Source organism: Mugil cephalus, chromosome 16 (genome assembly GCF_022458985.1).
Source record: "Mugil cephalus isolate CIBA_MC_2020 chromosome 16, CIBA_Mcephalus_1.1, whole genome shotgun sequence".
Classification (NCBI taxonomy): domain Eukaryota; kingdom Metazoa; phylum Chordata; class Actinopteri; order Mugiliformes; family Mugilidae; genus Mugil; species Mugil cephalus.
In genome coordinates this window covers 16,419,516-16,699,127 of record NC_061785.1, presented here as the reverse complement: position 1 = coordinate 16,699,127, position 279,612 = coordinate 16,419,516, and the positions used below count along the sequence as shown (strand labels likewise).

Below are 279,612 nucleotides of genomic sequence, written 5' to 3'. Positions count from 1 at the left end.
CAGGGAGTCTGTGACACCTAGGGGTCAGTGGAGGTACTGCAGGGTGCCGTGAAATCTTTGGTTGATTAGACATTTTTTAGATTTTTTTTTATTATTATTTCCCCCCCACAATTTTTCCATCACAAATTTAAATTTCTTTAACTACACATTAACGTGAATCCTTTGAAATCACTGCTTTATCAAACATAGGACTTTCATGAATTCACCTGTAACACCTGATCAATCAAAGCCAGCCCACACTGGCTGCGTTCATGCACGTACGGCCGCCTATAAATGTCAGGATGCACGGTCATCTCTCATGCACAGAAGATGAGATGACAGGAACGGCAACCACCTGACACACACACACACTCTCTGGACTGACCTGTACCCTGCAACACAACACAGCACAATACAACAGAGGAACTCTGAGCCTTTGATATGGACACACAGAAGTTACATTGACTGTTACGATGCTGTGACTGCAGCTGAGCGCCACTGGCCTGTTCTGTAGTGTTCACATTTTACATAACTCACTGTATTAACAGCATGTTACAGAAAGAACTAATCGTCGGTGCCAATTCAGCTGGAATCTGTGTCCTACTATTCATTGGCCGTGTTTGTTTTCCAAAACATTGACTTAGATAACATAATATGATCAAATATATTAAATCAATCCAACCCATCAGTGAACTGAAAACAAAGTGCAGCTGAGGTACACTGGGATATTCATAAACAGCACTATTGGACGCTGACGGTCACTGTTGTTACAGCTAGCCTTATCTAGTATTGTCATTCAATAGTTGTTGGGCTATTTTAGTCAGGCCCAAAGTGTTGGAACGACCCACTAAGTGCTGTTGCCATCCCCAGAGCTGTGACACTAGTGAGGCTAAAACTAAATACATTTGGAAGTGACACGGCGCATTCAGACCTTTGCAAATGTAATTCTCAATGGCCTCGCAAAATTTCAGGAGGCTGTTCATAATGAAATTTTCAGCAGAATTCCTCCACGCTGTCTTTCTCAAGCACACTGCGGTAATTTTACTTACAGTGTCCCTGCAGCGTGAGTTCATCTACCGATCGTGATAGTTTAAAGTTCATTCAGCTGTCCTACCTCCTCGCTTTCATTTCCCAAGGTCCCCTGAGCGGAGCAGCATCAAAGCCTGGCCTGGATCAACTCATTAAGGGGCTTTCCTCTGATCACAGCCCCACACGGCTCTTTGGCTTCAACTGGAGTATTCAACCTCTCTCATGCACCCAGCATAAAAACATTTACTTATGCACACATGCACATCTCCATATGAGCAGATATACCATTTTAGCAAAAAAAAGACACGCGACTTCTGCTTCATGTATGCTCAGATCTTGTTTACTGTAAATACTGTAAACGATACCAGATCACACAACAATCCACATTGCCACTTGCCTTAATAAAGTATAGCTAACCAACATTCTGTGAGGAAATACTGCTATTTTAGGTGTTTTAAAGTGTGACAACAGTCAGTCTTATATGGGTCACTTTTACACAGCAGGAATCGTTTACCAAACACTGACTCTCAATGAAGATGGACAAATGATCCATGGTGTCACACATAGAAATATTTGACTGTGGTTCTGAACTCAAAGGTGGGACTGTCTGTCATCATCTTGGCAGGACCTGACTCCACCTCACTCAACGACTCAGTGACTGGTATCTGAATTACCGTAAACTACTGTGAGTTACGGTAATTGAACAACAGGGTTTTACAGGGTTAAAACAAATGTGTTTGATTGACTGACACATCACAAGCAACTTTATCTCGCCCAACGCGTAACGACAAGTGTCAGCTTGTCGCTTCATATCGGCAACTTTAAGCATCGTGTCGACTAGTCACTGATGCCTCCGAGAAGACAAGAGAGGATCCCAGTGGAACTAGCAGCGGTTCATCAAGTGTGTGGAAATACGTCGCTAAAGATGAAGCCCAGACTACGGTGACATGTGAAATATGTAAGTCAGTCCTGAAATACAACAAAAGTACAACTGCAATTCAAACACATGTGAAAAGACATCAGGTAACGGCACTACATGGAGAAGGCTTCAGAGAAACAGATACCTTGTGTCTTTTGATGGTGCTGAGGGGCAGCCTGTTTTTATACAGGCTATACATACAGAGTATACATTGTATACACCTGTCTGTTCTCAGCGACTGCATTCAGGTCATAAAATACAGATTTCATCTTTGTAAAGTATTACTTTCTTCTGTGTCTTTATCAGTGACATCATCCCTAGTCTGTGTCAACTTTAGTTCCATCACAGCCAACTTTAAAAAAATATGAAGTCATGGGAAACCTAGAGGGAACCCACAGAAACATATTTATTTCTGCACAAGTCTAGAGGGATTTACTCACTTTTGGAGCCAGCTTCAAAGAGGCTGGAAGTTGTCACTTGGTACTGATATGTTAACCACATAGACACTGACTATTACCGCTAGGTTTGAAAAAAGGGTTTTCTCTTTGGTGTTAATCATGGGCGGTTGCAGTTACCTTATCATTGACAGGACTATTACATCACCTTATCTTTTAAGCAGTTTACATGAATAATCTTCATCAAGTGAAGGCGACCATGAGATGAGGTTGACAGCTCTTTAAATATAAAGTCACTGAAAATTTAGACTTCAGTTTGTTTCATCCTTCTGTACTTTTTAAGGAACCACTTTCTGTCGGCATGACTTAAAACACTCGCTCTGCTTTCAAAATGAATGAGAAATTTTCACCAGAAATAGACCCCAAAGTACAAAGTGCAGCACAAGTAGCTGGAACACTTGTAAAACATGTTTTAGGATTAACATTTTTTCATGAACACTTATTAGTGCAGGCACACAAAGCCAAGGCATGAATATTCAACAAGGATGCGAAATCACCCAATGAAATATTCAACACATTTGGGATATTCAAAGTGCCGCCTAATGATGGGGGCAACGATGCTCGAGTAAAAGACCTGAAGCCACTTTTGTGAATCTAGTTCAAAATGAACATTAATTCAACAGGATTATTTGGAATTCATGTGGCGATAAGGAAACAGTCCCACTCTCTTTAAACCGTGCCGACGTTCACACACAAACATGCACGAACACACACACACACACACACACACACACACACACACACACACACACACACACACACACACACACAGTGTTTTCCGTTTTCTTTTCCCATTCAGTGCAACACAAAAGCTTGCGGTGCCTTCATTTTTACACACTGACCTCTATTTCCCTAAAGGTGCTGTGTTGGTGAAAATTGGAATTGGAGTCAAGCTGTGTTTTACAGTGAAAATGCCTTTTCTGCATGTAAACAATTAATGTTTCCGTGGAAAGTGTGGAAGTCACTCAGAGAGACAGTGGAGAATAAACCTAAAGCCTTAAGAAAGCATCAATTTTTTTATTTATTTTTTTTGCAACAAACATAAACATAAATGTTTCCATAGCAGGCATCCTAGTTTAGCATATTATTATAATATAATAATTATAACATAATTAGCAATTTCTAGTTAATACCAGACTACACTTGAGACTCATGGGTTAGTTTTCTATGTAGGAAACTACCACCTAGTTATCACGTTCATCCATTCAGGTCAAACTAATCATCATAAGTTAATGACAATGAAAATGACCCTAGTATATTTATCACAAGAATATAAAGTTATGACACTGACTCACCAAGTCTCCCCTGTGCAGGAACAGATGTAGGCGGCGTGAACCTCGGAGAACTATTTCATAACTGTGAGGAAATTACTTAGACTTTATTACTATGTGGAGGATTCCCATCGTTCCTTCTCTATAAACGTCTTTTGCTGTGTTTGATCACAAATCAAAGCACAGGACGGGCTTATATTTTAATCGGATGGACTAACCTATTAAAAAGGACATGTCAGTGTGCAGTACGTGCCAAAAGTCATGAAGACACTTTCAGTATTGTGACTCAAAAACCGCACATGACGGCATCTAGACTGTCTTTGAAAAACAGAAGTGGTGGACAGGTGTTTCCATCGTTTCAGTCATGTCTGTGTCTGTGAAGGTTCTCAGTCGTCCAGGTTATGGTAAATCCATAAAACAAGCTGAAAGAAGACAACTGGATTCTTGGGATTTCTTGAAGACGTTTCTCCACTCATCCAAGGAGCTAATTTATTTGTAAAGGACTGGTGGGGATTTGGGGTTTTAATAGGAACATCTGTAGGTGGTGTCCACCTGAAACTCTGGTCTCAGTTATATCTCAGTCCACCTCCTTTGTTCTAAGAGGGGTTTTTCAATTTGACATAGATCACGTTCTTTGATCCTGATTCAAACCATCTGTCTTCTCTGGCTGGTGGACTCTCATGCATTCGTTCATTAATTTGTCCTGTGGAGGGTCAGGGCAAGGTTGGAGCCTACCCCGACTGTCATTGGGTGAGAAGTGGGATGCGCTCTGGACAGGTTGGGCTAACACAGAGAGACAGACCGCTATCAGCCAGTGGACGTTGTTGTCCTTAAAAGAGCGTCATTTGTCCTTCAGCTCTTGGTGGAAAGCTCAATCCAGAGCTTTCCACCAAGAGCTGACTCTCCCGTTTTAAACCACGCGTTTGTGAAGGGGTTGTGTTGTTCACCAACGTACGGCTCTGCACATACATCACTGCACTGTTCAGTCACCCAGCTTTAACGTCTCTTCGATAGCTTCAACACATACCACTCAAATCACGGATGCTGCGATTAATCCGTCTCACACGTTCTAAACATCCCTTTCAAGGATGGTTGAAATTCATAAAGGACAGAAACAGCTCCTCAGAGCCGCAGTCAGCTGGAAATAGTTTTTCGTTGTGTCTGTTTTTTATTTCGGGCCGTGAAGTCTCCCTCTGATTGTCAGTCAGTTTCAGCACGGTCCAATCCATGTTCACTTGTCAGTCTTACGTAACGCGCATCTGTGCGGTTTATGCCGTATGAATATAACATCGGCGGAAAATGATGAAGACACTGCATCCTGTAAATAAACAGATAAATAAAGTCCCCCGTGTTGCTTGCTTTTCCCTTCATTCATTCTCCCTCCTTCCAGCCCTCTCTCTACCTGTCACCCCTCAGCTCCCTTCATCCTGAGCCTAAAACTCTCACCTCACTCTCTCCTTCCCTCCTAATTCTTACCCTTAACCCATCTCTCTCTCTCTGTTTCTCTCATCGCTGGTCCTCAGCCAGTCTTTTCCCCACCGCTGTTCCACCTCCCCCACTTCCTTTCTTTCTCTCCATCTTTCTTTCTTTCTTTTCTGTCAGCCTCCTCCCCACTGCCCTACATTCACTCTCTTCCTTTCATTCTCTCTGTTGCTCTCTCTCTCTCTGATATCCAACACGCAATACGGTGAAAAAAGCAGGAAAGTGGAGGAAGTGTTGAGTTTGCTGCGCAATGACAAGACATAAAGGAGGGGATTTTAGGGGAGGCGATTAGCGGAAAGCAAAACAAAAAGCCCCTTGTCAATCTGGCTTATAATTCCATTAAAAATCGTACATGTGGTAGTTTACTCTGAGAAAAGCTCTTATAATTGGCCTCAGTGCTGGACTCTAAGTGCGTCTGTGTGAGCGGACACAAAGCAGGTGCTTATCTGCACTTCCATGTTATTTTTGTCTCTGTGTGTGTGTGTGTGTGTGTGTGTTTGGCAAATGCGCGGCAGTCTCAGCTTCTGGTTTTGGCATCTCCCGCACAGGTTGGAATTTAAACAAAAGATTAGGCGAAAGCCGGAGTCGGACCCTGCCGAGTCCTGAATCTCCCTGACACAAACAGATGCTCTCAACTCACAAACGCACACTGCACACTCACTCACACACACACGCACGCACACACGCGTACGCAGTCGGTGCAGAAATCTGCAAACAAGTGTGTTATCTATGCCCGCGGCGTGAGGGGAGGGCGGGGAAGACAGACACTAAGAATTGGGAGAAGGACGGATAGGGAAGTGGATGGTGTGTGTGTGTGTGTGTGCACATGTGTGCGTGTGTGTGTGTGTGTGTGTGTGTGTGTGTGTGTGTGTGTGTGTGTGGCTAGGAGTGTGGGGGACAGGAAAAGCAGGAGACAGACGGCGAATTAGGGGAAACGTCAGTAGATGACGAGCAGGAGTGACCGCGGCAGATGTTGACTGTCCTCCGAGAGCGATAAAAACACATTAAGCATAAAGTCACATATGCCAACACACACAAACACAGACACACACACACAAAAATGTGGAGGGAAACTAAAGAAAAAAAAAGAGAAAAAACATTAATTTTTTTTAATAAAAGTGACAAATCTCTTAGACCACATTTATGCTTTCTCCCGTCTCATTTTATTTCCAATCTCTTTCCTCCCTCCTCTTTCCTTCTAGGCTTTTTTCCTCTGGGGATGATGGGAGATGCAGCCTCCCCCCCCCCACCCACTCACACACACCCCCTCCCCTCCCCTCCTCTCTCTCCCTCCCTGTCTATCTGACACAGAGGAGAAGTAAACAGGGAGGGAGATCTCATTTGGTTCCTGAACTGTTGCAGCGCTCAGTTCAGCCGCCACACACACTCACCTAATTCCTTCCCCCTCTTTCACTCACACACACTCACACACACTCACACACACGGCTCCAATCACACTGGTAGTGGAAGACCCTGGACAACAGCCCTGGACCCGGGACTCCGAGCTGCCGGCTCTGACTGACTGAGAGGCGTTTAAGGAAGGAGAAGAGAAGTAGGGGAGGGAGAAAAAAAAAAAAGGTGATACAAAGGGAAGGAAACGAGAACAGAGAGTGGGGAGGATAAGAGGAGCGCACCGCTTTGCGTTCGGTGAATCCTCCAGATCGAGAACGCAGCTGACGATGGAGAACACATGAGGAGGGAGAAGTGTAAAGGGAAGACTGGGGGGGAAATGCTCCAAAGTAAAGTTTGTGGATATTTTTAGAAGGATTTTTATTTTTAATATTTTTTTCATTTTTTACGCCTGAACTTTGGGAAGGAATTGGAGAAGGTCGACCGTGTGCAGACTGCAAACGGAGAAAAGGTGAGAGAACTTGAGGTGATTTTGAGCATAAATTTTCCAAGAGTTTCTGTTTTATTCTTGTTGTGCTCTTCCAAACTGAAAAGCAACATATGTACAAAACATATACTTGCTTTTTCACACACTACAACTCTCACTAAAAGCTAAATTGGTTTCTCGGTAGCGTGGTACACAGATACATTTAACCTGCTTTAATTAAAAAAAAAAAAAAAATGGTGGTCATGACCCTTTTAAAACAACCTCTGCCCTCTTTTCATCGTTGATCCCTTAAGCATGTTGGATCAATTCGAGCATTGTGTGTGTGTTTACAGGCTCCTGACACACACCTGAGTCAAAAGAGTCACTTCTTATTCCGAAAACTTTACGAAAACTGCGCACAAATGATCGTATGAAAGCCTCTGTCGTTTTCTCCTCAGTGACTTTCATTCGTCGGCCTTTGACGCCCTTCCATCTACCTCCAAACCTTCTGCACAGGTGGGACGTCTCTCTGAGAAGCATGGCGGCCGACAGCGCTTCGTCCTGCCACCTCGTCCTCCTCTTCCTCCTCTCCTCCCTGGCCACCCAGCCCGCCCTCACCCAGGACCCGTCCGTCACCGCAGTGACTGTAACGGAGGGCGACCCGTTCATAGCCCCCACCACGCTAGCCAACCAGACGGGCCCCGGCTATTCGGAGACCACCCAGGACACTCCTCTAGAGACTGGGCTTTCCACTCCCACCAGCGGCGGAGACGCGGACGACGAGGACGTGCCCCCCGTCGGCGGGACGCGCTGCCAGGGTTACTACGACGTCATGGGCCAGTGGGACCCGCCGTTCAACTGCAACGCCGGCGTCTTTCTGTACTGCTGCGGCACCTGCTTCTACCGCTTCTGCTGCCAGTTCCGGCAACAGCGGCTGGACCAGAGAATCTGCTCCAACTACGACACGCCGATCTGGGCCAACACGGGCAAGCCGGTGGCCACCATCACCGAGGGCCAGGAGGACCCGGAGCGGGACCGCACGCACCTCATCGTCTACATCATCTGCGGCGTGGTGGCCATCATGGTGCTGGTGGGCATCTTCACCAAACTGGGCTTGGAAAAGAGCCGCGGAGGGAACAGCGGAGGGACCGGGATGGCTCAGGCGGACCTCAACTCCAGGTGAGGAAGTGTGAGTGTGCACGTGCGTGTTGGGGCGGAGGGGCGGGGTCTGTTTGTTGTCATTTCCCCGCAGAGCGTAGATGTAAGCAAAGAGGTAGAAGTCTGCGTGTGTGTGTTATTGGTCTGTTGGTTGTGTTGACGCATGCACATTCATGTGTACTTGCATGCGTTTTCTGGTGCATCGCAGGGTTGTTGGAAAGTTGGAAATTCTGACTTCGCCCCAGCAGAAAAGTTAATAGTTCAAAGTCCGACATTTCGCGTTTTCCACGATTAACACGTGTTAACGCACGACCTGCCAGCTTGGAATTTACAACTTCCAACTCTGAATGTGTGTCTGAAGGCCTACTAACATCTGTGCATGTGCGTGTGTTTTGCTCCTCTTCTAAAAAACCAATAACCGTCTTTGACCGTCTCGTCCCAACCGCACAAAACTCGTTAAGGGCAGAACCTGATCACTCTGTCGAAAAGGTGTAACTGGAATTACGCCCTTACAAATTTGTAATAAACTAAGGACAAGTTAAGGAGAGGAAGGAGATATTAATAACTGAGAGGCAAAATCATTGTGCAGCATTTTAAGACTTTATGTGATCAGGTGTCTATGCATGTTCCTGCTCATATACTCACTAACACACCTACACCCCCAGATATCAAATATACACATCCTTATTTTTGTTGCTTCTTATCATTTTTAAGTATGTTTCTAATTTGGAATTTTCTTTTCATTTCTTTGTGCGTGTTTCATTGTGTCTCCTTTTCTTTTCTTTTAATATATTTTTGTATTTCACCGCCTCTGTACCATTTGCTTTGCTTGTAAGGATGACCTATATTTGAAATAAACAAAAATAAAACAGAACAAAAAAAAAAAAAAAAACACTAAAGAAAAGTCGACCCAAGCTATGTTTGCTCCAGAAAAGGCACAGAAGGAACGTCTTCTTCCTTAAAGTTTGCTTCTGTTTACTCTGTCAAGGTTTTACAAAGAGCACAGGTGAAGTAACTTTTTGCACTTACAAAGCAGTTATGAAGGTTGGATGGTTAATTACTCTGACGGGTCCAGGAGCTAAGAATCCAATTAGATGAATCTTGAGGGATAGTTTGGTGAGTTTTGAACCTCATTTTCTCAATTATCTGAATGTAAAGAGGCATACATTTTTTCCCTTGGTCCACTCCTTAAAAAATGGACACGGTGAAACAGCATTTTCATTTTTAAACTGTCTGTAACAGGTCTACCTGGAACAGATTCCTTCCTCAGATATAGGCACTTTGGTGGCCTTGAAGCCAGCCTGACTTCTCCCACTAACGACATCTTTGCAGCTGAAAATTGGTCTGGAGTCATCCTGTTGAGGACTAATTATAATCCAGCATAATAGGACTGCAGTGGCTGGTGGTTTAGGACTACCCAGTTGTGATCAGAGCTATTTTCTTTTTTGTATGAGTTGAAACATGACCCAGAGTGAAATATTAATCAAGGGTCTTCAACATTTTTCAGGCCAAGGCCCCCGAACTGATGGAGAGATTAAACAGGGACCCCCTACCTACTACATGTGTTCTATATTAAACTCAGCCTAGTGATATTTATAAATATACGTTATCATTATTATCATTTTGCATTTAATATTAGGCTAATGTGTATTTAAAGAAATTTGTGGGGGAAAATGAAAAAACAATATATATCAAAAACGTCTAATCAACCAAAGATTTTGCGACCCCCCTGCTGTACCTCCGCGGACCTCCTAGGGGTCGCGGACCCCCTGTTGAAGACTCATATTGAGTCTGTCTTTGCTCGCAAGCAGGACGTCTTCTCCTGTTTGACAGGAAGCATTAATCAAAATGATCACTGAAAGCGCAGCAGGAGTGCCATCATCCTTTTGTAGCACAACTAACCATCAACCATCCATGTGTCAGGATTCATGATTCTTTTATCTGTCATTTCTTCATGCATGTGCGAATATTAAAAAAGCAAGATGTCATTTCTCCCTGTGTAAATGATTAACAAATACACATCTATCCATTTGAGAAATAACTAATTGGTTAAAACACTGGGCAGTATTGTACTAAAGTTGTTTTGCAGGTGGACGTATCAGTCAGTTCACTGATATGTCTAACAGCTTGTGGGATAAAGCTGTGGTTTCTCACTTGTTGACTAGTTTCTCTTTCTGTAATCCAACCTCTTCCCCTCCTCTTTCTCAGACAGCACTGTGGCTGTTGTATTCCTGCAATGACTCAAGGCAAACTCAAGATAAAACTCCTTTCCATAATGTTGACACCCACTTATAAAGGAAATCTTAGCCTGTCAGTGGCACAAACAAGCGGTTTCAGAGTACGTAATTTGATGCAAATAGCTAGCTACTGTCCAGCTGTTTCACAGATGCTGCCTTTACCGTTGCATCGACAGTGGGCTGATTTTTATTCCTACGGTTAATTTACGAGATAAGTAAGAAAAGAGGGTTAAAATAGCCTTCTTCTAGCAACGCTCTGCCTCCTGACACTAGCATGCGTTCACACATGTAAACACACACTCATGCTGCAGTTGGGTTAAATACATGGTCCAGGGATCAGCCTGTTCGCCTCAGGAAATCATTACAGCACACAGCGCACAGCAAAGGCCCAGATCTCCCGGCTTACATCCCAAACTACCAAATCCTGCCGCCTCTGCTCATTCTCTTTTCTTTTCAACCCCAAGCTTCTTGATTTTGATCTCATTTTCTTCCTCAAACCTCCATTTTTTCACGTTTTATCGCCTCTCATCCTGTCTTTCTCTGTCACGGATGATGCCGTTGTGGATCCTCAAAGTCCTGTTCCTCATGCAGGTCTCATCTCCTTTTTTTGTTTTTTTGGTTACGTCCACTTTTCCTGTGCCCTTGAACCCGCGACTGTAAAGGTTAAAGAGTTAATTCAGGGGTCCCTAACCCATCTCTTCCCCACCTTCCAAACCTCAGTGACGTGTCTTTTAATCGAGAAAGTGGACATGCAGACAGCCGCGCCCTACCTGCCAAAAACCTCCGCTGACCAGCAGCTCTCTCTTGTGCGCCTCCCATTAACGCAGAACGTATTCGTCGGATAGCACACAGCCAGGATTAATATTTCCTGCAGGGTAGCACCTCACAGAAATAGAAACACTCCGGCTGCATAAACATCCTCCCTCCGTGAGCCCATCTCGACAGATTACCACTCCTCCTTGAGATTAAACAAATTTCACCGAGATTACAGCTTTACCGTTCCTGGACTGCTCTGCCTGCATGCTTGTTTAGTTATTAGCCCGCTGACATAAATCCCTGGTCCTAAAGTGTACGTGCAACTAAGACCCCGTGCGAGTTTCATGAGGGGACGAGCATGAATATCTACGTACACCCACCCACTTAAAAGTGCCACAAACCACAAAAGGGACATTTCTGCACTTTGCTCTGACTACACATCCCAAACTCCACCATGCACCTGCTCTCATTTCCTTCCCACCAGCCTTTTTCTCAACATCCAGCAAGCAGAGGGTGATTAACACTCTGAAATCCCACTAGTTTTCTCAAATAAGCTTTGAAAGTCAAAATCCAGAGCGATCCTCCTCTCAGATCCCACACACACACACACCCACCTTCTAATACGCCCCCCCACCTCCGCTCGTTCCAAGCGCACCGGGTTCAGTGTGTGTGCATGTGTGCGCATGCTGCGCTAATCCTCCGCCAACAATAGGGAACGGAGAGCGCCGCCTTAGGTCATATGTGTCACGTCTAATGAAAGTCCCCAACAGGAGAGGAGCTGGCTTTTACAACGGGAGAGCAAACAAACACCAGTGACCTTCACGAATTTGCGAACACGCACGGCCGCACACACACTCGCTGTGATTTATAGTTCAATTAACAACAAGAATGATAGTGGTGGCATTTAGGTTGCGCGAGCACGGTCCAGATCACAGCAACGGGAGGGTAGGATAGCCAGGAGGCAGGATGCACCGCTGTACAACGTCCACCCGACGCAAGTGTGAGAGGCCCGCGGGATCAACGCGGTGGCAGCGAAGGTCACATGGTTTAAATAGTGTGGTGGCGAGCGTAGTGGAGTGTAGAGTATCTGTGCTGTATGTCTAGACAAAACCTACTATCTGCATAATATAATATGCATCACATTTTCTGTTAATGAGGAAACAGTCATTTACTGTCAATGACTCAAAGGGTTATAATAAAGGAAAAAAATAATTATTAATATATACAAACAATGCTGAACTAAATCCTGCTCAATAACTGTTCAGTTTATGTTGAAATGTCAGACAGGAAGTGATTAACCTCCTGAGACCTGGCGTCCTCATATGGGGACATTACGCTTTAGGTTTGTGGCAGCTTCTTATTCTTCCTATTCTTCATTTAGACCTGTCGTCCTCGTAAAGAGAGTTTCGTCTGCCATGTACTGGTAGCGAAGGGTCAATACACCTGTTTATTCATGCTGATTATTGCTTCTAGTTCAATATGACATGAAAATTTAACAAATTCACAAGTACTCGTTCGAGGACGTCGGGATTCCATTGTTTCCGGTTCTGCTTTTACATAAAAAGACACAAGTGCACGTTGGTGACTCAGATGGTCATATACAGTGAAATAATCCATGTCCACCTATTTTTTTTTTTTCAAAACTTACTTCCAGTTCAAAGATGATCCTTATTTTTTTTATACATCTTAGGTTCTACTAATCCCAAATACTTAAAGATATTAATCTTATCATAAAAAAAAAAAAAATTAAGATGCAAGAAGAGATTCTTGGTTCTCAGGAGGTTAAGTGTCTGATCATTTTAGAGGATATAGTATGTGGTGCTGTTAAACTGAATTGAATTAAAATGTTTCTGTTACGTAGTCTAGCCCACTGAATAAAATAGGGGTTGTCAAAATAATAGAAACACGAGTCTGTACATCACAATACAGTTCAATATTACTACAATCCACAGCCTCTAAAAAGTTAAAGAGTTAAATCTACAGTTTACTTCCAGTTGTTTGAAACAAATGTTGAACACCATAACCCTCATAAAGACAACATTTAGCGCATTAATGACTGTTAAATTACAACGTAATGAACTGGCAGGTGAGGGTATATCCTGTGTGTGAGTGCACTGCTGCAGCCTTTTCACCCCCCGTGTTATGTAATGTAGGACACTGTCACTTGGTTTGACTGCTCTGCCCTGATTGAAATTAGATCAACAATACTCGATACAGCGCGGACATACATATAGACTGTCACCTCACGCAACAAATGGCATCACTTTTCCATTTCACCCCCTCACTCACACGTCATAATGGAGCGGGATATAGTGCCACGGTTAATAAGTCAAGGACACTTGAAGTGATTTTCAAGGAGAGTTCTTCTTTGGACAATTGTAGGGTCCTGTGAAATCACACATTTACACAGTGTCACATAACATAACAGCGACATTCAGAAATACCTACGACTTCTCCAGGCTTCGTATGCATATGTTGGTTCCACCTCTCTAATGCCTCATAAAGCTTTGGAAGCTGTGAATGACTTCCCAAGTAGATATTAATAAATGCTTTTTAAATCCAAAGACAACTACACCATCATTCGGTACGACTGATCTCCTCTGGCAGGTCTTTCGACTACCTGCATTTATTAGACAGTGACAAACTTGTGACCCCTTAAACTGCAGATTTTATGACTTCTTAGAAAGTGATTAAGTTGTTGACCAACTGTAATGAGTTTTAATCACGCTATCAGGCCTGCTCGTGTGAAACCTGGAAAGCCATTAACAGAAGGTGCTTCCGTTCCTACACTCTGCAGGTTTTAACAATTAAAACGATCAAAACATCAATTCACATACAGTCGTCACCTCAAAGTGGCTTCATAATCGAGGTCTGTATTAATACGTTGTGAATAAATTGATTTTGATTAGATGCTCTGCAGCTCTTCAAGCTGTCGAATCACGAGCGGAGCTGTTAAATGAGTTATGGAGAAAGTTATTTGAGGAGATAATGTATTTCTAGGCACATCAAAACCAATAACAGTCAATATTATCCCAGACACACTAGTTAATGTATAGCTTTGTATAAATGATTTCCTTTATAAAACCACAGATTGAGCAGAGCTATCTATGCTAGATGGATTGACCTTGTATAGCAATTTCAAAAATGTTTTTCATTCATCCATTCACAAACACTCACACTAATACTGAGAGCACTGGGTTTGGCTAGATCTGGGGGTTTCAAGCTTTCAAGTTGATTGTTACCAGAGGAAAATAAACACACTTCTACTGAAATGAATACAAGGTGCTGGCCTGCCGTCGAGAGCAACTTGGAGTTCAATGTTCAAGAAGGACAGCTTGGCATGTCTTCCATCTATCTATACATCCTCCTCTTCACATCTGGTTCCACACACACCTAAGGGTGGATTTCAGGTATTATCCTCGTCTGGTGACAAAGAGCAGGGATAGAGTAACATTATAACCAAAGGTTAAAAAATAACAGACGTGCCCCACCAAATATAACAGATACACTCACTTTGGCACAACATTAGCCAAATGAATGCATTTTAATAAAAAAAAATCCTGTAGTGAATCCTCTTTCATGTCTGTCCTGTTTATGTTGAAACAGGCTCAGAAAGGTTATAAATCAACTGTAGTATCATTGTCTGTGGTGCTGTTAAACTAGAATAAATTAAACACAAACATGGTTTTGTTATTTAGCCTATTCATTCCACTAAAACGGGGTTGTCAAAACAACAGAAGCATGAGTCAGTACAACACAATACAATTCAATAGAACTATTTCTCCATTTCGCCTAATGAACTGGCGGGTGAGCGTATACCTGACATTTTCTGCACGAGTCAACAATATATCAAGGCCATCTCAGGGCTCCCGTTTCATTGTTTCTTCCTATAAATCCCAATTTATTTTGAAGAGTTATCACACACATGGATCACCCAGGTTGCCAGGTCAGGTATGAAGCACAATCTAAACACATAATCTACGCAATAAATACAATTTCAGCTACAGCCTAGAAACCCACATCATGAGACAGTTTAAAATAAATCAAAATAAATTATTTCACTAACTTAGTTGTTGTTAAAATGCGAATGAAGGTTGACAGGGCTGTGTCTTAAACACCAACACACTTACAACTGTAAGGAAAGCTTCCGTTTATATTACCAGGACAGTGCTTATTGCTAAATATGTAGTGATTTTAATGTAGGCCAGTGTACAGTGAGTACAGTGAAATATAAAATCCAGAAAAGCGGCAGCATTATGACACAGCCATATATGTTCTACAGCATATGTTGGGCCACACATTATTGAACTATCCTTCTCTGCTGTGCCTCAGGATTCACTGTGACTTTCACTGGTCCCAAGACAAGAAAGGAAGCTAATCACACGGTTAAGAGCCGGAAACACCTGCTCATTGGAGCACAACTTTGGTACAAAAAAAGTGTAAAGAGTCAGAGCTTTCTTCTGATTACCTTCGGGGTTCAGCTGTCACTCCCCGTCACCTCTCACCTGTCGCCAATGTGTGTGTGTGAGCACATCTGCACGCATGCATGCTTCCAAGTAAACGTGTTGCAGTTTACACATGTGCGCGCCTCCGTCACCACTCGTCGCAGTTCCTCCCAAAGTGAAAGGACATAGCCTATAAGCTGACAGATTCCTGGCTGCATCAGAAGTGACAATTTCCCCCCTCCAGCTGCTTTACCTTCCACTCCCCCCCCTCCCCTTTCAGTCCTGCCAGGCTTCACTGGGCCCACACACACTTAAATGTGGGTCAGCGCCCACTGACTTCAGCGTTCGGCTGCTTCTGTGTGTTCGTCTTATTCAAGGTGGAGGGGCTGAAAATAGTTGTAAGAAAGCTCAAAGATTTCTTTTTGACTATCATGTCTTGGAGGCGGCGTTTTAAAATACAACGGCGTTTCGAGTAGTTAAAGATGAAACGTTCTGTCTGTCACAGTCAAACCTGTATCAGTGAAAAGTGTTCATCGTGAAGGCACACAGTGAGAGGGCCCCTGTAGCTCTATCCTTCATCCTTCTCCCAAACTACTAATGGGCCATCTGTCTACGGGCTCAGACGGGCACGGAAACCTGCTCAAAACAACCACGAAAACTATGTAAGCTGCTGGAAAACGGTTTCATTGACCTCAGAACTGCATTTATTCCATTTGAATTTAACTGTATAAGGATAAAAATTTAACAGTTAGCTTATTAAGCAGGCGGAAAAGTTAAAACAAGCTAAAGTAGTTAGCCTGCTAGCACACTGTTCTCTCTGTATTCAAACCATAAATAACTACTGGATATGTTGACTTTAATTTAGACTTGTGAGCGTGTGGTTAGGTTGTGTTTTGGAAATTCTTAATGCTGAAGCAATGAATGAAGTAATATTATCTATCAGCTGTGGGGAGCAGGGGACCGACGGTTCAGAAGCAGCTTTGGCACGATAAGGTCATGGCTTAGGTGCCTCAAGCTAGCACCTAACTCCCAAACCCGGGCGCTGCACATGTAGCAGCATCAACAAATTCCTCAGACATGTAACATTATTATATAAAGTCATGAAAGATCCTCTTCGTATCTTCATAACTTGGCATAGATTTCCAGAGCCTGTTCATATGGATGTTACTAGTCAAGTTGGGATTTGAAAGCTGCCAATGGTCACAAAAATGTAAATATTCACTTGGTTTGTTGTAGAAAGTTAGCATCAAAATAGAACTTTCACCTATAGATTCAAAAGTGGCTGGGCATATTTTTTTATAATATGGCTGCTCAGATGTTGCTATGTGCACTGGATAAGCACTAAAAGACATTGCTACCACGTTATCTTTATTCCTGATTGCCGTGAACATTATATGCACAGCTCTCTTCAGTAGTCAGTCAGACCTCAGTGTTGTGAAAAGGCCTCACGTTTTTAAGTCAACAACAAAATTTAATTTATGTGATGCTCAACTAGAAAAACTTCTCTCAACCTGAACCTGAACTACAATAAAATAAATGCCAGACGCAGACATTCATCATTTTTCTTCATCATGATTATACCTGCAACCAACATTATTTTTGATAAATTAATCTCAGTGATCTTGACTTAGCTGTGGAGATTTTGACTATATCACACGATCCTCATCAACAGATGGGTTTTGCCAAATTGCATGTGAGGCGTTGAAAATGGCTTCCCGTCCACAGTCCTAGTTCTAAAGCCCAAAACACTTAATGAATAAAAAGGTACATTTCATTGAACACGGAGCAAACACGGTGGAGAAATCCGAAATTATCAACGCGCTCCACGGCCAAAAGACACACTATTTTTTGTGTGTGTGGTATGATTTGATGTGTCTGTGTGCATTTAAGACAGACCTTGTCAACATGTCACTCTTTATCAGTGATCGTCAGTGACGGCAAAGCTGGGTTTAACTGTATCTTTGATGAACAGAGGGAGTGTTGAATGATGAGAGATTGTGGCGCTTTTCTGTTTCGGTCTGTTTCTAGTTATCTAGTCTTGTCACATGAAGGATGCTGGAAGGTGAAGGATGGTGGTCAGGAGACACACAGACAGTAGCATGGATGGGAGGAATATTAGCAAAGAGCAAGAGGACACTCAGAGTCAGGGCGACAACATCTGTTGTTGACCCGTTTTTTATGAATGTGTTTGTGAGTGCGACATATGGAGGCTAACCACTGTCCATAAAAAAAGATCAGAGACACACAAAGTCACTGGCAATTTAGTTGCTGTGGAGACTTGTAAATGTTTCTGTGTGTTTATTATTCCCAATGTGAAGAACGGATAAAACTAACCAAATCAGCCGGTATCTTGTCTCAAAAATAAAACCACAAAAAATCTTTACATTTAAATTCAATAAACGGTCAAAGTCAACATGTGTATGCTTTTACATCAATCGTGTGTGCATTAATGGAGTGAGAGAATCTATATGAAACATGCATTGCACTCTACTTCCTGAGTGTACACTTTACATTCGAGCAATCAGTGGAGCCATGCGGCAGAGAGACAGAGAGAGAGGATTCCCCTATACAAAGAGTTATCGCTAATATTGTATCTAATGATTGTGAGCGCTCTAATCGGAGTGAATCTGTGCGGAGTAATTGGTTGTAACAGGACATTAGGAAAAGCCTCATCTCAGCCTGTCTGTAATGTGATGGGAAAGCATGGAGAAAATGATGATCTCCCAGATCTCTGACACAATGCTCTTACATAATGTGCTACAGAGCGATAAAGAGCAGTGGGAAAAGTAAGCTGAAGTTTACTTATGGAATACATAAGTATCAGATTGCAACGGGTTAGATCAGAAACAAAGAGGCTCAGAGTGAGCACTGGCTGAGGAACTGGATTCAGGCTGGATAAAGTTGAGCTGAAGTTAAAGTTTGTCTGCAGAGCTTTGACTTGACCTGCACTCACAGCATGCGTTTGATCACGTTGTCTAGAGAAGTGTGCATGTATGTCTGTGTATGTTTGTGAACTGATTAAAACAAAAACAAGACAAAGACAAACTCAAGTGCAATTGCAAAGCATGGCCATATCAAACTTATGACATTTGCAATTCCTATAGATTCCTATAGATTTAACCAAATAAAACCCTGTAGCTTGGGGGTGCTCTGTAGGTTATTCCAAGCAGATGGAGCAGCAAACATGAAAGCCCGTTTGAACGACACTATGTTGCCCTGCGGGACATTCAATAAAACATTGTCCTGAGCCCTTAGACTATCGACCCCTTCACGTACCTGTGACGTCACACTGTTAACTGGAGGCAAAACAGAGAGAGGCTCGGGGCAAACAGTCACTTTCAACTATGAAACTGTTGGTTTGTAGCTAAAACCGAACAATCAAAAACACTAACTTGAAGTTTTATCACTGCCAGTTATAGACAACCTTGGTTTGGAGATTAAAAAAAAGTACTGGAGTGAGAAAATCAACAATGCGCACATGTCATATCAGGTCAGATTAATATGTAAATCAATCTGGATCAGCTTCAGCCTGGATAACGTTATGAGTTAGACTAAATCGTGACTGAAATCACGTTAAGTAAATCCTTATTGAGAGGATTCTTGTTACACATTGTTTCTAATGCAACGTTAACTCGCAGTTAGTTATGATGCTTAAAAGAAAGTTGGTCTTCAGTTAAAAACAAAAAAAAAAACAAGATATTTGCAGGGAAAACTTTCTCAGGCTCGCACTGTGCCGATGCTCAGGTTTAACTCCGTCCTCCTAGAGTTTAAAACCATAGGAGGACGGAGTCTTTTCAGCATTATAAGTGCAAGCTTAAAAATGTTCACAATGTAAATAGTAAAGTTAGTCATCAAGTAATATTAGTAATAGTAATTTAGTTACTTTCCACCACTGGCAACAAGCTCATACTTGAACACAACATATTGAACTATACAGTGGACGGGAAATCCAAATCGGCTGCGTCACGGCTGCGTCACGGTTTGTGGGTTGTGCAGGACCCAAGTGCCAAACTTCAGGAGCTGAGGCAGGGGCTCCGACAAAAAGTGTTTAATGACAACAAAGCAGTAACATAAGGCACCGCAAAGATGGCAGGAAAATCCAAATATAGAAAAGCCAGGAGGAGACACGGACACAGAGGGATAGCAGAGCAGCAGGACGACAAAACGACGCAACAAAGAATGTTTCACCATCATCCAAGTCGATTCTTTGGTTCAAAGTGACTGTGGGGAGTTTATATTTGTGTTAAGGTGGAGACCATCTGAATGTCACATGACAAACGTCAATGCTCACATGAAATTAGAGGATGTTTTTTTTAGATATTCACAGACAACAGATGAGAGGTGAAGTTCATTTTTAAACTGATGATGGTGTTAGACTCAATATTCACTCTGTAATCATTTTTCAGACTGAGACATGAATAAACACTTTTTTTTTGGATGAGCTGGTACTGACTTGCATTAATCCACTCTTTACTGTCAGTGAATGTAGGAATCCATTGACGAATCTGCTCCTATTTTATTCACGGCCTCGGCCGATTTTGACCTCGTCATGTGAAAAACACCTCGGACCGCCTCTGTCAATCCAGCCCGCCCCGCGAGTATTAACCTTTTAACCAGCCGCATGGCTGCCTTCATTCTTTCAAACGCACCCGCTGAAACTCCCACAAAGCTCTGCCAGCTCTCCGCAAACACCACATAGCCCGGAGACAGGTGCACTTTTTGTCGCAGATTAAAAGTCCAAATCAGCAAATTGTTCGAGCGGCGAGCCTAAAAAGAAGAGCGAGCGGAGGCCCGGGGGCGCTGCGCGGCAATGAGTCATAAAGAGTGAGAGAGACCGGAGGAGAGGAGGAGGACAAAGGGTGTGGCTTAAAGAGGAGGGAGAAGAAAGAGACAGATTTAGGACTGAGCCTAGGTGAGGAGGGGGAGCTCGCGGAGAGAACGAAAGAATTACAAACTGAAGACAGACGCGGAGAGAGCGTGCTTTCGGGAGGCGTTTGTAGAGTGATGCAAATGCTGAGAAAACGGAGAAATTCCTAATCTAATAATACACACGCACGGTGGATATGAAAGGATTCACAATGAGATTAAGATCTGAATTTGAATGAATTAATATTCGAGCAGTTTTTCAAGCAGGCGACCTCATTAATGTGTGATGTTTTCAGGGTTTTATTTTTGTCACAACTGATCCTTATAGCACTGAACTCTGACCTACTTGTTCTTACGTTAGTGATGTGTTTAATGGAGACTCGCATTACGGGTCCAGAATTAAAACAGTCGACACTCCAAAACTCTCGTTTAGGTACAGTTTTAGGTCTTGGGATTTAAACACAAGGTCAAGACTGCACGCCAACGTTTTTCTACACGACACTTGCGGGTGATGACAAATGGGAGCGTATCGGACAGCTTCATGCCAACAACACAGCCCCCGCAGGAGCCGCCGTTTGGCATCTGCGACCCCGTCGTCGCACTTTCTATCTGGCAGGTCGAGCCGCCGCCGCTGTCGGGTCGATCGCACTCTCGCGTGCGCTTTGTGTACCTGTGCGTTTCCATGTGCGCCATCCGGGGGGGTTCACACGTGTGCTTCATTAGCACAAAAAGAGGCACCGGTGTTTGAATTATTGATCAAGGCAGTGAATACCATCAGCGGTGTAAATTCAGCGAACGCACGAAGAAGGGAAAAGCGCTTTAACCAAGACCAAGTGTGCGTTTATGTGTGTGTTCACGGAACGTGTCAACAACAGGAAAGAGGAGGAGAGGTGTGGTAGCATGTTGCTACAGAGGATTAATGAAAGGAGGGAGATGTCACAATATAATGATACATAAATTATGCAAGGTCTGAATGAAGAATGTGCATAAACAGCTTGTTGTATTCGGATGCATTTGTTGCATTCAAGCGCATCGAGAGTCCGAATGTGACATATTGCATGCATCTCATGCAGCAGCTATGCCGCCAGTCAAATAGAGCCGGCTGGAATTTACCCTCGAGGAGAGTAAAACACACGAACACACAACGTGGAGATGAGCCAGTGAGGAAAAGCTGACTGAAGTAATTGGATGCTGGCTATGAATCCAATGGGAAAGTGTAATGAATATAAAATTTTTTGGCTCAATTTAAAGAGTGTAGTGAAATATAAATTGCTTCCTAATTGCTTCTTTTTTTTCCTTTCGGTCGTTCCCTTCAGGAGTCGCCACGTCATCTGCTTCCATCTCGCCCTGTCCTCTGTGTCCTCTTCTCTCACACCGCCTAGCTTCATGTCCTTCTTCAGTACGTCCATAAACCTCCTCTTCGGTCTAACTCCAGACCTCTCGTACGGCGGCTCGACATCCTTTAACAAATACATTCACCATCCCTCCTCTGAACATGTTGATACCATCCCACCCTGGCACTGAAAAACTTCAGCGATTCATGTTAGCATTTTGTTTAATGTAGCATTTACACTAGAAAATTCAGCCAATGTCAGCCGTCTCTGGGGGGGGGCCCCAGGCAATTACCTAGTTTGCCTGTCCCTCTAATATACTTATTCCTGATCCTATCCGTGCTGGTCACGCTCAGAGAAAACCTCAACATCTTCCTCCTGTCTTCTCCTCAAAGCCAAGACGACATTGCTGGTCTCACTGCTGTCCTGTGAACCTCCCTTTCCATTCTTGCTGGTTCTCATTTCTCCACCCATTTCCATCCTGGTAAATGGTAAATGGTCTTGCTCTTGGTATAGCGCTTTTCTACCTACTCAAACTACCTACTTTACAGTCAGAGACACATTCACCCACACAAGCACACACATTCACACAAACTGGGGGTTCAATGTCTTGCTCAAGGACACTTCGGCATATGGGACACTCAGGGGATCGAACCGCTAACCCTTCAGTTCATGGACAACCCACTCTACCTACTGAGCCATAGCCACCTCTTTTCCACACTCGCCGTTGCACAAAGCACTGCAACATCTGTACCTCCACTGAGTGTAACCTCAGCGTAACTTTAAAAAACAAACAGTAGCATTAACCATCTCATTCGCAGAGAACAATATCCCACCGTCCGAAGACATTCTCGTTGATCGATGATTCTAAATTAGCCGCAGGTTAGCCGCTTTAGCCGCTTTGTTCCTGGATAGGCTCCGGCCCCCCTGCGACCCACCAGAGGACGAGTGGTTACAGAAAGCGAATGAATGAATGGACAGTGTAGATTTATCCAATAAATTTGATTTAGAGCCCTCCCAACATCAGCTGATTCATTCATGCTTCACAATCGCTGCCTCACTTACGTCCAGTCACGTCCAGTTATACACACACTAGTGCAAACTGCAACAACAACAACAACCTGACACTTGTCACTATTGCTCTGCGGATCCATTTGTTTTTTCGCAGCTCCCTCCATTAGCCCAAACTTCCTGCGTTAGGTTTTAGGTATCGATGAGTTAATAGTTTGATTTCTTTGGAGTGGGGTTGTGTAAGGTACTTTCCCATGGTCAGTGCATTACCTACAGCGGATGGAAGGCGACACGCAGCCGGTTCAGAGAAGCAGACGGGAGCACAAACATGTAATTAACATACTGTAAGTGTTTATCTCTGCTAGTCGTTGCCCCCCGGCAGATTCTTTGACAGTCGCCTCAAATAAAGCTGTTACCCCAAAACGTTAAAACATTTTGCACACACAGAGTACGCAGCTTCCCCCCGGGGGACGCTCTGTAAACGAACTGCTGTGTTCAAGCAAAGGCTGCAGCTGTTGGAGGAAGCCCTCTCAGGAGGCCAGCGATGCACAACTGTAAGAATAACAGATGGAGTTTGTTGTCTCCTCGCTGACAGATGTGATCTGGAGTCAAGCTGCGCAGCTACCCCGATGTGAACAATAGTCGAGTCACTTTTCATTCGTTTTGAAGTTGAAGGAGCTGCTGAAAGTTTCATGCGGTCCCTGTCTTTTGCGTTCGAGATCAGAGGAACGAATCGGGGCTCCGGTTTCCTGTTGTTGTGTGTTTCCGACATCCGTTCTTGTTCAGCATGGCTTTCACGGAGTAACAGAAATGTCTGTTTAATCATCGTCACGTTGAGTGCTCATTAGAGCCTTTCCCATGATCGCAATGTTTACACCGATCAGGCGTAACATTAAGACCACTGACAGGAGAAGTGAATAACATTGATCCCCTTTGTGACAATTCACTGTTCTACTGGGAAACTTTTGGATCTGATGTTCATGTGGATGTTACTTAGACATGTAGCACCCACCTAGACCAGACCAGGCACCCCCACCCCATACAGCCTGACACACACACACACTCACACACACAAAACAATTTAGGAACAACTCAAAAAACATGAAGAACAGCACAAGGTGTTGACCTGGCCTCCAAGTTCACTAGATTCCAAACTGATCAAGTATCTGTGGGGTGTATCAGGGGCACTGGAGGCCAAATCCACAGATTCCCCTCCCCTCAACCCATAGAAGGCCCCACTGACAAGATTGTGTAACCAGACACTGGTTTTGAGGCACAAGGGAGACCTACACAATATTATGAAGGTGGTCATAATGTGATGCCTGATTGGTGTAAATGGAAAAGAGATAAAATGTTTGTTTTTTTAATCACACTACACTTGAAATTAATTAATGAAAATGATGGAAAGTCTTTTTTTTTTTAATGTAACTTAGTTTGTGTGTCTGTGTTGGTCTCCAGGACGCTGACAGACCTACTGAAGCAGCAGGGAACCGAGGTGAACTCGGTGGAAAATGCCACGGCGAGTCCGCCCAGCGGAGGGCGAGCCAACGGCGTCTCAGCCAGGATACAGCGCAGCAGGAGTGGTGAGCCTTCAGCACGTTTGGAATCTGTTTGTCCGTGTTTCAGAATGAGCATGACTATATGCAGGCTAACACTTGTGATGCATTAACTCCGTGAGACTGTATATCGGCAGCTATGAAGATATTCATAATTATTTCTAGAAAACCCACCCACAACCAGCCATCCTGTTCAACCCTGACCAAAGGTTCAGGACTGTAGCCTTTCCCAACTCACACTATTCTGAGATATATGTCACTAATGTATGACAGGGTTGTCACAAAAATACAGACAGCCGCTGAGAAGCAGAAACTCTGGCATACAGTACATCTCCATCAGATTTTGTGAGTGAACCTCAAGACACAGAGCAAGAGCTTCACAGCAGACGTATTATAACAAGTTAAAATTCTCTCTGTGGGGTGCAATACTGTAACGAGACATAAGTGTCAAAGAAGCAACCACATCAGTTACTCTGGCAACATGGTAACATTTATTAAAAATAGGCAAAAAAGCACTGAGGCAAACAAAATGACATCTTTGTATTACACCACATGGGGCAGCTCTTCCTTTACATTTAAATAAATGGCCAAAGTTCTGTCGTTCTTATTTTCCCCACTGATCTGATTCCCTCTTTACCTCTCACCCACGCACCAAACACTTCACCTCGCAGATGATCTACCGTTCGTCTTCTTCCAGGTCTCACTGTTCACTGGTTTCAGGTCGCCTATGGTTTTGTTCCTCTCGTTTGTTATTTCATCACGGGACTCAAATAGGGGAGCAGTCACAGTATACTGGTGTATGCAAGTCACATCATTTACAGTGTTGCCACTGGTGCCTGCTAGGCTGCTTTAGTGAGATAAGATAAGATAAGATAAGATAAGATAAGATAAGATAAGATAAGATAAGATAAGATAAGATAAGATAAGATAAGGGTGTGTTGGCTGTGATGAGGAGTCAGTGGCTGAACATGCTCCTGAGTTGCCTCAGCCTGGCATGTAGAGGATATCTGTGCAGATAGCTTTCAGTTTCCCTCTCATCCTCCTCCTCCTGTTGTTTAAGTGCACCACTTGAAACTTGATAGTGTCCACTATCTGCACAACAACCTCCCTTGGCAGGTCAACACTGTCTCAACACTGAGATCTGTCGCACCCTCCTATGAAGCCCCCAACTAAGCCCACATATTTCTCCTCCTCGTTATTTGGGCATGTAAACAACGTCTGTTATTTCCAGAGTCGAATCAGAGAGTGAAGAGATGTAGAGGGTGAACGAAATGTCGACAGTACACTTCCCTGGGGTGTGTCAGTACTGATTATTACCTCATCTGACAAGGAGACGTGGAGGTTGATATACAATGGCTTTGTTAGATCTTTAATTCACATCACAAGGTCCTGGTCCACCAGATGTGTGCGAGCTCTGAGCAGTTAGCTAATGCCATCCTCCACAACAAATTCAGCCGGGTAAAAACGTAAACCAGTCACAGGCACTGTGCATATTTTGTCTCTAGACCCTCTAGAACCCAGAGCCTGAACCCAGAACTAAGGCTTAACTCACTTTTAACAGAAAAAAACCTTAAGCAGGACATGCTTCAGGCTGTAGAGACAGAAAGAATGGAGAAGAGAAAGAGAGGAACAGGCAGACATCAGATATCCAAACCTGTCAATGTCTGTATCAGGATTAAGATTTTGCGTTTGTTCCATGAGCAGTTAATAGGCTTGTGTTGCAGTTCAATCCTCCAGTGTTAATGAGGGCCCAGCCGAGCAGTGTGAAAGGGTCGACCCGACATTCGACCCGGGTCAAATGACCTGCCGATTGACCTTACTTAAATGTGTAACGATGAGCGGGAGGTTGAAACCTGGGCATGCTGGCAGTGTGAAAGGCACCAAAGGCGCGTCGACCCGGGTCTGAAAATCCTGCGTCAACGTGGTATTTTCGATGTGAAAGCGGTATTTACGTACCAGAATCCTGCCATTAACACCTGCGGCCACAGCGCCTGTTGTTGCTCACATTGCATCGTGTTGCTTTATATGTCTGCCGTACGTTACTGGCACCGAGCGCTGAGATTTCTGTAGGAAGGAGGGCAGAGTGAGAACAATGGAGCGTCTCCGCCAGAGTAAATAGAACACACGCTTGTGGCACGTGCAGTAAACACACATGCACTGTTTAATTAGTATGTAAATGTAATCAGGACTAACCCCTGCAGGCAGCATGTGACTTTTCCCTACATTTTCTGCCTGCCTCAAACACCAGATACATGCAACTCAGAGTGGAGTATTTTTTCATGCATGGACTTCTTTGGTTTTGCGCATGAAAGCGGCTGACCATGCGTGTGTGTCTGCACGCGTGCAGATTAGCGTTAGAGTTGGTGTGTGCCGGCATGTGAAGCTGAGAGAGGGGAAGGGATGGAGAGTTTCATGTGAGAAGCCCCCCTGTGGTTCCTGTCACATCTTTCTCTGTGTGGAATTTCACACCCCGCTAACGACATGATACGACGTCAAGTACGGGGCGGACCCTTTAATCTAGCGTTACATCAACTACGCACGCCGGAAAACGGCAACGAATGCACAACCTTAAACCAGAAGTACACAAGAGGAACACAGATGTTAGCAGGGGAGAAGTTTTTTTTTGTTTTGTTTTTTATTCTTTTTTAAATTTCGTCGAGCCCGCAGTGCAGTGGGAAAAGAAAAGCACACAAGACATCAATCCAGATGTGATGCGGTGGATGAGAATGTGTTAAAGCAGTTCAGCTGACAGGGCAACATAAGTGGCTCGTCCGCAGCGCACCGCTCCTGCAGAACTTCTTGGCCCTGCAGTTATCAAATCATAAATATTAATGGAGACGTATCAGTTGATCTCAGAATCTAATGTGATCTGTGCTGCATGACTGTGAGAGAGCTGAAAGGAGATGCTTATTATGCTCGCTTAAAAACTAATCTGCAGAATCTTGCGTCACTGCAGCAAAAGTGGGTTTCTGCTGCCACTCTAAAAAATTATACACTTGTTCTGTGGACAGCTATACTATAAACCAAGCATTGTCGCCCAGATTTCACAATTTAGATTTAGATTCAAATGAATTGCAGAATTTATACGTGGGCATTTAACCTATGTAGTACAACAAGTAGTGAGCACAGCAGTTGTGGGGGTAATGTGCCTTGCTCTGGGGCACTTACGCCATATAGAGAGGATTCTAACCAGTGAACCTACAATCCAAAGTCCAGTCGCACTTCAAATATTCCAATATAACCAAGTAGCAGCAGGAAAGTGAAATGGAAACGGATACAGAAACGTGAAGAGTTGACTCAGTGGAAATGATTGAACGTTTAAATCAATTGGTTGATTTGGCTGGATGGTAACGACAACTGCAGTTATATGCTGCCGGTGATAGAAGTCTGAGGGCAGTAAAATCAACTATTTTCCTTTTAATTAAGAGGTAAGGCAATAATTTGCCTCTTTTCTTTTCCAGTCGTTTATTTCAAACTTTATTTCAAGTTGCAGACGTAGGAAATGATCAGTTGTCATTAGCAGCTATCTCTGAAAATCAGCAATAGCTTAACTTTTTTATTTATTTATTTTTTCTGGACACCTAGCCACAGACACCGCCTCGTTATAATGCAAACAACTGAATGATGTGTGCCCTATGCTCAGTCCCCATTGTGTTTAATCAAAGTAATTAAACATAATTTTGTGATCATATCTGAGCAGATCTATAATAAGGACTCTATTATCTAAATCATGCTTAATTTCATATTAGTGAGCTCCATCATTACACTTTAGAGATGATGTGTATTTTACCGCTATGATGTTGTATGTTGTAACCGTTGCCATCTAGCTGATACAGTAGCAGTTCCAATGGTTAGCACTCTGAATCTGAATATGAGGCACAAACTCTCAAAACTCTTCTGCTATTTAAATTTCAAATTGTGTTCATCTGAGCGTCAGATCTTCCCCCGTATGGATGGCTGAGGTGTCTGGAGAAAACTCCTAAGCTCCCAACCGTGCCTGGACTGAGCCCATTAGTCGAAGAGAACTGCTTTATGAACAAATGTATAGGTTAAATGAAGAAAAAAACAAAACACGATTCCTCCACAATGGGAGGAACAAAAAAAAACTGCTGAAGACTGAACTCTAAATGTTTTCTTTCCTCACTTTTTTTCTGAGCTCTCTCATTGACCTTTCCAAACAACAGGAGTAACGGCACGGTTAACAACATGGCCGCTGATCTCGGAAAGGTTTATGTCTCATTCAGTTGTCAACATAGCGGTCTGACAAGGAGTTTTAAATACCCCAATACTGAACACCACCAGCTGCTCTGGGATTGATGTGATAATCCAGCTTCTTCAGATGATCTCAAACCACTGAATATTCTTTAACCACACGAGACAACACTGAGAAATGAATGAGAAATCTATGATTAAGTAAATGTTAGTGTAGGACATCCGCTTCTTAATGTGAAGGGAATTAAAAGCAGGGGATTTTATAGAGAAATCCATTTCTCTGATCATAGGATATGTAATTATACCAACGTCTTTTATATTTATGAGCATTATACTCACTTCTTTCCAGAGGAGGAAAATGTCCACTGGTGCTGATCGATACCGTCTAATTCAAACACACAGGTATAGAAACGAGGACTGTCTTGAAACACCTGAAAGCTGTCTAAAAAAAAAATCTATATATACTGGTCAGAACAGGGTTTTAAACTCGAGGCCTGACATCAGAGGGTGGACACATCAGTGCCTCTCATCATGAATCACACTCCGTCCCAGATCTTCCTCCTCTCTTCTCGACCACGATGTGAGAACACTCTTTAATCTATCATGACTGTGCATTTTAATTGGCACGCTAACTATGTGTATGTAAATGTCATGCAGAATGTCCCCTAATTGAGCCGCGGGACAAAGTGGAGCGCCGCATAGATCGCCCGGGCAGAAATCAGATCAGCGGTATCGGTTTTTCCGTTCCAGACAAGACGGCAGACGGGCTTTTTGGAAAGAGTGGAGCTCATTACGCGCAGAGTAATTGAACACATTTAAACTGATTGAAGGGTTGTTAAAGGGACTGATGCCTTTCTCTCTGGGGATGACGCTCATGAAATGACCGTCACATCTTGCTCTCGCGGATCAGATATTGAATTTGTGCGTAAATCACTGGCTTTATTGGGTATGCTTGGAGGTTTACGTCTACAACTGTACTCAGCATAGAATTTTTGAGTTGAACATAGTTGACATAGTCGCCTAAAATCAACATGGGCGCCTATAACCACTCAGCATATGGCACTTTTACTGAAAGATTCTTCTAAATATTATATATACAACTGAGTAACTTGAAATTTAAGGTTATATATATGTAAAAACACACATACACACACACACACAGATATATATACATTGACATCCACATTTTTTTTCCTCCTGGTTTAACACAGAAGAGGAAGCCGTATGTATGGAAGTCGAGTTTTTCCCCCGTCTTTAAATCCCCCTGGCAACTAATCCCAATTTTACGCAGAACTATGTCACATCACTAAAAGCCGCTCTAACTTAACCGTGACTTTCGAGGTTGGAAACGTCAAAAAGTCACTCACGTTGAGATGCGCGGCGCGCGAGCGACTGATGTGAACGGAGGGCGGGGCGTAAATATTTGGTCCAAAAAGTCTCCAACAAACATGACTCATCGCAGAGACAAAGCTGGAAGCCAAAACCAATGACCTATTTATCGAAGACGACTGTGGAAGTCGTGTGACCCAGTAACAAGTCACACTTTGTGACGCATATTTTCCCTTTACTTCTCTCGTGTCTCTTCTCTTTTTTTTTTATTCTTTCCTCCTTTAACCCAGCTGTCACACGAGTTGTTTTGAGCTCTCGTCTCCGCCAAATTGTTTTCATGTACGCTCAACTCTTCCCCGGAGTCATGAGAGGAAAACCACTTTTTTTTTTTTGTAAATGAATGATCTTGGTAAGAATCTGAGCTCCCCCCTCTCGAGTCATGTTGATTATTCTGACAAAAAGTACGCGAACGACCCACTCAGCAGATCGCACAGAGCCAGGATTATGAGGGATGTGGATATATGAGAGAGGGTTGCGTTCGTTTCCTGCGACTTTGCTGCAGTAAATGATGATGCACAGATTTTCACATCTGTTCACAGACACTCACTTCACATATACACACACGTAGGGATGTTCATACTTAATCATGCAATGCACTCACAACCACCACAAACAGAAATAGTGCTTCATTGTCAAGCAGCAGGCAGATGCTGCACTCTAGGTGTGTGCGTCTGCTCCTAAAAGGTTTCTGACATAACAATGAATCTCAGTCCAAATGATTTTCCTTCTGCTGTTGCTTCAATAGTGCATCTTCTAGTTAACCAGCTGGACAAGCAAGAAACTATGAGCCTGTCGGTGTTAATTTGTTGATAACCTATCGTTTATTGTGATGGGAGTAAAATATATCGTTCTGCTTTTCGTCTTTGAAACCACCTTCCGACCGGAGAACGTCTGGGTGGTTAATAATGAATGTCTTCACACTCAAAGTGAGACCGCTTTTTAAAAGCATTTAAAAACTGTGGCCAATTATCTGCACCAGTTTAATTTGAAACAGCGCAGCGGTTCTTTTCGGTGGATTATAATCCTCTTTTATAAGGAGTTCACTGAAGTCGGACTGAAACTAGAGTGTTTTTCTAGACAAAAATAGGATGCAAATATCCCATTGACAAAAACATCTAAATTGGGGAAGAAATAAAGACATTAAATTTCATTTTTTTGTACTTCGTTTAATTGTTAACCGTTGGAGCTAAGACTAACATTCATTAATACACAGGATAAGATGTTACAATCCCTTGTGCCATGATTCCAGGCAAAACACATTTAGAAGCCCAGTCCGACTGAAAACCGACCAGCAGGCTAGCAGTCAGCTACCAGCTAGCAACCAACCAGAAGACACCAGCTAACTAGCTTAGCCAACAGCAGTAGCCAGTACCTTGCACATCAATGGAGTTTTCAAATGGGCACCTCCCTTCGCTGATATTTCGTGAAGTTAGGCCCACGACACCTCAAGAAGGGTGCGTCCTGGAGTCACCCCCCTCCATGCTGCCACCACACAACCGCGTGACTTTCAACCAAATTAGCTTAGCCCTTTTTACCATAATTCAATAAAATACACAATTCAGGTGTCTGAACTACCTCTTTCCCTGGGAAAGGAAAGGCTGGCATGAGGATACAAAAAGATGAAAAAAAAGCTGGTGGCATCATTTTCCTCTATATATTGACATTTGTGCTGCTTTATAATTTTGGTCATATTTACAGCACCCACAAGAAGAGCCCATGAACTTATGTAACTTACAAGCTGGTATCTAGAACTGTTCCATTTGAAGGCAGCGTTCGTCATTCCCTGATAATTATCAGCCTATCGATGCTCCCGCCACAGTGAAATGCCAAAGTCACGTGACTATTTTGGGGATGTAACCGATCATTACTGCTGTAAAGATGTGCAGGATTAGTACATTATCCAAACAGCTTTTGCTGTTGAATAATAGAATAGAAATTTAGTGTCATTGCCATGCCTCTAAAAAACAAAAATGAAAAAAGCTTTGGGACTCCAGTAATGAAGAAGCAACATCATACACTCATTCATTAATAAAATATCAATAAAAAGAGTTTAAAAGTGCAACTGGTGCAGACATCCGTTTCAGTTGCACTTTATAATTCTGTGCACTCACAATGAAGGCACACACACTGGGGACACGCACGCCACCACTCATGTTACATGTGTGTTACGCCGGTGCTCTCCTCCTTCACACACACTGAAAACAATGCCCGCCAAGCTTTCAGACATGATTCCCAGAATAACGTTTTGCCTTATTGTAACAGAAACTGCAACAGGAGGTAGCTATGCATAAAAAAAACAAACAAAAAAAACAAAAACAAAACACAAACCTTCACCTTATTTTTGTGTGCAGATTGTGTAGAGATAAAACAAAGCCTGCCAGTCAGAGCCAGGACAGATATTGTTTTTACCAAGCCGAGCTAATCACCTCCTGGATCTAGCTCCATGTTTAATACGCAGATATGAAAGCGCTATCAGATTTCTCATCACACTCTTGGCACGTCGTGTTTCAATTGAGGTCAAATGCTACTTTGGGCCTTTTAGTGATTACATTTACAAGCTGAGATTTTTGAGTTTTTGAGACATTACTCCTGCTAAGCTGTTAACATGCATAATGAAAATGAATATTCCCATTTACACATAGCTGTACATGCTCCCATTATGAGGTCAGGGTTTTGATATTGAGCCGAAACTTTTTAGGTTATGTTATATATGCCCCTCTACCTGGAAATGTGGGCTCATCATGTGGCCATGCATCTCTAACCCAGAAAACAGAGCTGACGGTGAACAGACACAAGGCTGTGTGTCACAAAACTGGAAAACCTTTACATAATGCTGCTGCTGTGTCCGTTTAGATGTCGAATGAGGAGCTTCCACCTGGTCAATAGTGCTCCTGATTTGCCAGATTAAAACACATTTTCGCCGTGCACCGAGTCTTTTCCCCTCAGATCCGACTGCTCGGTTCCACTCCGCTGCATCGCTGTCAACAGACTAAACAGGAATCCTCACCGCTGCTCACCTTAAACATTCCCTGCCTGCAGTTCCCCCGGAGAGAAAAGGTATTATGTAGCTCATTAAGCAGCGTCCCTGCCCTCTTCTTCTGCACTTAAGAGATGCCAGCAACTATGCAACCTCAAATCAGAACTTCTCCTAATGCCCTCAGTTAATGCTCTATGCATTATTATACACACTTAAACACTTAGTCCATTATGCAATCACAGGATCCATACAAGATCATGATAAAATTTGTGCACATGGTCGTGATGTACAGTGAGAATAAATGGTTCAACAGTCTTTCTCCAGAGGTCAGTAAGAAGACATGCGATTTTTCTACATTTCACCAACTGCAGAAATCAAAAACAGCGGAAAGGAGGGACACAAGAGTGGTGCAGAGGAATCTTTTGTCCGTCATTAAATGTAAAAAAGGCTTTAGGGAAATCCGAGCCGAGCTTCTCGTGACAGCCAGAACCAGTGGGCTGTGATCGGCCGGTCATTTACTGCTCTGGCTGCTCCGCTGGGGGGAAAAAACGATGAAGACGAAGATAGTGACAAGGATTGTGATGATGAGATCATAGAAGAAATGATCCCTCATAATCCACTAATCTGGCACATGCTGAGAGGTCAGCAGCACTGGATGATTTTCTTGTGTCTGCACCCACACACACACACACACACACACACACACAATACACGTTTCAACATGTGGAACATCTCACTGGTTAATCAGCTTACACTGTGTGTGTGTGTGTGTGTGTGTGTGTGTGTGTGTGTGTGTGTGTGTGTGTGTGTGCAGTGATTAAGGTAGAGGCTCAGAGTCGTAAGTGTAAATGTTGTTACCGTAAAGACTAACTCTTGACATTTCTCCACCCATCTAGCTTCAGCATAATTTTCTAATTTATTCCACCAGAACATCCCGCCATCCTCAATATTCCTCACTCTCCCTCTTTTCTTTCACCAGCTTCCTCTTTCATGCCACTGTGTGTGTGTGTGTGTGTGTGTGTGTGTGTGCGTAATGATTAGCATTCAAAACTTGTGCCACATACACGTCTTTACATATCTCTTAGCCCTGACAGTCACAGATGCGATGAAAGCCTGCGTCTTTGATTCCATGCTTCTCACGTTGTGACACGTGCACGCACGCACACACACACACACACACACACACACACACGGATATGCACGGTCTCCACGTGTGCATGCCAAATCAGATTGGCGAGTGAATCGGCGCGCTTTGCTGTTCCAAGTCCAAGCGAGTCAAAAAATCTGTCAATTACACAAGAGGACAAAAATGCGCGAATAGATGTTGAAACTATCGCGCGTCACACTGTCACACTGTCACCCAGTTGACCTTATTAAGCGCGCTGTGAGTGCGGCGCGTGTGTCCGTCGGGTCCCTGGGGCTCACATCAAGTGCATCAATGGACTTCATTAATTCTAATAGCTGGGGCTTCCCCTCTGTTTCCCTGATTTGTTCCATTGTTAACCTCAATTCATTTAGCATGGAAGTGGATGGTCGGCAGGGATGGGGCTACTCTCTCACCCAAAGTCACCAGGCTCGACGTAAAAGGCTTTTTAAGTGAGGCTAATCTATTTATGTGAGAGTGTATGTTCACTCGTGATGCATTCGCATACTAGCAACCACTTCACAAAAACCTACGCTGGAGTTTTCTTTAAATGTTCTTCAACGTGGTCATTGGAGATGAACACATATACTTGACTGACGCTGGCAGCATCTTTGGGAAAAGGCTCAACCATTTCAGCTCTAATTTGTAGCTTGTCATTTCTGCCGCAAAGCGACACATCACGACCACCATTAAAATTGACTCGTTAGCCACTAATGACAACACAGGTCAGACCTTCAAGCGATCGATGTCTTCCTTCTTGTCTTTTGGACGAATTTGCTCTTATGCTGCAAATGAAGTTACAAAACATTTTTCCTCCAGCGCCCGTTGACACGTCCAGTAGTTAACTGGTGACACAACCAATTTTAAACCAACACAACGTTGATATGCTGCACATTAAACTCGCACGTTGAGACACGTTGAAGGGTGAAGGCCATCAACCTGGATCCATTCGACTCTTCTTTGAAAACGCAGGAATTTATCCGCGCAGACAAACAAATCAGCAAAACGCTTCCCATCATCTCACGCTGCCTCCTTCACAGCAGCTGGTGCTGCGGGGTTTTACTATAGCGCAAAACTTCAGTGAAAGAGAGAAAGGTTGGGGGGTAAAATATGAGGGCACCGCACAAAATGAGAGCAATTACCGACTCCCCAGTACGAAGTGAGAATTACGGACCATGGACTCTTAATCCCAGCCAGCAGCTTTTGACCGCCTGTTGCTTCGTGTCATGTCCCCGTGGCCATGACGTCAACCAGCAAAGGCTTAGGTGGTTTATAAATATTAACCACCCAAGTACGAACTGAGATGGTGGAGGACAAATGCCTTACAGCCTTATTTGAGGCCCTGTATTTATAATACCTCAGTTTGTGTTGCTCACATTTGCTCAAAGTGCTTAATCAGATTACATAGATTTAATAACGTCAGAGTACATACAGTGCTCGGGCGTTGGGCTGTGGGCAAAGAATAATGAAACTGCCAGATATATTCTGCTATGAGTTGTGTACACTAGGGTACTTGAAGGTGACAGGGTGTTTACAGACTAGAAGGTACTGGCCAGTATGGCCTCCAGCATGTGTCCACTTCAAGGTTAATGCAGCTGTGGTCCAAAGGCCTCCTTTTACTATTTTTAGTATGTGCATATAGCACTGGACTAATGTGACGATGCTGTTTGTCGCTTTCCACAGGTGAAGTTTGTTGCTCTTTACTCCTTCTTCCTTTCTGTCTCTCACCAGAACAGTACCACCTGAATAACTCGGCTTACGGACCGCTCGGACGAGGGCTCCCACACCCGCACAGCAACCACAGCGCAGTGGGTCTGAACAAGTACACCTCCCTCAAAGCTGTGGGTGAGTCGGCCACACGCACACACGCTGACGTGACTCTAACTGACACACTGACCTTTGCAGTACAGTGAGGCGGCAGTCAATGAGGGTCTCTGTGCCTTTTGGCGAGCAAGAGAGATGATCTTGAAGAGGACCCCCGCACACACACACACACACACACACACACACACACACACACTGCTCCTCTGGTGTGAATGCTTAGTGTAAATAATAGTCTAAATGTTATGGACTGATTTACTCCACCGTGGTGCCTTCGCTGCAGTCAAGGCATTTCCCATGTTAGAGTTACATTACTGAAAACTTTAGTTGATTTAATTATGAACATGGCTGCAATTTTATTAAAGCTTAAATTTTAGCTTTAATCTAACCAGGCAACACAGGTCAGTGCCAAGGACACGGCTCTATAATACACGTCCTTCAGAGCCTCTGGGACTTCTTTGCCCGGAGGACATGGGGCAAAAAGCTGTGAATTTACTGTCCTCCCTTGTTTCTGAAATGCATAGGCGGCTAATTGTGTGACAGACCAAAGCTGCCACATGATAAATAAATATGCTACTGAATGCGTTAGTGGTAGATACTACTAGAATTTCCTTTTGAGAGATCGATAAAAACAAAAACATGAATGAAAGTTAACATGGGGCAGGCAGCGGAGCAGTGGCTAGAGAAGCAGCTCGGGGACTGTAGTGTCAAAGGTTCACATCCCTCGATGGCCATGGCTGAGACTAATTGAGCAAGTGGTTAACACCCCCCAGCCCAAACTCGTCCCCGGGCGCTGCACATGTGGCAGCACACTGCTCAGAGAGTACACACTGCTGTCTGCACAAATGGATGAGTTAGAGGAAGAAGAGACATACAAAAAATAAAGGAATAATCATTAGAAATGACTGAATGCGCCAACAAATATATTAAAAAATATGTAGACATTAATTCATTCATAAAATTTGACTTTATTTCTTTTATTTGCTTGTAAATTGCCCTTATTTACACTTTTATTTATTAATACATTATTTTTTATTATGTAAGTAATTCTGTCTTTTCATTTTCTCCTTATTCAATTCTACAAACTTAATTATTGTCATGCCCTCTTTGTGCATTTCTGCTTCCGTATTATGATTATGAAGCTGACCCTTACTAAAGTTTTACCTTTAGACGCCATTGTACTTCTTTTCTCTGTCATGCGTGGCTTTGTCAGAGATTTGTGATGTAACTGCACAGCTACTAGAAGAGGCTGTGGGGCTTTTAGCACGACGTGTACAAACTGTGTTGTGCTGGCAAAGGTCACAAACACGCTGTTGTCTCCGATTAGTAGTTTTATCAGTGTACAGAATTATAACCAACCACAAGCATTGGAACAAACCAAGCCCCTAAGAATCAACCAATGAAAAAACTGTCTGCAAAGGCATATTGCATTGTGTTAACCTTTATCATTCGTGGAAGGTTTAAGAATTTCCAGCAGTCACATTTACCACTAAAGCTTCATGGGTGCAGGTTTCTCATATTTAGACATTGATCTTATCAGCTCAAATGACAGGTGGAAGACTTTACCAGCTTGGTCCACGATTTTACATTAGTTTCATGAGTTGGTGATAAATGTGTCGGTGAGTTTAGACCAGGGTCTAAAATTAAGTTTTTTTTTTTACCCTAAAAGAAAGTCTCTGCTCAGCAGATTCATAAGCAGGCGTGTAGATGAAGATGCCTTACTTTAACATACTTAATGTTTCTATAGTACCGATGTCATTTTTGTATGGTTTTCTGCATTAGTGCCACCTACTGGACCAGAATGGAATAGTCTGCTGTAGGAAAATGATATGTAAATAAACAAAAACACATTGCAAAACAGAATAGATGCAACCCACAAAATATAAAATAAGTAAAGATAAGCCTAATATAGAGTCTCATATACAGTAGTGTGCAAAAGATTTAGGCACATGTGGAAAAAATGCTGTAAACCTAGAATGCTTTCAAAAATATAAGTCATAATTGTTCATTTTTATCATCAATTTACAAAATGCAAAGTGAGCGAGCAAAAGTTCTAAGAAAAAAAAGTGCTAAGTCACATCAATATTTGGTTTTACAACACTTTGCCTCGCACAAAGTCAGGGATTGTGTTGGATCGTAGACGCTGTGGTCAGCCAAGGAAACTTCAAGTTCATTTCCCTGCAAAATAGGAAGATGTCCAGCAGCGCCTTCAGCTCAGAACTGGCAGAAACCAGTGGAGAAGTCTGGCCAGAGTGGTCTTCATGGAAGAGCTGCAGCCAAAAATCTCTCCGACATGGAAACAAGGCCAAGAGACTCAACTACGCACGAAAACATAGGAACTGGGAGCAGAAAACAAATGGCAGCAGGAGCTCTGAACTGATGAGTCCAAATTTGAAAAATTTGTCTGTAGCAGAAGGCAGGTTGTTCACTGAAGGGCTGGAGACTGCTACAATAATGAGTGTCCGCAGGCAACAGTGGAGCATGGTGGAGGTGCAAGTTTAGGGCTGCATTTCTGCAAATGGAGTTGGAGATTAGGTCAGAATTAATGGTGTCCTCAATGGTGAGAAACACAGGTAGATACTTATCCATCATGCAATACCATCAGGGAGGATGGTTCGCCCCAAATTTATTCTGCAGAATGACAAAGACCCCAAACATACAGCCAAGGTAATTAAGAAACTTCAGCATAAAGAAGAACAAGAAGTCCTGGAAGTGATGGCACGGCCCCCACAGAGCCCCAAGATGTTTGGAACGACTGATCTGAGCTGATTTCCTTCAAAAACTGTGCAAGTGTACCTAGAAGAGTTGTTGCTGTCTTGAAGGCAAAGGGTGGTCTCACCAGATATTGAATATTTGAATTGATGAAAATATTCTATTATCTATCTATCTATTATATTCTATTATCTATAAACTATTAACACTAGTTAGAGTTATTACTAGTTATAGCATTTTTTCCACACCTGCCTTAAACTGTTGCACAGTACTGCATATGCATATAAATTCATCTCAGTATTTCTTTCTTCATTTTGATATGACATTTGGATGATTGAGTTCTTTATTTGAGATTAAAAAAATAAAGTAGTTTTTGGGGGAAAAAAATGATGATGACTAAAAGCTGTTCTGGATTTTAAGACACAATGAATGGACACACTGCGACAAGGTAGCAGGGAAGCTGGCGGCGATGGCCTCAGTGTTTAGTTTGTTTAAATAATTCCCTGTGACATTCATGCTTGTCCATGACACGCACACGCACACACACTCCAGACTCAGGGCGAGGGTATTTATAAACCCTCATTGTGGTGTTCCCTCATCCTGACACACATACCTTTACCTCCATTATCTCCATTGCACTCCTCAGTTTCTCCGTCTCCCTCGTCGCTCACGCTGCCTTCTGCCCTCCCATGTCTCAGCAAAAGAGGCATACCGCCAGTATTCGTTCGCCTGGAGGGCATACACCAATTGCAAATACTTAAATCACCAGCTTTCCCCTTTGATCTTCTTCAAACGCTTCCTCTCATCTTGACCTACCTTCTTCTGACTCTCTCTCTGTGTTATCTTTCTGCTCATTTAAAGTTGCGCGTTTTTTTGAGAGTCCACATTTTTTTAAATCCAATTTAGGAAAAGAGTATAACTCCATTTTTTAGTGTCTGTTTTTGTTGTCGTGCACTGAACCTTTCACATAGACGCTGCTTGTCTGCTATAATTTTATCCATCAGCTTTTCAAAAGGTTTCTGTCCTATCATGACATGTCTTCCGGTAAATCTTCACCACTCCTTATTCAACCTGCACTCCCTCATTGCTGTCTCTCCAGTTTTCTAACCCCAACTCAAAGCTAGATTTGGTCCGATGACTTTTTTCCTAGCAGGGTTTCTTGCATTCAGGAAGTGTTAGCAATATTTGTTTTTAGCTCAAACTGTCACAAAATTAGATTAAAATAAATATGGCTTGTTTTGACTCATTTTTTTTTTTAGCATTATCAATACAGCATTTCAAAGAAGAGTTTATGAATATTTTTCTTACACCCCTACTATCGATCAAAATATAATTGTGTTGAGATGTCTGCATGCTACAGGACATAATTTTACAGTGTCAGCTTTGCCGCTGCTACATGTTCCGAGCTAACTACCTAGCTTACCTACCTAGCTTCGCTAACTAGCGAATTTACACCTGTATGGTGGCCCAAAAGGATTATTTTTCACTTATGATGTTCAAAATGTGTACATCCAAAAAGCTGACATATTATATTCAAAATTATTACAGTTGAAATAAAATGTTTAGGCCTACCTTGATGGACAGTCCACTGCACTGCTTGTCACAGGAACCACATGCTAGCTCGCTCGTTGGCTAGCTGGCTTGCAATGGTGATGGGGCAGAAGGCGTTTGATAAACTAAGAGTGTATTTTTCTTAATTGAATATGTAGTTAAACTTTTGACATATATTTTTAGGAATCAATTCATTATTTTATTCATTTTAACAAATCAAATTTCTGCTATGGCCACTAAGGGGCGATTTGTTTGAAATATATCCACCAACACATCTACCAAATTTTCTGCTTTCATCACAAAATAAATAACTGTTGTGATATATTGAGCTGAAAATACCACTAAAATAAGAGCAGCCAACATTATTCACCATGAGTCTCTAGTCATATAAAAATGAGCAAAGGTTGATTTTAGATCTAAGGCAGAGCTGAGCTGCACAGACTCCCCCTATAAACACTTCTAAAACACTTGAAAAGGCAAAAGAGACACTGACAGCAGGAGGCTGAAACATAAACGCATCATGGATGAGGCTTGATTCAATCGTCGGTGCACATAAAACAACAGACTGTGCATTTGTTCATTTTAAGCTGCACGTGACTCAGAGCGCCGTCAGACTGTGACAAATTGAAAGATGACTCCAAGGTATAAACAAATTTAAACCAACCAAATGTTTCATTGCTCTACTGGCCTAATTTCTGAGGGAGAAGTCTTATTGTTATAGTTAGCGCCATAATTTCTAATTCTATAGAAACTTTAATAAAAGAAATCGTTGTATAGGAACATTCTTCGGTCAAACAAGGCAAGTGAGGAGCATACAGATCACCACAAGTCTTGTAGTTGGGCAAAAAACAATACATGTTTGTACAGAACTTTGGTTGAATCCACAGTGAAGCTGTCCTGTCAAATTGACTTGTCATACAGTTTGTGATACATTGATTTATAACCTACTGACGAATCCTCTTTCTCATAAACGGTCTCCTCCCTGTTCCCCCCTGCAGCCGACAGCGCATCTCGTAGCTACTACAAGAGCTTCCCCCTCATGGACTTCTCCCAGTACCAGCCTGTCGCTCCGCCCGCCTTCCAGCCCATGCCCGTGCAGCCCAAAGAGAAGTCATACATCCACCAGCCCCTGCCAGCGCACCACGACATTCACGCGCCCCTCTCCATCTCCATCCCCTCCAGCCACCTCGAGCACTCGCGCCTCCCCAAGACGAGCACGCACCCGTTCCTTTCCAGCTCGGCCTTCACGGCCTGGGAGCCAACTGGGCGCCACGTCCACAGGCAGGTCTCGGCCCCGGGGCACACGTCCACCTCCAGGCACAGCTCCACCCGGAGACACGGCTACTCCACCCGGAGGCAGCAGAGCATAGAGAACATGCCCGATATCTTTAGTCAGCCCTATGGAGGGATGTATGGAGGAGGTGTGAGGGAAGCGGGGCAGGGGCAGTATGTCCAGGGGCAGCATTCATCTCAGCCTCCCTATTACCATCACACCAGGCAGAAGAGCTATTCCACACACAGCACGACTGAGGTGACCGTCTGAGCGCCAACGACTCGGAGAGCAGCCCACAACCAGTAGTAAACACAAAAATAAAACGCTTTGTGGTAGCTAAATACCAGAGTTTGGGACAATTAGCCCAACATGTGAGGTATTAAGTGAGGTGAGTCACTCAGACAGACATGATGAAAAAGGGGTGTTTTCATAAGTGGGATTCAGACGCAGAAGCATCGCTCTTAAAGGCAACGGACACAGCAAGTAAAGAGTTTATTCCTGAACTCCGTCACATTTCCTTACATATAGACTGTACCTAAAGGAAATCTAAAACCATTCTCAGGCTCTTATAGGTTGCACAGTCTTCACAGATCCTCAACTACTGCAGTTCTGACAATGTGGTTGTAGGGACACGAATAGGGGAACAGGAAACAATCCTCAAGCGGAGACTTTTATTTCGCATGTGATCATTTTCACATCTTGTTTTTTTAAGCAGGAATAAATCGTTTGTCGGCGTCACGGTCAGGTTGGGTCGTTAAAACATTCCACCATGAAAACTGAAGCCAGCTGGCCACACGTGCTGCTAGCACGCAGCTAGTTTGATTTTAATGTAGTATGTAGCTTTATTTTCAGATCCACACTAAAACTCAGGAATTTGTTTTCGTATTTGTTGCAAACCGTTTCCGTCTATACTTTTGCACCCTCACCCTTAAAAGCATAGATAAACATTTTTTGGAAATATAATCGTTGACTTTGGACTTAGATGAGGAGGTCGATATCACTTTCTTATCTAAATATGAAGCGACCAATGGGCAAGTAGCTCGGCTTGGTAAAAGCGACAGTAGCGCACAGGGGTCTTGTCTTACCGACATGTCATTTTATTTGACACTTTAATTTTTTATGTGGATTCCGCAAGCAAGATAATATGTTGATGATGAGCTTTAAATGTCCCGGTAGAAGGATTTTATTGGTTTTGGACTAAGCAAGGCCAGGCTAACCGTTTCCCCCCTGACCTTTGCGCTAGCTAAATTGTCCAACGCCTGGAGGAAGCTTCATATTTTGCGTACAGACGTGAGAGTGGTATCAATCTTCTCATCTAAGGGTCGTGACACACCAATTTGCTGGTGTCAGGCAATTGGTGAGCATGTGTTTTATTGGTTAGCAAAGGACAGACATCAGTTAGTGGTTCCTTAGGCGATTCAGCGTGTTGTATTGGCCGAATGAACACTTTTGGTTGGTAGTTTAGCTTGGTGAACATGTGCATGAGAAGAGCAAAGTGACTATAGTGAGCAACCAGGCAGTTTGCAAGCTAATAGTAGCTCATCCAGTACCCCCCCTTTTTTAATGACAGATACTAACTTCTGCCACCTGCAGGCATTATACGTGGCAGCTGGCTGAGGGCTTTTAAAGTGTTTAAGTGTAACTATTTGGTCCAGACACAGACAACGTCAAAGTCTGCCTTCGTTCCTGGTAGGTCTTCGATGTCAGTTTGGTGTGTCTGTACCTCCCTGTACTATTATATCACTACCCCGTGTAACAAGGACAGGTGCCTCAGCAAGATGATTAGGGGAGAAATGAAAACTATAAAAAGTGAACATAATATATCCCTGTGCTTAATAAATGAAATCGCTGTAGTTGCATTAGAGGGTTTTGCAGTGGTAGTTGAGAAGTTAAGGAGTGGATGTACCCCAGTGGATGGACTCTTAAGTCTGATTTGGATCAGTAAAAGGCCAAATATATTTTAGAAAACTGATCTGTCTGCTATTTTAAAAATGAACTATATATAAGCGTTTCAGGTGGTAGTTCAGTTGAATCCATGTATAATGATATCTTAATTTGAGCCAATCATGTTTTTTTTGTTGTTTTTTTTATGATACACTGGACGTTTCCATCTGTGGTCTATAAATCCCATATCTTCTAGTTACAGATCGCAAACCATGCACTAATCATGTCGAGGCAACAGTTCAGTTAGTCTCCAGCCTCTTCTTGTAAAAACACCTCCACTATTTTGCATCTCTCAGTCTACCTCCATGCGCGGCCGCTCTCTCCTCGTTCCTTTTCTCTCCCCCCATTCGGCCTCTTATAGCAACTCTCCCACAATGTAGCGCTTTGCATTCTTTACCACAAGGCCAAGCACACGGGCTGCGTCCCCGAGGTCACATTAACTCTGACGGTGAGGACAATGCCACCATCATGTCAGCTCCCATCAGCCTCCATCCCAACCACAGAGAGGAGAAGGAAAGGAGGGAAGAGAGGGACGGCGTAAGAGCCAGAGGCTGGGGCTCTTTAGAAAAAAAAAAAAAGAGAGAGAGAGAGAGAGAAAGGAAGGAGAGAGAAGAAAAAAAAATTGAAAAACAAACATACACTGCTGCGTGGTTCCCTTCCTCGGGCTAAGGAAAGGGAAAGAGTCAGTATGGATCTGGGTCTCTCACTATTGAACTGTCTGGGTCATAACACAGGACGTGTGGTGCCTCTATGTGATTTCTAACCCATAGCCTCCATTCCAGGGGAATTTGCTGAGGCATTTCCGGGCCTGGAGCGTTAACATTTCTAATTTCGTCTCTGGAGCCCGGACAGCACAAGACACTGTGCAGAGTTGTTGTTTTGAACGTGCAATACTTGACGCTTCCACTGGACTTGTTGGTGAAGGTTTAAGGTTGGACCCTCCCCACCCTGCCCCCCCCAGGAACTGCACTATGATGTGAACTGTTAACGGTGGTTGCACATGTGTCCAGAAATGCTTCCATAAGGTTCATTAAGAATATTTGCAGTGGAAAAGCTGAGAGAGAAACGTTTTTTGGTTGTTGTTGTTTTTTTTTTTTTGTATTTTGTTACTTTTTTGTGGCAGTTGAATTGACAGTCAAACAGAAGCTGAATTACACAGATTTTAGGTTTGTTTAGCCAAACGATCAGTGCAGATGAAACTGTGTCAAGAAGACATTTTGATGGGAAAAAACACAGTTGCTACATAAGGACAAATCAAACATCAAATCCATCTCACACACTCATAGAAATTTAAACTTCTAAATCCTCCTCAGAGACATCCCGTTATGCTGGAAGTATTAGGCCTGAGATATAAAACACCATCTCTAATGTCCTGTAAGGCCACAAATTACAACAACGCAAGCTTAATATCTTCCTAAATAATATACACCGATGAGCCACAATATTAAAACCACTGTCAGGAGAAATGAATAATGTTCTTGACCATGTTCTGCTGGGAAACTTTTGGACAATGTCAATATTACTAAGACATGACGACTCACCTAGACCAGACCAGACGCCCCCACCTCATAACAATCACACTCCTTGATGGCAGCGGTCCCCCCTTGATGCAGCCTGACTCAATATGTCATTATTAACACATTTGCTCAAGGGATTTTGAATTAGTTGAATATTAAAAGGGAAATCCCGGAAAATCTGTTTCAAAAGAGACAGAATATGTAATAAAATGTTTTCTCTCCTCTGTCAAAATCTATAACTTTACACTATCTCTGAGCTCAGAGCAAGTCCGTTTAGGTTTGAACCAAACGTAACTAATGCAGCAAAAACAAATTCAGCGTTGGTTTACACTAAGCAGAGGTGAAGGTGAGATCACACCCAAAGATCCACCATCCACTGAGATAAACTCATCACACAGATACTTCACAGTGACATTCGGCCCTCACGGACCACACAGAACCAGCCCTCAGACTAGGACACTAATTCGTGGCATGTGTATTTGTACGTTACAACCAGTCATGGTAGACGGCATAGATTGATAGATGCTGTTTAGGGCACCGTGAGAAGAGAGAGGAACCAAAATTTTCGCTGAGCACATCTCTTCTGCTTTTCGTGTTTTCTCATATTTGACGCCCAACCGCGCCGTGTCTGTCATTGCTGATTCTCGGTTCTGACGCAGCAAAGCATCCTGGGACGGCATCTGTTCCTCCTAATGCGCGATGACGGGATTTAAAAAAACGCTGAGACCTGTCGGTTCAGGAACACATTTTGATTTCATTTACTTTGTGTAAGGAGTAGCCGTTTAGTTGTTTGCGGTGACGTCTTTCTCGGCATGAAATAATTTTTTCTCCCCCTGATCTTTGTAAAACAAACCACTTGTCTCTTCTGTTTCTGATTAACACCTTGTGTACATTATTGTTCAATTTTGTCAAGAGCCTTTTTATGAAGTGTGAACACCGTTTGATAATCATCCCACTTTGTTCATAAATATTGTACAAATATGTTTATTTAATGGTATTCCCTATATATTTTATTTAAATAAGGGCTGTATTAACTAATTCATTTGAATTCTAAGAGTATTTATTATAACTGTCTGAGTCTAACAGAATATATTATGTCATGTCAATGAAGATGGTGCATAGAGAGAATTATATAAGAACTACATTTCCTGATGTGCAATAGTGAAGGCTGAAGTACTGTATGTCTGCCGTGGCAAAACACAGTGACACAAATTAACCGTAGTGTGCGACAAAGAGCTGTGAAGCAGACGTCTTTCCGTCGGGCACCTACACAATAGTGACATTTCTTAAGTGTTAACAGGCGCTGTGCAAAAGTGAGAAAAGTTTAAAGCTGTACAGGAGGTAGAGATATACTCAGTGCAGTGTTAAGATACTGAGCTGTCCTCGTTTACGCAACCTTCACGCAGAAAAACAGGAGTTCAGCCGAGAGAACAGGAAGGTGTTAAATGTATAAATATATAGAATGTGAGCTGAAGCGTGTCAGTGTCCAATGCAGTATGTAGCAAAAACGTGTATATACTGTACGTACCTGTTCTTCTTACTGCAACAGAACGACTCATTTATATCCAAACTGTTCTTTACTGAAGGTGTTTAGTAACTGATGCCACTTTTGAAGGTGCAATATTAAAAAAAAATGGTAAACTAATATAAAACTTTGGTTTGACTTCTTTTCAATATGAAGCAGTTTGTGTTGTCAGTGAGGGGAATGGCTATTTTACTTAACACTTGTACACTCTCGCTCCAACGTCACAGTTATACTAACAAATATCTAACATAACAGTCCTGCACTAAATCTTATTTTAATGAACGTTCCTGTATTCAGCATTTGAAGGGGGATTTAGTGTGCGGCTGTTACATAAGAATCAATGGATTAATTTTCATTAGTGTACCTAATAAAGTGGCTGGTGAGTGTATATGGAGAGGAGTTTCACTGAATACAGATGGTGTTTCTATGTCAGCAACAATACTTAATTAGTTTAATTTTACCTGTTTAGCCCCAAAGAAGTTCCAATTACAAAAAAACAAAAAAAAACAAAAACAAAACAAAACAAAAAAACAGTCCAGTAGCTTTATTTTGTAAACTTGTTTCCAGGCGAAAAATGTCATTGTGTAAAATGTAAATAAAAAGCATTCAGGTTATTTGAAAATGATTTCAACCACATTATTTATCTAAATTAGTGCCCAGACAGCAAATCAACATTTTAAAGTGAGAAATAGTCATTTTTGATTGACATGACTCGAGGTGCCGCTGCAGCGATCCCGTACTGCCTCCTTGTGGCTGTTCGTGACACTACACGACTTAAAGAAAGAGTATTTCCTGTCCTGACGATCTACACACGTTTAAGACAGATTTTTAATTATAAATGTGAGACAGAAACCTTGTCACAGCAAAACTATTTTAATATTTTTTTTAATATTATAACTTCTTTTAGGTTTAAAATATCACACATTATACAGCGCAGCAAGTTCATTTCTATTAATATTTTTTTAAAGATCTAAAGTGAACCTCTCTACATGTCAGGATACAGCTTTTCTTAAATGATTTTCCATATAAAACCTAAAGTAAACCATTTACAGTTTGTCCTGAAATGAGAATAAACTCAGATAAAAGACACTGATGGCATCAACAGTTTGTATTTCATGCAATAATGGAGGTAAGAGGCTGTTGGCGTTACACCTGGAGTAAAAGTCATTTACTGTGTATGGTTTGGTCATATAAACACACTCAAATTGTTCAAGTTTACGTGTTATCAGACATACATTGTGGATTCGTAGCACTTTGTCTAAACTCAAAAACATGACAGGCAATGGAATGAAAAGATGAGTGGTCCTCAATGTTAAAAAACAAAAACAAATCATCTAAATGTACTTTTTAAAACATATAGACAAGCCAGAAGAACAGTTTCCACTTATCTACTTTGCTGGATGAGTCCTGGAAAAAGCAGACCCCATTAACACCCACTTAAAATAAACACCAGGTAAACTGTGAAAGCTTATAATGAACAGCATCCCTGAATATAAAGAGAAACTCATCATTCACAATGATATTAAATAAAAAATAAATAAGTTGGTCGGTATAAGGCGGTCTGTGTTAATCACTAGAAAATGCTGAGATGATGTGGGAAATGTGGGCAGTTGTAGGAGGCATCGCTCTGTCCCGAGGACCTTTCAACAAATGTGAAAGACAAGGCCAATGTCTGGTAAGAGCACAAGGTGAATGAATGATGGGATTAGTCCGGCCCTGCTGGTAAAAATAAGGTATGGGACGATATTTGCCTCTTTATTGGTCTGGAAAATAAAATGACATTGACTAATGTCAGCGATAATCTGTTGTGTTGTGTCACTTTTGCAGAATGTTTTGAAACCTGATTCGTGTTTTTAATTATTCCTATTCATATTTTTTTTTTTCTATTTCATTGTCCTGGTTTTGGATTTTATTATTTTTTTTTAACATTTTCATTTCAGAAAAATAAATAAAAAAGCACATATTAAAGGTTGAGTAATAAATTAATATTAAGCGTGAGCTCTTCCACAGACACTGTGACGAAGCGCTGAAGGAATTTAAAAAGGTTCGCTCGTGAATTAAGATTTCTGTCCCTGGTTAGAAGACGGGATTAAAGAGCAACAAAAACATCAGTGTGAGTGAACCCTAAGGATAAGGAAACGCATTTTGATCATTAGTAAATCAGAATATGTTAACATTTTTGAGCATCTAAAAAGTACTTTTGTCTTCTAAAATTAGATTCTGTGCATTTCATTCCTGGACTGGTCATCTAAAAGTAATACACGTCCTAATAGACTGTTACGATGGAGCACCTTAGGAAGGGATGACAGAGAAAGAGAGAAGAAGAAGTGACATCTTAGCATACATACTTAAACTCAATCTGATTCATCATACAGAGTAGACATTGCTCTTTAGTAACCTTTTAGTTATATTGGCAAAAACACCTTAAAAACCTCAATGCTGTGTGCAGAATATGCAGAAACAGACCCTAAAACTCCTCAAAGGAGAGTGTCCTGGTGATAGCTGGTTAGCTGGTTAGCTGGTAGTAGAGATCAACTTGTCAACTGCTGACACGGATGTTATCAAGTGTTTCTTCCCTAATATGCACGGCTCCGTCTACCTCTGTCCAGTTATGTTGTTGCCTCCCGGGTTTATAATGACAGAATCCAATAAGGGACGGAGAGCCTGGCCAAACGGCCTACAGAGGAAACACAGTGGATAGTAGAGTTAGACTAACGTCAAAATGTTTAGTATGTGTGACCACATCAATATGAGCAGAGACACGGCTCAACTGCAAATACAAAGGAACTCACGTGGACAGCACTTCAGATGGCAGGTCTGTGATGTACGAAGGGATCTTCTTGCCCGTGAGGAATTGAGCCACCTCGTTGCTGAACGAGTTGCAGTTGTGCTCAAACAAGTTGTACTTGTCGCCCCTGTGCACCAAGGCAGCAAAGAAGAGAGGATGAGAGAGAGACAGAGAGAGAGGGAGTGTGAGAGAGGCCAGGAAGGGTGGAGAAGGGTGGGCGAGCAGCAGGAAAAGACGAGATAGAGACATTTTGATGGGAGATAACGGGAGGAACGGAGGACGTGGCGCTTAAGGTGCAGCTCGTTTTCTTTTCTCACTGGCGATTTTTTTTTTTATTCTGAAGATAATGCACCATTGATTCAACACAACAATAAACGTATTAATTAGAATTTAAATGATTATTAGTCACAAGTAAAGAAAGGTAAAAATAAACTGTAGTACTGTACGTTAATTATTTGAAGACTTAAGATGAGTCCTAGTTTCCATAACTTTAAAAAGTTTATAAAATTAACAGTTAATGGTTTTATCACTACCATTATCACACAAATTGTGCATGAAAACCTTACTATATAAAGTTTTGTGTTATGGATTTCAGTTATTACCATCTCCCTTAACAAGTGCATTAAAAAAACAAATTTAAGATACAAGTTGTCTATCACAACTATAGCACAGAAGCAAACACATTTATTTCTTTAGTTGCCATGAAACATTTTACTCACCAAAACCCGCAAGATCGTAGAATTTAAATAAGCACTAAACGTGTGTGATGACATTGAGCTTTTACCTGTACGTGGACGAGGCCAGTGAAGTTAGATACTCCATAAATATCTCTTCAGGCACCTCAGTGGCACCCAAGTCAACTATGGAGCCAGGTTCACCCAAGGGGGTGCCACCCTATGACATAGACACACACACAATACATCACATTTAAAAAGTGTGTGCTGGATGTTTGAGTTACACATTCAGGGTTGACTCTTACAGGTGCGCAGTTGACGATTCCTTCTCCAACGAAGAAGTACTCCTTTCCGTGGACCACAATAGCTGTGTGCCTTTAAGACAACAAACGTAAACGGGAGGCTGTGAAATAGTTGCACTTCACACGATTAGCTTAAGCTCTGTAAGGAAGTTACAACAAATACTCCACTATTTATGGTGACTCACCATATCCCATCGAGTTGTTTCCCTGTAAAGAAAAAATAAAATGATTTAAATTAGAATTAACTCTATACTAACTCTACACTCTACACTACACAGCCTTGGCTATGTAGGAAGTGTTTGATAAAGACAGAAGCAAACAGTCATAGACGTAGCTACTATTCCGGATCTGTTTCTTTCGCCAGCCAGAGTTAAGTCAATGAATCCGAGCACAGGTGGCTACTCACCAAGCATGACAGGGCTCAGCTGGCGGGCCATGCCTCTGGAGAGGTCGTAAACGTACAGTTTCACCGGAAAAGAGCCAGTTTGGTCCATGATGACACGAACGGATTTGTTCAGCCAGTCAAGTATAAAGTTAGACCCCTTTCACCGACAGCTGACCGGCTAGCTGACTTACCGGTAACTTAACTAAAACTTTTGTAACTAAAAAAGTTTTTAGCAAATTGTGCTCAAATTGTTAGATTTAAAAAAAATATATGTATATATATATAACAGAAGCTATTTGTGAGGAAAAATAGAAAATAAAGTCGAAAATACAACTCTACCCAGAAGATGATGCTGTGTCACTGTCTGACTGTAAATAATAACATGACTGTCAAAAAAGTTCATGAGGATCCTTCTTCCGGGCCTCTCGCGGAAAACCCCGCCCACTTCACTGCGATTGGTCCGTATATTCGATTGTCAGAAAAGTGTCCAATAGACGACGAGACGTCCGAGGAGAGTTATCAGCGTGCGCGCTCACGTAAATGAGCGCGCCAGCCATTGAAACAAACTAGCCAGGACTTGTAGAAAAAAAAGTAGCAGAACATAGCATAACACGGTGGGTGAATGCATTCTCCAGTGGCCGCTGTGTGTGTTTTTAGTTTTAGGTCTTGCACATATAGTTAGTGTGCATCACTAGAAAGATAAAGTGTTTTTTTGAAGCGGTCACTAAAATAGCGACGAACCGAATAGTGGCTGATTGCATGCTAAGCTAGCTAACCTCACGTTTCCTCGCTATAGTGGAAACCTCAGTTAATTAAACATAATAACGCATTACTTAACGTTTGGTGCTCTTTTCCAAGTAAGCTATTTGTTATGCAATATTCACCCTTCGATTAAATTATCACCTCAAGTATTTGTGTAAGTACGCTTTTTCTGAAGTTTAGAAGAAGCACAGTAAAGTGGTAAATTTTATATGTACATGAAGATACCTTATGCCAAAATAGTGTTTGAACCCAGTCTGTTAATTGTGGTATTACAGAGTAACTGTACAATCAAGTTGTCCTGTGACCAAAGGCAGCACTGATGGCGGAGTGGAATGCCTACTATCGGAATGAGGAGGGGGAGGAGGAGCAGGAGGAAGGGGAGCAATCTGGAGGTGACATGAAACATCTGCATTATTCTTTGTATCTCAGTGGGCAATAGTCCTACCTCTGTACAAAATGTAAGTCACTGTCTGAACCATCAAAACCAAACCAGGTCCCTGTCTTTGTCAGGAGATTACAGAGTCTCTGGAAGAAACAGTTTGGTGTTCTTGGTAGATGCCTCCAAGGAAATGTTCATCAAAGGGGAAGACGGACAACCCTCTAACTTTGACATGACCATGCAGGTAAGCCTTGTAATATTTGTGTTTTCCTAATTGTTATTTAATTTTGCGTCGTTTTATTAAAGTCTTCTGTCTTATTTAATTAATGGTATGTTTTGTATCATCTCCTTTGTTTTGGAGCAAGAAATGTGTGAAAATCGTAATAGTGATATGCTAGAAAAGACGTCATGTGAGAAAAGTGAAGAATCCCTACTGGGGTTCACTTTTATAGATGGACCTTAGGTTTCCATATGCCCTCCTTCATAACAATAAGTTTGTGTTTCGTTTTTGTAGGTTGTGCGCACTGTGTACACTAGCAAGATCATCAGCAATCACAGGGATCTGTCGGCTCTGGTTTTCTACGGCACGGAGCAGAGCAAAAACCCCAGGAACTCATTTAAACACGTCTACGTGTACCATGACCTCGATGAACCTGGTAAGATGCACTTACTGTTTAGTGTTGTTACACAATTTTTAACAAAAACGTACAATAACTTTGTGCAGTACATATTAGCAAACGTATATTTTATCAGTTTAAAATGCAATCAACCGCAACCCCAAGTATTTTAGCTAAAGAGATACATTTTGTATCTGTGCTTTTTTTCTATTTTGCAATAAAAGGTGCAAAGCGAGTCCAGGACGTTGATGCTCTGCGGGGGGAAAAAGGTGCCCAGCTGGCTGAAAAGACCATGGGCAGTGGGGAGACGTCATTAGGCGACGCCCTGTGGTGCTGCGCCAACCTCTTCAGTGACATAAAGCTTCGCCTTGCACAGAAGCAGCTCATGATTTTCACCTGCAGGGATGATCCACACGGGGGCGACAGTGCAAAGGACCGTCAGGCTCGCACCAAGGCCAGTGATCTCAAGGAGACAGGTGGGCCTGGGGCAAAGGCTGTTCTTCTGTCATGAAAACCTGTGACACTGTTTTGCAGTTGGCATGTCATTTTATTGTGTGGAAAGCTTTCGATTTTATAGAGATAAAATCATGGACAAATTTACACTCAAGACAGTCAGTGTGTTCTAATTCTGACCTCTCTCAAGATCACAGTTTAAATCATAAATAAATCATTGTTTTATTGTTGATTTATTGCAGCCTTATGATTTATTAATTGCACATGGGGACTCTCTTGACTTCTGTCTCTTCTTGTAGGCGTCATTATTGATTTAATGCATCTGATGAAACCAGGAGGCTTTGATGTTTCACTCTACTTTCGTGACATCGTAACTCCACCAGAAGATGACAGTGAGTTGGGGCTACAGATGGATCCTTGTGACAAACTGGATGACCTCCAGAAACGGGTCCGGGCCAAAGAACAGAAGAAGAGAGCCATGGCCAGGTAGAGAGAAGTGATGGTGTTGTTCCTTTGTCTGTTATTTATTCCTCTGTGGTTTGCACTTTGCTGTCTCCTCGGCCTGATCCTCACACCATTCTTCTCTCTCTGCTATGTTAAGGTTAAATCTGTGTCTTGGTGAAGGCTTAAATGTTGCTGTGGGAATTTATGCAACTGCCGTGGCAGCTCGGAAACCAGCTCCAGTCAAACTTTACAGGGAAACAAATGAACAAGTTCACAGCAAAACGCGCACCTTCCACACCCAGACTGGCAGCCTGCTGCTGCCCAGTGAGATAAAGAAAGCCCAGGTAAAAGCAGACGTAATGTAATGCTTTTCCTTTTAATTATTTGTTTTTTGTGTGTTTTAGTTAAATCACTTTGAACTGAAATTGAATAAAAACTTTGCATGTGTTGTAGGTATATGGAAAGAAACAGATCGTGATGGAAAGGGATGAAGTGGACGCCATCAAAAAGTTTGATGACCCTGGACTATTTCTGATTGGTTTCAAACCGATGGAGAAGCTGAAAATCCACCACCACATCCGCCCTGCCGTCTTTCTCTATCCTGAAGAGAATGAGGTGAAAGGTACATCTGGCCATGGATGATTTGCAACCACATCAGTGACAGTGGATTTTTTGAAATTTCTTGTCATGGAAGAAAGAGATAGACAACATTTTTGGATATTATAAAGTCAGTTATCCTTCAGTCATATTGTTAAGACATTGTTCTTATGTGGCTTTACTCAAAAGAGAATTCTGGACCTACCGCTCTAAATCAGATGTATCCTGCTGTGTGTGTTTTTTTTCTCCATAGGTAGTGCATGTCTGTTCTCTGCCTTGCTGAAGAAGTGTAGCGAGAGGAACGTGTTCGCCCTGTGCCGTTGCATCTCCCGACGAAACTACCCCCCTCGTTTTGTTGCCTTGCTTCCTCAAAATGAAGAGCTCAGTGAGGGGAAACTGCAGATCACACCACCAGGTAAAACCGTGCCGGAGTTGAGAAGAATCCCCAATTTTCAGCTTAGCTTTCGGTTTCTGCTTTATCTAAATTTAAATAAATCATGTCGGTTTACATCAATACCCTACTGCCTTGATCAGGTTTCAATGTAATCTACCTTCCGTACGCTGACGACCTGCGGACTCTGGATCCTCCCCGCCACCCGTCTGCTTCACCAACACAGGTTGACAAGATGAAGCAGATCGTTGCAAAGCTCCGCTTCAAATATAGGTCAGTTTAGAGAGAAACTGGTATGTTCCATTTTACAACCCTATGCTACAGACATACTATAAGACACAAAACTTCAAGGCAGAAGAAAGGCCAGCGACGTTCAGTGGCCAGAGCCTCTGTTCTTCTTTGACGTTGTAGTGTTGTTGTCGTTTATTAAAGAAAGCACGGTATTAAAACAAGAGCTGCCACGCTGTATTCTTTTTCTTGATATCGTAGTTAAAAATGGGTACACTTAAATATTTTTTTCTTCCATTTTGCAAACCGAAGTAGAACTGGTGACTGGCTGATTCTTTTCCAAAAGAACCGAAAAGGTGTCCAGCTGAACTCTGATTTGTTGTGTGTCACGCAGAGACATGGGTCACTCATCACTTTGTAGCTACGCATTGCCGGCTACCATTGAGACTGCTTATAGCCTGTTACTGTTACTTACTGGTAGTCTGAACACACCATAAGGGTAAAAAAGAGCAACTATATAACATTTTCAGTTCAGGTACATTTTATTAATGTAATGTCAATAGCAATCCAAATTTTCTCACTGTGTGTTTTGACACTTTGCAGAATCCAGAGCCTTAAACCCTTAAAGCACTATAAAGACGGTGGCAAGGAAAAACTCTCTTTTAACAGAGAGCAGCCTTGAGCAGGATCCAGCTCAGGTAGTGGTACCCATGTTAAAGCCAGACAGATAAATGGACATAAAATGGTTAGGAGAGATACAGTTTATGACATGGCCACACTGTAGCACACAAATGCACAGATAGTGAAAGAGAAATGGGAAATCCCCCGACAGCCTAAACGTAAAGTAGCATTACTAAGGGATGGTTCAAGGTAACCTGTGCCAGCCTGACTCATAAGCATTATCAAAGTTAGGTAAAAGTAGAGTGGGGTTCTACCTCCCAACCCCAAACTAGAAACCTCTTTTACAGGAGAAGGGCCTGGTAGTTGAATCATTTACCTCCCATGCTACAGTCCTGGTCACTTGTTTTATGTGCAAATTAAAGGATGTCAAATATAAACCCTAAGGCTTCTTGCAAGACTTCTGGAGACCAAGGTAATCCCATGTACGGGTCAAATTCAGAGTTCTGCTTTGTTTGGGTTTAGAAGTATCCAAGTCTTTGTCTCCAAGGCATGTTTGGACTTTGACCAAATGATTAGCCAAATATAGTTGGCTGTCACCTGCATAGCAACGGGAATTCATGCAGTGTTTCCTAATAATATTGCATAACAGAAACATGTACAATGTGAAAAGTTCTGGTCCTAGCACAGAACCCTGTGGAACTCCATGACTAACTATTTTAGCATCTTTGAATATGGAAATGGTGGAGACGTCAAAATCTGAACAAGTCTGACCTCTGTCATGTTTTCATTCTTTGTAACGCAACGCAGGAGCGATGCTTTTGAGAACCCAGTCATCCAGCAGCATTACAGGAACCTGGAGGCCTTGGCTTTGGATATGACAGCTCCAGAAGAAATGGAGGACCTTATCCGTAAGACGAAGAAAAAAAAAGATCCTGGTTCCTTTTGTGGCTGCTGTAACCATCGCTTGTGTTTTCACCATTTTCTTTCTTTCCGCCTGATTCAGAGCCAAAGGTTGAACAGATTGATCAACGTCTGGGTCCACTAGTCGACGAGTTTAAAGATCTAGTCTATCCTGCCAACTACAATCCAGAGAGCAAATCAGCTCCCAAACGCAAAACAGGTGAGAACTCCAGTCATCTCTGGAACTTGGCGGAAGATGTTTTTACCTGGTGGTGGTACCTTAAGGTTCGATAGTACTGCCTCGTTAAGTTAAGGGGTTTGATTGCGTTACTGATGTAGTTAAATAACTGTTAGACACAGACATTTTGTGCTAATGTACATTAAAAGTCTGGTTATTATTTTGACTCCATGACTGAACTTGTAGCTGAAAGTGGAGGTGGAGCCGAGAAGAAACCGAAAGTGGAGCTGACGGAAGATGACCTGAAGGCCCACGTGCAGAACGGCACTCTGGGAAAGCTGACCGTGCCCGTGCTGAAGGAAGCTTGTAAGCAGTTTGGAGTTCGGACGACTGGGACCAAGAAGCAGGAGCTGATAGATGCTCTGACAGCCCGACTGGGCCCATGAAGACTCCGTATCAGACTCAACTCTGCTGCCACTTGAAGCAAGTCTTGGTACATTTTATAAGCTGTTAAAAAGCTGCAACAGTCTGTGGCCTTTAATTTTCTGGTGGACCAGACACTGTGGCCAGTGTGCGACAAAAAAGGATTAGTGTTGGGCTTGAGATGTTCACAGAAGGCCAGAGCTAACATCAGACGTCCGTTTGTCAGTCCCCACATTTATATGATGATTTAAATGTAAAAAATCTGTATACTGTAGTTTTCTTGTGAGGAATAACTCTCATGTAGCTGATGGTGGCTTACAGCATTGAACCCAGTCTGAATGTGTAGGAATATACTGTATGTTAAACACTGTTTGTAGAAAAAACTCTTTGACAATGTTGCGTTTGGATGAATAAATCTTTTTATAGTGCTGCACCAAATTCCAGTGTCGTTGCTGCATGAGTTAATACACTGTGCATCTTAGGCAACATTTCCAGTTCTTCCTGCCACAAGTAAAAAGGTGTGTCCTTCCAAAGTAAGACCTCAGCATTATATGCATACTTTGACCTGCCATCAGCATTGTGTTTGCCGTACGGCTCAATAATAGAAGCGGTGTTCTCGTGGAGGGCAGGCCTGTGCAGGCAAATGCTTCTGTACAGCAGCAGGAGGAAGGGATCAGGCGCAACTGGCTACATGTGTGTTGCTTAAGGTTTCAACAGAGTGAAAGTAGATGGCATTCCTGAAGGAGGTTTATTCACGTCAGGTAATGGCTCTTGAGGAACATTTTTCGACGGATAAGGATTAACAAGTTATTGTTACTTTCCCAGTTTTAGTTTGTGTTGTCTTAGTTTGACTGTGTAGTGTGAAGTTACAACTGAATGACTAGATCTTTACTACTTCTGTTTCTCTATTGACATTAACCTAGCAAATATTTATTGAGCAGTGTGTTGCCCTGGATATTTAGCGCTTTTATATTGAAAATCCTGTGCTGCAGTGGTGTGGCCTGGTCTTACTGCCTTGACGTCGGCTGAAGCGCTGCCAGTTGGACAGAAATGGAGTGCCAGTGTGAAAAGGACAGCTCGGAGGATGCTGTTACAGGTGAGACAAAGCTCATCAACTTTACCTTTCAAGGAAGAACAATTGCTTCAGTTGTCATTATACAACAATGCAAGTTTAACAGCGAATTGTTGAGATGTTCATTTCTGACTACTCGGTGCTGTGTTGTTAAGCTCACGCTGTAATGTGCACCGTTGCCACTGCTAAATTTTTAAAGCGCTGAGTGCAGGCTGTGCAGTATGCCATCTGCAACTACCAGCTGATAATTGTTTATACTTTTCAAAGTAAATAAAAGAGATCACCAAGTTTAAAGGGCACCGCATAAACCGAAGCAGGCGCTTTTATTGCAGCCGGCACCCTTTGCCACATGTCAGACCTCCCTCTCACCCCATTGGTTCCTGTCTCCCTCCATTAAGAACCATTGATATAAAGTCATTAAATACTAGTTACTTTTCTACACTATATATATATACACACACAAACATACACATGTATATATCAAATCTGCAACCATGATTAATGCAGTTTGCTTAATTAATAAACTTTCCTCCATCAAACTGTTGTAATTTCATTCTGCACTTCAAATGTGTGTGAAAGGTAAAACCCATGATAAGTTGTGAGCAGTGCTGCAATACTAATGTCATGACCCCCCACTCTCTCTCTCTCTCTCTCTGTGTTTATAGGCTGGTGGATGAACAGCAACAATGTTCAGATGGGAGCTTTTACTGTGGTGGGGTATCTTCTCTACAGATTCTCACAGAGTCAGTCACTCAGCAACACTTCACTCAAAACCACTGGAAAAACAAAAAAACAAACAAAAAAATATTAATCAAATAATACACACTGTTTGATGACGTGTCTTTTTACTGAGCTAGTCCAGAAAGTAGAGGTGTTAAGAATCCTTAGTGACAAACCCTGTCTCAGGGTGCAGGCCTGTGCTCATCATTTACACATCGAAGATGCGCTTATTTTTAAGATGAGGCCGCTGTAATACTAGGCTTTCAACAAACATCAGTTATAGAGGAGAAACCAGTAATGCATTAGGACTTCCAACTAACCAGCTAGACTGTATTTTTATTTAAACGTCACTCAAACAGGAGGAAACCTTGCATTTGTTGGTGTTGTGTGGATGTGAATAGCAGTTTCACTAAGGGTGATCTGCAGGACCGAGGAATCATAAGCAGTGTGAAACGAGGGTGTTATTGTTAACTTAATCTTAAGCGGAAATGAAAACTACGCGTCAAAAACTGAAACAACTTGCAAATATGTTGCATGCGTCCGAAATTTTAAGGTTTGTTTTTTTGTCCAACAAATTGGTCGACACAAACAAACTTAAGGAGGCGAACGACGCAATGCGGTTTGTCTACGTGACGGAGAGTCAACTGCCCTCACACAGTGTTCCGTTTGTATTTTCACACCTACTCAGTGTGTATTAAACTTTTCCTCTGACAAATACCCTCCATATCATAGCGATGAAACTAAATCTGAATATGAAACTTTAACTAAGGTCACTTCAGCTAAACGAGGAACAGAAACAAACACTTAAAAAACAAAACTCCAAAACAAACTCGCTGAGACCAAATTAAAACGAAGCAATTAAACTAATAATAATACATGCAACATTTCGTGTTATTTACACCGATCACCCACAACATTAAAACCACTGACAGGAGACGTAAATAACATTGATCATCTTGTGACAATTCAGTGTTCTGCTTGGAAACTTTTGCACCTGGCATTCATTCATGTTGATGTTACTTAGACGGGTACCACCCACCTAGACCAGACCTGGCAGCCCCACCCCATAGCAATGACACTCCTTGGTGGCAGCAGCCATCCCCAGCAGGATGCAGCCTGAAAGAGACACACACAGAAAAACAGTTTAGGAACAACTAAAAAAAACAAAACAAACAAAAAAAAAAAACATGGAAACTGCACAAGGTGTTGACCTGGCCTCCAAATTCACTAGATCCTAAACTGATCGAGTATCAGTGGGATGATCCACAGAGGACCCTCCCCTCACACTAACAACATCCTGTTGTCAGACACCACAGGACACCCTCAGAAGGCCCACATCCATTCTCTGATGAGTCACAACTGGTTTGGAGGCACAAAGGAAACCTACAGAATCTGCATACAACTTCACACCAAGAACCACAAACATAACCTGTTAGACCTGCAGATTAGTTATTCTGGACGAACAAGTTGGGTAATTAACAGAATATATATATATATATATATATATATATATATATATATATATATATATATATATACCTCAGATGACCCGGTTTATGAACATTAACTCACTTTAATCTCATGGTCCTGTTATTGTGTCAATATATTTATATTAACCATAACCCACCAGAAATCATTATGAACCAAGCTGCTGTGACAGTCTGTGATGTGACCTGATTTCCCTGCAGCTCTCCCAGCTCTGATCAGATGGCCGATTCGTCTCTTCTGCTCTTTAACTGGTGAGTTTATTCATGGCGGTTTGTCAAAGGTCAGTGTACTAAAGCCCGGTGTTATCGGCCAGCATACAGCACTTTTGGCATCAGGAAGTGCAGCAGATTAATTAAGGATAATGACTGTTTTTTGTTTTTTTTTGTGTATAATGCAAATACTAATGTGTACTGTTGCTTCTTATCAGGTCTGTCAGCTCTCTGGAGCTGGGTGAGCCGTCTAGTAGGAACCCTCCGTGGTAGGAAAGGCATCCATCATTTCAAAATGAGCAGCATAAACACCAAACACGATACCTAAAAGACATCTGCTGACTCTTCTACTACTTCTTTCTGCTTGTGTCCCGTGTGTCAGGAATCCAGGCTCTCTTCAAATGGCTGTCTCAGATTTGGCGGTTTATTGTTGGTGAGTGCCGCCTGCAGCTCCGTCCGGGGCGTTGTTTACTCTTCACCGTGTGTTGCAAGTTGAAAATGAACGGGATAAAGTTTACAATCTGAGTGCGTAAGCGTGCGTAGTCAGAGGAAGTGACTCGGTGATTCAAGCAGACATGTGAGAGCTGTTTAAAATCTGAAGGGAGTGGGGCTATTTTAGTGATAGATCGTCATAATAATTACAAGTCTGTGCGCTCCTCCCTCAGGATTCTCCTCCAGGTTCAAGTGGGTGGCTGCTCTCATCAAAGCCATCGCAGGTCAGTTCCCTGCAGTTTTTTTCTGCTAAATCTTCTGCTGCTTCTTGTCCAACTGAAAGTCAAAACTTCCATCGGTTCAGGAGTAACTTCGCTTTTTCTGGGTCTGTTTCTGTTTGCCACTAACTGTTATGTCTCGCCGTGTGTCTTTCTGTTAAACTGAGGACCTATTGCATATTCTGAGAAGTTGTGTGGATATACAGTAAAATAAAAAAAAGTTAAGTCCTGAGAACAATTGTAGATCTTACTTTGCGTAGCCATGTTTTGAACTAAAAGCCATCTTGTATAGTTGTAGATATCAATAACAATGTACATTCACTCTATAGTTAGTCTATAGTTGTATATCTTCTTGCTTAGAAAATCTTTTTGTATTCTGTGTCATAATATTTTGTAGTGGAGTAGATATATTATATCTACATACTATATGCAGACAGTGGACTAGAACAAACAGTATTTCACACCTCTTTATGTGGTTATTAACCCTAACCCCAACCCTAACCCTAGACTTGAATCATAAAGCTTCTTCTAAATGAAGAAGCTTTTTAGTCTTAACCACTCCTCCATTCGCTTGACTTGGTTTGAGTATCTGCTACAAACTTGGTTAATCCCGGCAAAAAAACTTCTTACAGTAGTTTTATTCAAAATTTGAGGGCCACACAGATGTTGCTTTGTGGATACTGAGCTCATGTGCTGGTACTTGTATTTATAAACCAAACTGTGCCACTTTACGGCAACACCTATCACGCTCATGCTCTTAGAATCTGGGGTTACCACACATAACCAATGCTGCACAGATAGTCTAATGGGTTGTTAACGTGGGTCTTTAGACTCCTGCTTGGAAGACATTCAGGTACAGATGTCTCCAGCAAGATGTGTTGGCCTGCTAGTAGTAGCACTGGGAGTATTTAGGACTTCGCTGCAAAAAATTAATTTCAGTTAAGCAAAAACAACTTATATCAATGAAATCCATCTTATATTTTGTTGAAAGACAAGAACTTTGAGCAAAACAAGCTTAACCCATTGGGATTAACCCATTGTTTTCTTGATACGAGATGACTTGACCGAATATAAGAATATTTTGCGTCTTTCTCGTAATGCTGTTTTTGTAGTGTTCTTGGGAACATTTTTACCACGTCAGAGGTAATGCTACAACCCTAGCCCATGATCTGAAAATGAAAATATGGTTAAAACTATAATTTTATAATTTTATTATTAAGTATTCAGTGCTGGGAAGTACCCAAATACTAGTGCTTGTACTTGGACAAAAAGTACTATTGAAGCATCTCTTTAAATAATTATGTTCTTCCACATTCTATAAAAATCTGAGAAATTAATAAAGATGTCTGTTTTTTACTCTGTAGGGTCACAGACAAATCCTACCACTAACAACATACTGAACCTGATCAATGACCTATCGGGCAACAACAGTTTGAAGAAACCAGGCCTGAGGCTGATTCTCCTGGGGCCTCCTGGTGGAGGACGGACCTCCCTAGCAGACGCTCTGCTGGGCCACAGTGACACGAGGGCACCCACGGGTCCCCTAATGGAGAGCACCAAGAGAACGACAGTTGTGGATGGTAGAGACCTCACAGTAATTGACACCCCAGATCTTTTGGGGACATCACTGGGAAACAGCAAGAGAGCCAGGGAGGCTCTGAGGAGCCTTCAACTCGCCAGCCCTGGACCACATGCCTTTCTGGTGGTGATCCGGGCCCCAGGCTCGAGCAAGGGGACCGACCAGGACGCCGCCCAGGCGGTCCAAACCACCCTGGAGCTGTTTGGGAGGGAAGTCAGGGACTACGTCCTCCCAGTGCTCACTCATGCAGACGGCCTGGGTCGACGAAACACCGTGGATCGGCTGCTGGATGCGGACGGGGGGAGTCTGAAAAGGGCCGTGTCTCTGTGCGGTCAGAGGCCTGAGCTGGTGGACAACGGGCCAGACCGCCCCCCGGAGGCACAGAGCGCGATTCGCAGGAATCTAGTGGGGCGTGCGACGGAGATGAAGGAGCACCGGGGGCATTTTGTCCACGAGCTGCAGAGAGAGGAGGAGCGCGTCAGGGAGGAGCTGCTCACCGACATGGCCTCCTCCCTGGCGAGAAAACTGGGACACGTGTAAATAAGAGAAGCTGCGCGTCTTGTGTGGAAGGGTTGCTTCATGTGTTAAACGTGCAATTTTCACTTTAAGTGTAAGGTTGATTCTTTTCCTTGCGGTATTTCTGTCACTCCGCTGGTTTCCCCATTGTCCAGATGATTTGACGGCAGCCGGCTGTCTTCGGGCTTCCAAGATGCCGAAGATGCTTTTGGTTTGATATCACTGTCACACACATGCAGGGCGTAATTATCCCATTTTGATGTATTGTAATTCTTCAAAGTGCTTTTTTTTTTATTTTCATGTGTGAGTCTGTGGCTTATGTTTTCATCTGCTCTGGCGCTTTGCCCTCCCACATCTTACATAATTTATAAGAAAGATAAAAGTTTAAAGATGGTGTGGGAAGATAAACTGAAGTCAGACTGGGAGTTCGGCTCGGCTGGTCAACCAAAAACTGCAAGTGGTTGATGAAGCTTCTCTATTTTTTTTTCTTGTGTGTGACTGTAAATAAAGAACACTTCAATGTAATTCTTATGCAGATAAATCTGAATGATGTTACACTGGTGAAGCAGACTGATCTCAAAGAAAGCATTCTACAACCATCAAAAAATCTCTGTGAGCTGTCCCAGTTGGTGCTCCCTGGTGGAAGATGGGCCCTCCCCAATGTATCCTTTGTTGTGTTTACAAGAACACCAGTGGTAAAGTAAAGGTCAGATGTTCGGAGATTGGCACCCCACATCTTTTGGGGACATCACCTGCGAACAACAAGAGAACTGTGGGAGCTCCGAGGAGCCTCTTCCAGATCCAGCAGAGTGTCGCTAAATGTGGCTTTAATGCTGCAGTCCTGGCTGACACACGTGGCCTCTGGTGGTAATTGCCGTTCTGACATTTTAAGAGTAGCTCCTGATCCGGATGGAAACATAAAGAGATCAAATCTATATCCCCCATACAGCATGGTTAAACAAACAACCAGATGAGATGATTCACTGTGTCGCACGGGTCGTCCAAATGGCATCATTAAGTCGAGCAGCTTTTGTGTCCCACATATAGGACCCACATCACATCCAGCGTGTGACTCCATTGTTTCTAAGGAATCCCTTGTGCACAGTGTCTTATATTCGCTCTGGACATTTCAGCCCTGCACAAGAAATAGACTGAGAGGCTATTACTGAAGAAGTCTTAGTCGTGAATGTTTTCAAACTGAGGCCCGAGGTGATAATAATAATAATGTAATTCCTAAATATTGGTGCATGTTGCCATTCACCTTCTTTGAATATATATTAAAATGTATTTTTGATTAGCGGGGATTGCCCCCACATCTCTCATATTTTATAATGAATAACAAGCTGTGGCAGCGATCAGAGAAGACAAACTGACATCAAATCACATTTTTGTAGAATCCCACTCATGAATATAAGTAAACATCTTAAATAGACTAAAAAGGCTGCAGGTTTTGGGGAACTGCAAAATCGGGTGATAATCATCTGTGGGTTCATCACTACCTCCCTATATACAGTCCATGGTCACTACAACAGCTCTTTAGTTGTGTGATCCACTGCTGACATGATGTATTCATGCTGGTTACTCCTGATATAGAGTCATATAATATATAGAGGTAAGTATATGAGTATACACCAATCAGACATAACATTATGACCATTTTTTTTTATATTGCATAGGTCGCTGTAGTTGTGGTTCATCAGAGAATGGACTTTGGCCTTCTGAGGGTGTCCTGTGGTGTCAGGCAACATAATGTCGTTAGTGGGGGCCTTTGGCCTTAGTGAATTTGGAGGCCATGTTTTTTGAGTTGTTCCTAAACAGTTTTTGTATATCTGCTTGTGTCAGGCAAGAAGTGTCATTACCATGGGGTGGGGGTGTCTGGTCTGGTCTTTGTGGGTGATACATGTCTAAGTGACTTCAACATGAATGGCATTGGACATTGGATTGCCACAAGGTGGCCAATGTTATTCACTTCTCCTGTCGGTGGTTTTAATGTTGTGGCCGATCTGCGCATGTAGCTCAACTGTCTTGACGCATTCAAATCAAGTTTCATTTTATGTGAAAACTGGGAGTGTGCACACTTTGAAATACAGCACACCGCAAACAATCTTGCTATATCCTATTGTTCAGTGAACTCACTATAAAGTCATACTACATTTAAGTCGGTTCATTTTTGTGTTAAAGCGAGTAAACACGTTATAACGTGATGGCAGATTGTCATATATTTAACGTGAAACTGATCCTTTTTTTTGTGGTCGGGCAGGAATGCGCTTCCGTGTAGTGTGCCAGAGTTCAGGTGAGAACAAAGTGGAGGATGCAGCGTTTCAATCCGGGGTCGGGTTAGGGACCGCTCTGCTCTGACGCAGGCGCCGACACCAACATGGAGCCAGCCAGGCCGCTACTGCGCATGTCCGCGTCTGCACAGACGGAGAGGGAGCTACACACACACAGAGAGAGAGAGACACAACAGGAAAAAAGTGGCAGAGACAAAGGAGTAAAACGCTGTAAGAGGAAAGGGGACAGGGCAGACTCAGTTTTTAGACCGGTTTGTGGTGGTCCAGCTGCGACGCCGCCGACGGGCAACGGGAGGGTAAGTGGTCGGTGAGAGAAAATGAAGTTATAAAGGCGTAGAAAGGAGGCGTTGTGGTTGTGTTTGCAGTGGAGACGGGAGTCACGTAGAGCAGCCACAAGACCAGCTATCTGTTACTACCATGGATTAATTACATCTGGATATGTATTATTTCAGACTTGAACGGCGTTTTTTTGCCTTTTTATTTGAGTGTTGGACCTCCAGTGTGTGTCTTTGTGTCTGTTGTCATGTTTAGCTAGCTAACTGAGCAGCTTGCTTCCTCTATCCAGTCTGGAAATGTTTACCTTCTTGTTTTAGGTCCTGCTGACGAGAGGAGAGCAGAGCTTTATATAAACGTGATCCCGGCGACCTAACGTCGCTGTTAGGTCTCGTTTAAAGCAGTTTAGTTTTCAGGTGCTATTAGAGGTTTCTGCCAGGCTCTGATGGAAGTTTGAGTGCATCTTTGCTGTTGCAGATGGTGAAAATAGAGATTTGTTTTCTGTCTTTCAGGCGCTTGCCAGACATCCTTCCTTGACCGAAACACTTGTTACATCTGTTCCCGGTGGAGGGGAAGCTTCACGGTCAGCAGCCTGGTGATGGAAAGAACTGCAAAGCCCTAGGCTTGTGTGGAAAGAAGTGTCAACGCGCGCAAGCACACAGAGGATGGAGGACGTGGAAGCACACGGAGAGTAGCGGTGGCAGCTTGATTGACGACGCCGCCGTGGCATTGTTGGAGGAGCAATCTTTCATTTGTGAGCATCTGGAGTGTTTTTTTTTTTGTTTGCTATTTTTGCATCTCGAGCACTACTTTCCGACCCCCTCCTTCTCGGTGACCTTTCTTCGCATCTATCTTTTATAGAGAGCAGGTGTTGCTGCATTGAACAGCCACAGGTCTCATTTACCTTGCACCCCCCCCCCCCCCCACAACCCCCCACCCCCACCTCATTCTGGGCCGTGCACAGCGACACACGAGCTCCTCTCCTCCAAGAGGCTGAGAGGTTGCCATGGCAATGGTTGTCATGATGTCGATGTAGCGACCTGGAAGTAGTAGTTGTGGAGGCAGAGGTGGAGGTGGAGGAGGTGGCGGCGGCGGTGGAGGTGAACGTTCAGCGATGGGAAGTGCTCCGTATCCAGCCGGGGAGTGGAAGGGGAAGGGGCGAGGCGGCCTGCAGGAGCTGGGCTGCATGCCCTGGAAGGTCAGCAAGCAGAAAGGTGGAGGAGGAGGAGAAGTGGTGACGGTGGGCGCAGAGGAGAGGAGGTGCAGGGATCTCAGGGACACTCAGCAGCAGCAGCAGCAGCAGCAGCAGGATCTCTCGTCCTCCTCTTCCTCCCTCACCGTGCCGGCTCCTCCCCAGCCTGCTCTGACAGCGCCGGTCATTTATCACGAAAAGCAGCGGAGGGAGCTGTGCGCCTTGCATGCACTCAACAACGTCTTCCAGGATGGGACAGCGTTCAGCCGGGACACCCTGCAGGAGATATACCAGAGGTGAGACATCAGAAATATACCTGTGCTATATACAGTCAATCAGCCACAACATTAAAACCACCGACAGGAGAAGTATAATAATACTAATCATCTTGTAAAAGTTCAGTGTTCTGCTGGGAAACTATTGGACCTGGCACTCATGTGGATGTTACTTAGACACCTAGGCCAGACCAGGTCCGATTGCAATGACATTCCTTGATGACAGCAGCCATCCCCAGCAGGGTACACACAAAAAATGGTTTAGGGACAACTCAACAAACATGAAGAAACACCTGGCCTCCAAATTCACTAGACCGCAAACTGATCCAATATCTGTGGGATGATCCATTAAGGCCCCCACTAACAGCATTGTGTTTCCAGACACCACACCCTCAGACACCCTCAGAAGGGCCATGTCCATTCTCTGTTGAGTCACAACTGTTTTGGAGGCACAAAAGAGACCTACACAATATTAGGAAGGTGGTCATAATGTTATGCCTGATCATTGTATATAGCGTCTATACATGAAATATTACAGAGAGCCTGTGGATGATCCCCTTGTCAACTTGTTGCAGGCTTTCTCCCAGTACTATGGTAACACCTCACAAGAAGAGCATGCTGGGAAATGGGAACTACGATGTAAATGTCATTATGGCGGCCCTGCAGACCCGGGGGTTTGAGGCAGTCTGGTGGGATAAAAGAAGGTACGTTTTTTTGTTATTCTTTTTTCAGGCAGTCGTTCATGGATAGAGACTGGAAATAATGGGGCAAGAAAGAGGGTGTGACATGCAGGCACAGGCCGGAATTAAATCTGTACCTTATTTAATTTTATGTTTTTTTTTTTCCCGTACACTGTTGACCTCGTTGTTTCCCAAAATCGTCACTGTGGATGGAGGAAGGGAAGGAAGAGGGAGGAATTTCTCTTTGTCCCACGTCTTTTGTTGTTTTTCTCTCGTTACTATTTTATCTTGCGCAACATCGCACGGGGACGTGTTTTTCGAGCGACTCCGCAGTAAAGGAGTGCCCGGTTAAATTCTGTAACCTACACGTTAGGTAAATGCTGGAAATAGACTCTCCGTGTCTTCTGCTGCACATCCACCACCTAATCAGGAGGGTCTTAAACACTCTCTTTGACTAGTCAGCAGTTCCATCAGCTGACGAGTCTGCGAGACACTTTTATCAGCATTCCTGCTTCCCTTATTATCAGCCAGACTCCACTGTTGACAGCAGTAGCAGCCGCTGACGTGCTTCATCGATAAAACGGATTCCTGTTTTTCGGTTTTGAGCAACAACAGGAACAAAATCGGTTACTTTTAATCTGGACAGCGAAAACAGCAACATAGCTCTGTTGCTGATTAATGCAACACAATGGAGATGACCTAACCTTTTGCATGTAATTAAGAATTACAAAACAAAAATGCTACACTTCAGATTTAATTATTTTTCTTACTAAGAATTTTAAATTAGTTTTGACTTTAGGTTGATTAATAGGTCAGCACAGAAAGCAATGACGTGCAAACTGTTGTAAATATTTCCCATAATAACCACCACCCCTGCAAATTCATGGAAATTTGAATTTACTGCTGCAGCCTCCTAGAAATCAGCAAATTAATTCCATGAAGAAGAAAAGACAAATAAATACTAAGTGCCAACAACATACAGTATAATGATACAGTGACACGGTGTGTTGAATGTTCCTGTGGATTTGTCACATTTTTCAATTCTAGCAGCTAACTGAATGTTACGATACTCTATAATATCTCACTGCCGCCCTTTGTGCGACACTAGTGTGCTAGTGACAACGTTCGACCTTTTTTTGTTTCCTGCAGGGATGTAGGCAGCATCGAGCTGTCCAACGTGGAGGGCTTTATTCTGAACGTGCCGTCCAATCTGCGCTGGGGTCCTCTCCGGCTGCCGCTCAAACGCCAGCACTGGATAGGTGTCAGAGAGGTGGGAGGAGTCTACTACAACTTGGACTCCAAGCTACGTAACCCCCAACCTATCGGCAATCCAGACGAGCTCAGGTGAGAGTGACGGAGTGCGTGTGCTCAACACGACGGCTAACAACTCTGTGGATTTAATAGCTACAGCTGACTCGGTATTTAGTCTGTTGCAAAACCCTCTGACACCCACCACCTGTTAAAACCACACGCTGCTTTCTCATACTAAAAGTGTTGAATTCTTTCCGTAACCTGAAGGCTTTTACTTCGGAGCAGCTGCAGAACAGGTTGAACTCGATTCAGAATCTCCGTAGAAACGGCGGATTGATAAAGCAGCCAGATAATGTTGTAGCTCTGGTCGGCTGATTAAAAGTCAAAACAGGAATACGTAAGACTGTGTTAAGAGTCACATTTTGCATTTCTGTAGTTCGCGGAAATGTATGTGAAGAATGCTCAAGATACATTATCAAGCAACTCAAGAGATAGCGGCTTATATCAGATGTTGCTTTAAAGCTGCACAGCCTAATCATTTTATGTCAACAATCAAATTTGGCTACCTACATAAAGTTGTCATTAGACTCTCTCAACTCTATAGAAACGAGCCATATATTTTAGAGAGTCTGGCAAATTCAGATCATGGGCGCCAGGTTTGATACCTCGGAGGGAAGATTCTACACTGTAACCCTATGGGGCAGATGTGCTATGTTGAAATAAATCGCTTATTTTCGCCATAAATGTTATTGCCAACGTCTGTCAATAGGTAAAAGGCCCTCACTTAAATATCCCAGCGTCTACTTATTTTAAATATCTTTAATGAGCCTGGAAAATGCTTTGTCATCAGTCATGGAGCTGTGTTTACCTTCTCCTCAGTCTCCCGTGTTCATCCATCACCGTTAAAAATATGAAAAATTCTAAATTAGTGAGAACTAAACTAATCTTACTGTTATTTAGTATTATCATTATAACATCAGCACGCTAGCCATAATAACTTAGTAGTAACACATGGCTTTCGCAGTATATATGACAGTAGCTGCTATTTTCTAAGCCGTTAGTCATAACTAGCTAGCATAAGGCTAGCATAAGGCTAGGTTAACTTCAAACTTCATTCATTTGTAAAGCGGTGTTGGGCGTTTTTGAGATCAAGGTTCACATTCACATATCCAATATAAAATCTTAACAAGCGTCAAAGAGAGAAATTGACATTTACCTTACTTAATGGAGAGAAATCAGTTGACATCCAGTTCTTCCTTTTAATCTTCTGCTCCTATCACTGACTCCTTATGGTGATACTGTGCTGGAGCCGTAGGCTAAGCGCTGTGGCATATTTTAACTCTTAATCCAATTTTATCCTCTGTTATTGCCAGACCAGAACGCCCTTAATTATGCAGAATTTTAAACCTTAATAAAAAGTAAACGAATGAGTTTCCATGTTTACATGTTTAATAATGCTGTTAAGTTGGGCTTTTTAACATGGGGGTCTATGGGGATTTTTGCACTTGTGCATGGGCCTTATTGTTCAAACCCGGAGGTTGCCACTTGATAGGAACACAACTCTGCTGCCCCCAAGTGGCCAAAAATCAATCGCACAGCTTTAAACTTGTCAACGCGTTTTAAATCGAGTTGTTTCTCTGTCATTTTTTTTTTTTTTTATTTTGCTTTTTGTTTCATGATCGTAACTGCAACTCTTCTCTCTTCATTAACCCCAAACCCAGGAAGTTCCTCCGCCAACAGCTGCGAGGGAAGAACTGTGAACTCCTATTGGTCGTCTCAGAGGAGGTGGAGGCGCACCACACGTGGCGGTCTGATGGCTGAATGCTTAACCAGCCAATCGAAGCTCCAACTGGGCCAAACTAAGAATGACCTGGAGAGGAAGTAGCATTGTGTACACCCGGTCGCATCGATGCACACACATGCAGATGTATTTTTCCCCCACTTTTTTGGGTTTTGTTTACACTGCCATTGCTGGACACTCATCTGATGAGACACAAAGCAATGAAGGAAACACTTTACAGGGAGAATCAAAGAATCACAGCAGTTTCTCACAACACAGTTAAGACTTCTAAGATGTTACCCTATTTCTGCTATTATTGTGTTTTTATACGTATTGATACATATTTTTCAGTGTCAGATTTTTTTTTTCTCCCCCTTTTTACTTCTCAAGTTTCCCAACATCATGGGAGTTCAGGCTTTATGGAATATGCTGTATTTATCTGCCCGTCTTTTTCAGCGACCCTCCCTGCTTTTCGGTTGTGTTGTTCACCGATGTGTCTTCGTGTTTCCGTCTCTCCCTCCGTGTCGTCGCTTTCTCTCCGTCTGTGTCGTCCGTCCTTCGCTCTCACCAAAGCGTGCCCCCCACCCCCCTCGCTTGCCTCAGCGTGACTCCGTCACACTGTCCCTTTTTATCACATCTCACGTCAAAAAAACGGCGACTTGTCACGCTGCCAACTTTGTATTTCGACAAATCCCTTTCAACACTCGCGGCGCAGACTGAGCCTTTACACTAGAGTCTGTGTGGCGACTCGACACTTTTCTACGGCAACAAAGCAATGCAACACCCAGGCCAAGCACTCCCTCTAGTGGATATTTTCCTTAATTTCTTTCCAAGGAAGAAGTTACAACATTATTCATCCAGTTTTGTTTAATGGTTCATATTGAAATGATTATTATAAAGTTATAACGTCTGCTTGTCAACGAGAAAGTATAGCAATACTGACAATTATTGTCCTTTTAGTAGGATTAGTCTGCGTTAAGATTTAATCAGTCACATCAATTATCAAATCAGAGCGTCTCAACTATTGAGTTTGTTCCTGCTTAACAGTTTATTTTTGGGTCATGGATAAAAGTAGCCAACGTAATGACATAACTTCCTCTTACTCGCTTGTTTTGGAGTTTCTGACTGTAACACTGCCTCCTAACTTAACTCACTATGGTGTTGAAGGACTGAACTGATGTGAAACTCTTAGATGATCATTCGAAATTACATACAATTAATATTTCAGTGTAACTTGTCAAATTTCCAATCAAAAATACATATCTCTCGTTCATATCGATCCAATACCTTTGGATTTCTGACTGCTGGACAAAACCAGCAACTTCAATGTAAATCAGTAATGATATTGTAACTTAGGCAGATTTAATTGGGTGGTCAAAGTGTGTTTTTTCTGATGACCCTGTTCATATCAGTTCATTGTTTGGCTTCAGTCCCTGATCTTCTTATACGTTTATCCTGACTGGGGCTGTCAGTCACCATCTACTGTAGGTAATAAGCCGATTATGGAAAAGTATATCACACAAACCCGCGTCAAATAAATAGAACTCTCCCTTTTAATCTGATGTGATCAGAAACTCCAGAACAACGAAAAAGGTGGATAAAAATCTTCTAAATAATCGTATTTCTCCCACACAAATAGTGTCACGATAATTTCTGACACAGTTGTAAAATGAAACACACGTGAGGTCGTTACCCATCGTTGTTGTAGTTTATGTTCCTTCATCCAGATGCTCACTGACACAGCAGGCCTCTGTAGCACAGGAGCTCAGGCGACGCAGGGCTTCTCCTCATCCTCTTCTAAAAACGTCTTTTGTCAAACTTGCCAAACGCAGCATATCATGTACAGTAAGGTCAGGATCGGTCCCTGTTGTGTGTCACGTTTCAGTAGGAGGGGGATTTTTGTTGGGTCAAGTAAAGTGGTCAGAAGGAGGAGAGATGGAGAGCAGGATCATTCAGTAGCGATAATCAAGAAGAAAGATGACGTTGAGCGGAAGTCGACGGGCTGGTTGTTGTTCAGATGTCCAGTCAGACGTGTGTTGTGGTTAAGTATTTTGAAATGAGCCTTATAAGAGATTTTGCTGTTGTCGCTTTACAGGTTATCAGCTTAACGGTTGAAACTGTTTATCTATACATGTATTGTCCATTTATGACAATATCGGCCTTAACTTGTTTACATATAAAAAAATACGTGTTGTCCTGAACGGTTAAGAGGGGCTGTGCAGTTTGACGCTATTTAAGGACATTCATTCAAATTTCATAATCATAAATTTAAAGGAGAAACAACTGGTGCTCATCCAATATATCATTCATTCTGTTTTAGTGATTTCACTTTTGCTGCCAAGGACATTACAGAAATTTGAGATGTGATTTCTTTTTTTGGGCTTTTTTTTTTTTTTTTTTTTTTAAAGGTCACATTATTTCAGTGGTACATGTCCTATTTCTACCCGAGCCCAGTCTGTGGACTGTCGGTGTCACGTCATAACCGAGTGAACCTGAGACATCAGAGAAGTTGTCAATAATTTGATTTTTGATCCAATCACATCATGACTTGTCTCGCACATTTGCTTTTTGCCATGACAATCCATGCACCCCATCCAACTTAAGGAATTCTGATTGTCATTGTATTTTTTTTTTATTATTATTATTATTATTATTTTTGCATAGAAATAAAAGGCTTATAATGGCACTTTATGTATAAACTAGACTGTGGCTGTAATGCTTATTCTAAGGGTTATTTTTGATCGCCTCTCATCAGCCTCAGTGAGGATGTTTATGTACTCAACTACTTTAAGGTAACTGTCTTGAACATTTTACATTTGCGACCACATTTCAGGGGGAAATATTGTCATTGTTTCTCTATTGATCATCTTTGGCAACTGTATTTCGTAGCTACTTTTCAAAATAAGAGTTTACATGAATCATAAAGAAGCTTATTAAGCATAGTTCAAATTTTAAACTTGTGGTTTCCAACAATTTTGGCCCCATGAATAATACTGACTTTCCCCAAAACTTATTAGGGGTTATTATTTGAACAACTACTCATGGCCTAAAGGTCAAATGACCTAATATTTTACAAAAAAGAAACTGATTACAACACTGAGAATTTATCCAGGCCAAAGTTCGTCCACCCACAAATATTTAGAGGAGGACCTTTGGTCTGGGGTCGCTCCGTTGAAAACTGATCATACCCCGGTGAAGGTCTGCCAATCAAATCAATTTGGAGAGGGCGTTGATGGACAGAAGAACAACACTTAAAAGCACAAACGGTTAACAACCTTTAAGGCATTTGTCAAGAAGCATATTTCACATAATTTATTGCTCCGATTGGTTGTAAGATCATCCAGCTGCACGCAGAGGCATTTTTGTCTCTGTATCATTCGAAATGATGACATATTAGGAATGCATAAAGAATAAAAAGACTTGTTTGAATCCTTTCTTACCCCTTTAATCACACCACACACCCCCATAGACTCATCTCAGGACCCTTTAAACCCCAGTTCAGAAGCCACCGGATGCTAACTACTTGTACGCAAAACAGCTACAACAATCGAGTGCTACTCTTTTCATTTCATTTAATCGCGGTGCTGCTTCTTTAAGTGAAAAGGGGAAGTCAGCGAGTACTATGATAGTTTTTATATCAAGCTGAAGAATGAGGATGATGGGGCAGCGGGTGGCGCGCGCGGGCTCATCGTAAGGGAGCGCGTTCTGGAGGACGGGCGCGCGCCAAGCGGTGTGCAGATGTGTCGCAGATTTTGTAAAGTCACTGGACGCACAGAAAGATCTAGCACAGCGAAGTCGCTCCGGACAAATGGAGCCCTGAAGTGTCGGGGAAACAAGGCGGCGGGAAGAGAAGCGAGTAGGGGAGCAGAGGACCGAGGGTCCGCTGTCACAACCAGTTAAGGCTAGCTTAGTTTAGTGGAGGAGAAGGACGTTACTTTGACAGTTGAACCCCGGCGCAGAGATGGAGCTGTCAGCGATAGGAGAGCAAGTGTTTGCTGTGGAATCGGTCGTCAAGAAAAGAGTTAGAAAGGTAAGGCTTTTAAAAAATGGTTGCCCCAATTTATCAGCCCGTTTCGGCGCGGGACGTTGTAATGCGTTTGGAGGGGGGAAACATTTTTGGGAGGCGAAGATGCTACTTTGGATGCTAATGGGAGATTAAATGAGGAGAACTGCGCTACTAATCTGGTTATCTAATTGCAGTCTCTAGAAAGGGGGCGGGTAGAAATGGGGGATGTCCCTTTAACGTAACGTGGAGACTCTTGACTCTGGACCACAGCTTAACGTGTCAGGTGTTTGGCTTAAATGGAGCTGCGGGAGGACACGACATATCTGGTGAAACACCTTCGTCAGGGGCCTGTTGACTCGCTAATTGGGAACGGGTTTAAATTACCACCTTGTGTTGACATCCTGCAGTGGCGGAGCCAGGAATGAGGGGCCCGTGGAGGCCAGGACGGCCCCCTCTCAAACTACTGCTTTCCACCAATGTTTCTCCTGCTAGTAAAAAGATTTGAAAACAGTTGATAAACACTGAACATTAACTCAGAAACTGTCAAATCTATAATAATATTGGTGTATTGTCATTTAGCACTGTGGACAGGACACTAATACGGGAACTAATCGTGTCTGTAAAAAGCATTGGGCATGAGATGTTACCTCATATAGTACAATGTGCTTATTGTGAAGTTACTTCTTTCGCTAATTAATCTGATGACCCTGTGTTTACCCCCCTTCATTAAACTGTTTGTCTTTTTACAGTGAAATGTTACAGTTTAACAAATGTTTGACCGTTTGTCATCTTGATGTATGATCAGGATTTCAGCAACACAAACATACTCTCTCAGAATAACCGAGGGAGCCGTTGATTCGACTGTGTTGTCGTTTTGGAGGCTGCGGTTTGTAGTACCGCTTAATTGTATTCTACTGACACATGTTTCTTTTACTCCGAAACCCCCGTGTCATTCAGTGGGCTGGGCTAAATAACCGAAACATGTTTGTGTTTAGTTCAATCCAGTTTAGCAGCACCACAAACTACGCCCCTCCCAGTGATGGTCCAGTTCAATGACCACCTTTCTCATGCTGTTTCAACATAAACTAAACATTGCAACAGTGATGAAGAGGAATTTAGTACAAGATTGTTATATTAGAAGGCATTCGTTTTCACTCGTGAACCTAATGTTTTGGCAAGTGAGTGACGCTCTCAAGAAAACAAAGTTCCTTCCCAAGATCTAAGCAACCAGTACCAAAATAAAAATGATCCTAATTTGAACTTCTGTTCACATTTTTACACTCTGTTTAAATGGTTTTGACGTGACACTCACAGAAAGCTGTCGCGCAGTAAGTGGAAGTCGAATATACACACGGGCCAATTTTAGACTTATTTCAAATCCAGTGATAAAACCACACACGGTTCTCGGCAGTGTTTTTTTTTTGCTACCCGTAACTCAATCACATTGACTCATGTGCTACGTAATGCTTGATTAGTGGTTAGCAGTTCACACAGTAGAAGTCTAATAGAACTGCTCTTTACACTGAACTTTTAAAATGCTTTGTTAATATGTAATAACATAAACTACCCTATGAGTTCATGATACCTACTCTGCATGCATCTTTATCAGTAATGTGTTGTTTGTTTATTTATTTATTTATTAATTTATTACTGTGTCTGAGAATATGGGTGAGTAAAATGAAGTTGGGAAAAAGGGTGACATCACCCGTTGGTTCTTTTGGGATCTTGGATGTTATCATCGAATGAGATCATCAAGAATGACTCAATCTGTGTTTCTTGGCCCCTGCTTTACATGGCAAGCATGCGAGTATTTAAATTTATATGTTAATTATAGGCATTGTCTGACGGCATGGCAACATCTTTGTCATTCAGCGGCAAGAATATATTGAGTATAGGAAGTTAGATAGATTGCACTTGCAGACATGAAACCTGTTACACTCAGCGTGATGTTGTGACTGAACGGGGAACAAACAAATGCGTCACCGCCCTCAAGGGACGCGTAAACCCTCGACAGTGGAAATCTTAGATTCTGGGGAGCCCCTGGCAAAGACGTACATGTGTTATCCCGCCAGTCCAAAGTAGCGAAGTCTGTCATCGAGCAGATAGAAGGGGCCCCCTGGAGGAAGCCATCTGGGGGCACCACTTTCTCATTTTTTTTCAGCAAGCACGCCCCGACCCTTACCTCGGCCATCAAAGATTCAGATCCTGCTAACCCTGCAGGGTTCTTTGTTGCAAAGGTTACGGCCTATTGACTGAGATTAGACCTCATCTTTTGTGAGTTAAATTGTTGCAAAGAGGCATTTTCTTTCAAGTCTGATGTAGATGAAGTAGATCCTGATGTGCACGTCAGTGCTTTCCGACCCGACTGACAAGACATCCACCAGGGATCAAGAGATAAACCTTCGAGCTCACAACAGACAAATAAAGACAGATAAAAATAAGAAGTTTTTATCTTCACAAATATTTTTTTTTTTTTGCCCTTATACTCTTTGCTTTTTTCTTGTGAAGGTGAACTAATGCACATTTACATGACTATTAAATTAAAACACGTAAACATCAGGTTCTGTGACATTTATGACATCAGCTTATTTTCTGGGGTTGCTATTGGATATATCCCCTTTATATATATATATATATATATATATATATATATATATATATATATATACATCGATAACATATGAGAAAAGACCAATCCCTAGATTTTGTTTTGTTTTTCCAACAAGCTATTCAAACTTTCAGCCTGTTAGGACAACATAAATTTAGATAAATACTGCCCCCAACTGGCAAACAGGTTTACTGGAAAAAGAGAAAACTGAAGTTAGTGTTAACTTTACACCTAAATATGCATTATCCTTTATAGCAGAAGTCATCAATATTTTTTTATTGTCAGTGTTACCACTTCTGCAAGATAGACAGATTCAAATGTGTGTTGGGCCTTTCTCCTTCCTCAATTTGGCAGCTTTTTCCATGGCACTGGCAAGAAAGCATCGGCATCTTCCAGACATGCTGTGGCAAATAGCGGCTCATTTACATTTAATTAAAGCTACTGATTGTTTGGGACAGAGCTGAAACCATCTAAAGATGTAGCAGAATGATGTGTCTGTCAGGTGTTTTGAGCTGAAACTTGAAAGGATCATGAGACCTTGTACCTTTGTGTGTCCGCAGGGAAATGTGGAGTATCTGTTGAAGTGGAAGGGATGGCCTCCAAAGTGAGTACTGTATGTAGACTTAGTTACGGAATGACGGATGGATAAAGTCACATTTAGAAAGTTTCTACATATTATGTTTAACATTTAATAAAACCAAAAACATGATGGGGTCAGTGTGTGAGGCCTTTTTCAGCCAACATGTCGATGAGACTCGTTAAACCACGTTGTGTCAATCAGTTGTCTGATTATAAAAGCAAATGAAAGATGGAGTTCGTAGAAAGGCAAACTCTTTTATCTACTTCTGTGTAATCTCTTACAGGTACAGCACCTGGGAACCTGAGGAGCACATTCTGGACCGACGCCTGGTACAAGCCTACGAGGAGAAGTAAGACCCCACTCGCCCACACGTGGTGATGAAAAGCCACGACTAAATCCAGGAAAGCCCAGACATAGATAGTGGGGCACGATTATGTAAAGAATGAATATTCATTTTCAAATACGTTTTAATCATATGACGATCATGACTCTGTAGACCGAGACCCAGATCCGAGACCGATCTCCAACTGGAATTCGCTTGTGTCGCTGGGTTGGTTTTTGGATCGCTGCCTTTTCCCCCGTTGACACAGATTCGTAAAGCCCCGTTCACATATGAAGTGTCTCCCATCGCTATATTGCTAACAGTTGGTCGCTAGTGGATATGCCCGGCTTCTATTGCTCAGGTAACCCTCTTGTTTATTTTCCACCCTAAATGTTTCGGAGTGAAACGAGCAGAACAGTAAAAGCACTTGAAGGCTCTTCCAGTCCGTGGCCGTTTCCTATTTGGGAAGAAAATACCGCTGGTGCCGCCGTTCCAGCTGGGTTCACCCAACACTGCAACGCCGCTATCCGCTCTCAGCACGGTGAATTTGATGTCAGGAAGTCTTGGGCGATGTTTCCTTGTTGCTCCAATTGGTCGTTGCCTGAATCATTTAGATTTAGCTCTGAAATGACTCGAACTTGGTACCCACCCACTTAGCGTTTTTGTTCCACCTCTCACCGCTACAACATGGTTTTGTTTCTTGTCGCTACTTTCCCCTTTTATTCCGTTAAATTATAATATTTGATGATTTTTGTTTATTGCCTTTACTCTGCGCTAGCGTTAAACTGCCACCTCACAAAAGACCCACAGATGAACTGATTAAACTTTAGTGGTCAAAGGTCAGGATCGCTGTGACCTCATGAAACATGCCTTAAGGAAATTTCTTCTTACTTCACACATATGTTCACATGGATTCAAGAGTGAATTTATGAGATTATGAAAGGCCGGTGTCTTTATAACCTCACAAAACTATTTACACAGGACAGGCAGAGGATGGAAATAGTGTTTCTCTCAGACCCACGACGAGGACAAGATACATACGAAAACTAAAAAAAACACTGAACAAAATTCCAACAAGTTTTCAGCCTGTGTGAGACATGTGTACAATATAAAGCAGAGGCATGAGAGTTAGAATAAATTTGCATATTAGTGCAAAACAGTTGTGCACAATGGAGCAGCATTTGTAAAGACAACTTGTAACTCAGTACACTTAATTATGACAAATTTATCAGGATTTACAAGTGATTACATTTGCAGGTCGTAGGTCACCTTCCAGTCTGGACAGACATAGATGCAAACTACACCTTGACTAGCTGGCAGAGGCCTACAAGCCACAAGCAATTCTAGTGGGAAGAAGAATCTTATTTGAAACCATCCAACATGCAGTGAATTCTGAATTATGTCCAAACCACAGCTCAGCTAATGAATATTTATAAGACGTTTTGCTGCCAACCTTTTCTAGAGAACAGAGAGACCGGGCCATGGGTCACCGGAGGAAAGGACCTAAAACCAAGAGGCTCGATCTGCAGGTAAAGTCGTAAAAAATTAAATGTAAATTCCTTTTTTCCCTATTGGCCCCTGTTCCGTAATAGCGCTGAGTGTCGCAACCTTTTTCTTCTGTCTGATCTTGGTTCAGAACACTGTCTACACCATGGATCTCCGCAGCGCTCACAAGACCCCGGAGAAGCCTCCGCCTCGCCTGCGACTCTCTCTGACGCGCTCCCTGCTCCCTGACGATGAGGAGCAGATGTACGCAGCCTCCAGGCAGGTCCCTCGACAGCTCGCTCATCGGAAAAGCAGACCGAGCAGGTCGGAGATGGTCAGATGCCTCGACTCGAACCCTCCGAGTCCTACGGAGGAGGACTGGGAAGGGGAGGAAGCAGAAGAGGAGGACGAGGAGGAGGAGGAGGACAATGTGGAAGACGACGAGGGGAGAGACGTGGAGGAGGAGGAGGCTAAGAAGACCAAAGGCATTTTAAATGGTATGTCGACCAGAAACATCACCTCTTCTTAAAGACTCAGCTAGAGTCTCCGTTTGTGCCTGCATGTGGTCTGTTAGCACGTTTAGCATTTAGTACAACTTCAAGTTCATTTCATCTACACAAAGTTTAAGATGCCTCAAACTTCATCAAAATAATAATAATAATAATGAGTCCGGCACGTATCAGAGCAGAGGTCCAGCTCAGTGTTGAGGTTAACTCAATAACAGCGCACAAGTGATAAGAAAGATGCGATTATTTTATTTCCATGTTCACGACTCCCTCAATCAGGACAGGAAGGCGCAGACGTCTGGAGCTCTGCTATCGGGCCGGGCGACGTCGCAGCGGAGGAGAAGCCGGACAGCGTCTGGAGACCCGTCATCTGTCCCGGAGAGGTGACGGTCACGGACGTCACCCTCAACTCCCTCACAGTGACTTTCCGAGAGTCGAGAGTGGCCAAAGGCTTCTTCAGAGACTGGGGTCTGGAGGTCTGAACGCAGCACGCCGGGAGCAGGTTGGAAGTGAAGGCGCTATGAGAGGGAGGTGGAGGCGCTGGTTTAATCATAGTTTCTCAATGGTAGCTGACGGCGGCCGCCAGCCGCTCCCGTCTTGGTGAGTGGTACGTTTACATGCACAGAGTCACCTGAGATGAAGCAGAACTCAACGTAAATTCTTATTTTGGTTGATCTGATCAGTTTTCACACAATGTGACTGGGAATGATGTGGAGTTTCAAGGGCAGCAAGTGCAATAACTGGACTTCTATTGGCACCCAAGAAATGGAAAATAATCGGACAGACTCTTTTTAAAACTAATACCGTTTATCACAACGGCATATATTGGAATTATTTGCTTTTTTGCCTCTAGAAGAAAATGTGCCAGCAAAGTATTGAAGCTGATTGAAGTGACTTTGAGTGAGAATCATCTCCAGTTAACTGAAGGCTAGTGTCAGGCCCTGGATTCTTCCCCTGTCAATCATTTGAAAATATTAGGTTGCAGTGTTTTTGCAAAGGGCATAATTCACGAAGCAAGTTTAAATGTTTGTGTTTCTAAGACTGGTTTAAATCATCTGTGGCCACATTCTTGCTCCGTCTCGCTGGTACCAGTGATTGTTTGTGAAAGGTGAAGAGGCCATGGAGACGGAGGTATTAACTACTAATACTGTGGTGCCTAAGATTGAAAAAAAAAACAATAAAGGTTCTATGAATTCTTGCTGCCTGATGTCCGTGAAAAGACGACATTTGATAGCGAGAGGAAGAATTACAGTTAAAAAAAAAAGAAAGGACAAACACAAAAGACCCTTGTTTTGACTTTTCTTTGTTTTAAAGAAGGAAGAACTGAAGAGACTGAAACTGTAGGCAAACGTTACGCTGCAAACGTTTCCTGGATGTAAAGGTTAGAGCTCTGATTCCCTCCACTCCACAACAAGAACAAAGAGTAGCTGGAGGGGTTGATATGTAGCACAAAAGCGAAAATAAAAAAAATAAAAAAACGCTCCAATTCTTTAGCCTGGACGTTCCTCCAGACTCTGTGGGAGGACTTTGGTCTGGAGTCGCTCTGTGCAGAATAACAGCCTCGTCCTTCCAAATGGCAAGTTACCAGACTCAAATGAGAATGGAGTCTGGAAACACCACACTACAAAATCTTTGCATTTAATCTGAGACGTTAGCGCCGGTTAGAACCACCTGAAGAAGAGGAAGAGTCCTCTGTGCATGTAAACAGAGCCACTTGTTGGTCGTCTCTCTTCCACACCAAACTAACCGTTCACTACTGGACTCGACACATTTTGTACATACTCCAAACTACAGCGAGGTGGGCATAGCTGTCAGTCACATACTAACATGCAGTGCTGTACCTGTATCCTGTAAACACGTAGACTGTTACTACTGTACGACACGTGGCTTAGTCTTGTACCCGTTTCAGTATCCTCCGAGAGACGGTTCGATCCGCAGGCATGCCTCTCTCCTCTAGTACGGTTTGATCACCGCAAAGACAGGCGGTGTGGTTCCCTCCCTCCACCTAAGCCCTTCATCTCAAACAGCCGACCGCACGAGGGTCGAAGGAATCCCGAACCGAGTGTAGATACTGGATGAGACCTGACAACAGAACGTTTTGCACAGCTGCTGATTTGACATCGCAAGAGTTCGTGTTTCCACCAGGAGTTTTAGAGGCAAATGTCAGACTGAAGTTACCAACACCTGATCCATCACACCAATATCCAGCTGTTAAACTGATCAGGCATAACATTATGACCACCTTCCTAATATGTGTGTAGATCTCCCTTGTGCCCCCAGAACAGTGTGAGTCAGCAGAGAATGGACATGGGTCTTCTGAGGGGGTCCTGTGGTGTCTGGTAACACAGTGTTGTTACTGGGGGTCTTTGTGGGTTGGGGGGGAGGGTTCCTCTGTGGTTCATCCCACCGATACTTGATCAGTTTGGGATCTAGTGAATTTAGAGGCCAGGTCAACACCTTGTGCTGTTCTTTATAATTTTTTGAGTTGTTCCAAAAACTGTTTTTGCGTTGGGGATGGCTGCTGCCATCAAGGAGGGTCATTGCTATGGGGTGGGGGTGGTACATGTCCAAGTAACTTCCACATGAATGAATGCCAGGTCCAGAAGTTTCACAGCAGAACGTTGAAGTTACTCACTTCTCCTGGTAGTGGTCATAATGGCTGATCGGTGTACTGCCTGCGTGTTTATGGCTGATTGTGATTCCTTTCAAAGTTGAAAAGCTTCATTCAGTAGAATTTAGTTAAATTAGGTGAAGGATGCTTCCATTGAAAATAAAACCATTTTCTAAGCCTCATCTTTAGGAAGCCGTTGTTTTATATTGAACTGACTGCAGTTTGAAGACTTGTACCTGTGGCTGATGGACACATCATGATGAAGTGTGAAAATTCTGCCATAGAAATAATGAATGATTGAAAGTCCTTTGACATTTTTGTAATGAGTACCTTCATTTATAGACGTGTCCCTGGACGCGTCTGGCCATTTGTGATGGGATCAGATGAGGTTGCCTTCAAATAACCAGGTCTAAACTGGCCTTTAGTTTCTGTCCTGAAGCTTCCACTAACCCTCCACCAAAGGGCCGAGCTGCTCTCACAGAAGCTCAGTCTTGACCATGTAAACAGCACTTAGCTAAAGAATCTCAGTTTTCTAAAAAAACTGCAATCATCTGAAGCACATGTCAGAGGTGACTCACCCACAGTACGACCCTTTAATTTAACAAAAAAATATATATTTTGCCAAAAATACTGACAGATAACTAATAGTGAACCCTTTTAAAGGTGGTCAGGGAGAAACGCTGAGAGAAAAACAAACATCGCCGCCACCAGTTTCAAACTTTAACAACTAAACTCTGTATCTGCCTGGTGAGTCGGTCTAAATGTGCGGGCTTCCTGCCCAGTGGATACAGAAGCCGATGCGATGTGTCACGTCTGTGGAATCTCCCACGGTGGCGCCCTATTGGTCCGCATGTTGTTTATACCACACTGAGGACGGTGGGTCAGCGTCTCGTGATCCCCAAACCGCCTCTGTGTGACAATGAAGCTGCAGGGAATGGAAGTGCCTGATGTTGCATCATTTTTGTAGTTTAGGGCTGATGTCTCTCCCTCCGTCCTTTACAGTGTCCCCGTTTATTTTGTCTGTGTTCGCCTGGATGCTCTGTCCTCTGCTCGTGATAACTTCAAACGCGAGGAGACGTTAAAACGGGAGGAAGACTGAGGGGGAGGAAAAGGGGAAACGTGTTTTTTAGTATTTATTTTTCTACATTGATCTGAATGTATATTTATTCTTTGATGAGACTCGTCACACAGGTGACTGAGCAGGACCGTTTTTATACAGTTTGTGATAACCACTGAGCTGTTGCCATGTATAAATGTACTTGACAAAACGAACACCGTGGATTTGATGCTGCCTGATGTGGTCGTTTGTGCTGCTTCCGTCCATCTCTGAGCAAAGAACCTCGCACTTTATTGTGATGTAACCCTGCACATTAGCTGCTACAGTCTATTAAGTGTCACTGTGTAAACAACATTTCTATGGTTATACTAAAAATAAACGTTGCTCATGTTTAATCGTTTTTAGCGTTCCTTTTTTCCAGATGCAGTTGGCTGTGAGGTACGTCAGAAAGTAAATGTAAAATATTTCTTAGTTCAAGTTTAACCCGTATTTACTCTTTTTTCTATAATAGTTTTTCTCAGTAGACTGTGTATTGAGTCAATCAGCACCAGTCACATCCCTCCATGCAGTTTTTATGGAGTTCCTCAAGTTGCCACTTGAGGCTGCGCGAGTCAATCCCCATAGACCTGTGTTAAAATGTCAAATTTACAGCAGAAATAAGCATGTTTTAGTTTTTACAGGTAACTTTTTTTTTTTTTTACATAACTCACCCATTACATTTAGAGCTGAACATCCACCTACGCATTAAAAAAAAAGCTTGCGGTATTTGAATTACCGTAACATACCGACGAGATTCAGTGTAGCTGAACACTGGGAAGTTGCGCGTTGTGTGAAAAAAAGCTGCCATTACGGTAATTAATTATGTATTAAGTGATACCCTTGAGACGTCACGGAGGTCTTCCACACTTCCCAGCCACACCTTGAATTTTGTCGATAGACCAACCCATTTTGAGTGACGGTAATCCAAATACCGCTTTCTTTAACGTGTCACCAGCGATACGTTCAGGTTTTGACAGGGTTACGTTATGCTTAATTTAGGGCGTGGCCACTTTGACTGACAGGTGAGTTCCCTCAGCCCCATTCATAATCCACCTCTATTTTCAGTTTTAAATTAGATGGCACAAACATGGATTACTGGGGACTATAGCATACACACGTGTCAAGTGTTTTTGTAATTACTCTGTCTGCCAGAGGGGGGCGACCAAATTTACACGTACTCAAGTATGTTATATACATGAAAAGTTGTACAAGCTATGAAGACTGTTTTTCAATAGCCTGAAAACTAGTTAAGTCATCTACAGACTTCAATCCTAAACGTTTCAACTAAAAAAATATCCATTATTGATGTATCTGTATTAAACTACTATTGGCAGCTTCATCAGTCTGATGTGAGTTGTCCATGGGGGTCAAATTCAAAACCAACTCATGAGTTAGAAAATGTGAAATATTTTCTAAACTGCAATTAATTCACATGCAGAAAATATCACAAAGTGTGACAAAGAGAGCCGACACTCCAGTATTTTTCCAATGGTACAAACATACTTTATTGTACAATTAATTTATTGGCAAAAAACAATCAGACCACCAAAATAACTTAAAAAAAAGAAACTAATGAAAATGGAGCAACAGTTATTTTTGCTTTCTCTCAGCAAGCACCGAAATTGTTAACAAGAGGAACGAAAACAAAAAAAAAACAAAAAATAATAAGTGGTCAAAGATTCCATTTGAATACTAAACAAATATTTAAATAGTCTTATCTCCAGTCTCTTTTTAGGAAAAGAAAATGATAAAAACAAAACTATTTGTTCAGTTGCCATCAGTTTGTACAGTGATTCAGTATGTTTACAACTATATTCATGTACAAGAAACATTTCTTCAAAAGGATGGTATATAATATACGCCACGGCCTCCCCAAGGCAAACTGAATGACTGTCTGCAGTGTCTTTTTGCATCACCATAACATCTTTAATACAAAACAAAAACATGTTTTATCTAATAATTCCTGTAGCTTCAAGTTTTATTTCCAAAAAAATAAAATTAAATAATATATCTATATATAAAAGACAGTTTTTCCTTGTTTTTTTTTCTTATAAAATAAGTCTCAAGATATATTGCCACCTGGTTCTGATGCGTTCCCTCCCCATACCCAGCAAGCCCAACCTTTTGAGAAAAATAGTGAGCATGTGAATCTTGTATCTTCAGTCCTCTCCGTAAAAAGCTAAATTACCAAATTTGAACTCTTTCACGCCACAACTCTGATCAATCCCCGCTCCGGGCTCTTCCGCCGCGTGGGTTTAACGTCTACGCTTTGAGATTGTTCAGGTGTGTGTGACTTGTTGCGATGACCCCTGCGTCCCTAAAACCTTGTCAAAAATACACAGAAAAAGGCGCATTGGTGCTTGTGACCGACTACACCCCATACTGTACGTTTTTGAAAAAATCTCAATACTGTACAGTAGCTCGGGAGCACTTCTGTAGTTTAGTTTTAAACACATACAGCAAATATCCAATCAAACAAGGGGGGAAAAGAAGCAGCAGAAAAGAAAGAACTTCTCTGCTCATAAGGTTTTAAAGTATGTACACCTTTTTACAGCTTTCACTTTCATTACAAAAAAACAGTATCTAAGTCCACCATTTCTTAATTTGTACAGTACTAACATTGAATTCAATCTTGTGGCTGAGAGGCATCATGAGGATGAGGAACAAAAGCACTGGAAGGGAAACCGTTAGGGTGAAGGATACAGGCAGGATTTTCTTACACCTCTGCAGCCCTAAAACAATACAACGCTTTCTCCATGTCACAGTTCATAAACACTTTAATATATGTACACGCAAAAACCTTTTTTTTTTTTTTTTTTTTTAAACATCAGCCAACTCAATACGGGTAAAATACGCCAACAGCTCGACGACCAGGCTCTGACAGTTCATCCCTCCATGTTTCGCAGGTGGTGGGGGTGTGTGTGGGGGGGGAGTCAGGGTGAGGAAAGTGCACACATTCACAGGAGAACTCAAGACGGAGGCCGGAGAGGTGGCCCGCGGGTGCAAGGACTTTTATTTTTTTAAAAACTATTCTGCAAATGTGGCCGTTGCTTGCAGGAAAAATGCGACCGGAAGCCACTGTCACCCGAAACCGAAAACACTGTTAAGGTTTAATTCAAACCTGTAAGCCCTGACAAAAAAAAAAAAAAAAAAAAATAAACAAAAACAAGCCTAGGATAGCTGTCAAAGTCAAACTGCATTTAACACACCCCCCCTCCTACATAATCAAACTAAATAAAGTCTATATACGTGAATTGCTGCAGTCACTGTCAAATGTACATTTTACTGTCCAGAAGAAGACTCCTGTAACGGAAGATATGTTGATGCTTGTTTTACGATTCATTTTGGGAACACAACAATATAGAAATAAAATAAACGTACTCTGCAAAATAGATACAATCATGACTGGGTATTCGAGGAGGAAAACAAACAATAAAAAAGGTACATCATGTCAACTGACTTTAATTTTTAGCCACATTTAAAATCTTAAAAATATTCATAAAAAGGCAAAATTCTCAGTCCCCAAAAATATTGTGTCATATACCTAAGGAAGAAATATCTTCAACCTGAAACACTGCCCCTTCCACCTTTTGTACACAATTGGCAAAAATATATAGATATATATTAACAGCAATAACTTACCATTGTTTTAATTTATTCATTTATTGACTTCTAAGATTGATGTTGCATCTCCCATAGGAAGGAAGCTTCAGTTAATATTTATACGTCACAAAAATATTTAAATAAAAAATTAAAACTTTTAAAACCCCAAAGCTGTAGTCCCGTCTCGCTCTCCTGTCATGGCAGTTTGTCGTCCGGGGCATCAGATCAGAGCATCAAGACAGAAAGACAGTATCGAGTCAAGGCTACATAAGGTTGTGGTTAATGTTCGTCCCCAGCTCCTGGTTGTTGGTGCTGTTGCTGTTATTATTCCCACCTAACATGTCCGACTGCCCCCCCTGTCCGCCGTGCATCCCCGTCATCCCGCTCAGTTGAGACATGATAGAGTTCTGGTCTGAGCTGAACTGATTAGGGTCTACGGAACTACCTGTTTGCTGCTGCTGCTGCTGAGACAGAGCTTGCTGTTGGGGCTGGGGAGGTTGAGGTGGCGCCATACCGGGGTGGTGTTGACCGAGGTGGCCCGGGTGGGGTGAGCCGGTCTGGGTCTGTGGGGAGATGCGATGCGGTGAGGGCTGCGGTTGGGAGGAGGGCTGCATGCGTGGGGACGGGCTGGAGTGTGGAGGCTGAGACTGCGGCCTCGGCGAGGGCTGTGGCGATCTGACCTGACTGCTGAGCGACCCCGCAGGTCCGAGTCCTCCTTGTCCTTGATGGGGGTGGTGGGGGTGGGGGGACTGCGCCATCTGCTGTTGGGGACTCATGGGGCTGCTGTGATGTGCTGGAGAACCCCCTCCGAGGTGCTGCTGCTGCAGGAGCCTCTGGTGGAGGTTCTGGTGAAGCATGCTTTGGGACGTCTGCTGCATCTGGGGCCCACCGCCTGCTCCGCCAACCCCACCTTGTGGTTGCTGCCCTGGTCCTGGGCCACCTTGTCCAGGTTGGAGCGAAGGTCCTCCAGCACCTCCACCGGGGCCTACATCCTGTCCTTGAAGACCACCCATCGCATTTTGCTGCTGCTGCTGCTGCTGCAACTGCATTTGATGCTGGAGCCTCTGCTGGAGCGCTGCAGCTACTTGTGACAAAGGGGTAGCGTAGCCTTGCTGCTGGCCCAGCTGTCCTGGCCCACCTTGTGGTCCTCCTTGCTGCTGTTGTTGGGGAACCCCTATGCCTCCACTCCCAGGCTGCGGTTGAGAGGAGGGGGGCATCCCTGGCCCACCCTGACCAGGCTGCATGAAGCCTTGCTGGCCTTGCTGCTGCAGTCCTTGAGGCTGCTGGAACTGCCCGTGATTTCCCATTTGCTGCTGCTGCTGTTGCTGTTGTTGTTGTTGTTGTTGTTGTTGCTGCTGCTGTTGTTGCAACTGTCGTCTCATCAACAGCTCTCTGAACTGTGGAGGCATATTGGCCATGTTGCCTTGCTGCCCTCCTTGCAGTGCTCCCTGTTGTTGTTGCTGCTGCTGCTGCAATACAGCCAATTGCTGTTGCTGTAGATTCCCAGGCAGCATTGGGCGCTGTTGTTGCTGCTGCTGCTGTTGTTGTTGTTGCTGCTGCTGTTGTTGTTGTAACTGTTGAAGCTGGGCCATTGTAGACATATTCCCTCCGCCTGCTACACTCTGAGGTATATTCATACCTGGCTGAGCAGCCTGGTTCACGTTAACCTGCTGTTGTCCATCCATGTTGGCAAGCTGGTTGGCTCCGGGCCCTCCTACACCAGGCAGACCTCCAGCAGCCCCTTGAAACCTCACACCTCCAGGACCACCTTGAGGAGGCCCGACTGGTCCTCCAGGACCACCCTGGCCTCCTTGATACCTGGCTGCTCTCTGTCGAATAAAAGCAGCCATAAGCGTTGGGTTGGAACGAAGGATGTTGAGGACTTGCTGTTGTTGCAAGGGAGAGCTTGGAGAGCGCAGTGTTCGTAGGAGGTCTTGTAGCGCTGCCTGGGGTAGATTACCTGATGCAGCTACACCCGCTATTGAAGCAGCGGCCCCTGCTGCCCCTCCGGCTACTCCCATTACCTGCATCAACCCACGGTTTCCTGGCTGAGGCTGTTGCTGATTCATCCCTTGCTGCTGTTGTTGGCCAACACCTGGCTGCTGTTGTGGTGCCATGTGGCTCATCATGCCCGGCCTTTGTTGTGGGTTCATGGTTGGTCCTGCAGCAGCTCCCCACTGCTGGGTTGTTGGCTGAAGCTGTCCACCACCTCCCTGCTGAACCTGCTGGAGCTGCTGCTGTACTTGGGGTGGCAGCTGAGACTGGGGACCACCTTGCTGCATCCCAGCTAGCATTCCTTGTTGCTGTTGATCTAACATAGTTCTTCCACCAACCTGGGGGGGCATGTTCTGGGCCCCAATGTGGGGCATTGCCATCTGGGACTGGTTGTTCGGGTGGTGAGGGTGTGGGGGAATCATGCCCCCCTGTCCCAACCCGCGGATCTGCGCTTGGGCCTGAACCTGGGCTTGGGCCATCTGTCTCTGGGTCTCTGCTAGTCGCTGAATTTTGAGAGCCGTCTCTACAGCAGCCAGGGGGGGCCCTTGCTGCTGGCCTTGTACAGGCATGGACCCTTGACCCTGGTTGGGTGGTTGCTGCTGCTGCTGGGGTGGGGTCGCTGGACCCAGTCCAGGTTTTCCCAAGGACTGGTTCAAAGGAGAAGGTCCCGGCGGTCGGGGGTTATATGGAGGCAAACCACCAGGATGTTGCTGTTGCTGGAGGTGCTGGACGTTGGGAGGCTGCTGCTGGAGCTGAGGAGAATTCATCATCCCCCCGCTACCCACAGGCTGATAGGGATGCAAATGGTGTTGGGGAGGAATATTACCACCTTGCTGTTGGAGCTGTTGTTGCTGGCCCAGAGTCCCCATTCCACCCATCCCAACTCCTTGCTGCTGAGGAGGTGCCGACATGCCCCCCTGGGTGGGGGTCTGGGGGGTTGGAGGCTGCGTGCCAACAGATGTAGGTGTACCAGGACCAGTTCCTCCATTGTTGGTCCCTGGAGAGGGCAGGCCATTGCCCCCAGGTGCTCCTCCAGGAGCTGGCTGGCCTACTCTCTGCATGCTAGCCATTCTCCTTCTGAGCATTTGAGCTTGTTGCAGCCTATGCTGAAGCTGCTGCTGGCGAAGTTTGTGCTTGATGTTTAGGCAGAACGGGACTGGGCACTTATTTTCCTGACAGTGTTTAGCATGGTAGCAACACAATGCAATAAGCTGTTTGCAGATGGGACAGCCACCATTGGTTTTTCTCTTGCAACCTTTTGTGTGTTGTACAACGCGTTTCATCTTCTGACAGGATGGCAGAGAGCAGTTTGCGTTTCGACACTGGCACGCATGGACGAGGGACTGGATGCAGCGCTGAATGCTGAGACGGCGAGAGTCTCCGGGGCTCTGAGTGGTGGCGGCAGCCTGGTTACTGCTTTCATCATCCAAGCCAAGGCCTAACTTCTCCATCTTGTGCTCATGGTTCTTAGTGTTGTAACACGTGATGCAGAGATCGTAATCCTGTGACGGGCACAAAAATAAAATAAGTTTCAGGTTTTATAAAAATTTAAAACTCAAAAAAAACAAATCAAACCAACCAAAACAAGTTCTCTTTCCCAACTTACCTCACAAACGGTACAGTGAAAGCGAGTCTCCACATGGTGCTTGCACTCATTGCAAGTGTAAACGAACCGGTCCTGGCTTTGGTTATGCAACTCCACCAACATGCACATGGAGCTCCACATGGCCCTCCTCAGTGAGCTGAACTCAAGGTGTTTGTCCCGGGCCAGTGTTAGGAAAGCGTCACGGCCATCCATGAGGTCACATGGCATCAGGGGATCTGGGTCTGAGATTGGAGGCAAGGCATTTGCCATGGGGCCTGCAATCAGCCGGATCACAAAAAACACCTAGGACAGGAAAGGGAGGAGAGAACAGATGGACGTGTGAAATACTTTCATCTTTTAAAATATATTCAACTGTGACCCATGCCTAGTACCTGAAATCAATATAGTAGAATCAAGAAACTGATTCCACACCAAATGTATTTAAGAACAGTTAGATGCAACCATCAACCTTTAGCTAGGATTTGTCTTGTTTAGCCAGAGCCTTGTAGCAGAAGTAAGCACTACTTACAACTGACAACAATTACTCTTGTATTCCAGTTTGTCAAATCAACCTTATTTCACTGTTTACAGATGACCTTCATTTGCTCTGCATTAATAGCCATGTAACACAGTTCCAGTATAGCTATTTTTCCATTGCTCATTCACATTAAATGCATTTCACTGATGAACTCTCGGGTCCGTATAATTATGGAGAAGATTAAAAACAGATCCTGGTACCTCTTTGTGTTTTTCCATAGTAGCATAGAGTTTCTGTGAAAGGTCATTAGAGACGTTGGGCATCCCTGGCTTCTTCTTATTGGCTCGGCTCAGGCTGCTCTTGTTCTTACTCGTCTTTTTGTTGTTCTTCTTCTTTGCATTTTTGCTGTCACCTTTTGTGTCCTGTACATAGAAGCAATGGGTTAAACAATTGTGATTACAGATTCTTTCTCTAATCTGTCACTCAAAATACATGTAGACTTAAGAACTATATTGATAATTTCCTTCTTACATCTATACTCTCATTGGAAGTGCTGTTCTCCTCCCTTTTCCTCTCTTCCTCCTCCTGCTCCAGCTCTTTGATGCTCTCCTCCAGCACGTTCGGCCAGAAGTCACCCTCAAAGTAAGGCAATTCCTTGGCACTGGTCAAACGATCCTCTGTTGCCTGCTTGAAGATATCCTTTTGGGGCAAAAAGACAAAGTTAATGTATTGCACATATGATCCAAATCAAACATTCCCTAGCAATTACAATAATTAGACATTGATGAACAACCTAAACACACACAAGTATGCCTGTGAAAGAAAGGCACAAATCCAAAAATTAGAAAAACTACTTTTCTTCAAGACATAAAAAAGTCTTATACAGCCTCTGTACCTTGTAGTCATGAACTATCCGCTCAGCCACAGCTTTGTCCAACATCTTCTTGTACCACTCCTGAAGGCGCTTGGGCTTTGGTATCTTCTGATCTACAGGGTGACAGTGGAAGATGTAGTCGTCCCCTTCGCTAGGAGGGCAGGCCCAGATGTGGCCAGTGGTGTAGCTGGAGATGAGAGACCATAAACAATGAGCACGGTACATCAACTAGCATAAAAAATAAAACTTTTTTAAAAAAACAAACAAAAAATCATAATACACAACTGTAGCAGCACTCACCCTAACTTCTTGACATACTCCAAGTAGCCAATGAGGATTTCATGGTAAACTGCTGTTCTTAGAGCGCGGGGCCGAAAAAAGTGCACGCTGTCCAAATAAGAGATGTATACTCGCCTGGATGAGTGAAAAGGATATGATTAAGTTACCAAAAAATATCGACATCAGATGAAGAAAAACTCACTGGGTAAGAATAATGTCCCTAATATCTTGATGTTCTTACCTCTGGTTGGGCTGAGGACAATCAGAGCCGTACTCCTGAACATGCATACCAAAGAAGCAAACCTCTGCTCCGTCAATGTCTTCAAACGCAAAGAGGGCCTTCGTCCTGTATGGGAAGGACTCTGACATCTCTCCGCTGTCCACAAATCTGGAGGCACAGACACAAACAAACTCAGGACTGTGACACAAATAACTAAAACTACTGTTTAAACAATATCTGTGTTGACTGGCAGAAACAGGCCAACTGGAAACATTTTATTTGATTCTGGATAGTAACATGTTTTTGTTGTCCATGCAGTTCTTCACAATTCAGTTAGATGGATCGGTGGTGTTAATGTAAGACACTGCGATTCGTTTTTGTACCTGGACTTCATGCCTGGCTTCACCTCCACCACTTTGTCGGAGACGTGGACGACGCGAATGCACACCTCTCCAGACTCTGGGTTGGCTTGGCGCTTCAAGAAGTCATTCACCCTCGTCTCCAGATAATAGCCCAGCTTCGTCTGGGGCAACCCTGTGGACAGTTAATCAACAACTGTAACAGCAACCAGGAGAAATTGACTATAGAATTAAACGGCGACTACACGTAAACATTTATTCCCAATCTGTATGTAGGTGTAACTCTGACATAGTGTGAAAAATCTGCAGCGCAACTTATCAAACTAGCATGTCAGAGTCAAAGTGGTCAAATTGTGAGTTTTAAAAAAACAGAACAATGTGGGATAAAACAAAGCAGCTTAAAAGTGCTGTCTGAGGAACATTGCAACTTACTTTTGGCACAATACTTGTTCTCTTTCCTCGTCTTATTTGCCTTCTTTAAGCAGCCATCACATACAAAACTATGGAACAGCAAAGATAAAAATTTGGTTTAAAGACATTTAGCGTAAGGCAACAAAACTTTGACCATTAAAGTGATTGGATATAAAGAGATACTCACCCTGCTGGCCAGATTGTGTCATTGTGCAAGACACAAATCTGATGCATCCTACGGCCACAGTCCATACATTCAACAAGCCTAAAAACAGGGACAGAGGTCAGGATACAAATACGATCCTTTACACAAATTTCATTTTTGGTTCCCTGAAGCTGGCAAACAATTGACTTACAGCTCAGGGTCCAGTGTGTCATTCTTCTTCTTCTCAAACTGTTCCTTGTTAATTGATCTGAAATTAAAACAACAAGACAATAAGAAAAACAATATGACAAATCCTATCAAGTCATTCCACTTCTCATTATATGTTTGCACTGTAAAAAGATTATATCAACAAATATGATTTGAAGAATAGGTAGAGCAATAAACATTAACAGTGTATATCCAACTACTTTAAGGAATGATTGTTTTAAATTGACTGATCATCTTGACATTTTGAAACTTTTCCTTCTCATAATCAAATACTCACGTCTGTGGCTGGGTGGGGTCGTCACCCAGGGAAACGGTCTCTCCCTGGATCTCGTTGAAACACTTCTCACAGTAGTGGTACCTGTCAGCAATAAGCCCAAATTTTGGTGAACTACACCGTTCCCCACAGCACAGTCAATCACAGACAGCGCACGGGAGGGCAGTCACCAAATGGTACAGGACATGGGCAAGGCAGGGTGCCACAAGCGGAGCAAGCAGGAAGTGCAGGAAGTGCAGGAAGTAGGAGCGCAGGACAGCAGGAAGTCGTCATCGTTACAGCCAGCCATGAATTTGAGGGGTGAGGAAATGGGGGATGGATTTGGAGGTGCATGGTTGGTCAAGGCAAAGCAAGCCAATGTTGATATCACAGCCATTGGAAGGTGAGGACAGACAAGTCACGCGGACCAGGAACACAAGGAAGACAGGACGAACATCCAGGACAACACACAGCAGAGAGCCGAGGCAAAGCACAGATTAGCAATTCAGACATGATAGGATGAGCAACAACAACAACCATCACAGCTAACAGAGCAGGAGCAGAATCGACAGGAGCTTAACGGGAGGACTGGAGCAAGAAGTTGCAGCACAGGACGTAATGCAAACACTGAACAAATATGAACGAGTAAGCACAGACAGCTGCTCGGCTGTTCATTCAAGCAGTTCATTTTAAAGTCGGTCCTTTCACATTCACAGTGAGGTTTTCATGGGCGTATAGACAAAACTGAAGACAGGTAGAATGAAACAAAAAAAGTGGGGGACAAATTTTAAGCATTTAAGCATTTTTCCTAAAGAGAAATGTTTACTGTTCAAAAGCTGATTCGGGGACTTTAACTGTGCTCAGTCCGTTCAGCTTTTTCTGACACAATAACTGTATCAACGATTCTGTGCTCCGCTGCTATTTAAAGCAGAAATAAAGAATTTCAAGAATGTGATAAGAGGACTGACTGTTAAAATGCCAGTACATTAGTCACCACACGGAGGTATAAAAAAATGGGGAACATGAAGTGAAGGGAGGTGTTCAGGAAAATAAAATAAATCAGATCAACATTTCTACCTCGTTATCAACCTCATATTCTCTGAATACAGTTTATTAATCATCTGTTCCTAAGGAATCTCTTCTCTTTTATTGACCTATGCATTAATCTAGTCACCCCTTCACCCTTCTTTAGTTGTGCTTCCCTCCCTTCATACCTGTTCTGGTAGCTGAAGTAAACAGCGTCTCTGGGAATAGTGCATAACTGCTTTCCATAGCAGCACAATGTCTGAGGAGAGAACTCCAGCTGATGGGCAGAAGAAAAGAAACAGGACAAAACAAATGAATATTTTGCTAATCAAGAACAATTATCAAGCGACGCACACAACGTCCTATGGACCTATTTAAGTAAGTTTTTTTAATTAAAAAAAGCTTTACTTTTCTGTGCCTCATTGTCGGCAGTCAACCCTTCAACCAGCCTTTCACAATACGGGCCGATCCATTTTGTTATTTGTCTCCAAAACCAAAAATAGAAGAGTCTAATAAGAGTTGAAATGCGATATGGCAGTGGTACGCCCGAGGCCCAAATTAGCTATGGACCCACTTCACTACTTCCATTTACAGATGTCAGTAAGCACAGTTAATTTCTGCACAAACTTATCATTCAGACATATGCCCAACATATGTGTCATGAACTGTTTTCTAAAAAGGGTCAATTCACCTGTTGAGAAGACAAACTGGACCAAGAAGACATTAGTTTTTGTTCTTATTTGTTGTGAACTTTGTTCTTGTTTGTATCATTACTGATATCATTATTATATCATTGCCTAATTTGATGGAATAAAATTGACAACTAAGCAGCATTTAATGTGCTCAGATCTCGTTATTTAAAAAGATTCCAAGTGACTGTGGCTTCTTAGCAACTGATGTGCAAATATAGATTAACATTTACTCAGTTAAAAGCTGATCCGTGATTCCTGATTTACATGCACTTGCCACCTAGTGCTTCGTGAAAGTTACAGCAGTCAGCATTTGTTTCAAATAACTGTGGCAGCTGTTGATTCGACTGCGTTTTAATTTTGGAGGCTGTAGTTTGTGGTACGACTGAACTGCATTATGTTGTTACAACACAACACTGAAGTTTAATTCAATCCAACAGCACCTCAAACTACATCCCCCACAATGACCATTCAGTTGAATCACCACCTTTCTGACGCTGGTTCGACAAAAAATTTCATAACTTTCATAACGGTCATGAAGGAGGATTTAAAGCAGGACTGTTGTGTGAGTCAATGAATGCTTGTCCTCATCTTGGATCCTAAAGCCAATGTGTTTAGAGCAGTGAGTCATGTGTGCCGTGGTAATGTAGATGCTTTATTGCCTAATGTGGAACCACCTGCACTAAAGTTTACAGCGCTTAAACTTCAGCTGCTAATCTAACTATGTAAAGCACAGTAGTAGCAACAATAAATGATGCTTTGACAGGATTTGACTAGTCATGCCAAGTTTATGACTGGTTTGTCCATAAACTTTGCAACAAAGCAAATGCATGGACTTATAATCCTATAAACTAGCCTCTTCATGCAGCGGTAGCACTGGGGATTTTGTTTAAGCTTTGTTGTTATAACCAACAAAGTATTTTAACCTTAACAGTATAACTACCGTCCAATGACGATTTAATCACACTGCACCAGTGAGTGCATTGCTGTTGGTGTTTGAGACGACGAACAAAAACATTTCAAGCACCAAAGACTCAAATATGATAACACCACCAAATGCTGCTAAGTTTATGAGCACTACTGTTCTGACCAATCACGTACTACAACCGATTTAAGACCAATACTTGATACTCACTCCACCCATTCACACAATTTTGCAGCACATTGTCTCACCTTCCTTCCACAACAGTAGCCCAGACTCTGCATCACAGGGTCAATCTCCTGCTCGAACACCTCGGCCAGCTTGGAGCAGTACTTGTAGACTCGCGATGTTTTGCGATTGTACAGCCAGGCATTGTTGAACATCAGCCAGATGTCATCCACGTACTGCCAGGGATCCTGGTACTGACCTACAACCAAAACACTGTGTGAGGATGTAGTAAAAACACTTTCTAAACTAAAAACTGTTGGTTTATTGGAGAATCTAACATCAAAGTGTATGAAAACAGAACCAGCCTGTAGCCATGTGTACTGATTCCAACCACTTAAAAGGCAAAGAATTCATTAACGTCTTGTTGTGAACCAAGTTCAAACTATGTCCTAGTAAATACTTACCAGTGTCTAGTTTTCGCTTGATAGTGGATAAATCCATAGGGTTCTTCACAATGTCAAAGTAATCCTGAAACAACACAGTGTTTGTGTCAGAGTTGAGTGCAATTTGCATATGACAGAATCAAAGAGCCCTGAGGCTCGTCAGGAATACGTACAGGTATGCAGAGCAGTTGTGGGTCAACAGGCATCCTGAAAGGCAGAGACTCTGGGTCTTGTCTGTAGAGAGATTCAAGCGTGGGCATCAGGGCCTGACGAAGCTCCTCTGGCTTGAAGACTACAAAAAAAATGACAAAGATTAGACAGGATGAGATCAGAGAGTAAAAACTGTTCATCTGAATCAGTAACCGCTTTACTCTCCTTCAACTAACTTTGGATTTCACAACAAAAACAGAAAACTGGATGGAGACCAATGTAGAGTCAAATGTTTTTTTAAAAAACTGAGCTGGTAAAAACTTAAATTCATCTTACTCTTCTTTTTTGATGGGGCCTGTGGTACCGCTGCCTCCGAAGACTCCTCCTCGTCTTTCACCTCCTTCTTCACCTCTGGTTTCCTGTCTTCTGTTTTCACTCCCATTGTCTGCGCTGTCGTCGACGTATCCATGGGAACTCCTTTACCTCCCTCTCCCGAACACTCCTCCTTTTTGAGTTCTGATTTTATTGGCTTTTCCTCCGTTTTGAGGTTGCCGAGCTTGCCACCTTTAGAACAGCTTCCAGCATCACTCTCCTCCTCCTCATCCTGATGCTTGATCTCCATCTTGGGGTCGAGGTTGGTGGCTGAGGTGTCCGACTGTGGCTGCTGGGACGAAGTGTCCAGGCTGCTGACTGAAGCCGGAGTCAAGGCTTGACTGTCTGCTGCAAACGAACCCTTCTGGGACAACTAAAGAGGGACACAAAAACAAATTCAGACGCAGGGAAATATTAAATATGAATATGACTCTGATATATATATCAGAAAATACACAATTAAATGATCAGATGAAAGAAGACGTTACATACTGAGGGGCATCCTGTGCAACGGCTTTCATTAATAACTTTTACGTTTGTCTTATATTTGAAATGGCCTTTTAAAACGAAAATGAAATACCACAGGGCTCCTTGTGCTCTTAATGTACTGCACACCTAAACACAAATGTGCGACTTTAAGTACGACTGTTCACACATGCAATCAAAACGTGCCTCCACATGAACCTCAAGAGACAACTTGTGATTGGATCCTACTTTCACACTCTATGCAAATAAACACATGATTTGGAGAGCAACCATATGCACATCTGCAGCAAACAGTCTGCTGTGAGACTCAAGGGGGAAAATATCTAGTAATGAAGGCAAATGAAACCATGTTAAATAAAGGAAGTGGTCTTAATTAGTTTACCATGACATTTAGCAACACACAGTTGTTTTCAGATGTGTTGCGCAAGCTTTTCTGCAAAGTTTATGGATGGTTTGAGGATGGGTAAACACACTGGTCAGACAAGGAAACCGAGTGCAGCAGGAAGACTTTGTAAACAGACACCATGAGGAAATCGGAAGATATCCAGCAGAGCCATTAGTTCAGAACTGACTGACACACCACCTACAATCCTGGGAGGTCTAATGTTAAGTGAGCAATAAGACTTGCAGGTACAAAGCCATTCCTCTAATGTGTTTCCCAATGAGCCAAGAAGTCCACCAACCGCTGTGTAAAAAAAAAAAAATACAAATGCAACAGTGCTTTGGATCGATGAGTCCAAATTTGACTTCTGACCCCAATAAAAATCAATGTACTCGCTGAAGTACTACAGAGCGGTTCCTCGCAGGTTTGGGGACTCATTTCCACAAATGGAATTGGGGAACTTTCCAGAATGTCGAAAAGTACATGCAGATTCTTATCTAACCCACAGAACCTTAATTTTGTAGAATGACCTCAAAAATAAAGCCAGAGTCGCAAAGAGCTATTTTCATCTATTTTCTGATGATCACGGACTCAGTGTGTGATTACAGGAAGACGGAGAAGTCACTGAAACAGACTGAATCCAAATAATGACTGTGGTAAAGTCTGCAAAATGTTACATAACCTACCTGAAAAGAAAAATTCTGATTTAGATATGGATGCCAATTTTTACACTTCACCTAAAGCCTTTGCACAGTACTGTATAAGCCATAAAGACCCAGAAAGCCAAGATTGTTAAGGGATTAATGCAATTTTCTTATGACACAAAAGGTAAAGTAAAGTCACACTGACCGGAGTGCGTGGCAGCTGACTACTGTGCGGCGTTGTGCTGGAGGCGTGTCCAGGATGAGATGGAGTAGTCGAACCGGCCGGCCCCACGTGTTGCTGCTGCAGAGACTTGTTGGAGCCTGGGCCCTGGCCCAGCTGATTCTGCGGAGGGGCTGGAGGCGCCACCAACTGCGGTGCATTCGGGGTGTGTGGCTGTGGGGTTTGGGACCCAGCTAGTCTGGGCGGCGTCTGATGGGGAGTGGGAGATCGGCTATGGGCAGGGGAGGGCGAGCTGCCTCGCATGGCTCCCAAATGTGAGATGGAGTTGGGTTGCTGGTTTGTATTAGATGGGGTCACAGAGGGAGCGGGGGTTCCGACAGCTGAGTTCGGACCTCCGCCTCCCACACTCTGTGGACCCATTGGCCCGACTGCATTGACTCCACCGGGACCGCTGGCTGAACCTGGCTGCGATAGAGGACTAGCAACAGAAAGAGAGGGAGGGGTTCCCATCTGCGTCTGAGGATACAAGAAGACGATCAGCGTAAAGAAAGGACTAATAACTAATAAAATAATCTGATGCGCTCTGAAATACACACTGACTGAACGTCAGCAGCTGTGACAATAGTCCAACTCCACTTTCAATCGCTTTTGACAGCATCTTAAGAAATAACCTACAGATTGTAACTCTAACTTCTGTCCTTAGACGGGCCTTAAATCAAACATTGCCAATTTAAACATCTCAGACTGACATGAATAAGAACAAAATGAGCATTCTTACCTGTGGCATGCCTCCTTGTGCTCCAGGCTGGGCCATACCAGGCTGAGGTGCTCCAACCCCTGGGCCTGAACCAGGAAACTGTCCCTGGGGCAGATACTGGTTCTGTAGCTGGCTGACATTGGGCTGCCCAACCCTTGGGCCAACCATTCCCATCTAGAGGCATTAAAGAGACATTTGTTAGGGACTTCAAAACAGTTTCTGCTGCACAGTTGAACTGGACACTGAACATTTTAGTAGGATAATTTGTAATCTACTTGTAACCATGGACAAATACTCCTCTCTATGTAAGAAATTTTTCAAACAAATGACTTTCTGGGTGTGTGACAGAAACAAGTGCTCTGTACTGACCTGGTTGCCTGATGTTCCCATGGGGAGAGGAGGCGTGGACCTCATAGACTGCATCGGACTGAACTGATTCATACCTGACAAAAAACACAAAAACACATTTTAAATGGAACCATTAGATCTTTAAATTAGATATACACAAGATGGTTTGTGTTATCAAATGTGCTCTAGTTTTTGATGAAACATCTGGGATGATACAGGAAAAAGTCTGTAAACTTTGATGGTTCATCTGATGATGAATGATGACTGATGAATTAAAATATTGTGTCTTCGTGTCTGACAGTTTATTTATTTATTTATTTTTACCTGGGCCTTGCATCCGGTTGATTTGATTTGGTCCAGTCGGTCGCAACATTGAGGGATCAGGGAGGGGGCCGTCTATAAAAACAGGAGGAAAAAGAAAGAGTTTAATTGTCATCTGTGCATCCGAAACTATGTGGTGGGGTTTAGACTGTTTCATATCTTCTCAGTTGATCAAGAAACATCAGCGTCATTTCCATTCATTTGGCAACAAAAGATACAAGATAATGTACCTATTTTTCAAAAGCCCTATGTCACAGATTATTAGGAACTGAAGAGAACACATTTTGAAAACCTTGTATGGCTTAGATGGAGGAATCTATAATGCAGGAACGAGAATGACTCAAATAATACAAATCTGAATTGAAACACTGGAGGTTGCATTAAATCCACTTGACATGGTAAGAAATATGTAGCGATGCTAACACTTCTGTCTAATTATCACTGACATGCATGCATGCAGCCCAATGCTTCATTAGTTCATCCGAGTCTACATGTGCTACATGTCCACTCACTTGGAGGCAGTCCAGTGGGGGGCTGACCCATGCCAGCAGGCCCAAGGCCCAGACCCTGCTTCTGGAGCCGGGTCCTCCTCTTCTCCTCCAGTTCCTTTTGGATCTTGTAGATCTTCTCTGCCAAGAGGTGATAGTACTCGGCCTGCAAAAAATAGGACAAGGGAATAAGAAAAAAGTACATCTCAATGAAAAAAAATAAGTCTTTGTAGTTCTTTTAGGGACTCAGTCAGAAAACATAGAGAAAGAAAGACTTATCTGTGCAGGGCAGGAAACAGAAAGGAACTTACTCGACTGTTGGCTGATTCATACATGTCTCCCTCAACTTTTCGGGCGTAGGCCACCAGGTTCTCCATTCGACGGTCCTTGAGAGCAGCAGGATCTGGAGTTGGAAAGATGGCCTGGACACTGGTAGGGTGAGCAAACAGAAGAGAAGCAAACGTAAATATAGCCCCTTTTTTACTACTGTGTGTCACTGGATTAGTAAGTGCCGCTACTATCATCTCTCCTATTGTTTGTGTGCGTCTATGAGAAATGTCAGTACGTAATCATATCCTTTCTAGTTATTGTGAATAATGTTACCACTACCATTACCTTACCACAGCAACACAACAAAGGTGAGAACACCTCAGTACACTAGCATTTAAATGTCAAATGACTCAAAATTGTAACATATCCATTATGCATTACTTTCAGATTGAATAGTGTGGTTTTATTCTTAAGTAATGTTAACAATAGAGTTTGCCATAAAAAAAAGATAAAAGAGATTGAAATCTTTTGTCGTCTCAGTACTTTGTGCATTCACCGTTCAATTCTTCAGAAATTTCTTCATCTGCACTTTGCTGGAGGGTGGCTATGTTCTCGCTATCTCTTTCGTTAAAATATGCCAAAGGTCTATTGGAGTAAAGTCAGTCAGAATAACTTTAACCAAGTCATAGCTTTCACTTTTTTCTTCTTTAAAAGCTCCGGTGTGATTCTAGTGGTGCAGTCTGGTGTAAACAGACTCTGTTCTTATCAGAATATGAGTCTGGTAACAGCATTTAGATTTCATTATGTTTATTGTTGCAAAGAGGGAATCAATGTCTCGTTTACATGGATTACAGCAAGAGAAATGTGACTAAAACGTTTTGTCGTGAAGGTGTAGAGGAGGCTCATACATTAGGGTGTATTCAGTCTGGGATTACGTGAAGAGGTGGAAGACGCCGATGGCAAATGCTCCAAAATGCTAAATAAACGACCTCCCCAGACATTTAACAACTGTGTACATGTGCCATTTGAAAATGAAAGGGTGCTTACAACAAATATTAATATTAATTTGGGTTTATGTGTTTAAAACACTTTGGATAAATTACTTTTGAATCAGATTTTTATAGGAACAGTGTCAGTAAAGTTTCTCTCTAACAATACTTACAGCTTGTGTACCAAGTGGTTTCGTAGGTCCTGTGTAATGTCTTCATGCCAGCTTTTCCTCATGCCTGCAGCGGAGGGAGGGGTTGCTGTGGGCATGGATCCCACCCCAGCATCGTTCAACAGACTGCAACAGTGAGCGAGAGCATTATTTCAATGACTTCTTAAAAATAAATGTGTGTTCTGGTCAGTCTGGAGCAGACCAAGATGGTGTAATTCCCGAGGAGCCAGAGGTGCTTCTGATTAAGGATGTTTGTGTTTCTTCTTACCTTTGGCTAGTCACATTGAGGTGCATCATGGTATCCTGCAACAGACTGGCTTGTTGATTCTGGGAGGGAGTACCCACACCTCCATTGACCCCCATAGTATTCACACCTACACATGGAAAAAGGTGGAATGTCTCTATTCATTGTGCATAGATATAGGTTGTATAATGGAAAAAAAAACAGGCCATGAAGCTGTGTGGCATCAGACTGTATTTACAGCACTAACTCATCTTTCAACTGAAAATACTTGGGGAACTCAACTCACCCATTGGATTCAGAGGTCTCATGCCAGCCTGCCCTTGCAGACCTTGGTTGGGCATGCTAGGCTGGGCAGTCGGACCCTGGTTGATCTGGTTGCCCTGGTAGGCGAGGCCTAAAGCAGCATAGGCTCTTTCTATGGAACTAGGGTCGATCTGGCTCGGTGGGTTGAGGTTGGGAGTACTTGGTTGGCTACCAGGGACTGATCCAAGAGAGCTTGCCAGTCCTGGACCTGCACCGCCAAGTAGAGCTGTAACAAAAGAAGAATCATACATCAATCATACATTACGTATGACACAATATAAAAAATCAAATGTTGACAAAAACAATAATAATAATGATAAAATAATTGAATATTTAAGCAAAACTCAATGCAAAATAAGTCAAATTAATAACGCTAGTAGAATAATATAATATTATTAAGACACAGTGTGAATAAAATAGATATGTAGGTATATTGTGGGTGTATTGTAGGTATACTGTTTTTTTGGTTGGATACAGACACTCACACTGCGGGTTCCTCTTGTCCCCAGCGTTCTTCAGGGGCAGACAGACAGGACAGTCATGCCGCGTGCAGTTCTTCCAATGGGAGATGATCTGCCTTGATGATGCACAGTGAGCAACTAGGGATAGAAAAAAAAAAAACAGCCAAACAATCAGGAGTTGGGAAACAGTAAAATTCAAATGAGCCTGATGCAAGAATACAGCGGGAGCATGAAGCGTCCCTTTTTACTCACCCTGACAGGACTTGCCAGCCTGGCAGTGAGTCATGTGGTTCAGGACATTCTTCATAGTGCGGCAGTGGGGCAGGTTGCACTGCCGGACTTCACCGTTGGCCTGTTCCCGTCGCTGGCACTTGTGCGCGTGAAGCAGGAGTACCAGTTGCTGCTGGATCAGCTTGCGCTTCTCAGGGTCAGCTGTGGGTGGTGCTCCGGCTGCAGCAGAAGCTGCGGAAACCTGGGCCCCGGGCACCACCAGACCCGACGGAGTGCTGGGCCCCATCCCTGGGGCTCCTCCAACAGGTCCACCGGAGGGACCGCCTACACCTGCCTGTGACTGCTGGGTGCCCTGGAAGAAAAGTTAGAGGAAATAAGAAAAGTGGCATGTATGAGACAAGAGGAGACAAGAAGGAACTAGAGAGAGAAACGGGAGAAGACAGTTTTTGGCAAAAAAGTATGGCACTGCAGGAATTGAGAATGCCATGGAGATAGAGGGCATAAATGCTGCACCACTAGGCTAAAATTTGTTAAAAATTAACCTGTGCCAATAACAGCTCTTCAAGTTAGCTTTATATTGAATAAAAACACACAGAAATAGACCAACTGGCTTCACCAGGTCTATATGCAACATTGCTTTGTGTGGCAATAAACTAGGTGATATTGCTTTACTAACCACTGGTCAACTCTGTAATCCCTTCACTGGTCCTATTAGTGGTGCAAATACAAACTACCTCAGAACGTGTCTAAGTTTAAGTTGATACTTAAATTTCCCTATTTAGAAAAACAATTGAAATACAACCAGAAGCAAGAAGCATGTTCTTAGTCTGTTCTCACCATGGCACCCATTCCCTGCATGGGCTGGTTCTTCTTGTCCACACTGAACTGAGCCAGGTTGTTGGCCATGGGACCTTTGTTCTGGAGTTGAGGGCCCAGCCCTGCGCCCCCCAGACCTTGGTTCCCCTGACCTCCATATGGACCTCCAAATGGACCCCCTGGGTTTCCCATCATCCCCATCTAACACAAAAAAATGAAAATAAAGAGAGACAGAGAAAACTGCATAAGAACGACGAAGCAATATGAGAAGCAAAATATGATGTAGGATACGAGAAGCAAAGGAAAAAAGAACAGCGTTCTGTCTGCGAACCACGTTTTGTGGTGACAGCACCTGAGCTCTACACACACTTGGGGATTTACAACATAATCTTGCGGTACGTCCAACATCACTAATCTTAGTCATTATATGTAGAGGACTTGTGGAGACAACATTAAATTATGTCTGGGTTTAACTACATATGCTTGATAGAGCTAAGGAATATTTAGGTCTCCTATTACTAAAGAGAGAAAATGTTCTGATTAAATCATAAGGAAATCTTGCAAAACATGGGCAAATATCAACAGGGGTTTACAGTAGCCAACAGCGTGTGTAACAGCAAACTGACATGATTTCTCTCTGCACACTGGGGGCTGTACGCTTAAAATCATTGATGTATTGCTCATCAGTACAGTCTATTCTATCTTCTTCCTATTTCTTTCATTGCTTTCATAAGCTCACCTCCATTTTGCCTTTTCTTTTTTTCCCCCTTACTGATATCTAACCTGGAAAGCCTCTCACTGCTTTTGATCTCTGGCTAAATCAAACATCATTGTCTCCACCACATTCAGTCAGCAGCAGCGGCAGCAGCCCACCACTGCAACCTTTTACTGTCACTCCCGTGGGACCGTCAATCACGCCAACAGAGTCGTTTTCAGCCATTTCAACTACATACAAGCGTGCTTTGCATCGCTCATAGTTGTTAAGAAAAAGAAATACAGTCGTGCAACCAAAGTGATTATTTATGGTTGAGAATCAAACTTGAGGCTGCAATTAAGTCTTGCAAGTTCAAATGAAAAGAATAAGAAACAACTAATTTAAATTTTTGAATCGGGTTACATTTAGCTGACAATCAACCACGTGCAAAAAAACAGCTGTCATCAACTCCGAAATAATTATACTTTTGATAATTGTGTTAAAGCTTACAACGCTCAAAACATTTTTTTATTTTAAAACTTGATTATCGGTGTCGCAGTGAAGCCTAGATAATAACGCATTTACAATGCTCTTCTACATAAATTCAACAAGGATCAAATACTGTAAATGTTACATCATCACCAAGTTCATGAAGTCCTTTACCTTGTTCATTGCTCCAGGTTGTTGGCCTCTCATCCCAGCCTGACCCCCAGCTCCCTGCTGCTGCAGGGTCTCCGCCAATAAGTTGCTGCCGCCGGCCATCCCCTGATTACCGAAGCCCATCCTGGGGGAGCCATTCATCACCTGGTTCCCAATCATGCCTGGCTGCTGCTGTCCATTACTGCCTTTCTGTTGTGCTCCCATCATGGCCCTGTTCATGCTACCCATCATTCCAGCTGCTGCGTTCTGTTGCTGCTGCATCATACTGGCCTGCTGCTGAGGGGAAAGGTGCTGCTGCCCTTGTCCCATCATTTGCTGAGGACCCTGACCAGCTGATGCCTTCATGTTCGCCAAGTGTTGCCCCATGGCAGCAGGCCCTCCAGGGCTTCCCATAGCTGCTTGGTGCCCTTGTTGAGCCGAGGTTGTTCCCCCTGAACGTAAAAGCTCCGACAGCTGTTTGTGCTTGGCCACTGCATCCTGGCCTCCGCCAACACCCCCAGGGCCAAGCCCGAGGCCGATTCCTCCTGCCCCTCCAGGACCCAACCCTGCAGGTCCTCCTCCCAAAGTGGTGTGCAACTGGTTAAGGTCCCCACCGTTGACCAGACCTGGTTCACTGGAGCTGATGAGCTCATCTGGGAGATCGTGTTCCAAGTCAAACAGTGAACCGAAATCTGAAATGGAGAAGAAACGCAAAGTTTAGGAGAGGGGAGACGATCAGCTGGGAGACAGAGCAGGGAGACGGCGAGGAGGACAAAAAGGGCCACAGCCGTGTTAAGCTGGCATAATCCTTAATTTTTCAGCACGATTGAGTGAAAAATGTAATCGCATGCTTGACATTAAAAAGCGATAAAAGCTGTTTAGAGACGTACGACCAGTTTCTCCCACCAGAAATTACTAACAGTTCATCAGCTGCAATACAACCGGGCACAGTGTGATTTTTCAAATTACTTCTATGCGAAACACATGCCATCATGGTCTATTCCTAGAGAGAATCCTAGACCAATAAAGTTGCGAAGACCGAACATGCCATTTCATACAATGCCACAAAATGGAGCCACTTTGGTACAGATGCAAAGTTGCAGTGTCAATTTTCATTTTTTTAGGCAAGTAATATAACAATTACCGAATTTCTTCTTCAAACATTACATTCATCCAAAATTGTCTCATTCAACCGGTCAACATTTAGACATCAATTAATTGTGCTACTTATTTTTCCAAGTTACAGGATACTTTTTGGTGACAGAGAGTGGCGCTCTGCAGTAAATCAGTCAACATAAATTTAAATTTAAATAATTGTTTATGTCATGTTTGAAGAGAACATGCAAAAAATGCTTGTTGAATACTTTCACATGTGTGTGGCTTTTCTTGGTCTTAGTGTAAATTGCCAGTCCCTTGTCAGTTCATACGGGAAACATATGTATTGTAATGTAACGGTCCTGCACTAAATCTTAACTTCATGACTATTATAATGTTCAGTTTATGTTGAAAAAGCATGTTTCCTTTATGTAGCCTAGCCCACCGAATGAAATGATAAAAACATGTGTCGGCACAACACGATACAATTCAACAGTACTACAAACCACAGCCTCCACAATAAAAATGCAGTTGAATAAACAGCGCACCAGTTGTTTAAAACAAGCGCTGAATAAACTTCATCCAGCTAAGATTTAGTGCAGGATCGTTCAATAATGTACTAATGAACTGGCAAGCCAGTGTATATTTTGAGGTTCTGGGCTGTTGATCAGACAAATAACACGTGTTATTCACAATTTCCTGGCGATGTATGTACCAAATGATGTGTGAATGAATGCAATCATGTAGTTGCATCCCTAACCTTTAATGTACTGAAATTTGACAGCAAACTGGAATCGCCCGCATTATTTGAACCCTTATATACAGATGTTTTCCCTGACAGCCCTGCAGTGATCCTGGAAATATATTGAGCAATGCAATGTGTGCAACGTCTGAACGATTTAGCCTGCAAGTCCGTTTCTGCCAACCTAAAGCTGGGTAGACATCCTCAGATGCAGCTGTTCGTGGTTGAAACAATTGAGTAAATGATTAAAGGGGTGAAATGTGGGAGACTATTTCGTGCTACGGCCACTATCTGGTCGCCAACTTGATTCCTGGTTAGTCTCTCAGTGGCTGGGCATGGCGCTGTCCATGCTCCACGGTTTAGCCATCAGGCCACTATTCCAGCTGCTGCCGCACGACATCCACAAAAAAATACACACCGACAATGGCAATTTGTGCTTAACAATCAGTCGGAGCCGTGGGCCTAAATTTAGCTCTCGCATAAGGCTAGCAGAACAACCATCGACAACCACTGCTTTCGCTATCATTATTAACATTAGTTAGTAAACGGTCCGAGTTATGATGGGGCAATGCAAGATTGGGTTAGACATTACAAGCTTTAAAAACTCAAATACAGAACAAGAGTACACGAAGAAGAATGTCATTTTGGCATAACTGAAACATACCAAAAACTTTAACATGTGTTGACTTGGAATTATGTTTATAATGAGCCCGGCAGAAGTGGCCATTAGACACGGGACCGTCATTCAGCCTAGCGTTAGCCTAGCATTAGCCAAGTGGCTAACATGGCTAATGCTAGGCTAAAATGGCTGTTAGCATTACTAGCACGCTAACATTAGCAAGCTACGACAAAAACAGAAGAGTAATCCCGCGTCTGCGTCCGCTTTCAAGTAAACACGAGCCGCCGAAAAACAACAAACTTACCGAATAACACCGTAACAAATGTTATCCTAAAGCAATACTTACCATTTCCATCGCTGGCGGAGGCGGAAAGTGCCGGAGAGGAGAGTTTAGGCCTCTTGGCTGAAGGCGGGCCAGGGTCCAGAACGTTCTCGGCCATATTTTTTCGAAATAAAAATATATAAAGTATCCACACTTGCAGACGTTTTCACGCCCTTAGCAACTCATTCCTTTCCGTGTCCAATATTGCGACTTTTCCCCCTCCTTTTGGGGGACTAAGAGGGGGAAAGTCCCGTGTACAAATTACTCCTCTTTCCCTGGGTTCGCCTCTCGATTTCAGCCTCGGCGTATATCAACCCCCCTCCTCCCCTACCTACCTCCCTCCCTCCCTCGTCGGATTTTTTGTTCTTTATAAATTTCTGCCAGCGGAGGAGGAGGGGGTCGGTGAAAGTAAAGAGGGAGACACACGCATCTGCTTCCCTCTAAACTTAAAGTGCCTCTTCGGATGTCAATAAACTGTCCCCGGGTATGTCTCCCATGGCTGCATCCGTCATTTCAGCCTCCTTTCCAGCGGAGCCTGGATGAAGATAATGTCGGGCAGACAAGGCTCGTTTGCCTGCGAAGTGACGGTGGTGCTGCTGGTGGCAGCGGGTGAGGATGGAACGCAGATTTAAATAATAATAATAATAATAATAATAATAATAATAATAATAGTGCAGCTGCAATGGTATTGCTCCAAAAAGGAAAACGAAAAGTTATTTATGACTAATTTATGCAGCAGCCTGAAACTTGCATCTTCTGCTCGTGAGCTTCAATAACAAAGTATTTTAAATCGTGTTAAATGCATAAATCTATTTTATTATCAGTTTATTATCATTAGTTAGACAGTTCCAGGAACTTCAAGTGCTGCAGAACAATGTGGATTCACAAACACTGAAAACTGTGTGTTAAACTTCTGTGGAAAGGCTCGGTGGAACTCCTCAAACATTTGCAAGATTAAATATCCAATAGTGTCTTCGTGAGAAAAGCTCAGTGCTTACTTCTAGAAACCCTCAACCATGCAGCACAGTTTTCTCAGAATGGTGACTTTTCAAGCTTGCTCCATGGCCAGCGTTGTCTGAGTTTTACTAGACGGAAATACCCGTTTTGAAACATTATTTCTAAACCTGACTCTTGGAATGTCTGGCACCAGATATTTCCTAACAAATACCACAAGTAGATTGAAACTATAGATTTTTTAAATCCACACTTTGTTACAATTACAGTATAATGCGCATGTTCCGCCGGTTCAATTGCCTTAAGCCAATTAAACCTAAAACAGTCATTATTTAATTACATTTACACATTATGTATGTCTTTCCTACAACACAGAAAATTGAAGTAGTGTGAATAGCTGTTTGTCTCTGTATTAGCCTTGTGATGGACACTGGTGACCTGTACAGGAGGTACGCTGCCTTTCACACAATGACAGCTGGGATAGGCTCCAGCTCCCTGCGACCTTAGTGAGGATAAGCAGTAGTAGAAGATGAGATAGTATAGTATAGTGTAGTATAGTATAGTATAGTATAGTATAGTATAGTATATCAAATATTAACATCTTACAAATAAAGCAAAGTTTTACAAAGTGTGTCAATGTCATGTTTCAGTTGTCTTCCAGTTATTAACAGCAGTACCAAATAACGACTGCTCAATGAGAGATCACAGAAATCCAGTCCAGACAGTGAAAACAGAGATGAATTTAGGTGTTTCTTCTGTCCTCTTCCATTTATTGTCCTACCTCCCCTGACATTTGTCTTCTCTCACTACATGTAACACATAGAAGGCATAGAAAGTTCAAACTAGCTCCACCTGCAGCTACACAAAAGTAAATACTACTCTCACACTGAAGCTTTAATAATGTATTCATGTCATATATGATAATATATTAGTCAATAGGATCAAACAAGTGACTTCAATTTAATACTTTAACTACATTTTTACATGCTAATACTCATGTGCATACTTTAACTTAAGTAGTTTTTTTTTTATCATAGGTCTAATATATAGATATATATATATACACCAAGGTTCTTGGTAGTGTTTGTTATAAAACGATTTATCTATACAAAAGATTGTTGTAAATTTGTTGTTATAAAATACGTAGGCCAAAAGGCCCCTGACATCTGAGATCCATAACAATTCAGTCAGAAAAACTTTGGTGGCTAACTGATGACAGGCCAGTCTGTCCACGATGCTCTTAATGAAATCCCATGCAGTTTTGTGCCTTCATTTTATAAAACCTACATTATCTCATATATCATTAGTCGCAGCACCAACACTATGGTTGGTTAACCCAGTAGAGAGCCCCAGGGGAGAGAATCTACTCTGCTTTTGCATTTACTTGTGATCGGCATTATCTATTGCATCAATTTAGAGAATATACACACTAAATACTATATGCCCATCATCCATACTTTAAAAAGAAGAATCATGTATATAAATTGTATTACGTCATATTTATTGACATTATACGAATTCTTTTTCCAGTCAGTGAATGTGTCCAACTTACTTCTTCGGGGCACTTAGAGGTATTATCCTGCCTGTGTTTGCTGTTACGATATTATGGAGCCATAAAAGCATAGAATCCCACAAGTAACTAAAATCTGCTATCTCAGGCTTGTTATCAAAAGGCATGCTCATACCAAGGTTATCTAACAATATGTCTCCCGCACTGTTCATTTTACGCACATGTGGTATTGGTTGTTCAGCACTTAACAGATCCTGTTACAAATCGAAGTAAATCTAATTACATGCATAGTGCGTTACCTGCACATGTAGTGTGTATGTATGTGCTCAGTGTGTTAATGTTTATGTTGACTTTTAGTGGTGTGAACTGTGACTGGCTGTTGTATAGCAGTCCTGTATAGGTGATAATATAAAATACACTCACTCTGATGACATGGGGTGTAACATTCGACTGACAGTATGCAGGCATAATGTGAATAAGTTTTAATTCATTGGAAGATCAAATTAAACTAGAGGTGAATTACTGGAAACGCTTCATGTTTTAGTGGGTTAGATTGTTGAACCAAAGTGACTCTATTAGTAGAAATGGAAAATAGCAAGATCGGAAAGGGAGGGGCATTCAGATGCTGCTACACCTTTAACGGTAGATATCACTGAATTCCTGCACAGTGGTCTTTAAGCTGCCAATCTGTGTCAAGCTTTGCAAGGGGCCTTGCTTTAGGGATAGCAGTGACTTAGTAGTTTGTCAGTCAGTTAGTCGAGGATGGCCCAGACTCCTGTACTCATGTTGTTCTTTATGCCGAACTTTTTTACTTTCATCAGCTAATTGGCATTTATAGTTCACATGACCAGTGACCGGATTCATTTTTGTATCATTGCCAATACCTTAACTTCTACTTGCATCATTTCATCTCAAGTTAGCTAGCTAATATTTTAGTGAATACTTAATTTAATGAATGCTTTATATTGCAATCAGTCTGATGATTTTTACAGTATGTTGTTCCAGAAGCAAAGTTGAGGTTATTAGCCAATAATTCGTGAATAAGGGTCATGCAAAACTTTGTGGTGAAAACTAGGTCCAGAGACATTCACAAGTGGTTAGATAGTGCCCACTGGCCAACTGTTTGCCCTAAGCCCTCGGTGTGTAATAAAATCTGGACATAGAGTTTTGAAAAATCACCTTTAATTAATATTACTCATGTTTAAGCTACACTCACCGGCCACTTTATTGGGTTCACCTTGCTAGTAAAAGGCTGGACCATCCTTTTCCTTTAAAACTGCCTTAATTATTTGTGGCAAACTTTCAACAAGGTGTTGGAAACATTCCCTAGAGATTTTGGTCCATATTGACATGATAGTATCACACAGTTGCTGCAGGTTTGTCGGTTGAACATCTATGATGAGAATCTCCCGTTCCACCACATCCCAAAGGGATGGTCCATTGGATTGAGATCTGGTGACTGTGGAGGCCATTGGAGTGCAGTGAACTCATTGTCACGTTCAAGAAACCAGTTTGAGATGATATGAGCTTTGTGACATGGTGCATTATCCTGCTGGAAGTAGCCGTCAGAAGATGGTACACTGTGGTCATAAAGGGATGGACATGGTCAGCAACAATACTCAGGTAGACTGTGGCATTTAAACCATGCTCAGTTTGTACTAAGGGGTCCAAAGTGTGCCAAGAAAATATCCCCCCACCATCACACCACCACCACCAGTCTGAACTGTTGATACAAGGCAGGATGGATCCAAGCTTACATGTTGTTTACACCAAATTCTGACCCTGCCATCCGAATGCCGCAGCTGAAATCAAGACTCATCAGACCAGGCAACGTTTTTCCAATCTTCCATTGTCCAGTTTTGCTGCGCCTGTGTGAACTGTAGTCTCAGTTTCCTGTTCTTAGCTGACAGGAGTGGTACCCGGTGTGGTCTTCTGCTGCTGTAGCCCATCTTCTTCAAGGTTGGACGTGTTGTGTGTTCAGAGATGTTATTCTTCATTCCTTGGTTGTAACGAGTGGTTATTTGAGTTACTGTTGCCTTTCTATCATCTCCAACCAGTCTGCCCATTCTCCTCTGACCTCTCACATCAACAAGACATTTTCCTCCACACAACTACAGCTCACTGGATTTTTTTTTGGACCGTTCTCTGTAAACCCTAGAGACGGTTGTGCGTGCAAATCCCAGTAGATCAGCAATTTCTGAAATACTCAGACCAGCCCGTCTGGCATCATCAACCATACCACGTTCAGAGTCACTTAAATCCCTTTTCTTCTCCAATCTGATGCTCAGTTTGAACTTCAGCAAGTTGTCTTGATCACCTCTACATGTCTAAATGCACTGAAGTGCAGCCATGTGATTGGCTCATTAGCCACTTATGTTAACAAGTAATTGAACAGATGCATCAAATAAAGTGGCAAATTTAATCTTTCTGTACACTTGTGTTTTAAATTCTGTGGCAACAATGGCAGGCTGGTGTCAAGCAGCAACGAGGGGTTTGCCAGACCCGAGATACAAGAACAACCATGGGGCCCATAGCAGTGGTACAGATATACAACAAGAGTCTGAGGATTGTCTCCGGTGATCTAAATAAAATGTCATCTTTATGTTGAAGGGAAAGATTACAGTTTAAAAATGAAAGCAACCGTTGTTGAGGACAAACTCTGATTATGACTAAGGCACTACATTTCCTAATTGGAGGGGGGCGTTTGTGTAATTTCTCTCCTTGTCAGACATACATTCCACATTGTAGCTTTAACACCTAGTGTAAGAAAACAATATTAGAGTGCTGGTACCTATTGTAAAATTTGTAATTAGATGTTAGAATACTTTGTCTAAATTTTCAAAGTAGAACCAGATTTTTCTTTGCTTTGAAGTTGACACAAAAAACAAGACCCCAACCAGACAATTAAAACCCCCAAAACACACAGTTGTTGTTTCAGTGTTAGTTAAACGCTACAGTATGTAAGAACCGGGCAAAACAAGTCATGACTCTGCTCTTACTTTTAATGACTGTGCTCTTACTTTTTATTCTAGTTATGAGGCCAAAGGTCTGTCCTGGTTATTGCTGGAGGAAAAGGTCATTAAAATCCAAAGCGTTCTTGTTTTGGTGAGTGTGACTATACTTAGTAAAGTCTTAGACAACTGGCCTTTGGCTTTTGAGTTTTCTCATGTACAAGTGGAAATGTTGACATTCTGTTGGAGTCATCTCCTGTGAAAGGCATTTTCAAGTGAAACTGAATCAAGCCAAGGACAATCGTGCAATAGTAAAGCATGAATGCAAACACTTGTTTCAGTCATATGACAAGATTATTCTAAAATAACATGAAGACCATTATACATTAATATTGTCAAGGTTCTATGTCTGTCTTTTATTTTGTGATCATGTTTTGAAGTTTCCTTTTTTATTTTGTCATGTTTCCCTAGTTTCCTGTCCATCGTGTTTCCTTGTGGTTTTGTCATGTCTGTCTGTGTCATGTTGTGTATCCCGTTTTATTAAGTTCTGGATTTCCTGTCTTGTGCCTCTTTGTCTCTTGATTGTTAATTTGTCTCACCTGCGTTGATTGTCCTCATGCGTCTCACCTGTGTCTTGTCAGCCCTGAGCCCTCTTGTGTATACAGTATATAGCCCTGCCTTTGCCTTGGTTCCTTGTCGTGTCATTTAATGTCTCCACGCTGTGTTTCCATGTCTTGTTCCATGTCACCATGCCATGTTTCATGATTTTTTTGATTTTGGATTTTCCTCCCTTGCTTGCAGTGCCTTTTGTTTGTCAATTATTAAATACCCCTTTTCCTTGGAACTCCCTGTCTCATCATTGGTCTTGCATCTGGGTCCTCACCCCAACACCCGATCCTACCTGACAAATATTGACTGTAATATCAATTACATAGAATTTGATTCCGTTCATTTCAATTCAATTCAATTCACTTTTATTTATATAGCATCAAACTGAAACCTGCAGAGCAAGCCTGAAGGTGATGGTGGCGAGGAAAACTCCCTTTTAACAGGAAGAAACCTTGAGCAGAAGCCAGCACATGGAGGGAGAAAGAAATTAACATCACATTACTGTATCCACTGTTGCTCACAAATGGTAGTTAGATTTATATTATTCAAAGCAGCCACTCTGCTTTAATAACAACTTCCCACACTCTTCTCTCTCTCAGTCAGCTTGACTGGGTTTTCACCTTCACCAATGCTTTGAGCACCACTAGGTAGAAAGAAAGGTGCTATATAAAAGCAAGATCATTTACCATAAACACTGAAGAAGTTTCCACATTTGCCATTTGCCTGTTTTCCCTCCTCTTCCGCCCAGCTTGTTACAAACCACCTTGTGTGGGTTTAGGTTTGGTGATTGCGGAGACCAGATAAACTGATGCACCATCCATCAGTCTGCCTCTTGATCAAACAGCAATGCCATGCTATCCTGATGTAAACAAATGTGATCTGATGACTGCTGCGGTAATCGTGCTGGTTAAGTGTTGCCTTGATTTCCGAATAAATCACCAATGGTGTCACTGGTGAAATCCCCCACAGCGTAAGATCTTAGCCTCCATGCTGAAGCCACATGTGTACCATCCCATCGCCTTCTCTGCATCTTACAAAGCCACCTGAACCAAAATTTCAAATGTGGACAAAAAAGTCAAGGTTCCAACAAGTTAAGTGTGCACTTGTTTGGCCCATGCAGTCCTCTTCTTATTTTTGCCTGTACTACTTTGTCTACTCTTAACGGCTGATGTTGACATATTTCTGCTACTTGAACTCTGGGAAGCACTGATGTAGGTTGTAATTTGGGTGGTGTTAGCTTGTGATTCCTGAATATAGCCATTGCCGTGGATGGGAAGTCTTGATCTTTCGTTCCTGGAGCAGTTCTCATGAGCGAGTTTCATCATAGCTCCTGATAGTTTTCCAAATGCATTTGAATTTTTTTTTTCTTGAATGACTAACCTTCATGTATTAAGGTACAATGATGATGGATTACATTGTCTCTTTACTCACTTGAGCTCTTAATACAAGCAGACTGCTGCAGTTGAATAGGGGAGTTATTAGTTACTTTAGCACAACAGATATTACAAAGTGGTGTCTCTACAGAGAGCCCTTCCACATATGAGTGGCTACAGTGTTGTAAGCATTAATAGCAGTGTGACATACAGTAAATACTGAAGAACAATTACTTACTCTGAAATCACTGCAACACACAAAATAGATAAGATAAATAGAAGATGTCTGGAAATGAGGAGAATAGGAGGTAGAAGGTGGTAGAATTTTCTGTGCCTCTCCTACCAGTGAGAGACATGAAATGATTTTTGGTCCAATCACAATTGGAGATGCATCCAATGCAGAAGCATAAATCCAACTTAAGGCATACAATGTAAGTACACATAACTGGTACAATGAAACTGCAAACGGCTCATTCCTGCATTAAAATGAATTAAAACGCATAAAGATACGTGTGTGACCTTATTGCTTTGAGGTCCTTAGTATTGTTACACTATGTAAAACATTGTTTATTATATATTACAGTGGTGTGAAAAGGGTGTTTGCAAGTAAACACAAAATGCAATTTTTAAATGAAGGTTTTTAATATTAAAGGGGGAAATCCAAACCTACATGTGTGAAAATGTGTTGAAGTGTTGAAACATAACTCAACTGTGATTTATTACATCTGGGTTCAATTTTTCTAGCCACACCCAGGCCTGATTACTGCCACGCCTGCTCTCAGTCAAGAAATCACTTCAATAGGACCTGCCTGACAAAGTGAAGTAGACCTAAAGATCCTCTGAAGTTAGACATCATGCCGAGATCCAGAGAAATCCAGGAACAAATGAGAAATAAAATAATTGAGATCTATTGGTCTGGAAAAGACTGTAAAGCCATTTCTGAAGCGTTGGGACTCCAGCAAACCACAGTGAGAGTCATTATCCACAAATGGTGAAAACATGGAACAGTGGTGAACCTTCCCAGGAGTGAACGGCCGACCAAAATTAACCCAAGACGACTCATCCAAGAAGTCAAAAGACCCCACAGCAACATCCAAAGTACTGCCGGCTTCACTTGTCTCAGTTAAGGCCAGTGTGTATGAAAAATGTTCTGCATGATAGAGTGTCAAGACAAAAACCACTGCTGAGCAAAAATAACATAAAGACTCATCTCAGTTTTTGATGATCCCCAAGACTTAAAATAATGGACTGGCGAGACAAAATGTGAACTTTTTGGAAGGTGTGTGTCCCATTCCATCTGACATAAAAGTAACACAGCATTTCACAAAAAGAACATCATACCAGTAGTGACATATGGTAGTGGTTGTGTGATGATCTGGAGCTGTTTTGCTGCTTCAGGACCTGAAAGACTTGCTGTGATAAACGGAACCATGAATTGCTGTCTACCAAAAATTCCTGAAGGAAAATGTCTGGCCATCTGTTTGTGGCCTCAAGCTGAAGAGAACTTGGGTTCTCCAGCAGGACAATGATCCAACACACACCAGCAAGTCCACCTCTGAATGACTGAAGAAAAACAAAAGGAAGACTTTGGAGTGGCCTAATCAAAGTCCTGACCTGAATCCTATTGAGATGCTGTGGCATGACCTTAAACAGGTGATTCATGCTGCAAAACCCTCCAATATGGCTGAATTACAACAATTTCGCAAAGATGAGTGGGCCAAAATTTCTCCACAGCCCTGTAAAAGACACTGCAAATTACTGCATAAACTTGATTCAGTTTGTTGTTGCTAAGGGTGGCCCAACCAGTTATTAGGTTTAGGGGGCAATCACCTTTTTCACACAGGGCCATGTGGGTTTGGATTTTGTTTCACTTAATAATTAAAACCTTCATTCAGTGCATTTTGTTTTTACTTGTGTTATATTTGTCTTGCAAAAAATAAGAAATCAGGAAGGGGGCCAACGCTTTTTTTTTAAATGTTATTTTATTTTATTTTTAAGAATGAATCCTAGCGTTTATTTTTGTGTTAGCTACTACTGATGTTATTATCTACTTTCATTATTAATTTAACCAATCTCTTAATCTGTGAATGACTGGTTACGTCCTGCTAGAACCTCAACTCCCACAATGCATTTTCCACGCTAAGGGAGATGACGTCAAAAGCGGTCGACCGCATGCAGTGCTGCTCATGTAGTTGAAGATGAGATGAGAAGATATAACTGAACAACAACTTATATCCGAATTCTTTTAATACTTCATCAGCTGTCCAGGTACATTTAAAACAATGACGACCCCACCTCCGCTCCACAATGACTCAAACCTGCTATTAGCACTGTGAGCGGTTAGCCTGCATGTACAGTAGCACGTGAGCTAACTTTGTTTTGATGAACCTTATGCACCTGTTTGATAAAGTAGGCTGTAACAGCAAGTCTAACAGTATAATGAAAGCATGTGTTACTTCTTGTGGTAGTCTCGCCACTGACGTTTACCTAGTGTTAACTTTTCTTGCTTTTTTGTTCTATGTAGCACAAGTTTGCCCAAGAAGTCCCCCCAAGGTACGAATACAGGCGAGAAAAGGATACTTTTATTTTTCCATTTAAACGCAGTGTGCAGTTTAACTCTTTCTGGAAATGAATGTATTGTCTCTTGTACATGACGTGTTTGTGAGTTTCTGTTTTATCAATAAGAATGACATGAAATATCAGGCATTTCCACCTTAAATGTACAGTATAAATATTGTCAAATTAAACAGAGCTATCATATTCGTATATATCACGTTTAAGGCTGAGAAACTGTTGGTAACTTATGTTACTGTCAATTTAAAATGTTGTCATCAAGCTCTCCCGCAGCTGTTTTCAAATTTCTAGGAACTGCACATCGGTTTTACAGAAACATAATGTTTGTGGAATGTATCTGTGATTTAATTAGGAAATTGTGTGCTGGTTGTAACATGCTGCCATCTCTTTCCTCATTTCCTCATCATTAGAGACACTCTACTACTCAAAAGAAGAACAGATCCGTCGGAAAAAAAAGGTTATGCGTTAAGCTCCGAGAGACAAGATGCCCTACCACTGTGTGGCATATGGATGCGGCAAAACTGCAGACGATGGTGTGGCCATGTTCAGATTCCCCAAGGACCTTGAGGAGTTTCGCAAATGGGAGAAGCAGGTCCAGCGCACACGTGCCCAGTGGGTCGCCACACCCAACTCTCATCTTTGCAGCGAGCATTTTGGCAGGGAGTACTTTGAGACCAGAACCCCTGCAGGGGTTCTAAAGCTGAGACCGGGAGCAGTTCCTACGGTATTTGTTCGTCCACGCTGTTTCTCCTGCAGCGGAGCCGGTTGTAAAAGCTGCCTGCCTGCTATACAACATCGGGGCGTTCTGTCTGAACCAACAAAGCATAGCGCTAGTGTAAGTAGGCAGACATTTTTAAACGCACTTCTACGTTGTAAGCAGGTGTGACGTAAAATCAGAGTGTCTTACATGCTTTTTGTTTGCTGATCTTATTTCTCTCTTTTCACAGGCAGAGTACAATGAAGTGGAAGCGACTCAGCTTGCCGCTGGCGCTGGAGGAAGTGAAGAACAACCGACAGGAGAAAAGTCGAAGCCACGGAAGAAATGCATTGATGAGCAACCAGGTGAGCCTCGGATTGAGTCGACTTTGTCATGAGCAGAGCTGGCACTATCTAATAATTAAAAATCTATATTCTAAGGGCATTCAAGGACATGTCTTTTATTGCTATAAATGTTTTTTTTTGTTGTTTTTTTTACAGTGGTGTGTGAGAGGTGTGGGAAAATTGGCACTGTTGATACATTTTTCTCAAAGTCGAAACGTTTCTGCAGTACGTCCTGCTCACGCTCATATTCATCAAACTCCAAGAAGTCCTCCATCTTGGCACGTCTACAGGTGAGAAAAAGATTTATTTATTTTTCCCTTGAAACACAGTGTGCCTTTAAACTCTGGATAGCACCAGTGTGGTGGTTGTAATTAAGCTCAGGCTGAAACACAGAACCATCGTACTGTGAGCCAGCCAGGTCTGTCTGGTCCACGGTTGCTCGCAGAATGCTGATCGGAGTTGTTAGCTTGGGCTCATTGCAAAGAAATGTGAGTCACATGCAGGTTGCCGAACGACAGGGGAGTTCTGCAGATCTGCGTTTCCCTCAACCTATAAAGAGGTGTCCTAGAGGTGGAAATGAAGGGACACAGGGTGTTTTATGCTTAGTTTTTGTTTTTCACTATTGTAATCATTTTTTATTTATTTATTTATTTTGTAAAAAAAAAAAAAAGATTACACATTTACAAATCTCTGCGCACATTTACAAGTTTTTGACTGCACGTCAGAGTTTTCGCTGCACGCGGTGGCGGTATCGGTCGCAACGTGTTTACGGGCTGCGGGAAATAAAGGAGTAGAAGAAGAAGGACAGCGCCACGGCGCGGGACTTGAACCAACACTGACATGTGTCTACCCGTAAGCTTGTCTGAATGTGGTCGGCTTCTCATTCAGCTCTGCTAACTTCGCGGAAGTGTAAATAGTTAAAAAAAAAAAAAAAATGGTTCTCAAGTGCTGCGTGGACGCCTGTATGTGCACGAAACGGCCCAGCATAATCTTCCATCGGTTCCCACTGGGTGACCCAGAGAAAGTGAGGCAATGGCTGTTCAGCCTTAACATGAGTGCAAACACTCCGCCGCACATCCTCAGCAGGCTCTACGTGTGCGGGAATCATTTTAAGGCCGGAGACTACCGCGACGCGCTGGAACCGACGAGCCGCCGCGCCCACCTCCTGAAGACCTCCGCCGTCCCCTCACCGTCCACGCACACCTCAGGGACGGAGACAGGTGACCCCAGCGCCAGTAGTCTGGATCAGCTGGTGAGTCCCTTAGTGAGGACAGTGGTTCACCTCCGAGGTTATTCACACAACAAATTAAGATCCCGAATGAAAAAAACTCTTTAAATTTATATTCTCATTTAGAATTGAGAACACTTTATAGTATTACTTCACGGATTCTATTTTATACTTTAAAATTATATTTTTGTTTTTCAAATGAGAAAATAAAAAAATATAACATACTCCTCCAGAAGAAGTAACATAAGTAACATTTTTGCTTTTCAAATAACAAAAACTTGATTTATTGATGAGAATATTTAACATTAGTTTTTGTTCCTTGTATAATAAGGTTTCTGTCGTAATATGCAGTCATTTGTCAGGAGGAAGATACAATCCCAGGCTCAATAAATATATTGTTGCCTCATTTTTTTGTGTTGACAAAGGCTAGAGTCTTGTTTCAAACTATCTGATGTTAATACTTGCTGGTTTTCCCAGTTACAGCTCTCACTGACGGTAAAGTGAATCCACCCGCGTCTACAAATTCAGAAAGGGAAACAACAACTTCCTTTAAAAAGAATCCAATCGTCATGATCTCTTGGGCTCAGTGATGAACTGATCTGATTCCAATTTATTCCTCAAAGTCACGGTGCCAGCAAGTGAACATGCCCATGCAGTGTTGCAGTTAACAAAAACTTTTTGCTACTTATATTTCAGATAGAAACTGTAATATTGGCAGAGTTAGTAATTCTTTCTTTCTGTTTGTTTCTTCAGGGAAAGCCCCCCTCAAAAAATGCCACCGTGCTTCAGAAGGTGAACAAAGCCCATCCAGCCCCGACAGGAGTTGAAGGTAAAGACAATGACAAAACTCACATTTACACAGACAGCATGTATAAACACTGCAAAGTGTATTATTAGCAATACGCAATAAACTGTAAATGAATGATTGTGTTACAAAAGTTAGTGCTTGCACATTACACTTACTGTTTGAACATATCAGAACAGGTTCATAAAGTTTGCAGCCTCTCTGGTGGGGGACAAAAAGTTTACTACACAATACAGATGCTTCACAAACTCCCACATCAGCCGCATGATTCCTTTGTTCTTTTCATCCTGTAGCGTTTGCTGGCTTTGACTGGGGCACCTACTTGGAGAAGGAAACATCTCTGGCCGCGTCCGTCTCCTGCTTCAGACATGTGAGTCCTGTCCCCCATATGTAATTAGAGACGACTTTCTTTACACTCACAGATGAACGTTCACCAATTATACACCCACATGGACTCAGAAACGGCAAACACGCCCAAGTTGAATGTGATTAAATCACAGTGATCAGGTAAAATATACGCTAGTGTTGATCAGAGAAAATATATGGATTTGGAGCACACGCAGGAAATCACATTGATGACCTGTAAGGAAACGCCTCACCTTCCTTTCCACAGGCTCCTCTCTGTGCCCACTGGGACGACGTCAGTGTCGGGATTAAAGTGGAGGTCCTGAACACGAACGCCATCCTTCCCAGTAAAGTCTACTGGATTGCTACTGTCATCCAGATTGCAGGTGTGGTACGATTGTCAGGGTTTGATTACATCCTCAAACATTTAGTTTTGTAACTGTGATTTTTAAGGAAGCTTAGAGTGACAGGTCTGAGCTAGGGTGGTGCTCTGTGTGAAATGCTGCGCTGTTGAAACAGCTCCTGTATCGCTGAATGAGTGGAGCGTTGACTGAAAGATAACATCTTCTGCCTCCATCACATGGATTCATGTTAATGTGTATTTAAAGAAATTCAAAATTGTGGGGACAAATTTAAAAAAAAAATAAAAATGTATAAGAAATGTCTAATCAACCAAAGGTTCGTGGACCCCCCTGTTGAAGACCTATGTCTCAGATGATCATCTTAGTGAAACAAAAGGGACAAAAGTAAACAAAACCTTAAAGTTTAAAGGGTCCACAAAGGACTTTTCTCTCTTTTTTTAAAATCTTCATTTCATCTGAATATTGAAATACTCAAATATCAGCAGCATGATCATCCAGAATCAATAAACTAAGACCACCAGGTCATCATGATTCCGGAAAGGTCAGCTCTGTACCACAGTTTGTAGCCGTCCCAAGCTTTGAATGACAAATGCCGACTGTTGTCTCCAACTTTGAAGAGTTATTTGTTCCAGTTTAGCCACAGAACATATGGACATTAGTCGTTGCATCTGTGTATTCAAGTGCAAATTTTTGAGAATGGAGGAGAAAAAAAAAATCGGAGTCTTAATGTTGCTATAACTGTACAGGACTTTGTACTGGTTATGGTGCTGAACATAAAGTTGAACTTATTCATTAGTTCATTCAAACAGTAGGAACCGTGCTAAAAGACTTATTGCAAAGCAGTCACGTAAACACTGTCACACCTCTTCTTCATCCCATCCCTCTTCTGCAGGATACAAGGCTCTGTTGAGATATGAAGGCTTTGAGCACGACAGCAGCCATGATTTCTGGTGCAGCCTTGTGTCTGGAGAGCTGAACCCAGTTGGGTGGTGCGCCATGACCGGCAAGCTGCTGGTGCCACCACAAGGTGAGGATTTGGATTCAAACTCAGACCATGTTGCCATGTAAACGTACAGCTGCATGTGACAAAGTTTTAAAAAAAAAAGTGTTCAATGGCTTCTATGTGGCATTAGGTTTGGGGAAATGGTTTCTTACTGTTGGTGTTAGTTCAACACCAACCATTTGACAAATTGTGCCTATAGATGTGAAGCAGAACATCTCGGACTGGAAAGAGTATCTCATGAAAAAGCTGGTGGGGGCTCACACTCTACCTGTTGACTTCTACTTGAAGGTAAGTTTCACGTGGCCTTAAGTTTTCACATGTCCCAAAATGTTAATCCATCGTGTCTTGTGCATGTTCCCAGTATATTGGTTTAAATCAACAGTTCAATCTCACAGAATTAAATGAAAACGAAATAATCTCTTTGTCGCCTTCTCTCATTCCTCCCCCTAGCTGGCAGAAAGCAAGAAGACCAATTTCAAAGCGGGGATGCGCGTGGAGGTGGTGGACCCCAAGCACGTGAGCCGGACCCGCATCGCCATCATAGATTCCATCATTGGCGGACGCCTGCGGCTGGTGTACACCGACCAAAGCGACGCCCCTCCCAACGTCACCGCAGATTTCTGGTGCCACATGTGGAGTCCCCTCCTGCACCCGATAGGCTGGTCCAATAAAGTGGGTCATGCCATTAAAGCACCGTGTAAGTTTAAAAACCAGCCTCGGTTGAAGGAAAAGCATGAAAACAAAGACAACAGACAAGGATGCAGAAATCCAGTGAAAGTTTGTGTGGGATATAGGATGAAATCATTCCATCAGGTCACATACATTTATGTCTGGGAGGCAAGACGTCTTCAAGAAATCAGATTACAATTTGCTTTCAAAAGGGGAAGAAAAAATATTTAAATTTAAATACAAAGGGGAACAAGAGTTTTGTAGTGGGATTAACAAGGTAATGGAAAACAATTATCTGAAATGGTGCTCAGTCTGGAATAATTTGAATTATTAGACTTCAGGCATAAAATGGCAACGGGTTTAAATAATGTTGATATAGACGGTTGATATATACGGTTAAACAGTAGCACAATTTGTCACTTTTTTATGTGTTTTTTTTTTTGTTTTTTTACTCATTATTGTAGGTCAACGTCTCTCACAGCTTTGATACTGATTTGGTAAAATTTGCTGCATAAATTTTATTTATTTATTTTTTCTATAGCCAACTCTGTGGAAGCTTCCGTTGGAGGATTGAAGGGTAACTCTGACACTCCATTCACACTCTTTAAAAAGGTAAGGCTTCAATCTTAATAACTCCTACTTGCTTCATTCTAAACCCTCTGTCCATCCGTGGATGGATATGTTTAATCTGATGGGAATACTCTCATAGGAACATCTAGTCCACGTTTTATCAACATTATGAAATTCAGACCATTGTCAAAGAGTTTGGCCAGATTCACGAGTGACAGCGAATGTTAAGCCTCTGTATCGTGTGTTATCTACAGCCGCGGATTGTCTATATGGAGGGAAGTTTCTTTGAAGAGGGAATGAAGCTGGAGGCCATTGACCCTCTCAACCTTGGAAGCATCTGTGTCGCCACTGTACACATGGTGAGGCCACTATTTATGGTTTTGTGCGTTATCTAATCTATTCTCCTCAGTCAAGTGGGTGGTGGCCTGCTGCTTTAGTAGCCCTTTATTACCCTCACTGTTGACTCATTATCCTTGTTGTTTTGATACTTCAGAAATACCTCTGATACAGACTAACATGTGGGAGACCGAGTATAGGCCAGTGTACACAGAGCCAGTACCACATTTTCTAGCCTTCTGAAGATCAAGTCTTTGCTGCTCAAAAACATTAGTATTTAAAGGTGCAAAATGAAAAGGAAGAAGAAAATGGTGAAGCAATTGTTAGAAACTGCTTTCAAATGGCACAAAGAAATCCACGAAGACCGACATATGAGGACAAAGATAGCTGACAAAGATGGCCAATTCAGTTTTCTAGATGATCAACCACTGGAAAACAGATTTATAACGTCCTGTTATGGGACTGGTACCAATACATATAGTTGAGGCGTCAGAATCCGTTCCTCTTCCCAGGTGTTGTTCGAGGGCTACCTGATGGTGGGCATCGACGGCACCATATCAAACAACGGCTCCGACTGGTTTTGTTACCATGCTTCGTCTCATGCCATTTTCCCAGTGGACTTCTGCAAAAAGAACAACATCCCTCTCACTGTACCCCAAGGTGAATATCATCTCCACACAACTCTAGCATCACACTGTTAATAAAAGCACCTACTAATGATATTTATATCTGTTTACCGTCAGGTTATGATTCTCAGACCTTCACCTGGGACAAATACCTGAAGGAAACCAAAGCGAAAGCTGCTCCGGCGAGACTGTTCAATGCTGTAAGATAGGAAGTCCAAACTTAGCACGAAGCACACTGTCATACTGAAGAAAACCAACTGCTAACAACTTTGTTACTTCATTCAGGACTACCCAGGTCACAGCTTCTCCCCCAACATGAAGCTGGAAGCTGTGGACCTTATGGAGCCGCGGCTGGTGTGTGTGGCCACAGTGAAGCGCTGCGTCGGCCGCCTGCTGCTCATCCATTTCGACGGCTGGGAGGACGAGTTTGACCAGTGGGTCGACCACCAGTCCCCAGACATCTACCCCGTTGGCTGGTGTGAGCTCATGGGCTACCAGCTCCAGCCGCCTCCAGGACTCGGTAAACACCCGTATTAGAAGTTCCCTTAGTACTACAACATGGAGAGCAGGTGTCAGTGAAGCAATGTTGGTGATTCTCCTGCGTCTCTTTGAACTTAAATATCTGATTACTGATCTGATAACTCTAGGTAAATATTCTTGTTGGCCATCTAATCAGCTACACCTGTTCAACTGCTTCCTAATACAAATATTTATCAGCCAATCACATGGCAGCTACGTGGTGCATTTAGACATGTTGGCAAATTAAGATGACCTGGTTGAGTTCAAACTGAGCATTGGAAAAGGGAAAGGAATGTGATTTTAAATTACTTTAAACGTGACTTGTTGTTGGTGTCTTGTTGTGGACTGGTCTGAGTATTTTAGAGAGTGTTGATCTGCTGATAGTTTCAGTCACAACCATCTCGGAGAATGGTCTGGAAAGGAAAAAATAACCAGTGAGCAGCAGTTCTCTGGGTAAAAATGCCTTGTTGATCCCAAAGGTCAGAGGACAGACTGATTAATTGAAAGGCGGCAACATTAACATTAACCTTTTACAAGAACATCTCTGAACACACAACACATTAAGCTTTAAAGCAGATGAGCTGCAGCAGCAGCAGCAGACCACACGAGTGCCACTCCTGTCAGCGAAGGAACAGGAAGTGAAGGTTACAGTTTGTCATTTCTGCTGCAACATTCAGATGTCGGGGTCAAACATAAAGGCATAAAAGCACGTTGACCTCCACAGTCACCAGCTCTTAATACAGTAGAGCAGCTTTGGGGTGCGGTGGAACAGGAGATTCGCATCATGGATGTGCAACTGACAAATCTGCATCCACTGTGTGATGTTGTCGTGTTAATATGAACCAAACTCTTTAAGGAATGCGTCTAGCACTTTATTTAATCGATGCCATGAAGAATTAAGACAAAAAGAAACAAAAGGTGTACCCAAAAAGCTCATCAGTGAGTGTATATAAAACAGTTATCACAGATGGTAGCGTGTGCTGGTCAGTGGTGTTGGATGTTTCTGAATCTCACATATCATTCTGTTTCACAGTACCTTTAAATGAAAACCAGGGGCCTCGGAGCAAGAAATGCAAGGTTGTGTACGGGAAAAAGAGTAAGTTTTGATTCAGAAATGTGTTACGTGTTAAGTGTTACGTCACATGTGACGGTTATGGAAAATGACATCCTTGCATTACCTTCTATAGAGAAGAGGTACACAAAGAAGAGGCTGTCTCAGGACCAAGCCAAAGATGATGGTGATGAGCACACCGAGGCCAGTGTCTCTGATGGTGCTCAAAGCCTTCCTCCGGTAGTGCCACTTATCCAGCCCAAGATTGAGGCAGAGGAGCAGGAGAGTAAGTGGAGAGCTCTCAAAAGCTCTTGCCATTTTCTTGTCTTCGTGTCAGAGTTGATAACTCATATGATTGTGTCTCTGTAGTCTTGTCAGTGCAGGTGAAAGTGGAGGAGATGGAGATGGAGACCCCGATCGAGCCTCCAGACAACCCTCAACAAGACTCTCAGAGAATAATCAAGCAGGAGGACGGAGGGCTGCGGACTAAGTCAGCAGAGAAGAGCAGCCTGGAAAATGCAGCACATGAAAAGACGTCGCAAACTAAAACTGCAGAAATCGGAGGAGAAGAGCTCAGATCACTGGAAGAGAGCTCTGCTGGTGATGGCACCATGGAGGTGAGTGAAAATGAAATACCAGACCAAGTGGATGCAAATCAAGAAAATGACACTACCATGGATGAGAGCACAGAGGCCAATATTGAGAAAGACACTACAGGAGAAGCTGGAGGAACTGTGAAATGAGCATGTCGGCTTGAAGATGGAGCAAAGAGACTGAAAGGGCTGCGAGGTTGAAAAAGCCTCCAGGGGTATGTTAGTTGGGAGAACTAGTTTGATTGTTCAAATGCATAATTACTGAGAGTTTGGTCCTTGTTATGTAGGCGAAAACATGTAGCTCCTCATCCACCTAGTATACTTTAAGCTTTTTGTTATGAGGCAGCAGGATGCTGGTTACGTTTCTGAAAGGTTGGTCTGCTGCTAGTCAAACTGACTGACTGTTAATCACATACAACGTAAAATAAAACTAATCTGCTGACAAGAAAAGGACAATCACAAACCTGACACAGACTTCAGAGAGTGGCAAGTGTGAGATAAAACACTAATGTTCATTACTGCATTTCTCTCGTGTGTCGGCATTATGACTCCACAACTAACAAGAGCTATCATTTAAAGATGTAATTACAAAATGTTAATACAGACAAATCGCTGATGGAGGACAGTACAAATATTTTACATTAAAAATAAGATTGCATGTTGTTCATCTGAAGCAGCTTAAACTGTTTGAAAACTACCTCACGTTCTTTATGTTCCACTCTAACGAGGCATTTCTGCAGAAACTTGTTTACTTTTATGAACGCGACACAGTCTGAGATCAAACCTGTAAATATGACTGAAAATCATGATGAGCTGCTATGTTTGACAGTCTTCACCTTTTATTTTCTTTTGTACATATGCATTCAATGATAAAAATAATACCCTTATACATTTACTGTTTTGATGTGGTTTTCTATACAAGTGGGGCTGCAGTGGTTAAGAATATCTAGCCTGAAGCCTAAAATTGTTGCTTGTCAGATAAAATGGCTGCCTTGCTGAATGTGTGAACATAATTTTAGCATTTTGAGATGCTAGAACATCATGTAGAGCTTCTCAGGTGCACACGCTATAACTAGTGACTGTCGTATTGACCTCAAATCAGCATAGTGGAACAACAAGAAATATGGTAGATAACTGGTTGATAAATGGTGTGAATGAAAAGTGATGAGAGGGGGTGCCAGTTTACATTTTATGATCAGAGTTCAATGTCTGTTTTCTGTTTTTTGTTTTGGGAAGCTTTGGTCTCAACCCTTCAGTACAGAAGCCAGGTGCAGCAGATTCAAGCCATGCTGCGTCTCTTTGTGGTTTTCTTTGCTGCTCCCCGTTTTGTGTTTGGACCCTTACGAGGTTTGGCTTTGGGCATTTTGACATGCCGAAAACCGCTGAGGTGCATCGGTTTGGGTTTGGTTGCCTTGGGTGCCTTGGGCGCCTTGGGCGGCGTTGTGGTGACAGTAGGGGCTGCAGGCAGACTCTCTCCCCCAGGGCAGGCCCTGAAGACTTGGACGTCTTTGACCCTTCGACCCCTCAGTTCAGGAGGATTGGCACAGGTGGCTCGTACCTTGAGGTTAACTTTCTCAATCCACCTAGATGTAGAAGAAGAAGGTCTGATTATTTGACCAATACCCAGACAGAAGCAAAAGATTCAAAGTAGTAACTTATATTTACGCTGAGTCAGCCGGTGTTTAGTGTAATATGTTTACATTTGAACTCTTTAGGTCTGACTACACTCATTGGGCTGTGGTTGTCTTACATGCGTAGTGGCAGTAGAGGGCAGTCACACATCAGAGGGTTTTCAGCCAGGTTGATAACCTCCAGAGAGGTAAGTCTCTGGAAGTCAGGGACCTCCTCCAACTGGTTGCCCTCCAGAAACAGACTTCTCAGCCCAGGACCGAGGCCTGCCAGCGACTTCTGCGACATCTGGAGTGTGACACAGAACACAGAAGATGCTAAAAAAAAAGGAAGATTTAGGTCATGGATAAAAGGCTAAAAGTTGACATAGCCTACTTTTTCTAGCCCCATGTTATCCAGGTACAACTCCTTTAGTGACCTGTGCAAGGGCTGAAATGCATTTGGCCCCACCCAGCGAATTGAATTCCCGGACAGCCTCAGGTCTCTGAGGTTGCCTGCCTTGCTCAGTGCCTCAGTGGGCACCTCCGTCAGCTTGTTTCCACCAAGGTGGAGCATATCGAGGTCATTTGCCTGGTCCAGAGCCCTGGGTGACACATTCTCGATGGCGTTCCCAGTGAGGTACAGGGATCTGAGAGCTTCAGCTCCTGTCAGTATCCCAGGCTCCAGCTTGGTGATGCTGTTGTCCTCCAAGTGAAGCGCCAGCAGACTGGGCACAAGGTTGAAAGCTGCTTTGGGAAAGGTGGTGAAGCGGTTCTTCTCCAGGTGGAGGTAGGTCAGCTGAGGCAGACCTGTGGGTTCAGGTAACAGAAACTGAAGATAAGATCTTGTTTAAGCATCTGCCAAAAGTTACTTTTCGACTAATTCTGCTTGTCAGTGACCTTTAAAGGCATCGGGGCTGAGGGAAGTGAGATCATTCTCAGACAGGTACAGGTAGATGAGTCCCTTCATCCCACTGAATGCCCCTCCTTCCACCTCCACGATCTTGCAGCGCTGCAGGTGCAGGGACACGACCTGGGCGACGCCAGGGAAGCTGTTGCTGGGGATGTAGTGGAAGTTGTTGCCACGAAGGTCCAGGAGACGTGTGTCGGGGGAGAAACCTCGAGGCACTTTGGTGTGACCGCGGTTCTCACATGAAGAGTGGTGTTCTACTGCCTGTAGACCAGAAGGAGATGGAAAGACAGTGGACAAAGAAGACCAAGATATACCAAATTAACATTTCCAGCCTATTGTTAATGTAAATGCACACCTACCCACTCACCTCACAGACGCAGTTGGCTGGACATTTGACCTTATTCTCCGGCTCTACAGTAGGTGGTGGCCTGAACCTGTTTGCTTCCTCGAACTCTGCCTTCAGCATGGCCTCCTGGCTCTGGCAGCGCATCTCTGGAGGATGAACCGCCTCCAGGTTTTCCCCTGAGAGATGGGCCGGTCCTCCACACGTCCCCATCAGCTTCACTTTGCCACGGATCGCCCACTCTCTGTAGCATAATAAAAAGAAAAAAATGAAATGGTCTAATTGGGGAAATAACAGTCGTAATTGAGTTCATAATCTGCAGAGGTCTGCTGCACCTTAGAGGACGTAGGTAGCAGTTGCAGTAGATGGGGTTCCCAGCCAGGTTGAGGCGTGCAAGGTTGGGTGTGCCTTCAGAGAACGGCTGGATGACGCGTAGCTGGTTATGACTGATGTCCAGGTGGATGAGGTTGGGGGATTTTGATACAGCTGTGTTGGCCATATCCTGTAGGGACATGTGGTCCAGGAAGAGATGGGTCAGCTTGGCCATGGACACCACCTCCTCTCCCAGGTACGTCATGGGGTTGTAGCTCAGCTCGAGACGAGTCAGCTCTGGCAGTCTGGAATTTCAGAGAGAGTGAATGTTTCAGATGTTCTCTATTTCTATGAGATATTCTTTCTCAGGCTTTTCTATCTTTTGTAGATAACACAGGTTATTTGAAGCTCCATGACAGGGCACAGGTGCCACTGGTCTTACCTAGTCATGGTCTCAGTGGGGAAGAACTGTATCTCGTTGTGGTCCAGACTGAGCCGCGTGAGCGTGAACAGACCAGCAAAGGCCTCCGTGTCCAGGTAGTTTAGGGAGTTGTGACTTAGACGAAGCCACTTGATGTTCTGCAAACCCTGGAAGGAGGACAAGTTGGCTGTAGTTCATGTTCCAGGGGCAGGAGGCTGCCGCGGTGGTGTGTTTGCGTACCTGGAAGGCCATGTTGGGGATGTAGACGAGCTGGTTGTGTGTGATGGAGAGCAAGTTGAGGAAGCCCAGCTGAGAGAAAGCCCCTGGCTGGATCTCTTCTACACGGTTCCGGTCAATCATGAGCTGCTTCAGCGAGGACAGACCATCGAATGATTCCTGGACTCACAAAAAACAAAGGAAGGCCAACAGTTTTAGTCATCCTCACTAACTAAAAGCTATGGGAGATATGTTGAATTGAGTTTGTGATCACCTGGTAGAGGATATCAATGTTGTTGTTAGCCAGGTTGAGGAAGACTAAGCGACCAAGGCCGCGGAAAGCCCCCTCCTTCACCCTACGGATGTTACAGCGCTGCAGAGACAGGTGAGTCAGGTAGGGAGTGTGTTTGAAAGCCCCGGTGGGCAGTTCCTGGATGTCATTACTTCGAAGATCCAATTTCACTGTGATCTATAAGGAAACGAGATTTGACGAACAAAAGAAAGGAAAAGTATTGCAATTGAATAATTCATCTCGGGTATAAAGTCTATACTGTATGTATGTATGTCATGAATGAGAAACCTCATCAACGGTAGCTGGAACTTGGGTCAAGTTCTTGTTGACACAGGCCACAGTGAGCTGGATCTGGTCACAGACGCACTGCTGTGGACATTTTGCCGTGTGCACTGCTGAGATGCAGAGGAGCAGCAGGACCCAGAGGGTGTGAGGAAGACGGTGGGAGGACATCTGAGAGCAAACATGACAGCATTTACACTTCTCCATGAGGGCGTGATTCACTTCTTGGTCGTTGGTGAAGCACCAGCAACTATTCAATATTAGTTTAAGACCTTCTCACTCAAAGCTAGTATTTCCATTTCATTCTACTTCTACTATATTTCAGAGACACCTTTTGTCACATTGTTTGACTCCCGTATTTACTGAACAGATTTTAAATAAAATACAGTTCATAATTAAAGATTGAACCTGTGCTCTTCAGTCTTTTGGATTGTTAACATATAAACTTAGTGTAATGGATTAAGTAGCATAGCTCTTTTTTTAATAGTGGCATTTATAACATAATATTAATGCAAACAAATGTTTGTTAGTGTACAGGAATCCAAATCCTAGCCTGCCTCTTCACTCAGTCATATGGGCATTGTAGCATATTTGTTGTTGAAGTTATTCTGTGAGACGAGGTCTGTCACCTGGGTTTATCTTCCAAAGCGCAATAAAAGCCTCCATGATTCAGTAAATTTGGGGATTAGTTCCATTTGGCCAGATTGGTCTGCCTTAGTCTTCACTGGAATGCCTTAAAACCACATTCCCATGTCGGATCAGTCTTGATCCATAGGAATGGACATGAAAAGCTTCGCGGCTCCACGCTCCCGAGTCTCAACGTTGTGTATGTGCACGGCGTGTGGTGCCATGCCCACGCATTTATCTTGATGCTGCTGCATCGCAATAACTACAGAACACGTGCATTTATCTCATACATTGTGCGCACTTTAATCATAAAGATGTCTGGGAAGAATAGATGTGCAGAAACCCTGGATTAGTTTGGATTAGCTTTGAACGCGCGAGAACTTCTCGAAGTCTGCTATATGAAAAGCATTGATATATTGCAGAATGCCACTGTTTTGTAAAAGGGGCAAGAAACTAGAGACGGAGGAATTTCCTCCGTCCGGACTGTTTGTCCGCGTCCCCGTGGGGATCAGTCCAGACCGCAGAGGAGCAGCCGCGCCGGCCGCGCACAAAGACGCACAGTGTCTTTCTCTGCCGGTGTTGTGCCAAATTGCGTTTCTGGAGAAAAAGGTGTGTGTCTTCTAGCCATCTGAATACATTAGTCAGAAATGACCAGGAAAACTATTTGAAAACTACAGAATTTTATACAGATTAGTGTCAGCTCTGTCTTGGCCTATGAGTAAGCAGATAAGTTGATTTCTCTTTTAGAACAGCAAAACTTAATATGCCATAAAACAGATTGTGTATTTAAAAAAAAAAAAAAAAAAATGCTAAACATGGACACTCATTTTTAATTTAGTCTTTTTCTATGATAAAGTATTCTCCAGTTACCAATTAAGACAGTTAAATCATGGAATGTGAAATCTTGAGTTTTACGCGCAGACTCACCGTGGTTTCGTCGTGGTTCCGTCCAGATGAAGGTCGTTACTGGCCGCTGATTCTCTCACGGTCTCTGCCGCTCTTACCCCCGTTACCCCTCCCGTCCAAAACAAACTCCGTTTATCCCCATGATCCACTACTGCGCTCTCCTGACACACCTCCACCTCCCACCACCCACCTCCCGGGTCCGCACACAGCTCCTCTGAGCCTGTTAAAGGAATAGCTCACCCCGAGCTGAAAACTTATTTACACCTCACTGCTTTGCCGCTGACCTTGGTAACTTTAAGAGAATCGTTTACAGACTCCTCGTATTATTTTAACTGTCAAAAAACAGCGGTAGAAACAATTATTTGTTTCAGATTGTATTACTTTCACCACATCTCCAGTGTTTTAAAAGTTTACGTACAGTCAGTCAGTATTTGGAAGTCATAAATCGGTTAATTTCAAAACTTTGAGCCTTCAACAAGCTTGTTACCAGATGAAGAAATCTGAGCCATTTCCTCCTGATGGGTCAGCCAGGCTTTCACAGGCCTCCTTTCTCAAACTCAGTTTTTCAGTTGTGTGCACAAATCTTCTCTTGGCTTTGTGAAGATCACACCGACACCTCGACTTTGTTGTCCTTAAACTACAATTTCACACATATTTGGAAGTATGCTTGGGCTTGTTATGCATTTGGAGGACTCAAGCTTGGCTTTCATCTTCAGCCGTTACCTCAGCATATCCACATCAACCCCTTTTTATTTGCAGATCCCAGTACTTAGTTTCATTCACGTTTTGGAACAGCAGTAAAAACCCTGAAATCACAAATCATCATCCTTCCTCATGATGCCATCTATTTACTGAAGTGCACCGGTCCCTCCTGCAGCAAAGCATCTTATGCTACGTGATGCTGCCATATCTGACTGTTTTGCCAGCAAATATGTTGTGTATGGCTGGTGATCATTACGACATTGTGTATGTAACATGTGTGTAATCTTCTGACTTCAGATAAACACTTGCAGACAGAGTCAGGGTTGTTAGATTAGTTATATTTAAGACAGAATTCAAAAAGTCATTAAGATCATCTAAATGCCACAGACATAGATGCCATCCTCATCCCGTTTCCCTTAAACGCTCCATCACGTCACTAAGACATAAAGAACTATGAGGTAATACACAATAAATGAATATGTGCAACAAAAGGTCAAACAAGAGCACAAATAAAGAGACATGAGATAAAAGTGATTGTGGTCCCCTGAGTGCTGCAGTGTTCGGCTGTGTTCAGTGCAGGCTGACGCACACGCGGTGTGTATTCAGATTTATGGGCGAGTGTGCGCGGTCACAGATTAATGCACACAGCACTCGGATATGGTTTAAGACTACGAGCAGCGTTGTGAGGATTGTTACTGGTCGGTCAGTTTGTTTCTCCCTTCATCAGCAAAGTTCCCTCTTTGTTTTTCACCAACCTATTTTGATTTATAGATTGTTACAATCTTCGTCAATCTTCTCCTCTCGGCTTTTCATCAAATCATTACAGCAACAAATATCACAATATGTAACACTCGGATCTAAAACTAGGATCAATAAATGCCTGTTAATCCAGATATTTCCACAGATACGTAGGAATCTCGTCTGAAATGGAGAAATTGATTGACAGTGAATTTTAAAACTATACGGAAGTTAATTCACATTTTACAAAAGGTGCCAGATTAACGTTGCCAACAATTAGCTCCACTTCAGGCTACAATCAGTTTCATTGCTTTTACACGTTAAATCCTACACTATGTTAAGTTCGTTTTTTTTTTTTTATTATTATTTATACCTATTTTCTACAAAAATATAAGTCACAAACAGCAGTAGAAAAATAAAAATGAAGACATTCTGCACAATCTTAGTCATGCCTTCATAAAATACACAAATCAAGAGTGGACATCAGTGGTTGTACTCGTCCTTTGTTCAAGTGTAAAGCATCCCTGTTGGTCTCGAGTCCGAAAGAATGAACTGAATATCAGTACAGTGCGTGTGTGTGTGTATGTGTGTGTGTATCCCTGTGTTTGTGCTCTCATTGGCTGAGGGGATGGATCAGTGCTGGTCGTTGCATCTCTTCTCCAGAGCGGAGCTCAGTCTGTCTCTAGCGCTGCTGAGGGACTTCAGAGCTTCACCGTTCCTGGAGATTCACACAGAGATGCGCGTGTGTTAACCCAGTCGTTCATAGCGATCACACGTTCAACACCACAAAATTTAAAAAGTCATCCTTATTGAAGATCACAAATCGGATCGGGGTGCACTGTTTCCATTTTGGTCATTTAAATGAGAAAGCTCTGCGGACAAAGGGTTGTCTTACTTGGACAGGACGATATGAAGCAGTGAGGCGTGGTGCTGGGCGAAGTACTCCTGCTGGACTGCATGTTCCAAACAGAGGAGCTGACCTGGGACCAGCGACACCTTTTTCACTTTTCCCTCTCCCTGAAAACAAACAAAAAATATATATATGTCAAATACTGATAGAAGCAATTAATTAAAATTCAACATATTTTGCCAGGGTCCCTGACACCAGGATATGGGACGTGATACATTTTTTACCGGGCCATTAAGAAATTACATTCTTCAGCCAAAATGTTATTTGCATACTGAACACATAACTATTACTGGATCTTAAGAGATCACTCAAAAAGTGTGAACACATGTAATCAGAGATATCCACTTGTTATCAGATCACAGAGAACGTATGTTAATATCAGCTATGAACAGGGTCTACTACATGTTACTTCAGTTATGCCATGTGCTCATTAGACAGAGTTAAGCCTTTCCAGCAGCTCTGTACCTTAAGGAGTCCCATCATGACCAGCAAAGTGGAGAGGAAGCAGTATGACTGGAGGACAGAACCAGAGACGAGCTTCTTCAACACTAAATCTGTGGGACACAAAGCAATGACATCTATCCATCCAAAAAGACTGAACTCTTTCATCAGCAGCACAGATAATACATGTTTCACTTATGAATGGTCTTTAAAGTGGGGCTTAATTTTATTCACCGATAGTTTCTAGGACGGCTGTCTGGACCTCTTGGTCCTCGCTGTACAGGGAGGAGATTTTTAAAAGGACCTCAGCAGCCTTGTGTGGGTCAGATGCATCGACCTGGACGGAAGAGAGAAGTGTCTCAGTGACAGGTTATAATGATTTTCTGCAAATAATCTACACCCAATAAAAAAAAGAAAAAAAGAGTGGCAAAACATTGTTGCATTGAATTCTTCCATCACAAGTTCTCACATAGTTCTCACCTGTTGCTGCAGGTTTGTCCTCATCTCTCCCAGCTGAAGAAGCTTCTCTACAGAGGGACAGCTGAGGAAAGACGTGACCTCCGCCTGAGGGAGGACACAAACACACGACAAGAACCCGTGAGAAATCTGGTTTTGTGGAAAATAATTAAGTAGGAGGCGAACGAGAAGAAGAACAGCGGTTTGTGTCATCTTACCGGACTCTGAGATTTGTTAGGACTGTCCTCTTTTATTCCGTTTTCCTTCACAGTTTCACAGTACTCTCCGTTCTCGTCATTACAGCCGTCACTGACATCGTCACCGTCATCTTCGTTTTCACTGCCATCGTCGTTGTCCTCGTCATCATCCTCAGGCTCTCCCTCATCGTCACTGTAGTTCAATGAACAACATTTATCTGTGATTCACATTTTCAAGGAGTTAAACACGACGAAAGACTCAATAGATTACTTTGACAAATATATTACCTGAGAGATGCCAGCATGTCTCCTTTGTCCATGCTCTCCATAGCCTCTCTCAAAGCATCACAGCCCTCCTCTCCCAGACAATTACCTATTACAGTCACATAAGAGTAATAACATATTGAGAGTTATGTTATCACACTCTTGAATTAACGTTTGGACTAAATGAAACTGAACTTTCCAACACTGTGTGCAGCATACCGTTCAGGTCAACTTTCTCCATGTGAGGTTTGTCCATGACAGCCTGAGCCACCACCAGCGCTGCAGCCTCGGTGATCTCACCAAACGACAGATTGAGCTCCTGAAGACATAGAAATGAGAGGACACTCAGTGGCTCCCGGTGAGGCAGACACAAAGAGACACAAAGGCCACAAAGGTAAACTGACCTTCAGGACAGGCAGTCCTTCTCTCAGGACAGCGGCCAGAGCGATGGCTCCCTCAGAGCGGACCAGACAGTCGCCGAAGTTGATCGCCCGGACATTCCTGAGATGCCTCAGAGCCTGAACCACCGACAAAAGTGTGGCTTCAAAAACACTGGATACAGAACTTCCCTGCTCACAGGGAAATTCTGAAAATGTTTAGACCTCACCTGTGCCATGGCAAGTGTTCCCCTCTTGGTGAACGTGTTGTCATTGAAGTTGAGGACTTGAAGCTCCGGGTTTTGTCGCATGGCTGAAGCTAACGCCATCACACCGGTGTGGTTTATTCCATTTTGGGGCATGTGAACTTCCTCCAGGCTGCCCATCAGCTGGAAACGCAGAATCACATTTATACATACTGTATACAATGTTTCTCAGCGAATACATACAAACTGAGATTTTGCTGATCAAAGTTCTGACTGAACTTTGCAACAAGCAAAAATGGCAGGTCAATTGAATATCTGAATGCACGGTGAGCCCAGGAAAGACTTTTTCCTACCTGAAAGGCCTTAGCCAGGGCGCTAGCTCCTTCATTTTCCAGGCGGTTCCTCCCGGCGACGAACACTCTGAGTCTGAGCGGTGCTCCAAGAGCTGATGACTGTTTGTGGCACTCGATCAGAGCTTCAGCCAGGATCTACACAAATCAAACAAGCACTGTCACCGTTTGCACTAAAAAGCAAACACCTATCAAAACAGATTTAATTCTGGTTGGGTTTGAAGGAGCGGTCTGTGAGCTCACCTTTCCTCCACCGATGCCCATGCCACAGTTGTTGAGCCTCAGCTCCCTCAAGGTGTGGCAGGAAGGGCTCTTCAGCAGCTGCTCGATTCCCTTGACGCCGTCTGGTCCGAAAGCATTATCGCTCAGGTCCAGCTCGGTCAGCCTGGCACCGGCGCTCATCAACGCACTGCCAAGGCAACGCTGGTGAACGCACACAGGAGAATGTACATAAAAAATATGGTCTTTACAATACAAGGCAATTTAATGAATAGCAAATTTTGTATTGGCACACAATCTCAAAAGACAGTGACTGATATTCTCACCAGGGCAGTTGGGATTTCAGAGCGCAGCCTTCCAGTGAACATGTCGCTCCAATGGCATCTCTAAGGAAATCAGAAAGATTTGTAAACCAAATGAAAACAGACATTTCTATAATGTATTTTGTCAAAGAAAAAGTTTTTTTGAGCATTTTTTTGTTTGTTTTAAGTGATACCTCATATTGATGCATATGAGATGTTAGAAAACATATAGTAAAAGTATTTTATGTCATTTAATGACACCCAAACACAGAGCATCAGTGCAGTCAATGTCTTTCTTGGAATCAGGGCAATTATCAGACTAAAGTTAACATGTGTGGTGTAGCTCACGACTAATGTATGACTGATGTTTCACATATTAAATCATGAAATGAGGAGTACCTGCAGCAGGTCTTTGTTCTCCAGAGCTTTGGCGATAGCTTGGGCTGCCTCCACTCCCACAGTGTTTCCTTCGAGGCGCAGAGCTCTCAGACCCTGGTACTGCTCGATCTCACGGACCAGCCCCTCCACTGGAAGCACAGGCGGCAGGTTATCAGGTGTCACACAGTACACACTAATGTGTGAAGGATGAAATAAAGCTAAATCCCCTCCTACCTGATTCTGCATTGTCCAGCTTCAGTCCCAGTCCCTTGTAACTCAGCTCTCCATCTCCAACATGGGTCTTGGAGAGAGCATCAGCCAGCTGAGCAATGTCATCTGAGGCCATGTTGACTGTGGGGACACATCCAAAAGTCAAATCACAGACAATGAAGATCACATTTTATTAATGAGGTTTGTTTATTTATTTAATTATTTGATATTTAATAATTAAGATGACAAGTGAATGGTATATCCGAAAACGAGAAATTGTGGCGGCTATTCAACAGCTTGTAAACTTTCTAACACCAGAAAAACAACAACTATGACTCTCAGGTTAGCCATTTAGCTTTACAGGTGCTAACTAATAGTAGTGCGCAACATTAAAAGCGCTGACATCACAAGATAAAACTGACAGTTAGTCCGACTTTATGTGTTGACTTTTCGCGTCTCTCCGCTATTGTGTTAGTTAAACGACTCCCGGTGACAGTCAGTCAACTAGTATCATTATTAGGCCTTACCAAAAACAACACTTTTCTTGAGAAATGATGGTGAATATTCGCCGCTTCTTCTTCCTTCCGCGCACCGCGCCGGTTTACACGTTACGTGACGTCATACAGCCGTGGTCTTCTTCGTGGACGTGCGTTACAAAAACAATTTGTGTTCTGGCGCCCTCTGCTGGCACCACCTGAAATCATTTTACCTGGTTGTTTTTTCCCCAGTATAAATATCATACTAATTTAAAAACAATAACTTGTATTAATGTTTAAACATTTAAAGAAACAATGTGCACTAGCGACACCACTTTTTAACTTTAGAATAAGAGAAAAAAAGTTAGTTGAAAAGGAAGTTTAAGCACATGTACTTGTTTCGCTATGCTCCGTATGACTGCTATATTATCTGATATATTAACACATAATTAGATTAAAAATGTATTTGCATACAAGACACTTTAGCAAACCTTAGAGTAATTACTCTATATTTTATCCAAATTGGACAGTGCATTTTTGTAAATGTTACTTTATCTACTTCTTATTCTTATTTTATTTTATTCTCATAACTGTGCCTTGTTCATATTTGTTTTTCTTATCTTGTGACTCCATGGACAAAATAATTTCCTTGCGAAGATCGATAAAGTGATCTTGAATCTTGAAATGTTGAAGCATCAGTGATTCATTTATCCATTTTAATTTTTGGTGAAATTTATTGGCAAAAAAAATGGATAAGCCATTAACAAGAAAATTAAACCGTATAAATGAGATATAATTTAAAAGGACAGTCCACCAATTATTTCTCGGATCTATCTAGCTATCTAAATTTCTGTTGTACAAAGGCATGTGTTGGAACAGGGGAGAATTAGGTTACATATACATTTTCTAAGAGTCTGTTAAATAAAAATCACATTTCATAAATTTGTTTCTAATCCCATCAGATTATAATTACTTGGAGGGATATCTTGAATAATTTCATAATAATCTCAACTTTCAGTCTTGTTTTTCCAAAGTCTGTCAAAGAGACAAGCAATGATGCTGGTTCAGTCAGTGTAGAAAAAGAAAGACTGGATGAAGGCGGTGAATACGGTGCATCATTGATAACAGTGGAAATCAATTTAATGCATTCAGCGTCCAATGAAATGTTTCAGTGATCGTTTTGCTGCCATCCCGTGGCCACACGTGTCCTGTAAACTTGTTGCGATATTGCACTAGCCCAAACAGCTAGCAGGTAGCTAAGTTAGCCAGTCAGTGGTAGTATCCATCAGCAGTCGGAGCTGTAGCAAAGAAACTCGAGCTCCGTCCACTCACAAATGACAGGGACACCAACCCTACAAATATGCGCCAGGATACTGACTGATATTCGGCTCCTTGGTTGTTCCTGTCGTCGTCGCTCCGTGAGGCCACCTCTCATCTAAAAAAGCGCAGTACCTTGAGTCTCGGTGAGTTGCCGTGCTAACTCAGGGTTTGGCTGCTAGCTAGGGTCCCACTGGTAGATGAAGTCAGCTAACTTCTCTGGTAGCTGTTTAAACCTGGTTAGAGTATTAATATATGTCAACCCAACACGGCGGCTGTGCACCAGGGGTGACTTCGAAATATACTAAGCCATTCTCTGAAATCTATAGTTGGGTTTTCTTTCTCCATTTAGTAAAGCAAGTTACGGTTGTTAGCCTTTAGCTGGTGTTAGCGCGTAGCGGTGTGCGGCTAGTATGAACCACTGGTTGGTGAGGTCCTCAGACAGCCTCCCCTCACAAACACCATCAGCTACTGGCACAGTGCAAGTTCTGTGTTTTCTATTCACCTCCGCCCGTATAGTGAGCAACATGAGTTGATAACATGCAGCATCCGGCGCTTTACTAACACAGTCCGCAAAATGTTTGGAGGTTTCGGTTCAAATTTACACGCGACCTCCTTTGCAAACAGTCCCGCTGTTTCTCTCCCCGGGTTGGCTAAACATGTCAACCTGACCAGCATGTTGTGTGTGTGTACCCGGCTGCATCATCACTTGGCCCCGCTACTTGTTCACGGGAGCCCGGTGATTTCTTAGCTTAGCTTGAGCTGCAGGCCCTGGTTTATTTGGGACGTAATAGTCAACAAACGTGTGAATATACAAAGAGCATAACCTTAACCACCTGGATGCTAATGCTAACGGAGGTTATCTGAACTACTCTAACTGCTCGAGTCGATCTTGTTTTCATCCTCAGGATATGGATCCTGAACGACAGAAACGAAGAGAAGAGATTCAGAAAGCAATGAGCTTTATCCAGTAAGTAGGAGAAGCAATATTATTAAAGTTTAAAGCCTTGTTTACAACTACTAAACAAAACCATAACCAAAGTGCACACCCCTTTTTATTGGAGACCTCTTTCTGTCCACAGGTCATCATTGCCTTTCCCAGAGCCAGAGAGTTATGAGGTTTGCATTTATCTTTTTATTTCATTGTTTTTCCAGCTACATTTTATATTAACTAACTACACTATTTGCACACAGAGTTCATAACGCCCATAACTTCTACTGGGCCTAGAAGTAAATATCCCGTTTCCCTCTTTTCACGTGTGTGTGACCACTTCGTGTTGGCCTCAGGCATTTCTGACCCAGCTGGTGTGTAACCTGCTGGACGAGGGAAATTCTTGTTTCCGAGATGGAGATTGGCGGCAGGCAAGCCAGCAGTACGGAGAGGGGATCAGTGTGGCCCGCTACGCCCAGGCCGAAGCCCTCGTCATCCCCCACGAGCTGCTGGAGAGCCTCTACGTCAACAGGGCTGCTGCAAACTACCACATGGTGAGAGGGAAAGAGGCAGAGGATCTGTCTGCGTGCAGATGTTCAGTGCACTAGCGCAGAGGTTTCCAAAAGGTGGAGCTGTCTCTAAGGGCGTGCACGGACAACAAGTATCCTCTTCTGCAGAACTAGCTTGTGGCCTCTGACGTCATTATAACTTTTGCAAATATTCTCAGCTGGGTGAAATCAGGGAAACTGGCAGGTGGGATATTTCAAGCCAGAGCTAGAGATGAAGGAAGGAAAAGTGGAGGCTTGTGTCTGTAACTTTGTTGCATTATACTGAAAATGTCACAGTGTTTCAGTTTAATTCATACGTGGGAGTGCATTGTTGTGATTGTGATTTCGATGGTTGAACCCTTGATGGTGCTAATCTTTCTTTATTCCATGTTAAACAAAGAAAATTCCCTCTTGACATTTCTGTTTGTCTCATGTGTTGTTATGTTTCTATTTTTCAGAGGGAGTATGAGCGCGGCGTCCAGGACTGTGACAGTGCACTGTGTGTGTCAGAGGGCAGTCGCAGGGCGTTGTACCGCAGAGCGCTCTGTCTGAGGGAGATGGGACGATTCAGAGAGGCTTACGAGTGTGGAACCAAATGTCTCCTCACGGCGCCACACGTATGTAATCAGCAATCAATGTGTCTTCAAGATCTAGTATAAAATATGCAGCTATAGGAAGTGTTTGGGTTAATGCTTAAACTGGAATAGCACGGCAAGATGTCAGTGTTTATATTGTGGAATTTAATGGGATTTATTTGACAAATTTTGTGAGCTGCTGTGTGTTTCTCATTATCATTTAAAATAAATCAAACTTCTCCTGAGTGGCTGCTCTTGTTTTTTGTTATTCATCTTCCAGGACAGGCAGGTGAGTGACCTGGCCCAGGATTTAGCCAATAAACTAGGCCTGAAAGGTCGTAAAGCCTACGTCAGCCCGCAGACAGAGTCCACGGCCACAGACGGGGAGAGCCATTCAGAGACTTCCCAACCCACCGGAGAGGTAGGGGCTGCAGTCATGTCCAGGGCTTGTACTTTAATGTGGCTCAACGGCAGGCTAATATCGCTTTTCATTTATTTAGATGTCCTCCAATGGGCTGGAATCTCCAGGTATGTCAAACTAGCAATTATTGAACTTGTCTGCTTTTGCTCAGGCTCCCATTTGTTTCCCCGTTCTTCCAGTTATTTCCTTATCCCTCTTCCTCAGCAGACCTTTCCAGTGCACAGTGCATCCCTGCTCCCCTGGCCACGCCCATCCCGGTCAGCGATGACCCAGCAACCACCGTGGTAACCTCGTGCACGGACCTATCGGAGAGCCCCAGCCAGGCCCTGCCTCCCATGCCGTACTCTGTGCCAGTGTCAGAGCACATGGATGAATGCAGCAGCAATGTCATGAAGGAAGAGCTGGACAGTCTGCTGGAATGCATGCCCAAGAAAGTTAGTGAAGTGCGTGAATGACACAGACATTTTGAGAAAGACGTCGTATCGGCCAAACCACATAGCTAGTGTGCATTCTGTTGCAGTTTGTCTTGGGTCAGCATCTGCAGTCTTTATTCATTTATTGTTTCAACTTGAATAAATTTCTGTTTCCTCCTCCAGAGTCCAGTTCAGGGTGCTATCCCCACCAACCTTCCCAACACGGCCGTCGGCCTCCGGCCTCCTTACTCGCCCAGCCTTCCAGCTCCGTCACCCCAGCTTCCTCCAGCCTTCTTCAGCCCCTCCATGAGTGACATGCCCCCCCTGGAGCCTTACAATCCTCTGCGGGACCAGGGCTCCACCCAGGCGCAGGACGCACTGGGAGGCTTTCCCACAGATGGAGACGGGAATGCGGGAGTCGCCGCTGGCGGGCTCGACTCATTGTCCGAATACACTCTCCCTGGTGAGCACAGCAACACACTTTTCTTTTTTTTTTTTTTTGTGCAGAGCGATTTGGTGCAGAGCGAGATCATGCAAAGTGGTGTTTGTAAATTTCATATAGCATGCTCATGAATACCACAGCTGACCTGTCTGACGTTTTATACCCCAAGAAAGAAATGTCAGTATCCTATAGTAAATTGAATTCCCTTCATTATTGGTGACTGATGAATTTTCAATGAGGTTTAATGACCTTTAATTCTCATTTTCTATGTGCTGAGGTTATTAATTGCATTACATACTTTGAAAGATTGGTACAGGAACTTAATCTTTGATCTGAATCACACATGTAACACAATGATGGGTGCAGTATAGATCCCAGCCATACGAGCTGGAGTAATCAAGACACAGTGAGGCAGCTGATTTTAACCTGAGATGTGCATCAGCGGCAGACGCTATGAGTCAGCACTATTGTAGTAAGATGTCTGACATCAGTGTCCTTGTGATTGTGGTCTTCAGGGGGACGAGTGTGTCACAGTTTCATACCTGGAATGCGTAACCACGGTGCTGCACACGCAGTGAGTAAAACACACAGTATTTTATGTGCTGCTGTCTTTTTCTTTTTTTACTTTTTTATTCTAGTTTAGACTCATTTAGAGTCATTTCTGAGTGTTCACCTAATGAAGAATCTCCTTATTATTTTCTTTTTCAGAATGGTCCAGCAGGAACCAACCTCTCTCTGCTCTCCAGGAATCCTCTGGCAGCCACACATGAGTTTCGGCAAGCCTGTCATGCCTGTTACAGCCGAATAGGTGGGAGAAAGTAGCATCTGAGTCATTCTGTCGTACTATCCTTTGGCAAGCTACCCTCTCTTACCTTCTCTAAATGTTCCCAGTAGGATTATATTAGTACTCATCAGCCCCAACTGCTGACAGATGTAATTTTTCACAAGCAATGAAAGATTTTTATTATCATAATCTATCAGTATCCTAATTACCTCTTTCCTCCTCTTGCTCACAGGTCCACGAGTGATGGACTACAAGTATCAGCCAGAGGCAGCACATCGCTGCAAGAGGGATGTGCTGCTGTGTCGCCTCAAAAACACAGACGACCCCACCTGGAAGAGGATTCGGCCGCGGCCTGCACGGAACAACTTCCTGGGGGCATTTGTTCTCTGTAAAGGTATGTTTTTGATTAAAGCCTTGAATTAAGGTTTTAGGTGGTTGAATTGGAGAATTCCAAACAGATTAAAAATGTGGCATATCGTTGGCTGCAGAGGTGCAGGAACGCCAGGAGTGCCAGTACGGGGAGAACTGTACGTTCGCTTACTGCCAGGAGGAGATCGACGTCTGGACGCAGGAGAGGAAGGGCGCTCTGAGCCGAGAGCTGCTGTTCGATCCGCTGGGCAGCACGGAGCGACGAGCGCTCAGCGTCACCAGACTGCTGCAGCTCCACATGGGCATGTTCATGTTCCTCTGTGAGGTGAGGCCGTCGCACATTCCTCTCATGCTTGTGTTGTATTTAGGACTGGGAATCGGTGGAAAACCTTCACTTATTTGCGTTTTCTTCCCTTTTTCTGAAGGAATGTTTTGACAGTAAGCCACGCATCATTAGCAAACGCAGCAAAGAGAACTTGGCAGTCTGCTCAAACCTCACAGCTCGTCACTCGTTCGACGATAACAAGTGAGCCTTCTGTCTTCGCTTTGCAGAAATGTGAAGTTTATTACGTTTATCAGTAACAAACAAAGTGATATTTGGCTATTGAGGCTATTTACATTTTTGACTATGCAGAACCCAGAAAATTGCCGTATCGCATAACTTAACCCTCACTCTAACCTGCAGGTGCCTGGTGCACGTGGTGAGGTCGGCCAATGTGCGCTACAGTAAAGTGCGTCCCCTGCACCCGCTCTGCCAGTTTGACGTGTGTCGCCACGAGGTCCGCTACGGCTGCCAGCGCGAGGACAGCTGCTCCTTTGCTCACTCTGTCATAGAACTCAAATGCTGGGTTCTACAGCAGGACACTGGTGGGTTAAAACATTGTTACCCGGATTCATTAACACCTTTGCTTTGCGGTGAGGTACACTACCAGTCAAAAGCTCATGGTAGTGTAATTAAGATGAATCAGGAGCTGTTTGCTGAGCTGTGTGTGACTTTTCCTTCAGGCATTACGCATGAAGAGATGGTGCAGGAGTCCAAGAGACACTGGCAGAGGCTGGAGCAGAATGCACAGAAGCAGCAGAAGGTGAGGACACTGGTACGGTTGAATGTCTTTGACCCGGAGTCAGGGAGCTTCTTCTTTAAAGCTTCATACTATTTGCTAAAAGGAAAGAGAATGAAGAGAACAGTATTTTGACCCAAGTGGTTAATGCATCAATCATTTACAGAATTTCTTTGTCTCTCTCTCTCTTCCAGCCTCTCCATATACCCCATCCAAGCAGCAGCGTACCTGCTGGAGGGCTGGGGGGAATCGGGAGTGTGGGCGGAGTAGGAGGCGATGGCTTAGGAGGGGGCGTGAGTCCAGTGGGAGGCTTAGGAGCAGGGGCGTGCAGAGGCCGACCCCTCAACCTGAAAATGAAGTTTGTGTGTGGTCAGTGCTGGAGAGAAGGTCAAGTCAATGAGCCTGACAAGAACCTCAAGTACTGCACTGCCAAGGCGCGACACAGGTGAGGGGCGACGTTTCATCTGACGTGAATTCAAAAATCTATACTTTTCGACTATGTTTTGTTTGAATTCATTATTTGTTCTCCGTCTGTTCAGCTGGACGAAGGAGCGCCGAGTCTTGCTGGTGAAATCATTTGAGAAGAAGAAGTGGGTTGTTGTTCGTCCTCTTCCCTTCTCACGCACCTATCCACAGCAATATGACGTGAGTTCCAGCATTTATTTTTCCTCCGCGACCCACTTTTAGTAGTTTTAGTAGTTGGTACGTGGTTTGGTCTGAGTCTTGGGTATGAGGTTGTTCTTTTCGGGTTTTGGTTCAGTCTGTATGAGCGTCGTGAACCGCAAGAACGTTTGGTAGGTTCATTTTGTTTTTGGGTGTGCAGGTCGTGGTTCAGTCCTGGATGGATGGATGGATAGATAGATGGATAGATAGATGCTTTATTAATCCCAAACTGAGAAATTTCACAGTCGCAGCAGCAATGTACAGGCACGCAACACCATACATACTATATATAGCAGGAAAAACACAACATACTTTATACACGTTCCTTACAGAATTATAAAAAATAAGTGAATTGAAAAAAAGTGAATACAAGAATGAAAGATGTCCAGAGTGTCATCTGTTACGTACAGATGAAGAATTAAACAAACGTAATGGGTTGAGGCAGAAAAGATTTCTTGTAGCGTTCTTTCAGACAAAGGAGTTGTCTGAGTCTCTTGGAGAAGGAGCTCCGTTGTCTGTCTGTCGTCTGGTGGAGAGGGCGGTCAGGGTTATCCATGACTGATAACAGCTTGTTAAGTGTCCTCCTCTCCACCACCACCTCAACTGGTAGAAGATCTCCAGCATCTTACTGCACACGTTGAAGGATCTCAGCTTGCTCAGGAAGTAGAGTCTGCTGCAGGCCTTCTTTTACAGAGCTGTACTGTTGGTCCTCCAGCCCAGTCTGCTGTCGATGGTTACTCAGAGGTATTTGTACGTCTCCACCACCTCCACGTCCCTGTTCCCTCCCTTCCTGTATCCTCAGTCCTCCTCCCCTTCCCAAACTAGCGTCTGTATCCTCCCTTCCAGGGAGAGAGGTAGCTCAGACACCACCTGACCGCTTATTGAATAGCAGTAAAAAGGGCTGAGCTAATTTCTAAATGGTTGAAAGTCATGCAGGTCTGCGGTGGCAGCATGAAGAGGGGGGACTCCAGGACGACCTGAACTCACTTAATCATCGGTGAAGGGATCTGTGCCCATTTGAAAACCCCAGTGATGTGCCGCTTACAGCCATTAGCTAGTTATCTGGTGTCTTCTTGTTGGTTGCTAGCTGTTTTTTCAGTTTGACTGGGCTTCTAAATGTGTTTTGTCTGGGATTTTGGCTCAATTGTAGCATCTTATCCTGTGTAGTAATGAATTGGTCAAACAAAGTTTAAAATCTCCCTGGCAGCTACACTAGTTCACCACACTGTGTTGTCCTGCAGTTATAACCTTTTTTCCTCCATTGTTTCTAAGAAAAGCAGCCTCAGCTCACTCATTAACCAATCAGTTTGGCCATAAAACGCATCAATTGTTCTTTGTACTTGCACAATATGAGATTCATTGATTTGAACCAAATGACATTCTGGCCAAGTCTGGTCCTGTCATTGAATAAAGCGAAATTGAAATTGAGAAATTACCTTACTTATTTCTGATAATGATTCATTTTTCTTACTTCAACAATTTTCAACATGTTATTTAATTCATAAAATAACGATACTATACAGAGGTGAAGGATAAGCCAGCATGAGATTGTAAGCTAGTTGCTAGCTGACCTGACCAAACTGAGAGGTGGCTCACACAGGCTGAGAGGTCACATAAGTGCTAATAGTTTTTAGTGAGAACCAAACAAAATCAGTCAAGTCGCTTGTCTTTCAACTTGAAAAGTGTTAAGTGAAGCTGTGGGAATCACACTGAAATCCTGCCCCCTGTGTCTCACCTAGATGTGTGTGCATGTGATGAAGCAGAAGAAGTGCCACTATATTGGAAACTGCTCCTTCGCCCACAGTCTTGAGGAGAGGGACGTCTGGACATACATGAAGAACAACAGCTGTAAGCTTCTGGCTCCGTGGTTGATTGTTATACAGGAGTTGTATATGATTTTAATTTTATTAAAAAAAAAAAGTGAAGAATTAATCACATCCCATGGATTAGCAACCATTTGTTCCTCTGTATATGAATATCTCTATATCAGCTGGTTTATCGTGTCCTCTGGTCTAATCGCTCCCGTTTCCCGTCACTGCAACAACGAGAGCGATACCCATAATTACATTGATTTTAATGCACTTGCTCTGATTGTTCTACTTTAATCATCTTTGAGGGCGCTGCGGTTGTCTCTGATGTTATCTCTGTGCTCTGCGTCCTTTCTTGCGTCACTGTTCCTTAGTGAGAGACATGCAACAGATGTACGAACTGTGGCTGCAGCTCACCAACCAGAGCAGGCGCACGGACAACTCTGCCGTGACTCCACCCCCAGAGGACAAGCAGGTCACCATAACAGCAGATTACACAGAAGGCATGGTAAGTGGTTCATAACAAACACCACAGGTTCCTTCTGTTGCCTTGTAGCGGTATTTACAGATGAATCTCGAGCTAATTTGAAACGTGTGTGCAGCTTCTATCAGCTAGTGGCTGGTTTATATAAAGAAATGCGCTTCTTTTATGTTTCTTCTATATTTAATCCACTGCAATTCAGTTTGTAGCACTGACTGACGTGTGTCACTTCAGGGAGGCCGGCGGTTGTCAGATGGAGAAGACCTCTGAGTGTCGGTGTGTTGACTAGAGGCAGCTGATCGCTGCTGATCTGCAGACAGTGAGACAGGCCTGCCACACCAGCTACAACTGAGCAGGCTGTCACCTTGACGGTCTGACTCCCTCTAGCATCTGGAGGGAGTGCAGTGAGAAAGCACTGACTGACACAAAAATGGTTGGAACCCCACACTCGCATATAAATATACACACAAACATGAACACACAAATCACTGGCACTAATAAACACCGAGAGAAAGCTTCGTCTGTAACGTACAGGACTTCAGCCGTAGAAACTTGTTTTAGGTCATACTCGCAAAAGACACCTTTAGGTTCCCCTTCGGCAGATTATACCACAAAGATTCCACAGACAACTAGTTTTGCTCTGACTAAAATAATCTACTTGTGTTTTGCCTGAGCCTTTGTGTCCACCAAACCCTTTCTTTTCCCCCTTTCTCGGCCTTGTAGCACTGAAACCGTTGTCGTGTGAGCGCGCTGGCCGCAGCTCTTAATATTTGCTTGGCAATAGCTCAAGTCCCAATTAAAGCTCTGCACTCTTACACTAAAAGTTTCAGTTTTAACTTTGGAGTGCCAATCACGCCAAGCTCTCGGTGCAGTGCTGTTTATGGCAGTCATAAATGATGAAGTGGAGGTATTGGGAAAACGAGGGTCTTGGTGGACACAGCTCGCTACAGACAACCAAATCTTACTCTCCTTCCTTTGTGGGAACATAGTGAGAGGGTCAAAATAACTTTATGGAGATGGATTTTGAGCATGTTTTTTTTTTTTTTTTTTTTCTAAGGGGAGTTTATGCTTCCTTGCTATATTGTCTGCCATATTGGTAGAGCGCTATGAATGTAACGCCTGCACGGGCCTTCAAAACGAGAAAATTAGTCATTTAAAACGTTGCTCTGGTGGAATGTTTGTAAGTATACTTACATGCCCCCAAAAAACCTGTGAAACATTAAAATCCCCCTTTGATAGAAAAACAAAAAGATCACAAACCGCTCCTGTGAGAGATGCGCTTTGGCAACGAGATAAAATATAAAATATACAAGGCCTGGAGCAATTGTTGCCGAAGCACTCGAGGGAGTATTGACCCTAGAATATTTATAATAATATAGCTGACGAAGATGTGAAGTGTAAGGGAGCTAGAAGGAAGTGACTCTGGCACGCAGCTGCTCTCCGCAATGAGTCCGCTCAGACTGCATTGAAAAATAATGACCTCACTTTGACTGAAGCGCGTTAAAAATACTGACTGTGCAGAATACCTGAGTTGCGGTGGGGGGAAAAAATTTAAATAATTTAAAAAGATGTGCAGCTGAACAATCATTTGAACAGAAAAGATGGATATAGATGATTAAGAATATATTTTTGTAGTTAATGAGTGGAGGGTTTAAGGGTTGCTCCATCTTGAAGCGTGGTCATTATTGCAGTAAAAAAAATAACCAGGTCACACTCCCACAGCCTTCAGATGAAATCCTCACCTGGACCCTTATGTCTTGATAGATCACAGTGGCCCCCAAAGATAAACCTTTAGCTTGAGAATGGAGAAACGTTTCGCACCACATACTGTGCCTCTAAAACAACAGCTCAACACACACACACACACACACACACACACACACACACACACACACACACACACACACACACACACACACACACACACACAGGAGACCTGTTGCCATCCTATTCTAGCCTTTAATGTGTGACAGAGACACGATGGAGGTATGTCTATATTCAGATACACACATATTATACATATTTACAAATAATGGTATACTACTAATAATAATTGATAACTTAGCAGTTAAGCTTAATAAATATATAACCTGAAAACCTGTATTGATTACATAGATGAACTTCTTGTTATTGAGGTATTGCTATATGACATGTATCGCTGAACTAGATGACTATAGTGAATTTTTTTTTTATTTTATTTTTTTATTTTGAAGATTCTTTTTATTTTGAAAAGTTTCCTTCTGTGTGGGTCGTTCCAGACGGGGCCATCGGAGGGAATCGCAGCAGAGGCTGATTCATTTGATTCAATTACTGAATGGTTAAATCATGCAAATCACCCAACTTAAGTCCTTCCCCACCCCTTTTTTTTTTCTTTCACAATGTGAAATTTAAGTTTTGAGTAATGGAATAAATAAGAGCATCTTTGGCTCAGTGCTTGAAAATCAAATAATGTTTAATTGAAACAGCGCTGGTGAATAGAAGAGGCATTTTATGTTAAGAAAAGTCTTTTTGCAGTCCCTCCATTTTGGTCTGTGGTCAAACAGAATAAAAGAGAATTGGCTGCGGTGTCTTAAATATGCAGTTCCTGAAAAAAAAAAAGAAAAAGAATCATGAATACCTAAGCAGAATTTAGAAAAGCCCAAGCGTATAATGCTTGGCACTCGACAGCAGTTTGTTCTTCGGCGCCACTACGCCCTTGTCTGGAACAACCCAGGTATTAGCTTCTTTGAGGGATCGTATTACTCCTAGTATTATGATGAATATGATGACTATAATGATTGCTGTCTATTGACTATTTCTATTTCTCTTCTATATGCTATTGATATATGTATGTTAATTGCAATGTATAACTCTCTCTTTATATATGTATCCATGTATGAGTATAATAATTAACCGTAAATATGCGTCTGTGTATGCGACGGTGCACAGCTCTGTCTGGGAGGCAGTGAGCAGAAAAAAAACGTCCGTGTTTACTGTACGTTTCTAAAATCCTACAGGGTCGGTTGATGTTGTCAGTAGTACGAGGCTGCTGTATATTAATGTTGTCTGAGCTCCATTTGTAAAGGGATAAAAAAAACAAAAAAAAACAAAACAAAAAGATGAGTTAATGATTGAAGCATATATGCTGTAAACTGCTTGTTCCTTCACAGTGTCTCGGTTAGATCCCAGCGTCCGAGCTCGCTGCTCACTGCCTGTGCTCTGAGTTTATGTTTGAATCGATTCACCAGGCAAGGACAGATCTGGAAACAAAAGCATACATAGAGGCCTATATACTCACGTATAGCGCCTTATTCTATATACTACACCTATAAGATGATACATACCCCTATTGTATAATCCTGCTTACTATATACAGTATATGATACCTGATACCTATTATAATACTTAGACACCCTTATAAGGTAATTTAGATAAGAGATGGTGGGCTGTCTTTTTTTTTTTTGTTTTGTTTTTTTGTTTGTTTTTTTATGGCTGTGCAAAAGCGTGCTGTGGTCAGAAATGTGTCCCCATCTGGTTTTTTAGGGAGTTAACAGTTGTGAGGAGAAGGATGCCCACTCTAATGCTCATTCGGGTGTTCGGGATATTTACAAAGCAGCTGGAAAATGTACAGCAGCCACCAAGCAAAGGCTGGCACAAAAAAAAAGCTTGTAAACCAATTAAAGGCTGGAATTTAGTTTGAAAGATTAGATTTTTGGCTGGAGGGTGAATTGATGTGAGAACAAAGGCTGTACAGTCAAAAAATTGAAACCACTGCCTTTAAATACCAGTTAACCGTTGAAGCAAAAAGAAGAAAAGAAAATAGAGCATCTGAGGTTGAGGCTCCTCTTCCAGCGTAGGACCAGATTTATTGATGTAACTCGAATCATGACACAAACTTGTCACGGAGGCTTGTTGCTGCTACACTTTCCCCGATCAGCTCTATAAACTCGGATGTGATTACACATTGTGTACTTTTACTTTAAACGGCACCGTTGATGCCATTATGACTGAAGACTTTTGAAGGCAGAGGGCTTTTAACGCGATTATTGATAAATGTCCTCAGATGTGGAAGAGATTTTTTTGCATTTTTTTTGCTCGGCTTAACGGCCTCCACTGCAAGATCAATGCAGTGTAAGACGTAGATATTGATAAGATGGATGTATCTGACTGGATTTAATATCCTTTTCCACATGAATACAATAGTTCTCAATGAAATCACTCCCATATATCGCATCCCTTCACCTGTGACCTTTTAAGTGCTCTGAGTGGGTCAGCGTTGGCACACACACATGCGCCTTTTTTGGTCATCGTCAGAGCGCTATTTTTTCCCTCACAGGCCCTCGCTAATTTCTATAAATACTTTTTTTTTTTTTTTTTTTTTTTTTTTTGGCGACAGACATCAAATATTTGCTCTGGATAAATCAACCACGGCAAAATGTGACAATTTGTGTTAATTTATTCATTAAATTGGTCATTCCTTTAAGATTCTCTGCTTTGGCCTGATTTATATAAACGTCACTTTACTTTGTCTGTTGTGACAAAAGTTCTGTTTTCTCTCAGAGTTTGTGAATCAGTTCTGCTGCAGCTTAATAATGTTGAGTTTCGGCTCGAGAAATATTCATGTGACACCCAGCCCGCCCTGCATTCTCTCACCCCCCCTCCTGCCCCGGTACAGTTTGTGTCATTTGATCCGCAGCACCGACGCACACGCCCACACAGCCTCAAAAGATCTTAATGAATCGGTTTTCAGTAAGTTAGAAAAGGATCGGATATATCAGTTGTTTTCAACACGTTCAATGAAGAAACCAGGGTTGTTGGGAGTGGAAAAAACAAGGCCTCTTTTTGTACTGTATTTTTACATTTGGTTGTTTTACGTTTAGTTTTTTCCTCTCGACTTTGTTTTCTCTTTTCTCCTTCCTGGTTGGAAATTCAAGATCACACGTGGACCAAATCTCTTGAAAGCATTTAATAAACTGTTTTAGAAAAAAAAAAAAAAAAAAAAGAAACCCCTGTGTTTTACATTCATCAAATTGCGCAGTTCACATTGCGATGGTGGGAATGCTAATTACATGACTGAATTGAGGGGACGGGATGTATTAAAAACCTGTCTGACAGTAGCAGTGAGTGGTTAGTGAATTTTTTCACACGTGTCTACATTGATCTTATAAAACAGCCTCGCACGTGTACCCTCGAGAGACGCACAGTCTGCTTCTTAGTCCTTCATAGTTGCACTTTGTAACCTCAGTCAGAGGTGAATCTAGGGAATTTGTTCATTATAGCCTTCTTGCCCGTCACAATTACGTTTTACACATGTAAAAGGAGCAGCTTAAACTTAAAAATCCTTAGTTAAAAATAAAAACTTACATCCCAAAGTTTCAGTGAAGTACTGTCAGATAAAAAGAAGCGTATCTTAGGAATATACAGACTAAAACAGGCTCTCAGTTTATTTTTACACATTATATCATAAGATATACTTCTGAGGCGATAATGTAGGAATGGCATTTAAACAGTGCTCCTCTTGTGCACTGTGTCACGTGGCTCAACCATTCATTACATTTTGTATGTGGCATTTCAGAGTTTTAAGTTCAAAACGGCTGTAAAAAAAAAAAAAAAATGATAATAATGATTTATTAAGTGTTAGCCTCTGAAGTACAGCGAAGTCCACTTAGAAAATGGCTAATAATGGCACTTTAGTGTTTACTTGCCACCTCTGGCCACGAGTGCACGGCTTAATTGGTTTCAGCTGTTCCAAGCCATGTCTGCCTCGGGATATGCACGTGTGTTGTCTACATACACATGTATCATGTAGGCTGTACTTAGTGTAAACATTTGTCACGGGTCATCGGTTGATATTTTAAATAATTATTATGTCCTCCAAGCGGGACTTTAAAAGTAAGCTAGCTTACGTTCAGCATCTCCTAGTATATATATTAAGTTATCTTCACATCTTCATAAAAAAATATTTATATTTCAGTAATTTTACCAGAATTTACCTTTTTTTAAAACGCGCCGTGTCGTCATTCGAGTTCGCTTTGTAAAGGCAGACGCGTTTGCATTGACTGCGTGTGTAATTTACCTCATATTGAGGCTTATTAGCCGTCTCATTACGCAACACGGTTCCGCTGGATGTTTGCACTTTTTTCTTAACTTAGGTAATTCAGCCGCGGCTGGTGATTGGCTGTCGATGCCGTGACGGAGTCGATATTAACCAATCGGCGCTCTCTCCGTTGATTGCCCGTTGAAAGCGCGCCGCTGATTGGCTGAGGGGAGCCGAGAGTGGGCGGGCCAAGTTAAGTAACTTGTTGTGGGGCGTTTAGTCTTTGACCCGTCAAAGTTTTAATATCCCCCTGCGCCCCATGGGAGTTTGGCTCGAGAAAGCATAGCCCGGCCACTAGGTTTCTGCGGTGTCATTTTATTCCTCTTCTTGTCACCACCTCGGAGACATTTGTCGACCTAATTGCGGTTTTAAACAAGAAGAAGAAGGAACATGACTACAGAGATCCCAGAGATTTTCAAGACTCTCCTTGAGCATCCGTTCACCCTCCCGAACTTTGATGACAATGGTAAGCGAGTTTCAAGCTCAGAGTTTCAGTTCAAGTGACATGCAGCACAAGATTATTGAACTGAACTGAAGTAGAAAAAACAGCTTTAAATTAATTCGGAAATGTCTGCGAACAGCTATGTGTTTATTGCACAGTCCCTGTCAACTAAGCTGCGAGGAAACTCGTGCTGGACTTCATGGATCTTGCTTCCTACGGTTAGGGTATAGGTAGAAAAGTTTAACTTATTGATTTGAACTTTGAACCTCCAGATACAAGTGACAGATTCTTTAGGTGCAGAGACTCGAGTTTTTCTCTATTTCAGAATAGGAGTTTCTTGGAAGTGTCCTTCAGCAACTATGTAAGCAAAACACACTTTATATTTTATAGTTAAAGAAATCCTGTGTCTGTGCTGGACCGATCCTCTGATGAAGGTTATCATCGTGGCCCCATTAGTTGATGCTTTAGTCCTCTGTGAATGTGATCTAACCCAGTCTGAGAGGATCTGTGTTTGACATCTGCTTGTTTAGTGGACATGTGTCCATGTGTGTGTGGGGGAGAGTTGGCCTTTGAAGGTTCACGGTTAGATCATTAAATCACGTAGATCTCTCTCTTTTCTTTTTGAGTGAATCTGGACCATGTTTTGATAAATCACATAACGGACGTGTAACGTCATTATGCGTGTGCTGCAGCTGACCCCATTTAACCAGATATCGAGCTAACCTCTCTGTCTGTGTTTTATAATGGGGTCAGTACACACTCACAAGATATCTGTGACATCTTCAAAGTGACACTAATTACTCATCACAATGTCATGTCTGCCATTTTGGTGTAATGCCGTCCATTAATTTGCCCTTTTCACCAAGATAATGAATTAATTATGTTGAGATTCTATTTATTTCAGTTTATTCTAGAAGCAGCGTCATTGCAAACCTGCACTGCATTTTTTTTTTTTTAGTGAACTTCTCCTTTATTATAATTATCTTATTACACAGTTAATTGCCTAATCCCAAGCTTAATTACTAACCATGAACAGGGTCTTTTTTATTTGTGGCACCAGTGACACCCAAACGTGTGACCAGTGACCAGGACGGAGCAGATTTCACATTTATCTCGGTGCGCGAACTGACCCATTAACCTCTATTTGCCAAGAACTTGCTCAGTCGCATTAAATACTGCTTATACTCAACAATGGGTGCTCCTGAGTCAACGGAGTATTGCCTCAGTCATTCACACATCACTGCTGTTATAAATAATCACATGTGAAGGAAAAAGTACCATAAATTGTTTGTTCATTAATAATGTGAGACTTTCAAAATGTTCTGTCCTTGCAGCTGTTAACTTGCTTAAAAAAAACAAATGGATCCAAGCAAGAATTTCTAAATAAAAGTATTTAATATGAGATTACGGTGCGTATGGAAACTTCCAGGTCAAACTAACGTCAGGGTGGAGATCAGTCAATAATCACTTGTAATAATACGTGCCAAAGTCAGCGGTTCTCTGTTCTGGAGCAGCCGTAGAGATCCACTGGAAACAACCCCTGTCAAAATATTCTACTGCGCCCCAGATAATGTCTGGATTGTTTTCATACAGAGCGGGAAACAGAGATCTGTCTCTGGAGATGCATGTCAATGCAAAGTCTGAACACATACACCGAAAGCATTCACTGAGCACGGCCCAGATCAGATTAATATCTTGTGATGTAGGCTTCAACATTAGTCACACAGGAATATGCATGATAAATATAGTTAGTCATATAGCAATAGTTTCCATCTTTGGAAAACTGTTTCACAATCTCTATAAGCTCGTAGTTTATAGGATTAAAGGGAAATGTCAATAAACTGGGGAGAAAAGACGATGTTGAGTGTGAGCCCAGGAAACATCGCCACCGACTTCAGCGGCTGACCTTGAATGCTTTGTCACTCCTCATAATGTTGTGCCAAAAACAGATCATGTGAGGCACTTCAAAGCGACATAGGAAGAAAACACCCCCCTCACACTACCACCATAAAGTCCTACCTTGCATCAGCTGCGTACATGCTGCCTTTTGGGATTCATCACACCAGTGTTGGTGCAAAGGCACACTACGATTATGACTGATCCATGTTTGTGTCAAAATATGCGCACATTGGAGGACAGTTTGAAGACACACATTTTCTCAAAAGATTAGATGGAGAGTATTATCAATTCTGGTGAAGATCTAGGAAGCGTACACTTAATCTCTTTTTTGATTTAAACAGTACATGGTACAGGTTTTCTCATTATTTGGCTCTGATGTCAGTCAACTACCAGGGAAAAAGTTGTTCCCATGAGACGGTCTTGAGTGCTGACTGCTCCTGTTTATGTACAGAAGCAGAAAGTAATACAAAACGAAGAGACAAAAATAAATGTGCCATGGGAAACAAATCGGGGTCAGTTAGAAAATGAAAGTAATACACTAATAAACACATTGACCATAAGAAGATAAATGTTAAATAGAGGCAATTAATAGAGTTGATAATTGGATGGGGAAAGTCGAAGAAATAAGAAAATTAAGACAAAGGTGAATTTGAATTTGAATTGATACAGAACCAAATTAAAACACATATTCGTTTTATAAATAAACAACAACAACAACAAAAAAAAACTCAGTTACATATAATGCTTTTACTTATAGATCCATGTATTTAGTTCAAATTCTGGAATTCATAATAAGAAAGCAAATTGTTGACTGAGGGTGGAGGGAGATCTCAGATGTGTCCGTGGCACCAACATCATCACAAACAAGAAGAGACTGTTGTGTGTGTGTGTGTATATATGTGGCCGCTCTCTGTTCTATTATGGCAGCTCTGCACAGGACAAACAGATCTTTTGCCCTTGGGGTATCTGTTCAGCTGCAGCGACGCTTCTTAAAGCAACTCAAACCTCATGGTGCCAGTTCTATATGGCGCTTCCTGCACCTCCCCGCATGTGTGCAACATAAGGCCAGCGTCACAGATATGTAAGCGCGCTGGCGTCACGTGTATTTACATGTGAGCGGAGCGGTCTGAAGACACAAACACAGCGAGTGCTTCATGTACTTTTCGAGCGGCACTGTTTTCGCTAGGAGTGGAATATTAAATTAAATTGAAGGCGTTGGCGTAGCTCTGTAGAGAGATATAGAAAAAAAAGATGAACTTTTAAAGTCGGTGCATGAGCGCTTGTTGTTGTAACTGGAAGGCTGTTTGAGGTGAACAGACGTGCAAGGACAAACCCGCTGACACTGCAGGAACAATATGTCAGCTCGGGTATCGTACCTATAGGTCTCGTGTCTCGTTACATCTTGTGACTGTATATAACAAGCCCGTGGCACGCTTTTGTTTCAATGTATTTACTGTAAAACCTTTATATATATATATATAACTTCAACGTCAACCAATGAGAGCCCAGCTGTCCGAGACTGGACACGCCTCCTTGATACATCTAATTAATATTCATGTTCCGGGGCTCAGCCCGCCTATCACCGACGGGCAAGGCGGACATATTTCAGTAGGAGGTGCAGTTTGTTCTGAACACTAAAACCCTCCCGACTACCTAATTTACAGAGGAAGTGGGTCAGCGGAGCGATACGCGTTAGGTGCTTTCAGAGTCTTCATCGCGTTTTTCGACGTTTTCCAAAAACAATCCTTGACGGCGGGGAACCCCGCTGCTTGATAGCCGGCGTCGTCGAGCAAACAGGCCACGCGCTCATTTAGCCTTGTTTTTATTTATATTATCCCAGTTCCTTCGCGGAGTTAAAAACACCTAAGGGCTAAAAAAAATATATAATGTCGGGAGAGCAAATTCTCATCACGCTGGAGACAGGCAATGGGACACCGAGTTCGTTTCCAGTGGTCCTGAAGAAAATAATGGAAATGCCTCCGCCGAATATACTGGACGGCGACGACGGTAAGAGCAGCAAACTGATGGAGAGGGAGAGGCGACATGTTGGTAGAAAAAAAAGAAGCAAAACAAACAAAAATAAAGCGAGTCCAGTCGATAAAACGGCGGAAATGCGCGAGCATATAGTCTCTCGTAAACAGCCGAGTGTGGTGTGGAGCGAGCCGACATGTCTGCAAGGAAACCAACTTGTGTGCACGGAGCACACTATGTCGGACATAATGTACTCGAGCCTCTATCCTGCTGTGACCCAGCTCATCATCCAGACTTTTCTAGACACACCCCTGGTTTAAAAAGCTGCTTTCGTTGGTAGAGCGGCACAGTTTTACTTCCTCGCAACTGGGTTATGTTTTGCTTTTTTTAAAAAAATTGGCTGCACACATGCGAAGAAAGGTGCTGAAAATGCATAAAACGTATGATGAAATGTTGCACATGTTAAACTCGGGCGTTAGCTGCGTTGTGGCACTTTGTGTTGTCATCAACTTGTGATTCGTTCTCAGTCGGTAGCGACCATTTAAAGTAGTGTGTGTTGCCGCCATTGTCTGATTAAACTGATAAATCTATCTGTGGCTTTCACATTCCAGACACCGACAAAGAGAAGCTGTGTCTGGGAGATAATGTCGACCTCGGCGTCGGAGGCAGCGACATGGGTCCGTCGGCCGCCCTGACCCCCGCCATCTGGGACAAGACCATCCCCTACGATGGCGAGAACTTTCACCTGGAGTACATGGACCTGGAGGAGTTCCTCATGGAGAACGGCATCCCCACCTCGCTCGACGAGGAATCCCCGAAGGGGAGCCCAGAAGGGGAAGCCGGGGACACGGAGGAAGTGAAGGCGACTCCCAGCGCGAAGACCAAGGTTATCAAGCAAGCAAGCGCTTCTCCGGTGACCCTGCTGCCCATCCAGGATTTGGACAAGTGTGAGGAAGTGGTGATCATCACCAAGAACGACTCCGATGTCACCTGTGACGTCATTGCAGGTGAGTGGAAATGTCGGACGCTAGAAAGTTTCAGCTTTCAGTCAATTCTCCTCTTAATTTATTTTGCAAAGCAGGGAACCAGATGTTCCGGTTTAAGCGTGTCAACATATGTGCGTTATAATTTATTGCCTCATGAAGGCCTACATTTAGAAACATTTGGACCCAGGCCAAAACCGAAATTCCTATCCTTCTCATTGTTACTTGTGTGTCGATTCATCTCGAAGAGGAAATTAAGTCAGAGATACCGATCTGAGCGAAGATGAAAATGTCTGACTGCAGATTCGCCATTAGAAATTCTTTTTTTTGCACTGAATGTTTATTTGGCTCCGTCACAGGCGGCAGACAAGCGTGATATTATGCGACGCTCGTGTGATCCAAAATGTCACACAATCCCGTAACACGCCACGGGTGGTAGTGGTTGGTGGGACAGCAGAAATATAAGCTAGTGCAGCTACATAGTGGTGGAGATGCTGGAGTTTACAGTGGGATTATCACCAGTCTGCACATATGGTCGGTCCTGGAGTTTAAGAAAAGCAATCCTCAAAGAAGCTTTCGTGAACTGGGAAAACAGAATTATGTATTTGCAAAATACACCTATACTAGCACCTAATTTGCATGTTATTTCAACTTTTTGTGTGTTTTGTCCTTCTGTCCAGAGGTGACCACTGAAAAGGACAGAGCGACCCCGGAGCCCATCAGCCCAGACGATATCGAGGTGGATATCGAGTACGAGCCGGATCCTACAGACCTGGTCTTGTCCAGTGTGCCTGGAGGCGAACTGTTTGACCCACGCAAACACAAGTTCACCGAAGACGAGCTGAAGCCGCAGCCTATGATTAAAAAGGCCAAGAAGGTGTTTGTGCCTGATGAACAGAAGGTATGTCGGGGGAGGGACGAGGGAAACCACAAACCCCTGCTTTGAATTCCGCAGTAGGCGTCATGGTGTGTGTGGATTGTGTGTTTTATGGCAGTCCACAAAAAAAAAAAAAGATACCGGGGGTTGTAAAATATTTTGTTGCCAGATACAAACTGAATCATTCAGGATTGAAAAATTTTATTATCCTTTCTTAATGGACAGTTAAATCTGTAACTACAAAGTGAGGAGTGAGTAATAAACCACGAGTGACATCAAAGCTTCTACGTGTCCTAGAAATGAAGTATCACCACAGAAGCATTTTTTTCGTGTTTTGTGATTTCATAAATAAAGCAGCGCTGGAAGGACAGTAAACAGACATTTGAGTGTCTTGACTGGTGTAGAAATAAGATCTTTGGTGAAGAATGAGTTCTGGCAACTCACAGTGACTCAGCAGTACGATCACTTTCAGACGGATGTTTTTTTTCCTTTGCCCCCAACCCGAGTGAAAAGTGGTTTGTTTATTTGCACAAAGGAACTTGACTGTGAGCCATGTTATAAACAGAGCTCGGGTCAGATTTGGGCTATGCTGCACTGAAGAAATACCCTAGAAAGTAAATGTGATCTGTTGTTTCTGGGACTGTGTCCAATCCGTTTGTGTCCTGTGGATCTTTCCAGGATGAGAAATACTGGCAGAGGAGGAAGAAGAACAACGTGGCCGCCAAGCGCTCGCGCGATGCCCGCAGGTTAAAGGAGAACCAGATCACGGTCCGAGCGGCTTTCCTGGAGCGTGAGAACGCGGCGCTGCGGTCGGAGGTGGCCGAGCTGCGGAAGGAGTGCGGCCGCTACAAGAACGTCATGGGTCGCTACGAATCCAAATTTGGACCACTGTAAGGGACCGAACACACGGAGGAGTGAATGGACATCCACACGCAGACAGCCCAGTTTCAGTCATTTGTCTTTACATGTGAGGCACATCTTGAACGACAGCCTTGTTGACAGAATCTACAGCTTACTTGTTGCATGGGGTGAGACAGGAGAGGAGGAGGAAGTAGAGTGAGAGTGTGTGGTTGAGTAGATTTGGGTGACACGCTGACTTTACAGTTGCAACAGGAGTGGCAGTATAATGTGATTTTTTGAACGTACTGCCACACAGCAGTCTCCCTGTCTGCATTTATATGGCTAATATATGTTCATAAGCCATACTAAACCTCCATGTTCAATATTTTGCTTTACAGTAAGAGGTTTTCTAAGTAATCTCACAGAGCTCTAGCCTCCAGAGTTGCTGATTTAACTGTAATCTTGTGAATAATGTTTGAGCCTCTTAATATTGCCCTCACTCCCTCCTTCTCCTCGCTGTCATTCATCCTTTTTCTCTTCTCTTTCAAGTGCGGTGCCAGATGACCAGTAGGCAACAGTTGATTTATTCATTTATTTTTTCCAATGAATAAATAAATCAAAACATTGCGGTTGGTACGTGTGCGTAAAGAAGACGACGACAAAGAGGAGAAGAACGCGTGCGAGGGCATTGGCCGATGTTGCCATGGAGATATAACGGCATGTTAAGATATCAATATCTGGTTTTTATTTTTATTTTTTTATCAACTGTTATTTAGCATCTGCGTGAGTGAGAAGAGTGTGAGAGGATTTTCAAGTGCTTCTTCAGTGCGCCTTGTTTATGAGGCGCACTTTTATCAAGTTTTTACATCTCTGTCCTAAAGATAATGAGATAATAATAATTTGTGATGTTTATTTTGGACTTTTGGATCTCTGGGTTTTAAAGGAGATGGGTGTCATTTAGGTAGCAGATGCAATAGTTTAGTCACATTAGTGTTTGCAGGTTGCTTCCAGCTGTTCTCAGATTTTAAGAAATTCTGACAACCACTTGTCCAATTTAGTTTTCAAGTTTTTATTATGTGGCAGATTGTATGAAGACAAGCAGGGCCTTGTTTTTGCCCTCTCAAATTTTATTGACTGTGACATTTCCATTAATTTAACTACTTCAGGGGATTAAAGTGACATGGCAAAAAAAAAAAGTGTGGCCATGTCAGCAGCGGCGCAGAGCTGTATGTAAACGCTCTGCTTCAGTGTAAGCTTTTCTGTTGCTTGAGTTATTTTTGTCCGAACGTTGGACGCCCTGCTTTGCTCTCTGCAGGTTGTCAGAGTTGACGAGTCCATTAAATGTGTAGAATCTATTGATGCTTGTATTGTAAATAGTTCTAAGCTAAAAAAAAAGTCATCTAAAAATCTACTCAGACTTATAGGACAAACACTCAGATACTGTGATAGTCAGGTATTTGTATAATGTTGATTTACATCAGGAATGAAACAATGAAATTTCCCTTCCTAAAAGCCCAAACTGCACCATTTGCTCAGCACCGTTTGGGAGCAAAGTTAATACACAACCCTAAGTGCGGAATGAGTCACCAACATTTTTAAAATCGTTTTCCAGGACAACTCCAATATACCATTAAGTGCAACAACGTTTTTATCGATGGTGACATGAAGTTTAAAACATATCCTATAAAAACACTTAACGTCAAGTTTGATTTTATGGAGGACCTTTCTTCAGACTTTTTTGTTAGTATCTGCAGTTTGTTTTTAAGAAAGACTGAGATTGGTAGTCTCAGTAATAAGCATGAGGGATCTTTAATACTTCAAAGTGTCTTCTATTTCTAAAGTGGTTTCAATTCAGCAAACATACAGCCTGTGAGTTTACTGGGGACGTTGTGCAACATTACACCTGAAAATAAAGGTTCTTCACTGTCTAGTTCTCTATTGACAATAAGGGAAAGATTTTATATCACTCCTTTTCTGCTGTGCTTCCATCCATCTATATTTTTTACCAAAATAAATCCAATTTTATTATTTGTGAATAAAAACAGGCATGTGCTGTTTTGTGAAAACCAAAATGTTGTTGAAATATTTCAAGCCTTTTTGAAGCTCTACAGAGATTACTTCACTCCAAGCCTCATTCAGTTTATTCTCATATTCCATAATACGGTCTCTTTTTAAAGAGTCATTTTTAGTTAGGATATTTTTTGGAATAATTCTTAGCGATAGTTACCACTCTGTCTCGTTCTCTTTTTTTTTTCTATTCTATTTTAATGGAGGCTTCATCTTCCTCTTCTGGAACAGGTCAATTTGTTATTTTTGAGAGGTTAGTTCAACCTTCCTGGTTAAGATTTTGTATTTCTTTGTTAAAAAAATGTTGGCTTGTTCAGTGTGGCTATGTTTTGTGTCTTGTGTATATATATATATATACACACACACTATATGTATATATACTATGTACAATTAAAGCTTCGTTGACAGAAGTACACGAGTATTGTGTCCTTGTTACATTCGGACTAAAATTTGTCTCGGGTTTAAAATGGAGTCCAGTGCAAATAAACTGGCGAGACTCCTGTGACGTGTGCAGCACCTCTTCTAAACCACATCATATTGTGTTCAGGAAACCAATCAGGCATATCATGTTTCCTTCTACTAGTGTGTAACGCATAATAAGCACAGGATTTTCTTTAAGTTAATTCATATTTCTACTAATCGGAGTCCAACTAAATCAGAATATCAGGAATAGTGGACAATAGTCTATTGTTTCATGTGGTCTGTCAAAATTCAATGCCTCAGTGTCATCTTGACCCAGAACATAATTCCATTTAGTTACCAAGTAGTAACTAATGTACACAAATGACTATGTAGTGTAATTACCATAGTTTCAATTCAGATGCAAGGCCAGTGTGAGTGCAAAATGTCCAACACTGCCAACTGGTGGAGAAAGTTAGAATATAAGCAAACAGCTGAATTTAAACAGTCATGTTGTCCGTGATTCAAAACTGTCACTTAGTCACCAGGACACATTCCTGAGTTGTAACGTTATAGTTTCATGCACATAAGCTTCACCATTGTTCGCATTAGACAGACTTTCCTTTAACAGATGTATTCCACTTGTCCTTAATAAAACTTGGAACATTTTAAATTACATTTCAGTGACAACTGGGCAAACTCAATCACACCACAATCACTCAACACCTCACACTGTTTAAACAATTACTACTCCAGGCGGAAAAAAGTGAAACTGAAAGTGAAACATTCTCAATTTAATGCGGCTGGAAAATACAAATGAATGTTGGCCGGAGGTGACACTTGATTAACCCGTGTCCGTGTCTTCATCCGTCACTATCAATATAAACTGAACATTTTAACACTCGGAGCAGTTACACAGAACAAGAGACAGAAATATAAAAGTGATCTTTATTATCAAGTCAAAAAATGATTTCGTGGAAGTTTTAAAGAAAAGCTGAAAAACTAAAATAGGCAGCGGACCGCAGAGTCTTCACCTCTTCTTGAAGCCGTACTTCTTCCTTTCATAAAACAGATCTGTTTTGGAGCTGCCCAAGTTCACGATCTTCGGACATCCATCTCGCTGCAGAGCGAACAAAGACAGAAAGAGAGTGATGAGCATTTTTCTTTTTTATCTAAAACAAGGTACAGTTACAGTTCATTATGAGACAAAACTCTCACAAATATATATCATCTGCTGAGTTGCTTAAGAGCCCACACAAAAGCTGCGTTTCCACTCATATTTCCTTGAAGTTTTGCACAGCAGATACAAAATGCCTTAAACTTGGAGTAACCAAATTTTATGAGCTATAGAAAATACTTACTGTGAGATAAAATGCTGCAAGTCCTAAGCCAATCAGAAATTAAGCCCCACCCCCAAAGTCCCTGTAGTTTTGAGAACTACTACAAGACAAGTGACTTTTAGAGGATGAAATACATTCCAGAAAATGTAACTAAGTCCATGGTGCATGTAGTGGAAACTCAATGGGTACCTCTAAAGGTTCCCAGCCCCTTGAAAACATTCATGATGTTGGAAACACGGCTACGGGCAAAGGCAAAGATCACACTCACATCTTTCTCCTGGATGGTGCACTCTTTACAGTAGTAGGCATCAGATACACCTGGTCCTCCGCAGATGACGCAACGTCCCTGGTAGGATCCGTAGTTACACTCGTCACAAATACGCACCAGCGTGCATGGCCTCACATAGGAATCACAGATCACACATTTTCCATCGCCTGGGGTGAGGAGAGACAAGATGAGAGGGACTGAGAATAAAAAATGGTTCAGAACACACTATGCAGCATGCGGACTGGATGTTAAAAATTAAAAAAGTGAAATTTTCATATGTGAATGCATTAGTCAGCTTTGAATATTTACTAGTAAATATCCTGCAACATTAATGAAATAGAAGTGCGTATGTGCAAAAACAAACTATTAACAATTTGTGTGCACACTATTTATTTGCAATTTCAAACAAAGGTGGAAACACTTACACTTCTCGCAAAGTCTCCCGATAGCTGTGGGAGGAAAACAAAGCAGAGACAGTCAATGGAAAGCGAAATCACATAACTTAGCTGAAGTAGCGAAGCTATCCGAACTTTTCTCCTGTTTACAACATAATTAAGCTTTGATATGCAATTGTTTCAGAATCAAACAGTGAAATTAGCCTACACTTCCAGGCTAACATCGATGCTAACGTACTTTTCAATGAAGTACCATGCTGTGGCCGTTAGCATAGTAGCTAAAATTATCTCGAGGAAAACAACATCAATGGTCTTCCGGTTTCCGTAAGAATTACAGCGTAGAATAACAAATAGTAAAACGGGTCAACACTTACCGACACCGGCTTGCTTTCGGCAAAAGATCAAATCTGGATGATGTTTAGCCATTGTCGGCTAACGCAATGTATACGCTGCCGCTTTAGTTCAACTTTAACCTTTAACCCGTGAATTCGGTGTGAAGAGCTGCGTTATCGCCACCTAGAGGCTCCAGGGAGAAACGGCACCATACTGTTGGGGTACTCAAAATACTCAAAAATAGTTTTAGAAAAAATGTCATTGCATTATTATTATTATTATTATTATTATTATTATTATTATTATTGTTATTGTTATTGTTATTATTATTATTATTATTATTATTATTATTATTATTATTATTATTATTATTTCAGTGTCTGTCAGTATGTGTGTTCTTTCTCTGTAATTGATTTGATAATTGATAGTTGTTAATTTTCACTTTTGGTTGGAAAAGACAAACAAATTCTATATGGGCTCTGGGTAAAGTAGTAGTATTACTCATGAATTTCTAAATATTCAAAGACAAAGCGACAGAAAGATGATCAGTGGTGTGGCATATCCTTGCTGCACTTCTCGTAAGCTCTTGATATAGACATTTAGGATAAACTAAGGAAAGTTGAGATCCACATTACAAATAGTGGCCTCTGATGAAGCTTTAAGGGGCATTTAAGGGGAATTTGAGATCATGTTTTGATTGGATGATAAACTCTCTAAATAAGAGAAGTATTCAGACAGTTCAGACAGAGTTTGGAGGATGGTTGTTTGCAGATGACATATAAACAGAGGAATGAGTGAATCATTTAAAGAAAATGCATTGTTGTTGTTGCATTGTGCAATGATATAGTCACTAGAATGAAGACCAGAGAGTTTGCCATCATCACAAAAACATTTGTTTATCATGTGTATATGCAACTGCTCATACAACAAGGCACAGAACAGGCTAAGAGTTCACAAACAAACAAATTAAGCTGGTACAAGAACAAGTTAAAGGCTCAAGTTAGATTGACACAACAATAACTAAGATATAGATTTTACTACAGCAAAAAGGAGGGGCCACTGATGAAAACAGTTGCAAATTAAAAAAAAGGTTGATGGCAGCCTGATGGAAGCTCCAGTGGCGCAATCGGTCAGCGCGCGGTACTTATAATACAGTGACCAGCAGAGCAATGCCGAGGTTGTGAGTTCAAGCCTCACCTGGAGCAGGGAAGTTTTAAATATAGCGAATATGAGATTTGTGGCTGTAAGTGCTTGGTACCCATAACAGAAGGGCTATTAAACAAAACCATTACATGATAAATTAGTTGTGAAAAGAAGAATAAACACTCACACTGGGCTCTCAGCTATGCCTTGTTGCCACCGTTCGTACCACAAGCTGAACTTAATGAAATATTCGTAAGTTTTGTGTTGAATTTCATGAGATGCGCTTATTGTAATATGCAGTACCTGTAATAGAATGGGTCTCATAAATCGTATGTATCCTGTACCTCCCTAATATGTTACTGAGGCTAAAACAGAGTTCAAATCTCTATGGAACCTGAGTTTTATACAATTCAATCCTTGTGACACTGAACCCAGAGTTGCTCTCACTGACAGACAAGCACCATGACGGCAGCTTCCACCATTGGCATCTGTTTAAATGGGTGAATGAGCAACACCACAAAGCCCCTTAAGTACTGTTAGCAAGTTTTTTGTGCTGAATTTAGTCCAAACCTTTTTTCTGAGGAGATTTACAGGCTTGTTTTGTCTGACCAACAGTCCAAACACCAGGATTATGATAAGTAAATAACACTGGGTAAAGTATAATTACAATAAACCAGAGTCCATTATGATAATTTTACGTTATGATATAAAACTTAACCTTGTGTTCTGAACATGTCATGATGACATGGATGATAATGATTTTCAAATCATGTCATTCTGTTGATCCTTGGATTGTCACAAGACTAGTGTGTTCTTTTGAGAGAAAAATGGATGCACTCACTAAGAAGGAAAGGAGAGGAAATAGTTCTACGTTTTTATTATTTTTATTGATTCAATTGATGTAGTAGTTATTATTAGTTAGTGCACCTCCTGGGCCTTAGTTATAATTTGATACAAATAAGTTAAATTAGGTTCAATTCATTTCAGTTGAAATAATTTAAATTATGTTAAGATCAGCTAGTTTCTTCTAGCTTACGCCGTTTTAGTTGAGATAAGTTAAATTAAGTTCCATTCAGTTCAGTCTATATTGCCTAAAATGCATCTTAACTGTCTGAAAACACTTTAACTAGCCTGAACCCCCCAGAGCAAGCACTAAGGCGACGGTGGCAAGGAAAAACTCCCTTTAAACAGGAAGAAACCTTGAGCAGAACCCGGCTCATATGGGGGGAGCCATCTGCTTGAGGCCGGCCCTGTAGACAGACAGAAATAAGATGCACCGGGAATAGACAACTGTCCATGTTTCATCCCTATCAATCATTTACACTCAAATACATGGAGGGAAAGGCCCAGGTTTAACAATGGAGACGCTTTTCCTTTGAGTGGAGTGCAGTTAGGGAGGGAGTTTTCCATTGAACCCTGAAGCTGTAGAGGCAGGTGTAGTCTATGTTTCCCCAGTTGTTCTCAGTCTGTAGCTTCACATATCTGAAAACACTGTTGTCTGGATTCTGGGAATAAGAGAAGAAGACTTCAGAGATGTGCTGATAACGTGATGCACCTGGTATCTGCGTGGACCAATAGCAGCTCCACTTCCATGATGCATTTAGTTCAATTAAAGCAGTTTGCAGTCATTCAAATGGCAAAATGAAAACGTATTAACAAAGATGTATCACTGATATCACTGATATCATACGTACAGAAAGACTAAAGGTCTGAAACATAGCTCCGTCCAGATCATAGACCACTGTTCCCAGATAGGTGCCTGTCTCATCTTTGGTCCTCGCTCCCTGAAGGTTAAGAGACAGAGAAGATCAACAGCTCATTGTGTACGGCAGAATCAATAATAGTAAGATATCTTCAGGATAACAACGGACAAGATGTGACTTACATATATAGAAAACTCCCTTGGTGCACTTCTATGTTTCTATCAGGGGACTGGCTTTAGAAGTGGCCCAGGGTCAGTGAGAGACAGAGACCGATGAGACAGGGACAAAAAATGTCCTGTCACTGCATAAGCACCAACATTGACCCGGACGTAAAGCTGAATGTCCTGAGGGAGAGATTACATACTTTAGTCTCCACAGTTTTAAACTACAACTTGGTCCTTTGGTTGTTCCCGTTGACTACAGTCCACTGTAAAGTAATAGGCTGTTTAATCTCTACTGAAAACACTCTCTGGGCTTTAGTGAGCACCACCATTTGAACATCCTATACATACTAGAGTGGCACTTCTCCAGCAATAATGTCTGTGAGGATAATTTGAATCACTCTGGCACCTATCACACAAACAAGAGAGAGTTAGAAATCAACTGTCACCAGCTCTACATTCAAACAGAATGAATCATAAAGGCTCAGGTGAAGACTGTGAGATCACTACCTTGAGATTCTAATGCAAGTTTGGCATGTGTCTGCCAGAGGGACAAATGTCCATCTGCTGTCTGAGGACAGAATCTGGTGGACCTCTCTTAATTATAACGTGAATATAATCCTGAGGAAGAGACACATGAGATTTTACAACAATGAACATGTCAAAGACCTGGACTAATGGAATAATATAAAACATCTGTCCACTTTGACATGCATGCATTAGAGATGATTGTTAGTAGCAGGACGAGTCAAGTCCCCTCACCAAGAACCGTGAAACGTTGAGGACGAAACAGATTCTCTTCTTGAGGTAAAAATGGACATTATGGAACTACAGAGAGACACAAGCAGGATGTTAGAACTGTAGGAAATACAAATACTGTGATACGAGCTTTCTCTTACAAAGATCCTTACTGGTTCTCCTGATCCCCAGTCCTCTGTGTCCCATTTGTTGTTGGGGGATGCTTCTGGTATGAGGACATGTCCTCTACAATGATTGTCCTTTACATGTTTTCATTGTAGGAATATGTGCCTCCTCTCCTGTTAAATACCCTGCAAACACAACAGAGTTTAGAAAGACCAAATGTGTGACACAGCTATGAGCACAAAACCTCATCTTACCTGTTTATTTCTCCTTGAGGAGACGGTTGGAGTTCCGTTTCATGTAATACCCGCTTCCAGGCGGAGACTTCTTTGGTGACTGGACAAATGCTAGAAACAGAGCGGACCCATCATCAGTGACACATGTGGATACGTCGTAGCTTTTACAGACAAATGCCCAGAAATAGAAATGTTGTGCTCGCTTCGCTTGACTGAAATATTACAAATAAACAAAACATAGACAACTAGATATACACAATTGGACAAATACTGACACATGAATTATTGCAGGTGTAAAGTGCTGCATACCCCTCAATTTGATGGTGCACGGGGTGGAATTAGTCCCAAAGAATAAGTGTAAAGCTAAAAAGCAAAGAGGTTAATTACCTGGAAAACCTGAAAAGAAAAGAGGTTTATTAAACCCGGAACACCTAAAACAAAAAGGCGAAATATCCTTGAAAACCTGAAACAGAAGCTAAACTCTGAGGTAGTGTTCGTGGCTGGAATCGAGGTTCTTCTGACACTGAAAGCTGTAAACAAAGTGATGTTACGGCTGTCTGGACTCTCTGGGTAGCTGTGTGTCTGTGCAAGATTTTAATGATGTATAAAGATTCACGAACACTCAACATTCTATATGCAATGAGGAACCAGTGATCTTACCATTGTCATGAACCAGTCTGTTATTCTCATCTAATTATTTATGGGATTATTATAAATTATGCCATAAATATACTATTAATTAGCAATAAATTACTTATAATGAAGTCATGTTAGACATCTTCAATCCTTATTTTGTTTTGGTTCATGCGGGGCAACAGGAGATTATTGGTCATTGTCACTATGCATCCATTTTATTTTTTTAAAGTAAAATAACAAAAGATGTTTATCACAACATATATTCATGGTGTATTTCTTTCACCCAACAGTTAGTTGGATACAAACCTGCTCATATAACAAGATACCGAACTGGCTTACAATTCACGGAACAAGGCAAGCTGTTACAAGAATGAGTTTAAAGGCTCAAGTCAGGCTTATTGACACACAAAATAACAAATAATTGGATTTTACTGCAGCAAAGAGGAGTGACTCTAAAAAAGTTGTGGTGATAAAATAAATACGTTAAAAATACTGAAAGTTTCAAATAATAAAAACAAGAAATAAACTGTAAATAAATATGAAGACTTCTAATCTGCAGAAATTGTTTCAACTGTCTTCATTGTTGCATGAATGTAATGTAAATAATAATGTAATGGAAAATGTCAAATACAGAAACAATATTTGCATGTCAACTTTTACTAAGGTAAATTACTAAATAAAAGGGGGTGTATAAAACGCACTCGTTAATTAGATACATTAGGGAATTATATCAGTTTTCAGTTGTTATAATGTTCAGGATGCTGTGTGTGGGAAACGTGTAACAAATTAAAGGGTTTCGGGTATTTACTCTACACTCACACCAAAAAGATATTATACATAACATTACAATATAAGAACCACTCTCTCGATTTTTTTTTTTCTTTTTTTGAGGGGGGGACTACATGTACCAAATGTTTCGTCCGTGAATTTATCGATTAGGACTCATGTAAACAGTATTATTAAGACAGATGCAGGTGCTGAGTGTGTCCAGCAGATGGCAAAAGCAGGAAGCACATCCGCCTCTCTTTAACAAAAGAAAAAGAGTGAAGAAGAAACGTTTATAATTGCGTGACGTCACCGCCGACCCTCACATCTTTGTCAGTGAACAAAATGGCAACCTACTGTCTCACTGTCGCCCGGCTTCAGGTAAGGAACCAAATGACTCATTTCGTCTTGTTTATTTTTCACCGGAGGCAAGTGTCACTTTGCTCTTCGGGTCACACAAACCTCCCGCATTGCGGCTTTTAGGCCACGAGCGGACTGAGGGCGGCCGCTGGGATAAATAAGCTGCGGACCCGTCACCGGCTAGCTGGCCAGGTCATCGTGTCCCGACGACTCTGTACGCATCCAGCGGGCGACATGTAGCTCGACCCCGTCTTAACAAATCACGGCTAATCCCTCCGACTGCAACACGCTGTTGTCGATCCTCGCGGGCTTTCAGTGAGCCCGGGTGTGTTGGTTATAACGGTGTAGTTTGGTGTGTGTGATAGCAAGGTTAACCACAAGGTTAGAGCTCCCGACGGGCTCACGGGCGACTGGCGCTCAACACAACACACAGAAATGTGTTTTAAATGCGCTAAATGAAGCAGCAAACGCGTTATTTTCTATGTATGTGGGAGAAAAACACGTTTACAGTGGCGTTTTAAAAGAAGCTGCTGTGCGTCGTCACACATTCAGGAGGAGTGTGGAGCCGTCAGTGTTTTTACAATTCCTATAATGATTAACATAATATATTAAGTATATAAAAACCACCAGTATTTTAACTCCAAGTGAACTCTGATTGACTTCTGTTAGGGTCACACTCACTGCAGCCAGCTGTCAGATGACACCATCTTCCAGCTGTAAGATTAGAAAATCACATTATGACCAATTCGTGACCATGGATCAAATGATGGAAAGCATTAAGTACCTGTGAAACACTGTGATTTTAAGTCAGAGTCAAAAAAACAACAACAGAGGGTTGATACTAAATACCAGTAACGGCCAAGTCTCATTATAATCTCCCTACAATTAACCTATAATTACATTTTTTATGGATTAACTTGTGAAATGACTTCTTGACTGATTCACTGCAGGCTCCTTGACAGCAGCTGCTTGTTAAACGCGTCATTAAACACGTTAAGCTACTAGACAGCATGTTTAATATCCGTCTATTCAGAAAGCCTTTCTTCTTGTAACTGGTATAAAATGAAGCGGTTTACTCTCGGCCCTGGTACTTTCTCAGCAACTTCACTCTTCATTGTGAGTTGTTGGGATTAGCGCTGTGTTCAAGGGCGCAGGAGCGCCAGTTTATTCCGGGAAGTTGATCGGTCAAGCTTCTGGACACAAGCGAACGCCTCTTCGGCCTTCTACCCCTTTAAAAAAAAGTCACACAAACAGTTTGACATGGGACCTGTGAAATGTGACTTTAAGAGTGATTAAGAGGGCTTCTTTCCATTGTCTGAGAGTGTATTTGGGGTTGGCCTCATGTTGGTGGTGGTGGTGGTGGAGGAGGAGGGGAGGGGAGAGGGGAGGGAGAGGGCAGTTGCCTCATGTTCACAGGGGAAGCTCTGACATGTGACATTTGAGCTCACTTGAAAACAGCACTGCATTCACAAGCTGACGTCCCATTATTACTCTGGACGTCCAACCTGCGTTGTCAGTTCTGTTCTACAAATACAAACTTGATAAAAAAAAATGAAAAAAAGGCCACAGAAATAGTTTTGTTTGAGGAACGGTGTTTGTTTAAGCTGTCCAAATAAATTCCCTGCTCTGTGATAATGTTCGATATGTTTGATGTTACGGTTTCCAGCTGGCCCTGGGCCATGGTGCTCGCCGCCTGCATGTATCGGCCGCTTACAGAGCCAAGGCCAAAGTGTCCATGAGCCGCTTCGAGCCCGCTTCCTTCGTCAACTATGAGAAGCTCCAGTCCAACGTTGAAATCGTGCGAAAAAGGTCAGTGTGTTGTCCCAATTTGTCCTGTGTTTACTCAGGTTCACATCACGGTTTCCTGCAACACTCCCTTATCTATGTGAGTGTTTGATCCCTGCTGTTTGTTTGCCAGTTTTCTACCTTGTTTTTAAAGTCTCTTATCAGTGAGCCTGACCCACACTTCACATCTTCTCTCCCGTTATGCTGATAGTAGTCTTATCTGTTCTGTCTTCTGAACGCTACCTCACAGCATACAACTGTGTGTAAAGAAACGGTTCAACGTTTTCTCTCCAGACTCAACCGTCCCCTCACCCTGTCAGAGAAGATTGTGTACGGCCACCTCGATGACCCCCACAACCAGGAGATCGACCGCGGTCGCACCTACCTGAGGCTGCATCCCGACCGCGTAGCTATGCAGGATGCCACTGCCCAGATGGCCATGCTGCAGTTCATCAGCAGCGGCCTCCCTAAGGTGGCTGTGCCCTCCACCATCCACTGTGAACACTGTTGAGGCCAGACGAGGGGATGACATCTGGCAAGGGCAAAAGTAAGGATTTGTTCACGGTAAATGTTTCTCAAAATGCCACACGTGCAACGTTAAGCTGAGCTGTAGCCACGGTTCTTTTTATAGGAAGTGAACCAAGAGGTGTACAACTTCCTGGCCAGTGCTGGGGCAAAATATGGAGTCGGCTTCTGGAAACCCGGCTCTGGAATCATCCATCAGGTATTATTGAATGCCAATCTGTAGAGCTGCTGTAGCCATACTGCTATAGTATGTAAAATATCGCATTTTAAATTGAACAGATCAATACCTGGAAACTAGCCTACCCAGGAGTGATTAGCTTATGGAACACCTGATTCCACACGCCAAACGGGTGGACTTGGTGCCTCTGCAAACGGAGTTGGGGAGCTGAAAGCAGCGATGTCATGCAGGAATCCCTGGAGTCAAGTGCCCCAGGTGGCAGATACGGATTTTCACACATCGTCTGCTTCTCGATCCTTGTAGTAGCTGTAATGTATTTATTGTTTGTCTTTGCATCTCTGCTAACGCAATTAATTCCCAAATATCTTTCTCTAAGGTGATTGGAGTGAAGCTGACAGGGACCCTTTCAGGGTGGACGTCTCCTAAGGATGTCATTTTGAAGGTGGCAGGCATCCTGACCGTGAAGGGAGGCACTGGAGCCATTGTCGAGTACCACGGACCAGGAGTGGACTCCATTTCCTGCACTGGTTAGTAATAAAAAGCTTTTTTTTTTAACCTCTTTCAACCTTAGACATGTCTCAGATCTTGGTGTTCTGCTCTTACATGGTAATGTAGTGGGACAAGTTCTGAATCTTTGTACCAAAAGTATTGAAACAACAATATTAATATGTGTATCTGTGTGAACAGGAATGGCCACCATCTGCAACATGGGAGCAGAGATTGGAGCCACAACCTCCGTGTTCCCTTACAACCACCGCATGAAGACCTACCTGGAGAAGACTGGGCGTGGACGTATGTATTATTAATGTGACAACGCACTTTTAGAAAATATTCACACGACCACTGAGTAAAAGATGCACGTCATCCTAGCATGCTAAACTGTTTTCTGGAAGCCAATTATTTGTCTTCTCTGGAAGACGTTAATGTCGTTAATGTAATGTTTTGAGTGTCTAAACACTGCTCCACCTTTCTCCTCAGAGATCGCCAGCCTGGCTGATGAATACTCAGATTTGTTGGTTCCAGATCAAGGATGCCAGTACGACCAGGTCATCGAGCTTAATCTGGATGAGGTATGTCTTTTTTTGTGTGTCTGTGACTTCACTGGGTCGTTTAGGGGTTGGACTGGAAACGACAGGCCCCGACTCGAAATCGAGCATTTCACCTGTGCTCTAGTTGCTCTCAACAATGTCGATAAATTCATTTTGTAAACATGTGTTATAGTACGTTACAGCTGGTAATCTCCTTGGTTGTTACTTTTAAACCTTCATGACTCATCCTGACTCTTTTGTGCCTGCACACACAGTTGCTGAGAAATCAGAGTAGGGTTTGGCCTTCCTAATAATACTGAAAAAGAAACTTTTTAAAGTTAAATTTGGATGTTGTTTTTGGCAAAGTATGATCAGCACTGCTAGACCAGGACAGCGATTAAGTTGCAGCAGCATTAGTTAAGTTGATTTGAGAGTCACGCAGCAAATTGTTATTCAATTCTCATTGCTGAATGAATTAAATTTCAGACTGTAAGACAAATGTCAAATCAGAAACAATCTGGCATGGATCAAACTTGGTAAGTAATTACTAAATTTAAAAGTGGGGTGTATAAAACGCACTCGTTAATTAGATACATTAGGGAATTGATATCAGTTTTCAGTTGTTATAATGTTCAGGACTGGGGTTGGACGTTGTAACAATTACAAGGTTGCGTATTTACTTTACACTCCACCATGAAAGATAGTTAGTACATTAACATTTACAGATGATAGGAACCACTTCTCTGATTTTTTTTCCTTTAGTCTCCTTTGTTGGAGGTGGGCGACAACATTACCGCAATGGACTTGGGTCCGTGCAATTTCGATAGGACTTTAACGTTTATTCATGAGACAGAAGTGCTAGGTGTCTTGGAAAAGCTAGTATGCACATTCGCCTCTGCTTTCAGAGCAAGATGTGAAAAGAGTGAAGAAAGAAACGTTCTTAAAAATTGCGTGACGTCACCGCCACCCACATCTTTGTCAGTACAAGGCAACCTTACCGTCTCACGTCGTCTGGCTTCAGAACACCAATGACTTAACGTTTGCTTTTAATTTTCCCTGTGAGGCAATGTCACTTGCCTCCATCGGGCACGTTAAACTCAACCGATGACGCTTTTAGGCCACGGCGGACTGAGCTGCGCCGCACTGGATAGATGTGCTGACCCGTACGGGACTAGTGCCCAGGCCTGGTCACGTACGACTCTGTCGCTCCAGTGGGCACAGTAGGTGGACACCCGTCTTAGCAACACGGCTAGTCCTCCGACTGGAACGAGACTGGAGGACATGCGGCTTTCAGTCAGCCCGGATTGGGTTTATCTCGCATTGTCACGCTTTGGTGTGCAGGGGAATGAACAAGTTTACCAAAGGTAGAGCACCCGACAATCAGGGCCACCTTGGGCGTTGGGTCAACTTAACAACCCACAGACATGCTGATTTAAAGCGAAATGAGCACACAAGTCGTATTTCTATGACGTGGGAGAAGACCCTGACGTGGCGTTTTAAAGAGACGCAGGAGCGTCAGTTATCACACTTTCAAGAGGATGTCTCAGCGCAGTGTTTTAACACTGATCCCTTACATGATTAACATTTAATTATTTAGTTATGGAGCCACTCAGTTTAAACTCCAAGTGAACTCTATTACTTTCAGCTCAACTGCAGCAACCAGTGTCAGAGACGTGCTTCCAGCTGTGAAGTTAGATCACAATATGACCATTCGTGCCATGGTCAAATGGGAAAGATTAAGGTCCTGTGGGGAAAAACTGGTTAGGTCAGAGTCAAAGAACGCTAACAGGACGGGTGAAAAACCAGTAACGCCAAGTCTCATTAGAATCCCGTACGAATAACACTATGGAAGGAGATTTTTATGATTCACTTGTGGAAAGAATTTAGAACTGGTCACTGCAGGTCCTATACAGCAGCTGCTTGTTTTAAACGCTCTGAATTTAATTGTTAGCTTACTAAACTGCAGTGTTTAATTCCTCTCATGTAGAAAGCCTTTTGTCTTGTAACTGATGAAATGAACGGTTCTTCTGCCCTGACCTTCACAACGTTCAGTCTTCATTGGAGTGATGAAAGATTGCGCTAGGGTTCAAGGGCGCAGGAGCGCGCAGTTATCCGGGGGTGGATGGTAAGTTCTGACACAAGGAAGCCTTCCGCTCTACCCTTTAAACAAAAGTCACAGCAAACAGTTGACAGGGACCTGATGAATGTTACTTAAGATGAAAGAGGCTTGTTCATGCAGAGAAGTAAGGGGAGGAGTTGTCGTGGTGGGGTGTGAGAGGAGGGGAGGGGAGGGGGGGGGAGAGGGCAGTTGCCTCATGTTCACAGGGGAAGCTCTGACATGTGACATTTGAGCTCACTTGAAAACAGCACTGCATTCACAAGCTGACGTTCCGTATTACTCTGAGTCAACCTGCGTTGTCAGCGTCTACAAATACAGACTTGTTAAAAAAAATGAAAACAAGGCCATTAGAAATTAGTTTGTTTGAGAACGTGTGTTTGTTGTAAACTGTCCAATATACAATTCACCTGCTCGTGTAATAATGTTCGTATATGTTTTGATGCTCTACGGTGACTTCCAGCTGCACCTGCCTTCTAGGTGACTCGGGTCCAACCTGCATGGTATGTCCAGTTCAGTCCAGGGTTCCTGAGAGTTTGGCTGCTCATCGCCAACTATGAGAAGCTCATCCACGTAACGGAAAAGGAGGGGTGTCCCAATTCCAGTGTTTATCAGGTTCTCACGGTTTCCTGCAACACTCCTTATCTATTGAGTGTTTGACCTGTTTGTTTGCCAGTTTCTAACTTGTTTTTTAAGTCTTTATATGACCCAATTCACATCTTCTCTCCGATGCTGATAGTACTTTATTTCTGTCTTTACTGAAACGCTACGCTAAAACCTAATCTCTTGGTCGGAAACATAAAGACTTCAACGTTTTCTCTCCAGACTCAACCGTCCCCTCACCCTGTCAGAGAAGATTGTGTACGGCCACCTCGATGACCCCCACAACCAGGAGATCGTCCCTTGCGGGGCTACCACCTGAGCGCATCCCGACCGCGTAAACTAAAGCAGGATGCCACTGCCCAGATGGCCATGCTGCAGTTCATCAGCAGCGGCCTCCCTAAGGTGGCTGTGCCCTCCACCATCCACTGTGATCACCTGATTGAGGCCCAGACCGGAGGGGTGAAGGATCTGGCAAGGGCAAAAGTAAGGATTTGTTCACGGTAAATATTTCTCAAAATGCCACACATGCAACGTTAAGCTGAGCTGTAGCCACGGTTCTTTTTATAGGAAGTGAACCAAGAGGTGTAAACAACTTCCTGGCCAGTGCTGGGGCAAAATATGGAGTCGGCTTCTGGAAACCCGGCTCTGGAATCATCCATCAGGTATTATTGAATGCCAATCTGTAGAGCTGCTGTAGCCATACTGCTATAGTTATGCTAACTATCGCATTTTTAAATCTGAACAGATCATCCTGGAGAACTACGCCTACCCAGGAGTGATGCTTATTGGCACAGATTCCCACACGCCAAACGGTGGTGGACTTGGTGCCATCTGCATCGGAGTTGGTGGAGCTGATGCAGTCGATGTCATGGCAGGAATCCCCTGGGAGCTCAAGTGCCCCAAGGTTGGCAGGATACGGCATTTTTCACACATCGTTCTGCTGTCTTCTATCCTGTAATAGCTCTGCATATTTTAAGTTGTTTAGTTCTATATATATCTCAATTAACAATGAAGTGATCGTATGAAAACTTCCATCTCTGTAAACAAACCGGTATCCTTCTTGTTCATAGAAACTAACCTGAAGAAGCAGGGTCTGCTGCCCCTGACCTTCAGCAACCCGTCAGACTATGATAAGATCCGCCCTGATGACAAGATCTCCATCAAAGGGCTCACAACCTTCGCTCCAGGAAAGGTAAGGGTGCAGATCACCTGGGAGGATGGCTGTGTTACAATTAACTGACAGAGGATAGTGTAATGACCATTTCTTGTCGTCCCTTCCAGCCTCTGTCCGCAGTCGTGAAGCACAGTGACGGCAGCAAGGATACATTGGAACTCAACCACAGCTTCAACGAGACACAGATCGAATGGTTCAAGGCAGGATCAGCCCTCAACAGGATGAAGGAGCTGCAGTGAGCTCAAGGGAGAAGGAAAACGGAGGAGGAGGGTTTTCAGGGGAAGACGAGGTGGTGAGGACTGTGGGGGAGGAGGAGGGAGGATGAAGAATGTTAATGATTGTTTCATCATCTGCATTAGCTCCCAGCTCTGACTGAAGTAATGCATCTGTATACCTCTAAGAGTTAAACGTAGAACAAAGTAGAATTACTCCAGCGTCTGACTAATGCCGATGATGGAACGGACATCAGATATTTGTTAAAAGTTCATTTGTCAGACGGTGCATCGCATTTCTTGAAGATATCGTAAACTGCTGCTGTGTTTCCGTCGAGCAGCGATAACCGGTTAGAGATTCTGTTGTAAAAACAAATGGGAGACACACATGCGTACACTTTGACACACTAAGCTTTGACCCGTGCCGTGACATCATACACCTGGCAGCAGATGTTCTGTTTGTGTTTTTGCTGCTGCTCAAACAGGTCAATATAGTACCACTTCACACTGTACTCCGCTTTAATCAACCACTGTCATTCATCCATAGCCCCTGTATTAGTGAGAGTCCAACCTCAGTGGATGAATATCCCCATTTGTTGCATCTCTGGCTTCATTTAGTGAAGTTTTATTTGGATCCAAAAATAAACAAGCTAAATATTAGCTTGACTGCCCCCTGGTGGTCACAAGAAGAAATTACTGAGTGTTCAAGGAATAGCAATCCCTCTTTTGAGGATATAACGGTGACGTTATGGGTTATTTTTGTATTCATGTCCTTTAATAAAGTATATTTTAGTTCACATGGACACACATGCTTTATCAGCTCACCCTCTTCTTTCCCGCTGCTACCTTCCTTGAACTGTTCACCTGATCAAAGGTCAAAACCATCACTCGGTTTCCCCCTGTTATTTATTTTGTATATTCTTTTTTTCTCTGCACAAAGATCAAGATCCTGCATGTATTTCCATACCAAACTTGGACATGTGTCCTCTTCCATCCTGTATTTTCAGTGCCCTTTTTTGTGGGGTATTGTGCCGCTTTGTCTTCCTTTTACCCCACTGGAAGTTTAAAAGAATGTGGCGGCACCACTTGAATTAAGCAAAGAGGCTCCTCATACGAAACCCCGGGGTACTGTGTCAGCTGGTTGTGGTCAATTAAATTAAATGAAATTGTGGTCACTTCCTGGTTTCATCCAAACAACATGCATCAATCGGATGATGGCCTGTCTTCTAATCTAAACCACTGTATGTGAAGTGTCTGGTCCCATGTGCATTTAAGTGTTGTGTTTCTTTTCTCCCACATTATCTTTTCTGTATTACAGGAATAATAATAATGGGTTGTAAAATAAAAATTCACAGATCTCATACATTTACATTGCCTCCTGTGATGTGACTAAAATGAAGGTTATTTTCTTTAATATTTGGCTGAAATTTACCTTTATTAAAACTGCATGCGTATACATAATATACAAGAATAAACTGAACAAAGTGGAACAGCTAAAATCCAGTTTCAATTATCATTTTAAGCGAGTAAAGTGCAGTTCACACTTGTAAATGTAAATATTGGAACCATCATCCGACAGCTGTGATGTACCTGTGAAATCAAGCTCATTTTAGATATCTGGATAAATACAGTCGGCCTTACCTGTACGGAGGTGGACATTTAATTTAAGAAGATCAGAATATATATGCAAGATATATATGCAAGACGTAAACCACTGGTGGGTGAAGTGAATGACACCTGTCAGTGGGTGGAATATATTAGACGTATTATCCTCAAAACTGATTATTAGAAGCAGGAAAATGGTTCTGATAGAAAGGCGTCAGGACACGGTGCATCACAGTTTGTCTCCTCTTGACTATGTCAGGCAAGAACAGACGAGGTGATGCTGGAAGGACCTGGTTCCCACCATTCATGTGGATGTTACGTTGACATGTACCATTTACCTAATCACCGTTACAGAACATGTCAGATCCATGGACAGGGCTGGTCAGGACTGTTGCGGGGGCAAAAGGAAGAAGTGTAATTTCTGAAACACTGAGGACTGAAACTGTTTACTGTACAGAAAGGAATCTCCGCATGGAGGGAGATGGTTAACAGCAACATGCTGCGTAAGAACAACTGGGAGTATGCCAAGAGGACATACTGTAGCAGACACCAGTCACTGTATTTTCAAGAATCCCCTCTGCAGGACAGAAAATACCACAACGTTTCAGACATGAAATTCCTCAAAGGTTTAATTATGTCATCTGATTTCTTCTTCACTGGATGACTGGAGAAGTCAAGTTGCACACTGGCCCTTGACTGGCTTCTTTTCTACTTGCAATGCCACAAATGGTGCGTTCGGGTAAATATGTGCAGTACACATCTGTGCAAAATGAAACTCAAACATCCCGTCTGGTTTTACCCAGTAGTTTTGAGTTTTGCAGGCTTTCATTTATAACTGTGCGTGATGTCACCAGAGAGGCAGGAAGTGGGCCATTCATGTTTTGTGGGAAATGGCCTCAAAGCCGTGACACACAACAAGGATTTTTTTTTTGATCTGTAGCTTTGGGAAGTACAGTTTATAAAGAACTGATCTGAAGATTTTATACGACCGCGAGGAATTTAAACAACGTAGCGGCCTGCGATGGGAGAGGCAAATAAAAACTATATTCAACATCCATCTTAAGCACCAGACTCTGGTAAAAACACATTAAGAGATGTTTCCGTCCGTGTGGGGAACAAAGCGTTGAGTGTAGTGTGGAGAAGCCTGCTGTTGTGTCGAGCTCACTAACCCCCTGCCCGCCCCCCACCACTCACCCCCCCGCCCCATCCCTCCGTCCTCGAGCTGCCTTCTTTTCATTTGCTGCCTTCCCGTCCCGCCTGTGTGCGCCGCATCCATACCAACATCCACTCACTTATTCGCCACATGCTCCCGCAGTTTTCGCCGGATTTAATTACATAATTGCCCCTGAATCACCTCGGAGCCGTGTCACGTCTGACTGACAGCTGATCGGCGCTTTCCCCGTGAGTAAATCGTCTCGGATCGATCGGGTTTACGGCCGGCTTTACGCATCCGAGCCCTTTATTCTCTGCGCCGGGCTGTCGGCGTCTCTTCTCGATAGCATTGTGTTGAAATCCCTGCGTGTTATTGTAAATCAGAGCTCAGATTTGCCGTGGCAGTCCTTCTATGCCGTGATTTGGTGTCACATTTTTTTTTGTAAGCCCCGGAGTGGAGCATCATCCTCGCCTAGTTGCGTGAAGCTGCCTCAGTGAGTGTGAGAATGTTCTGGAAACAACCCGCCTGCAGCCTCTTTATTTTATAGTGAATAATTTAGGTGCCAGCAGCCTCGCATTCAGCCCGACTACATCACGCTTTTTGTCTCTTTAAAAGGCCGATTTAAAGTTTAAAGACGGGCTCTGCGTGTGTAGAGGAGTTGACGTGTCTCCCATGCTGATGCAGGGGACCACAGACGGCCTCAGTGCCCTGCTTTCACAGGGAGGTGCTTTTGGCCTTTTGTCTGTCTCCTCAAAGCTCCTCCATCTCCTTTCCTTCCTTCCTCCCGAGTCCAGGGCTGACACCCTGCTGATTAAATGTTCCATCTGACACAAGGACTGCAGACTCATTAAAGAAGTCCATTAGCTGGCCTACAGGCAGCTCTAAATATGGGCTAATGAAAGAGGGGCCAAGCAGGATGCTGAATTATTTAGGATCCATGTTTATGCCTTGTCATCCGTCAGTCATGCTATCAGTCCTCAGCTTTGTGCCACTGTGACACAGATGTTCACATCATCAGCACCGTCTGGCACCTAGGGGGATTGAACCCTCACTTGTCAGCCGTATCCAGTATCTTTTCCCTAAATGATCCTAAAACAAATGGACAAATTATCCTTTGAGTGATGCAGAAGACTTTTATAATATGTATATATAAAAGGTAACCTACACATGGTGGAGAAAATATGTTTTCCAACTAATAACTGGATCGATTTCCGTGGGTTTTTATAGAGGACATTGTTTTATCATGAAATATTTTCTATTTTCATTGGTGTGGAATTGTTGCTGGAATTTCTTTATCCTCCTAAGTTGAGACTGAAACATGCCACTAAATATTAGTAATTGTGATGAACTTTTTCATCAGGTTCAAATTTTGGGTTGGTTCAGTCCAGGTAAGACATTCCCAGTTTGGTCTCGGGTTACCAAATGTTAGCATGTTATGCAAAAAGTATCTATCTATCTATCTATCTATCTATCTATCTATCTATCTATCTTGCATCTAGCATGTTAGCTCTGTTATTAACGAAGTTAGCATGTACTTGACATTACTGCTGTACGCGGTGCAGTCTCACAAAGGTTCTAACATGGCGCTACGACTATTAGCATCCCAGACTCTAAAAGAACAAATGTTCACATCGATATTAACGCTCGGCACACACACATTAGCAACACTAGTTATTGTTTAGCTCGTATGTGCTGCTAAAAGGTATAACTCTGCCTTATGAGTGTCGTCGCTATAAAAGCTATTGAAATGTCTGTTAACAAGGGCAATTTCTAAATATTATCAGTTGCTAGGTTTTAGTCTTAACTTTTCAATCCTCAACTTTTTTTCTAGTTCTTGCTTTTTCAGTTATATAGACCTTTTCTTTTACTTTTTTATGTGTTACTTCTGTGGTTATGTGGTAGAGACAGTGGAGAGAGAATGGAAACTTGCAAGTAATAGTCCAGCCAGCTGGAAGTCGGACCAGGGACTCGCTGCTTTAACTGAGTATTACTTTTTTGGCTCACTAAAGTAATTGCTGGTTAATTTGTTATTTGTAGAACCCATAATAACCCCCGTCAAAAGTAATAAAAGACACTAAAACTACTTTTGTTTGGGGCACGCATCATCACACGCAGGCCTCTCAGGGTAAAGTGCAGGCTTCGACCTTACACATGTACAGTAATTCATCTTAGACGTGCACGATCGACAGTGCGCCGTTAGCGCCTGCCTCAGTAATCTTCCAGCCCGGGATCCTGTGGTCCAGTTCAAAGATAGCCTCCATCCCACCACACGCCACTATATTTAGACTGACGGCGAGTGGCAGAGAGTGTTATATTGGATGGAGCCTGTGGGATTCACTCTGACACTCACTCATCTCATCAGTCTTTGTCAAACAGCCTCAAAGCTTTAACGCTGAGATTGTGGAGGTGGCTGCTGATGACCTCAATAGACCGCCCACATCTGTTTTATGTTGTTGTTTTGTTAAAAAAAAATCACAAACCAGCATTTAATTCAGGTGTTTAAACTCTGTAGAACAAGGCCCTGCAGCCCTCAGTGTCTGCGCTGCCACGATGACGAGCTAGCTAATAATACTCACATCACAGCTCCTAGTTACGACATGATAATTGGGTTTGTGTCGAGACGCGGCGAGAGTATGAAATTGTTCGGAGAGCAGATTGTTGTTTGCATACAGAGCAGTGCTGTAATGGATGTCACTCTTGTGGAAGTAATACAATAATGTGTGATGAGCCGAGTCAGGGCCCTCCAGGAGGGACTGGTTATCACGCTGAGATCTTTCCAAAGCCTGTGAGATCATCTCATTTCTGTGTTATTTTCATTTTCCTCTCAGCAGCTCCCAGCTGTTGAACACTTGTCTGGATCTGTCATGTTTTTTTGTTTGTTTGTTTGTTTGTTTCTTACTGGACTAATGTGTGTGGTTTATGATTAATAATCATTACAGAAAGTTACATTGACACTCAGTAAAACGTTCCACATTGACGTAAAAAAGGCACAGCAACCAGTTTCCTAAATCCTTTTAACAGTGGGTTCAGTATTTCAGTGGAGCATGAACAAAGTTTTCAAAGACCATAATGCCAAACAGTCTTGCTAGATTGCGCCAGAGGACACACAATAAGTAGACCATTAAATCAGTACTGGTCAATCATTTCTTATTTACATACCTGGTTTATGAGCTGATATCCCTGGGATCTATTTATAATTGTGAGTGCACATGATGTACCATGTCAGCTTGATAGCAGGAGATTCAGATAATCAAATCAAACAACCCGCTTTCCTCTTCGTTGCAGGTTACTGTAGCTTCACTCTGAGACCCTCCTTGAACACGCCCGTGCCATGCAGGTGTAGCCACCCAAAAGAAAACAAAAGAACACCTGCAACAAGTCGAGATGTCAGACCCGGACCCCTCCTCACCAGCAGACCCTCCGCTGCCTTTGACTTCCCCGCGCACTCCCCTGCAGCTCTCCTTCCCCTTCCTGAGGGAGGGCAGTCGTATCTGGGAGAGGGAGAGGAAACCTCCACAGCCCGGAGAGCTGCCCAGCCCGCTGCCTACCAAACGCACCCGCACATACTCAGCGTGAGTCCAGCCGTACAGACGCTGACAGTTTTCTCAACAGCGCTTCTGTTAAAACAGTTGGAGCCGCAAGTTATAACCCACAGTTCCTGCTCTGCTCTCTCTCTCTGTCTCTCTTTCTCTGCAGGACAGTGCGAGCCAAATCAGGTCCTGTATTTAAAGGGGTGTGCAAAAACTTCTCCAGGTCTCAGGGTCACGGATTCATACGTCCTTCTCATGGAGGAGAGGACATCTTTGTCCACATCTCCGAGTGAGTCACCTCACTGAGTAGCCCTTCAACCAGCCAGTGAACGAATCCTATTTAGTTTGGTTTTATGGAAGCTACTGTGAGAGTATTTCATAGTATGACTTAATAGAACAAGACAGAAAGAATGATACCATGACGTTATGGACACAGTGTCAGGCTTAGTAATAAATCAGATCAGAAGATCAGAACTTCATAGAGGAATTTTAACGTTCAAATGCTCTCTTTACTTTTAAACATAACTTGGTTTATTTACAAGAATCTGTGACATTCACGTAATATTTTAAGAAAATCCCTGGACGTAATTCAGATAAGAAGACAACTTCATTAGGTACAACATAGGTCTGCAACAGGGGGACCCCTAGGGGGTCTGCGGAGGTACTGCAGGGAGGTCGCAAGATATTTGGTTGATTGGACATTTTTTATATATTTTTCCCCACAAATTAAAATTTCTTTAAATTAAAAAAAATCCTAAAGCATGCTGCAGTATTAGCAGAAGAGAAGCTAACAGTTTCACGGCCACCCTACTTTTACTTTTATAATAAGTTTAATATAGAACACATATAATAGGTAGGGGGTCCTTACTTGATCTCTCTATCAGTTTAGGGGTCATTGGCGTGAAAAACGTTGAAGACCCCTGAGATAGAATTAGTCAGAAAATAGGAAGCAGGTTGTCTAGTGAGGAAATGCAAAAGAAATTTAATATCCTGATCTTTATTTCTTATTCTCATGGACTGGTGTGCATTATTATAGCAGCTTCATGGGTGATGTTGGAAGAAATTCACCTTCCTCAAAGCTTATTCAATATAATTTTAATAACCCACAGCTTCAGAGCCATTGAAGACCCGCCAGGAAATTTGAATATGCAATACTTTTTACTGTTTATTTTTTAATATAATTTCTGTTTCCTGGACAGCATTGAGGGCGAGTATGTGCCTATGGAAGGAGACGAGGTCACATACAAAGTGTGCCCTATTCCTCCCAAGAACCAGAAGATCCAGGCTGTCGAGGTGATGATCACCCACCTGAATCCAGGCACCAAGCACGAGACCTGGTCGGGTCAGATCATCAGCTCCTAGAACGGCGCTTCAGACGGCGACGCTGCGAAGGCAAAGTGGGGGTTCTGATTTCATCTTAGGTTTTATGTTTTTTGAGAGTGAGGATCAGGGGCTTGCCGTACAACGACATCAAGCCAGAGGGGGAAGAAACAGTTAAGTATCGAGGCTAGGATTGGAAATCAGTCTTCGAATGTATATGTTTGAATGTTTTCATTTGAAGGTCATGGCTTCATCGTTTTAGTTTGAATGTTTTAGTTGAGGAGTAAAAGTTGGACTTGGGAAAGTTGGGGTGATGTCTTTGAGGCCGAAATGCATTTTGAAGTAAATTTGAAACTACTTAGCCATATTGACGCTCCATTAGTGCACTGCAAGAGAGTTTCAAGGGACCAACTCAGTGGAGATCTTAATGTTTTTCATTGTTCTATCAGCGGATCGCTGCCAAAAGAAAGAATTTCAGAACAATCTGATGAATCTGAAAGCATGCTCTAGCCATATTGTATCTGAGTTTACAATGACAGACGAGACAGAAGATTTTTTAAGGATTTATGATTCTCTTGTTTACAGTAGGGTTTTCAAAGTTGTGTCATTAAACGCTACCAAAGGAGAAAACATAAGGCAGTAAGTAATTTAAATTGCTCTCAGTGCTTTTCGGCCTCAGCAGCTGTGATAAGCTCCACACATTAGGAATTATTTTCCTTCTTAATATTGTAGCACTACAGTATTTTGTCTTCTTGGCAAGTGTAGAAATCCAGTATTATTGTAGCCAGCTCCTATGACGGTCTGTAAGTTTTGGTGGTAGAGAAAGTGGAAGGAAGTTCTGTTGGCCTGCCGCTAAAAAAGGCCAGAGGGTTTGGGGGCTAGAAGAGGAAGGAAGAAGTTCGGGGAGAGGGCAGAGGATGGAGTGAAAATCGATTTATTTACTTGAGTACAGGTGCAGCTAGATATGAAACGCTATAAAGCACGTCAAAGGAGGAAGATCGACATTAAAGCCAGCAGTTCAAAAACTGTGGGTCGACCTAAAAGCGACAGTGTGGGACTGTTACACGTAAATGAAAGTCAAACCCTTCTGAAATAAGTTGCATCGATTATGCTAATCACCACCAGAGAAATGGTCTTTGGTCCATCTTTGGTGGCAGTTTTGTGGTGCGAAAAACTGCAGTTTCTTGATTGACCACTTGAGGCTGGCTCCATAAGTGAGCCCATACAGTGAGCTCCATGTTAAAATCCCAATATTACAGCACAAATAAATATATGTACAAAAAATCAGTCAACATATGGGTGACGTCACACAGGGTTAGTCCACCTTCATATAAAATCAGTGACGTCAACCAGCAGTGATGGTGTGCTAGAGCTAAAGAGGGGAGCTAGCGACAAAGAAAAGATAATGCTGCTGCAGTAAAAGAATAAACAGTGTTCAGACAAAATAAATCTAAACAAGAAAGTATCAGACACTGAGAAGGAAAAATATGTCTCAACACTGGGAGGCTTTCACTGTTCGAGAGCGTGTGGGGAGCGACTGTGGGGATAAGTTTTGATAGTTTGTGTAATTACTCTCCCCACCACAAGGGGGAGATCAAAGTCCTGCACTGCAGCTTTAAAGAGTTCGACTTTTTGGAATCGTTCTTATTTGCGCTATTCGCGTTAGTTAGATGATACAACTGCTGTAACTCTCATATTTGTTTGGTAAATATGAAGCTACGGCCCGCAGCTAGTTAGCTTAGCATAAAAGCTGCAAACACAAGAAAATACTAGTCTGTCATCAAAATAATCTATAGAACAAACAGTTATCTATAGGCTAAGTTAACCAGATGCTAGCTGTAGGTTCATCTTTAGTATGCAGACGTAAGAGTACACTTCATAAAATCAAGAATCTTGTTTCTTCCGCTAATACAGCGTCTGGCATATGTCTGTTTCTTAAAGGAATTGATTAAAATAAATTAAAAGGAAGTGCCAAGCTGAGATGGATGAACTGCTGATGTTTAGGTAGAAGACACTCAGACGGTTTTATAGGTCACGGCAAAAGACTGTGAAGAATTAAAAAAAAAAAAAAAAAAACGCAGTAAAAGCTTCCAGATGTAAGTTTTTGAAAACTATTTATTTATTGACTTATTTATTTTCATTTGTAACTATGAGGACATCAGGTGTTTGGGAATTAAAAGCTGCATTTATAGGTATTTGTGCAAATCTAAGCCTGTCTTAAAAAAAAACAAAAAAACACCTCACTCTAATGATACTACCCTGTTTAAATCCCTTTGCTACTGTCACATCTTCTTCGTCATTATCGACAGGCGAAAATAAAAAAAAAAACTTTTACTAAGTTTCTAATTTATACACACTAATCCTCGATTTCTAATAACAATGTGACGTTCAAAATAACAAGCAGTCTTGTTGTTTTGGAAATCGGCATGTTGTGAACTCTTTGTCGTAATTTTTTTCTGTAGAATGTGATAATTCAGTCTCGTCATGCAGTAACACAGCTGGAGCCTTCAGAGAGGTCGTCGTCGGGTCTCCTATGCATCTTTAGTTTCTCGATAGGAGTGTGACTTAATGCCATCGCAGCACGCTGTTTGGTGTCTTTGCTGTGAGAGGAGCGCGTTTCGACTGTCTCCGCGAGCACTTTTATTTCTGTCAAATCACTGTGACACTTGTATTTTGTCGTCGAGAGAAAGTTTGAATAAACCTTACTACTGTATTCACAGACCTGTGTGGCAACGTGTTTGCATAATAAAGCTCAAAGACTGTTCTCCCCTTTTTTGCTTTCCATTTCTTACTGGTGTTAGTAAAAAGTGGAATAACTATTATTTATATGTTGAAGATCCCTCTTAAGCTTAACTTAAGGTTCTTATACAAGAGTGCGGTGGTTGAAACCAAATATTTAAGTTATACTATACTATACTATACTATACTATACTATACTATACTATACTATACTATACTATACTATAGCTTGCTCTGACTACTTTTCCTTTTCCACCTTTCTGACCACTAGGTGTCATTAATGTGTTTCCCTCAGATGACTGAATAGCCCAGCTGTCATAGAAAGTAGGGGTGGGCGATACTGGGAATTTTGGCATCAATCCGATACCAAGTAAATGCAGGGTTAATCTCTATCGCCGATATCGATAACTTTTACTTGAAATGTCATTGATTACGATTATGATAAAACACAGAACGAAAATTTTAGGCAAACAAACCTGTTTCTATAAAGCAATTACAATATAAACTGATTTAACAGTATAAAAATTAAACGTTTTCTCTATTACCACTTAGTTGTTTAAGGGAAAAAAAGGCACTAGTGCAAAATAAGAAATGTACGCAATGTCACAAAAATATAAATATAACAATGTACACAAGCAACAATGTAGTAATAGATATAAAAAATTGCTCAGAGACGGAAATGTTGGCTCATTGATTTTCTACCAAAGAAGTGAGTCTGCATCCCGTGTAATTGCCTTCTCTTTCGATTGCAAACTGTGTCCATGTCCCACCTTTTGCTACAATTGCTACAGGTGGGGATGGAGAAGCTCCTGTTGCGCACAGACTAGTAGAGGAGCTTCGCTCACATAAACTCTGTGAGTGAGAAATAATTTACTGGAGGTAAAGAAGAGAAACTGTAACAAAGGCATCGATCTCATTACGCTAATATTGATCCGACACCAACACTAGCAACTGGATCGATACTATCGATATTTAGATCGATACACCCAGGCCTAGTTGAAAGCCATTTAACTTTTTAATTCTAGTTTGAGGAGACGGGAGTCTCCATCGCTACAAGAAACAAAGAAAAAAAAAATGCTGAAACCAAAAATCCACATTATAATAATAACAATGAGGAGAGCAAACAGGAGGATAAGAGCAGTGAAGCAGAAATGAGAGGACTTTGGTCCACTTCATACGTTCTGTGTTTGTTTAGTTGTCAGATGTGACGTCCGATATCTCCTCACTGAACCTGATAACTGCAGCCATATGTCATACGTACATTATACAGTAATGAGGAGCTGGAGGAGTTGTAACTTGTGTCTCGGTTTACGTAACTAATCACGCGAGTCAGCCTCTGATTTTCACACAGGTTCATCACTCACTGTGGCCTATGAATTCAGCAACCACAATTAATGTATAAAATATGTATAAGCAATTGCAGACCATAAGATGTGTTGACATCTTTTCACTTGGTGATGGAGGCATCCCTTGTCTCATTAAGGTTAAGGATTATGGAGGGAGCAGTTGCAAACTCATACGAATTAAAAGTTATTTTGGCAGCTCTGTGGTAAAAATGAATTATCACTGTCCCTGAATACCATTTGTGTTGTAAAAAGAAGATGTGGGAATTTCCTTACAAACAGACTGCGTTTATGTGTAGCTGCTGAGGCTATTTAACACCTGAATTAAGAGAGATTTAATTAAAGCAAAAGACATTATGCACGTGGAGAACATTCTCAGTTACTTTAATAATTACTTAATTTTAGTAGGCCCAGGACTGTAGGCGTATACGCTACAGATAAGCAGTGTGCAACACTCCCGTGTGGTTTCTGAGCACAGGGATGTTATCTTTGATGAGTTTTATGGCCTTAACAACCTTTGTCCTTGTCTTATTTTTTTTGTTGCCCTTGATTTCCTTTTCTTAGGGTACCATTCAGACTTTTATAAGCCTTTTGTGTGCTTGCTTTCCTGTCTGCCGCTGTCTATGACCTACACATGTGCTATTGTTTTCTGTGGGGTTTGTTGACTGTTCAAACTCAGAGGTAATGACGGTATCTTTGGTTCTGTCAAAGATTGATCATGGTGAAGAGCAACCTGTCTGTCAACCTGGCAATGATTATGTGGGCAAATAAATCTACGGCGTCTCGTAAGCCTGAACCTTTTCAGCTCAGTTGTTATATATGTGTAACCTGGGAGCCGGCCCTCATTTCCCCTGTGTGCAGTTTTATTTTTTTATGGTGCCTAGTTGATCTGGAATCTGTTCATTGGAAACTGATTACTTGGCCGTATTTATGGACAGAATCCAATCCAATCCAATGCAGCTTAGTTTATAAAGCACTTAAAAAAAACACAGAAGGTACCAAAGTGCTGTACATGATACATGATAACAACAAGATAGATTAAAAAGACATAAAACATCACTAAAAACAGATATATAATGACACAATAAAATAACTAAAATAAAATAAAATAATAAAATAAAATAAAATGAATGAAGATGGGTTTTAAGAAGACATTTAAAAAGGGGCTGCCACAGCGAAAGCACGGTCCCCTCTGCGCTTGCGCTTAGTTTTTGGCACACTCAGGAGCAGCTGATCAGCTGACCTGCGAGAGCGGGTGGGTGAATATGGGTGCAGCAATTCGGAGAGGTAGGGAGGGGCAAGACCAGTGAGAGATTTAAAAGCAAATAAAAGAATTTTAAAAATGAATCCTAAAATGTATGGGCAACCAGTAGAGCGAGGCTAAAATTGGGTAAATGTGGTCATGTTTGCGTGTGCCAGTTAAAAGACGGGCAGCAGCGTTCTGTACCATCTGAAGACGGTTGATGGAGGATCCACTAACCCCCACATGAAGTGCATTGCAGTAATCCAGACGTCTGGTGAACAAGGCGTGGATTACTGTATCAAAGTTAGTCCTGATTTGATCGTTAAGTCTGAGATCAGAGTCCACCTTAACTTAGTGGTGTTGGATTTAATGTATTGAGCCAAGGAACCCAGATCTAGACAGAAGGTCTTGGAGCTGCGACCAAACTTCTGTTGTTTTTCTGTTAAATTTTAAAAAATTCAGAGCCATCCATGCCTTTATGTCGTCAAGGCATTCAAGTAACGGACTGAACGAGAATCCTTCATTCTTTTTAAGACGCATATAGATCTGAGTGTCATCCGCATAACAACGAAATGAAATACCATGCTTCTTAAGTATGGAACCAAGTGGGAACAGGTACTAAGAAAAGAGAAGAGGGCCTAGCTCAAGCCCTGCGGGACACCACATGACAGAGGAGCAGAGAAGGATACAGAGTCACCAAGGCTCACACAGAAAGTTTGACCTGCCAAGTATGACCTGAACCACTCCAGTGCTATGACACTGATGCCCACCCACTGCTTCAAACATGAAATTAAGATGTCATGGTCTACAGGGTCAAATGCAGCAGTTAGGTCTAAAAGTACAAGAACAGCACATTCACTGGAATCACAAGTTAAAAGAAAATCACTAAAAACAAGAGTAACAGTGATGTAGTCATACACATCATCTGATTGGCTGTTAGACCATAGATCTTCAACAAGGGATCCGCAACCCTTAGGGGGTCCATGGAGGTACTACAGGGGGTCGCAAAATCTTTGGTTGATTAGACATTTTTTTTATATAAAGTTTTTTAAATTTCCCCCACAAATTTAAATTTATTTAAATACACATTAACATGAATCAAACATATTTTAGTAAAGGGATAGGGTATAGCTTAATATTGAATACAAAATGATTTTAACAATGCCTATTTAGAAATAGCACTAAGAAGAGTTTAATATACAACACATATAATAGGTAAGGGGTCCCTACTTAATCTCTCCATCAGTCTGGGGGTCCTTGACCTGAAAAACTAGACCCCTGTGTTAGACTATCGAAGTGCATCCAGAGGTATTTTCTGTGTATTGGTTGAAACACTTAAGGAAACTCAACCCAGACTCATTCTGATAAGAACTGAATCACCAGGCTAATATGTAGGCCTCATTTCTGTGCTTGTGGTAAGCTAACATTTATGACATCTCCTACAAAATCTCTCATGGAGGGCAGTATGAGTATTGGATAACGTTGCCATGGTGGCCAGGGTGTTCAATGATTGGACTACTTCAGAAGCATGCAGACAGTGACAGCTGCTGACAACTAACTAATCACTAAAAATGGAGAAATCATATTATTTTTTTATTTAAAAACAAACCATATTGAAAAAAATATTGTTTATTTTATTTGTTTTACTAACTGATTTGTCCCAAAATCTGGTCACGAGTGTCAGAACTCTCCTTTAAAATTATTAGTATTGTTGTGCAATCTGCAAATGTTACGCACAAACTCACACCCTGCCAGGAGCTGTGCGTGCCGGTTGGTTTCAGGCTTGTAATTCATGCAGACCTTGGCACATCATTGAAGAGGTTATATGGCCTGCTCCTGTGTCTCTAAAGGTTGTATATTAACAAGCTGATGTAAAAAGAACAGGTGAGAGGCGGTTGAGAGAAACAGAGGAAGCGTGAATCTGAAAGCCACCCAAACAGGAGGAGAAATCCTGGCTACTGGATACAGCTTGTGGAAATTAAACCTCTCAGTGAGACTTGTGCGGATCGGACAACATTTTATTCCTTGAGATCAAAAGCTAAACCGACGCTTTCGGGAGTTTGTGGTGAATTTGTTGTGCTCTCGCTACACTGGACTCACGCTATACCATGGACTCTCTTTAACAGCTCAACTTCATTTATTGACTTCAGAGCTGACAATGGGCCCAGGTGGCCGGTGGTTGTGTTTGTGCACCGTGGCGCTTCTAGCAGCTTCGTGTTGGGGAACCAAACAATGCCTGGATGGGGTCACAATCAATGTGATCCTGCTGGATGATGCCGAGTCTCCCTGGAGCCTGAAGTATGTGGACGGAGAAATAACGAAGGCCATAGAGAAAGATTCTGCCATTAATGCTGCAGAAGGTAATAAAATAAGAAATGCGGTATAAGAGCATCTGCATGTGAACACAGAATAAGACATGTAATATTATGTCTGCACTTGTATAACCACATGAATGTGATTATAGCTTTCGGGCTTTGAACATATGTACAATTATTTAAGTATACAGCCTTTTATTTGCTGAAATGTCTAGATGGGGAAGTATTAGACTTTCATTTGACTTAGAAGCTGCTTTTAGTAATTTCCATATTGCAACATTATGTTTTTTACTAGATAATAAGCTAAACTGTACAGGACATGTTCTGACAAGCAGATCTCAGGGGACAAGTAAAGCAATAACTGATAAGATGTCATGTTGTTCTTCAGAGCTATAAATTATTAGATAGCTGACGCGTCTACAGCAGCTTGGAGGAATTTTAGCCCATTCCTCAAATACAATGGCTTCAGCACTGAGATGTTGATGTGTTTCCTCCTCGCATGAACTGCTTGCCCCATGTCCTTCCATAACATTTCTATTGGATTAAGTTTCAGGACTTTGACTTGACACGTACACCTTGGTTGTTTAGTTGGATTCATGAACATTAACTTTAGGCAATGTGAGAAATGCCTTCGGTTGCTTTAAAGTTGCCCAGGGTGACCTCTCAGACCACTGTGCGTCTTGCTTTTGGAGTGACCTTTGTCGGCTGACCACTCCTCTGGAGGGTAACAGTCGTCTTAAAACCTACCCACTTGTCAGTCAGTCTCACTGTGGATTTGTAGATTCCATTCTCTTTAAAGATGGACTTCCAGAAACATGTGTTGTGAATATCAGACAAACAAGTCACCTGACCACCTCACAGACATGTATAATTGGTTCATTGTCCTGAACAAGCAAATACAAAAGTTTATTATTTTGGTTTTAGTTATTTGATTTCATTTGAGTCTATATTTAGGACTTGAAAAATCTGTCCATGTTTTGAGTTATTTTGATGCAGATATGTAGACAATTCAGAGGGGCGCAAATTTTTTAACACTTTATAATTGCGTTGTCACCAAGACTAAGTGGAGGGGCCCATAACAAACGTTACACACAGTGAGCATAACAGGCTAATTAAAAATGTTATTGTTACCATGCACATACAGATCAGGCTAAATTAATGGAAAACAGTGTGAGCTACAAAACCATATACCGTATGATTTCTTTTTGGAAAAAGAAAAGAAGAAAAAGAATTCATAGTTACTTATATCATACTTATATGAACCAAAAGGAAGTCATACTTACAAAAGTAAGTATGACTTCATTCATTATTACACAGGATAAAATGCTACAATCCCTTCTGCCAAGATCAAAGGAAAAACACATTGAGGAGCCCAGTCCTCTTGAAAAACTGACCAGCGGGCTAGCAGTCATCTAACAAGACACCAGCTAACTAGCCTAGCCAACAGTAGTGGGCCCACGTAATCCCGTCCCCCAGTAGAGTGAGGTTATAAACTGCCAACCAACAAGGAGACACCAGCTAACTAGCCTAGCCAACAGCAGTAGGCAGTATACTTGAATGAACCCGAAAGGAAGTCATACGTACTTAATGTTTGCTGCTACTAATGGCCTCTTTCACACTGGCTAATGTTGAATCCAATATCAGAGGAACACTAAACAACCAGGACGTGCATGTGAAGTCAAAGTCCTGACCTTAATCCAATAGACATGTTGTGGAAAGGACATGAGGCAAACAGTTCATGAAAGGAGCAAACCCATCTACATCTCAGAGCTGAAGCCATTCTGTCTGAGGAATGGGCTAAAATTCCTCCAAGCTGCTGTAGACAACTGACCAGAAGTTATAGGAGAAATTTAGTTGTAGGTCTAGGTCACACTAGATAATGAAATTAGGTAACGACTTCATATGAACCAGAAGGAAGTCATACTCATTTAATGTTTTCCGTCAACTTTGTCTTATCTGTGATCTGCATGATAACAGTAAAGAAGTAACAGTAACATTTGTAATTAGCCTGCTATACTCAAATAACGTTTGTTATGGGCCCCTCCACTTGGTCTTGGTGACAATGCAAATATAAAGTGTTATATTTTTTACATTTCTACAACAAAATGACAAAATGATAAAATTTGTACTTGCTTATTCAGGACAATGAGGTGGTCAGGGGACTTGTTTGTCTGATGTTCACAACACACGTTTCTGGAAGTCTATGATGGCATGGACAAAGGAGCTTTCTGAGGACCTTATTAGATTGGAAAAGGCTGCAAAACCTCCATAGAGTTTGGAATTCACATGTGGACAAGTGGAGGAGATTTAAGACGACTGTTACCTGAGAGGTCACCCTGGGTAACTTCTAAGCAACTAAAGGCCTCTCTCACATTGGCTAATGTTTATGTTCATGAATCCAACTTCAGGGGAACACTAAACAACCGAGGTGTGCACATCAAGACAAAGTCATGACCTTAGTCCAATAGAAATGTTGTTGAAGGATATGAGGCAAGCAGTTCATGCGAGGAGGAAACACATCAACATCTCAGTGCTGAAGTGCTGAAACACTCAAACTCTTCATTAATGGCCCTGTACGCACTGATTTTCACATGTGGAGAGATCCTTAGCTAATACCAGTGTCTGTTTTCTTTCCACTCACTACCACAATAAAGGCATGAAGTTTAATCTCACGGCCAATTTTAGCGGCTTCGACACGATGCTCTACCGCTATAGTGGCTGCCAGAGTAGCGCCTGTGAAGGAGTGCTGGAGCTAAAGAACCTGTTGGTGAGTAATTACAGTTTTATATCCATCTCAGATGCATGACTCAGCGTGTGCTTGTGCAATCGCCTGGGTACACTGCCTTCGGACTTGATCAAATCCTGCAATATTTGGATCAGAAGAAGCAAATGAATTTGAGATTCTGGTCTGGATCAAACAATCAATCAACATAGCAAAATTCAGCTGATAGCAGAGAAGCAGTTTGCATGGCTGCACTTTCCTTTGCAGCAAATAGTTGCAAATGTGCAAAGCTTGGGTAATCCAGACCTGGTAATGTTTAATAGTCCTTATCTGGATCAAGGTGATTCAAAAAAAACAAACAAAAAACAAAAAAAAAAAACAGCACAAATGGAACACATGATCCTGTATAGCTTAACTTGGGATTCTCAGATCAAATTAATTCATTTCCAGATAAAATTTAAATGGATCTGGCCATCCACCCAACCCACTTTACCTCCTAATATGCTAAAACCATATATACTTTTCATCTTAGTTATACATTTGAAAACACAGAAAGAAATGTGCACTGAGTTGTTTTCTTTTGCAGGATTCAGCCACGTTGGGATGTGCTGTGCTTGGGCCCACCTGCACCTATGCCACCTTCCCGATAGTTGAGTACGTTTTTCCGAGGTCACCCCCACAGTTACTCAGTTGAATGTGAAGACTTTACATACACAGAAAGGTGCATGTTACTCCTTTAATGTAGTATCCCCACTCTCTCCTGTCAGTGCGGAAAAGGGCTTCAGGCTCAGTACACCCGTCATCTCAGCGGGAAGCTTCGGCCTCTCCTGTGACTACACACTCAACTTGCAGCGGCTCCTGCCTCCGGCACGCAAGATCTCGGACTTTTTCATCAAGTTCTGGGAGGTTCAAAACAAACTCAAACCGGAGTGGAAGACGGCATACGTGTACAAAAAACAGAGCAACACAGAGGATTGCTTTTGGTGAGATAAGATGAAGATAAGATTTAGTGCGTGACTGTTATATCGGAATAGTTTGTTTTTACTAGTGTTCCTAAATGAACTGGTGGTCAGGTGACTGTTGTCCCAATTGAAAATGTTATATTAAATGTATGTAATATTCAAAGGTTACATTTGAGCTATGCCTATAATTCGACTTTCTGAAAGCAGTCCTTGTCCCAGTTTACATATAACGGAGAAAATTGAATAACTGACGGGAACATATCCTCCTCCACACTAGGTGGCGATATGTGTCTTTTCTGCGGGTTAATGTGGCCCCCTTTCCATTCACCTGTTACATGATATAATAAACAAGAGTCGTTCATGCGGTAGACCGGAATTTCAAACAAGATGGATAATAGTTCGGCTTTTTTAATGTCATACGTAATGTGCAGATAAGATGGCGCTATCCCTCGGGTTGTTCTTCTACCCGCTCTGTTTACATTCTTCTTCTGTGATCGCCTTTCTTGGATGTTTTATACGACAGCACAACGGTTGTGGAGCATGCGCACACGTGTTACATGCACTTAAGTTTTCCAGTTAAAGTCGGATTAAGGCAATAATTCAATTTTTTCACGTGCATGTAAGCGTACGGTGATGCTGATAATGAGAAATCCTTGTAAACAGCTACTGTTTTGTATTAAAAAAAAGTTTCTAATCTTTTCTCCAGGTATATAAATGCCCTGGATGCAGATTTGAGCAAGTTTGCCAAAAATGTATCAAGAATGGTTCTACGGAAACCAAGCGACCTGAGAGACGTGCTGGGATCGTCCAAAAACAGGACAAGCAACCGTAAGATGTTTTCTGTTGTTGTTGTTCTTTAACAATACAGTACAGCCTGTTTCCCAAACATGACAGATGCACATTCTCTTCGCAAGGAAGGACTTTACACCCTAATTACCATAACACCGTAATTTGCCCCACGCTGTGCTGTTTTATCACCAGTTCATCATTAGCCACAGCATTATACAATAGTATTAATATTAATGAAAACAAGTTTGACCTTTAAAATATTCGGACTATTCTTAACCTGTAAAGTATGCTCTTAAATGAATAAATTAAATAGCAGCCATTATCACATGGCAGCCCATGTGTTTCATGCTAATGCCTCCATGCGTTGCGATATTTTGGCTTTGGTATTAACTTTGTTTTCAAGGTTGAAGCGGACATCTAAATGGAAATCAGGACCGATTTTGTCCCCTCTAAGCTACGGGGGTTAAAACGCGCCTCCAGTGTTGAGCTGTAATGACACGCAGCTTCTCTGTTTGCAGTGTTCATCATGTGCGGGTCTCCGCAGGACCTGGTGGAGGCGAAAAATGTCTCCGATGCAGCAGACAGCAGTGAAATTCTCTTCGTCCTTATTGATCTTTACAAGTCAGTGTCATCTGTTCATTTTATCTTCTCTCCTCTATCACAAACTTTATATGCGGTAATAATATGCAGTGTGGTAATTAGTTGGCCTTCTGGTTGGTCCGCTGACCAAAAACAATGCAGAGGTAGTTACTGTTTAACATGTGAATAATAGCATGTGGCTGCTGGCTTACATCTTAATCTAGGTCACTAGACTAGAACGAAAAATCTTCTATTGGAAGCAAAAATGTTAGTTACATGGCTAAGTTAGTTAAAGCTAAAAGTAATAAGTGATAAATGTTGGTATCAATGTAAACCAACTCCAACTGTTGCATTCAGTTGTATTATTTTAACTTTATTATGTCCAGATTTAGCAGTTATACAATATAATATAAAAGTATACAGTTATAACCTGGTTGTGCTGATAAGGCATGCTGGAAGTCATCTGAAAGGACATTTGAGGTTAACACCAAAGAAAAAAAAAAAGTTTGTAACTTTCCTTCCAAGGGGATGTTATAGGTTTGTCTGTTTCTTGAAGAAGCAGAACATCAGTTTTCTCTTTTAATCCAATTTAGATAAAGAACTCAAGGAACTGCCAAAGCTCCGTCGCTTCAAATAAATTATTTAGTCATTGCTATTATTAAATTACTTAAAAAAGCACAAACATTTTAACGGTCAACATTTACCGGTCCTTGAGAGAAAAACTAGCTGCCTGTGTGTAGTAATTACTAAGCCCTTACAACTGTAATTTAATACTAGTCTGTTGAATAAATTCCTCCACTGCACCGCGACGTGACATATTCCTGTACAGGATGGTGTACTGTACATGCAGCGCCTTTAACCGGCTCTCTCCTGCCTCACCTCCACAGCGATATATACTACACCAACGTATCGTCGATGCCACAAATGAAGAACGTGTTGGTGCTGACTATGCCCAACACCAGGAACTACACCATCAACCCAAACCTTAACGACAGCAACACGGTGAGAACGCAGAAAACAAACAAATGAGCCAGCTTCTCTTCTCACACCCCCACCCTCCTGGGGTCCAAATGTGTTGAACTATTTTTTTGTAATCACTCAACCATATTTGACTGTGTCTCTCCGTCTGCGTCTCTTTCCGCAGATGAACGACTACATGGCCGCGTACCACGATTCAGTGCTGCTGATAGGCCAAGTGATGAGAAACATCGCCAGTAAAAATCAGTCTGAGATCCATCAAATGGAATTTGTGAATGCGAATTACTTCAGAAACACTCAGTTCGAAGGTGAGAAAAGACAATGTGTATGTAGAGCCTCATTCATTTGAGAGTAAGTGGATGAATGTGCCAAAGAGCCTCCAATAGCTTTAATGTAAATATCCGAAGCTCCCAACGGTCTGACCTCAGCCCCAGAAACGAACCGGAGAGTTGACACGTGTCACTGTGAGCTTGACAAGACGCAGGCTGTCCACATCTTCTGTTTTCTGTGTTTTTCACTAACATGAAGCGATTAGGTGTTAAAGCCTGCGGTAATGAGGGCGAGTGATTGATAGACACACTCAGAGGGATGCTGCTCCTTCAGGGTGTGATGGCCCTCACTAATCTCACAACACTGACACTAAAAAAAAAAAAGTAATCGACACCTCCAGTTTACTGAAGCCGCTGCCTTTGGTTTTGGGCTGAAAGCCGTTTTCTCTGCTTCTGCTCAGGACTCGCTGGACTTTACAAGATGGATCAGCACGGAGACAGAGATGTGAACCTGTCAGTGATTTACACCACAGGCGACAACAAGGTATCGTTCATTTAAACGGAAAAACAACACAACTACTCACTAATGTTTCACGATGATCCATGTAATAAAACCCTTTTGTGGTGAATCTCTTTGTGCTCTCATGTCATCCTCAGTACAAGATTCTATTCGAATTCGACACTGAGAAAAACCAGACTAAAATTATAGACATGGATCCTTTCTTCATCTGGGGACAAAGACTTCCTAATCACCAACCCCTCAGCGGTAACACACGCGGTCTGCCTTCCTGCACACACATTAACACACACACCTGCTAATAATTTGTTACTACAAATGAGATGTATAAGTCAAAGATCTGTAAGTTGATGATGTCTATTATTAAAGCTGTAAATACTGTTAAAGTCCAGTAACAGCTACTTCAGCTTTGATTATTTCACAACATAATAACTGCTTGTGTATACACTAACTGTTTATACTTCCCTGGATGAATCTGCATCATCTTTGAACTGAAGCTTCTTTTTTTTTGTTTCCACTACAGTCGACACTGAGCTTAATGACATCATAGTCATCGTGTTGGCCGTCACAGTGGTCATAGTGGCCATCATTGCCTTTGTTTTCTACAGGTATGCCACATTAAGTCCTAAGTAAACAGGAAGGGAGGTCAGCATGGACTTTTGAGATAGGTTTGCATGTTATAGAACATGATGATGAAGAACGTACCCTTATTTTACTTAATAAAATGCAAATGTGAAAGCAACAACAACAAAAAAGCAGTCAAATATTCAGAAAATAATTATAAGTATTCATCTGACACAAAGGAAAATTGAAAGCCGCCGCCACTGTGTCTCTGACTGTCACCTCAGTGGCACTCAATAAGGCTAATACTGATTGGTCGATACTGAGCGGGCGCGCACCGCGTTGAAGTGCGCCTCAATCAGCTGATGGTGTTCTTTCCTTTATAGACAGAACAGACGAGACCGACTGGTCAGGAAACGCTGGTCCCACATTAACCTTGATCTCATCACACTGCTGGAGAAAAACGAACTGAACATGGTCTCTCTCAAGGTAAACATTCGTTTTGATTTTTTAAATGACTCTTTCCTGATCACGAATGCACTGCAGCACACCTGAAACTAACACTGTCCTTGTCACCTGTCCCTGTCAGATTGAAAATGAGAGCATAAGAAGGAATTTCAAAATCCGGCGTGCCCTCTACGACAAGAAGGTAGCTGACCTCTTTCTGCTGCAGATATCTAATCAATCAGCCTTCAGAGAGGAAGCCCTTTTGATGTCTGATGAGTTTTTTTCAATTTTTTTTTAGATGGTGATTCTGAAGGAGCTGAAGCACTCGGATGGAAACTTCAATAAAGCCCAGAGAATTGAACTCAACTCGGTAAGACGCACATGGTTCGGCCGTCTGAATGTCTCGCCACAGTCCTCTTTCCAGTCTAACCGATGTGTTTTCACCTTTTCCCCATGCAGCTGCTGCACATCGACTATTACAGCCTCACCAAGTTTTATGGCACAGTAAAGATTGATCAGGGTGTGTTCGGAGTGTTTGAGTACGGAGAGCGGGGGTCACTGCGGGTGTGTATGGCGAGAACACGTTCGCTTCAAGCCAATAGTCCAGTTTACACGTTCTATTTATTAACATGGGAGCGCATGAAGTCTTTATGAAAAAGAGCAAACGTAGAAATATTGTCTGATTCCCCCGTGTGTTCTTTCCAGTATGTGCTGAATGACAAGGTTTCATACCCAGAGGAGACTTTTATGGACTGGGAGTTTAAGATCTCCGTCATGTACGACATCGCCAAGGTGAGGCAGAAACCTCGCTGATGAGCAAATATTTTCTTATCCACAGGTATTATATTGTATGCAATCTACGGTGTCATGAAGAGCATAATGGATGGATATAAATCACTGCCCTGTAGATAAATAAAAATCTCTAATAATGCCATAAAGGAGCAAGACTCAGCGATCATCAGCAGTGAGTACAGTCAGTGAAAGTATATTCCTCTGCAATACATTAAAGCAAAGGTCTTCAACAGGGGGGCCGCGACACCTAGGGGGTCCGTGGAGGGACTGCAAGGGGGGTCTTTGGTTGATTAGCCTTTTTTTTTTTTTAAATTCCCCACAAATTGAAATTTCTTTAAATCCAACATATTTCAGTAAAGGGATAAATGGAGGCAGAAGACGGTATCGTTCAGTCAACACTTCAGTCATTCAGCGATACAGGAGCTGTCTCAACAGGACACCGTTTCCCACAAAGCGCTGCACTAGCTGAGATCCGCCCCTGTCGCTGCTGTGCCAATCGCGAGGCCTATGAGGCATATTACACGCTGTCTCTGTCAGGTTATCCCCCCGCCCGCAATTGGCCGAGAGCCTATTCAGCCCCCCAACCAAATCCCAGAAGCTCACTGCAATGTTAGCAGAAGAGAAGCTAACAGTTAAGAACAGTATTTATAGGCATGTTATCTGAATAGCTTAATATTGAATGCAAATGATAATAATGTATATTATAAGCATGTTAAATATAGAAAACATATAGTAGGTAGGGGATCCCTCACCAGGTCCCTACTTAATCTCTCCATCACTCTTGAATAAACTGAATAGAGATTTTATTTTGTTTTGATTTCCTAATAGTATTCCTCAAGATGTATGTGACATGACAGTCACATTTTCTACCACTTTGCAATGCATATATGATTAATAACATTTAACAATGCATTCGATTCATCAATTGCTAAAACACCAATTGAGTATGATTTATTTTGTGTTATTGTGGTATTATAAGTTTCATGAACGAAGACATGTATGTTGCAGTTACATCTCGCCGCCACTAGAGGTCATTAAACATCATAGATGACCCACTGCCCCTCTAATCATCTCCTCATAGCTATCTCTACTGGAGAGTGTTTTCTGCCTCTGCCACCTCTCTAATGTGTGACTCCTCTGTCCAGGGCATGTCCTACCTTCATGCCAGTGACATCCAGGTGCACGGTCGGCTCAAGTCCACCAACTGCGTGGTGGACAATCGCATGGTGGTGAAGATCACAGACTTTGGCTGCAACGCTTTTCTCAGCCCCGAGCAAGGTACAGAGGTGTCTGCTGCTCTGCTTTTGTTCATTCCTTCACCTACTTTCTCAACCCTTTTCGCCTCCTGCGTCCTCTCAGACCTGTGGACGGCTCCGGAGCACCTGAGGAGTCACGGCACCTCTCAGAAAGGAGACGTCTACAGCTTTGCCATCATCTCTCAGGAGATTGTTCTCAGAAAGAGCACCTTCTACACCAAGGCCTGCTCCAGACGATCAGGTGTCAAACACTCACTCAGCCGCTGTTTTGCTTTGAGACACACACTTGTCAGATCGACTACTCAGATGTGGTGAATTAATGTCTATGTTCCCCAACAGAAAAGGTGTCCAGGGTCATCACATCCTACTTAAGGCCTGATCTAAACTTTGATACAACTTCAGAGAAAGAATTAGAGGTGTGTGTTCTGTCTTTATCATTTATTTTTTCCCTTTAGAAATTAATTAGAAAAACACATAAAACTTTATGTCCTTGGTCTCTTAGGTGTACACGTTGATAAAAAGCTGTTGGGAGGAAGACCCAGAAAAAAGGCCAGATTTTAAGAAGGTAGAAGCCTGCCTGGGGAAAATCATCAGGTAATCTCTATTTATCTATCTATCTATATGTCTATATATATCCTGTATATGTCCTCATTTCCCGCTCTCTCTCATCCGTCCTCCAGCAAAATCCACAACATGGACAACGAGAGCTACATGGACAACATGATCAGACGTCTGCAGATGTACTCCAGGAACCTGGAGCACCTGGTGGAGGAGAGGACCGCCCTCTACAAGGCCGAGAGGGATCGGGCCGACGACCTCAACTTCATGCTTCTCCCTGGGTTGGTTCACGCTCAAAGGGCCACAGGCTACACAGAAACACATAGAACCCGTGCCACGACATGTGCGGAGAGCGACAAATATAGTTATATATCATCAAAATTCATTTTAATGACATATTAGAGGAGATTTTGAATATCTCTTCATTCTCATTACGCCATGAATTGGAAAATGCCCCCAGAGCTAGAACGGGAAAAAAAACCTGATTTTAGAAATAAAATGAACGATAAATGGTGTTATGAATGGTACATGAAAAATAAATCAAGAGCGTCCGCCACATCTGGCCTTGTAAAACATTAACCTTTAGTTCACTTTAAGTCCCCATGAAACAGCTTTTTAGTGCTGTTTGTTTCTGCCTATTTTATTTCCCTGTTTTGGTTCCTGTAATAAAAGAGAGGAGAGGCAGTGTAGAGAAGAGAAGGATGCAGGTTTCACATACTGAATCAGGATGAGTCGGGAGAAACCTCTTGTTTGACCTTCTACACCCGGCGGGGGTGAGCCTGTTTGGCGGTGCGTCTCATCCTGTTTTAGCGTCTTCGTCTGTCTCCTCTCTAGACCAGTGGTGAAGAGCCTGAAGGAGACCGGAGCCGTGGAGCCAGAGCTGTACGACGAGGTGACGATTTATTTCAGCGACATTGTGGGCTTCACCACCCTGTGCCAGTACAGCACTCCGATGGAGGTGGTGGACATGCTCAACGACATCTACAAGGGCTTCGACAGCATCGTCGACCACCACGACGTGTACAAGGTACCGGAATGCGGTGGGTGGACGGAAAGAACTCACGGCGGAGAGCGAAGGTCCTAATTTTCTTCCATTCGTCCTCAGGTGGAGACCATAGGTGACGCCTACATGGTTGCCTCCGGCCTCCCGAGGAGAAATGGGAACAGGCATGCGGTGGACATCTGCCGAATGGCGCTGGACATCTTGGCGTTCATGGGCACCTTCCAGCTCCGTCACCTGCCTGGTATCCCCGTGTGGATCCGCATCGGCGTGCACTCAGGTGGACCAGACGTTCTTCTGTCCCTGTCTCCTAATGGGTCACCTTCGCTCGCTTGATGCCTTTTCTCTTCTCCTGCAAATGGCTACAGAAAACTAACTGAATGCTTGTCCGTGCAGGTCCCTGTGCAGCAGGCGTCGTGGGGATAAAGATGCCCAGATATTGTTTATTCGGGGACACGGTCAACACGGCGTCCCGTATGGAGTCCACAGGCCACCGTGAGCACTTAGTTTCTCTTTCCACCCACTGCCCTTGTCAAATTAAAGAAGCCACCCGTCAACCTGATTAGATAAACTGACCACAGCCAAGGTCTGTTTCTTCTTCTTCTTCTTTTTTTACATCCTCCAGCCCTGCGCATCCATGTCAGCGAGCCTACTATAAATATCCTGCAGAGGACGGACTGCAAGTTCGAGTACGAGATGAGAGGAGAGACGTATCTGAAGGTGAAGAAGGGTTTCCTGTGAAGTGACTCGCGTGTACACATGTGACAGCGGTAATGATGGCGTGTTTTATTTGTTTTTTTTTTTCAGGGCAAAGGCACTGAGACAACCTACTGGCTGACCGGCGAAGCTGGCGAAGACTACGACCTCCCCACTCCACCCACAACGTGAGGAGACCAGTATATTCGCTCAGTGGTGGCCTCTGTTAGGACTGACCTTTACGCGGCGACATTTGCCGCTGAGCTAACTGTCTGAGGCCAATGACGTGCGCTAACCATTGTTAACCCTGCGAGCGGGCTTTTCCGGGACACGTGCAGTGGGCGTAACCAGACGACCTTTTGCAAATTGTAAATGACGCCATAAAATGCGTGTGAAGGTTCTCAGTCGGGTCACGGCTCATTCAGATTCAAGGCCACTCGGCTAGTTTGAGTTTCTCTTGAAGACTTTTAGCCACTCATTCAAATACCTTCTTCAGCTCCATTAACAACCAGATACACCTAAGAATTTCAAGAGGCCTTTCTTTTTTTTTTTTGGACCTTGTAGAAAGCTCATCCTTAGTTTTAAATATCACCTTTCTCCTCAGGAATAGCTTTATAAGACACACATTTGGCTTGAGATCACACTTGGGATTCACTTGGTTCCTCTTTTCTTTTTTTCCCCCAGAGAGAACTTCCAGCGGCTCCAGCAGGACCTCGCCCACATGATCCTGTCGTGTCTGGAGCGCCGCACGCGGGGATCCGTGCGGCGGAAGAAGTCCGTCACCAGCCAGAGCGCGCAGGACGACGCCGACCGGGTGTCCGAGAGCAGCCAGCTGGAGTACCTGCACATGGCCACTGTGGACAACACCCTCAGCACCTTCCTGTAGGACGGACCCGCCCAGGAGTGCGTCACGATGAGCCGGCAGGATTTTGAAGGAGGAGGAGATAGTCTTTATTTTTTTAAGTTTGTGTACAAAATAAGTTTAAGGTGATGTCATGTTCGCTACCGGTTCCTAACGTAGTTTGTTGGAGCTGCAGAAGGTTGCCTAGATGTTTATTTCTGGAGATCTGTCTGATACGAGGATCAGAGGAAGGCTCAGTGTCCCATATATCGTCCAAATCATTTTCAATAGTAGTGCACACGCAGACCTTGAGTATATTCTTATCTCTGACAAAGATTAATTGATCACTGAAGCCGTGTTTAAAGCTTGGTTGAGAAGTAGGTTATTGCTTTTATGCGTGGAACTGCTTGGCGTATTTACAAGGCAAAGGTGGGGAAATAAACCAGCCAGCTCGTCCTTGTTTTCCTAACATGGAGACATGGGAGCCAGTCAAATCATGTGGGCGGGTCTTATGTGGTGATGGGCGGAGCATACGACCAGTGACACTTTAAATGGTTTGAAGTCTGACCAGGCTTCTAGCAAATTCCCCCACTGTGGGACAAATAAAGGGTTTGTGTCTTATTTGTGTGTGTGTGTGTGTGTGTGTGTGTGTGTGTGTGTGTACCGGCAGGGGGTCTCAGGTTTTCTTAGATATGGGGGAAACGCTGTGGAAAGTAAAGGTCGGGAACCCGTGCCCAAGATGTTTGTTTTTGAATGTCTCACGTTAAACATGTGATGTTGTAAAGGAAATCTGAGATGCAAGGTCAAGAAACAAGATTTGAATCTTAAACCAAAGGACAACTTTTTTTTTATTTCTGTTGACAATTATGACATTCATGTACATTAAATAAAATAAAATAAAATAAAATAAAATAAAAAAATCTGTCGTTTTGTGAAAGATGTCGTTCAGATGTCATTCAGTGAAATCAAAACACACACAGCGTTTCTTCTGACGCGTTACAATTCATGTGTCACATTGTTTTACGTTTACAGACTGAGTACACCGAGGCTTGTATGGAAAGCAGATGAAAATAACTCCAGAGAGAAAGGTCTTCTACCCATTTGCACCACATATTTGCCTGATTTTTTTCTTCTGCGCTGAGAGAATGAATGAACAGCCCTGCTGTGTCGTCTTTTTACTCAACAAATACCATAGGAAATCACACTAATGTACAGCAGAAACTATTCAACGAGTACAAAGTAAAGAAATAATCCTGGATCCAGCAAAATAACAAGTAACTAGTCATGCAAATGGAAGATATGGACATCAAAAAAAAAATTAAAAAAAAATGTCTTGGGGTGTTTAACAGCATTTATGTGAACTAACACTAAAAACCTAGAATATTCAATAAACCTTGGCATTAAATTTAAATATAGAGTTTAAAATCATCAGGCCAGTCAAACATAAAAAGCTCATCTTCAAGTAGAAAAAAATATGACCATCCACCACTCTGGCTCTAAAAAAAACAACAACAACAGTGTCTTTCAAAAAGAAAATAAATTAAAATGTAGAAAAACATAAAAAAAAAAGAAAAATGTGACATTTTATACAAAACCTATACACTGAGCTATAAGCACGAAACGTCTTTCTTTATCTGACCTCGAACACCTCAGAGCAAATGCGCTGGAAGAAATTTACACAAATAACAAACCTGAACTAAAACTGTACTCGCTCTATTCTTTGACTACAGCTTTTTTTATAGCTATTTCTTTAAAAATGCACATATTAACACCTATGACCGTTTTGACATGACGTCAGTTTTGCTGCTTGAACTCAAGGCACTGAATGATCTGAGTTTAAAGAGCCACCGGAAAAAAAGAAACGAGAAAGAAAAGCTGAACGAAACTAAAAGTATCTAACTCAGCTGTGGATTCTTCTGATCGTACCGTCATGATTATCATATGCATGTTAACTACGGTAACACTTAACGTGTCTACTAAAACGGACCAGATCTTTTTCCTACACACGAACACACTTCTTTTTTTTTTTAGTTATCAAAACGTTAGCAAAAAAAAAAAAAAGTCGCCAACGATCTTGATTCTCGATTGTCTCAAATTGTGACCCCAGCTGATATTGCCTGCATGAAACAGCCCCAGTGTATTTGTGTGTGTTTGCTGTGTGACTAGACGGTCAGTAGTGTCGTAACACAGGAACTAAACTCAGTGGACGGTCAGACGTGTTGGAGTTGGAGAGAGTGCTTCAATGATAGTGTTAATGATTTAGTGTTGTTTTATATTTTTATTCTAGAATGTAGAAATAGAGCCCATTCATTTGAATAGAGCCCAAATTAGGCCCCATTTCCTTATTAGTGACTGCTCTACAAAATGATATTAGAGAGATATTGTCGTCTAAATGCCTTTTTTATACATTTTATTACCTAGTGTTATTTTAATCTTTATGTTCCAGCATTCAACAAGTACCTCCAGAGCCGCCTGAGCTGCTGAACCTTGTACGAGGTGAATCTGCTGAACAGAAACAAAGTCTTTTAACGATTCCGCGAACGCTCGCGCAGGGATTCAAGTGTGCTGCAGTTCTCACATGTTACCAACAGAGGCTGTTAAAAGTCCTGTGTTGTCTAAGTCGCTGCTTCAGTCACACACACCTGCACTGCAGCAAATCTGTCCGCTGTGTGTGTTGTGAAGCTGCAACAGCACAAAACTGAAATCCGCCCGACTCCCCTGTCATCTCCTCCTCCTTCCTCCGTGACTCCTCTCAGTGTCTTTCCTGACTCACACATACGTCTCTGCTGCGCAGACACAAGGCGATGCAGCTGAATATCAGCGAACAACAGGGGGTTGTTGGTGTGGGCGCAAAAAACGTAGAGCTGTGTGTGTGTGTGTGTGTTTTTGTCAGTGCATTTTTCGCTGTAGGACGCAGAAGATGTGTGTAACACTGCTTCTAAAAAGAAATGCCTTTGAAGTCTAAACCTTAGCTAACGTGCACATTCGCCACCTGGATTTAACTAGAGACGCGCCTCCTACTGGATAATTACTGCATGGCAACAAGTTATTTAACCCAAACTGAAACAATGCCACAACCAATGTGTGATGTAACGAAAACTAAAGGCGTTTTTTGTTTGACTTTTTTTTGTCCAGCCTGTGTATAATACAATGAACAATTAGAGCTCAAACTACCTGATGCAACTCAAAACTGAAAGTGTATGGACTGGCATGTGAAGTACAGTATTAACATGTCTGTGCCTGAGTGCTACACTTACTGAAATCAAAATGATTCACTACAGGTTTAACAAACACGCAAAGTTTCTCCTGGCTGAAGTCCTTGCAGCCAGCAAGCTGCTGGGATCACTCAGTGCAAAATCAACGACTACGGGAACATCACCCTAATTTAATTTACAGAACTTGAAAAATGACGGGTGACCGATGAACGCCTCCGTGCCACGTTAACAAAATGTACGGATCCAACGTAGATGCAGCAGTATCATTTCACGCCGTGTGTCAGATCACAGTGACGCAGCAACAGCTCCTGGCCGGCTAAACGGCTCCGAGGTCACTTCCCTCCAGTCAGCTCCAATGTGCATCTTTGGTTATGATTTACTAAGCTTCACTACTGCCCTTGGTGATTTAACATTTACACACACCAACATGTGAATCACTACTAATAAAGTTAAATTCACTGAAAAGTATTCTTGATGATATTGTTGCCACTGACTGTCAGATCGTTGTTTTTGGTCACCCTGTAGCGCTAACTGGCGTTTTCGTCGACGACAATGCTACAAATTTTGTTGCTCCTCTGATGCACTGATGCATCGTTACTCAAAGGATGTCACGAGCCTGGAAATATAATTCATTCTGCTTTCATGACACTTTTTTTTTGTTTTGTTTTCTGTTTTTTTACATCCGGGACCCGTGGATCTGGAAAAGCTGTGGAACAAAAGGGGGGGAAAAAAAAGTAAGGTTTGCAGAGATGTTGCAATAGGATCGATAACGATTTCACAACAACAGTCTGAGCTACGGTTTGGCTGTGATGATGGTGGTGGTTGTGAAATATGGTGAGAGAATGAAAGTAAATGACTGATGACTGGAAACAAAACGTACACCGATGTGCAGTGTGTGTCTCCCTCGCTCGTCTATTTAATCGGATGAAGTTATTAGAACTTAAATAATGGAACAAGACCGCGCCTCATGCCTTTGGTGCTAATTTATAAAGATGTGTCCTTGCTCCCTGGGTCCCTCCCTCCTCCATCTCCACATTCGACCCTTCTCACCCTTCCCTCAAACAATAAACTTCCTTGCATCCGCTAAGGCGTGTTCTTGCTTTACATCAACACCGCGTGTGCGCGCGCACACAGACTGGGAAGGACGTCTGACACTACTGCTGCGCTGAAAGGTCATGGATATTCCCTGTGACAGCATCGGTAATGAGAGCCCACAGAGATGAAGAGCTCGATCAATATCCACACGGCTCTGTCGAGTCACTGCCACTGAACCGTGTACAGACACATTCTCTTGGCTGGTGCCGGTCATAGTGACAAGCAGAGGAGCAGTGTGGCGTTTTCTTTTATACTGTTTCGGGCGTTCTTTTGATGGGTGGGAGCGGAGAACGACGGGAAGTGACGGGATGAGGGATAGCCTCGTGACGTTTGATTAAATAAAGCTGTAGATAACTGTGTTGGATTAGTGTAGGACACGGGTGTTCAACGTTTTCAGGAGAAGGACCCCAAACGGAAGAGAGATTAAGTAGGAACCCCCCACCTACTATATGTGTTCTATATTAAACTCAGCCTAGTGCTATTTATGAATATTAATTATTATAATTTTGCATTCAATAATAAGGTATCCATTATCCCTTTACTATAATATGTTGGATTCATGTTAATGTGTATTTGAAGAAATTTTAATTTGTGGGGGAAAATTAAACAAACTACATATAATATGTCTAATCGACCCCCCCCTGCAGTACCTCTGCAGACCCCTAGGGGAGACCTGTGGTGTGGGAGGTATCTGCAGAAGTGGGATGAGGAGACACATTTTACCTTTTGTCTTTGAAATAAAATGACTGCAGAAGGAAAGGCCATCAGCAGTCTGTAGCACCAGGATTTTAAATGAAATAGTTTTTGATTCATAAAAACCTAAGGCGTCCTGAAACCTTAATATGGTTTTAAAAAAAAATACTTCCTGAGTATTATCAGAAAAACTCACTAAGCTGATACGTTTGTTTGGTACTGGGGGCATTTGCTCTTGATTACTGAGATGGACTTTACTACTTAGACTATCAGATATCAGCCTTTCAAAACTATTCAAGTTTCATATTACGGCATGATCTCGAAGCCAAGCCCATACATAACCCCACACTAATAATACATAATAAATCAGTTATGTCTCTGTTATGTGTACTGTAGAGTGCTGAGTCTATCACAAAAATCACATTATTTATGAATTAATTATTGATGAATCATCTGAGTTGCTGAAAATCTCAGTTTTTTTTTTTACTGCAGCTGCCCTGCAGTCTATCACTGAAGGGCAGCTTGGAAGTCATACTCAATGCTGCGCCATGAAACACCCTGTATTTCTGTATACGTCACACACACACACACACTAAAATCTACGAGATCTAGCCGCTAGCACATCTCGTGCACAGTTCCTCACCCATTCCAGCCTTTCTTTGGAACAAAGAAACATGACTCCCTCATTCTCTAAGCCACTCATTTGGTGTGGTTTCTCTCCCTCCCTCCTCCTCCTCCTCCTCCTCCTCCTCATCATCATTCTTCGCTGCTTCCTCCTCTTGCATCTCTGCCGGCTTCATTCAGCGTATGGGCAAGGAGGGGGGGGGGACACAGAGGAGAAAAAAAAAAAGAAACGAGACAGAAAACGACAAAAATGAACACGCCGATGAGTGTCAGTGAGTGGAGGTAAATACAGAGACAGATATATAATCTATATATCCATATGAAAGGGGAGGAGAGCAGATAGGAGACAGGGCTGGTGATCGAGGCTGAGCCGTGTGAACGATGGAGTGAAGGCGTTTGTGAATGGCATTTTCGAGGCGAGTGACATTTGGAGCTTTCGGTGGGGAGAGCAGGATCAAAGCGTGCTCGCATCCACTTCAATGAGAGGAGATACCTCATTCACACTCGAGCACAAAACAGAAACACGCACATGTGCAAAAGAAGGAAAGGACGAACACGTGGCTCAGCAGACTCATCTTACAGCAAATTATAGAACGTAGCATTTCTTAATTTGTTGGTGTGTGTGTGTGAGAACACGGAGATCTACCTTGGTTTTGTGGCTCTGCTCCGTACCCAGCCCAGACCCGGGCGTGTGCAGCTCCTTGGACACCACGCACAAGAACTCAGCCTGGTCCTCGGTGCCGTAGCTGTACGACGAGCCGATGTTCACCATCTGAAAGGAGAGAGAGGCGCGGGAAGGACGCACAGGGGGAGAGGGGGGCAGAGACAGGGAGACAAAAGTGAGTGTCAGGAAGGTTTAGACTTCACAGCAGAGAAAACAGACAGAAAGTGGCCGAGAGAGCTGAGATCCCACAGTGAAGCAGGGAAAGGTTATTGTGCCCATGCATGGAGTGTCGGGGGGGGGCGGGGGGAGAGACTTCTACACAGCCGTGGACTCAGCGACAAGTTTTGTTTACGAGTGGGAAGAGCGAAACTAGCGCCGGGCAGCTTCTCCTGGAAAATGTGCGCAAATCACAGCTGTGCAGCATGCGGGGGAGCCGGGTGGAGGAGAGGGAGGAGAGGAGGGGGGAGGGAGGGGGGTCTGAATGTGATCGGCACGTCACATGTGTAACTAACCGATTTAAACTCTCATCAGGCTCTTAGCTTCGAGTCGGCGTAGCCGCTACTGCAGAGGGCATTAAATAATTAGACTTGAATCTGGAGGCCAAGCGTTCTACTTCAATATTAAATATCATCAGGAGTTTTCACACCGTTGGCTATGAAGTGTTTAATATTCACGCTCCACACTTGTAATGGTTTAGCCTAGTTTTAGAGGGCAGCTAACCACTTACTGTGCACACTCCACAGACTACACGATGAAAACACTTAAAACTTTCATTCTGAACTAATTGAAAACAGCATTAATAAATGATCGGATCAGTTTAGTCTTCATTAATCCGTTTTGCCGAAACAAACCCACAACCGTGTTGTGTTTAACTGTGTCTGTGCTCAGTAGCCCGGCGTCTTTATGCACTTGTTTAGACGCAGAATGAGGAACCTTAAAGGAACCGGTGCGTAAGATTTAGCATTCCGCTCATAAAGCAGAGACTGCAACAAACTGAATCCCTCTCGCTCTCTTCCAAGCGTGTGGGAGAACCTACAGAGGAAATCTGTAAAAGGTGTTTGGTTTGTGTGCTCTGGACGACAGTGGATTCATGGCAGCCTCTGTGCACTGTGTACATCTAAGGTTCATTCGAAGGTGAGAGACGCAGATTCATATTTACACACTGATGTGTTTAAAGCTCACACTGGCCTGGGTTTGAGTTTTACTATATATACATATATATATCAAGTATTAAGATGGGGAGTGCAGACAGCAAGGCTCGGGTCAGGGCCAAGGGGTCAGACCAGGGGTCAGGTTTGAAGGGTCAGCAGCAGCGTGAGTCCAACCCACAGTCCAGAGCAGTCCGGTGCGGGGCTTTCTGCAGGCGCGCACGCTGACCTGCTCAAACTTCCAGCCGTCTGACATCGTGGAGACCATCTGGGTCAGCTCCTCCTCCTGACACTGCAACACCCGGTAGACGTGTTTGGGGGGCACCTGCTGGGGAAAGACGGAGAGGAGGGGGTGAGGAGAGGGGTCATCTTCAGCGTCGGAACCATTTTAATGCTTTTATACTGCTATATTTTACAGATCTTGCAAAGCCACGTTAAGCAACGCAAATAAACTGTTGCAGTTGTATTTTATATGCTGCATGACTTAAAATGGCTCGAGGGTAAAAAGCCGGCCCTCAATGACTTAATTTGGTTTTTAAAAAACCCTTTTAAAAGTGAGAAAAAGAGAAAAGACACAATGTGGTCGTGGGCCGGTGACAAAGCCGCCGCTTCCACTTTCAGGCCTCGGCACCGTATTCAACTCGGGGCTATCACAAGCAGGGAGTCCAGCGAAACGCGCTGGGACACGGCGTAAGTAGGAGTATTATTAGAGAGGGCAGAGCCATTATGTAAGAGCGAGTGCAACCATCGTGAGAAAAAGAAAAGAAAAAAAAAAGACAGAGTCTCTCCAGAGCAGAACACAGGCACAAATGAAACGAGAGAAAACTGCTGGAACACGGAGTACCAGCAGCGTACACACGGAACCACTACAAGCGTTGGATGCGTCGTAGCGTGATTTAATAACGCGATTCAGGCCCGCGGGCTCTGTGTTTACCTGCGTAGCTTTGGAGTCCCTCTCGATGATCCGCTCCTTAATCAGCTTGATCAGTGGAGTGATGTTGTAAAACTCCGCCTCCTCCAGGACACCTTGGAGACGGAAAGAAACACACAACTCAGCTGATGTGTGACCCGGCGGTGCAGTGGTTGTAAGACACACTGTATCCCCTCTGTGCCAAGTGAACTCAAGTAACCCCTCATCGTGTTACAAGAGGAAACCGAGTATTAACAGTGTCACGCTGTAACTATGATATTTAATCTCCGAATTAATATTATATTACTACTCGTGTTACTTTAATCCGTTAACTACTCCTGTGAGGCTCCAGTACTATTACTTCCAGCTAGTGTTTTATCATTACTGTTGGCAGTTTCTGGTTTCAGCTATATTTGTTTGATTCAACACCATGTACTTTGCATTTTATCATCATTACTGAATTCTGCTGTAGTGAACCAAAAACAGATCCTTTGTTGGAAGCCAATTACTAATCTGCATATGCAGTATTTACTGTATGTGTTAACATTAAGGTAGTACATGATAATTCATGTCTACACAGCCTTAGACAAACTCTAGAGTGAAAGCATATGAGACCTTCTTCAGCGAGCTCCTTGTTGTAGACCAGTTTGCCGTGCCTCAGGTAGTTCAGGATGGGGCCGAAGTATGTGGGGTCTCTGTCAATCACATAGGCTCCTGTCTCATCCTGTTACAGAGGAGCAGTCAGAGGCAGACAGAAAGAAGACACGAGTCCGTTATGACGTTCACAACATCTCATGTGATATACTTTCATCATCTTTTCCTGCGTTTTAATCATGAACCAACCTTTCAGTGGTTTTAATGTTATGCCTGATCGGTGTGTGTCAACATGTTAACTTGTGCTGTTTCATTCTGTGCTTGTGTGTAACTTTAAGCCATTCCCCCAACATAACATTGGCTATTTTTATTTTCCTTCCCCAAGCAAATTACCGCCATCAAGAAAAAAAAACAAAAAAACAAACTCAACTAAACGAATTTATAAACAGCTGTTCAACCCACTCTGAAGCAACGACGACCGGTTGCTATGCACGCCTGCAAACCTCCACACTGCAGTTTGTAGTAAGAGGAGAAATTCTGAGATAAATATAGAGCGAGACAGTCCGGAAGATGGAAATCTGTTCTGCTTGCAGCAGCGAGAAGAGGAGAACGACTTTGTCCTCTTCCTCCTCAATCTTCTGAGGAGCCGTTGCCAAGTGCGAGACGTGAAACGAATGCCCGCAAACAAGGAAGTCTACAAAAACAAATGATTCGTACGAAAAGCTCGGCGAGGGAAGGAGCGGGGGAGAAAAAGACGAAAAGGCAAAGCATGGGGGGGGGGGGAGAACGGAGAACAACCATCCGCACACGAGCACGTGACCTTTTCTGTAACGTACAGTATTCTCTATTTTTAGAAAGCTGGCTAGCTGGAGGACAACATCCTGGTTGGCTAGTTCCATCTGAAATATGCAGCGCTGCCTCTCCAGATCAGATGTACATAATGAAGCAGAACACTAAAATAAACTTCCACGGTGACGTCGTAGCAATAATGGGACGATTTATCGTTTGTGAGAATAACAGCTGGACCTTTTTGCAGCTTAGAATCCAGCAGAAAAATAAATGTGCACAGTGCATTTTATTTTTTTTTTTTAATGTTAAACCCTGCTGTTATTCCCTTCAGAGATTCCTGCCACAAAGAAGCAGCGGGACGGAGAAGAAACCGGTTACACGCGCGACAACAAGCTGCTTCTCTCCGCGTCCAGGCTACTTCTGACAAGCCAACCCGGCTGTTATGTCACGACCACCGGCTCTCTAATGTATACGAACATCCTCCCCCTGCGCTCCCTCTCGATTAAAACATGGGGAGCACAGCTCGCTTTTAGAGCAGAACTCACAGAAAGGCGCCACCGCTGGAGAAATCCACGAGAAGACGTCTGAAAAGGAGTCGAGAAAATAACAGCAGGGGCAGGTGGGAGCTGTGTGAAAGGAATACGTGGCTGATTATGTCAGAGGAGAAGACTGGAAGACGTCCATTTACTTTGGTTCTTGCGTTAAAAAGCAACCAGCCCCCTCACACTTTTAACTCTTCTCTTCTACAGAGTGCAGCTTCTGCTGACCAGCAGTCAGCTGCTCATGTGTACATCAACATTTTCTGACTCCATTAGTGGATCAGAAAAAGAGAAGTCCGTCCACGCGAATGAGTCTTCAGGCTGCTTAGTGAAGCAACAAAGACACAGCCTCAGCCTCCAGCACCGTTTTCTACAGATGCGCGCTGAGGCTTTTATTAGGGGGTTCTGCACACGCACAATGCAGCGCGCTGCAATTTTTATGACCCTCTATTATTTAATGAAAACCTCCAAAAACACGTGAGAAACTGTACATTGTTGAAACAACGCTGAACATATACAAGGACCCACTGTTCATCTCACACCAGAGTTTCTCCGTTAGCGAAGGAGATTTAGTCAAATCGAATGTGAAACTTTAACGTTTGAACGTGTTTGAACACGCAGCAAAAATTTTTAAATGTGTAAAAGTTCAAATACTCAGCCTGAGGCTTATATCTAAACCACCTGCTGGGGATTTTTTTTGTTTTTTCATTTTCATTTCTTTATCTAATTAGGGATCTGAAATATTAAACTCCCACCTCAGCTCCACCCCTTTAATGTTGGAGTTTATCTGTACAGTAGTTTTATTCTATGGAAACGGCTTCTTTTACTTCCTCGGATGAACCTGGAGGAAGGGCCACTTGTTCTCTGAATGGTTGGAAGATGGGACCAGAGGGGGCTGATTGCACTCAAGTCCTGGCAGGTGCCGCCGCCGTCGCTCTATTTCACGCCCTCCTCCTCATTGGTGGCGGCCTCCGTGACGGGGATGCCAGGGCGTCCTCTCTCTGTGAGTTCTCTCGCACAGTTTTAAAATTCAAACAGATGTATTAAATAGAAAGTATAATCCATTTAACCTGGGGTTAAACTAAGCCGCTGTAGCTTCATTTCGAGATATTGAAAGGGGCACAGGGACTTATGTGCGCCATCCGCGATTTGCATGGGATACGTCAAAGCACTGCAGTGCCAGGAATGTCGAAAATAGCCTGAACTCGAACGTCGAAAGTGTGGGAATAAACAGAGACGGAGCGAGCTGCACGGTTACTGAATGTGAAACTGGCCACGACTGTGACACGGCATCTCACACACGGTCTCCAACGAAGATTCGCTGACTTTACGATCCCAAAACAACAAGACGGCAGCGGCAGTGTTTGGACTATCACGGTGAGTTTAGTCTGATTCTTGGTTGGTGTTCGGAGTCACTTCTCCCCTCCCCCTCCAACAATGACGTGTAGACTCATCAACTGATTCAAAAAATATTAATATTAAATATTAATTGATTTTCTGATTGAGTCAGCATGATGCTCAGCAATCACTCACAATCAGTCGATATTTTAAATCGATCCAAAACAGCCTCATTGGGACTTGTCCACGCACAGACACTAGTGATCACACATGCGTGGCGCCCAGAGAGCTGTTTGGAGGGTTTAGGAGTTTTCTCAAGGCACCTCAACCGCGGACATAGAGAGGTTTCAGTTCGCAAACAGTAATTATTTAGTCTAAACCAATCCCAAAAATAAATACAGAATCAGGCAGTCATTGGAATATGTATCATTTTCTGCAGCGAAAACACATTTTTGAATGATCAACGCGTTGCCGCCCAAATCATCTGGGGGCAGAACCGTCCTCGACCCCCATCTCTTCAAATTCAGCCATCTTAAGACGAGCTGCTCCCAGCGTGAGACATGAAATGAATACAGCCAACGAGGACAAAAGCAAATGGATGGATTCGGACTGTACGGCAGTGTGCGGGACAGCGAGTGGATTAAAAAGCAAAAAACAAACGTAAAAGGCGGACAAGTCCAAACACCGAATAACCGAGCGGGAAACGTAAAGACGCGCACGCTGAGACAAAAGATGGAGAAAAAACACAGCGGCTGTGAGAGACACAAAGAGTGAACAGAGGCAGGATGGAGGGATGTGGGATGCGATATGAAGACCAAGTGAGGCACTGTGTCACTGATGTGTGTGTGTGTGTGTGTGTGTGTGTGTGTGGGGCTGAACTGAAAAAATCACAGTGATTAGAGCGTAGCGAGGCTGTGACTGCAGCGCGGAGCATAGACAGAGACAAGCGCACACATAAACACAGCCCATCCTAAATAAGCGGAGCTGCAGGGGAAGACAGAGCGACGCCTTATCAACGTGACTTGACTTGACAGTGTGGGCATGACGGCACTGGGGGGGGGGGGCTTACTCAATGTGTCAGAGCCACGCTTTCCTTCACTTAAAAACACCACTTGCATTTGTTCATTATGAAAAAAAAAAAAAAAACCTGTTGGCAGCTCAGGTAGATTATTTACATTTCTAGTCATCATTTTGCCGATATCCCATATCCAAACATACAAAAGTGAAAATGAAATATCAGGGCAAATGGTCCTTGAGCCGCGTGCTGATGCATCACTGGAATAAAGCTTCATTCACTTCGAGGAACATTTCCTGGACATATGACTAATCGTTCTGCGTATTTTATATCTGCGCGTTGCAACAGACTGAAACAGCCTGATGGTTTCAAAGCGAGACATTTAACACCAGTACGGCATTGATCAACATTTGTTCACACGGACACTATTCGACTAATAGTCTGAATCCCGCGTACGTTTGCCCAAGGCGCAGTCGATGTCCGATAGCATGTCAAGTTTCAGGAAACATTCCACCAAAACCAGTTATTCAAAGAAGTGTCGAAATGATGAACAGGTCGAATGAAGTCCGCAGAGCTGTCGTCTTTTTTTAACGAATGAACTCAGTGTTGTTGATAAAGCTGGGAAACGAGCAGTCTTCTTGTTTTGTCATATTTCTGGGAAACGTTGTGCTCATAAAGTTCCCCGTTCTGACTGATTCTTTCATTCATCTGTCATCAGGATGATTTTAAATATCGTCCATGTGAACTGAGTTTTAGAGGTTAAGTTTGTAACGTGGGTGATTATCTTTCAGCTGGTAACAGGTTATTTAACCCCAACTGATGCAATGAGTGGCTTCTCATTTCTTAAACAACCATGTGGTAAGACACATCATGTGGTCGTGGAAAAGATGTTGAGAAGGCTCCAATGATTGACATGCATCAAGCAGAGAAAACATCTAAGAAGATTGAAGCAGAAACTGCTAAAACTGGGTTAAGAACTGTCCAACGCGTTATTAAAAACTGGAAGCAGAGTGGGGACCCATCATCTGATGAGTCCAGGTTTAACCTGTTCCAGATTGATGGGGCATCAGGGTAAGAAGAGAGCCAGGGTCTAACTGTACCATGCACCATTATGCCCAGAGAATGAGGTCAGCTGACAACCTGAATGAATGACCGGGTTTTTCCATCAATGGATTTTTTCGGGCATATTCCAAGATAACAACAGCTGGGTTTACATGGCGACTTTTTTCTCATTCCGACTGAAACACTGTGATTGAATGTTTCAGGTCAGCTGTTTACATGTGAGGTGATCTGTTCCGACGTGACGTTTACATGCACCACTACTTTTAATTGGGCTGGTTTAGCCTTAAAGTAGCCGGTCTCCGATCTCTGCTTCAATTAATTCTTGATGGACCTTTTTAAACGGTTCATTATTTCTATTTTTTGTGTGCGATAATGTCTAGTTCTTTCAGAGTCATTAAAAACAAGCTCTCCGCGGCGCCGCAGACCAGTTGAGGAAACGTCACTCGAATGTCACTGCGCATTTACGTCAAGACGGAGCATTTCTAGACAGGATGGAGGCTGACTTCATTCCGTTTCACCGTTTACATGACATCTGATTGGTTTGGGAAAAGGAATATTTTACCCCTGTGAAACCGAATGAAGAACCAATTGTAATCGGAACATATGCCTCCATGTAAACCCAGCTAATGCCAGGATTCATGGGGCTCAGACTGTGAAAGACTAGTTAATTTTCACACATGGATCGGCCTCCACAGAGTCCAGACCTTAACCCCAGTGAGAATCTTAACGTGACGTACTGGAGAAGGGTTTGTGCCAGATTCTCCAATCATCAAAAACAAGATCTTGGTGAAAAATGAACACAGCACTGGATGGAAATAAACCTTGTGACATTGCAGAAGCTTCTTATCGAAGCTGGAATCAAAGTAAAAGGCGGCCCAGCGAAATATTAAAGCGTGTGACCCTTTTTTTTCGGCCAGGCAGTGTAAGGCAGGTCTTTTCGGCTGTTGGCAAGACAGCGGCTGTAGTTGGTGAGTTAATGGTTTACAGAGCATTTGTTCAGGGAAATAGACTGAGACTCCGCGGCATCTCCCTGTAGAGAGGCAGAGGTAAAGACGTCCCGGGGGCTATCACCAATATCCAAACAAAAGCCATGTTCACTTACCAAGACACACACACGCACGCCTGCCAGCCCGTCTATCAGCACTCTGCGGCTTGACCACAAGCCGTGTTAACGCATCAGCTGACTGACGATGGAAAAATGTGAAAATGCATAATGAGTAATGTTAGCTGCTTGTTGTATTTACATGCTGTAACCGCAGCGCATGTGTTTCGGCAGCACTGTGTGTGTTGCTCAAGAGGTCGGTTTCAGAGAAACCGGGCCAGATGCTCCATTTGCTGGTTGATTCAACACAATACACAAAAACCCGTCTCAATCGATCAATGCCGTCGAGCTTGTCTCAGAAAGCGCTGGCACAGCAACCTTGGGAAAAATCAGGGCATGCTGGAATTCATGCTGGTTTTATTCCTTTTGTCAAAATTTTAGACAAATATTTAGAGAAGACAGAGAGAAAGAGAACTGTGAAAGATGGAAAGTTACAGCCTGTTTTTAGTGCCAGTTTTTTAGTAGTTCGCTTTTGATTTAGCGGTTTCACTTGGTACATTGCATTTTAATGACTATATACAGAGATTCATTTTAATATACACATTTTGTGTTAGGCTCGGGCTGGTGATGTAAATCTGATCTAACGGGACGGGGGCAGGACTTGTGAGAAAACCCTAGACACAAGTGTGATTTCTAACTCGGGATCGGACCAATTTATCATATGTGGGATCACAGGTGGCCTGACTGAACCGCTGACTCCTCTGTGATGGTGACACTTTGGGGTGTGGGAGGCTCCAAAGTGATAAAAATATCCAGTTTTATGTGTCTCCGCTCTTTGCCAGGTGAACGAGACGGCGCCGTGGACGAAAGAAAACATGTCCACTCTTTCCTCGCGAATGCAAATCACACCTTTGCGAGAACACAGAGTGCATTTTCTCCCTGCGTCTAAACTGCCTCATTTTCAGCTGATTTAAGCGCTTAAGTCAACGGCGAAACAGTCGAGAGAATTATTGAAAACAGATGGTAACAAAGTGGAGAGATCACACAACTTTAAATACAGTCAAAACCTTTTGCTCCAGCGTTGCTTTCTGGATCACTAGTCTTGGCCGCCGCCTCACACGTTATCAGCCAACTCACAGCACAGATGAAGGCATGATGCGAGTACAGGCATGGGGTGGAATTCGTGCTGGAACTGTGAGATGGGACGAGTCCAAAGAAAAAAAAGAAAAACTGGCTAGACAACCTATTATAGAAACTCTCCTGCACCGCAATCACTACTATGAATCAAGCAGTGGACGGTGACAATGGTGATGCTGTTATTGTGGTTTTTAGTAAGCAAGCATCCGCCGTGCAGCCGATATCACCCGAGTATCAGCGCTGAATCTTTAGCCACATAATGTAATTGGCTCTGGTTGGCATGAGGGCAGCTCGGGCCGCATTAACAGAGGCCAGCCCCGGGTTTGGCTTTGGCTGAGAGGGCCGGGCAGCTGAGTGGTAGTAATCTCATTAAAACAATCACACATGTGCAGTGCAGACCGTGCCCACACCAGGGTTTAAAAACAGCCAAGGACCCCCCGAGCAGAGGCTTGATTAGGTCAGCGAATGAGAGGGGGGCTCCTGCACGGATAAGATCGGCTTCTCTCCTGAGTGAGAAAAGAAAACGCTCCGGCTGGACTGCAGCGAAGTGTGTGATTCAGCTTCAGATTGCTCTATGTACTCGAGAACCTGAGCAGCATGGTGTCTGCTGACACGAGTCCCTTCAAAGGCACTTCAATGTGTATTATATATATATATTTATATGGCTTTGGATTTGTCTTCAATTTACTCTTGTTCTAATTGAACAAAGAACATTGAAAGAAGTCAACGGCTGTGTTTTCATTACATGTTTTTGCAAAATATAAGCAGTATTTCTGAAGTTTCAATAAAGTACAATTGGGCTTTGTACATATTTCCATCGAAAGGTGTTTGTGAATGAGCTGTAACTCTCGTAAAGTCTCACACGAGACTTCACTTTGAGGAAGATGGCTTTAAAATTAACTGCATCACATGACACCCCTGCATCATCTCCTGAGACATGGAATTGCGTTTTAGTGTTTTAGTGATATTAGAGTTTTTTTTTTTTTAAATGGGTGTTTCCATTAGCAGTTTTTTTATTGCGATATTTAGGTTTTGCACATTTCTGGGGGGTAATGGATCATAGCAACTGATAGCATTTAGCAGTCACCCACATCCAGGCCATAATACTGCGGCCACAGCATGGTTTGTGGATACAGATTTGACAGCATCACCATCTTGGCTTCTATAGAGCCAGAGGTGAGGATGTTTGAACAGAAGGGAGGAGCTGGTGTGGAGTGAAGGGTGGATCTGACTAAGAACCTGGGTGAGGCCTGTTAACCGCTCTGGGTAAGACATTTTAATCAAGCTGAGCATGCTCCCAATCACACCTCTCTTAGTAGCTACAGTTTAGCCTTTAGGGCTGCTGATCAAGAACAGTTCACTCATGTTAGCAGCATAATTACTTCTTGAAAAATATTACTACTAGTCACCACTTATGCACAATCAGTAGTATAGCTTCCATCATACATACAGTCAATGATCCTAACACGTCAGAGCTAGTTAATTTCAATCAATCTATTACTTTCAAGTTGGGGTGCAAGAACCGGTACCATCTAAGAACCCGATGCAAATGTTCCAATCCATCACAAACTTTCTACAAAACTGAATCATAGCAGAGAGAGAGAAAAAAAATGGTACAACTGAACTCAAGGCAAGTGGTAAAGAGTTATATTTATGTTTCTGACTAAGACCGGACCCACCTCAGAAGGACCATAAAGTGAGACTTAATTTCACAGAAGAAGAAATACGACAAAAGTGACACTGATTCTACAATTTTCAAGAGCTACCGCACTGCCGCAACTGACCAAGGATCACGAAGGGAACTGAAGAGGAACAAAACACAAAACCTACTTCAATTTCAATGGCATCGGTGTCACTAAAATCTCTTCAGCTGCCATTCATGGACGTTTTTTTAATTGAGGCGAGTTCGTTCACCTCTGAGCAATTACCGTGGCTACCGTCTGCATTGGTGCGATGTGTTGTTGTCGGCCGATATTATGATCTGACCCAATGCTTAGCAGGCAGTGCGCGCTGGCTGGTCTCTAATGTTAACCGTCATGTGTTAGCACAAGTTTGACCGGTCAACAAGCTGCACGTGGTGTTGAAGAAGACAGACGAACGCGCATCTGTGTTGATTTTGTGGAGAAATGCTGAATTCATGGACGAGACAGATTTTTTTTCTCAGCTCACTGGGCGTCCGATCTGTTGTATCTGTCATGCTTGTGTGCCCTCACAGCTGTTAGAATCAGTGTGTATCCCCGATTTAAAGAAACGCTGCCCATCCAGAGATTTCTGATTTACGAAACCTTTTCCTTTTGACTTAAGACTGATTTATGGACAAGCAGCATAACGTGTGTGTTTTTATATTCTCTGCATACAAAACACACACATTTGTTCTTGTATCAGCGCTAAGGAAGCATTAACAACTCACATATTGACATAACACGCATGCACACTTCACAATGGCACCTAAATACAGACAACATGTCTCTCTCTCCGGTGCGTCTATTTATAGTGCAACATGCTTTAAAGTATAAACCCCAAATACTGACTCAGAGAGTGATGCAACCGAGGATCTTGCGCATAAGTCACAACTCAGAGGATTGTTCGGATTTGACATTTAGCGCAAAAATTAATACATTAAAAAAAAAAGGGACAATTCTGAGCGAGTCAGACGCCGAGAGCGAGGACGAGGAGAGGACAGGAATGCTGTAACACCGACGGTGGCGAAAGTGAAGGAAAGCGATGTAGTTGTGCGTTCGCGAGAGGCAGAGAGAGGCGCGGTGTGCGGCTGCGAGTCTTGAGGCGGCGCAGAGGGAGCTCCTGTCAGGTCAGAGCTGAAGGTCACACGGGAAATTTCTTTCCGCGGCGCCTCGCGCTGCAGCAGGGGAACAGACATCACTGCTGTACAAGCAGCAAAAAAACCCCGAAAAAAACAACAACTCCCGGCTCATTTTTTGTGTCTGTTTCCCATTTTTGTCACTTGAAGGAAAAAATTATTCATTTCAATGCTGATTCATTTACAGATTTCAATTCCCAATAATTGTCTGCTATTAATCATGACTGTATATTTATATCAGCAAATAAAACAATGTAATTAGCAAATGAGATTATATGCAGCAAGGGCTTAATGTTATTATAAGCAGATGGCAAAATGTGTGATAATTACACATCAGAAGCGAGTCATACTTTATACTACTACATTATCTGTGTCCAAGCGATGCTGTACTGCATCCCCTCCACAGTAAACCGGTTTTGTGCGTCGTAGCTATGCCATAGCTCTGTGCTGTAGCCTGACGGGCACCTCAGCAGAAATGTAAATACACACTGTGGCAACGCAAGACCACAAGAGCTGTGTCTGAAATACATTTCCTCGTCCACGTCTCTCGGCGGCCGAACGAGGAAAGAAAATTGTCCTTGTGCCTCTCACACACCACCTCCTCAGACGTTTTAGTTAATGCAACTGTTCGACACTTATTAGCTCCAACTGAGAAGACGGCGACCAGCTTTTAGAGAACAACGCATGTACGAACCCCAGATGCTCTCAGCCGCGGTGTCTGCTTCTGTAGATTCAACGAAGACGGACAAACCAAGCTTAAGTGGTCGCCCTTGCATTAGAGTATGAAACAACAGCATCAAGATAGCTTCTCATTTGCGAATGCGTCATCACTTTTTCAATACAACTGTAACAAGTATTTTTTTTAATATTATTTCAGTATTTTTTATCCATGCTTTCCCTTCGTCAGGTGACCGATCACCATGTAATTGTATCATCACTGGCTTGCGTCCGGTCCGGGGGCCTTTAATAAATGTCACCACCAGCGCATTTCCTGTCAGCTTTCCGCGGTGCGGCCTTCTGAAGGCGTACAACACATGTAAATACACCGGTACAGTAGAATAAAACACATCTCCTCCCGCGCTTTATTTTTCCCCATCGTTACTAAGACGAATGACATTTCAGAGAGGAGGATTTCACTAAAATGAGACTTACAGTAGCCTACAGTACCACCCCCCCCCACCCACTTCTCTGTCTGTCACACACATGTACATCAAAGGCTGTGGCAGAATAGAAATCTGCATCATTTATGAGCCTTCGCGGAGCTAACGGTCTGGTTCAGCCTGGTCTACATGTGACACGGTGAGGCATAATACAGCTCTATCTCTCCCTCTCTCTCTCTCTCCCCATACGATGCCAGCTGTACAGCTACCAACTGTGTGGCTCCCTGCAGAAAGAGGAGGCACGTGTTCCTCCATCTGACCTGAGCTACAGTCACACTACAAACTGATGCACAGATGAAGCAGAGGCAGATCCTCATACTGCACAAGCACAGGCACGGTCATTGGCAGTGTCCATGCTTGTTCTGGAGCTGCTGCTATGGATTTCAGATGGCGGAAAAAAACATGTAGATATAGTGTTTGTGAAAAATTAGTCGTCCTCTTAAAGCAGGCGCTACATCTTAATGGATACAGTGCAGGCTTCACAAACTACACACCAGTCAGACTAGAGGGAACCCACGTCTCATACCAAAACAGTGCCTGTTAGAATACACCAAGCACAGACACAATAGCCACTATTAATACATATCAGGGCAAACTTTGACCACCTGTCAGATAACAGCCGTTATCAAGGGAGGATACACTCATCATATTTACATAAAGTCACTAAGTCACTATGCAGGAATGCTGCACGGCGTTGGTGTTGTGTGTTTTTCATCCTGAGCAAATGAAACAGATCCCATTATGATGGAATGCTAGCCAGCTGAGATGTCTACAGGAGTTTGAATATACAGAAGTGGTCAATTTATTAGGAGGTAATAGCTAGTAATACTTATTACCGTGTGTGTAAGGTGCGTGCTGTAATAAGAAACAAAGTAATAGTTTTATTTTGTCCTATGTGGGCTCACCGTGTCTGAGTGCAGGTCCTGCTGCTGGCACAGCCGGTACAGGAACGAAGTTTGCTCCTTGAGGAGGGTCTGCCTCGTGGTGAGGAACACCGTCCCGCCGACGTTCAGCCGGACCCACTTCCCGTTCGTGCCCCCGTTGGGGTTGATGACCGAGCCGTTGCCGAGGCTCTGCGTCGCCGTCCCGCCGGACTCCGTCGCGCTGTCGGTGGCGGAGGTCGCGCTCTCTCCCGCCTCGCTGTCTTTGTTGTTATTGTTGTTGTTGTTGTTGTTGCTGTTGCTGTTGCGGTGGCGGCAGCCGTGGTGCGTCGACAGGGCGGCGACGTCCGCCGGTTCCCGCTGGTCTTCCGCTGTCGTTGCCATTTGGATGAAGGCGCTGGAGGCGAGGTGAAGACGGGCGAGGACGTGCGTTACCGTCCCTGACTGCCGCCTCTGCTGCTTCTTCCCTCGGTTGGTAACCGGGGAAGCTCCGCCCACATCCTACACCGACTCAAATATCAGCCGCGTCAAGGTACACGGAGTCACACCAACTACATCCGAAAGGTAGCTCCAAAATTAAAAAAGGCGAATATTAGCCACAGTCTGAACGTGAAATTTCGAGGTTTTGTAACAAGTCTGTCACAAGTTTACCAAGACCATATTATTAGTCTGTTCCTGGCTCAACAAACTATGTATAAAAACCGAAAGGCCCCAAACAGACTCATGTAGCTACAATATGTCATTTCGACAAACAAAATAGCAATTAATCAAATTTCACGTAATTTGTCACTCATAATGGAAGATTTTGACACACTATTAAGCAAAACCGTACTTGTTGTGTCTCTGCAGCATTTAAAGATATGACATGGAAATGTTTGAATTACGCCCTGATGAAGGCCGATATGACCACAACGCGTACACCCATGTGCTTTTAAGCAGCTTAAATAAAGGCTTTTACATGCTTTTTGTACCACAGAGCGCCTTTGCAATATTTTTTTCTTTTTATTATTTTGAATTTATACTGGAAAACCGGTGGTAGGACCGTATTTTGTCATGCTAACTAGTAGTCAAGTAAAAATAGTAAATAATTCGTCAAATCAAATACAGTATGTCTAGGCATGTAATGAATGGAACTGCGGGGTTTTATTTTGAAAGGTTTTTATTTTGAAAGGAAGCTTTTCTTCATTTACAGATTGCTCTTACTTTTCATTGGTGAATTCAACAACTAGACTAAATCAGTGGGTTTTGTAGTTCACAACTATCCTGAGCCCTGAATAACATGCCACCATTTATACGTTTATGAAAACTTTATTGTGATTAATATTTCCACAAAGTCAGTCAGATCGTGTTGTTTCACACTGTGCAAACCTGAGAAAACATTGCATAGTAAGATATAAATACAATATTAATATCATTGCCCTGATGGGTAAAAATCCAAACCTTTGTTAAGCCAAAGTCTTTATGCTAATTCAGTTCTGCAAATGAGAACTCATTGTCATAAAGCTGCCACTCAAAGATTCAGAGATAAGTCCAACACTTACTCCACCGTGAACATCTCAGTGTATCTAATGCAGGAAAACTGGATTTCAAAATGCATTTTAGGAAGATATACTAATCAGTTAGCAAACAGCTTAATTGCAGTCAATCTGGTTTTACACCACCTAACGCCTACTGGTACCAATCGATTGCACATCTAACATTTATACTGAAATTAAATATTCTTAACAAATTATTATACTGTATGATTTTGCATCATACAGTATTTGCGTGTTGAGTAACAGCAGATGTACAAACAGGGTGTCCTGTGCTGTGACGGGGCATTTCAGGGCTGCTGATTTGAACAAAAAAGCGTGGCCGTTCCACCTGGATGGACTGCAGCTTCCACCATGTAGCTGTCAGGGCCGACGCAGCGTGGGCCTCATGGTGATGAAGGGGAAGCTGTAAGTGTGTGGGAGACCCTGATGAGTTGTGAGGTTGAATGGTTGCCACGAGAATGGCCGCAGCCCCCCCTGAGTCGTGGGGCCATTTATTGCCTCGGTGACCAGCTGGAGTGCCATCTGGTAGTCCGTCACCTGTACCAAGAGGCAGAAAGGAGGGGAGGAGAGGGCGGAAAATCCTACAAGGTTTACTCACAGTTTATTTTTTGAAAGCTAACGCTGCACACTGCTCCCACTGAATGGTGAACATTTTGTGTAGAACGATTCCGATGTTGTAATCACAAGATAATGGGTCCTGTTTGAAATCAACATACGTATATTAACTCAACACGATAAACAATCTAAATACATGATGATTTCCTCTGACCTTAGTGTCATAGCAGCCCCCTGGGCGTGGTCTCCTTGGCCTCAGGTCGTTACGGCAACAGATGGTTTTACAGGGATGGCCCTTGGAGTAGGGATCTCTCTTATAGTCTGAAATAGAATCAGTCTGACTTTTAGTCACGCTGCTTATAGTCTGAAAACAGCAACTACATCTTTAATTGTTTGCTTGTGTTTTCTGTCACATGTCTGAAGCCAGTTGCCTTCAGAACAGGATGGAAAAGTACGAAGAGTGGGGGAGTTATTGTTACACCTACTATTGTATCTCATCATGTGTTTGAGGGAGCTCAGGTCAGACACTTTGCCCTGGTCCCTGCGGAGGATTTTAGCTCGGGGACAGAGGTCATAGGAGAAGTCTTCTCCGTATCTCTTCCACATCGCACTGTATCCGCTCAGGTTATAGATGTCGACATGAAACGGTATGTTGTAGGACGGCCAGTAACCTGCCAAACGTAGCACATTAAAGGCGGAGGTTGTCCAAAAACATTATTACCCTTTTTAAACCTACAGTCAAACTAATACAGGCGTGTGGTTACTTACCTCTGCGTAAAGCTTCAGTCTGATCCGAATGCATCACTTTGCCTGGAATCTGCTCAGCAACAGTCAGGGCTCCATTCTTGATACTGTGACCCAGAGAAATCCTGCTCAGGTCCACCACCATGTACTGACTGTTATATGTGCCTGGAATACAAAAGTCTTGGTTTTCTTTTTCTTATCTCACAGACGATTGACACACGTAAACCCCCACAGTGAAGGATTTGAGGAGATTGTAATTGTGATTGGTTACAGTTCTAAATTTGCAAGCAGGGATCTTTGTCAAAACTCTCCATGCTTGCCCTCTTAAGACTGATCAGACAGCAGAGAATTTAGTGTTCTATACTGTGAAAAAATAACTCAACAGTTTGACTTCATAAGCCTTAGGAAAAAGTGTTCAACCAGGTTACTATAGGGCTGTTAGTTTGACAACGTTCATCATTTGGTTGGTCCAACATTTTTGGTTCAGACTGAAATATCTAAATTACTACTGGATGGATTGCCTTTAAATTTGGTACAGACTTTCATAGTCCACGGAAGATCATTTTAAGTGACTTTGATCTAATGAGCTGCAAAAACAACCATTACACATTGATGCACCGACATAGGAGCTCAGAAGGTGTCAAGCAATGTCTGGCACTGGGACTTGGATCCCTCAGGTCCTTGGAGTTATAAAGTGGGGTCTCTGTGTATGTGGCTCACTCTGGTTCAGACTGTGATCTTGTACACACCCTCTTCTTCTTTGTTGTATTCCTGAGAATTTCCTGAGCATGTAAACACTAGGACCCGAGGTTTCCCAATATTCCATTGCAACAAGTTAGTCAGCACTATTCACTTCACGTGTCAATGGTTTGGTCGGTCTTAAAATTCTCAAACATTAATGGCCGACAGAGGGTGAATTCTAGGGACATTGTTTGTTTTATGAATTAACAACACATCAGCTGTGATAATTCACAACATCTACACAACTGTTTTACACACATACTGTACCTAGTGTTGCCAAAACGGGTGAGGCCCATTGAGGCATGGACTCTGTGTCCGGCAGCAATGGATTTTTGGATTCTTGGTATTGAGAGGTGGAACCTTTGTGGGTGTGGATTGGTCCGGTGTAACTTGTGGAAGCCAAATCTTTATTGTGATTCATGAGCGATACCAGAGCAATTCTTACAGTGTGGACGGGCATATTGCTGGGATCCAAGATATCTAAACAGACCATTCCATTGCAATAAGATAACCAGCACAATGCCTCAATGGATGGGTTGCAGAGATGTTCCATATAGATATCACTGATCTTAATCAGTCTTAATCTTGGCATCTAGCACCATCATCGGATCAAAATGCAATAGTCTGGGCAAAACATGCAGCAACAACTGCTATGGCAGTTTTATCTACTCAAAGACCAATATTGGGAAACACACCATCAGTGTAACCCTTGTAACTCTTAGCATATGACTAGTACAGGAACAATAGCATGCACAGTCTTGCATGCGCCTGAGGGATTTGCATCTTGTGGAAGAAGTTTCTTGTACAGGCAATAAGCACTTAACTCTACCTAAATGACAAGATAACACAGGCAATCGGCCACCCAGTCCATGGCAACAGCTTGGCAGGATAGTGGATATGAAAGCAGTGTCTGTTGGGTGATGGGAGGAGTGTCATTCTCAAGAACACCCTGTCCTGTTCTCCTCTGGCCCTCCCATAGCAACATGACGTGAAAGATCAAAGCAGCTTCCCAATTAACACACAAGTGTTGTGTGTAATGAGAAGCATGGACTGTTTGAAATTCTGCTAAATCTCCATGGAGATTTGTGTACATTTTTACATGCACAGCTTTATTTCTCAAGCCAAGGATGCATCGCAGTAACTTGTGTGTGAATCCTTATATACACCTTAAAAAGTGAGCAAACAGATTCTCAGATTCTCTACTCACCTCACCCCTGTGTCTTAATGCAGATCCTTAGGATCTCACCTGAGTTGTATTTGGAGAAAACCTGTGCCCACTCCTCCCCATTGTGTGCCAGACTGTTGGCCAAACGGACTCTTTGCCAGGCCAGCAGGCTGTGCGGGCTGAGCTGAGAGAATAGAGAAACGTTGAAGACACCGATGGAGGTTTGAGTCATTAGCAGGCCACTCCCAAGCAGGTAGAAGTCATCTAGAGACATAAGAAAGCCTAGAGGAGAAATGGAGGAGAGGAGAAAGAAATGGTGATCAGCCTGAAGTTAGAAGGCCAGTGCAGCATCTTTAGGGAAATATTAAAATGGAAATAGCTGTAAGAGAAATAAACATGGGTTGTGAATACAATAATTTTGACGTACATGTACAAATTATATATATATATTATTTTCACAATATTTTATGATACACCAGTACTCTTTTACATTCTATTACAGGCATTTTATCAGAGTTTTTGACTTTCTTGGGGAAAATGATCTATTGAGTTCTTGCTAATGTAATCTCTATGAACAGATATCTGGATATGAATGCAGAATGCTAAATTGCCTTTAAACAGCAGGTGATGGGTTCAGAGATTGCTGCTAATGCAGCATCACGTTATTGTATTTAAGAGGTAAAATAAGAGCTGAGGTGAGTCACTGCTGTTCATTAAAGATGTGCATACAAACAGGCTGTTTTGTCTCAACAGTGATCTGTTGGATGAGGAGCTGCTGACAGCACTTACACTGAGTCCTGCTCTTCATATACTAATCTTGTGTGCAGCATAAAATCAAATCAGGGCAGATTATTGGCAAACTTGTTTGTTAAAGTGTTTTACTCCTCCTAGAATTCTGTAGCAACTGATTGAAGAAATTTTTAACTTCTTTCAGTTAAATCAACTATAATCAATCATTTATTGTGTTAAAAGGTATGACATTACGCAGTTTTATGTTAAAGGGTCCACTCACATATTATGGTATAGCAATGAATCCACAGATAATTATGAATGGACTCCATAGTGTCCATCTACATGGATCTTTAGACATTTTTCAGCTTGTTGTTTTCTGGTCAGTATTGTCTTGCTTCACCTTCATCATTTTTATAGCAGCTCAGTTGCACAGTTGCAGGGCTCAGACTCTAAAACCCAGTGTACATTATCTGTGCCAAACAACATACAGACATACAGTGACAATGACCATGTGGCTCCTAAAGTCCTAAGTGAATATTGGGCTTGTATTCCAGAAACATAACTCCAAATACATGCTTGCTCTGTATCTGTTTGATGTGAAACTTTTTGCAAAAAAACATTCCAACAAAATGACTTTTACGTCTACATAAAGTAGTTGCATGCCATCTCTTGTGTTGTTGCAGACCTGCTTTATATAGTAACCGTTTGACATTGTCAGGGAGAGAGCAGCTTAAGGAGACTGCAGTGCAGGGGTTTCAGAAAATCACCTCCACAGGCGGCAGTGTATTTCATCTGTTCATTTTAATAGAGTGAAGTGATATCCTTGGCCTGCCGGCCTCTAAAAATAGTGCCTTAAAACCACTTGTGTTCTGATAGCAATGGAGCCCATAAGAGGATTTTTACGGCCCGCGCCACTTGACAAATCTTTGGCCACAATATTAAGCCTCCCATGACTTGACAGTGAGGGAAAACATTTCATCATGGCTAGGTTTGGGTGTACACACAGAGTTTTCCTTATTAGTGACTAAGCTATGTGCTTAGTATGGGAATTATGTTGAATTGAGAATATTCATTGAGGATTTGGGTTAAGTCCTAGATGCCAGTGTTTCTGTTTTCCTAGATGAAAATGAAACCATGTGGATTAAGGACAAGCAGTTCACTTCAGCTCAGGGTTTTTATAAGAAAGCTGTGATTTACTGAACAAACTTAATGTTGCTAAAAAAAAAAAAATAAGGTCATATTTCTGAAAATGCCCTTCTGTCTAGCAGTTATATAACTCCTTTATCATCTAAGTTGTCTGAGTATCTCTAAAAAGTAAATGCAGCCATGTGCTGCTGTATACACTATATGTGATGTATTGTGAGTGTGTGTACCAGGATAGCTGCTGAATGACATCTTCCCAGTAGCTGTGTGTACATCTGACAACTTGAAGTCCCAGTGTTTGTAGATTCGCATGGTGGCTGCATAGGTATACCAGCTAGAGTGGCCAAACAGCAGGTTCTCAAAGCCAGGCAGCACCTTAGACATAGAGAAAGAAGAAAACGGTTTACAGTCAGAGATGTTCTGGTAGTGTTTGATGATGTCCTTTCAACTTTGTTATAGTGTCTATGCTATTTATCTTTGGGGAAAGGCGTTCCAGTGAAAGCTCTTCTGAGGTTTTCAAACAACTTTTTACTCTCGTTACTGTCCTCTCGCCATGTCTGTTTTGGTTTTCGGTGCCTCATATTGTGTTACTTCCTGCATTTTGTCCTGTGTTTACTCCGTAGAGCATTCACGCTGCCTACGAACTGCACCAGAGTTCACTTGCAAGCGAACCGAGCCTCCTGTTTCCAAGCAGACCAGAGTTCACTTGTTTGGTCTGCACCAGAGTTTGAGTTGATCTTTCAAACCTACTCAAACGAGGTGGATTATCAGAGGAAACGAACTCTGGTCCACTTAAATTGGACCAGCTCTGGTGTGAAAACGACCTTAGATGTTTTACAGTCTCTACTATACACTTCATGTGGCGTTCCACAGGGTGAAGTTCTGGGACCCTTATTTTTCTTGCTGCATATTGAGTCCCTTTACTTTGCTATTCTTTTTAGCCTGCTAATTTCTAACTTATTTTCAGTTCTTGACATTCAGTGTTAAGCTGATCTCTATAACCATGTTTTTCCACCAAAGAAAAATTACTAAACTAAATGCTAGAGATGGTAGACAATTTTACTCCTCAATTCTACTATTGCTAAGTCAACAAGTCAGTATGTCAGTCTGGTGTCGCTCTGTTGGAACTGATTGTGCTCTGACAAAGATGTGCTTTGATCCCAGTCAAATCGTTTGGGTGGGCTCTATGGACAGAAATGTGACAAAAACACAGACATACACGTCATCTTGTCATTGTCTGTCCCACACACTCACTGAAGGACTAAGAGTAATCAAGCTTTTCAGGCTGTATTATCACAGCTCTGGATTCTTCTAAATGCAGCAAAAAACCCTACTGTGTATAATTCCAGTTATTTATGTATTTATTTATTTTTAAGTCTTAAGATTAAGTATCTTTCTTGTAAAGCAATTTATGACTTTTTGAATTGTGGTAATAATTATAAAAAAAATGTTTAAACTAAAGGCAGCTAAAGGAAGAACCATTAAAATTACTTCAATAGTGCATGTTTTCTGATTACAATGCATCACTCAATTGCCTCACTTCCATTTGAACTCCATTGTCAATGGCCTTTTTACACTCATTGACTCATTTAGAGGAAGAAGAAAAGCCACACACAGGGGCCATAAAACCAATTAGGCCTACGCTGAGGTTTCCCAAGTGCTGCTTCACAGCTTGAGAGCCAACTGCGCTTGGCCTAACCTTTATGAGAGCAGTGCAGTGGCCCATTCCTGGCATCCTGAAAGCACCAGAGCCTGTGGAGGAGTTGGAGCGAGGTGTCAGAGCTGGGACGAGGTCCAAGAGGTCACCAACACCATTCAGGAACTGGACCGCAAACGCTGACAGAGGCTGGGGCAGGAAGTGAAGAGGAGGAGGCAGAGATAAATGAAATAATACTGTCACAAGTCTGACAACTAATCTGCAGCACACACACCTCTCTGTGTTTGCCTTTGGCCCACTGTGCAGCCCCTGCGTGGAGTCCATCAAGCTGGGCCAGGATCAGTCCCAGGTGCTTCCACAAGGGGTCGTTGTTGCGTCTCAGTTTCACTTGCTCTCGGGCCCACAGGTCCTGTTTGCTGCAGATTTTATTATAGATATTTGACTATTATGACAACTGACAATAGTACCTGCCTAATATCTTAATATATATATTTCTGTGTGAAATAAAAACACAGTTATGAATGCAAACTTGATTTATTTGTAGATCATAAATCTCTCCAGGCAGTGGCACAAATCGGCTGATTTCTGTTTGCATCCGCGGGACTGACCATACCTCAAAAAGTTTTTCAAGGGATTCAAAGCCTTCTCATCCTTTACCAGCTGAGGGTACATGTTGGCGAAATGACTGAACATCTGTCTGCAGCGGAGAACAAATAAGAACAGGGGGGATTAAATCACTTCCTCCACTTCTCTCCTGTATAAACATAGCCCACTTGTTACAGATATACTCCTCCACTCTCATTTGTAATCAGAGATGGAGTGGATAAGATAATAAAGTTGATGTTGCTTGGCATTTATAATATGTTAGCACTCATAAAGGATGTGTTATTTCAATACGATGAAGAAAGCATTTTCCCACAGCAGATATTTTGTTTTGTCCTGGTAAGAAAAGCATCTGTAACTATAACAGTGGCTCTGTACCACTCAAGTGTCTAAGGAAGCTATTAAAGAGGCCAAAGAGCCACCGTGCTCAATGATTCATACATCATTAATTTATTTCTATGCCTAGACATCGACACAGTTCTTGGTGGCATGCACACTATAAGGAGACTTCTCTTTTCAGATTAATGCATGCAGACTTGTTACACACTCAAGATGCCTTTCCCATTCCAGCGCATCCTGTTTCAGTTGACCCAGAGCATTATCAAACTGGAAGAACACATTACAAGTGAATCATAAAGAGGTGTACTGTGGCCTTCAAACCGAGGCTTGAATGTGCCAGTCACCAGCCTGGACTGTTGACACAAAGTAGGTTGGGTCCACGGTCCACGGTTTCATGTTGCCAATGTCAGATTTGCAAAATTCTGAGTCTACCACCATGTGTGTCTCAGCAGGAACTGAAAGGCATCAGATCGGACCATGCCCTGTCACAGACCAACTCTCCAGCTAAGAAACTTCATGCAAAATAGTTTTCTTCAAATGCACCCCTCACCCAGCAGTGAGGTAACCCTCAAGGTAGCCAGCCAGGAAGTAGGTGGTCTCATCCTCCTGCTCGATCTCTCCATAACCTGCGCTGATCTCCAGGACGCCCCATCCTGTGAGGAACAGGGTGTCATTGAAGTAACCGTAAGCTCCCCCGTCCGTCTCCATCACCCCCTCCTTCAGGATTACACTTTTCTGGGCAGCATCCCAGTGAACAGTGGCCTCTTGGAGCTCTACCATTGAATAAAGAGGGACAGGGCTAAGGTTAGATAACACACATTATGTAAGATAATGTCATGACACCAGTGGAATAAAAGATAGGATAATGCAGCTTTTTTCTTTCTTTTTTTCCACAATCTATTATATGTTACTGAACTGGCTGTTATCACGTTAATATTATACACTAGAGTACTTTATTGATTAGTTGAGTAGCCTGGACATAAAGGCATAATTTGAAACTAATTTTGCATTATTGTAGGCATACATTTGAGCATACAAGGATTCACATACAAGATGTGATCCCAGTAAACATTAGTTAACATAAAAACACAAACCTGTTTGAAAACAGTAGATACATTGTTAGACATGTGTATATATTAAATTAACGTGGCATTGCAATGACATTTTCCAAAAAAAGAAAAAGGAAAAACTAAAAGTTTATAGAAACTTATATAAAATAGATCGAAACAGAAAAAATAGCGTCATATAAACCCTTACTGCAAACAGCATCGCGGTAAAATTACTCACTGTAATTTCGCACTTTAACAGTCGTTTTCTTTAATCCATCCACGGACTGCACTAACGGAGCCAGAGTGCTGAGCAGCACGCACAAAGTGATGCTGTGCTTCCTCATGTCAGCCGTAAAGGTCCTGCGAGTGTCTGCAGCTGACAGAGTATGTGGATCCGGCGATGTTCTAATTAACTTTTACCTCTAAAATGATTCATCAGTGCCGGTTTCTCCTTCTTATAGGTGAAAAAAAAAAAAAGCAACCACCCCAGATGGGACTCGAACCCACAATCCCTGGCTTAGGAGGCCAGTGCCTTATCCATTAGGCCACTGGGGCTGTATGAAGTGGAGGAGGGGGTCGCTGTATTTTATATCCGGTTTGACAAACTTCTTAGACGGACTTTGGGACTGTGTGATGGAATTTTTTTTCAACATACTGTCCCTGATGACGGCTTATGTTGACCTGTGATGGCTCTTTTCATGAATTTATCACGATAAACACCCCGAATACGGCAAAACAACGCTTGCAAATATCACCATGGAGATATCGTTACGCTATGTGAGTGGTCCCATTACTATTCCAAGATAGGGGTGTTTATGTCATCTTAATTTGAGTGACTTTTAAAACGTGCAATCAGAATTCTAAATTAAGTATTTGAGAATTTAGTTACATTTAAAATTACTTTATATATTCCATCTTGGACGTTTTCCCTGAAGAATGTGTAGCAAATTCGCGCAACATAACAAAGACTTGTCTGTTTTCGGACGAATGGAACTTTCACACTTGCGCAGTAGCAAGCATGTTTGGAGAGAGAAATTTTCAACCTCGGCGTTGAGTATTAAAAAAATAGTCTTTATGGAGGTAAATATACTAGCCACATATTTCCAGAGATATTGCAACTACTAATCCGTCTGAGAAGCTGTCGAAACTTTCAATTAACTGTCAGGTAATTCGTTATTCGAGCAACTAGCAAGTGTTAGCTACCTAGCATTAGCTCGGCAACGTACTGTTAGCAACTATAAACAACAGACTTGTAGCTACATCAGGGCTAGGGTTATTGAAAACATACTAATTACATCTGGTGTGCAATTTCTAATACAGGATCTTAAAAAGTCGCTGAAGATGCCGCTCTTTGGAAACACATTCAGTCCTAAGAAGACTCCTCCTCGTAAATCTGCATCTCTTTCCAGCCTTCACACGGTGAGTTAAGAAACCTACTTAACTTTGATCTATCTACTCACTCAGCTAGGTTTCAGGGTTACTGCCAATCAATTGCTCTAAATGCACAGTTGTCTAAAGGCAAATAAAGTTAATATTTTGCCCATTACTTATTTGTCCCATCATTCATGCATGTCATTCAGATCATACATAGAAGAAGGACAAATTTAAAACCGTGTTTTAACTTACTTGTGCAACAAAGGTTATAGTTTAGCATAAAGTGAGTCAGTACTGATCATCGCCTGTACACTGCACACTGATCTATTGGTTTTCCCTTGCTGTCTCTTTTAGTTGGATCGTTCAACAAGAGAATTAGAACTGGGCCTTGATTATGGACCTCCTATGATGAACATTGGAGGCCAGAGCTGGAAATTTGAAGAAGGACAGTGGATAACGGGTAAGGGTTTCATAATTCTTTAATAAAAATGTATGCAATTGTGTGTGTGCTGGATTATTCCATATCTGAATGGCCAACACAGGATAAATTTTGTGTTTTTTTTTTCTTTTTTTTTTTTCTTGCCATGTGTTTACCAGAAACAAATGGAAATCCATCTGGAAGAGAATTGCAGCGGCTTAAGAAGAGAAATATCCAGCTGGAGGAGGAGAATAATCTGTTAAAACTGAAGATTGAAGTTCTCCTGGACATGGTGAGGCCTCAATTTCAAGCGAAGTCTATTTAAACTTACCTCAGACTAATGTAGTTATCTCTGTTTGTGACCTCATACGTTATCCTGTGTCCATGTCTAACATTGCTTGGCTGTGTTCTGAAAGGTCACTTAGTATATTTTAATTATACTCTTACCTACCAGTTTAATATTAAGCAACTGAGTTTGATACCAAAGCAGTTAAATAACATTGTTTATTCTCTTCTTTTAAGCTGACGGAAACTACAGTAGAGTACCATCTGATAGAGAAAGAAGTGGAAGACATAAAGACTCAACATCGAAGAAAAAAATGACAAATTTCATCTGATGCCTCCATCCTAAAAAGTGTGGAAATATCTTTTTGTATAAGGATTTGTTAATGTAAAAAAAAACAAATAAAAAAAAAAATGTTTCAAGATAAAATAGGACCTCACACTTTTTTTCAGACAATGATGACCTCTTATGTTAGAGGTCGCAGCCTTTAAAAAATAGATAAAGGTGAAATAGATTCATTGCTTTTTGGAGATTTGACCAAAATTTTGAATCAACCGTGAGCACCTTTGTTCAGCCTTTTATCTGTAGCTTACATATAAATGTCACGTAAAAACTGACATTGTCTTTTATTTATTATCTTTTCTATTTTCTGTTATTCTGCTGGAAAATAAAGTTGGTTGTATGAAAGTTGTTGTTTTTATTGTGTTATAATTCACTTGTTTGAAAAGAAAAGCGTGCCATTATTAAGAGGAATGTAAGGAATAAGAGTAAGTAGACAGTCATAGTAAGAATACACACATCAATGTAAAAAAAACATATATATATATATATATGAGAAATATATATAAATATAGAAATATATATATAATAATAGGTACAAGCATAAGTGAACCTGTGTTCCGAGTTCTATAATAGCATTGAATATAGAGTATTGCACAGTTAATTATTGCACATAAATTATTGCACATGGTGAGTCCAGAGTCCAATAATATATAAGGAAATATGTACAAGTATATGAAAATAAAGTGTACATGAGTTATTGCACAATATCATTATAAATATGGTTATAAACATGGGTTATTGCACATGGTGAGTCCAGAGTCCAATAGTATATAAGGAAATATGTACAAGTATGTGAAAAGAAAGTGAACAAGAGTTATTGATTATTACCAGTATAAATATGGTTATAAATATGGGTTAGGCACACTCAGAGTGAGGAGTTGTACAGGTTGATGGCCATAGCCAGGAATGATTTCCTGTGGCGCTCTGCAGTGCATCAGTCTGGTGCTGAAAGAACTCCTGTGTCAGACCAGCACGTCATGGAGCGGGTTCGACTCATTGTCCAAGATGGCTTTCATCTTGTGAAGCATTCTCCTGTCTGACACCGCCGTCAAAGGGTCCAGCTTCACTCACACAACGTCACTGGCCTTGTGTATCAGTCTTTTCGGTCTGGTGCTGTCCGCCACCCTCAACCTGCTGCCCACAGCATAGAAGATAGCACTGGCTACCACAGACTCATAGAACATTCTGACCATAGTCCTGCAGATGTTATAAGACCACAGCCGCCTCATAAAATAGAGGCGACTCTGGCCCTTACTGTACATATTGTATATATTTGTCGTGATGTGTTGTTGAGAATTACAATATTTTTATAAGCCCGCAAAACTAGCACACATGATATATTTCCCACCAACCAAACCAAAGCACAGTCACATTAATACATGCATGGCCTTTTGTGGAAAGGTGTTTCAGTTTGTGCATAAGAATCATGTTGGTGTCTTTTCTGTCGAGTGAGAAGCTACTCAGGATGGATGTCAGCTCCTCCACTTTCTCCTGGATTACTTTCATCGGCAATGTGGGGACACCACAGGGGACAATCCTGTCTCAGTTTCTGTTCACTCTTTACACCTCAGATTTCCAGCACAGCTCTGGGTCCTGACACCTGCAGAAGGTCTCTGATGACTCTGCAGTGGCGTGGGGGTCTATTAGAGGTGGAAAGCAGGTGGAATATTGGACTTTTGAGACACTGTAGAGTGGTCCCAGGCAAAAAACACAGCGAGTTGCTGGATATTTTTGTTGCGAGTGTCCTGTACTTTGCTGAGGTTTGTTGGGGGACCAACAAAAAGGACTAAATGGGATTGACAGACTAATCTGAAAGGTTGGGCATGTGATTGGTAGTGAGTTGGAGATGTTTGTCCCAGTGAGGGACAGGAGGACACTGGACAAACTGATTTAGGACTTCTTTCATACCCCACTCTATCCAGCTGTATAACAGCTCACCTTTCTGTAACAGTTAACTCCATGTCATTCATGTTAATGGACACCATCATGTATATAATATATGTTGTTCTGTCTCTATTTCTTGTACATTTGTTTATAATGCTAATTCTATACATTTTTTGCTTATACTACTTTATTTTTCTAGTATTTACTTGATTTTACTTTTATTTTATTTAATTTTTTTCTTGTGGTTCTTAACGGTGTTTTTATGTGTGACTAAAGTACTGTGTTGTTTAAGTCTTACTGAAGTTCATTAATGCTCAATTCATTAAAAAGGAAACTCAACGCAACGATTGGTTAAAGTGTCCCAGCTGCGCATGCGCAGGTGTCCGCGAGTGACTGCAGGCGTCCGTCGAGTCGACTCGTTTGTGCTTTCAATAGCGGGAGAGACGAAGTACTTTCTAGCCTTCCTTACAGCACTTTACGTCGCCGGCTTTACCCGTAAACACTCGTATCTTCCCGTGACACCGTAGTGGACATTGTCTGTACTAACCTCACTTCCAGTAATGCCTCGCGGAGGTAAGTGTTAACACTAAAGTTGACATAACGTTCGCCCTTTTGGCGAGCTAAGTCTAGCTAGCCGATTGTTAGCATCGGTAGCATGAATTCACGTTGAAATCTCACACGTTTAGCTGTTAGCATGCTACGTGGTTAGCTGAGTGTTAATTTGCCGGTATTAGAGAATCAGGAAACACACTGTAGGCGGACTCAGTCCCCGTAAATAATAATATCGAGGGAACACAGCTAGTAGGTAGGTATATGTGGAGAACATATGCTAACATCTGTTTTTATCTTGTAGTTTGGTTCAGCCGCTACTACCATGTGCACAAGAGACGGCGCCGGCTCACTTCAGCGCATTTATTATCAGTAATTCCTTTTCGTGGTAAACTGAGCTCGTTTGTATTATCAGATACAGCCACGAAGGGTTTGACAAAGTATTCAGTTGGCAGCGTGTCTTGTCGCTTTTTCCTTAAAGCCTCTGTAACGCTCACTGACTATGACATTTGACTGGCCCTCGATGAACGTCAGTGTGACTCACTGCACAAAACCTGTGGTCGCGTTCACACACACACTGAGATACACTCACTGATCAGTTCAGTGGGAATACCAGTGAAAACACATGCATGCTAATATAACAAACCTGCGTTAAACCCTAATTGATGACAATGGTTCGTTTATGTAGAAAGGAGCTACTTCAACCATATGACCGTTTCTTTGGATGCAGTTTGTGTTGCTGTTAAACTGTGTTGTTGTTATTTAGCTTAGCCCACTGACTATAATGGTGCTGCCAAAATAACAGAAGGCAGAATCAACACATGTAGCTTTATTTATTCAGTATTAAATAAACCATTAAGCAAATAATGAATACTGTGACCTTCATGTAGGTGTAGTGCAGGACTTTCATGTAAGATAAGATGATCCTAATAATAATAATAATCATCTATTCCAGGAAGATGCGGTATAAGATATCATAGAGTGATACTCTCATTTGTGTTCATCCCCTACCTGCGACATCCTTAAGCCTCCAACTGTGTTGGGGGAAAAAAAACATGAAATCTCATGATTTCATGAATTCACAGACTTCCAAAACCACTTGTTACCTTATCTGTTCGTGACAACGCCGGCATATTTCATTGTGTTGCAGGGAAGAAGGGCCACAAGGGCCGAGGGAAGCAGTTCAGCAACCCTGAGGAGATCGATCGACAGATGAAGGCCCAGAGAGAGATGGTGAGTGAAAGACTTGGACGGCATGTATGGAGTCACCTTCCCACTGTCTGTAGTGGTGGCGTGACACTGTGTGTCTTTTGACAGGAAGCAAATGAAGGCGCAGAGAAGGGGAGCTCATCGGGTTCTGAAGAGGACAGCAGCAGCGATGACGAGTCTGACGTGAGTGAGGCTCTTTGTTCAGGGTGATAATTTACAACTGTTAAGATGAGTGCTCCCTGCAGCTGGTTGTATTATTATTTTAAAGGTTTGTGTCCTTTGATTTTCCCCCATTTCCTCTGAAATTCTAAATAATCAGAGGCTGTTGTGCACATCTAATTAGAAGCACTACAGAAAGTATTTTTGCCAATCAAAACAAGAGACCGAACAATCTGATGTCACTCTTGAGAGATTGACGTCTCTGCCTATTTGACACACTCTTTATTATTGGCTCTTTTTGAGTCTAAAGTTTCTCTCCAGCCTTATTTTTATTGTCTGGTCATGCATACTGTGATTTTTTTCTTAAACGCAATTGTATCAGCCGTGGTTATGGTGAATCCATGTTTATATTTGGCCACGTGACGCATTTTTTTCTATTCTGCACACAGTCCAGAAAGAGAAGTGGAGTGGAGGGGCTCATAGAGATTGAGAATCCCAACCGTGTGTCTCAGAAAAATAAGAAGGTGACCGAATTAGACGTCAATGCCCCCAAAGAGTTGTCACGCAGAGAGAGGTGGGTGTCATTCTGTAAAAGTGTGTGTGTGTGTGTGTTTGTATTATTTTTTTTAAAGAGTAATGTGCTAATTTGGATTTTCACCTATGTGGAAGGACCAATAGTTAATTATTTTATCAACGTTTTCTCTGTCAGGGAGGAGATTGAGAAGCAGAAATCAAAGGAACGCTACATGAAGCTGCATCTGGAGGGAAAGACCGAGCAGGCCAGAGCCGACCTGGCCAGACTGGCCATCATCAAGAAACAGAGGGAGGAAGCTGCCAAGAAGAGAGATGAACTCAGGAAAGGTGAGAACCAGTTGATGTTGAAAACGCACTTCACCACACACAACAGCGAATCTCTTTTGAGATCGTTATTATAGATTGTTATTACTGCAGAAAGTTCGCTCTACAAAGCTCAACTAGATGTGTGTTAGCAAAGTGTTTAAAGTTATCATCGCGTTTCTCTCTGTGGCTTTGAGTGCGCTTTCGATCGACAAGTAATGTTACAAATGAATTTCACTTTATCACCAGAGAGCTCTGCTCTGCTGCCACCATGATAAGCACCGTCCTAGCTAATAGTACCTTATGCAAATGTCCAGAACGTATGTACCACTGGGGACTTTGGCCGTAGTCTTTGAGGTGTGTTGTTCTTTAAGTTGTTTGAGTAAAAAAAAAAAAAAACATGACGACATTCTGTTTTTTGTTTCATCAGAAAAAGAAGCGGAAGAAGCCAAAGCAAAGCGCTAGTCTTCTACCTGAACGCTTCAACATGCACTTCAGTCTCAGAGAGGGATGGATGGAGGGAGGAGGAGATCTGGAGGAGAACGGGGAGGGGACCGGTGTGAGTGTATTCAGGTCAGGGCTGCTCCTGAACTCCTGGCCTTCATTTCAAAATCAGAGGGGCGAGGGTCTTCCATGACACTAGGGTCAGGACAGGAACATGGGTGGAGCAAAGCAAGATGAAGAGGAATGCAACATTTGGGACGCCTCCTAGTTTTCTTCAGAGTTCCTTAGGCGTTCCAGAGGAGACAACCGCAGGCTTTCCAAGTGCTTCACAGCCTCTTCACTCTTCCCCCACTCGCCAGGGTTTTAATTCTAAAGCTGCTGAACTTATTTCCATTCCTTATCATTGATACATTTTTACAGGTTTACCTAATAGAAGTTTACTTGGCAGGTATAACAGTGGGCACGCATGAGGATTTCTTTGGTGCTTCAGTTTTTCTTCCATCTCGTCTGTTTTGTGAGAAAGCAAACCGGTGAGGGATGGAGAGAAGGACGTTGTTCAGAGGATACACTGAGGTGTACTGAGGAGTGCAGTCTTTTATTCTGGGTTGCCGCGCCACAGCCATCAACACCATCCGAACAAAACGAGAATCTGTTTATTTTGCCATCAACTTTATCTTTACACTCTGCGCTCTTGTTCGATTTGAAATGTTAAGAAGCCACAGCATGTCAATAAATCGGTCAATATTTAGTTTATGTCACTGTCTCATGGATCGACTCCCACATGTACTCTTTACGCCCTTCAATCAGCTGATTGCCGATTTCAGAAAAATGGTTTAAAATTGTAAAAAAATAAATAAAAATTAGCTTAAAACACCATGAATATTACTTGAATTCACTAAAACAAGTGTTCTGCTCATGAGTGCTGGAGATCCCAGTCTCGTACTGCCTCAGTAACTGACCTTGTCCCGTTTCCGACGGGTTCCTCCGTAATTCTGTAGGAGATATTGTGTCTTTTGTTGCCTTTCTAAAGTTTACATAAGACCAAGTCACTGTATTTCTCCTGTACTTAAAGTGCTACAAAGAACCTGCACTGACATAGTTGATTAGGTACACATACAATAATCCAACCCTAACACAATAGCACAACTAACAGCAGTCTCTAGTTCATCACAGACGGCTCAACTCTATCTGACAGTGCAGCTTAAAAACGACATTAGCTTAAATTCACTGCAAGCCATTTATTTTGTTCATACCTCGCAGGTGCACGTTAATAAACTGGTAACTCTGTATGTGGAGGGATTGGGATTGCCTTGATCAGGGAAATAGTATTCTCTTTAATATGGAAGAAGTCCACTGAACATATAACGAAGTGTGAGAGATGTAGCCGCAGCAGAAAATGTAATTCTCCATCATGTATTGGAAGCCATTTTAAAAAAAATAAAAAATAAAAATAAAGTCATGAAAAGTTGAGTGTTGAGTTTCACTTTGTCACATGAAGCCGCCAGGGTGTGACGTTGTGGTTGACTTTGTTAAGTGTGCATTTGTGTTTTTGTGTTGTTGTTAACTGTGAAAAAAAAAATGTTCCTGACTCTGAGCCAAGATTTTATGCAGTCATTCACAAAACAACCCCGAGTGTTCTGGTGTTGTGCATTTTGTTAAAGTTGCCACTAGATTGCAGCATCTGTCAGGAACCAGTATTACTACAACCAACCACCACATTGAGTGTGAGGCCAGAGTGTGTTCAGCCATGCAATGAAATAAAAGTAAGATGAGAGGTGCGGTTGTGGAGACCGCCGCATGTCCCAGTCGTCATCAGAATTCGTCCCTACTCAAAGTCCTTCCACTTGCCCATCGCAAGGGCAAACATTTCCCTTAACTGTGTAATAAATCCACCCACTGGACGGGTGGCATGGCCGCAACATAAACTCTGATTATGACCAGTTAGTCAAAATCAGAGGTGGGACAGACAAGGTGCCTAATTCAAAGGTTATCGCTGAAAAGGTGACAAAAGGAAGCTAGACACTGACGATCAACAGTGATACTGATTATCACTCTGACTTCCACTGGTCTCCCCTAACTATGAGTAAGAGGAATAAAATAACTTCCACTGGTTTCACTAGCAGGGCGATGTGTCCCACTCTGTGGTCTGTGACTCAGTCCAATGTTGAAATTGTTGCCTAAGGCCCCAACAGACCTCAATTCTCAACAAATGAATCAAATATGCCGCAAGCGTAAGAACTTTAAACAAGTATGAGCTGATGCTGACATAAAATGAGACTATTTTAAAAGCTGGTGGGGAGAAAAACATGTTATAAACAACAGCACCAGCATTGATAGTTCCCTCTTTTGAGCATTTCACATCCTTCTAACTCTTGAGCGCACTATTAACCATTTACAGAAGTGCACACTTTACCACAGCCTGCCAGGAGAATATTTTAAGACATCGTGCTGAGCAAAACCCCGTCTCGCATGTTTTACTTCATATCCGATTGAAAGACTATTACATCAGAATTTAGCCTTATCTGTCATGTGTTGGTTATGCAGCGTGTGTGTGTGTTTTTTTTAACTGTCAAATCATAGTGTGACAGCTCGACTTTGAAAAAAAAAAAAAAAAATCTCTCTTCCCTCTCACAGTGAACATTTCATCTGTGCAACTTCCTCATTCGCTGACTTGCGCTAGATGTGACTTAAGAGCACGCTCCCTGAAACAAGAACGAAAACTGAGAGCCAGAACACGCACACGCACTAAACAAACACGCTCAACAAACCACACAGAGGGAGGCAGAGCGACCCGTCCGTACCCTCTGTTCCTGATGAAGTGACACAGCTGGAGGCTGGGTTGGACGCTTTGGGAGCAGAATACCTTGGGGGTGCTGAGCGGGACGGAGAGGGTCAGGTAGAATAGCTGGTTGGACTCCACTGGCACTATGCTCCGACAGTCTCTGAGCCTCCTGAAGCAGCTGGGCTCTACAACAAGGTAAGCGGTTCCTCAAATAATCTTGCCGCTTAATTCAAGGGCCTTTGCTCTTTTGTGTTGAGTTCTAGCGTGAGATGAATATATCTCATGTTAAAGAAGGTGCAATTTATCAGTAACCATGGTGGTGACTATATTTACAAGTCAGCTACTGAAGCCTCACTTACTCCATCATGACCGTAGTTTGTGGATAATGTTATAAAACTTGCAATGGCTCTTTAGTTTGATCAGCCACAACATTAGAACCACTGACGGCAGAAGTAAATATCATTGACCATCTCGCGACAATTCGATGTTCTGTTGGGAACCTTTTGGAGCTGGCATTCATGTGGACATAGCTTAAGGACATGTACCACCAAACTAGACCAGACCAGACACCACCACGCCATAGCGATGACACTCCTTGATGGCAGCAGCCACCCCCAGCAGGATGCAGCCAGCTGGGGGTGGCTGCAGACATAGACACACACAAATGGTTTAGGAACAACTGAAAAAAAAAAAAAACATGAATGCACAGCACAAGGTGTTGACCTGGACTCCAAATCCGCTAGATCCTAAACTGATCAAGTATCCGTGAGATGTACTGGGGCAAGCCTGATCCACAGAGGGCCCTTCACTCGACCTACAGAACCCAAACATCCCACAATATCCTGTTTCCAGGTCCACGTCCACTCTCTGATGAGTCACAACTGTTTTGGAGGCACAAGGGAGACCTACGCAATATTATATCTGATCCTAGCAGAAGGGAGCGGTGTTGGTTGAAGTGTAGTTGCATGTCCCACCACCTCTCATTTACTCCTGCTGTGGACTAGGCTGTGTAGCTGATGTCTGTCCAGTTGTATCTTATTTCTGATATTGGCAGAGGGGAGAGATGTTTGGTTGAAGTGTAGTCGCATGTCCCATCATCTCTCATTACCTCCTGCTGTGGACTAGGCTGTGTAGCTGGTGTCTGTCTGGTAGTATCTTTTTTCTGATATTGGCAGAGGAGAGATGTTTGGTTGAAGTGTAGTCAAGTGTGTCGCATCATCTCTATTACCTACTGCTGCTGGCTAGGCTAGTTAGTAGCTGACTGCTGGTCTGTTGGTCGGTTTTCCAGTTGGACTGGTCTCCTGAAGGAGTTTTGCCTCAGATCATGGCACAAGGGATCTAACATCTCGTCCTGTGTATTAATGAATAAACGTGGTCATAATGTTATGCCGGATCAGTTTACGCATCACCACCTCAAAGCTGCAGTTTTGCTCATCAGGTGTCAGTGTTATTCACCGTCCTCCTCCGTTCCAGCAGCAGAAAGTGTGAAGGCTGTGTGGGAACCCCTGTGCATCACTACCTACCCGCCCTTGTTTCAGTGTCGCATTCTGCTTTGGGGAAATGTTGAATTCTGCTTTGACTTCCATCTTCTCGTTTTCACACTTAACAGATATGGTGTTGAAAGGTGTCGCAAGGCAGCAGTGCCAAATGCGTCGGTTCTTTCTAAAAGTGCCGCGTGCCGTTCCTGGGTTTTTTTTTGGGGGGGGGGGAGGAAACCTCAGGCTTGTGCGTGCGTTGGAAGTCAGAGCGGGTGACAAGCTGATCCCTGGTTGTGGTGTGTGTTGAGAACGCACGCTGTGAAGGAAGCAGAAAGTTTGATGCCTACGCGGTGGAGCAGAAACAAAACTTTAAAACAGTATTAAAAAATATATATATATACCTAAAAAGTCATTGTTGTAAAAAATGTTGATTACCTCTAAATAGTGGGTGACTAATGCTCCCAAATGAGCGGTTGATAAAATCACACACCTACACCCTGTCTGGTTTTCTTGGTGCATACCTGCACACAGCAGAGCTGAAGGAGCGTGTTTGCAGGCCACACTGCCTCAACCTCTGACTCACTTTGGGTTAATAATAAACCTACCTACACAGCATGCATCTGCAGCGTAGCAACCATCCGCCACAGCAGGTCTGTAGCCCAGTTCTGCATTAGCGGAGATGCTGTAACCTTTGTTTCATGTGCTTGTGTCGCGCATTGATGTAGACATAGCTCCGCAGACTCTCAACACACACACACACACACACACACTTTTGCTTTCTTAATAAAGGAGTCAAACATTTGTTTTTGCCAGGGGTAATAAGTAAAAGGAACCAGGAACCGGTGTGCACTTCAAACGCGTTGGGAGTTTCTGCTCTTTGTGTTTTGAACCTTCAGATGCTCACTGGAGGAAATCAGAAACGGCACCTTGGAGGTGCTGAAGCCCATCTGACCCTGTGGTGAACTGGGCTGGGCTTCCTTCGGTTGTAACACAATCTCGAAAATCTTCTCAAGTGTGCCCAGAAGTTTGTCGTGACGTCACGGTTTACTTTTTTCATAGTCAGTGTCACAACAGCAGACAGAGAGAGGTTTTTTTTTTTCATGTGTTTCAGTCCCTCCCTTCAGGTCCTGAGCTAAACCACAACAGCAGCCCTCACACCCAGGTTGAGGTTGTTGTTTTAGTGTCGCTTGGTAGTCGGCCCTGTACCGTTTGCCACCCACGTGTTGCTCGAGCATATATATGTTATTTTAAGGTACAGTGCAGATGAGCTGACCTAAATTGTGAGCTGAAAGGGCCCTGCTAATGGCTTGTGTTAGGTTATGTCCTTAAATGGTGACTTTCCATTCAGATCAGGACATCAGTGCAATGCTTCTGATGGGGAGCCAGCACACAGCACAAATATACTAACTATGTTTTATTCAAAATGAATATGTCGTAACCCTGCAGCGTGCAATACTTATCTGCTTATCTTAAGATCTTAAGAACTCTTGCGAGGATTGTCATAAATATGTTTTACAGGTGCCATTCATGGTCCTCAGACGAGGAATCTTTTTTGACAATGGTGACTTTCATCCAAACACAAAGCTGAAACCGGGCCAGCTGGACTTGTTGACTTTTCATAAAGATGTTCGACCGCTAATCCAAGTAGCTTCTTCAATTTCAGATAACTGCTGGAGGAGTTCAGGTCTTTATCAGGAACATCTGCGATGTGAGTTTCGGGTGGGAACTACCCACAGATGTTCCTAACAAAAACAGAAACTACCCACCCATGACCCAAAGAATGAAGAAGAAACTATGATGAGGGAATGTCTTCACAAAAGTCCAATTGCCTTTGTGTTAGCTTTGTTTTTAAATATACCACGATGGCATGATGAGAGACCCTGCAAAAAATATTGATATATGAGGGCCACATTTATCTGCAACTAACAATTAAATTAAAACTGATCCTAAATTCATTAAAAAATTTCAAGCAGCAAAAATAGTACAGTGTCACTATTGCCGGTGGCAATTTCATACAAATTTACAATTATATAACCTAGCGTAGAGCATCTGATCAACATATTTAGGACTTATTCAGCAGCTTGTTGGAACATTTTTCAATTTGATCCCAGACCCCCTTTTTTAATCAGTGTGGATCCTCTAACCAATAAAATGCTCATGTCTGTCTGCAGGTCACAAGATGCCACTGATCTCCTACACGAGGACCTGGTTTTGGTGAGAAAAGAAGTTTCACCCCTGCAGTTTTTTCACTATAAATACTTTCTACTTGTGTAACATTAGCTTATATACATACTATTTACATACTATACCACAGCACATCAAACACACGACCACATTTGTTTTTGGCTTTAAGCTAAAAGCTTAGCCTTTCGTGGGATAAGGAACCATATATGGTATCTTCATCTACACACACTTTAAGTTACCTCTCCGCGTCTCTCACTGAGGTTGAGTAACATGTGGTTTCCGTTCAGCCAATCAGAGAAGATCGAGGTGATGTTCGCATGTCAAATGTGGTTTGCATGAACGATGACCATAACTGCTGAAGTGTCCTAATATTGTCTAATATGATCATGTGTACATTGCACTTATATTCTAATGGTCTAGATACCTGTTTACATTTGTTTATCATTTAAGGGCAAGGAATCATATATGGTAACTTCATTCACATTGAGTTCCTACATCTGAAAAATGTCACAAAAGTTAAAAAAAAAAAGTCTTCTCATAGCATAGGGTTGAATTTCCAAATATTCTAATGAGTGCACTATAAAGGGTTGACGAGCTTTGTGTCTGTGGCTGGTTGAAGGTGGAGCAGCGGGTGGAACCGGCCAAGAAGGCGGCTCAGGTCCTCCACAAGAAGCTGCAGTCCTGCATGCAGAGTCAGCCGGGGCTGGAGGCCGAAAAGCGAATGGTAGCGCAACCGATAACGCCCCTGTGAAGCTGCACATCTGAAAGTCTTTTATTGGTCACTGAAAAAGTGTCACATCTGCTTCTCTCGCCGCAGAAAAAGCTTCCTCTGATGCTGCTGTCAGTCAGCATGGCCGAAAGCCTCAAGGACTTCGATGCAGAGTCATCAATCAGGTGACGGGGTCGATCCTCTGCAGTCACCCATTCACCATCCACCCATCCATACACACAGACATACATACATACATACAACATATATGTACGTACATATATATCCATTCGTCCATCCATGGTCTTTACTTGAACTCTTGTGTTGGCTGCTGTCATGTGAAAGCCTCATGACTCTCGTAGTAGACTTTCAAGTTTTCACTTCTGATGAAAAGAAAGAGGATGCTGTCCACACCTTGTGACTGTAGCTCTCTGTTTACGTGTGTTCTATCTGTAGTTTGTGTCTGTAAAAATATTAGCTGGATGCAGCCAACAGGGTAAAAACCTGCTTTTATGATTTAAGACCAGAAGAAGATATAAGCCAGATCAAAATGATTACTTCCTCGCTTTTTGCAGTAACTTTCCAACAGACTTCTTTCACTAGTTTTTTTTTTTATTATTATTATTATTATTATTTTTGGACCTGACATGTGTGCAGAATTGCATATAAACTGTGAGATAAGTACTGATTGTACGCTGTGTGCGTGACAGGAGGGTGCTGGAGATGTGCTGTTTCATGGAGAAGATGTTGGCCAACATGCTGGCAGACTTTGAGATGAAGGTGGAGAAGGAAGTCCTGGAGCCGCTCAACAAGCTCAGCGAGGTGACAAAGGCTCGCGTAGCATGTCGGAGCACATAAGTTATAATATATACAATATAATACACCTGACGTGAGCTCTAATTTAGTTCCCTTCCCCTTTGGTTTTTTGTTGGTGTTTTGTTGCAATGTTACAATGCCAGCTTCCTGATGCCATGTACAGGGATACACTACACCCAGTTTATTCCCCAATAAAGACATTAAGAACTAGCTGGAGCTCAGTGAAATATTAAAGTACATCCTCTTTATTTGTCGTCTTTCTAGGATGATTTACCAGAAATCCTCAGGAACAAGAAACAGTTTGCAAAGCTCACAATGGACTGGAACAATGCGAGAATGAGGTGAGTTACAAGGCCTTAGTAACAGTTTCACATGTCGTAACCATTTAGTATAATGTCCACATGTCTGTGTGTGTGTGTGTGTGTGTGTGTGTGGTCAGGAGTCAAACCAGCACAGGTCCCCAGGCTAAACAGGATGGGCTAAGGGAGGAAGTGGAAGAAGCTAGAAGGAAGTTGGAGAGCATCAAGGTGCTATTTTTTTTTTTTTTTTTTGCAACCTCCTGACTGGCTGCAGTGTTGTTTAACAGGGGATTAAACCTTTCTTTTTTTCTGTGTCTATAGGACCAGTATTCTGCAGACCTATATCACTTTGCAACTAAGGAAGACGACTATGCTAACTACTTCATCCGTGTGAGTATTGACGACAATCCTACTAATTTGCATTCGTGCAAGCTAGACACTCTCTCCGGAGCTGTTTAAAAAGTGTCTGACCTCAAGCTTCTTTTTATGTGTCCCTTGCTTGTTTCTCCATCCTCAGCTTCTTGAGCTGCAAGCAGAATACCACAAAAACTCACACCAGTTCCTGGACAAAAATATCAACGAGCTCAAAGAGAATCACAGCGAGAAAGGTGAGCTTAGTCAGCCGCTGCCTGCGAGTTTCATCACGGTGGCGGTGGCCGCTGCAGTATTTCTACGTGTGTCATCATTACCTGTCGTGTGACTGCGCAGGGCCGCCGATAAGCTCCTCCAGCCAGAAGGTCTACGGGGAGCCTCTGCTCTCACATCTGTCGAAGAGCAACAGGGAAATCGCCGCGCCCATCCAGGAGTGCATTCACATGCTGCTTAGGACGGGCATGAGGGAGGAGGTAGGACTGAGAGGAGGCAATTGTAACACTGAAGTGTTTTTTATTGTTTGTCTCCTATCCCATCACTAGAGTTCCCATTACACTACTTCCTAAGGTTGCAGAGAACAGCTGTGCTTGCAATTAGCTTCTAATACCCCTGCCTACTTGAGTCACTATCACAAGAAAACAAAGAGTTGCTTCCTCAGTCAAGTAGTATAAAGAGGAAAGGCAGAGCTGAATTAGGTAAACAAAAGATTATCAGTCAGGAGATCAGAGGTCGTGTCCTGCCTTATTTATTTTTTTATTTTTTTTAGTTCCTAGTGGAAACTGTTTGATTTCGGCACCAAAAGTATTTAATTAACGTTGAGAAAAAGTCAAAAATAGACCCTTTCACGACATCCGCCATGTGTTAAGAGGCCAGAAATCCTTTCCGACAGAAGGCCCTGAAGGCAGATTTTAGCATTCAGATCAGCGCCAATAATTCAGGGAGAAAACTAGGCCGGCTGGAGCTTCACAAGCGAGTGTGATTCAGACGTCCCGGGTCATGTTTATGTCCAAAACACCCAGCTAAAACCGTGGCAACTGAGGACTTGTTGAGTTCTTTTGAAGATGTTTCACCACAGTCAGGGCGGGAACAGAAATCAGGTGTCACCACATGAACCAGACGCTGGTGTTGTTGTTGTTGTGTTCTTGTGATAAATGAGAAAATTTATCACAAGAAATGAACCTTTATATTTTGTTAAACTATGAACTGACCTTTCTGTGAATTTCAGAAACTGTAAAGAGATATTACGGTAGCTTCAGAAACCTGCTGTATATTCTATTTAAATGACAAATGTGCAGGATGTCGATAGCTCTATTAAAGCAAATGTAACATCACTCTTAACTATAAATCCCTGTGTCTTTGTTAGCTGAGAATAAGGTCTTCATATCTACATAAAAAGTAGATGCAAGTCCCCTCAGCTGACAGTGTTGTCCCTCAGGGACAGGTAATAATGGCTAAAAATCCAGGAGGATTAATACACTTCCATACATTGATTAGTTCAAACTTAGGAAATATTACATTACATTTGCAAATCACCATTTCCTCTTTCTTACAAAGCTGAACTGAAGCACTGGGGTCTTTTGAGCTAATCTCAGTATGTTATGCTAGCATGCTCACAAGTAGCACGTTGCACCACGTTCAGAGTTGATTTAATGAATTAGGCACAAACCAATAAATAGGCACAAACCAAGGCCATGAATGTCTGCACATCATTTCGTGGAAATCCACTTGATGACTATTTAAGTCTGTGCTGGGCGGACTGACTGACAGTGGCATCCTGCAGCTACTCGAATAGCTAAAAAAGGAAAAAAAATAAATTATATATATATATAAGATAAAGACAAGCAGTCCTCTTCGGTCCCATTTTTTTTGGCAGGCTGTTTTTGCGGTTTGTTACCAGCCCTGCCCTGGTTTCAGTCTCAGCTCTGTTTGCCTCAGGCTTTGACCAGAGCTCACCTAGACCCGGTGTTTTCACTCGACATTAACCACACCACCACCTGCACCCTCTCGTATTGATTCATTCCCGTCTCTCCTTCAGGGTCTGTTCCGTCTGGCAGCAGCAGCCTCCGTGGTGAAGAGGCTGAAGACCTGTCTGGATCAAGAGACGGTGGACCACAGTGAGTTCAGCATGGACCCTCACGCTGTCGCTGGTAAGCATGTGTCCATTTCGTTTATTTCTCCCTAAATCCCCCCCTGGGTGGAGTTTCCATCGTGGCCGCTCTCTCACGTCTCTGTTCATCCACCATGACTTATGTAGCTCATTTTAACTACCCGCTTTCTCTTCTGTTTATTCTTAAGTGCACCCAATAGCAGTTTCCAGTAATCCAGTAATGTCAAAATTTACCATTTCCTCTTCCAGATTCTTTTCGGCAGCCATAGTAATGCTTTCATTGGCGTGTCCTTAAAATCATCAATTAGAGAAAACAGCAGGACATTACTCTACACACGGCATTATCAGAGATAAAAATTTTTTTTAAAAATTAACTATTACTCTAACTGCTGACAGGCGCTCTGAAGTGTTACCTTCGAGAACTTCCAGAGCCTCTGATGACATTTGAACTCTACAGTGAGTGGTTTAAAGCAGCAGGGTATGTATTTATATATATTCTACATTCTTCTTATTACTGCAGCAAGTTTTCATGAGTTTAATTCATTTTCTCGCAGGGAAAAAGACCTGCCAGAGAAGCTGGAGCAGTTCCGGATACTGCTGAAGAAACTGCCACCAGAAAACTACAACAACCTCAGGTGTGCAGCCATCGTCAGAACATTTTTGTTTTGCTCCATCGGTCATGTTGCTCTTAGTTCACATATTTCTATTGTTGGTTTGGACGGAAAAAAAGTTAGCATTGCAGGAAGAAGGAACATTTTTAGATTTGCTGTGAACTGCACTATCATGCACTAGCAATATTGCCTTGTCAGTTAGTTTATCATGTCGATCCAGACTTAGCTTAAAAAAACAAAACAAACAAACCCGTGGTTTGGTGACATAACACATTTGTGGTTTTCAGCAAACTTTGCATTTAGTTCCACTGCAGTTAGAGAATGTTAGCAGCTGTGCAGCTAACAGGCTACACTAAAAGCCGTGTGTGCGCCACAACAGCGTTGTCCAGGAACCAGGAACTTCTACTGAAATTGCTTTACCATCTGCCTTCCACCATACCCATCTTGGAGGTTGTAATTTTCCAAAGAACACAAACCTATGGCACATTTGTGATTGATCGGGTTGAGCTCAAAATGGCTGTTGGACAGCCGTACTTAAAAATATAGCAGCCGCTGCTTTCATATTTGTCAGTGGACCAAATCTTTTTAGAGCTCAGTAGAACTGCTGAGCTTGAGAACCTTGAGAACCGTTTAGTTCCTTTAAAAAGGTTCCTGGGACTAAAATTCTTGGGTAAATGCAGTTTAAGTTGGAGAAAACACTAAACATACAGTACTTATTAGACAGAATTAGCATTAGCATTAGCGTTAGCATTTAGCTGGGTAGAGCCCTTGTGAAATTGCAAGTGTCAAACCCTAAAAACCATTACTTCTCTATTGTCATTTCTAACCATAAATCATCAGTACGTCATTCAGCGGAGCATGCTGTAAGTGTTTCCTCTTACACTATCACAGGACAACCACTTACTCAAACCAAATAGATAGTACTTTGTGATGTTTGTGATATATCTCCATCTTGAAGCAGTCTACTGTGTTTCCTTCTCCTTTCCTGAATAGGTACCTGGTCCAGTTCCTGTCTCTGCTGTCTGAGCAGCAGGCTATAAACAAGATGACACCCAGTAACATCGCCATCGTCCTGGGGCCCAACCTGCTCTGGCCTCGAGCCGAGGGGTACGTATCCCCCCCATCCTGCCTTCTCTTCCTTGTTTATGCTGGTATTAGAGTCATGTTTTATCGACCGAATGAGCCGGCCACGCGTTACGAAACCACGGTATCCTGTTAACATCCAGCAGTGAGGATCTTTTTCCTTTACGAAGATAAAGATCATCTTTTACAGAGATGGTTGAACCCCAGTGGCCTTTTCTTTCCGACAAAGTAAACTACAGTTTGTAATTTTTTTAATCTTCTGGTAGATTTTTTTGTTTGAAAGACAACATGGCAAGTTTAGCTTTGTCTAACCACGAAGGATAGAGTTATTATCGCCATATTCTGACTTCTCTCTTTAGGGAAGCTGCTCTCTTTGACATGGCGTCGGCTTCTTCAGTCCAGGTGGTGACGGTCATCGAGCCTCTTATTCAGAACAGCTCCAGCCTCTTCCCCGAAGGTAGGCTCAAACCTTTTTTTTTGTGGGGACAGCATAATGGCGTTACCATAACAACCAAATATCTCACATTTAGCATTTCTAGCATTTTTAATGTGCTGATTTTGGTATTTATTATGTATTTCCTCTGCTATGGTATGTTTGAAGCCGTGTGGTTCAATGCTGTGAAATCCGAGTTAGAATGTGAAATAATACTGAGAATAAATTATGTGGTGTCTGCTGCTGCTTCTGCTGCTGCTGCTGCTGTTGCACCCATTCTGGAAGTCAGTGCACCCACTGCACCCGTTGTACAGGAAACTATGAGCAGCTCAAAGTTGAACCAATCAGTGACTCTGTTGAATTCTGTTGATGCATGTTTATCCTGTGATTCTACTTTTCCTGTAAGATTTAGCTCAGGTACATTAGCTTTTAGCATGTAAGAATTATTTTGAAAGGAGTACTGAAGGAGGACATGTATATTTGTTTTGTTTTGCTCAGCTGTGTCCTTTGAGATCCCAGAGTTACCCGAGGCCCCAGAAGCTCCTGTCACCCAGTCGATGTTCTCAGAAAAGGAGAGACTGAGCAGAACAGTGTCCTCCTCTTCATCCACCTCATCCAGCTCCTTTTTTCACCCGCCCCTTTCAAAGACAAGCAGGTAGCGCCTTAATACAAAAACCACAGCCCACCTCGTACCGTCACTAAACTGATAGAACAAGCGGTGTATCTACCCATTAGCATTCACCTTCTTCTTCACATTTCTTCACAACAGCACGGCCTCTCAGGAGAGCGCTGGTTCATTTCTGGTGAAATCCGGATCTGTGAACAGTCGCAGCGGCACGTCCACCTGGGGGAGCCCCGCAGTCGAGACACCGGCACCACCAGCCGATGCAAACGTAACACCCAGAAGCTCGTCCTCCCTCGACCCGGGCCCCGTTATGGCCCCCGACGCTGCAGCTGCAGACGGCTCGACAGCAAACCAGATCCCATCGCCTCTCCCTAGAGGTGCAGGATCAACGGCAAACCCGGGCCAGGTGAAGAGCCCCACCCAGAAGCAGTGCTCTGACCAGAGTCAACTGGAGCCCATTTTGGAAGCGCCACCAGATTCCCCCAAGGCGTCACTGAAGATCACGTCGCCGTTTAAACGTAAGTATGGAGTTTACATTTACATTTACTTTACAAATGGGTTTAAATACCCACAGCAAAAGTACTTTTGTCATGCAGTTGTGAAAGGGAAATTTTGTGTCAGAATTGATTTGGCAGAAGCTGCAGTAGTTGTAGATATGGGTTAAACTTGGTTTCCACACAGGCTTAGTGACAAATGTGTGAAGGTTTAACCTCCTGAGACCAAAGAGTTTTGTTTGTAATGCAACACTTTGTTTGAACACTTCTTTGAACACCACTGTGCAAAAATGGGTTCGCAAACAGTGAAGTCCCAACGTCCTCAAACAAGTGCTTGCTAATTAGTGACGTTGAAGCTCATCATTGATAAAGTTTGTTAAATTTGCGCGTCACATCAAACTAGAAACGTTAAAAAACATAAATACACAAGTTTCAAATCTAAAACTTGTTGAGGTTTTCTAACTTGTCCACTTCTGCCCCATGACTGGCTGTAGAAGTCATGTATTGACCCTTTGCTTCCAGTATATTTCTGACAAAAGTGTCCACGTATGAGGACAACAGGTCTAAATGAAGCAGGATAAGCTGCAATAAAACCTACAACTTAATGTCCCCATATGACAGGACGCAGGGTCTCAGGAGACTAAGCCCAACATGAGACAACCCTGATCCTCATCTGAGACATTTCCTTCCTGTCGTTTATTTCACATTTTATGAAGACGAATCGCAACAACAAGAACGATTTTTATGACAAGCATACCGCTCTTCTTCTCTCATGTGTAGCATGAGATATATTTTCCTTCAGAAAGAGAAGCTCTTTTATCTGCTGTTGTTTCTGGGCTGAGGGCCCGGGCACGTCTCCATACTTAGTTCGTCTCTCTTCCATTGTGTAATGTCCTGTTCAGATTCTTTACTTCCGCTCTTTTCCTTTCACCAAGTCAAAGTGGTGGCTTGTTAATGCACGCTGACAGAGGAAAAATAAATCTATGGCCCCTGTTGTAACAACCAGGATGTACACAGGAAACAGGAAGTCGCACACCACTGACCAAAATATCAAACTTTGTATTCATGCGTCATCTGTTGAAACTGCCACACTGGCTGAAATACTTTGCCATTGTCCGCCCAAAAAAAAGTTTCTTTCCTTAAGTTCACTTGATAATATTTCATTTTTTTCCAAAGCTGAATTTACCACCTTAACTTACAGATTTAGTGTATTAAGTGTATCATGTAGAGTATAAAACCTCTGGGAGACCATGTACCTCCAAAAGCACTGAACAGTTTTCTAAGCTTGATTGTAGTTTGTCATCTAGGGTTTGTTTTCTACCAAAATAGATTTTACACTCTGTGAAAAACATTCTTGGCATCTGAGTGCAGTATCGTGGTAGTCTAAACACTGATAAGTATCTATAAAAGGAAATCCCATGTCCGTACTGAAGAGCAGGTCAGTTGTTGCACAATATTTCACTGTAGAAAAATACACTCTGAAAAACACTGAGGACATTAATCTGAAACGTTTCTCACAAATGAATTAACTAGTATTTAATTAAGTAGTTAACTCTGATCATAGTCAGATATTTCGAGTTTTTGGGGAAGTAATGAATGTTTTAATGTTACATCATTGCATTTGTCATCCACATTCAGTTTCAGGGAATACTGATCTAAGTTTAGCAAAACAGCTGTCACTGTGGTCACACATGGTAGCTGCTGGAGAAACAAGCTGAAACAAAAGTATTCAACCTATACTGAGCTAACTGAACCTTTGTTACTAGTAAATTCAACAAAAGCAGCAATGTGGGCATCTATTCCTGTGATAAGAAATTGACGGCATGAGATTGAGTTAGCATTTGTAATTCTTCAGTGGTCAAGAAGGATCCTTGTGGCTGGTGGTCAGCAGACCCATCAAAATCGTCAATTCTCTGCAATAATCTAATTACTCTTTAAGTTCGCTAAAGTTAGCCACCATAAGCTACCAATCATACCAGGACCAAATATACTGTAGTATGTATGTATGTACTGTATATATAAAGATGGCTGAGGACTCATAGGATTTCTGAAGAGAGGTTTTGAAGCTCAAGTGGCTGTGGTGGCCGCCATCTTGGCAGTGCCTGATTCTGCTTACCTCATCAAAAAATCATTCAAAAACAGACAAAAAGGTGTTTAACTTTCATGAATTAAAAAACATTGAATATATGTATATATAAAAGTAACAAATGCCCGAATGTATCGCTGGTGATACGTTAAAGCACACGGTATTTAAATTACCGTAACTCGCAGTGGTTTGCTCTGTTGACAAAATTCTGTAACTCACCGATGGATAAAATTCAAAGTGTGGCTGAACACTGGGAAGTTGTGCTTTTGCCTGGAAATCTTTTACCAACAAATTCCTCCACACAACTTTCTCTTCCTGGGGCTCCCAGGTCTTGCGTTGTTCCCCAACATGCAGCCAAGAGCAACGGTGCGTCATAATTACCGCAATGGCAGCTTTTTTTCCCAGAAAGTGCAATTTCCCAATATTCACCCACACTTTGAATTTTGTCCATCGATGCGTTACGGTAATTCAAATACCGCAAGCTTTTTTTATGCTCAGGCGGATGTTCAGGTCTTTAAGGGTTAAGTTTGTCACTGCAAAATGTGCCAAAAGCCACCTGAGAGCCTCCTTTCTCACTTCTTTCACGGGTCCTCAAACTATTACGCGATTTGTCATCACTGTTACCACGTAACGATTTCACATTGACATGTTCGGCATTAGAAGCTTCTGTTTATCTGACCACTCTCTCTCCTTTCTTTCTTTTGTCTCCTTACAGCGAAGAGAATTTTCAACTCGAGCAAAGGTAACGAAGCCAGCGAGCAGGTGACAGTTCATTTCTCCAAACCGAGAGCGCCACTGCCCCCCAAGGCCCAGGCCCCTCCGCCGCCAACCACTGCTCCGGCCCCCCAGCTGCCAACCGCTGCCCCGGCCCCCCCGCCGCCAACCACGACCCCGGCCCCTCTGCCGCCTAGTACGGCCCCAGCGACTGCCAACACTCGGCCCCGGCCCGCGCCCCGATCTCAACCGAGCATCCACAAGAAACCGGTGAAAAGGCCCAACCTCAAAGCCCCGAACTGCCCCCCACCACTCCCCCCGCCCACGGATGCAAAAGAGGTTCCTTCTATGGCGCAGTGATCACAGTCACCGGTGGTTTCATCGGTTGCGTCACTGGCTGGTTGAGAGCAGCAGAAACACCTCCGTTTGCATCGTATTGTCAGTGTGTGCTCTGTGGCGTCTTGAAGACTTGCAGCTTGACTAACTTTTGTTGTGTGTGTGTGTGTGTGTCTTCCCAGTGTAATTTATTTATTTTGATTACCTGTCGTCGCGGCAAAAGGACAAACAGACCAATAATAAATGAATTCCCCAAAGTTTTGCAATGTTTTAGAGAGGAACTGTTCAAAAATCTACAAGAATAGTGCTCATATATGCCAATGAGATAATTTTGTTTTTTTTACTTTTCATCTGTGTAGATGATTGTTCTTCACAGTGGCTGTGGGTGGAATATTCCTCTAAACCAACCATAACTGCCTAGAAAGCAATGTCAACAATGTACACCTAATTAAAAGCATCTTTATTTTCAATTTATATCATCATAGTATATCATTGGTACGGACTGCAGCATATGGATGTGAACTGCATTGTGTACTGTGGGTGCTCATACTGTAGGTACATTTTTATGGGAGGTCATTTGACATCTTAATGCACAGTTGTATAAAATAACAATATAAATGTCAATTCTTCTATAAAAAGCAATACAGGGGTCAGACTTTATAATCAAAAAAGGTGCACGGAGTATCTATATAGAAGGTCTGCAGCATAAAATGAACAATTACATGGGTTTAGTTGCATCTAGCAAATGTTACTTGGATGTTTCCTCAGTCCGTGTAGTGTAGGAATAATTTGGTTGACACACATCTTAATGAGAGATTCCCCTTCTCTCACCACTTCTCTTCCCTTTTTTCCCTCCTGGTTATTCCTGAGTGAAAAGCTGACAAGAGATTGTAGCGATGCCGTAAAGGTTGTAGTAAGATTAAATATATATTTTTTCGAACCCCAACTTCCTCTCCGTGTTCACGTCAGCGACGTGGCCCCGTGCTGAGAAGCCTTTCCCTTCGTAGATGAGGAAGCGTGAGAAGCGTAAAGTGGGTGACGGGCTTTGGGAGCGTCCACACTGAGCAACGTCGCTGTTTCTTCTGATACGATCCAAACTACATTCTCTGGTACATCCTCCACTTTCCTCCATCGGTTATTTGTTAAATCCTTTCTGTGCAGAGCAGGAAACGTGCAGCATCAAATCTTTCGCTCCTTTTAGGTACATTCAGCAGCAGGTTTGCATCAAAACTGTACATCCTTGGAGCGCGACTGCATAGGAATGAGAAGTACTAATGACACTGGGTTCGTGTTCATCCTGTCAACAGAACCAGCCTTGTCAACGATGTATTTTTAGATGATTGGAATTACAGAGGAATTATACATTTTCAAGAATATCGCAAACGCATTTCGCTCAGCTTAGACTTTGATTTCGTCCTCGTCGTCCGTGTAGCTGTAGGACATTTTCTTCTTCTGCTGGCTCATGACCATCATCTCTGAATCTGCAGCCTCCATCCTGCTCTGTCCCTTTGTGAGGCTGCCGCCGTAGTGACGCGCAAGCACATCTGTGGCGCTCTGGAACCGCTCGCTCTCCATCCGTATCCCCACCGCCGCTCGTTCCGGAGACCCCATCACTACATCGGGCACTTTAACAGAGAGTCCGTTCACCTCCGCTGCGCTCCCCTCCTCCTCGTCCCATTCGGCACCGTGCGGGCTCTTCCTGCTCCCGCAATCTTCCCTCAGCAAGGAATCCACGTACGAGATAGTCGCCGAGTCCATCTCCGATCCGTCGTTGGTCAGGCCACACGCGGACCCCACCTCTTCTCCCTCCCAGGCGTGGACGTGGTCCCCAGCGTGGCTGTCGATCAGGCTGAACACCTCACTCATGAGGGAGGGGCCGAGGTCGAAGCTGAAGGTGTCCAGGGAGGTGAGGGAGGGGAGGGAGTCGGAGTAGGCCGTGGCAGCGGTGGGGTTCCTGGGGTCAGAGGTCGCCATTGAGGTGGAGCAGGTGGATAGGATGGCATCGGCGGGGTCGGTCAGAGAGCCGCGGTGGATGTTGGGGGAGCAGGAAGTGGGGATGGAGATGGAGGGCTGCTGACGCTCGGAGCGGGAGAGACGGGGCAAAGTGACGAAACCAGACTCCAGACCTGAGGAGCACACACACAAACACATGGACACATTTGACTTTTATTCAATTCTATTCCATAACTTGAAAAGGTTTGACTCGACAGAAAAGAAACACAGAGTGAACCAGCAAATGTAGCTCTAAGGCTGTGAAAAGGGCAAAGCTGTGGTTTTATGGGGGATGTTGGTTTTGACGTCTTAGCTGTCAAAGAAGTCGCTGCATCTACGTGGAAACAGTGCATCATTCAGTGCCAATGCAAAACCACAGATATATATTTTTACACTCGCACAAAGAAGATGAATCAGCCTTTAGAACATGCGGTGGGCAGATTTTGACACCCATCATGTGGTAATAATAGAGAATTCAGCTCTATTTAATTTATGAGTTTTCATTACCTGCTCACTAGTTACAATAATCCTACATTAGTCATACTACTATGCAGTCACTTTTAGCATGGCCTAACATACACTTCCAACAGGTGGCGATGTAAATCCATCCTGTTTAACATGACATGCCTAAAAAAAAAAAAAAAAAAAAACTGCAAAGTGCTGAGTTGCTGTGCTGTGCGAACAGTGAATCATCTGCCCAGGACCTGCCAGATCACTTAGCAAGTCACACTCTCTGCTGCCTGCCTGTGTGACCCAAATGGGCGAATTACCACAGCGCTTGTCAATGCCAGCCAAACAGGGCCAAGAGTCTGGAGGTTTTCCATTCCAACCAATAAAAAAAAAAAAAAAAAAAAAAAAAAGCATCTGATTTCACAGATTAACACATTCTAACCAGAGAGTCAGAAAGATTTCATCAGTGAAAATGGTTTATGGGTCTTAGCTTCAGGTAGCTTCAGGTATCACTACAAAGGTAAGTTTTACTTTTCACTGAATGTTATGGACTTCAAAAACTTTTATCCACATAAAAAACACACAAAGCCTGACAGCTATCTATAATGTATTCACATTTCAATAATATATTTTAGATCATTTAAAGAAATAGTTTAGGTTAGAAGGTAGCACTTTAGAGCTATGCTAAATATAAGGCCAAAGACAGGATATAGGTTAGCTTAATTTAGACTGCAAATGGGGTGAAACTGCCAGCTTAACACTCTCAGGAGTTAACTAAATCTATCTATCAAGCCCTATAATGAATATATTTTATTTTATTCGTAACAACAGACAGAAGTACTAGCTATTAAACTGTATTTGTCCAGTCTTTACGCTAAGCTAATGGTCTCCTGGCTAAGTCGTAACCATTCTTCATGCATTATTCCAGAATGTCTCCACAACAGTAATTTTGGCCTCACAACTTCATAAAAACAACAAGACCACACACTGCACAGTGGAGTCCAGACTGCATGAGCCATGTGCGTGGTGTTAACATGGGTCATTCAAACGGCCCCCCAGACAGCTAGCTGCCAGCTCTGTCTGGATCTCTGTGTTATCAGTGCGAATGCCGCTGATTATGAGCCAAGGTGATTCATAAGGACATCTGGGACAAATCTGGCTCTAGATTACTGGCTAACACTGACATATGAGTTTCTCTCCAGCTCTACAGATGGTTGCCAACATGAACGGTTGTAGTTTCCAGTTAGCGTCGGTCAACTCATTTGACCTTTGGCCATATGTTTTGCTTTGTTGGGCAATGCTGCCATTTAATTTGAGGAAACTCTGAGGGACAATTTGGGGATTTGGTGGTGGTGTGATTTGGTTAATCCTTCAATAACAGTGCAAAAATAGATTGAACGCCATCATGTCCGGTACGTTGTTCTGTAAACCGAAAACACTCCCAGTGTTTGTTCTTTAAAATGAAAAAGCAAAAGCTTCTGCAATTACATAGAAAGAAACTTTTCATACAGTCAGACCGAGACAAGTTCAGACAGACAAACCCAGGGGATGAATAAAGTGTTTTTCTATTCTGTTGACGTCAACCTGTATTAGTTGATTGTTTGGCCTCTTGGGGGAAGAAAGAATAAGCAATGAACGCACCACTGACATACAGAATTATCACCTTATGCAGCTTTGTCTGACTCAGCAGATGCTGAGCAACATCAGCCTTCATTTAGAGCCGTGTTTCTAACCACATCAGGGATGTAAGTCTAACATCCACCAGTTGCCACCAAATCCTCAGGGAAATATCTGTCCATCTAGCTGCTTAATGCCAGACGCTAACTTTGCTCATCCGTTGTTTGGTGCAAAGGCGGGTAGCGTGCAGTCAGATTACCAGATCTTATTTTTTTACTACAAGCAGATGTCTGGTGCAGCTGGAAAAAGCATTGAGCAGTCAGACTGAACAAAACAATAAACCCAACAATGTTCAGCAGAAGTGGAGGAAACTGCAATATCGGGTGAAGAATTCTCCGTGGGTTTGTCACTATAAGCTGCTGAGAAATAAAACAAAAAGGATATACTCACCATAGGAGCTTTTCTTCTCGTCCGGCGTGCTTTGAGTACTGGGGAACAGCACTTTGGTGGTGGGACTCCCATTAGGCATGTCCACATCCAGCCTGGGCAAGGAGATGGCGTTCTTAATGATGGGGGAAACAGCGGGAGGCGGTGGCGACAGATCCTTGGACACGTCCGCCGGTCGGTTGTCAGAGCCCCTCCGGATTTGACGGAGCGTCCTGGAGAAGAACGCTCCGATCTTGTTGTCAGGGGTGGAGAGGGAATCGGTTTCCCCGTTGTTCCCGTTGGCTGGCCCGCCGTGATTGCTGAGGAAGGAGGTGTCCCCGAACACATCCCCACCGCGGCCCACGTGCATGGTGTGGCGGAAGTCCCCCAGAGGGGGGCTGATCATGTCCACCGTGAGGTCGCCTTTGTGGCGACGCTTGCTGTGGGAGTGTGACACCAGACCTTTGAGGCCCGACAGCTTTTCCTGGAGATTCATGATCGCGAAGGTGAAAAGCTTCAAAGTTCGCGAAAATCAACTTGAAACAATTCCTGGAATTGCCTTTAATCCAACTGAACAACAATTTCCTTCTCAGATTTTTGCCAAAATCACAAACAGTTCAGCGGTCCAAAGTACAGACTAGAAAAACAGCTCTTAAACGTTATTCCCAGATCATGAAACTGTGTTATTTCTGAGGCTGAAACGTTTACTCCAGGCTCGCAGCACCAAACAGTTCACTGGGATATCATCTCTGTTTATCATGTACAGGCCAAATTGTGTCCCGCTCTTTGTAGCTTGTTGTTATGCATAGCTGGGTGAATTAAACAGACATAAATTGAGGAGAACACTATGCAGTTGTGTTCCTGGAGGCGGCCGATCCAGTCGGAGTGTGGTCAGGTTGCCTGGCTTGCTTTGGGCTTTGTCAACATCAGCTCAGAAATAGGTCCAGCTGCAAGCGGTTCTGCGGTCGCACCATGGAGCCATCTATGGACAGTGAAAAGAGGGAAAAAACATCTATCTTTAAAACGTAGACGAGGATGTACTCGATTTTGATGTATACAGAAAAAATGGATGACATTTGCAGGTTATGCGGCGGAATCTGAGAATCAGAGAGAGACCACTGTGTTCCTCTGGATACTGTATGTTGTAACAAGGTAACGTCTTTTTACCCAAGTCTGTCTTTCTACAGGTTTTTTAGGATACCGCGTTCCAAGTGTCCGCTGGTCTGGAACCACCTAAATTTAGACCACAGTTACTCCTCTGTGCAACAAATCAAAGTCTGCTTCATATCCATGAAATGGGTGGCCTTTCAGGGAATTCCTTCTTCCATTTTGCCGTGCTTTGTCTGGCGTGCAGGTTACTCAAAGTTCATTTTGCGTTACACCGAAAAGCAAAGCAGCGGGACTCATTCAGCAGGCTGGGATTTGTTTATAAACAGGCAAAGTATGCTCGGCGAGATAGGAAGAGATAATGAAAATCTCCTGATAAGAAAATGACTGTTGCTACTTGGCTGCAATGCCAGACTGTGGGCGTACGACGCCCCAAAAGGGTTGAAATACAAGTACAAGGCTGAGGAGGTCTGTTCAGAAACACACGATGCACATATTTTCAGCTCCTAATAGCTGGTGGATGGAAACAACATTTTCATCAGAATTTTGCTATTAAGTTGTTGTACCTAACATTTCTTTTCTGTGTTTTTCCATTTGGGTCTTAGTCCACTTTTAAAAAGTTATCTTTTCACCTGCGGCATTTTTACCGTTTTTATTCATGCTCTACGTGGAGCTTCGGTTTCCTCCATGTGACCTTTGCTGACCACACAGGAAGTTGTGTACATAAAATACTCGATGTTCGAGTGGTAATAACGGTCTCCAGTCTTGAGAGCACTGTTGCTAGGTAACTACTGACTTTGAGAAGCCACTGAGGCTAACCGTTAGAAAGCTAATGCTCAGGTAAGTGGATGTAAGGGAAGTGGAGTAATAACAAGACGGGGCTATTGGGAATATCAGCAGATGTGGGACGCGTTGTACGTTTAACAAGAAACTAGGCAAAATTTCCTCTTCTGGTTTTGTGAATGCCGCAAGAGGGTGTTGAACTCTTACCATGAAAAGTGTAAACACGACCTAATTTGAAGGTAGTATTATTGTCTCTGTGTGTTAAACATCAGTGCAACACCAGCGTTATGGCCTCACTAACTCTTGTGCAGGTTATATTAATCAAACATACACAGTATTTTATTATTTGTCAATGTGCTAATGCTCTTCAACATGCTAATGCTAACAAGTTGTGCTAGCCATACTTTAATCTTTATTAGGATGAAAGAAATGCTGGAGAGTCTTTTATTTATTTTTACAGACTGTTTCATATATTTGACTTATATAAACTGATGTGTTATGTTTTAGTTTCGACTTTACGGCCTCGCTTCAGTTTTGGAGCTCCATACCTCTGTGAGTCCGTAATGAAGGCAGACGAAAAACTGGCCTTTTGTCATGTGCTGCTCTTTGCCAGCAGAGTAATGGATATCCAATTCTAAAATATTTTGGTAGCATAAGGCAGTCCTCGCATGGACCTCTGGTTCTCTTTAAAAGCCATGCTCTGCAGCAGCTAAACATCAGCGGGCCTCCCGTGCATGCGAGGCCCCCGTCTGGCTTCATTAATGACCTGCCATGGTTCATGGGATGGGGATTGCGTCAGGTCCAAGGCAGCCCTTCTAATTTGCTGCTGACCGCAGTCCCAGGCCCTACGCTTCACTTCCCCTGGCTCCCGTTTTAAGAGGGGCATCTGGGAGCAGAGAGGGAGAAAACATGCCACATACCAGCGCTGAGCGAAGCCATATCGAGGCTCGCGAAAGGGCCGCCGGGGACCAGTATGTCGAGGTGTGATCTTGAATCCGAGACGGCATGAGCCTGCTGGGACCATGTGCATGTTCCCATGAACTGCACTGAAGTGATAGGCTACCTCTCTGATTGAAACAACACCCCAGTGACTGTGGTCGCAGACACAATCGCTGTTCCAAATAAGAAATGTGTAATCTTTCAAAGGAAAAACCTCTAATTGAAAACCTACAGCATTACAGGAATACACATGGTGGTATTAATCACCGTGGCTGTGTTCTTACGGAAAGCTCTGGTCTTTTGTCTTTGCCTGTAATCCCATTAAAAGACCTTTGACCGCAGCTAAGGGGGGGTTACTCCGTCTGACTCATATTATGCATCTAAAACCTCGGGTTTATCTGACCATCCTATCCGCTCTCTTTCCTTCCTTCTTTTCACTTCTTTTCTTAGTTTTCTGAGGGAAGCCAGGTCCCCCGGGCGTCAGATAAAATGTCCTGAAAAGCACTACATACTTTTCCAAGTACGAAAACTTTAACTCTAACCCAGACGCAACTTGCTTCCGTTTGTTTTGGATCACAACAAAGAGTGGGGGACACCTTACGACAGCAGGGACTTGGACATACCCTGGATTATCCCCTAATCCTTCATCTCCCCCGTTGTCCACGGTAGGGAGCCTCTTTCTGGATCCTGGCTGCTGCCAACCTGGTCCGCTGGTCTACCGCCTCTGACTTCTGCCAGAGAAGAAATAAAACAGAATATGGGTATGAGGGGAAGTCCCGTTCACTTTAAACTTTAAGATGAGACAAAAAAAAATGTCTCATTACATTCTTCGTACAGAAAGGAGAGAAGGGGGAGGATGGTCTGTCGAGGCAATAATAAGGATAAAAGGAACGGATGCTCAGAGGAATGAACATAAAGAGTAAAAGAAAGAGAATGATGAACAAAAAAAAGAAGGACTGTCGGCTCCTCTTGAGGTCGAGACCTACACAAATGAACTGTTATACGTTGATTTTAGCTATTCATATTGTACTTAGGCGTCCTATAATCTGGAACCCCATCATCTTTCTCTGGGGAAAATTGACAATGATTCTGGGCTTCTGGCAGAGCCAACGCATAAACTATGATTTCCTGTTCTTTGCGTTGGCCATTTTTTACAGCCCGACAAGTAACTTGAGATGCAAGAACGGATTACGAGTTGAGAGACAACGCTCATAACCGCATATTTTTCACTCAGTTAACCGTTTAAAACCTCTACGACAGCTTTGGCTAAAGCATTTGCATGACAACTTGTGATTTGTGGGTCAGCGCCAGATCTACACGGTAGGTACGCCATAGCTGTGTGTCCTACCCAGCAGAAATGTAACGTAACCCAACACACCAAGTTTTAGCGAGCTAGTTCTAACTCCTTTGCTCTCCACATAGTCTCTTTGCCTGCTTACTACCAAAACCACCTGAATGTGATTGGTCACCACTACCCAGATTACAAAATAAAACTCGAAGGCTTCAGAGAAGATGGTGTTTATAGACTCTTTATCCAGTGCCATAAGCAGGTTTTTCAGAAACCGGTTCAACATCTCAACCTCTAACTGATGGATCACCACAAAATGTGGTAAAAAGGAGCAATCTCTGCATTAAATCTCACAAAAATGAATAAATAATAAAATTCTTTGGCCAGGTTGATGTTTCAGGGGATCTTGGGACGTTCGTGCACGACAGACTCAATACAGTGTTTCCATGTCACTATGTACAGTATTTTCTTGAGGTGGCTTTACTGGATATAAACCAGAGTAACCACAATCTAATAAGAGCCGTGTGTGTTGTGTGTTGTGTGTTGTGTACGTGTGTGTGTATGTGCGCACGGACACATTCCTGAGAAGAGCATCAGTCTGTGGAGTCTTTCTCTCGATTACCACCGTCAAACATCCTTCATCTCAACCTCTGCGCATATTGAAACCATGTTTGGGTCTGAATCAACATTTTTTTTCTTCTCTTTCACTCGTTTTTCTGTGCTCACTTTAATTGGCCTCCCTCTTTCTTTGTCTGTTATTTGTTTTTCCATCACTTTCCACTCAGCTTCTTTCTTCCTTCTGCCTCTTTCCATTCTTTCTCTTCAGTTGTCCCCCTCCATCTTTCTCAGCGTCTTGACTGACGCGTGAAGGATGAAACTGTGTGAATAACAGCTGTCAGGCCACACACACCCCATAATGTCTACTTTTGATGACTTTAACAGAAAATGTTTATTCTGCAGTCATTTGTCTTGAAAAGTAGACTTTGGGTTTTATCACTGGTCTTCCCCTCCCCTCCCCTCCCTTCCCCTCCCTTCCCCTCTCTTCTCATGTCCTCCACTCGCTAACCCCGCTAACCAGGTGAACAAACATACAAGATAAGGCCACATTTTTCAGAGTCACCCTTTGACTTTCAATTACGTTCCCATTTTCACCATCCACACTCAGTCCGAATCCAAGCAAAACACTGCTACACTTCCTCCCCAGCCAAGAAAACATTTTCATGCTTCGATAAATATCCATACTCTCCGAGCCTCCCTGCTTCCTGCATCTGCTGGAACATCAGCAGTCTTAATTTGCCTTCTTTGTTGACTCTTTCTGTCTGTTTACATCTCTGTCATGATCACACATAAACTTGTTTCTACTCACCCACGGTCCCTCGCGCTAATATTGGATTTCTGCTTTACTAGAGAAGTTTAAACAGAGTTTTTTGATGGTCTGTTTATGGGCAGAGAAAGTACTTGTAATGAGTTTACTGTATATGTAAGCCACTCATATACCAAATGTCAGGTAACAAATATTGTCAACATTACTGTTAGCTTGCTCACTAGAGACAAGTGAACTTTGGCTCAAATACACCACAACATTAAAACCACTGGCAGGAGAAGTAAAAGTAAAGTAAACATTGACCATATTGTGACAATTCAATGTTCTGCTGGGAAACCTTTGGACCTGCTATTAATGTGAATGTTACTTACTAGAGGTGTACCACCCACCTAGACCAGACCAGGCACCCCCACCCCATACAATGACACTCCTTGATGGCAGCAGCCATCCCCAGCAGGATGCAGCCTGACACAGGCACACGCACAAACGGTTCAGGAACAACTAAAAAAATGCAATAGAACAGCACAAGGTGTTGACCTGGCCTCTAAATTCACTAGATCCCATGCTCATGAAGTTTCTGTAGGATGATCCACAGAGGCCCCTCCTCTCAGCTCATAGCACCCAAAGGCCCCCACCAACAACATCCTGTTTCCAGACACCACAGGACACCCTGAGAAGACCCATGTCCATCTCTGATGAGTCACAACTGTCTTGGAGGCACAAAGGAGACCTACTCAATATTATGAAGGTGGTCATAATTTTATGCCTGATTGGTGTTTACACTATTTTACCAAACAGACTCCTATGTCTTACCTCATACTGCTATACTGCTACTATGACAGCAGTCTCTCATTAGCGAATGACACATGATTTAGCTCCTGAAATGAAAGCTAGAATTTTTTTTTCAATCAGCAGCAGCTAGCTTGGCAAGGAAGCTAACTCTAACTTGTCTCCACTTCACTTGTCAAAAACAACTTGTTAATGTTTCCTGACGACCACTTATGGAGCTGATATTAAAGTTAATATTAGATGGTAAGCTAATTAGCCAGGTATGCTAACGTAAAAGGTCAATCTCTAAGATTTCAGTTTCCTTCCCTGTGTCCACTCTTATGGAAACAATGTTGTTTGTTCTTGAATCTCACTTTAGAGAGATCCGAAAAGTGTCACCTGTCATCTGACAGACTGCTGGTTGATTGGTGTGTCTCTAGCTGTGCTTGTGATTTTGCGAGGACGTCTCCACAGACACCACGTTTCACATGCAGTAAAAGCAAAACTTTTCATCTAATTTAATGTCGTAATTTTGCCATTTCATTAGGTGACGTTTACTCACGTAACAGCCATTTAGATGAGAATCTTGAAAGCATAACCAAACTGCTAATTTAATTCTTTATTCTTTTGTTATTAAACTTTTTGCCTAGGAAATGCATCCTTCAAAATTTTTGAACAGCCGCATGGTTCACATAGCGCCATTCTGATTAAATTAACTTCAAAAGATCCCAAATGGATCATTCAAAATAACTATTGATTGATGTACTTACTTCTGCGTATCAAATGTCTATATTGATTTTTGCCTCAAATGTCAATATCAGTTAGGATCTGTAGGATCAAATGCATCCCGCACTTCTACATTATCGCGTTCATCATTTGGAGCGATTCTGGTGCAATCTCAGAGAGATTGTGACTCAAATTTGTAATCTGCAGTTTGCTCACAGATAAAGAATTTGGCCACATTTCCCTCCATACAGTGGCCGTTGAATGATGGGCTGGCCTATCTTGTAAAAACGCGGTGTAGTCCTACAGGGGGTCGGATCCTTTTGTCAAAGGGAGTTGTGACCATTTGGCGACAACCATCAACGATGGCGCTGACTGATGCCTGAACATCATCTTGTGTGGTCAAAAAAAAAAGGCAGGGAACCATGCGGTGTGAAAACAAATACAGCAGCCGGATTCAGAGTTCACACCTCTGTAACTGACCCATTCCTGTACAGCTGCGTCAATGACACCCAAAGGTCACAGAGGGAATGTAGGACTCAGGTAAAAAAAAAAAGAAAAAAAAAAAGTAAAAGAACGAAGTGTAAGGAGGAAACACTACAGGGAATGCCTGTTCTCGTTTAATCAAGTGCTTTGACGAAAACCGTATCATTAGTGTAAATCATGGGAGGGGAAACATATTACATGCATGTGTTAACCATCTGCTGCTGCTGCATACAGGAGACCGAAATGTTGCAATATCAAGGCACGGACTCAACAAGGGCATACAGCACGCCTACCTTGGGGAAATGAACTGAGGGAATTACAGAGCCAGTTAAACATGACAAAGTCTCTGACCGTATGGATCTATAGCGAAGGACGACTGGATCCATCACTGCATGTTGTTAATTGGGTTTTATATAATCATCAATGAGGCAAACTAGCTTTTTATTGATCACCGCTGTGCGTGTTTGTTTACTCAGGGGCTTTAGCAGGGCTGTGCTCTCTTATATCACTGCGTGTGTGTGTTTGTGCTATTTCACATGGCAGCCTCCCTCGTGGCTTGCTGGCAGGTTGGAGGGTCAGAAGGCTATTGCCCTCCCCTTCCCCCAAAAAAACTTGCTACCAGTCCAATGTCGTGCTGCATGTTTGTCCCCATAATTAAAACACTTCCAAGGCCACCAACTTCAACCCCGCTGTGTCAAATTCCACTGGATCGGGAGCACATCTTGGTAATGTCATTGACAAGCATGGAAATTGATAGCTTATGTTATATAACCTCTGTAATTACAAGGCAGTGATAAATAAAAAAAATAAAAAAAATCAAAGCTCGACCAGAATTTATTTCGTCCGAGGCAGCAGTGTGGAAATAGTAATGATATACTGCAACTGCTGCTGGAAATAAATACGTTGAAGAGCTCACTGGGTTTCAGGTCAGACACATGAGTAGGCTAAGGAGTTTGTACAGTAAAACCATGTCTGATAACAGTCAACATTTTCACAAGCCTTAATGGTATTACCTTATCTGACACTAAACCTCATATGTTGACTTTCTTGCTGCAGTCAATGGAAGATTTTTTTGTTTCAGCCACTTAGTTAAACTGCTTTTTCACTTTAAAAGTGGTAATAATTAATCCCAGCATACCTTAGCAATGATATCAACAGGATGTCATTTTTACAGCTACATTTAAAGTGACTGTATTTACCCACAGCTGTTAAAGTAAGCATCAGACTATACATATCATAAAAATGAACACTTATAATATTTTTTTGTAAACGTCAAATGAATATCACACAATATGTTAAATACCTAAAGTCATTAAAGAATATAAATTAAAAGTCTCTATTTTTACCCCAATCAAAGGCTCTGCATGAGCATTATGTAAAATAAAAAGCCGTGTTCCCATTAACTTATCACTTTAGATCACAGGCTGGTTTTCTTTCTGGGGGAACATTATAGAGACTGTGACTAACACAACATTAAACAGAAACTCACCTCAGGAAACTGAAACGCGAAAGAAAACTCCCGTTTTATGGTTATTTTTTTCCAGGAGAAACTCGCTTTGGGTCGCGGTGGTCCGAGCGAGCCCCTGGTGCAGCCGGACTGTCCCGCTGGTGCGCCGGGTCTGCGGAGCGGCGCGGCGCGGACGGTGAGGAAAAGGGGGCGGGCTCAGGTTCAAATACCAACGAAGACATTAAGAGAGCCGCGCCAGGAGCCCCCGGTCCCCTTCATGTCCCGGCTCTTGTGGCTTTCTGTAACATGTCAGTGGGGTTGTCAACATGGTTTAGAACACACACACACACATACACAAAAGTGAAGTGAAAGCTTGACGAAGTGATTTCACAGGTAAACTAGAAAGAGCTGAGGTGTCATTTCATCTTGATCTTGTGCGCTCGAAAACCTCGTCAAGTGCTCATCATCAGACTTTATCAGCTGATTATCTGCTGACTTTCAGCTAAAGGGAAATACCAAATTATGAAACTGTATCACAATGACTCAGTTTGTCTTAATAACAGTTTAATGTTTCTTTGATTAGCTCAATTTGAAACTGGTTGTTAAGTCTACTAGCTGTCTGTTGACAGGTAGATGGGAGCATTGTTAGCACTGGCTAGCTTAGCCTACACAGCATACAGACTAGAAACAAAGGGAAACAACTAACGTGGTATTAAAAATCTGCCTGGCAGCACCTCCAATATTCATCACAAAATGTTATTTCTCATTTGTTGGATATTTACAAAAATGTACTTGTGGTTTTTGCTGGG

At 42.8% G+C, this 279,612-nt stretch overlaps 22 protein-coding genes, 2 long non-coding RNA genes and 2 other non-coding genes across 46 annotated transcripts; 16 read left to right on the top strand and 10 right to left on the bottom strand.

The window, feature by feature from the left end:
* The first annotated feature begins 6,474 nt into the window (after positions 1-6,474).
* shisa8b (shisa family member 8b) lies at positions 6,475-46,496 on the top strand. Of its 2 annotated transcripts, none has more exons than XM_047609875.1 (5): positions 6,475-6,996; positions 7,468-8,130; positions 24,214-24,338; positions 35,765-35,878; positions 41,116-46,496. In XM_047609875.1, the coding sequence occupies exons 2-5, from the start codon at positions 7,490-7,492 to the stop codon at positions 41,658-41,660; spliced, it is 1,425 nt and encodes a 474-aa protein (XP_047465831.1). In that variant the 5' UTR covers positions 6,475-6,996; positions 7,468-7,489; the 3' UTR covers positions 41,661-46,496. The 2 variants fall into 2 exon arrangements, with proteins under 2 accessions (XP_047465831.1, XP_047465830.1); XM_047609874.1 differs by having other exon boundaries at positions 7,410-8,130.
* Positions 46,497-46,905: 409 nt separating this feature from the next.
* desi1b (desumoylating isopeptidase 1b) lies at positions 46,906-50,945 on the bottom strand. The gene is made up of 6 exons (XM_047609876.1): positions 50,547-50,945; positions 50,326-50,347; positions 50,144-50,213; positions 49,949-50,058; positions 49,169-49,291; positions 46,906-49,053 (listed from the first exon to the last, which is right to left on the bottom strand). Exons 1-6 carry the CDS (start codon positions 50,632-50,634, stop codon positions 48,972-48,974), a joined length of 495 nt encoding a protein of 164 aa, XP_047465832.1. The 5' UTR covers positions 50,635-50,945; the 3' UTR covers positions 46,906-48,971.
* An 86-nt stretch (positions 50,946-51,031) lies between these two features.
* Positions 51,032-56,956, top strand: xrcc6 (X-ray repair complementing defective repair in Chinese hamster cells 6). 2 transcript variants are annotated; one of them, XM_047609926.1, is made up of 13 exons: positions 51,032-51,139; positions 51,563-51,679; positions 51,798-51,910; positions 52,181-52,322; positions 52,508-52,759; positions 53,036-53,222; positions 53,338-53,524; positions 53,634-53,802; positions 54,031-54,192; positions 54,312-54,441; positions 55,825-55,925; positions 56,021-56,137; positions 56,342-56,956. In XM_047609926.1, exons 2-13 carry the CDS (start codon positions 51,607-51,609, stop codon positions 56,539-56,541), a joined length of 1,833 nt encoding a protein of 610 aa, XP_047465882.1. In that variant the 5' UTR covers positions 51,032-51,139; positions 51,563-51,606; the 3' UTR covers positions 56,542-56,956. The 2 variants fall into 2 exon arrangements, with proteins under 2 accessions (XP_047465882.1, XP_047465883.1); XM_047609927.1 differs by lacking the exon at positions 51,032-51,139 and adding an exon at positions 51,173-51,441.
* Positions 56,957-57,097: 141 nt separating this feature from the next.
* Positions 57,098-63,337, top strand: LOC125022926 (GTPase IMAP family member 4-like). Its single transcript, XM_047609929.1, has 8 exons — positions 57,098-57,279; positions 57,511-57,614; positions 58,256-58,333; positions 59,999-60,049; positions 60,226-60,276; positions 60,390-60,440; positions 60,673-60,723; positions 62,082-63,337. The coding sequence occupies exons 2-8, from the start codon at positions 57,569-57,571 to the stop codon at positions 62,834-62,836; spliced, it is 1,083 nt and encodes a 360-aa protein (XP_047465885.1). The 5' UTR covers positions 57,098-57,279; positions 57,511-57,568; the 3' UTR covers positions 62,837-63,337.
* A 1,829-nt stretch (positions 63,338-65,166) lies between these two features.
* josd1 (Josephin domain containing 1) lies at positions 65,167-73,983 on the top strand. Of its 2 annotated transcripts, XM_047609693.1 has the most exons (6): positions 65,167-65,399; positions 65,889-66,130; positions 66,238-66,864; positions 67,419-67,547; positions 68,673-68,867; positions 70,496-73,983. In XM_047609693.1, exons 3-6 carry the CDS (start codon positions 66,491-66,493, stop codon positions 70,593-70,595), a joined length of 798 nt encoding a protein of 265 aa, XP_047465649.1. In that variant the 5' UTR covers positions 65,167-65,399; positions 65,889-66,130; positions 66,238-66,490; the 3' UTR covers positions 70,596-73,983. The 2 variants fall into 2 exon arrangements, with proteins under 2 accessions (XP_047465649.1, XP_047465648.1); XM_047609692.1 differs by having other exon boundaries at positions 65,889-66,864.
* A 71-nt stretch (positions 73,984-74,054) lies between these two features.
* cbx7b (chromobox homolog 7b) lies at positions 74,055-81,259 on the top strand. Its single transcript, XM_047609694.1, has 6 exons — positions 74,055-74,584; positions 77,729-77,772; positions 78,032-78,097; positions 79,533-79,599; positions 79,707-80,052; positions 80,341-81,259. Exons 1-6 carry the CDS (start codon positions 74,516-74,518, stop codon positions 80,541-80,543), a joined length of 795 nt encoding a protein of 264 aa, XP_047465650.1. The 5' UTR covers positions 74,055-74,515; the 3' UTR covers positions 80,544-81,259.
* Positions 81,260-85,246: 3,987 nt separating this feature from the next.
* On the bottom strand, positions 85,247-109,742 carry ep300a (E1A binding protein p300 a). 4 transcript variants are annotated; one of them, XM_047608613.1, is made up of 31 exons: positions 109,195-109,742; positions 106,417-107,084; positions 105,081-105,260; positions 104,265-104,595; positions 104,031-104,150; positions 103,535-103,777; positions 103,273-103,378; positions 103,008-103,130; positions 101,887-102,004; positions 101,600-101,741; positions 101,091-101,162; positions 100,788-100,861; positions 100,440-100,592; positions 99,686-100,177; positions 97,933-98,341; positions 97,620-97,738; positions 97,468-97,531; positions 97,087-97,262; positions 95,413-95,501; positions 94,223-94,333; positions 93,929-93,985; positions 93,760-93,837; positions 93,594-93,661; positions 93,186-93,336; positions 92,824-92,970; positions 92,604-92,717; positions 92,325-92,490; positions 91,961-92,128; positions 91,690-91,851; positions 90,973-91,254; positions 85,247-90,868 (listed from the first exon to the last, which is right to left on the bottom strand). In XM_047608613.1, exons 1-31 carry the CDS (start codon positions 109,286-109,288, stop codon positions 87,635-87,637), a joined length of 8,511 nt encoding a protein of 2,836 aa, XP_047464569.1. In that variant the 5' UTR covers positions 109,289-109,742; the 3' UTR covers positions 85,247-87,634. The 4 variants fall into 4 exon arrangements, with proteins under 4 accessions (XP_047464569.1, XP_047464571.1, XP_047464570.1 ...); XM_047608615.1 differs by having other exon boundaries at positions 94,223-94,303; XM_047608614.1 differs by having other exon boundaries at positions 104,037-104,150.
* An 8,959-nt stretch (positions 109,743-118,701) lies between these two features.
* l3mbtl2 (L3MBTL histone methyl-lysine binding protein 2) lies at positions 118,702-129,178 on the top strand. Of its 2 annotated transcripts, XM_047609855.1 has the most exons (19): positions 118,702-118,835; positions 119,092-119,120; positions 119,552-119,976; positions 120,089-120,203; positions 120,339-120,472; positions 122,164-122,239; positions 122,509-122,585; positions 122,829-122,946; positions 123,815-123,949; positions 124,125-124,213; positions 124,376-124,622; positions 125,136-125,206; positions 125,419-125,523; positions 126,013-126,160; positions 126,244-126,326; positions 126,412-126,646; positions 127,679-127,741; positions 127,833-127,982; positions 128,066-129,178. In XM_047609855.1, the coding sequence occupies exons 3-19, from the start codon at positions 119,626-119,628 to the stop codon at positions 128,437-128,439; spliced, it is 2,571 nt and encodes an 856-aa protein (XP_047465811.1). In that variant the 5' UTR covers positions 118,702-118,835; positions 119,092-119,120; positions 119,552-119,625; the 3' UTR covers positions 128,440-129,178. The 2 variants fall into 2 exon arrangements, with proteins under 2 accessions (XP_047465811.1, XP_047465812.1); XM_047609856.1 differs by lacking the exons at positions 118,702-118,835; positions 119,092-119,120; positions 119,552-119,976; positions 120,089-120,203; positions 120,339-120,472 and adding an exon at positions 120,884-121,434.
* chadlb (chondroadherin-like b) lies at positions 129,107-134,398 on the bottom strand. The gene is made up of 11 exons (XM_047609857.1): positions 134,230-134,398; positions 132,682-132,846; positions 132,376-132,570; positions 132,126-132,281; positions 131,907-132,052; positions 131,488-131,769; positions 131,177-131,396; positions 130,797-131,070; positions 130,294-130,706; positions 130,040-130,206; positions 129,107-129,872 (listed from the first exon to the last, which is right to left on the bottom strand). Exons 2-11 carry the CDS (start codon positions 132,844-132,846, stop codon positions 129,569-129,571), a joined length of 2,322 nt encoding a protein of 773 aa, XP_047465813.1. The 5' UTR covers positions 134,230-134,398; the 3' UTR covers positions 129,107-129,568.
* Positions 134,399-135,227: 829 nt separating this feature from the next.
* rangap1b (Ran GTPase activating protein 1b) lies at positions 135,228-140,617 on the bottom strand. Its single transcript, XM_047610014.1, has 16 exons — positions 140,486-140,617; positions 139,983-140,099; positions 139,770-139,897; positions 139,395-139,454; positions 139,093-139,272; positions 138,853-138,987; positions 138,524-138,682; positions 138,321-138,434; positions 138,136-138,235; positions 137,941-138,025; positions 137,674-137,845; positions 137,480-137,563; positions 137,234-137,336; positions 137,024-137,112; positions 136,544-136,665; positions 135,228-136,366 (listed from the first exon to the last, which is right to left on the bottom strand). Exons 2-16 carry the CDS (start codon positions 140,092-140,094, stop codon positions 136,282-136,284), a joined length of 1,728 nt encoding a protein of 575 aa, XP_047465970.1. The 5' UTR covers positions 140,095-140,099; positions 140,486-140,617; the 3' UTR covers positions 135,228-136,281.
* Positions 140,618-141,178: 561 nt separating this feature from the next.
* zc3h7bb (zinc finger CCCH-type containing 7Bb) lies at positions 141,179-155,343 on the top strand. 3 transcript variants are annotated; one of them, XM_047609582.1, is made up of 21 exons: positions 141,179-141,897; positions 142,660-142,721; positions 142,834-142,870; positions 143,039-143,236; positions 143,689-143,847; positions 144,086-144,226; positions 144,306-144,333; positions 144,434-144,669; positions 144,823-145,102; positions 145,597-145,655; positions 145,790-145,889; positions 146,098-146,259; positions 146,354-146,559; positions 146,660-146,760; positions 146,920-147,101; positions 147,240-147,319; positions 147,490-147,740; positions 147,835-147,940; positions 149,698-149,806; positions 150,141-150,274; positions 150,482-155,343. In XM_047609582.1, the coding sequence occupies exons 2-21, from the start codon at positions 142,663-142,665 to the stop codon at positions 150,515-150,517; spliced, it is 2,664 nt and encodes an 887-aa protein (XP_047465538.1). In that variant the 5' UTR covers positions 141,179-141,897; positions 142,660-142,662; the 3' UTR covers positions 150,518-155,343. The 3 variants fall into 3 exon arrangements, with proteins under 3 accessions (XP_047465538.1, XP_047465537.1, XP_047465539.1); XM_047609581.1 differs by having other exon boundaries at positions 144,431-144,669; XM_047609583.1 differs by having other exon boundaries at positions 141,180-141,897; positions 144,431-144,660.
* Positions 155,344-156,564: 1,221 nt separating this feature from the next.
* Positions 156,565-165,812, top strand: tefa (TEF transcription factor, PAR bZIP family member a). 4 transcript variants are annotated; one of them, XM_047609585.1, is made up of 5 exons: positions 156,565-156,789; positions 161,247-161,642; positions 162,299-162,519; positions 163,174-163,385; positions 163,885-165,812. In XM_047609585.1, exons 1-5 carry the CDS (start codon positions 156,714-156,716, stop codon positions 163,904-163,906), a joined length of 927 nt encoding a protein of 308 aa, XP_047465541.1. In that variant the 5' UTR covers positions 156,565-156,713; the 3' UTR covers positions 163,907-165,812. The 4 variants fall into 4 exon arrangements, 2 of the variants coding, with proteins under 2 accessions (XP_047465541.1, XP_047465540.1); XR_007114473.1 differs by lacking the exon at positions 156,565-156,789 and adding an exon at positions 160,283-160,671 and having other exon boundaries at positions 163,174-163,462; XR_007114472.1 differs by lacking the exon at positions 156,565-156,789 and adding an exon at positions 160,283-160,671 and having other exon boundaries at positions 163,174-163,523.
* A 923-nt stretch (positions 165,813-166,735) lies between these two features.
* phf5a (PHD finger protein 5A) lies at positions 166,736-168,316 on the bottom strand. The gene is made up of 4 exons (XM_047609586.1): positions 168,179-168,316; positions 167,835-167,858; positions 167,410-167,576; positions 166,736-166,921 (listed from the first exon to the last, which is right to left on the bottom strand). The coding sequence occupies exons 1-4, from the start codon at positions 168,228-168,230 to the stop codon at positions 166,832-166,834; spliced, it is 333 nt and encodes a 110-aa protein (XP_047465542.1). The 5' UTR covers positions 168,231-168,316; the 3' UTR covers positions 166,736-166,831.
* Positions 168,317-169,248: 932 nt separating this feature from the next.
* On the top strand, positions 169,249-169,342 carry trnai-uau. The gene is made up of 2 exons: positions 169,249-169,286; positions 169,307-169,342. It is a non-coding gene; the product is annotated as a tRNA-Ile (tRNA).
* A 1,336-nt stretch (positions 169,343-170,678) lies between these two features.
* On the bottom strand, positions 170,679-171,191 carry LOC125022066. Its single transcript, XR_007114411.1, has 3 exons — positions 171,166-171,191; positions 170,975-171,064; positions 170,679-170,785 (listed from the first exon to the last, which is right to left on the bottom strand). It is a non-coding gene; the product is annotated as an uncharacterized LOC125022066 (long non-coding RNA).
* A 2,712-nt stretch (positions 171,192-173,903) lies between these two features.
* aco2 (aconitase 2, mitochondrial) lies at positions 173,904-182,992 on the top strand. Its single transcript, XM_047609766.1, is given in 12 exon segments — positions 173,904-174,023; positions 175,669-175,811; positions 176,082-176,334; positions 176,419-176,511; positions 176,867-177,017; positions 177,178-177,282; positions 177,469-177,694; positions 178,860-178,882; positions 180,527-180,720; positions 180,983-181,141; positions 181,250-181,429; positions 181,519-182,992. Coding segments are annotated over 12 exon segments (1,695 nt in total). The 5' UTR covers positions 173,904-173,987; the 3' UTR covers positions 181,651-182,992.
* On the top strand, positions 180,554-181,143 carry LOC125022442. The gene is made up of 3 exons (XR_007114453.1): positions 180,554-180,720; positions 180,805-180,899; positions 180,983-181,143. It is a non-coding gene; the product is annotated as an uncharacterized LOC125022442 (long non-coding RNA).
* Positions 182,993-184,446: 1,454 nt separating the features above from the next.
* csdc2a (cold shock domain containing C2, RNA binding a) lies at positions 184,447-191,995 on the top strand. The gene is made up of 4 exons (XM_047609697.1): positions 184,447-184,629; positions 187,667-187,953; positions 188,078-188,200; positions 189,111-191,995. The coding sequence occupies exons 2-4, from the start codon at positions 187,766-187,768 to the stop codon at positions 189,271-189,273; spliced, it is 474 nt and encodes a 157-aa protein (XP_047465653.1). The 5' UTR covers positions 184,447-184,629; positions 187,667-187,765; the 3' UTR covers positions 189,274-191,995.
* Positions 191,996-196,413: 4,418 nt separating this feature from the next.
* gucy2cb (guanylate cyclase 2Cb) lies at positions 196,414-210,763 on the top strand. 4 transcript variants are annotated; one of them, XM_047608759.1, is made up of 27 exons: positions 196,416-196,916; positions 199,526-199,638; positions 200,180-200,247; positions 200,361-200,576; positions 201,262-201,383; positions 201,863-201,965; positions 202,811-202,925; positions 203,068-203,209; positions 203,632-203,714; positions 203,828-203,948; positions 204,211-204,295; positions 204,635-204,737; positions 204,838-204,897; positions 204,994-205,065; positions 205,155-205,259; positions 205,401-205,487; positions 206,633-206,765; positions 206,847-206,984; positions 207,083-207,159; positions 207,246-207,337; positions 207,424-207,582; positions 208,136-208,328; positions 208,407-208,581; positions 208,698-208,796; positions 208,927-209,021; positions 209,109-209,185; positions 209,682-210,763. In XM_047608759.1, exons 1-27 carry the CDS (start codon positions 196,715-196,717, stop codon positions 209,881-209,883), a joined length of 3,237 nt encoding a protein of 1,078 aa, XP_047464715.1. In that variant the 5' UTR covers positions 196,416-196,714; the 3' UTR covers positions 209,884-210,763. The 4 variants fall into 4 exon arrangements, with proteins under 4 accessions (XP_047464714.1, XP_047464713.1, XP_047464715.1 ...); XM_047608760.1 differs by having other exon boundaries at positions 196,417-196,916; positions 203,828-203,936; XM_047608758.1 differs by having other exon boundaries at positions 196,414-196,916; positions 203,828-203,936; positions 206,633-206,984.
* Positions 210,661-231,060, bottom strand: kctd17 (potassium channel tetramerization domain containing 17). Of its 3 annotated transcripts, none has more exons than XM_047608761.1 (7): positions 230,587-231,060; positions 218,803-218,911; positions 218,212-218,303; positions 217,459-217,605; positions 216,112-216,237; positions 215,485-215,635; positions 210,661-213,759 (listed from the first exon to the last, which is right to left on the bottom strand). In XM_047608761.1, exons 1-6 carry the CDS (start codon positions 230,944-230,946, stop codon positions 215,525-215,527), a joined length of 945 nt encoding a protein of 314 aa, XP_047464717.1. In that variant the 5' UTR covers positions 230,947-231,060; the 3' UTR covers positions 210,661-213,759; positions 215,485-215,524. The 3 variants fall into 3 exon arrangements, with proteins under 3 accessions (XP_047464717.1, XP_047464721.1, XP_047464718.1); XM_047608765.1 differs by having other exon boundaries at positions 217,507-217,602; positions 230,587-231,058; XM_047608762.1 differs by having other exon boundaries at positions 217,507-217,605; positions 230,587-231,057.
* Positions 231,061-231,850: 790 nt separating this feature from the next.
* On the bottom strand, positions 231,851-241,346 carry plbd1b (phospholipase B domain containing 1b). Its single transcript, XM_047608355.1, has 11 exons — positions 241,064-241,346; positions 240,327-240,549; positions 239,448-239,531; positions 239,109-239,250; positions 238,877-239,023; positions 237,408-237,552; positions 235,384-235,584; positions 233,421-233,561; positions 233,138-233,323; positions 232,867-232,973; positions 231,851-232,634 (listed from the first exon to the last, which is right to left on the bottom strand). The coding sequence occupies exons 1-11, from the start codon at positions 241,167-241,169 to the stop codon at positions 232,458-232,460; spliced, it is 1,659 nt and encodes a 552-aa protein (XP_047464311.1). The 5' UTR covers positions 241,170-241,346; the 3' UTR covers positions 231,851-232,457.
* trnar-ccu lies at positions 241,308-241,380 on the bottom strand. Its single transcript has one exon. It is a non-coding gene; the product is annotated as a tRNA-Arg (tRNA).
* A 53-nt stretch (positions 241,381-241,433) lies between these two features.
* On the top strand, positions 241,434-243,587 carry cby1 (chibby homolog 1 (Drosophila)). Of its 3 annotated transcripts, none has more exons than XM_047608357.1 (5): positions 241,434-241,602; positions 242,146-242,244; positions 242,554-242,659; positions 242,797-242,909; positions 243,140-243,587. In XM_047608357.1, exons 1-5 carry the CDS (start codon positions 241,582-241,584, stop codon positions 243,218-243,220), a joined length of 420 nt encoding a protein of 139 aa, XP_047464313.1. In that variant the 5' UTR covers positions 241,434-241,581; the 3' UTR covers positions 243,221-243,587. The 3 variants fall into 3 exon arrangements, with proteins under 3 accessions (XP_047464313.1, XP_047464312.1, XP_047464314.1); XM_047608356.1 differs by lacking the exon at positions 241,434-241,602 and adding an exon at positions 241,753-241,905; XM_047608358.1 differs by lacking the exon at positions 241,434-241,602 and adding an exon at positions 241,815-241,990.
* A 1,920-nt stretch (positions 243,588-245,507) lies between these two features.
* Positions 245,508-249,792, top strand: pdap1a (pdgfa associated protein 1a). Its single transcript, XM_047609624.1, has 6 exons — positions 245,508-245,699; positions 246,826-246,908; positions 246,993-247,067; positions 247,493-247,617; positions 247,753-247,904; positions 248,311-249,792. Exons 1-6 carry the CDS (start codon positions 245,687-245,689, stop codon positions 248,343-248,345), a joined length of 483 nt encoding a protein of 160 aa, XP_047465580.1. The 5' UTR covers positions 245,508-245,686; the 3' UTR covers positions 248,346-249,792.
* A 1,204-nt stretch (positions 249,793-250,996) lies between these two features.
* Positions 250,997-265,927, top strand: sh3bp1 (SH3-domain binding protein 1). The gene is made up of 18 exons (XM_047609615.1): positions 250,997-251,301; positions 254,756-254,798; positions 255,388-255,492; positions 255,586-255,662; positions 256,188-256,299; positions 256,558-256,634; positions 256,733-256,820; positions 256,914-256,982; positions 257,110-257,200; positions 257,301-257,437; positions 259,000-259,111; positions 259,468-259,549; positions 259,626-259,706; positions 260,676-260,789; positions 261,125-261,222; positions 261,697-261,853; positions 261,968-262,341; positions 265,119-265,927. Exons 1-18 carry the CDS (start codon positions 251,252-251,254, stop codon positions 265,475-265,477), a joined length of 2,226 nt encoding a protein of 741 aa, XP_047465571.1. The 5' UTR covers positions 250,997-251,251; the 3' UTR covers positions 265,478-265,927.
* Positions 265,897-279,045, bottom strand: cdc42ep1a (CDC42 effector protein (Rho GTPase binding) 1a). 2 transcript variants are annotated; one of them, XM_047609616.1, is made up of 4 exons: positions 278,846-279,045; positions 273,391-273,498; positions 269,963-270,920; positions 265,897-267,579 (listed from the first exon to the last, which is right to left on the bottom strand). In XM_047609616.1, exons 3-4 carry the CDS (start codon positions 270,432-270,434, stop codon positions 266,852-266,854), a joined length of 1,200 nt encoding a protein of 399 aa, XP_047465572.1. In that variant the 5' UTR covers positions 270,435-270,920; positions 273,391-273,498; positions 278,846-279,045; the 3' UTR covers positions 265,897-266,851. The 2 variants fall into 2 exon arrangements, with proteins under 2 accessions (XP_047465572.1, XP_047465573.1); XM_047609617.1 differs by lacking the exon at positions 273,391-273,498.
* Between the last annotated feature and the right edge of the window lie 567 nt (positions 279,046-279,612).

Coding starts and splice junctions, on each gene's coding strand:
- shisa8b (XM_047609875.1), top strand. CDS start 7,490: ATGGCGGCCGACAGCGCTTCGTCCTGCCACCTCGTCCTCCTCTTCCTC. Junction 8,131..24,213: donor CAGGCGGACCTCAACTCCAG/GTGAGGAAGTGT, acceptor GTTGGTCTCCAG/GACGCTGACAGACCTACTGA. Junction 35,879..41,115: donor CACCTCCCTCAAAGCTGTGG/GTGAGTCGGCCA, acceptor TCCCCCCTGCAG/CCGACAGCGCATCTCGTAGC.
- desi1b (XM_047609876.1), bottom strand. CDS start 50,634: ATGGACCAAACTGGCTCTTTTCCGGTGAAACTGTACGTTTACGACCTC. Junction 50,059..50,143: donor GAATCGTCAACTGCGCACCT/GTAAGAGTCAAC, acceptor TCTATGTCATAG/GGTGGCACCCCCTTGGGTGA. Junction 49,054..49,168: donor CCATCTGAAGTGCTGTCCAC/GTGAGTTCCTTT, acceptor TTTCCTCTGTAG/GCCGTTTGGCCAGGCTCTCC.
- xrcc6 (XM_047609926.1), top strand. CDS start 51,607: ATGGCGGAGTGGAATGCCTACTATCGGAATGAGGAGGGGGAGGAGGAG. Junction 52,760..53,035: donor CAGTGATCTCAAGGAGACAG/GTGGGCCTGGGG, acceptor CTCTTCTTGTAG/GCGTCATTATTGATTTAATG. Junction 53,803..54,030: donor TGAAGAGAATGAGGTGAAAG/GTACATCTGGCC, acceptor TTTTCTCCATAG/GTAGTGCATGTCTGTTCTCT.
- LOC125022926 (XM_047609929.1), top strand. CDS start 57,569: ATGGAGTGCCAGTGTGAAAAGGACAGCTCGGAGGATGCTGTTACAG. Junction 60,050..60,225: donor TCTCTTCTGCTCTTTAACTG/GTGAGTTTATTC, acceptor GCTTCTTATCAG/GTCTGTCAGCTCTCTGGAGC. Junction 60,441..60,672: donor GATTTGGCGGTTTATTGTTG/GTGAGTGCCGCC, acceptor CTCCTCCCTCAG/GATTCTCCTCCAGGTTCAAG.
- josd1 (XM_047609693.1), top strand. CDS start 66,491: ATGGGAAGTGCTCCGTATCCAGCCGGGGAGTGGAAGGGGAAGGGGCGA. Junction 66,865..67,418: donor CTGCAGGAGATATACCAGAG/GTGAGACATCAG, acceptor AACTTGTTGCAG/GCTTTCTCCCAGTACTATGG. Junction 68,868..70,495: donor GGCAATCCAGACGAGCTCAG/GTGAGAGTGACG, acceptor CCCCAAACCCAG/GAAGTTCCTCCGCCAACAGC.
- cbx7b (XM_047609694.1), top strand. CDS start 74,516: ATGGAGCTGTCAGCGATAGGAGAGCAAGTGTTTGCTGTGGAATCGGTC. Junction 78,098..79,532: donor GTACAAGCCTACGAGGAGAA/GTAAGACCCCAC, acceptor AACCTTTTCTAG/AGAACAGAGAGACCGGGCCA. Junction 79,600..79,706: donor CCAAGAGGCTCGATCTGCAG/GTAAAGTCGTAA, acceptor ATCTTGGTTCAG/AACACTGTCTACACCATGGA.
- ep300a (XM_047608613.1), bottom strand. CDS start 109,288: ATGGCCGAGAACGTTCTGGACCCTGGCCCGCCTTCAGCCAAGAGGCCT. Junction 105,261..106,416: donor AACCTGGAGCAATGAACAAG/GTAAAGGACTTC, acceptor TTTTTGTGTTAG/ATGGGGATGATGGGAAACCC. Junction 92,491..92,603: donor GAGTATGTCAAGAAGTTAGG/GTGAGTGCTGCT, acceptor TCTCATCTCCAG/CTACACCACTGGCCACATCT.
- l3mbtl2 (XM_047609855.1), top strand. CDS start 119,626: ATGCCCTACCACTGTGTGGCATATGGATGCGGCAAAACTGCAGACGAT. Junction 123,950..124,124: donor GCTGCTGGTGCCACCACAAG/GTGAGGATTTGG, acceptor TTGTGCCTATAG/ATGTGAAGCAGAACATCTCG. Junction 126,161..126,243: donor CCCTCTCACTGTACCCCAAG/GTGAATATCATC, acceptor GTTTACCGTCAG/GTTATGATTCTCAGACCTTC.
- chadlb (XM_047609857.1), bottom strand. CDS start 132,846: ATGTCCTCCCACCGTCTTCCTCACACCCTCTGGGTCCTGCTGCTCCTC. Junction 130,707..130,796: donor CAGCCCCGATGCCTTTAAAG/GTCACTGACAAG, acceptor CTGAACCCACAG/GTCTGCCTCAGCTGACCTAC. Junction 130,207..130,293: donor ATAACATGGGGCTAGAAAAA/GTAGGCTATGTC, acceptor GTCACACTCCAG/ATGTCGCAGAAGTCGCTGGC.
- rangap1b (XM_047610014.1), bottom strand. CDS start 140,094: ATGGCCTCAGATGACATTGCTCAGCTGGCTGATGCTCTCTCCAAGACC. Junction 138,988..139,092: donor TGGGCATCGGTGGAGGAAAG/GTGAGCTCACAG, acceptor TGATTTGTGTAG/ATCCTGGCTGAAGCTCTGAT. Junction 136,666..137,023: donor TCATGATGGGACTCCTTAAG/GTACAGAGCTGC, acceptor GTTTGTTTTCAG/GGAGAGGGAAAAGTGAAAAA.
- zc3h7bb (XM_047609581.1), top strand. CDS start 142,663: ATGGATCCTGAACGACAGAAACGAAGAGAAGAGATTCAGAAAGCAATG. Junction 143,237..143,688: donor CTGCTGCAAACTACCACATG/GTGAGAGGGAAA, acceptor TCTATTTTTCAG/AGGGAGTATGAGCGCGGCGT. Junction 143,848..144,085: donor GTCTCCTCACGGCGCCACAC/GTATGTAATCAG, acceptor TTCATCTTCCAG/GACAGGCAGGTGAGTGACCT.
- tefa (XM_047609584.1), top strand. CDS start 160,551: ATGTCGGGAGAGCAAATTCTCATCACGCTGGAGACAGGCAATGGGACA. Junction 162,520..163,173: donor TTGTGCCTGATGAACAGAAG/GTATGTCGGGGG, acceptor GGATCTTTCCAG/GATGAGAAATACTGGCAGAG. Junction 163,386..163,884: donor GAATCCAAATTTGGACCACT/GTAAGGGACCGA, acceptor TTCTCTTTCAAG/TGCGGTGCCAGATGACCAGT.
- phf5a (XM_047609586.1), bottom strand. CDS start 168,230: ATGGCTAAACATCATCCAGATTTGATCTTTTGCCGAAAGCAAGCCGGT. Junction 167,859..168,178: donor CCGAAAGCAAGCCGGTGTCG/GTAAGTGTTGAC, acceptor TTCCTCCCACAG/CTATCGGGAGACTTTGCGAG. Junction 167,577..167,834: donor CGGGAGACTTTGCGAGAAGT/GTAAGTGTTTCC, acceptor TCCTCACCCCAG/GCGATGGAAAATGTGTGATC.
- csdc2a (XM_047609697.1), top strand. CDS start 187,766: ATGTCAGACCCGGACCCCTCCTCACCAGCAGACCCTCCGCTGCCTTTG. Junction 187,954..188,077: donor CGCACCCGCACATACTCAGC/GTGAGTCCAGCC, acceptor CTTTCTCTGCAG/GACAGTGCGAGCCAAATCAG. Junction 188,201..189,110: donor ATCTTTGTCCACATCTCCGA/GTGAGTCACCTC, acceptor TTTCCTGGACAG/CATTGAGGGCGAGTATGTGC.
- gucy2cb (XM_047608757.1), top strand. CDS start 196,715: ATGGGCCCAGGTGGCCGGTGGTTGTGTTTGTGCACCGTGGCGCTTCTA. Junction 200,577..201,261: donor AACACAGAGGATTGCTTTTG/GTGAGATAAGAT, acceptor TCTTTTCTCCAG/GTATATAAATGCCCTGGATG. Junction 208,329..208,406: donor ACCACCACGACGTGTACAAG/GTACCGGAATGC, acceptor ATTCGTCCTCAG/GTGGAGACCATAGGTGACGC.
- kctd17 (XM_047608761.1), bottom strand. CDS start 230,946: ATGGCAACGACAGCGGAAGACCAGCGGGAACCGGCGGACGTCGCCGCC. Junction 218,912..230,586: donor AGGACCTGCACTCAGACACG/GTGAGCCCACAT, acceptor CCTCTGTAACAG/GATGAGACAGGAGCCTATGT. Junction 218,304..218,802: donor CAAGGAGCTCGCTGAAGAAG/GTCTCATATGCT, acceptor TCCGTCTCCAAG/GTGTCCTGGAGGAGGCGGAG.
- plbd1b (XM_047608355.1), bottom strand. CDS start 241,169: ATGAGGAAGCACAGCATCACTTTGTGCGTGCTGCTCAGCACTCTGGCT. Junction 237,553..238,876: donor ACTGCACTGCTCTCATAAAG/GTTAGGCCAAGC, acceptor TCTATGTCTAAG/GTGCTGCCTGGCTTTGAGAA. Junction 232,635..232,866: donor GGGGCTGCTATGACACTAAG/GTCAGAGGAAAT, acceptor CTCTTGGTACAG/GTGACGGACTACCAGATGGC.
- cby1 (XM_047608356.1), top strand. CDS start 241,762: ATGTGTAGCAAATTCGCGCAACATAACAAAGACTTGTCTGTTTTCGGA. Junction 241,906..242,145: donor AAAAAATAGTCTTTATGGAG/GTAAATATACTA, acceptor TTTCTAATACAG/GATCTTAAAAAGTCGCTGAA. Junction 242,245..242,553: donor CTCTTTCCAGCCTTCACACG/GTGAGTTAAGAA, acceptor TGTCTCTTTTAG/TTGGATCGTTCAACAAGAGA.
- pdap1a (XM_047609624.1), top strand. Junction 247,068..247,492: donor GCAGCGATGACGAGTCTGAC/GTGAGTGAGGCT, acceptor TTCTGCACACAG/TCCAGAAAGAGAAGTGGAGT. Junction 247,618..247,752: donor GAGTTGTCACGCAGAGAGAG/GTGGGTGTCATT, acceptor TTTCTCTGTCAG/GGAGGAGATTGAGAAGCAGA.
- sh3bp1 (XM_047609615.1), top strand. CDS start 251,252: ATGCTCCGACAGTCTCTGAGCCTCCTGAAGCAGCTGGGCTCTACAACA. Junction 256,821..256,913: donor GGAAGTTGGAGAGCATCAAG/GTGCTATTTTTT, acceptor CTGTGTCTATAG/GACCAGTATTCTGCAGACCT. Junction 257,438..258,999: donor GGACGGGCATGAGGGAGGAG/GTAGGACTGAGA, acceptor TCTCTCCTTCAG/GGTCTGTTCCGTCTGGCAGC.
- cdc42ep1a (XM_047609616.1), bottom strand. CDS start 270,434: ATGAATCTCCAGGAAAAGCTGTCGGGCCTCAAAGGTCTGGTGTCACAC. Junction 267,580..269,962: donor CGAGAAGAAAAGCTCCTATG/GTGAGTATATCC, acceptor TGTGCTCCTCAG/GTCTGGAGTCTGGTTTCGTC.